Source organism: Antechinus flavipes, chromosome 1, assembly GCF_016432865.1.
Source record: "Antechinus flavipes isolate AdamAnt ecotype Samford, QLD, Australia chromosome 1, AdamAnt_v2, whole genome shotgun sequence".
NCBI lineage: Eukaryota > Metazoa > Chordata > Mammalia > Dasyuromorphia > Dasyuridae > Antechinus > Antechinus flavipes.
The window spans coordinates 645654889-645943246 of record NC_067398.1 but is presented as its reverse complement, the minus strand read 5'-3'; the positions used below and the strand labels follow the sequence as shown (position 1 = coordinate 645943246).

Here is a 288358-nt window from a genome sequence, read left to right as displayed (position 1 = left end):
TTGTTACTCTCTTCCCTGTCTCTCTTCTAACTAAATCTCCTCTTCTCTCTCTCTGTCTATATCTTTGCCTTTCTATGTCTATAAATCTGCCTTTCCTTGTCTTGTAGATCTTATCTTTGTCTCTCTCTATATATATATTTCTCTGTTTCCATCTCTTTCTTTACCTCTTCTGTCTACATCTTTACCTCTTCCTGTTTCTGTTATATCTTCCTCTTTGTATTTATCTCTCCATCCCTAGGCTTTTGCTTCTCTCTATCTCTCTTGCATATCTCTCCATCTATCTCTACTTATCTCTCTCTATACCTCTGTACCTCTGCACCTACATCTACTGCTATCTGCTTCTGCCTCCCTCTTTCTTTGTTTCTTTCTAGCTAGACGTTTGACTTTGCCTCTACCTCTGTCTCTTTCCTCTGTCTCATCCCTGTCTTTTGCTCTTTTTCCATCTCCCTCTGTGTTTAAGTATCCATCTCCCCAGATATCCCTGTCTCTCTGGTCCTCCCTGTCTCTCCAAATCAGTCTCTGTTTCCCTCACCCCCTCCCTCGTCCCCTGGTTCCCGAGTGGCCTCCCCTCCAGCTGCATTAATCTCCCTCCCTCTCCCCCTCACCCTCCCTGCTCCCTGGCTCTCTCCAGTGCTGGCTCCAACTCCTAAGCAGGCTCGGGCTCTGGCTCCTGCTGACCGAAGCTGAAATGGATTTTGCCTCCTCCCTCCCAGCCCCGTAGGTTTCTGTTGGCAAAGCAAAAAGAATTCTGTGCTGATCTCAACTCTGACCTCACGCTCAGGGGACATGAACACTTGGACACATGAAATATTGTTTCCCAGAGCCCCCTGAGTTCTGCCCGTGCATGTGTGCATGCGCAGGAACACACACACAACAAACACAGAATCCAGAATCTTGCAACTAGAAGAGACCTTAGAAGGTCTCAAACCTCATCTATACCTGAATTAAAATCACCTCTCCAACACTCTCTACTAAAACTCCAACGCCCTCTGCTTAAAGATTGCCAGTGATGGAAGAACCATCTCCCTCCTCCAAAGGCAATTCATTCCACTTTTGGACAGCTCCAGTTTTTAGGAGGTGTTTTTTCTTACATTGAGCCTAAAACTGCCTTTGTGATTTCTCACAGAATCATAGGATCTAAAACTAGAAAAGGATTCCCATCCCTCTCCATTCAACCCACCCTTATTTTCCAAATGAGGAAATTGAAGTGACTTACTGAAGTTCACACAGGGAGTATAAGAACTAGGCTTTGAACTGACCCTCCTCCCACTCCCAACCCTCCCCCCCCCAAAAAAAAAAGTCCTGGTTCTGCTCCCTCACTCCTTGCTAATGATTGATGCAAATCAGCTCCTTCTGCCCCAGGATAGTCTGGCAAATTTGAGAAGCCAGTGATTCTATTCAGGCAAAAGTCTTCTTTTCTCTAGTCTATGTATTCCCAGCCTCAGTTTCCTCAGCTGCAAAAGGAGGACTTATTTTGTAGATTTGAAGCTTAAAGGCTAAAAGGCTTCTGAGCTCCCTCCCAGAACTAAAACTATGATTTTCTTATATTTCAGACTCATATGGCACCGTTTCCAGACTTCCCTCAACCAAGTTGCTCTTTTGTGGACACATATGTTCATCCTTAAAATGTGGCACTCTAATTTGGACACAATACTCTCAGATGTGTCTGAACTGGACAGAGGACAGTGTAACTTTTTCCTTATGGACCTATATTTCTCTTAATATAACCTAAGATCTTAAGACTTTGGGGCTACCATGGCATTCTTTTTTCGTATGGAATTTGGAAACCACTAAGATCCTTAGATCTTTTTCACCCAAATTGTTAAATAGATCTGTCTCTCCCTAACAACTGATTTTTTTCCAAAAAAAACAAAAAAGAATCCTCACATCTTTGCCTTCATTCCTAGTAAATTTCATCTAATTAGAATTGCTCTATTCTCTCTACCCTAAAGAGTTCTTTTTTGGATGTCTATTGTTTTTTGTAGAGGTTCCTGATGAGCTTTACAATCACTCAGAGGTATTCAGCCTAACACTACACAAAAGGGAAACCAATTATTTTAAGCAACTGCCCTTCAAGTTATTTTGAATTTTATTTGCATATAGCATATATGCACCTATATATGTAACTATTCTGTCCCCAATTAGAATATAAGCTTCCTGAGAGCAGGAATTATTTTATTTTTCCCTTTTATCCCCAGTGTTTAACACAGTACCTGGCCCATGGTAGATGATTTTAAAATGCTTGATGATAGATTGATTACATAAATCTAGGACAGATTGTATGGAAGACAATGTAGAAAGAGGAAGAGGAAGAAAGGGAGGTGGTTTGCATTTTGGAGCTCATATAGTGCTCTCAATGACCCCTCTCTTCTCCTTGAAAACAAAAACCCTTCTTTTTAACACCAATATTCATCTAGCAATGGTATATCAAGGCTATGAATCAAGAAGCACCATAATCTCTGAAGAATCAAAATTGCAGGTCACTTAAAGGGCAATAGAGAGATGTATGGTGGGTGTAAATAGGCTTCAGCATATATCAGTGATGAACTGCACACAAGAAGCTGTGTAAAAGATATCAGAGAGATGTATAATCAGAAAAGGAAGTGGGTTGGTCATATTGTAAGAGCAGGGCTGAGATGTACAGCCTTGATCCCTCACTAATGGTCATAGAGTATTGAGACTTAGAGAAAACTACCCTCCTGCCCCAGGTATTCTGGCTTGCGTCTATGGAGGATTTATGGGAGATCACGAGCAGAAGTCCAAAGATGAGAAAACATGAATGTACTGTAATCTATCCCACTGGAAAGAGTATCTTTATCAATGAGAACAGAGGTCACTGATGTATCAATCTATCTTCTGACATATTAGCTATCTTGTCTAGCTTTGTGTCACAGGAAAGTATAAAAATCATCCATTCCTTTGATTTGAATCATTGATGAAAACATTAACCTTACAGAACAAAGGACAGAGCCCCACAGAACTTCATTAGGGACCTCGCTACCATACTGATATTGGTCCATTGAATCACCATTCAGCATTTGGTGCTTTAACCAGTTCAAAATCTACCTATTTATTCTAACACCTATGCTGATATTTTGAGACACCATGTTCACCTCAATGAAATCCAGGTATCCTTAAAGACCCCTGTCACTATTAGAACTTATCAAGTGGAAATGATCCCTACTTGTCAGAATATATAGGTGGAGGATTCCTGAACAGGCGCACCTCCTGAGATCTCCTCCAGCTCCGAGGATTCAAAAGTCCCATTTCCTTGGCATTCCTTGGATGTAGCAGTACTATCAAAAAAAATCAATACTAGTATGGAATGACTAGTTAGGGAAAAACTCATGCTGATTCCCAGTGGTCTCTATTTCCCTTTCTAAATGCACATAAGGTAAGATGCTTTATAAATTCTAATGAGAATTGTTATTATTTTTTTATTAAAGCTTTTTTATTTACAAAGCATATGCATGGGTAATTTTTCCAAAATTGACCCTTGCAAAATCTTTTGTTCCAAATTTTCCCCTCCTTCTCCCCATCCCCTCCCCTAGCTGGCAAGTAGTCCAATACATGTTAAATATGTTAAAATACATGTTAAATCCAATATATGTCTACATATTTATACAGTTATTTTGCTGCACAAGAAAAATCAGATCAAGAAGGAAGAAAAAAAGACCGAGAAAGAAAACAAAATGCAATTTAATCAGTTATAAAATGTTGGTGATTGTTGTCATCCCTACCAATGACCTATCATTCACATCATTCAATTCAAACAGATATTTTTAAAGTGTCTATTATATTTGAGATTCCATGCTCAGTGCTGGGAATACATAGATGAAAAATGACCCAATTCCTACCCTCAAAGAACTTACAGTCTAAAAGCAGATATATATTAAGTATGACACCAGGCAGAATGTGATGTAGGTCAAGTGAGGTGTCTGGAGAGAGTGTTTTAAGAAATTCAAGGAAGAAGAGACCACTTTCAGCTCAGGGATCAGAGCAGAATTTTTGGAATAGGTAGCTATTAAGCCCTCACAATCATCTCTCTTCCCTTGGCTATATACCATCACCATCACCATCACCAAAACTAAGATTATCATTATGGTCCCCATCATTATGATTATGATCTCCCAACACCACTGCTATTAATGAAGAGATTGTTGAGGACAGTTAGATGGCACAGTGGAGAGCACCAGCTCTGCAGTCAGGAGGACTCAGGCTCATGTCCAGCCTCAGACACATAACATTTGTGGGTGATCCCGGGCAAGTCCCTTGGCCCCAATTGCCTTAAAAAAAGATAATTTTTGAGGTCTCCAGGAAATGCACAGACTATTACTTACATGTTACTGAAGCTTGTGCATTTTATAATGTCTCCCTAAGTCAAGATAGAGAGATATCATAGCTATCGAGGTAGGAGTCACGTAGGTGTGTGTTGGGGGAACATGATCATTGGACCAGGAATGGAGGGAGTCCCAACTGCTGTGGATGCAGATCTAGGTGAGTAAGGTTTGGGTTGGTTGAATGCATGTTTGTTTTTTTGTTTTTTTTTTAATGGATCAATAGGCAAAAAAAAAAAAAAAATAGGAGGGCCCAAGAGCAGGGACCTATCAGGGTGCTAAAAATGGAAAAGTGCCTTTCCAGGAAGAAGATGTATTCTGGAAGTGAGTTCTTAGTCTGAGTTTGGAAATATTGAACGACATGAGACTTCAGACCAGACCAAGGAAGAGCCAGGAGGAAATTAGGTTAGTTTTACAAAGATTGAGAGTCATCCATTTTTGCTGATAGTTATATTAGAATCATAATTTGGGAATCAGCGTCCTAAGAAGGTATCTCCAAAGTCATACGTTAGAGTTCTGGACCTGAAATCATGAGGACCTGAATTCAAATCCAACTTCAGATATTGGGCAAAAATTGGGTAATCTGTTTGCCTCAGTTTCCTCATCTGTAAAATGAGGATAATAACAGCACCCATCCGCCAGGGCTCTTGTGAGGATCAAATGAGATAACCTCACAACAATCCTGGGAAGAGACTATTATTATCTCCATCTTACAAATGGAAAGTCTGAGGTTGAGAAAGAGGATCAGAGAGCTAGTGTCTGAGGAAGGAGTCAAACTCATGTTTTCCTGAGTTTCCTATGCTGATTCCTGGTGGTCTCTATTTCCCTTTCTAAAGCAAGATGCTTTATAAATTCTAATGCTAATTGTTGTTATTATTTTTTATTAAAGCTTTTTATTTACAAAGCATATGCATGGGTAATTTTTCCAAAATTGACCCTTGCAGAATCTTTTGTTCCAAATTTTCCCCTCCTTCTCCCCACCCCCTCCCCTACTAGATACACTATGCTAGATACACTGAACCCCCTAATTATTGGGGGTTCCGACCAGGACAATGAGATTTTCATCTCCCTCATCCTGGATATGACCCGACTAATAGCTTCTTTTTTTTTGTTAACATCGCGCCACACAGGGAGTTTGTGGTCAATCAACCAGCTTAATTAAGTGCCTACTATGCGCCAGACACCTAGGATACAAAAGAAGGCAAAAGATAGTCCCTATTGTGAAGGTGCTCACCGTCCTGACAAGGGAGACCACATACAAACAATTGTGTACAAACAAGGGAGAAGAGTCTCCCTAGCACAAGGTCCAGCACTCCAATCACTGCACCATCCAACTGCCCCCCCCAAAATCAACTTCCCTTATACAGGATTAGAGAGGCAGGATTTGATATCACCTTGTGAAAAAGATCTAGGGGTATTAGTGTCCTGCAAGCTCAATGTAAATTAAACATATTAACTAGCCACTAAAGGAGTTACCTTAGATTGCAAGAAGAGGAGCTTGGTGTCCAAGACCAAGGAGATATCATTTCTTGTGTCTTGTCTAGGCCACATTTGGGGCATTATTTAATTTTGGACTTGTACATTCTTTATTCTCAAAAAGGACTGATGACATCACAAGGGTGATGTCTTGCCTTGCTCATAAATTGGATTTGGGTGAGCAGAACTGCCCAAAGCCACCAGCCCCTCCCTCTCCTCCAGAATCACCAAACTCCAGGGCAAACAAGTGACGACACCTGGAGGGAGCCCATGCAGTGGGTGACCTTGGTCTTGGAGATAAGGTCCTTCCCAGGTCTGCCTTTGTCTGAAGCAAGACTGAGGGAAGGACTGAGAGAAAAGAGCTGGGGGATGGAGGTCGGTCTTGGGGGCCACATGGGTTGCAGGACATGACCAGAAGAGAGAATCCAGGATGCTGAGGGCCCCGGAGCAAGAGCTGCCCCTGGCTAGTTGAAAGAACAAGGTACACTAGCCTGGGGAAGAGCAGACTTGGGGGGACGTGATGGTTCCCTTCTGTCATAGAACCAGGGCTGGATCAGCTCCAAAAGGAGCCTTGTTAAAATTCTGTTTCCAGGACTTCCAGAATGTGTGACCTTGCATATGTCATTTAACCTCCCTCTATATAAGCTGTAAAAAGTAGTGAATAAAACTTGTATTATTTACCTAACGGACTAATGAGGATCAGAGAAGTCCTGTGTATAAAGTGATGGAGCGCCGGGTGTGGAGTCGGGAAGTCCTGAGTTCTAATCTCTACTAGCTGTGGGACCCTTGGAAAATCTCCTAAACTCTGACTGCCTCAGTTAGATAAAAGTAATAATAACATGTTCTGGCCAGGTTGTTATGAAGATAAAAGGAGATGACATTTGTGAAGTGATTTGTAAACCCCGAAGCACCATATGAATGCTAGCTATTATGCTAAATTATTTGCAAACTTCATAGCACAACATCAATTGCTGTTATCTTCATCATCATCATCATCATCATTTGTCTTCAGAGGACAGAAGTGGGAGCAATGATCTGAAATTGTCAGGAGTCAGATTTAGACTTGGTGTGAGCAATATTTCCTGACAGAGTTGTACAAAACTCTGGAATTTGGGATACATCGGATCCAGGGGTCCTGGGCTCTCCCTCCTCCCTGGAAGTCTTCAAGAAAAAAGCCCACTGGAAAGATCGCTGCCCCAAGCCTCATTGGGGAGGGACCCAATGGCCACCCGAGGCTCTTTGCCATCTGTAACTCCATGGGCTTACTCTGCGTCCGGCACCCAAGGGGATCGATAGTCAGGTGTGTGTCTCTGTTGGATCCTTCTGGAGCTGCCCAGGGCCCCAGGACACCTGATCTTTCCCGTATCCTTAGTGCTGCTGAATCAGCCGGATCATCTCATCCCCAGTCCTGGGCGAGGATGGGCCGAGGAGGATGGAAGGGATGGAACATCTCAGATGCTGAGACAGGAGGGGGTCCGGGAGACAGACGCCACAGGGGTCAGCTGATGGACGGAAGGGACAAGGAAGCTGCAGCTCTCCCGGGAGACAGGGTTCACAAAGTAGAGACCTGAGGTCATCAGGAAGAAGCTGGGAGGCAGCAGCCCTCCGCCCTAGTTCTTCTTGCTCTTGACTCCCTCGTAAGAATACGGAGCAAACCCCTCCCCTTTCTGGACCTCATTTTCCCCAAATATAACATGGCAATAAATTGCTCCCTCACTTAAAATGTAAAGTCAGTGGAATTTTTCCTCTGTCCGTTCCCTCCCTCCCTCCCTGTGTCCTGGATTGGGGAATTTCCCAGGTGTCTCCTTGGGTCCCTATTGACCAGGACTCCCTCCTCTCCTCAGCCCCGTCTCAGGGCTCAGAGCTCCGCTCGTTCTTCTGACCTTTGTGAGGAAGCTGGGAACCGATGAGCTCATTCACCCAGAGAATTACACGCTGTCAGAGCCCATGAAACCCAGAATGGCAGAGCTGGAAGGCTCTCTCTGCAGCAACTTGGAGAAAAGGAACCTCAAATCAGAAGAGTTGAGTGAAAGTGCCAGTTCTGATGCTTACCTGCTAGGGACCCTGGGCAGATTATTTTACCCTATTGGACCTCAATTTCTTTACCTGTAAAAATGGGGATAGTAAAGTTTATACTGTGTTGTTTGCAAATTCTAAAGAATTAAAGAAACACAGCATTATTACGGAATGGCAGAACCAGAAGGAACTTTAGAATTCAATTCAATTCAACAAGGATTTATAAAGTCACTGTGCAGTGGCATTTTGGGGGTTCAGGTAGAGATAGAAAGTTTGAAGAAAGCATAGTTCCTTCACCTTCATGGATCCCATATTCTTCTACATTCACTGATGACTCTAATAATACATTATATCACAAAGGGCTGTTCAATCTCTCTCTGGCAATATAGACTACTCTTATACCTCACTGTGGTAAAATAGAAAAGGAAGTGGTTTTAGAGGGAAGAGACCTACATTCAAGTCAAGACAGAGAGATTCTGTTTATTCCTAGAAGTTTTTTAATGGGCAGCTTTAATTTATTTAATAATAATAATAAATTTGTTATGTATGATAAATATAAATATAAAATTATTATATGTAATATAAAAAGAATATGATATAATTATAATAAAATAATAAATTTAACAATAAAAAAGTGTTTAATAGGCAATTAGGTGGCATAATGGATAGAGAACAAGGCCTGGAAATAGGAAGACTTCAAAATCCAGCCCCAGACACTTACTCACTCTGTGCCTCTGGGCATGTGATTCAACTCTGCCTCAGTTTCCTCATCTGTAAAATGAGCCAGAGAAGGTAACAGCAAACCACTTCAGTATTTCTACCAAGAAAACCCCCAAAAGGAGTCATGAAGAGTCAGAAATGACTGAACAAATGTTTCTTATAATATAACCCAGGATCACAGTAGCTTTTTTTCTCTTCCCTATGACATTATTGACTTGTGGTCTGCTAACGCCCTCAATTTTTTTTTTCACACAAACCACTGCCTAACCATCTCTCTTATTTTGTACTTGTGTGGCTGAAGTATGAGTCTTTACATTTATCCCTATTATATTTTATCTTGTCAGATTTGGTCCATTGAGATTTTTTGAACCCTGACCCTTATCATTCATTGTATTAGCTAGCTATTTATTCCTCCTTGTTTTGTTTCATCTGCCAATCCAATCTGAATCATTGATAAAAATGTCTAATAGCACACAATCAAGCACAGATCCTTGGATCTTCCTGCCAAATTGACATTGATGATATTTACTTATTTCTTGATCTTAGAAAACAAGGACATTCAAGGGTTCAGGCCCCAGCTTCTATCACCCAGAAAAGGGCAGAATCCTCTCCAGCTTTCCCTCTAACTTGGGGTCTAAGTGCTGTCACCTGAGTCACATGGAGATATTTGTACTGAAGAAGGGAGGAAGAAGTTCATGATGACAACTATCATCCTTCCCCCAATTAACTAATTAATTAGCACTACCTCCCCAGGAAGCCCTCTCTGATTGACAACACTCAGGTCCATCCTTTCCAGACAAGCTTGTCTATAGCTCCCTCTAGCCACAACCCCTAGCCTCTGTTTACAATCTAAGAGTTCCATGTGTGTACAGGACCTTCACCAATGATACAATATTAGACTTTCCTCCTAGATGGGGAATACCTTCTTCCACCCCAAACCTCCTCCATCCCCTCCCTAAAAAGGAGGCAGCTTTGCCTCCACAGTCTAATTCGCAGCTTTGCATCTGCTGGCCTGGCTGACTCAATTCTTTTCCCAGCACTCTCTTTCCTGTTTTCTCCTTCTAGTCCTAGTCACAAATACCCGAACTTAACTCCTTCCATACTGTGTGATCCTGGGTAAATTGCTTAACATTCTGTGTCTGCTTCCTCATCCATAAAATGAAGGTGTTAGACTCAGTGACCTCGAAGTCCTTCCCAGCTCTAAATCTGAGAATTTGTCATAGAGATGAGGGATTTATTCTGCTTGGCCCACACAGGTGAAATGAGAAGTTGCGAAGAAGCAGGTTTGAAGTGGATGTCACAAAAGAAGTGCTAACAATTAGAGCTATGCCCCCCAAAAGTGAAGTAACTGCCCCCCCCATCTGAGGTCTCCAAGCTGAGGCTGAATGACCACCTGTCAGAGGTGGCGTCCTGGGGGTTCCTTATTTGATAAGAGTTGAACGAGAGGACTACTGGGGGTCCCTTCCAACTCTGAGATTCTCTGAGAGGGATAATATCAATGGTGATGATGATGGACAAAAATAACAATAAGTATAATATACTTGTGCACAGTGATTTAAAGTTTGAACAGTAGCTTACACTCACTATTGCACGGCCAATATTTGTTAGCATCATGGTGGCTCCCCTCCAGACTCATCCTTCCTTCCTTACTAATCCATGGTTGAAGATAGACTCAGAAAGACCTGGAAGATAGATTCAAAGCAAGACCAGGAATTACCACTTCTTCTCTACTTGGCTCTGATGGTATTAAAGTGTCTCCCAGCCCCAGTCTAAGCCAGAAGAAGTCAAGCCACAGGAAAGTAGGGGAGGGAGAAGTGAAGCCTCCTTCTGGCAGGTGCTTAGCATCCCATTCTCCTTGTCCTTCCATGTCCACTCCATCCTTAATCAAGTCCACATCTGTCCCCTCCTCCCTATCCCAACAAGGAATGGGGACAGAAGGTGAATTGGATTGAATGAAGCCTTTTTCAGAGACCAGGAAAGATCAAAGAAAAAACTAAGGCTCCTAATGTTATATGACTTGTTACTTCCCATAATAGTCTTCAATTCTTGTCTCAAGCTGGGCTAGTCTGGGGTTGAGAAAGAGAAAGGAAGAGGGAAATTGAAAGGAGGAACCTGCTAAACCTCATTTATTCCAGCAATGCTTATGGTAGAGCTGAGGGGGACCTCTCCACACCATTACGGTCTCCTTATTGGTCATTCCCATTTATTTTTTCTAATATTTTAATGCTTATAAAGCACTTTCTCACAGCAACTCTTTTCTCTATTTTACTGATGAGGAAACACGTCTCAAAAAATTAAGTGACTCACTCAAGATGATTAACAGGGAAGGGGTTAGAAGTTAGCTCTTCTGAGGAAAAAAACCTTAGAATTTAGAACAGAAAAGGTCAAAGCTACAATGAGTACCACCATCAATATCATCCCATTTCTATGGCATTTCCATGTTTATAAATTGCCTTCCCCAAAATACCCTCTGAAAGTATTATTGCCCCATTTTACAGATGGGAAACAGAAATTCAGAGATTCAGAGGTGGGAGGTGACACTTACAATCCCACAGTAGTAATAAGCAATTAGTATTCATATAGTGCTTCAAGGATTATAAAGCACCTTATACATATTATTTCACAACAACTATCTGAGGTAGGGATCATTATCATTCCTATTTTACAGTTGAAGAAACTGAGGCAAACAGATTAATTGACTTTCCCATTGTCGGGGCACAGCTAGAAAGTGTTTAATAAAGGATTTGAATTCAGATCTTCCTAACTCCAAGTCCAGAGCTCTGTCCAATTTAAAATATAGAATATAAAATGTCTGAGCTGGAAGACATCTGTTCAATCTCCTCATTTTACAGGGGAAGCAGGCTCAGAGAGAGGAAGTCATCTGCTAAAAGGCACACAGCAAGTTGAGGGACCAGCTAGGACTCGAACCCAAGTCTCTTTCCTCCCAGCCCAGGCTCTCTCTTCTCCGCTTCAGACTGATCCCTACAGCCCAGGAGATTCTGGAGGGACTAGAAGTGGGGGGTGTGTGGGGGGGGGAGAGTTGATGTTTCCTCCCGGGGACAGGCCCTGCCAACCTTGTCATCCCCAATTAGCGAGTAATTACCTCCCTGACACGCGTGTTTATTAATCAAATTAATGCACCCCGGGGAGGTGGGAGAGGGGGAGGGCTGACCTTGGCGGTTTTGCTGAGCTGAGGATTCTCCTGGGAAGGGGGGGAGTCTAGCCTCTTGTCAGATAGTCATCGCCTGTCTGTGTGTATCCCCAGGACACTCGAGGGTAGCTGCAAGGGGACATTTCCTTGTCTCTCCCCTCACCTAGTCTCCACCCCTCCCGTCCTCGGCACCCCTCCCCTTTCCCCGCCTTCATCTCATTTCTCCAGGTTTCCCGTCAGCCACCACCACCTTTGGGGGGACCCCGCCCCCCAGCAACACAAGGGCTCAGGGCAGAGTTTTGAAGGACCACAGGATGAAAAATCTAGTAAACCGGAATTCTAGTTTAAAAGCAGGCTTATGCAGAGGGTGGAACTCCAGGCAATGGGGCAGAAAACCCAAATTCTAGTCTGGTTCTAACCCTGAATTTCTTTGTGATCTTGAGAAAATGTATTCCCATTTCTGGTCCTCAGTTTCCCTTTTTGTAAATTAACCAGGATTGGACTTGGGAGAGTTAGTCCATCCTTTGAGATTCCACTGTAATCCATTTTATTCAGAGTTCTCAAAGAGCTTTGGGCAGAGGGCAGGCAGAGGAGTATCCCCTACTATAGAAGGGAAACAGAAAGCCCAGAGTAAAATAGTATCTGCCCCAGGATGACCCATCAAGAGAGGAGAGAAGCAGGAGCATCACCTCAGTCCTTCATTCCCGGAGCCCCAGAAAAGGAGTTCTTTGTCAATAATAATAAATAAGAAGAAGAAGGAGGAGGAGGAGGAGGAGGAGGAGGAGGAAGGAGGAGGAGGAGGAAGAGGAGGAGGAGGAAGAGGAGGAGGAGGAGGAGGAGGAGGAGGAGGAGGAGGAGGAGGAGGAGGAGGAGGAGGAGGAGGAGAAAGAGAAGGAGAAGGAGAAGGAGAAGGAGAAGGAGAAGGAGAAGGAGAAGGAGAAGGAAGAAGGAGAAGGAGAAGAAGAAGAAGAAGAAGAAGAAGAAGAAGAAGAAGAAGAAGAAGAGAAGAAGAAGAAGAAGAAGAAGAAGAAAAGAAGAAGAAGAAGAAGAAGAAGAAGAAGAAGAAGGAAAAAGAAGAAGAAGAAGAAGAAGAAGAAGGAAAAAGAAGAAGAAGAGGAAGAAGGAAAAAGAAGAGGAAGAAGGAAGAAGGAAGAAGAAGAAAAAGAAGAAGAAGGAGGAGGAAGAAGGAAGAAGAAGAAGAAGAACTGGCATATTTGAGGCTTGCTAAGTACTTTACATATGTTATTTTATCTGACCCTCACAACCATGGACTAAGAAAGAAAGATGAGTCTGGAAGAGAACCACTAACATGCTGATATCACCAATATTGGCCATTCGATAGTGAGTGTAAACTGCTTTTCAAACTTTAAATCACTTTAAATAAAACAAATGTATTATACCTATTGTTATTTTTGTACATCATCATCACCATTGTTAACATCCCTCTCAGACAATCTCAGAGTTGGAAGGGATCCCATAGCTCTCTCAGCCAACTCTTGTCAACATACCTCTAAGGTAGATGCTATTATTATTCAGATTTTACAGATGAGGAAATTGAGGCTGAAGAACTTGCTGAGGGTCACAAAGTTAGTAAGTATTTGAGGCAGGATTCCACTCAGCCATACACCTGCCTCCTTCCTCTAAGAACCAGAGAGGTGGAGAGGGACAGAGACAGAAAGAGTGATTAAAAGAAGAAAATGACAGAAACAAGAAAGAGATAAAAAGAAAAGGGAAGAAATATGGAAACAGAAGCAGGGATCTAAGATTTAGTGCTAAAAGGGATTTTAGAAATCTTGCCCACCCCCCCTCCCCAATTTTAGCCCTTTACTTTCTTCCTACTTTAAATATTGAAACCCAGAAAGTGAGTTGGTGATGGAGCTGAGGCTAGATGCCAGATCTCCTGAATCTTCAGGGTTTTGTTGGTTTCATTGTATCAAGAGGAAGACACAAGTCAAAAAAATGGAGACATTGGGTAATGCTGGTTCTATTTATTAACTGTGTGTCCCTGGACAAGTCACCTAGTTTTAAACTGACTAACAAAATGAAGGAGTTAGATCAGCAAAATAAGAGAGGATCTCTAAGCTTCCTTTTCTAAATCTTATGATCTACAAGAAGCATATAGAGATCCAAAGAAAAAGAGAGAATAAAAAAAGAAACAAAAGGAATGGAGAAAGGGGAAGGGAGAGCTTTGGAGAGATAGAGACCTTGGAAAATAGAATATCAAAGCTAAGAGAGATGTCTGGAGGGAGAGAGTTACAAATAGAACAAGAGACTAGAGATACAGGGAGATTGACTAAGAGGGAAAGAGACAGAATGACAGTCAGAAATTAAGAGAGATCTAAAAAAAGAGAAACAGAGAGAGGTAAGAAGGGATAGAGACAGATAAAAAGAAGTAGAAAGAGATCAGAAGGGACTAAGGAAGACAGAGGGAAAAAATTAGGGAGAGCCTGAGAGAATAGGAGGAATAGAGAAGAAGAAGGAGAGAGAGAGACAGGGAGACATGGAGACAGAGAAAGAGGTGAGATTGGGAGAAATAGAGCCAGGAAAGAGAGAGAGAGAGAGAGAGAGAGAGAGAGAGAGAGAGAGAGAGAGAGAGAGAGAGAGAGAGAGAGAGGGATAGATGGATGGATATGCAAGCTGAGGCACAGAGAGTAATAGAGACAAAGATGAGGGGCCAAAAAGAGAGCTTGACAGAGGTCCCTGTAATCTGGGGTCCTTCTGTCTTGGCTCTGCCCAGAGTCCAGCTAGGTCCTCCTCCAGACCATGAGCTCTCCTGCTACTTGGACGTGCACCTGCTGTCCTCTGGTGGCTTTGTGTGGAACAACAGCAGCTGTCTCCAAATCATCAAATGCCCAACTGCAATTGACTGGTGTCCTTGCCTCCCATAAAGATGAGATCCTTCATTCTCCATCTTCTGTCCCATCCTGCACATGGATGACTTCTTTCCCCTCATCTATCCATCCTCTTCTCAGCTATACCACAGTTGGAGGAGGGGGTTGTAAAAAATTAGGGGGTCCTAATTTTTAAATCTAGAGCCTTGCAAAAAACAGGACATAGAATGTTAGGGATGAAAATGACTTGGGTTCAGAAGGGATTATCCCAAAATCCAATCAGTCAAGAAGCTGCTTATTACATTCTGGACAATCTGCTAAGTAAATAATAACAAAAGGAAAAAATACAGAGTCTGGCTTCAAGTCTAACAGGGAAGACAGCAGCAAATAACTGTAAGATATATGCAATGAAAATGGAAAGTGTTCTAAGAGGGAAGGCCATTAAACACTTGGCAAGAATTGAGGAGAGACCTCTTGAAAAAAATAAGATTTGAATTAAATTTTTAAAGGAAACTAAGGAGATCAAGGAAAAGGAACTAAGAAGGGAGAACATTCATTCCATGCATGGGAAATAAGCAATAAAAAGATAGTCAGAAGGTGGATTGTTAACAATCTAGTAAGAGCAAGAAAGCATTGTGATATTCTAAGAAGTGAATCGAGGATAAGGGTTCATATAAGAGTGATTCTCTGGCCCCACTATTTGTAGATATGCTCTCCTCAGACAAGTGGTATATTGGAGCTGGCTCAGTCAGCCTCTAGAAAGCTGATTATTACATTTTCAGTACAAATATTTACATCTCAGAAACCTGCAGATATTACAAATCAGGGTTTTATTTATTGTATCATTGATTATCCTGATTTTTGGAGGGGCCACTCAAATACATTGAAAGTTTTTTTTAATTTTAGTTACTAATTTTAGTTATTTTTCAGTTCCAAATTTTCTCCCTCCTTCCACCCATCCTGATTGTTCAGATTTAGGAACGTGTTAAAAAAAATTGTAGATTAAAAATGTAGCTTAAATGTAAAAAGTGTGTTGTAAAGCCATTTCCCCCTTCCCACCCCACCCCCCAACCCCCGGAAGCTGGTTGTTAAACATTTATTAACACAGCCCGTGCCCTAAGGATTTACCCTTTAGAAATTTGAGTGAGGGAGGGATTTTTTAATCTTAACCGTTGACTCATGTTTTTCCTCCTAATTTTAGAAGTCCAAGTATCTTGATTCTTTTTAACCATTCAATAGTCGGGTTGGCTCTTTACACAGGAATATTTACTTCAGAAGTAGAGCCAAAGCAAACATCCAAACATTTCGCATCAAACTCATGGATATCTCCATTTTAGGAGATTTGCACCTCTCACGAACTCCCAATACTCCTAGGAGTAAGAGGCCAGTTTGTGAATGGCTTTAATGACAAAAAGAAGTATTGTATATGATCCTGGAGGTAACAAGAAGCCATAAGAGTTTACTGTAATAGAGGGGGTTGGGAGGTGGGTGATATTGGCAATACAATGGAGGCAGGGAGACCAATGAGGAGGCTACTACAATTGCCTAGAGGAGAGGTGATGAAGGTCTTTATCAGAATGGTGGCAATATTACTAGAAAGAAACCCATTTTACAGGTAGGGAAATTGAGGCCTAGAGAGGTGAATTAATTTGTCCAAAGGCACCCAAATAACCACTAACAAAGGTAGAATTTGAATCCAAGTCTTCTGACCCCAATCAACAGCATTTTGTGTATTGGACCATGTTGCCTCAACTTTAGAACATAAAATGTTAGAAAGTAATGAGCTTGTATTTCTAGTATGATTTAAGATTTGAAAAAAAAAAAAAATCTTTTGTCATCTGAACATTGTCATGATCCTGTGGGGCAGAAACTGAAGAAATTATTATCTGTGATTTCATTGGTGTAAGGAACTTTATGTGAGGAAATTCTCTTCACCAAAGTAGCTTTAAGAAGACTGCAATTAAGAAGTTGATAAGTCTTAGAGAGAGGTGAAATAAATTCCTACATGTCAGGACATACAGACAAAATTTAAGAACTGGATGAGACAAATTATAGTATGTGAATGTGATGGAATGGCACCGTGCTATAAAAAATGAAGAAAGGGATAGATTGAGAGAAACCTGAGAAGTCTTTGAACTGAAGCAGAGCAAAATGAGCAGAACCAGGAAAACAATTTATACAATAGCAATAGTAAAGACAAACTGAGAAAGACTAGAAACTCTGAGCAACACAATGACCAACCCTGACTCACAGTGAAACCTGCTTTCCATAACCAGATGGAAAACTAATGGACCCAGGGTTCAAATTGTGACTTTCATATACACAGACATGGCCAATGCAGGAATTATTTTATTTATACATATTTGTTACAAGGGTTTTATTTTCCTTCCTTTTTCAATGGAGAAGGGAAGTGGAGAGAGGAAGAAAAGGTGGGGGAGGGTTATAGAAGAAAAAAAAAAGACTCAAATGAAATCTTTTGAGATCAATGAGTTCAGCCCTCCTTTTTAAAAAGTAAAAACTCAAATCCACAAATAATAAATACTTGCTAAAGATTGTACATCAAATTAGCAGCAGAACCGAAATTCAAATCAATGATCTTGGGTATACTATACCTAACTGCCTTTCCCTAATACCAAATCTAGGTCAGAGCTTACCTCCTCAGAGCAAAAAGGAAGTTCTTTCTTCTGTCTCTTTTTCTCCCAATGTGGCTTTTATCTTTATTTAGAAAGTAGTTCACCCGTAATAGGATGGGAGTGGAAAGGAAACCTAAGAATCTTAGCAGGTAGAAAGGAAGAGTCATTCAGCTCTAGCATTTCCAAGAAGCCTTTTAGCAAGATAACATATTTCCCGTGTCCCAGATAGTTTTTCTGGATCTGTGTGAGCAAGGAGCCAAACCTGCCTGCCAATAACTAGGGATTTGAAAACAGAAACGATAGAGTAACTGACTAATTGGTTGAGCTTATTTCCCAGCCACGGCTCTAACCCAATAAGCCTTTTTTTCTCCCCAAGGTTCGTCTCTTTCATAGTACTAGGCAGCCGTCAGAAGGAAAGTCAGTCCCTGGGATGTCTCCATCCCAAGGTTTTATTTATTGTATCATTGACTATCCTGAGTTTTGGAGGAGCCACTTAAATACATTGAAAGTATGAGAGTGACTATGGGAGCAAGAACTGGGTGCTCAGGTGGTACAAAAGCTGAGAGCGCTTGAGTCGAAGTCAGGAAGACACTCTATCAAAAAACAGCTGTGTGATCCTGGCCAAATCTCTTAACCTTTTGCTGCCTCAGTTTCCCCAAATGTAAAATGGAGATAACAATAGCATCTACTTGAGGAGTAAATGAGATGACATTATGTCAAGCTCTCTGCAAATTTAAAACTGGCTAATTATTATTCCTTAGGAGAGACCAAACCAGGTCAAGAGTTGTCAGGAGAGAAGGAAGAAAAGTAGAGGAATTGTGGATATTCAGATCTGACATTAATGCAGTCCACTGAAGTTGTTTGGCAAGAAAAGCTGCTGGTCCAGCTGTACCTTTCTCTCTCTCTCTTTATCCTGCCTGAACCCAGCCTGGGTCACCAGAAGTTGATGGAAATTTGTGGTGACTGAGGGAAAGATGTCCTGGAAGCTGTGGGACCTGTGGCACTCGCTGCCTGCTGCTTGCATCCAGGGTCAGCGGGAGCTTCTGTTTCAGGCACTTCCAGCGTTCTGACTGTGGACAGGCTGGGTTCCTCTCAGTAACTAATAGGCTGCCTGAGTTGCACATGGTATCCCTTACTGAACAGATGCAGCCTCATACTCTTTCTAGCTGTGTGACCCTAGGGGAGTCACCTAACTTCAGATAATATACCAACCTCCCAAGATGCTGTCAGGATAAAATGAAATCATATTTGTAAAGCCAGAGCAGGGGGAAGAGGAGGGAATAAAAAAGAAAAGAAATGAGAAATTTACACAATAACTTTGTTGTGTATTTAAAAGGAATAGCAAGCTATATATAAATTTGTAGTTTATTGTGCAATCATCTTTTTAATTATACTATATTCTAGAAATACTTGTTTTATTTCAGAACTTAAATAAAATAAAATTTTAAAAACCACCTTAAAGCACTGCTATTGTCATTTATTTCATAATTGTAGAGTGAATTGCTCTTTGGACACACACATTTTTAGGACAGGACCTACCACCTGGCCTTCCTCATCTTTCAATATAAGGGACAAAAGTTTCAAGACTTTCCATTATGGTAGGAAAAGGTTCAAAGGGAATGTGGCAGGAGGCTGCAGAGGGTCAATATAAGCTGGGGTGGAGACCAAGACCTCTCTCTGCCCCTGCTGCAAGAACTCTGAACTCAGCTTGAGTTTTTCTTCTCTAAGAACCCTAATCACAAAGGCTCCATTCCTTCTCTTTCCTCCCTTCCCCCCTTCCAAGGAGCCTTATCTTGCTAAGCAAGTCTTTTTCTTTCAAAGGGAGTGCTTTCAGCCTTGGGCAAGAACAGAATGCTGTGATTACATCGATTTGATCATCCTCTGATGGGCTCCAGGAAATTCTCCCAGTTATCCTGTTTTTCTCTTTTTGCTCCTCAGTGAAAAGAAGGGGGGACGCCTTGACCACTAAAGAAGAGATGAAAACGTGATGGAGTAGCTGATAGAGCAGCGGCCCTGGACACAGGAGGACCTAAGTTCAAATGCAGCCTTAGAAATTAGACATTTACTAGCTGTGTGACTTTGGACAAGTCATTTTGCTTCTGTTACTGTGAGAGAGAGAGAGACAGAGAGAGAGAGAGAGAAAAAGAGAAAGAGAGAGACAGAGAGACAGAGAGAGAGACAGAGAGACAGAGACAGAGAGATGGAAAAGGAAAATACCACAGTGGAATGGTATACCATGTGATCTCAAGCAAATGACTTTTCCATTCTGGAACTCACTTTCTTCATCTTTGAAACCAAAGAATTATACTTATTTTCCCACTTAATAATTTCTTTTTAAAAAATTAAATTGTATTTTTAATGAAAATTGATTCAAAATATTACATTGTATAATGAGACAACATACCCAAATATATAGGATACAGTCAAAGCAGTTCTTAGAAGAAATTTTATATCTCTAGATGCTTATTTGCACAAAATAGAGAAAGAGAAGATAAATGAATTGGCCACGCAACTAAAAAAAAAAAAAAAAAAAAAAAAAAAAAAAACAAGAAAAGGAACAAACTTAAAACCCCCAATTAAATATAAAATTTGAAATTCTGAAAATAAGAGATTAATAAAATTGAACGAACACTATTGAACTAATAAACAAAACTAAACGTTGGTTTTATGAAAAAAAAACAGCAAGATAAAACTTTAGTTAATTTGATTAGAAAAAGGAAAGAAAAAAATAAAATTGTTAGTATCAAAAATTAAAAGGGTCAAATTTCCACCAATGGAAGAGAAAATTAGAGCAATAATTAGGAGTTTTTTTTGCCCAACTGTATGCCAATAAATCTGATAACTTAAGTGAAATGAATGCTTACAAAAATAGATTGCCCAGATTAACAGAAGAGGAAATAAATTATTTAAATAGTAACATTTTTAAAAAAGAAATTGAACAAGCTATTAATCCCTTTAAGAAAAAATCTCCAGGGCAAGATGAATTGACATGTGAATTCTACCAAACATTTAAAAACAATAGATTTCAATACTATGCAAACTTTTTGGAAAAATAGGGAAAGGAGTCCTACCAAATTTCTTTTATGAATGTAAATATGAATAACAGATATGGTGGTAATAGCTAAATTAGGTAGGGTCAAAACAGAGAAAGAAAATTATAGACAATTTCCTTAATGAATATTGATGCAAAAATCTTAAATAAAATATTGGCAAAGAGATTACAGCAAGTTATCACCAGGATAATATACCATGATCAAGAAGATACCAGGAATGCAGGGCTGGTTCAATATTAGGAAATCTATTAGCATAATTGGCTATATCAATAACCAAACTAACAAATCATATAATTATCTCAACAGATGCAGAAAAAGCATTTGACAAAATTCAACATCCATTCCTATTAAAAACACTAGCGTAAAGGAATAAATGGAATTTTCCTTAAAATGATCAGTGGCATCTATGTAAAACCATCAGCAAGCATCATACGTAATGAGGATAAACTAGAATCATTCCTAATAAGATCAGGGGAAACAAGGTTACTTTAAAAAATATTAAATTATATTTTTATTGAACAAAAATTGATTTTTTTTCTTCCCATTCCCTACACATTGGGAATTTTTAAAACCATCGAAACTCTTGTAACAACCCATATATTCATTTGTAAACTTCCTGAGGAAAGAGATAATTTAGTCTTTGTATTTCTATAGCAAAGCACAATATACAAAATAGAAGTACAATAAATGTTTAATTTAATTGAAAGGCAATTGAAAATGCTTGCCATAGGTATTTACTAGCTATGAGAACTTGGGTATATCCTTACCTTGTTAAGCCTAAGTTAAGCCTAATTGTTAAATAGGAATGAAAATGTTTGCTCTCCTACAATTCAAAATTATTTTTCAGGAAGATTCTTTGTAAATTTTAAGATAACAATAGTATTTTTACACAATTTTTATTAATATTTCCCAAATATTCCTCCTTTTCCAGAAAGCATCCATAAAAAGAGGAAAAAAGGTTCACCTTTCAACACATAAATCGAATCCACCCTCACATGCAGTGTTTCATGCCCATGCTCCCTCGCTTTTGCACAGAAGGGATGGAGGTTCATTCTTCTTTATCTCACTAGGGCCAGGCTTGGTCATTATGACTTTTTGGTGGCGTTTCCACTTGCATTGTTGGAATCATTTCACATAGTGTTTTCCTGGTTCTGTTTGCTTCACCTTGCCATCAGTTCAAATAAGACACTGGTTGCTTCTCTGATGTAATCACAGCATAATTTCTTAGAGTTGCTATATTCTACTACATTTGCCCATTACAATTAATTTAAACCTCTCCCAATTTGTGGCTATCTGCTTTGCCCAATTCCTTACTTTACAAAATGAGCTGCTATAAATATTTTGATGATTATCAAATTTTAATAATTTATTTCCTTAAGATTTATATCTAGCAGTGAGATCTCTAGGTTTAAAAATATAGCCATCTTAGTTGCATTTTTGGTATAATTCCAAATTGCTGTCCAGAATGATGTGACAAGTTCATAATTCTCTCAATTGTGTGACTATCTTTCCACAATCCCTTCAACATGAACATTTTCACCTTTTGTCATCTTTGCCAATTTATTGTATATAAATTAAAACCTCAAAGTTGTTTTAATTTTTATCTCTTATTGATTAGCTTTGAATTAATTTTTCACACACTTTAGTTTTTTATTCTTCCTTTGAGAAATCTTTAACATGCTACATTAAAGGGAATAATATATTACCTGAGAAAATCAGTATCTCAAATATCATTTTTATTTTATCTCAGAACATTTTTCTAATATCTGGACAATCTCAACTTAAAATATGAGGACTATTCTTGCCAATGACAACCCAGAATTTATTGGGAATGGGAGAAAGATAAGAAAATTTGGATTTGGAGTTGGAAGGGAAAGAAGTCATAGCAGGCCATAAGGATTCTTCTTAGAGCTTCCTATTACACCTGTCCCCTAATTCAGACATGAACTTGGACCCAAGTAACTAACTTGAAAATGGCTACACTCTCCCTGCCTTCAGAGATGGCTGATACCCAATCCTCCCTGCTGAGAGTCACAGAATCTTAAACACTAGTGGAAGGCGTCTCAAAGACTTTCTACTCCAAACCATATCTGAAATGGAATCTCTTCTACATTATCCCTACTTAATAAACTTAGGTGCTTTGAGATGTGCAGAAAACCTGGGGAAAAAGAGGGATGTCCCAAGCTCCTCCTCTGAGGTGGGCCCAGGGATAAGGACCAGCTTTCCCTGCCTCCCTCCACCCCAATTTGTCCCTGGATTCTCTGAGCTGTGTCTTGTATCTTTTCTCTCTTCTCATCCTATTCAGGCCTGTCATATTGGAGAGTAAGAGGAAGAATCCCGTCCAAGACAATTCCAATAAACTGGGATGGAAAATGCCATCCACAACCAGAGAGAGAACTATGAAGACTGAAAATGGATCGCAGCACACCATTTTCACTTTTGTTTGTTTGTTGGTTCATTTGCTTTTTCTTACAGTTTTTTACCTTTTGGTCCGATTTTTCTTGTACAACATGGCAAATGTGGAAATATGTTTAAAAGGATTGTCTATGTAAAACCTATATCAGATTGCTTGCTGTCTTGGGGAGAGGGAGGTAAGAGAGGAAGAAAAAAATTTGGAATACGAAATCTTACAAATATTACTGTTTAAAACTATCTTTACATGTATTTGAAAAAATAAAATACTATCGAGAAAAAAATTTTAATTAAAAAAAAAGATGAAAAGACGCATGATCCTGCCCTCCCCCACAACCACAGAGACAAATTCCATTTGACTCAAACATTTATTAAGTGCCTACTACTCGGGTCTCTGCCTTCCAGGAGTTCAGCTGAAAGGACACTGCTTCTACAGAAATGAGTGAGACAATGACATGTAATGGAGACCAGGTCAAGGACTGAAATCCGAGGAGGGAATGTCACTTCAAACGGGTATGGAAGGCTTCTTAGTGGAGATACCTGAGCTAAGTTTTGCAAGATAGAGCAGAGTATGGATTGAGGGGAGCAGGCTCTATCCCTGAGAACTCAAGACTCCTTGGGTCCTTAGAGATGAAGAATTCTAATCTCATTTCTCAGAGGGGGAAACTGAAGCTGAGAGAGCTGACCTGCCCAGAATCAGGGTCCATCTCACTGTCCTGCCCTACTCCTAGTTTATTGGACACATTTTTCTGTTAATGTAAGTAGTTGCAGAACACCAGGAGATCTGGGTCCCACTTCTACATCCGCCTCTGATTCACCATGTCACCTGTCTTGGATCTGTTTCCTCTCCTGCAAAACTACAGAACAGAACTCCAGGTTCACTAAAAACCCTTCTTTTGGGTCTTCAATAAATACCCAAAAGGACAAGGGACCTGCCATCTCTTATCTTGGTAGGGTCTGTGAGGATGAACCTGTGGGAGGAGGAGGAAGAGGAGGAAGAGGAGGAAGAAGAGGAGGAGGAGGAGGAAGAGAAATCCTACTCCTCCTTGGGAGGATGGCAGCTGGTGGGGGGGGAGCAGTCCCCACAACTGTGGCCTGTCTCATCCCGGAGATGAGCATCTCAGGGCAGAGGCACAGACCCTGAACTTGGAATCAGAAGACCAAAGTTTTTAAGTTTCAATTTTTGTTACTGAACGGATAACTGAGCAAGTAACTTCTTTCTCGACCCCAGTTTTTGTTCTTTGTAAAAACAGAAAATAATTGTAGGACTCCCTTCTCAGGAAAGTGCTTTGTATATTCTAACATGCTACAGAAATAAGAGCTTTCACTAATCCAGGCCAATGGGAGCAGCCCTTTCCATTTCTATAGCACTTAAGGACACTGAGGTTGAATAGGGGAAATGACTTACTCAAGGGCCATAGCCAGGATGTGAATCCCAATCTGTTGACTACAAGTGCGAGTTTTAGCTCTACTATATCACCAAGTCTCAGGAGAATAGTAAGAACAGGGCTCATTTCTCTAGTGCTTTAAAGTTTACAAGGTTTAGAGGAAGAGCTGGGACCTCTTCCCACCTCCAACACTCCTAGTGGGGAATGGAGCTGGAAAAGAAACCTGGGTCATCCACCAACAGCCCTGAGGTTCTACAGGGGCTGTCTGAGCCTTATTGGGGAAATAAATCCTCAGGCCCCATTCCCATTACTAGCCAGAAGTTAGCTGTCTCTCCGACTTTCCCAAGCCAGGACAGGGAATACTTCTGGCCTCTGGTCACCAGCCCCTTAGAGAGGGCCAAGGGAGATGTCCCAGGGCAGGTGCTCAGCGGGAAGCCGGTGTGTTGTCTGCTGAGGGGGAGAAAGGCTGGAGCCGCCTCAGACCCTGACCCCGCTTAGCCTTCTTGTTCCAGCCAAGGAGGGGCCCAGGCAAGGTAGCTTGTCCACCATTTTCCTTGTCACTGCGCAAGAGTCCAACTGAGGACAAGGTAGTCGCCTTCTTCTCCACCTGCCCACAGACAGAGAATGGATGTGAGACAGTCATCCCCATTATCATCTCCAGCTCCTACCTATCATCCCCAAACTCACCCCTCAAATCTTTATGTGCAGAGATAAGGACCTAGCAAAGATAATTTTTCAAAAGAAGTCATTTAAATTTTTTTTAAAAACCCAAATAGTAGATGATACCCATATTGGTCATCTAAAACCAATAGATAATCCTTAAGACAAAAAAATTTATCCAGAACTATTAGAAAATGCTTAATAATAAATAAAAAAGTTAATGGGCTTTAAAAAAAAAAAAAGGATTTTGTTTAATTAAAGAAGTCAAAACCAGGAGCAATGGGTGAAAATTATAGAGATGGTTTTTGGCTTGATTTAATTTGACGACTTCCAACAACTAGAGCTTATTCCAAACCAGAATGAGCTACTTTGGGGCACAGTGAGTTCTCCACCAAACAAAGACTACTTGTGGGTATGGATGGAGTAAAGTGTTCGGGTACAGGCTGACTTGTGATTCTGTTATTACAGAAAGCATCCCTGGGGAAGCTAGCTGACTCAGTGGATAGAGCAAGCACTCTAGAGTCACAAAGATCGGAGTTCAAACCGGCCTCAGACATTTACTAGCTGGGTGACTCTGGGCAAGTCACCTAACTGAATACCTAGCCACAAAAAAGGAGAAGCAAAATCCCGTCTTCCCTCTGGAACTCCTGTTAAATAAAGGGAAGGGGTCAGAATTGAGAGGTCCTGAGGCTCTCCTCTACCTCTGATTGCCAGAAAATGTCACTGGCTACAGCTCCCCTCACAGAGCAGAGCTCTCCGACTTCTGCGTCCCCCAGTCCCCTTCCCTTCCTGGGGTTATAATTACCAGACCAAGCGGCTCCTCCCGCTGGGGTGTGACCACCTGGACAGCCACACCTTCCTCTCCCACACCCGTCAGCAGGGCCACGACCTCCGAGTGCTTCCCCCACTTGCAGGGCTCCCCATTCACGGAGACAATGTAATCCCCCTCCTTCAGTCCAGCTGCCTGCAGAGAGTGGGCCAAGGGGGTGAGCCTAGGAAAGTAAGCCCTGGCCTGAGGAGGCTGGCCCCCCCCAGCTCTTTCCCGCTGACTCCCTACATCAACTTCAATAGACTCCCATGAATGACTCCTAGGTCTACAATACTTACAGATTTACAAAGCACTTTCTCCCACAACAACTCTATAAGGTAAAGATATACTCTCAGAAGAAGTCAGAGCCCAGGACCCAAACCCAGGCTTCCTGACTAGGTTCATTAAGCTTAACATCGGACCTTTCCATCCGATGAAATCTATGGTCCTTCCCTTTTTAAAAATTTAATTTAATTTTAGTTCAAATTCTCTCCCTCTGTCATCCCCTATCCAATAAGAAGGCAATTAATACCCATCATACCTATCAAACCATGCAAAACATTCCTGTATTAGCCATAAGGCCCTTTTCTTAAACAGTTAAACCCAAGCTAAACCTGCACACAACAGCTAGGTGGTACAGTGCCTCGGGAGAATCTGAGTTCAAATCTAGCTTCAGACACTTAGTTGCTGGGTAAGTGAGCAAGTCACTTAACTCTGATTGCCTCTCCAACAAAAGTAAATAAAGGCTCTTTCATCCATTCCTTTCCATCTACACAAAAGCCACTCTAATTTGTTAAAAAATGAGGTTACAGGTTGGGAGGATGGAGAAATCACTGTACACTCAGGAGGTCAGTCAAGGCTTCCTGGAGGAGGTATGGCTCCAGATCAGTAATGAAAAACAGGGAAAGCCCAGGTTCCGAGCCTGCCTCTGTCTTATGCTATCTGTGTGACTACCAGACAGCCCCTCATCTCCGTGGGCTCCAGTTTTCTCTTCTGTAAAATGAGAGGGCTGGAATAATTGGTCCTCTAAAAAGTCTCCTCTGTCTTTGACTGTGTGATCCTAGAGCCTCTCTCCTCCGGGCCAGGTCCAGATCAGGGCTGAAGTCAGACAAACATACTTGGGGGAGGTGAGGAGCCAAGACACAGGTAAAAATTCAGGCTCCAGGTTGGGCAGTCCAACAGGAAAATCCTGAGGATACATAATCAGTAGAAGGCAGGTAGATGATACAGACACTTTCCTCTAGCTAGGAATGGCCTGAGAAGTCAGAGACTCCCTGCCCCCTCTCCTTCTGCCAGACCTGGCTCCAAATTGGTCTTCTCCAGGAAGCCTCCTCAGCACATTCCAGTATCTCTGTGTATAAAGGGATGCTGAGCTGGACAGGTTGCCACTGGCGTCAATGTTCCTGCCAAGACCCTGAGGACAGGTGCCATATTTTCCCCATCATCCCTCAAGGGTCTCTCAGAGTACAGCCCCAGAGGGCAGGATATTTACCCCTTCGGTCCCTGACTGAACAGCCCTGAAGCACCTTCCCTTCCCATCTCCCTCTAAGCCCTGGGGTTTTTTGAGAGCAGGGCCAGACCCCTGGAAATTTGGGGTTCACTTACCTCAGCCCGGCCCCCAGGGATTACAGCTGCAATGAGAACAGGAGAATCTCCCCTGAGAGTGAATCCAAAGCCACCTTCCCCTCGAGTCAGGAGTATGGGTCCCTTCAGTCGCCACTGGTTCTTGGCAGAGAACACGGAGAGGGGCCCCTGTTGGGAGACAGCAGCCGGAGGCTCAGCCACGTGCATCTGCTCTCCCATCACTCTACCAAGGCTTTGTTGGGGTTGAATTCCTTGCAATCAACAACAGCATATTGTACAGGAGCCCCAGGGGACTCGAAGTCAGAAGTCCTGGCTTAGATTGCTCCTTACTACCTCAAATCCTGCCCCTTTCTCATCTACCCAGAAGCTGTGACTTACTATGGGATCTTCTTCCTTTTCCTGGGCTTCAGTTTCCTAATTTAAGTTACTCTTTTTTATAAAAATTATTTTGATGGAATAAAACAGGGTTACTCTCTTCAGAGACAGGGTTAAAGGTGAAACGAGAGCATGGATGGAGAAAGAAAGGGTTTAGAAATGTTGAAGGGCTTTTTAACCCCATTGCCATAGAGAAAAGGATGGAAATGTACTGGAGGGAGTCTTGGATTCTAGAGTTGGCCATCAGCTTGTTCTGTGCCCTCTGTGCCCCTCGGGATATGAAATAGGGAGAGGGTTCCATCCACTTCTAGTAGCAGCAAGACCACCAGGAAAAAAGGGCAGCTAGTTGGTATAATGGATAGAGCACCGGGTCTGAGTTCAAATCCCCTCAGACATTACTAGCTGTGTGATCCAGATAAATTCATTCCATTTCTTTCTGCCCTGCTTCTGCAAAATGGAGATGATGGCATCCACCTCTGAGGACTGCTGTGAGGAACCAATGAGATCGTATTTGTAAAGAGTTCAGGTACATTTATAAGCGCCATGTAAACATTAGTTATTATAACTAAGAAGGAATGGATTTGGGTTCTCTGGTCAAAAAGTACAGGTGCCCACGAGAGCCTTGAGGACGTACCAAGCGATGGAAGATGTCCGTCACTTTCACCTGGGAGAAGTTGGGCGTCTTTATCTCTGGCTTCTGGTGAGTCTTGGCTGAAAATATAAAAATCAAACATTAGTCAGACTGATGACCGAAGAGAAAAGCCAGGACTGGCCTAATCCATCATTTTTCTCTCAAGTGACATAAAGACAAACACAATTTTTTTTTTTACCTCCCACAGGAAGTCTTCACAGATTAAACACTCCCTTCTGGCCTCACCCCCAAGATTCTTCACACCATCTGTCACTTAACCAACAATCTCTCCCCCAAGAAATACACAGACAGAAATACCATTCCAGAGGAAATAGGAAAAAGGCTTTTCTTTAGCCTATCATCTACTTTTACTTATCTCCTGGATTCTCTGGGTCACACTGATTCTCTCTTTTCCAAGTAAAGCCCACACACCCAATGGGAAGAAAGCATCTCATTCCCCAATTAACAAAGAGAAAGAAAAGGGAGACTCTTGCTGAGTACCATACCCAACTAAATAGAGAATTAATGGGCCAATTAGAATCCTGCTTTTTCTGGACCTTAGTTTCCCCACCTATAAAGTAGATCTACTCCCTCTAGGACTAAATATTTTATAAGCTAATAATAGTCTATATTCTTAAAAAAAATCACAAAATATGACATTCTCTGTTGTAAATGAGCTAATACAGGACATGCAAAAATACTCTGCAATTCTATTTTGCCTCCATGTGAAAATAAGGTGAAAGGGAAGAGCAAACCTCCTGACAATGAGGCTATCTAGACTCTGGGATTACTGACTCCTCTGTGATATTTGCGAGCCATTCCTTGCCCTTGCTGGACCTTTTCTCCTCTGCTCATCCTCTATACTGCGAGGATCAGGCATCGAGAAAAATGTGAAAAGAATCCAAGATTTGGAGCTAGAAAGGACTTTGGACAATCCCCAGTCTAAGATCCTTGTTTTAAGAGACCCAACCCATAAGTACAGAGGTAAGTAGCTGCACCCAGGTTCCCAACTTCAAATCACAAGACAGAGATGAATAATTAACAAGTCAATCTCCTTATCTGTAGTAGGAGGGAAATGGTCAATAAGGCCGTCACTGCCTCTCTCCTTCTTTATCCCTCCCACCGTTCAGGTAGCATTCTCCCCTTTCCCCCATTCCCCATCGTCCAAGGGAGCCCCCACCCAGAGTCCCCACTCACGGTGGACCTCAGGGGCTTCGGCAGTCTCAAAGAAGTCATCCTCATGGTCGATCTCCGAGTACTTGGCCAGGGAGCATCTGTGAGCCAGGGACACGACCTCCTGAAGCAGGTCCATCTTTCGGAGGATGCGGCAGACCGCGTGGAGACGCAGGGCTTCTTCATGATTCATCATGGCCTTCCGCAGGTGCGCCTTCGCTGGGGAGGCCCAGAGGAGTTAGAGACAACCGACCCCCTCATGTACAGAACTATTGAAGTTTGGGGGCTCTCACCTCGCCACAGAGCTAGCAAAATGAAACCTGAGTTTGCTAATCAGTCGATTCAAATTTTTTAATTAAGCACCTACTGTTTACAGAGCACTTTGATCAGAACTTGGAAAATGTAAATAAGGCATAAGTCTTCATGGGACTTGGAATCTGGATAGTTTCCCTAGTTCTTTGAATAAGGGCTGGCATGAAGTAGGCAGCAGGGTGGCTCAGTGGATCCACTGGGCTTAATCCAGTCCCAGACACTTCCTAGCTGTATGACTGAGCAAGTCACTTTACCACTGTCTGCCTCAATTTCCCCATATGCAAAATGGGGCTAAAATGGGCACCTACTTTCCAGGTTTTTGTGAGGACAAAAAGAGCTATTTGTAAAAACACACTGCTAACCTCAAAGTGCTACATAAATGCTAGCTGCTATCATCATTACTTATTATTGTTATAAGCACTTAATAAATATTTATTCATTTGTTCTTTCACAGGGGAGATATGATACATGCCAGGATAATTGTAATGCAAAAAAAATTACCCCTACTTATTTTAAGGCATTAATGAGACTCTAATGAAATGATAATAGCTCCCATTTCTATGGCACTTTAAGGATTATAAAGTGCTTGCCCTTTGAGGTAAATGGTTTGGTATTAATATCCCTATTTTACAGTTGAAGAAATTGAGGCTCTTAGAGTTAAGTATTTAAGGCAGATTTCAAACCCAGACCTCTAAAATCTAAGTTGAGGGCTTTTTTCATCATTCAAGCCATATATTCTCTGAGCTGGAACACCTAAGAGATTTTCCGGATCACAGAATATATGATTAGAAGTGACTACAAAGGGTCTCTTGTCCATTTGTACCTGAGCAGGAGCCTACTATTAAAACATTCCAGTCAGTCATACAGTTTCTTGAAGATCTCTAGGAAGGGGGAAACTCACTACCTTCTAAAACAACCTATTCAGCATCTGGACAGCTCTAATACACAATGGAGGAGCGCCAGGTCTGGAGTCAGGAACACTCCTCTTCCTGAGTTCAAATCCAGCCTCAGCCACTGACTACTGTGTGAGACTCTGGACAAGTCACTCAATCCAATTTGCCTCAGTTCCTTCTTCTCCAGCCAATGCTAATTCCAGGTGTGAATGGCTTCCTTCTCTTTTCCCCTGCTCTAATTCCCATCTCTTCACAGTCCAGCTCTAGTCCCCCATCCTCAGGGAAGCCCCTCTGGATCCCTCCCTCTGTCGGGATCACTTTCCTTCTCCTCAAACCTCTGCATTGATTACATACCCTGCGGTGTGCATATATGGGAGGGGAGTGGCTGAGGGGAGGAGGGAACTCTTCCCCTGTGTGGGAGGCTTCTTCCCAGCTGGGGCAGGCAGCCGGCTCTAATCTCTGCTGGGTCAACAATGGCATTAATTAGGCAAAGGAGGACTCAGCTGGGGAGCGGTGACCTTGTGAGCAAAGGGCTAGGGCCGGGCTGAGTCTATAAGCAAAGTAGGGATTGAGTAAAGATTGCTGAGTTCAGGCTGGAAAATTTCTAGGAAGGAGAGGGCTGGTGAGAAAGGGGCCGGGACAAGAACTATCCACTCAGTGAGTCAGGGTCTCAGAAACTGCCAGATAACACTTTCAGTGTCTTGGAGGTTGAGCTGGGTGAAGGATCTAACTGGACTGGGGAGAAGAACCAAAGACAGGATCCAGATATCCAGGTCTGCAAGAGCCAGCCAGGAGGAACTAGTGTTAGGGTGATAATATTTTGAGCTAAAAAGGACAATAATGATAATAATAATAATAAATCATGCTAAGGATATGCTAGACTTTATGATATTATTTATTACAAATATTATTTCATTTAATTCTCACAACAACACTGGGAGGTAAATGCTATTATTCCCATTTTATAGTTGAGTAAAGTGTAAACCCTTGTCCAGTCACTAAGCGTCAGAGGCCAGAAATGAAGTCGTCCTCCCAAGTCCATTCTCTCTGCTGAGCCACTTAGCTGTAATGACTACAGATTACCTAATCCAAACCCCTGATTTGTTTGCCAAAATTACACATCCAGTAAGGGTCCGAGTCAGCACTTAAACCCAGAGCCTTTGACAGCCCCCCTCTCCCACCATAACTGGGCCAGGAGGGACTGTCACCACGCTGTGTCCTTAGAGTTTTCCCACTTGTGAGATGTGCACCCTGAGAGTCTGTGAGTTATAAAAAGCTTCCTTCTCTCTTCAGACAGAGAGAACCAGGCTCTATGACATGCCTGTTTATGCACCATGAGGAAAGGGGACTGGGAAGATGGATGCAGCAAAAGCTACAGGCTCTCCGGGACCATCCCCGGCCTCCCCAGCCTGAGGCCCTTGGGACCCTTTCCTTCCCCCTGCTGGATCCTTTACCGAGCTTTCTCCGCTCCTCTGAGTCCTGAAGGAGAACGGGCAGCGAAGGGCCCTCTGGCACCGTGACGTGGAACTGGAGAAAAGCTTTCTCGTATTTGGGAATCTCAGAGTCTGCTACAACTGCCAAGAGAGGAACAGGGAAAGATGGTTGTGCCATCCGTGACCTGCCCATCACTCTGTCCAAGAGTCAGCAACATGCGCCTTCTCTGATTCTGAGTCGCCTCCTCCAGGAACTCTCCCTGTTTATTCTGGGGCCGGGCCGAGGAGCCACAAGGGGGCTGCAGGGCGGCGTCAGCGCCCACGTCCAGCCCCAAGCAAGGAGACAAGTGGCAGGTGTCCGAGCCAGCCAGCTCGCCCTCTGGGCCCGGGAGCAGGGTGGGAAGGGAAGAGATGGGGCAAGCGCTTACTCACCGGGCCCATCACAGAGGGCAATGGCAGCATAGTAGTGGGACAGGCCTCGGAAGTGTTTGGCCTTGACATTCACCATGGTGGTCCAGGAGAAGGGCACGTAGTCTCTGACCGGAGGCTGGACCATGGTCTGGTACACGAGGGAGTACACGTCCTCCACCTGCCAGAGAGGAAGCTTGAGTGTGGCCCACCAAAGCACATGGAACCACCCGCTCCCAGCTCCCAGCCCTCCAGCCCTCTCCCGGCCCTGGGCTTCCTCCGGGGGCCTGCCCCCTCCCTCTCCTCCTCATCCCCATTCAACTCCTGCTGACATACCTTCATCCCCACCTCTCTCTTCAACTTCCTCTCCCATCAGCTCCTTCTACTCTAGTTATACCCTTCAGTCCTCTCCCGTCACCTGCCCATGCCCTCCGTATCCCTTCACCTTCTCCACTCTCCTCTCTCTAAATTCACCCACTTCCTCTTCCACTGCTCCATCATTTCTTCTCTTTTTTCCCCCTTCTCTATCTGCTCTTCTGTCTTTTCTGCCTCTTCCTTTTCATTTACTCCAATCACCTCCATCCCTTTGCACTCTCTTCCTTTTCTTCCATATAGCCCAGGCTCTTCCACAGCTGTACACGTTCCTCAACGTTCCGCTCTCTATCCGCCATCTTCTGAATCTTTGCTCCTGTCTTATTCTCCATTTCTTCCTGTCTCCTTGGATCTGTCATCCTGACTATCCTCTCACCCATTTCTCTATCCCACCCTCCAGCTGCCCCTTCCTTCATCCCTCCATCTCTTCCATCTGCCATCTATACTTTCCTGTGTCTAACTTCTAACATCTATTCCTCCTTCTCTGTCTTATGGCCTTTCCTGTCTTGAGAATAAAGGCCTGAAATCCTCACGAGCAGGAAGCATGTGCATGTGCACGTACACACACACACACACACACACACACACACACACACTCTCACACACACACACATACTCTCATACTCTCACATACACACTCACTCTCACACACACACACTCATTCACACACAGACACTCACACACACACATACATACTCTCTCTCACACACATACACACTCACAATCCTGCTCTCAATCCTAGGGCTCAGCTGTGGAGGCAAAGAAACCACAGCTATAAAAAAACTACAACTATGTTTTTTGCACAATGGGGAGACAAGAAGGCATGGAAACAGAGAATGAGGTAAAGATACAGATGGATAAAAAGACAGGATGAGAGAGATGGAGTGAGAAGCAAAGAGGTATGATCTGGAAACCTGGCTATGAAAAGCCCCCTATATTACAGCTATTTCTTGGCCCATTCCTGACCATCATCATTTCTGCAAAAGGATGGAAAGCACAAGTATGTGGGATGAGGGGAAAAGGTCTTTCCTGATCTCATCCCACTCCAAAGGGCTAACGACACCATGAATCCTTCCATCCATCTGCCCAAGTCTGGAGATAGCACAATGAACATAGTATTGGATCTGGAGTCAGTTAACTCTGAGCAAGTCTTTCTTTAGAAAGAGGGCAAACCTTTCTTTACCTCAGTTTCTCATCTTCAAAAATGAAGAAAATAATAGTGTCAACCCCACAGAGTTGTAATGAGGACAAAAAGATAATATTTGCAAAGTACTTAGTAAACATTAAAGAGCTATATGAATACCAGCTATTATTGGGATACTAGTCATCAATCTCTTCCCATCATTCAAGTCTCCTGAAACTCTCAATGAGCCCTCACCCTGGATAGTCTTCTTGAAATAATTAGAAGTTAAACCCCCAGGTCTGTATTTAAAACTAAGACTTCTGACTAAATATAACCTGTACTATGTCTATGAATGGACAACACCCACTAAGTCACCATAGTTATAGTTAAAGGGAGCTAATAAAGGAATTAGAGTAGGTAATGAGGAAACCAAATTATCACTCTTTGCAGATGAAATGATGAGTATACTTAGAGAATCAACTTGAGAATCAACTAAAAAACTATTAGAAATAATCCACAACTTTAGCAAAATTTCAAGATACAAAATAAATCCACATAAATCAACAGCATTTCTATACTTCACTAACAAAATCCAACAGCAAGAGATAAAAAGGGAAATTCCATTTAAAGTAACTGTCGAAAGGATCAAATATTTGGGAATCTATCTGCCAAGGGAAGGTCAGGAAGTATATGAGCAACACTACAAACATTTTCCACACAAATAAAGTCAGATCTAAAAAACTGGAAAAATATCAAATGTTCTTGGATAGGTCAAGCAAATATAATAAAGATGACAATACTCCCTAAATGAATCTATTTATTTAGTACTATACCAATAAGACTCCCAAGAAACTATTTTAATAACCTGGAAAAAATAATAACAAAATTCATCTAGAAGAACAAGTCAAGAATTTAAAGGGAATTAATGAAAAGAAAAGCAAATGAAGGTAGCCTAGCTGTACCTAATCTAAAGCTACATTATAAAGTAGAATCATCAAAACTATTTGGTATTGACTAAGAAATACACTAGTTGATCAGTGGAACAAGTTAGGTTCACAGAACAAAATAGTCAATGACTGTATCAATCTAGTATTTGACAAACCCAAAGACCCCAGTTTTTGGGATAAGAATTCATTATTTGACAAAAACTGCTGGGAAAATTGGAAATTAACATGGCAGAAACTAGGCATTGACCCACTTAATACCATATACTAAGATAAGATCAAAATGGATTCATGATCTAGACATAAAGAATTATATTATAAGCAAAGTAGAAGAACATAGGATAGTTTGCCTTCTAGACCTGTGGAGGAGGAAGGAATTTGTGGTCAAAGAAGAACTAGAGATCATTATTGATCACAAAATAGATCATTTTGATTATATTAAGTCAAAAAGTGTTTGTATAAACAAAAGTAATGCAGACAAGATTAGAAGGGAAACAATAAGCTGGGAAAACATTTTTACATTCAAAGGTTCTGACAGAAACCTCATTTCTAAAATACATAGAGAATTGACTCTAATTTATAAGAAATCAAACCATTTTCCAATTGATAAATGGCAAAGGTAATAGACAATTTTCAGATGAAGAAAATGAAACTATTTATAGTCATATGAAAGAGTGTTCCAAATCATTATCGATCAGAGAAATGCAAATTAAGACAACTTTGATATACCACTATATGCCTGTCAGATTGGCTAAGATGACAGGAAAAGATGACGAATGTTGGAGGGGATGAAGAAAAACTGGGACACCGATGCATTGTTGATGGATCTGTGAATGGATCCAACCATTCTGGAGAGCAATTTGGAACTATGCTCAAAAAATTATCAAACTGTGCATACTCTTTGACCCAGCAGTGTTTGTACTAGGCTTATATCCCAAAGAGATTGTAAAGGAGGGAAAGGGACCCATATGTGCAAAAAGCAAGAAACTGGAAACTGAGTGGATGCCCATCAGTTGGGGGAATGACTGAATATTATGAATAATATGAATGTTATGGAATATTATTGTTCTGTAAGAAATGACCAGCAGGATGATTTCAGAAAGGCCTTCAGAGACTTATATGAACTGATGCTAAGTGAAAAGAACAGGACCAGGAGATCATTATACATAGCAACAAGACTATATGATAAGATGATTGAGGCCAGTTCCAATTGTTCAGTGATGAAGAGAGCCATCTACACCCAGAGAAAGCACCATGGGGACCTGAGTGTGGATCACAACACAGCATTCTCACTCTCTCTGTTGTTGTTTGCTTGCATTTTGTTTTCTTTCTAAGTTTTTTTTCTTCCTTCTTGATTTGATTTTTCTTGTGCAGCAAGATAATTGTATAAATATGTATACATATATTGGATCTAACCTATATTTTAACATATTTAACATGTATTGGACAACCTTCTAGCTAGGGGAAGGAGTGGGGGGGAAAGAAGGGGAAATTTGGAATAAAAGGTTTGCAAGGGTCAATGTTGGAAAATTACCCATGCCTATGTTTTGTAAATAAAAAGCTTTAATTTTTAAAAAAGGGACCTTTAAAATCAAAGGCAGTATCACACGTTGAAAAAGATTACTTTGGTTGGAGTGAGATAACCTGGCTTCAAATCCCAATTCTCTCCTGTATGACCACAGTAAACAAATCAGTTCTCTAAGCCTCCATATTTTCCCATCTATAAAATAAGGTAGTTAGGCTGGATAACCTCTAACATCACTTCTAGCCCTAAATCTATAAACTTATGAACTAGTTCAAGTCCTTTCATCTTACAGTCAAAAAAATTGATTTAACCAGCATCACATGGGGATTAAGTTTAATTAAGCACAGCAGAATCTGAACCCATACAAAAGCCCCAACAACAGAGTTGCAAAGCTTCTCAGAGGCCATCTAGTCCGATCCCTAGCTAAATAGGAATCCTCACACTGCAATACCCCTGACAAGTAGTCATGGAGCCTTTGCTTAAAGACTTCCAGGGAGGATTCACTCTGAACTGTGAAAACAGAGCAAATTGCAACATATCTCTCCATTCTTGAGGCTCCCAGAGCCTCCTGACTCCAAGGGCAATACTCTTGTACGATTCTCCATTCATAATTGTTTATTTAATTGTCTGTATTAAGGTCTGTTGACATACCAAGACTGAGGTTAACTCTTGGGAAGATTCTAATTTTTTTTTTGCACTTTTGTACCCTTTTTGTACTCAAAGCCAATGGCTTAGATTAAATCCCCTTTGATTCACCAAGAAACAGAACAAGTAGTATACTGGGCTTGGGGTCAGGAAAGACCTGGATTCAAATTCACCTTTGAAACTTACTAGCTTTGTGACCTCAAACAACTCTGTAGACTTGACTTATTGAGTCAGAAATTGTAATTTGATTTAATGTAGAGATTCCCAAGGAAACATCTCCCTATGCTGACAAAATTAAAAATTCTTCAGATAATCTTGATTTGCCAATAGTCCCTAAAGAGGACAGGAACCATAAATTAAGGAAACACCAGGGCCAGAAGGGTATCCACAGAGGCACAATCTGAGAATTCACTTATCAGAGGATAGCTATGACCTACCTCTGTGGGGTCAAATTCAAATAGAAATAGGACTGCTAAATTTAAGTAAAAATCTGTCTAGGATATTTAGAAACCACATGTTAATTTTAAGATTATCTATGTCCTATATTTTTATTTATTTTGTTAATTACATTTTAAACTGATTCTGCCATTAAGAATATTGTGAGCAGCTTAGCCATGTTTGACACCATAACACCTGTAACTTGTAATGTAAGGCATAGCTCATAGCTGGGAAGAACAACTTGAAAATAAGTTCATTAGTTGGGTTGGGTCTTGATCAATAATAATGGCAGTGATGATGATCAGGATCCAGGAGGAACAATTAGCAAACAGATTTAAGACTAAGAATATTGTCTAGATAATAAAATTATACTAAGAACAGTAGGACATTGGCTTTTCCTGAGTGACATTAGATCACATTCCCCACACTGGCTATTCCAAACCTCTTTCTCAGTTTTACAGCTAATTCTCTCACTACAGATGATTGCCACCATATCTACTGAGAAAATCAAGGCCATCTGTTGTGAGCTTCCTCAACTTTCCTACTTTACAAACTCAAAACCCCTCTATACCTCCAGGCATTTTTCCTTCTTCAGTCTCTGACAAAAAGATGTTCTTTCCATTTGAGGTGTTCTATCATTCCCTCCTGCATCTTCCAAGAACTTGTCCCTCCAACCATTCCCTTTCACTTTCTTTGTGAATTTGTATTTGCTCCTTCTCTTAGGTCAATAAACATACTCAAGGTGTCCTCTATCCTCAGAAAATCCATTCTCCACCAGACCACCCACTCAAGTTATCTTTCTATTTCTCTTAGAATCTTATTTCCTTTTTACTGGCAAATCCTTAGAATCATCTATATTTGTTCCTCAATGTCCTCATTTTCCCCTCACTTCTTAATTCTTTGCAATCCAACTTCCAGTCTTACTACTTAACTAAAGAAGTACTTCCCAAGCTTACTGTTAATCTGTTTATTACTAAATCTAGTGGGCTTTTTTGGATTCTCATCCACCTTGACCTCTTTGTAACATCTGACACTGCTGACCACCTTTTATTTCTAAATATTCTTTCTTCTTTTGGCTCCCAGGACACCCTTTTCTCCTGGTTCTTCTCCCACTTGCCTAATGGCTTCTTCCCAGTCTCCTTTGCTGGTTCATTACTCCTAAATTTATATGTACAAAAAAGGGATACAAAAATCTATCCTGTGCACTCTTCTCTCTCTATTCTCTTCCTCTTTGGTGATCTCATCAATTTCCATGGGCTCCATTATTATTTCTACAAATGGTTTCCAAATCTATATATCCTATCCTATTTCTATTTTCAACTCCAATTGCATATCATCAATTTCCTCCTGGACATCTCTACTCCATGTCCCAAAATACAAATCCCCATTTTTCCCATTAAACTTGTCCTTCCTCCAAACCTCCTTATTTGTGACCAGGATACCACCACCCTCCCAATCACCCAAGTTTCTAATATCAATCATCCTTGAGTCTTTCTTCCTTTACCCCTACCTGCATTCCATCCCCCATTCGATGAGTTGCTGAGTCTAATGGATTCTACCTCCACAACTTCTCTCACATCCATTCCTTTGTCTCCTTTCCATTGAGACAACATCAGGTCCTCATTATCGCTCTTCCAGACTACCATAACAGCTCCCCAACTGGCTTCCCTATCTGCAGTCTCCAATCTGTCTCTGACATACTTATCAGAAGAATCTTCCTAAGGCACTGTTCTGACTTCATGTTCCTGCTGGAAAACCTTAAATGTCTCCTGACTATCTCTAGAATTAAATTATTCCTCACTGTGGTCTTTAAGGTTCTCCACAATCAGGCTCCCACTGACCTTCCCAGCATTATCTCACATCACCTTTTTTTTTTTTAAATTAACTTTTATGTTCTAGTCAAATTACTGACAAAATGAATTCCCAAGTCTAATGACCTTCTCTCAGTCCCCATAACTTCTTGCTTCTTCAGTCTTGAATACTATTGATCAACCCATTCTCCTTGATACCTTCCTTTGTCTCAATTTTGCTTCTTTCTAGGTTCCCTGGCTGTCTTCCTACCCTCCGATTGCTCCTTTTCATTCTCCTTTGCCGGATCTTCATGCACGCACCTGGGTATCCTCCAGGGCTGAGTCCTGGGCTCTCTTCTCTCCTCCTTCTACATCGTTTCGCTTAGTGATCTCATTTGTTCCCAAGGTTTTCAATTGTCATTTCTATGCTAATGATTCTCAGAGAGCTCCTAGCCTCCAGATGCAAATCTGCTGCCAGTTAGACATCTCAAATTGGATGTCCCATGGGCATTTTAAATTCAATATGCCCAAACCGATCTCATTATCTTTTCCCACCAAATTCTGCTTCCCTCCAAAGTTTCCTATAATTGTCAAGGACACCACCATCCTTCAGGTCCCCCAGGCTCATAACTTGGATGTCTTTTTCAATTTTTCTCTCTTACCCTACTCCAATATCCAATCTGTTGCCAAGTCTTATCAACGGTACCTTCATGATATCTCCCAGCTGTGCCCCATTCTTCCTGTGGCACTGCCAGCCCCCTGGTGCAGGTGCTCATCATTTCATACCTAAGCCACTGTAATAGCCACAATTTCCCTACTCCAATCTATCCTCCACTCAGCTCCCAAAGGGATCGTTTTAAAGTAAGTTTTTATTTCTCCTACTCAATAACCTCCAGGGGCTCCCTATCACCTCCAGGATCAAACACAAAACCTTCTTTTTGGCATTCAAAGCTCTTCATTCCCCAGCCTCCTTCTAGCTTTTTTTTTTTTTTTTTTACTCCTTATATGAACCACATAATCTGTGACTCAGTGACATTGGTCTCCTGACTTTTCCTTGCACAGAATGTTCCATGTCTTGACTCTGGGCATGCTCACTGACTCTTCCCCGTGCCTGAAATATTCTGGCTCCTCATGCTTCCTTTAAGTTCCAGCCAGAATCCCACAGGCCAGAAAGCTTTCCCAATCTCCCTGAATTCTAGGACCTTACTCCATTGATTATCTCTAATTTAACTTATTTATGGCTTGTTTGCTTACAAGTCTTCCTCTGTTAGACTAGGAGCTTCTGAGGGCAGCAACTATGTTTTGTCTTTTTTTTTTTTGGTATCTCCTGGACTTAGCTACTATAATGTCTAGCATGTAGTAGGTACTTAATAAATGCTCAATAACTGTTCCCACACTTGCCATTCCATCTCTTGCTCTTATGCATCAATGCACAATTTCCTCCAGGCCTAAAATGCACTTCTTCCTTAGTTTTGCCTCTCAGAAATGTGACCTTCCTTCCAACACTCAATTTCACTTTACAGATGAGGAAATTGAGGATTATAATGAGAATGAACTTGCCCAAATGGATAAGAAATGGCAGTGCTAACAGGACAAATATGGAAATATGCTTAGAAGAACTGTACATGTTTAACCTATATTGGAATGCTTGCTGTTTAGGATAGGGGGAAGATAGGGAGAAGAGAGAGAGAAAATTTGAAAGAAAATCTTACAGAAATAAATACTGAAAACTATCTTTACAAATATTTGGAAAAATAAAATACTGTTGAGAAAAAAAAAGAAATGCAGTGCTAACATAACAAATATGGAAATATGCTTAGAAGAACGGTATCTGTTTAACCTAAATTGGATTGCTTGCTGTCTAGAGTAGGGGGAAGATAGAAAGAGAGAGGAAGAAAAAAATTGGAACATAAAATCTTACAGAAATGAATGTTAAAAAATTATCTTTACAAATGTTTGGAAAAATAAAACAATGTTGAGAAAAAAAGAAATGGCAGTGCTAACATAACAAATATGGAAATATGATTATAATTGTACGTGTTTAACCTATATTGGATTGTCTAGGGTAGGGGGAAAATAGGGGAGAGAGGAAGAAAAATTTGGAACACAAAATATTACAGAAATGAATGTTAAAAAAAAAAAACTATCTTCACAAATGTTTGGAAAAATAAAATACTGTTGAGAAGAAAAAAAAGAAGTGACCGTGCTGGAATCCAAATTTAGATTCAGTGTCAAGTGAGGGACATACCCGGGCTGCTTCCTGGGCAAGTCTCATCTGGGAGAGAGGTTCTCGAGGGGTCCCAGACAGGGTAAGCTGCTCAAAGACGCACTCCTGGACCTGGGCAGTCATGAGCCGAACCAGCATGGAGAGAGAGGCCATACTCATATCCAAGCTCGGAGCATTAGAGAAGTTTTCCTTCAGGTAGTTAAAGGCACCTGTGGGATCAGAGAACACCGTCTGGTCCCTTCTCGATTCCACAAAATTCCTTCTCGATTCCCCAGAGGGAAACAAGGGTCAGGCGACGTACCTGCCGCTCGCTGAAAGGCCTCAATGGCACAGTCAATGCCCTTCCTGGTGCCCCGGTCCTGCCGGGCCCCAATCTGGGTATAAAGGGCACCAATGTTAAAAAGGATACTCCCTTTCTCAAAGGCCAGGGTCCTCTGGTGGGAGGGGACTCCAGTGAGGGAGTCATACCTGCAGAAAGAAAGAAAAATGGAAGTCTGAGCCCATCTGGGAAGTTTTCCACTCAATGCATATGCCCCATTCACAGAACCACTAGTTCAGCCATCCCTTTATGCTTCCATCGGGTCCAACCATGTGGACCAGACCAAATCAGAGTACACAGTGGATGAAGAAGGCAGGAGGAAAGAGATAAAGCATAATCCCTGCCCTCAGAGAGCCCTAGTCTGGTTGGGAAGATAAGATTCACACAGAAGAAAAGATAAGTGATTTTCTCATCCATTTCTAGGAGATGCTTTAGAAGGGATCACTGCTCCAGGGGGAGAAGAAAAACAGATGCCCTGTGAGGTTTCTTTCCATTCTGGGATTTCAATAGTTTAAGATTCTATAATTCAAGGTTCAATGAGTCTAAATTCTCAGAATCCTTCTAAGACATGAATGTTCTGTGAGTCTAAAGCCCTATAATTCTGTGATTCTATGAAATATTTTACTTCAAGCTTCCCCCAACCCATGATTTTTTCATTTCCTCAACAGATGCAGATCATACCCTCTCTGAGAACTTTGGAGCCACCCATTCCACTTTGGAACAAATCTACCCAAATCCCATATGAACAGAAATCCTCTTTACAGCAGCAACCCCAACACAACTATTTTTTTACTGCCAAATCTCTGATCAAATGACTCCAGTGACATGGAACTGAAGGGACAGCTGGCAGCAGATAGGGCCCTGGCCCTGGAATCAAGAGGACCCGAGTTCAAATGTGGTCTGAAACACATCCAAACTGTGAGATCCTGGGCAAGTTACTTACCTCTGACTGCCTCTAAAAAAGGGGGGAAAGGGGACCATAGTTAAGTTTAGGAAGATTTTTCAGACTTGCACACCAGAATTAAGGGCAGGGGGCCATGGCCTGTGTCCCAAATAATTTTCTAAATCTGAGGAAGAAAACACTAGCCCATCCCTTGCTCACCAGTGGAAAAAGACCCCAAGGTTTCTACTGGGAGAAAAGAAGCGAATGTCCAGGAAATATAGCTGGTTATAGTATTCCATGAGGAGCTCCAAACCGGCCTCATTTCTGCTAGGAGTTCGAATGGCCTGTAATAAAGAGAAGCAAGACAGTTAATTCAACAAATATTTATTCAATGCTTAGTAAGTGATAGAAAGTGGGTCTAAGTATTGGGCAAAAAAACAAAGATGAAACTAGTTCTGCCCTAATAAAGCTTACATGTCTTATGGAGGCAACACGTAAATAATTATCCACAAACAAGTTAGATAGGTAAGATCAACTGGAGATAAGGTTGGTACTAGTATTAAAGGGGATCAGGAAAGGCTCTTGCAAAAAGTGAGATTTTTAACTAAGATTCAAGGAAGTCAGGGAAGACAGGAGAGGAGGTAAGGAAGGAGAATGTTTTAGATATAGAAAGCAGTGGAGGACACACCTGTCAGATTGGCTAGAATGACAGGGAAAGATAATGGGGAATGTTGGAGGGGATGCGGGAAAACAGGGACACTGATACATTGTTGGTGGAATTGTGAACACATCCAGCCATTCTGAAGAGCAATTTGGAACTATGCTCAAAAAGTTATCAAACTGTGCTTGATCCAGCAGTGTTTCTATTGGGCTTATACCCCAAAGAGATACTAAAGAAGGGAAAGGGACCTGTATGTGCCAAAATGTTTGTGGCAGCCCTGTTTGTAGTGGCTAGAAGCTGGAAATTGATGGACATCCATCAATTGGAGAATGGTTGAGTAAATTGTGGTATATGAATGTTATGGAATATTATTGTTCTGTAAGGAATGACCAGCAGGGTGAATACAGAGAGGCTTGGAGAGACTTATATGAACTGATGCTAAGTGAAACGAGCAGAACCAGGAGATCATTATATACCTCAACAACGATACTGTTTGAGGATGTATTCTGATGGAAGTGGATCTCTTCGATAAAGAGAGCTAATTCAGTTTCAATTGATCAAGGATGGACAGAAGCAGCTACACCCAAAGAAAGAACACTGGGAAATGAATATAAACTGCTTGCATTTTTGTTTTTCTTCCTGGGTTATTTATACCTTCTGAATTCAATTCTCCCTGTGCAACAAGAAAACTGTTCGGTTCTGCACACATATATTGTATCTAGGATATACTGTAACCCATTCAACATGTAAAGGATTGCTTGCCATCTGAGGGAAGGGGTGGAGGGAGGGAGGGGAAAAATTGGAACAGAAGTGAATGCAAGGGATAATGCTGTAAAAAGTTACCCTGGCCTGCGTTCTATCAATAAAAAGTTATTAAAAAAAAAAAAAGAAAGAAAGAAAGCAGTGGAGGTAAGAGAAGGAAGAGTCTAGGCATGGAAAAAGTCAGGAGATAAAATCCAGCATCACTGGATCATAGAAAAGAAAGAAGGATAAAGCATAAGAAGACCGGAAAAAATAGAAGGGGTCAGCTTGTGGAAGGCTTTAAAAGTCAAACAAAGGATTTCATATTTGATCCTTTGATCCTGGAGACAAAAGGAGTTGACTGAATTGGGGTGGTGTGTGTGATCTGGTCAGACCCGAGCTTTAGGAAGGTCACTTTGGCAGCTCAGAGAGTGGACTGGAATGGGAAGAGACCTGAGGCACAGAGATCAGCTAGCAGCTCACCCTGACAGTACAATAAGGTGTTAAGAGCCTGAACTAGGAGGGGGAAGTGTCAGAGGAGAGAAGGGGAAAAGACAGTGGGAAACACAATTGATTGGACCTGGAAAGTAACAGGATATGGTGGTGGGGTTGTGAAAGAGTGAGAAGTTGAAGATGAAAGTCTGGGTGAACAGAAGGATGAGGATACCTTTGACAGTAAGAGTAACTTTTAGTTAGGAGAAAAAAGGACAGGATGGACTAGGGTCCGATCTTATTCCCTGAAATCAATGGACAATATTCATCATCAGCCCAAGTGTAAAACTCTCCTGTAAAACTGACTTCAAATTAAACATGCTGTCTATTGTTTAAAAACCAGACCAAAGATTATCTATCAAAACATGGGCTATTCCAAGAAGGGGACAATCCTGTTATAGATAAACGGTAGTACCTAATCTCATTTGGCAAGGAATAGGTTTTTCATTTATATAACAACAAGCCTGCACGTGTTTTTCATGTTTTGTTATTTTCAGGGTCCTTTCCTATTTATTCTATCACCTAAATTTCACAGCAGCTCACAAGAACTCTTCAAAGCAGGAGTTATGGTCCCAATTTAAGACTAGGAAACTGAGGCAATCGCAGGTATTAGAACATGGACCTCATTATTCTAAACCAAAAATACCAAGAAATCCTTAGTCTAGAGAAGAACGTGTAGCCCTTATTTATCTCCAAGGAGTCTCCATTCTGAAAGGGAGATGATGATAATAACAATAACAAAAACAATGACCATTTATAGAGTATTTATTATATGTTAAGCATAATACTAAGTGTTTTACAATTGACAGAAGTGGGAAAAGTTAGGAGGAAAGAAGCCAGGACTGACTAGGATCTTATTTGATGCTCAAAATAGCCCTGGGAAGTAGGTGCTATTATTATCCCTAATTTACAGTTGGGGAAACTGAGGTAAGCAGAGGCTTATGGGACTTGACCCATGTCACGCAACTAATAAATATCTGAGGCTAGATTCAACTCCAGACCTGGATATTCCCCAAATCCTGGAGTTCCTCATTCTACCTCACCTCTTCTCTCTAGCTAACATCAAGTAGTGGAAAAAGACCTGGACTGAGAGTAAGTTAGTTCTAACTGTGCCTCTGACACTCATTTGTTTTGAGACTGGGCAAATCATTTCTTCAAACCCTCTATTTCTCCACTGGTACAATGAAAGCTTGGAATGTCACTTCTTGCCTAATATTATGTCAGGAAAGAGAGAGGGAACGATAAACTAGCAGGGAATAGTCCTCTAAGAACAGCTCTTACTCACCCACCCCCCTCTCATCTCCAAATTCCATTTGATGACCAGATCTGCCTTCTTCCTTTTTCTTTTTCTTTTTTTTTCTTTTCTTTTTTCTTTTTTCTTTTTTTTTTTGGTAAGGCATCTGGAATTAAGTGCCTTGCCCAGGATCACAGGAAAATGTGATCAATAGCTAGGTGGTGCAGTGGATAGAGAACCAGCCCTGAAGTCAGGAGAACCCAAGTTCAAATCTGACCTCAGACACTTAACATTCCCTAGTTGTGTGACCCTGGACAAATCACTTAACCCCAATTGTCTCAGCAAAAAAAAAAAAAAAAAATAGAGGCAAGGTGAGCTGCCCAAGCTAATCAGCCAATAAGTGGCAAAGCCGAGATTGGAAGGCAGGTACAGTTATCCCTTCCACATCATGACTTTCCCCATTCTGGTTTCAATAAATTATAGGATGACATAAGAAATGAAATTTTAGGATGTGGGGAGGAGTTTTGGAGAAGCTATAAATATCAGCAGATGACAAAGCCTATGACCAAATACTTAACTCAAATTTTAGAAAAAGGAATTGTAAATACTATGTAAAAGAAAAAGGAAAACTTCAAACTTCTTCTCTGGTACAAAGAGAAGCCCAAAAACATTTACACAGATTTTCTGGTTCATAAAGGCACCAATCCCCTAATCCCTGCAATGCAGCAGGGATAACTATTTCTGATTCCAAGTCAACTCCTTCCAGTCATACCTACTTCTCCTTGGGTTCTTTCCCCAAGCTCCTCACCCTCACAGGTATGCATAAAGCTCATGTTCTATCCATGCTAGTCTACCAAGTAACTGGCCAACCTGCCACATACCTGCCTCAGGTCCATGAGCTTTTTGATCTCCACTTCATAGGAGGCGCTGTCCTCGCCATAGTGTTCTGAAATCATCTCCTAAGGAAAGAAAGGGAGAAGGATGGGGTTTACTTCCAAATGTTCCATTCTAGGAAGGCCATGAATCACAGGAAAGGGGCCAAAGAAGGTAGCCAGGATGGTGAAAGGGACTAAAAGCACACCATACCAGGATCAGCTAATGGGACTAGGGATGCTTATCCTGGAGAACGAAAACTTAGCAGGGAAACAGCAGCTGAATTCAAGTGTTTGACTCAAAATGGCAGCATGAATAGAGCAATGGACTTGCAGGAAGACCCGAGTTTCAATTTCCCCTCAGACACTAAATAGCTGTTCAATCCTGAATAAGTCACCTGACTTCTGACCTCAGTTTCTTCATATATAAAAACAGACTCATTGGCATTTAACACCTTTCTAGCTTTTAAATCTACATTCCTATGGTTTGAAAGGCTATCTCAGAGAAGAGGGATTTGAATTGTTATGCTTGACTCCAGAGAATAGAAACAGGAATAATGAGTGAAAGGTATAGATTTAGGTTTAGTACACTGAAAATATTTTTAAAAATTAGTTATCCAAAAGTAGAATGGCCTTCCCTCCAAAGGAGCTCACTAAGGTTTTTAAGGAATAATTAGATCAAAGCTTCTTAAATTGAGTCATATGGGTTATGAAATTATGATTTATTATCAGTAAATGATTGATTTGTATACATATTTGAGATGCCTATATATATATATATATATCCAGAGTCACATAAAAACTTCTCAGGCAAAAAGGGGTCACAAAGAATCACAATCACTGCATCAACCTTACTTACTGAGCTGTTGGAGGAACAATTTTTATGGAATTTTTAAGAAGTGCACAAATGGGAGCTGCTGTTATTATTGTTATTGCTGGAAAAGAAGAAAATGGACTAGGAAACAACATCTGAAGATGTCAGCCCTGGTAGAGAAAGTCTGCTGTCATCCAGGTAGAACTGGGGAGATGGGAGCTAAACCTTAGACTCCTATAATTATCAGCTGGCCCTCAGAAGTAAGGAAGTCAGAGAGTGTAGATCTGAGGCAACTTGGGTGAACTGTGCCCAGAGTGGCCAGATCTGGGACTGAGCTGTAGGGCAAAAAAGAATAAAAGGCAGTTTTCAGATTTTGATCAGGAGTCCATGATACCCTAAGGAGTCCCTGACTGCTGTTTTCAACTTTCTGGAGAGTGGTTTTTGTTTTTAATCTCACTGAAATGCTTTTTGAAATGCCTAAAGAATGACTTTTATTCTAAGTTCAGTAGAATGATTTCAGTATTCAATTCTTGCCCCACAATAAAGTACCCCACATATAAAAGCATCTTTTTAGGGACTTTTGGGCACTTGATTCTTGCCCCACTTCCCAACTTTTTTTTTAATTTTTGGGTTTTTTTTAAATCCCTTATACCAAACAAGGAACAGCAACCTGGACAATGCGATAGGTGAGACTGGACAAGGGAAGACAGCAAGGATTGGGGGCAACAAATTTGGAGATCCTAGGAATCAAGAAAGCTCAGGGAGGTTGGAGCCTTCAGTTAGGCTCCTAAGTTTACGAATCAGAGAATTTTAGTGTAAAAGGTGAAGTTGCCCAAGAGCTAAAGGCAGGTTCCAGGGATCAGCTGTGAGAGCCCCAGGGAGATGCCAAAGGGCCAGTGAAGCCTTAAGCCCAGATTTGGATCTTAGCATCCATACCCAGATGTCTTTCTTTCTAGAGAAGGACCAAAATGACATCACTATGTCAGGGTCACTGTAGAGCGTGTCCAACTTTCTGATCATTCTATTGCAGCTCGGAAGTCTTTATCACAAGTTGGGCAAAAATAGTCCATATGGATATTTGGAGTGGAAATGTCTCTAAATTTGTGCATCTCACTCCTTTTTTGAGTGAAAAGTAAAAAGTCTCTCTTAGGTTTGTTAGGACTCATAGAAGAAGAGATCATTCTTATCTTTGGGAAGTGGGGCAAGAATCAAGAAGGTTTTCTCGGAAAGGTGGCTGCTATACTGAGCCTAAAAAGATGAATAGAATTTCAAAAAGTAGAGATGAAGGGAGAGCACTTTAGCCTTAGAAAATGAAGGCAACAAAGGTTTAAATGTTTAAAAAAAAAAAGTCAAGACATGTCCGGGGGATAGTCCATCTGGCTGATGGAATAGAGAAATTAAGAGGATGTAAGTAGAAGACAAGGAAAGGAAGACAAACTGTGGAGGACCCAGAACACTAAGCTGAAGAATTTGCAGTTTTCAAGTAGAAACCATATTATACAATAGTAACTTCTCATATTTCTATGTTCCTTTAAAACTTACAAAACACTTTCTTTGAAACAAAACAGCAGCATGAGTGTTATATCCCCATTTTACAGATGAAGAAACTGAGGCAGGAGAAATACCTTGCCCCTGGTTAGGCAGTTAAGAGATGTTAGAGTGGAAACTGGAACTCAGATCACCACACTGTATGATGCCTTTGGGAAAATGTCATTTTCCTTCCAGACTAAGGGCTTCCCTCTGATTGGGACAAGGACTTACCCTCAGGGGTGTGGCCAGATCCAAGTCTTTGGTCTCCTTCAGCCCCAGTGGGATCATGGGGACACTGATGCCTTCGCTGAAATAAAAGGGACTCTGAGCTCTGAGGTTCCTCCAGGGATTCCCCTCACTCACCCCAGGCTAGCAGCTAGCCTAAAGAAGGAAGGGGACTGGATCCATATTTTTCACCAAGGCCAGATAATATTTGTAAGGCACTTACATTAGGTAAGTACACAGTAGGTATTTAATAAATGCTGGTTTCCTCCCTTCCCATTTTTGGTTCTGCTCCTCTACCCTTCAAACCAGATCTCCAGAGACCGTGCTTAAGAGGAGCAAACTCCAATGCCCACCCTCAGAGATCAAGCTTCTCGACCATTTTATCTGCCTCACATAAGCCTAGATGGATCCTCTTGTAGGCTTGAAGAACTACATTCAGATCAATAGTACCATATCCTCCATAAAAGACACGCCAATGGATCGGCTTCCTGTTCTATTCACAGCTTTCAGGACTTTCTAGACCAAAATACCTCACTCCCTTCCCTTTCTTCTAAGTGTGTTGTCCACCCTGTTAGAAAGTAGCTTCTTAAAAAAAGGAAAAATAAAAAATAAATATTCAAGAGAAAATAACATAATAAATAAATAAAAAGAAAGATAAAAATAAAAATAAAAAACAAAGTATGCTCTTTGCAGGCAGAAACTACCTTGTTCTATATTTATATCTCCAGTGCTTAGCACAGTGCCTGATAAATGCTTTTTCCTATATTCTTTCATTCCAACAACCTCTTAAGTCCTTCTAATTCTGAGATCCGATGAACCAGAGCCTCCCCCGTAACCTACAGACTGGAAGCACCAGTACTCAGGCACCTGGTCTCTCCCAACCCTAAATTCAAGGGACCCTCATTTAAAATGAGGCATTAGGAATCGGGTAAGGAAAGGCAGTTATAATAACCATTCACATTTGTATAGCATTTTATAAGCTTTAGAGCACTTCCCCCATAATAACCTTGTACAGGAAGAAAAGCAAATACCATTGTCGCCATCTTTGAGATGGAGAAACTGAGGTTTAGTAAGAAGGAAGGGATTAACTTGCCCAAGGTCTGCAGCTAATAAGCTAGGGTGCTGAAATAAGACACTTGGTGATATGGTGTGAAAAACATTGATTGGGTCCAGGAGACCAGGATTTGAATTTTGGCTCTGCTAGTTTTCAGCTGTGTAAACTTAGACAAGTCACTTCCTTCTGTGAATCTTCATTTTCCTCCTCTGTAAGATGGAAGGATGGTATTAGAAGATGTCTATGGCCCCTTCTAATTTTGACCCCTTAATTACTGGTCTTTTGCACCCAAAGCTTGGCTTGACTTCTCAGATAATAAGAGTTCTCATTTCTACAGTGAGAGTGACTTAAGACTTGTGCTTTTGTAGGTGGGAGGTCAAGGAAAGCAGTCTCTGAAAGAAAGGGTCATGGAGACTCTGAATGGGGCTAACTGTAGAGTAATACAAAATCAATCAGTAAGAATCAATTATGCCTGCCATGTGCCGATGTAGATACAGAGGAGGGAAAAAGAAATAAGCTATGCCCTCAAAAAACTTACATTTTAGGGAAAAGAAGTATATATAAGTATGCACATAAAAAATACTTTGTGATTTCAAGGGAGACGGGCCATTAGTAGGAAGCAATCAGGAGAGGAATTAGAAAATAGCATTTAAGCTGAGCTCTGAACAGACCTATGGACTCTGAAAGGTGGATGATGAAAGAGGGCATTATATAGGTCTGAGGGACAGCTTGTGCAAGCAAGGGGATAGGAGGTGGAATTTTTAATCGTGGAGAAAAGTAGGAAAGCCCATTTGGCTGGATTATAGAATTTGAGAAGGGAAACAGTACATAAGAAACTTTGAAGGTTGGTTTAGAGTTGAGCTGTGAAGGCCTTTAAATAATCAACCGAGAAGTGTGTGTTTGATCTAGAGATAACAGAAAACCACAGATTTTATTGAGCAAAATGAGATCTGTGTTTTACCAATATCAATTTGGCAGCTGTTTGGAAGCTGGACTGGAAGAGGAAGAGCCTGGAGGCACAATGTGGGAGATTACTTCAACAGTTCAGAGGCAAAAAGAGCCTGAACTAGGTTGAATGAGTTGAAGGAAAAATAACAGATTCAAGAGATATTGTGAGGTACAATCCAACTATCTTTGACAATTAATTGGATACTTATGAGGGAAAGTGAAGGGCTGAGGATGACTTCAAAATTGCAAATCTAAGGGACTGAAAGACCAAGAGAAAGAGAAGGGGTTTTGCACTGGACATGTCAGGTCTGAGATGCCTATAGAACAGATGGTGGAAAATGTTGTTTGGGGTTGTTTTGGTAATGGGAGATTGCAGGGCTCAGAGAGTCTCAGATCTGGATATAAAGACTGGGAATCATCTGAGTAGAGATGATAACGACAGCCATGAGAGCTGATGAAATCACAGAGAAGAAGTAGAGAGAGAAAAAAGAACCCTGGATTTCTGGCAGGAAAACACGGGTTGAGATTCTGGCCCTGCTGCTTATCAGTTGTGTGGCCTTTCCCAGTGCCTGGTACTCTCATCTGCAACATGGAGCTAGTCATCTCTACACTGCCTCCCCTTCAAGGTTATTGTGGGGATCGAAAGAGAGTAATTTAAATAATTTAAATAATCATCAAAGTGCCACAGAAATGTAAATATTTGTTAGCCCTGCTCTGACACTAATGAGACACAAATCTCAGGACCTCAGTTTCCCCTTCTTAAAAATGAGAAGCCTTTGTGGGGGGGGTCACAAGCTGTGGCCCCCTCTCCTCCCACCAGGAGCACCTCTCGTTCTGGTACACATCCACACTACTGTTCAGTTCCTCCAGCTCCTCTTTCAGCAGCTGCAGGTTAGAATTCACATAGCTCAGTTCCAGGGCGACGGTCTCCTTGACCCGATGGTTGGTAGTAGCTCTGGGGAAAGAAACACAATGTTTTTTAAAGATGTCTTAATTTAGGGAGTCTAAAGTGGTTCTTTCAAGACAATCTGTTGAAAGAGGTGGGGAGGGGGACAACAAGTGTAATTATTAGCCCCATTTCACAGATGGGGAAAGTTTTCCAAGATTCAAATTGGAGAAAACTAACTGGGCTCAAAGTCAAGAAGTCAGAGCTCTGCCATATGTTTTTCTGAGGGAGGAAATAAGTATTTTATTAAACACCTACTATGCACCAGGCACTAAGCTTTTTATCAATATCATCTCATTTGATCCCCACAACAACCCTGGAAGGAAGATGTGATCATCACACCCATTTTACTTGGATTCATACCTTGGCCCTGTTACTTAGTACTCATGCACTTAATCTTTCTGGGAACTTATTTCTCAGACTTGGACTAGATGATCTCAAAGTTCTCTTTCTTCTCTAATTCTGTGACCTGTGAACCCATAAATCTTAACCCGGCTCTCAGATCTTCCTTTATGAGCCAAGAGTCAACATGCACTGAGACACTGTATTCCTGGATGGAGTGGGTCTGAAGGATCAAGGGAGGCACAGTCCGTGAAGGCCTGGGCAGGGATGGGCAAGGAAGGAGCTGCCCTAGGACAAAATAATCCCAATCAGGATTTACACCATCCTCCAATTGTTCTATGGTGACTGGGGCTTAGCCAAAGCACTGTGGGAGCTAAAATGAGCACAGTGTGAGCTGGGAACATGAGGGAGAGGAAGGACACCTGGATCCACACACTGGGAGCCTGAGGGGAGGTGCTCTTGCAGAGAAGGAAGTGAAAGAGAAAGGAGGAGCTGATGGGTGCAAGAGTTAGACTAGGAAGCCAGAAATTGTTTCCTGGTCCCCAAAGAATAAGCATGTTTACACACACACTCACTCTCTCTCTCTCTCTCTCTCTCTCTCTTTCTCTCTGTCTCTCTCTCTGTCTCTGTCTCTCTCTCTGTGTGTCTCTGTCTCTCTCTCTCTCTCTCTTTCTCTCTCTCTCTCTCTCTGTCTCTCTGTCTGTCTGTCTGTCTCTCTCTCACCTTGGCCCCTGTCCCAGATAAGACTCTGAAATATAATAAAGCCCTGCCCTCAGGGAACTTATGCCTATAAAAAAGTCGGTTAAAATGCCCAAAAGGGAATTACAGAGCCCCCAAATGGAGTAAAGGACACAGATCTTGCTTTTAAGTAATCCTTAGAATTGGTAGGAGACAGCCATTGCCTTCAAGATGAGAGGGGAAGGACAAAGACCCTGGCCTTAGGAAATACCCCAAACGGTAAGGAGACCCACATCCAACCCTCAGAGAATCCCTGAATTGGCAGGAGAGAGGAGAGGAGCCAGCTTCTGCCGTTAGGAGGCCTCCAAGCCTGGGGGGAGACTCATGGCCTACACAGGGAGGTGGGTTAGGACTGATTAACACAATGAGTTTCCCAGGGAATAATTTTGGAATGTGGCGTTGTCTGAGAACCTTTTGGCTAATCCAGGGCACTCACTTGAATAGATTCTCTGCCCCTGTGCGCATCCTCATTTCCTTGTTGATCTGCTGGTTGATCCTGGCCCGGTGGTTCTGTAAGCGGCTCCTCTGAGTCTGGACCAGGGGGTTGCAGCCCTGTATGAAAGTAATTGAAGAGGGTTCACAATAGGACAGGTGGCTTGTCCAGCTGGACCTCAGGTCTCTTTCTCTACCTGTGTCTCCTTCTAACCTCCACAAGAAGCTTGTTCACAAGAACTTCATCTTGTTCCCTTCGTCTCTCTCCTTAAGGAGTCCTTATTCTGTCCATTCTGCAAAAACAGGACCCTTTCCTCTATGTCCTACATTACCAGGGACAAGCTCACAGAACTGTCACTGTCCCTGTGATATCCAAAGGACAAAACTGGCCTGGAACACATTTCAAAAAATAAAAAGGACTCTGCCATCATTCCAAACTGCTCCCTATTATACAAATCTCCTCACACAGAATCTTGGAATTTAAGAGCTGGAAGAGACCTTGGAAGCCTCATAGTTCAACCTCTGCCTGATTATGACATTTCCAATAAATGATCACCCTCCTCTGTTGGAGGACTCCACTGTAGGAAAGTCCAATACTTCCCCAGGAATTACTCTACTCTGCACTCATGTCAATGTGAAGTCGGCCTCTCTGAATCTCCCACTTACTACTCCTAATTCTGCACTCTGAGCCCAAGAACAAACCTTGTCCACATTGTTGTTGTCTATTCTTTGTTCTCAAAGAGCACCGTGAGATAGGGAGATGATGCTCTGTGAATTGGACTTATATGAGGGAGGGCTGTGCAAAAGCCATCTGGGCCCAGTGGCCAAATACAGATCATGATGACTGGAGATGGCCCTGGATGCAGTGGGAGGTCACATGGCAGCTCTTTAAATAACTTGAAATTACTATCATGGCTTAAGCCTTCTCTTCTCCAGGTTAAACATTCCCAGTTCCTTCAACCAAGACTTCCATGGTACATTTTCCAATTCTCTCAATATAGACTATACTACTGTATAGTCTGATATGAATATGTTCTGACAAGGAAAAGGCACAAAAGAGATGTTACCTCCTTTATTCCATACATTATATCTCTCAATGCAGCTAGGAATACCTTTGGCCTTTCTGGTCACAATATATAATATCCATCTTGAGTCAGATGTCCCCTAAAAAGCCCAAATTCTGATGTTCCTCTCACAAATTATGGTGGAAGCCACCTATAAGAAATCTAAGACTAAACCTGGCCCAATGGCTAATTTACTATAAGTACCTCTCTCCCACATCTCCTCACCTTAGATTCTATCATTAAGATTAAGCTGGTCCTAGAGTCTAGACTTTAGACCTTAGGTCTGATTAGCAATATCAAGGGAAGTATAAAACAGAGATAATCTGTTTGCAAAAAGTATTCACTGTTGGTGGATGGCATAATACTGTATATACAGCTACATACTACAGCATAAAGCCTTAGGATACTAGGGTATGTTTAGAGGTCAGATGCACAATAATTGCATAGGAAATATATGAATAAGAACAAAGAGAATTTCTTCTGTCCAAACAATGGTGTGCAGGTAAGCAAGCAGTCTACGGAGTTAGTCTGTTAGAAAAGATGCCTAAAATAAGTACTACAGATAAAATAGGAAGATCTGGATTATGTCTGGTAAATGATGTAGGGCTTTCAATGATCCCATACTTACCCTAACACAAAAAATCCTTCATTTTAACAACAATATTTTTCTTATGTTATATGGCCAGGTTTTGTAGAACACCATAAGCCTAACGGATGCAGAAGACAAAGTAAGATATATGGTAGATCAAATGAGATAAAGATTTGTAAAGTGCTTAACATAGAGAGTGCACACTGTATGCCCTCCCTTCCTCCTTCTTCCATTTCTTTATTCTTTCACTCCTTCCTTTTTTCCTTCTTTCCTTCTTTCCACTCTCTACCCTTTCCTTCTTTCTTCTCTTCCTTCTTTCCTCTCTCTGTTTCTTTTTTTCCAATGACAAGGCTACAATATATAGCCAATGCAATAACAGGAGTAAATGACATTCTCTTTGAGGTGTATATTTAGAAATGAATGTAGGCTGGTAAGGTGTCAAGAGTGAGACATTTGAAATGGATAATGGAGTACCACATTGGTACCTAGAGAATGTTAAAAGATTGAGGGTAGATTCTAGGGAAAGTTGGTGGCAAAGCTGGTAGAACACTAAATCTGTAGTCAAGAAGTCTATATCCTGATCAGGAAATCCAAGAAAAAAGTCACAAGTCATTTTCCAGCCCAGGAAGAGACAGAAAGGGAAGCCTTTGGACAAAGAGGATGGAATCAGGTATAGCCACATAAAGACCATTCTAGTAGAAGAAGAGACTCTGTTGAAAGGGAAGAAGAGGCCTCAGATCCATTAAAGGCAGGCCTGACCTTCTGAAGGGCATAGGAGCAGGTGCCAACTGGCAATTCAATTACTCACTATCCAGTTCCGGGTCACAGATCTTGGGCAGGCTTGGGGTGGCTTTTCAGGGTGTTGCAGGCCACAGACTATGTACCAAGTGACAAGCAAGTTTAGAAATAAACAGCAGTTGTATGACTGACCCCAGAAGCAAAGCAGAATTGAGGTCTAAGTTCCAGCCTATAGCCAAGTCTGAAACCTGAAGCAAAATAAGCAACAAAGAGATCTCAAACTAAAGAGAAACCTGCAGTTCAGTCACTGTGAACCAGCAGAGCTCTCCAATCAGCTAGTGACTGAGTCCAACATCAGTCTACTGGGATTTCTAAACGTGGCAAGACTACAAGCTTGTTGCTCATAGCCAAACCAGTAAGGAAATCTTAAATATCCTCCCTCTTGAGCAGTCCCCAGGATTCTGGAATAACACAACACTCAATGATCTTCAGAAAAGAACAGCAAATCCAGCTCAGACATCCTCTCCAGAAGTATGCAGAGTCTGGCTCTAACATAAAATTTAAAGTCAGGAAATAGGCTTGGAAAAATAAGCAGATCAAAAAAAAAATTCCATCATAAAAAGCTATTATGGTACAGAGATAATCAAAATACAATACATGAAAAAGAGACTAACTCCCAAACATCTACAAAGAAAACTTCAAAGAAAAACATAGCCTGGACATAAGTTTAACTAGAATTTCTAGGAGAGAAGAAGCAAAAGGTGTTTTTTTTAATGAGCTAAAATTTTTTAATAAAGAAATGAATTTTTTTTCTACAGAAAAAAAATTGGTAAAGAAACAAGAAGGTTATGAAGAAATAATTAGAAAGGGACTCAACAGCTTAGAAAAAGATGTATAAAAATTTTCCCCAAGCAAGAAAATCCCTGAAAATTAGAATGGACTACATAAAAACAAATGCAACAAAAAAATTAAAATAAAATTTAAAAACTAAAAAAAGAAAAAATATAGGGCATTTCATAGCAAAAACAACTCATCTGCAAAACAGATTGAAGAGAAATAATGTAATTACCATAAAAAATTCTTCACATATTTCAAAAAATGTTACAAATAAAATTTCCCAGATTTCTTAAAACTAGAGGATTCAAGAGAGACATGAAAAGGAAAACATAAATGAGCCTTGATACATGTGTTCCCTTAGAACTCTTTCAGAAGTCATAGAGGGAGTATAATAAGACAAAGGTCCTAAGACTGATTCTGTTATGTTTTGATCATCTTAAAAGAAGGATGGAAAGAAGGCTGGGGGAAGGAATGTCCTGAGGGGGACAAAGAGAAAGAAAAAATTATATCCCAAAATTGAGATGAGCAAGTAAAAGTCTCTATAAACAAAGTGGTGAACTTCTCATCAAAACTAGTCAAGGGAAGGAGAGAAAGATAGAGACAGAGAAAGACAGAGACAGAGACAGAGACAAAGGGAGAGAGGAGGGAGGGGGGCAGAGAAGAAGGGAGGAAGTAAGGGAGTTAGGTACGGAAATACATTATACTAAAGAGGGAAACAGCATGAAAATGGGAGAAGACAGAAGGTTTAATATAAGAAAGGGTAGGTTAAGGGAGGGATTACTCTCAAACATAACTCTAAAGGGGGTAAAACAGTGTCATCATAAACAAATACATGCAAGGAAGAAATTACCTATTGGATGCAGGGATAGAGGAAGAATTCATGATCAAGAAACAGAGAGAATCACAGGAAATAAAATGACTAATTTTGATTAGAAAGAGGGAAAGCAAGTTGTCCAAAGCAAGCTGTCCACAGTAGATCCAAAGGTCCAAGATTAGAATTTCAGGCTCCTGGCTCCCCCTCTGCTATGGTCTGAAGCTCTGAAGTCAGGAACAAAAGGGAATACCTAACTAAGGCCTTCCCTGCCAGTCAATAAACATTTATTAAACATCTGCTATGTATCAAGCACTGTAGTAAGTGCTGGAGAACAAAGAAAGGCAAAAAAAAAAAAAAAAAAAAAGTCAGCCTTCAAGGAATTCACAATCTATTGGGGGAAACAAATACTATTAGGGAAACAAATATGATTATTCCAAACCAACAAATGGAAAGCACTAGTTTTAAGAAAAAAGACTTCCTGTAAAAAAGTGGGATTTGAGCTGAAATTTGAAAGAAAACCTATAAATATGCCCAGGACTTCCCATCCTGAAAAAAAAACGTTCCTTAATCCTATCAAGTCATCATTTTCTTTTCATGTCCAAACTCTTAGGAAAAGCTGTCTATACTCTGCCTTCACTAACTTCTCACTCATATCTCCACCCCTCACATTCAACAAAAATTTCTTCCAAGTTATGAGTAATATTAGTTATAAAATCCAATGCACTTTACTCAGTCTTTATCCTTTTTTACCTCTGTGCAACATTTCCCCACACTCTCTTTTTGGGTACTCTTTGTTCCCTGGGTTTCCATGATACTGCAGTTCCTTCTCTGACTGCTAAACCTCAGTCTGTTTTGCTGGATCCCCTAATTGTAAGTAAGCCCTTCCAATTTCCCTAATTTTGTCAAGGTATCACCATCTGTTTAATAACTCAGGCTCACATCTTGGGTATCATTTTCAATTTCTATTACATTTTTAAAAAAAAACTCCATTTTGCCTTTTATTCACCATTTGGTGAAGTTAAGCCTCAACTTCATCTAAGTCACCCGAATTTAAGAAAATCACAAGACTATTCCCCCTCCCACTATCACCCAACTTAAAGAATGTGAAAAAATTACCCTTCTCCCTCAGTGTCACCTGATCCCTCCACCAATAAGAAATTAGATGTCCCAATCCCTACATCCTGTTTTTCTTATTTTTAACTTCTTCCAAATAATATTTTTCCTGTGTAGAAACTAATAGTCAATATCCTTGGCTACCAAGAGCCTTGGACCCAATCTGTTTCTGCAGCTCCATGCATTGCTAAACAGATCTTCCAGATTTTCGTCTGGATGCGACTACTTTGTATCTTTATTCCACAGTAACATTCTGCTCTTTCCTTGTCATCACCTACCTAATCAGTTGCCAAATTGTTTCTATTTCCACATTTTTCCATCTGAACCATGTCACTTCCCTGCTCAAAAACTGCATCTATGTTAAAACAAACATCCTTTGGCAATTAGAGACTTTCACCATCTGTTTCAAGTCTATCTTTCCAAGCTAATTACATGTTATTGCTCTTCATGCATTAGTGCACTTCGGGCTACAACTATACTGATCTAGGGGCTGTTTCTTACCTAGAACGTTGCAGCCTCCATCTCATGCCTTTGCAAAGACTATCCCCCACCCCCTTCTCCTCATCACTCTAAGTTCCTAGTTCTTTCAAAGCTCAAATACTGGAGACCTCTCCTGATCCACCTCCACCTATAAAGATATACTGGCAAGCTGCTAAGTTATACATTTATACATATATATATCAAGCATCAGGCTTCTTGTTCCTGCCACCAAAGGATACTCTTTCTAACCCTCCTTCTATTTAAATAATACTCTCCCTAAAGGTCCAACTCAGACACCAACCTCTTCCACAAAACCTTTGTGGACCACAAGCCCTGGGCTCCATTAATTCTAATTCCTGCTCTAAAATGTCCTAGCTGTGAAATCTTGAGAAAGTCTTCTCACCTATTTCAGCCTCAGTTTCTTTATCTGCAAAATGGGAATAATTATTTTTGGGCTTTCTGACTCATAAGGGTGTTAGGCTGTTAAGAGGAAAGCATTTGGTCAAATTTTAATTTCAGAATTTGGAGTGAACTTTATTTCCATACCAGGTCCTCATAAGAGCCCCTGTAAAACAGGTATGGCAAGAAATTGTTATTACCATTTTAATTAGGGGCAAACAGGAAGGAAATGTCTTTGTCTAGGTGACAGAAACAGTAAATGGCAAAGCAAAGAAAGGGAGCTGGGATTTCTGGCTTTGTGGCCAAGGGCTTATCCACTACACCAGACTGTCCAGAAAGAGGGGAGTAGGGGAGAGGGTGTGGTGGGAAAACAACCGGAATTGGGCTGCGGGCAGGATTCAAGGGGAAGCAACATGGTTTATTTTGGTAGAAGGGGAGCTGACTGTGGAAGGGGACTTGACTGCAGAGAGCCTTGAATGCCAAGCTACAAAGCACAGACTTTGTCTAGAGAGTCAGGGATTCCCTCCCTCCCCTATCCCAAGCAGGGGAGAGACAGGTAGAAAAATGGCAGAAAAAGAAGGTTGCCCTTTGGAAGTGGAATGAAGGGGAGGCTGAACAGAAGTGTAAAGCAGAAGGATCTCTCTCTGGGAGGATGTTTTTAAAGACTTAGGGAATGCCTGGGGAGGGGGGGAGATCCAGACTTATAGCCCTGTCAGATTAAACCCTGTGCCTCTCTCTCTGACTTTTCACTGGGCAAGATAATCATGCGTTGACCTAGTTTCTCTAATCTAGGCATCCTCCACTTCAAAGGGTCTTTTTTTTTTTCAATCTCTCACAGTAAGGAGAACAATAGGTAAACCCCGAAGTACTCTAGAAGTATGAGTTATTATCAGAGGCAGCAGTTGTGTGAAAAAGAGAGACAGACTTGAAATCAGGTGTCCTGGGGTACAAATCCTGATTCTGATCCTTGCTAACTCTGAACTCAGGTAAGCTCCTTCCTGGGCCTGGGTCATGACTGGTCTCTCTCTTCAGACCGAAGTAAGAAGAACCTGGCAAAGAGATGAGAGGAGGGTTCCTGAAGGTGCAGTAAATCATATGAGAACAGAGCAGAAGTTTGACAAAAATCAGCTAGTAACACTGATTTAGAAAACAATTAACATTATCTGCATTGTATTGTATTTTTATTTTTAAAAAATTTCTCATTTATCTTTTAATCTGGTTCTAGCTGCCTTCTAAGGTTTTTGAAGGCTGCTTGGGTCCATTCAATACCTCTCCTTAGAAAAGGATAACTCTATTCAGTAAAACTGAAACAACCTGAGAGGCCAATTAATCCATTCCTATGGGTACCTAACTCCTCCCATTAAAATTAAAAAAAAAAAAAAAACTTTTTATAGATGAAGAATTGAAGGATCATCAAGGAAAAACTCCTACACACTTACAGATAGTAAGAAAAGCTTGGGTTCTAACCCACATACTCTGGCTCCAAATATGGTGTCCTCTGGGAAAGAGATATAAATAAGAGATTCAAGTAAAAAGTGACCTTGAGCAATCAGAAAAAAATCCCTTAAGTTTGCAAGCCTCAGCTTTCACATCTGTCCAATGGAGATAACACTAGCACCACCTACTTTACATAATTGATTATGGGGTAAATATTTTATAAAGTTTAAAGAATCACCAAACTACTATTATTCATTAAACTACTATTATTCATTAAAACTCTAGGAGTTCATCTTAGTTCCTGTTTCAGAACACTGAACACAGAACAACAGGGTGTAGCAGAAAAACAAGTTCCTGGGAAGGGGAGGTCTGGGTTCCAATGGCAGCAGGTCTGTTTCACAGTCACAGGTCTAAGAACTGGAAGGGATCTCAGAGATAATCTAATCCAACTCCCTTGTTTTACAGATGAGAAAATTAAGACTCAGGCTTTTTTAAACCCTAAGATTTCATTGAGTGTTTGCATCAGCTGGAAAGTTTGAACTCAGCCTCAATGTACAAAAGCATTGTCAAGTTTCCCCTGCTGAGTTGCCATGCTTTATTGGTTAATTGGGTGGGGTTTGCTGACTGGGACAGGAAGGAGCTGCCCAATAATGGAACCAGCTGCTAAACTAAATTACCCTGTTAAGTAGTGAACTTACCATTATTGGAGGTATTCCAACAAAAGCTAGATTACTATTTATTTTGTTAGGGTTTTTTTAACTTTTTATTTAGTATTCTATTTTTTCAGTTAGGGGTGTTTTACAGAAGATTCCTATTCCTTTATGAGCTAATACCCCCTGGTGTATTGATAGTGATAGCTAATAGTGAGCATGTATGTATTACAGAACATTCACTCTCAGAGTAGCATCAGGATTCCTCAGTCTAACTTCCTATAAGTCAACATTCAAGGATCTTCATCACCTAGACTCACCATGATTTGGCAGCTTTATCTCCCAAGGTTCCTGAAGCTGTTCCAACTGTTGAAGTTGGGCCCTCTCCTCATTGCTCCTTACACTTGGTCACCTATCCATATATCTCAACTGGAAGGCACTTCAGGGATCACCTAGTCCATCTCCTTCCTCCCTGTTGTAAAGGGAATGGTTGAATATCCCCAACAAGGATTCATCTAGCCTCTGCTTAAAGACGTCTGGTGGGGAAGAACTCACTACTTCCCAATGCTGTCCATTTCTCTTTTCTTTAGCTCTAATTAATATCAAAATTTTTCCTTCAAGTCAAAATATGCCTCTGCACAGCTTACAATTTATGCCTCCAGTTCTGCCCTTTGGGGCCAAGCAGAACAAATCTAATCTCTTCCACATATCACCCTTCAAATATTTGAAGATATCTCTCTTGTTGTCTATTTTTTTCTTTTTTTTAAAAAAAATTTTTATTTTATTAATTTCTAATTGCATATAAATAATTTTAACAACCTTTTAAAAATTTTTTGAATTCTAAACTCCCTCCCTCCACTTTTCCCTCCCTCCTTAAGAAGACAAGCAATATGATAATTCAATATTATATATGTGAAGTTATCCATCTTTTCTAAACTAAACATTCCCAATTTCTTATGACAATTACATAACTAAAGAATTTTAGAGCTAAAAGAGACTTCAGAGATCTTAATTCCTGGCCTAGATTTGTGGGGAGGAGAGGGAGCTTGATTGAGGAAAAAAATGCATTTTTTCAATAGCTTGTAATTTAAATTTAAGCATTCCCTTTAGTTATATAAAAATATATAATATAAAAATATTATTCTAAGAAGGAGTTCATAGATTTAAAAGAAGTGCCAAAAGGGTCTGTGATATACAAAAATATTCATAGCAGCGTTTTGGGATGGAAAAATTAGAAATTGAAGGAATGCTAATCTATTAGGGAATAGATCAAGTTACAGAATATAACTGCAATATAATACAACTGTGCTGTAAGAAATGAAGAAAGGGGTGGTTTCAGAAAAACCTAGAAAAACTTATAAGAACAAATTCAAAAAGAAGTGTGCAGAACCCAAAGAACAATTTCTAAAATAATAATTATGCATAGACAAACAACTTGGAAAGACTTAGGAACTCTAACCAACATAATGACCAACCACACAATTCCACCCATCTGGCCAGATGGAGAAGTGCAGATTAAGGCACATTTTTTGAACATGAGTAAGTAATAATGTGGAAATTTATTTTGCTTGACTATTCGTATTTGTTAACAGACTTTGTTTTTCCTACTTTCTTAATGAGGAGAAAGAAGTAGGAGGGAAAGAATCTGGAGCTGAAAATAAAACTGTTTTGTTTTGTTTTTTAAAGAACAAAATACCTAGCCTAACTTAACGTCATCATTTGACAGCAATGGAAACTTTTGTATGGAAATCCTTTCTCTCTACCCTCTTTTTCTACCTCATATCAACCCTGCTCTCCCCGCCCCAGCCCATGCATTTATTTCCATTTTATATCAGTTATGTGTTCAGGGGGGAGGAGAGGGGAATTCTAACTTTCCTGTGATAAAAAAAAAAAAAAAAAAGTTGCACTGAGATAAGCATTCTGTGGGCCACTTCTTACTTAGTCAGTCAAGCTATTAGTTCTTAGTAATATTTTCTGGGTGGTTCAATCCAGCAGTCTTTTTTCTTTTTTTTAATTGATCTCTCCATCATAGCCCTCAACTCCAACCCTATCCTAGGTTCTTCAGTACTGGTAACTTCAGAGAAAAGAGAAAAAGGGCAGGGCCCTGCCCCACAAAAATCTCCAGCGATCTCAGGAGGGAGATAAAATTTATTAGCCCTTGAAGGCTTTAAAGCACTTTCTTCATAACTATCCCAGAGAGTAAAAATTCATGCAAATATCCTTATCTCCATTTCTCAGAGACAGTAACTGAAGTCCAGTAGTAAATGGACAGAATCAGTTCTCCAATCCAGGAATCTGGAGTCTATCTTTCTAATGGAGGCAATACCAGTACCACCTACTTCATTGGATTGATATGGGTAATACATCTTAAAAGACTTAAAATATTACCAAAATGAAAGCTATTATTATTCTCACTAAAAATCGTAGGAGTTCAATTTAGTTCCATCCTCAGAACACTAAAGATTGGGATGTGGCAGAAGAAACAGGACCCCGGGCCAGAAAGCAAGGGATTTGGGTTCAAGGGGAAGCTGGTCAGCTCCAAAGTCACTAGATCATAGGATCACAGAAGCACAGAGCTAAAGGAGCCCATTGCCTCTTTTATTTACAGATAAGGAAACCCTAGAAGTCATTCAGGACCACCAGCTCCATTGCCATCATCCAAAGTAACTCCTGTGTTGAGATGGCATCAGCACGGACCCAGCTGAAGCTAAAAGGCAGCCAGAGGGAGAGAGGAGGGAGCATGGGCAGCCACTGTGACCACCATGGAGATCCTGATGGAGGCAGTCCAAGACCCTGAACCCAAAAGCCTGCCTACCCAATGTCCTGAAAAGCAACTGGGAGATGCTGCCAATAGCCTAGCAACTGCTCCTGTGGATCACAGTCACAGCTACTAAAGATCCAGAAAAGAAAGTTCTTGTCCCCAAAGTTCTCGGTACTGTCAAATGGTTCAGAAACTGGTATTTTATCAGTGGAAATGACAATTAAAGAAAAAGCCTAAATATCTGCTTTTCCCCTACACCCTAACTTTTCCATTTGATCTATAGTTTAAATCTTCCCACTCGTCTCCTCTATTAAACTGAGCCCCCTGAGAGCAAAGATTGTCTTATTTTTCTCACACAGTGTTTTGTATACAGTAAGCACTAAATAAATGCCTCATTCATATTTATTCACTCTAGTGCTCTATACAAGCAATAATCATGAAATACCAGATCTGACAGCACTCCTCCCCAGCTTATAACCCTCTTATGGCTCCTCAGTGCCTACAGAATAAATTCTATACCCAGCTAACATCTTTCCTCTCCAAGGAAGTCTTCAATCACCTGTTTCCTTTGAATTTTTTTTCAACATTCAATTGTCTATATTGCTCACTTGGCCCATAGCACCTAGCTCTCAGCCTTATGCCATGGGATCATAGATTTGTAACTACAAAGGATATCAAAGGCCATCTTGTCCAATCCCTTGACTATAAATAAATGAGAAACCTGTGTCCCAGAGAGCTTAAGAGACTTCCCAACTATGTAGTTAGTGTCAGAGGCAGAGGATTTGAATATAGGGCCTCTGACATCAAATTGAGGGCTTTTTAATCCATATGCAATCTAGTACCTTCTCATTATGAAGCAGGACACTTGTTCTAGATTCATCCAGCATTTATTAGCTGGGTGATCACAAACATGTCAATGCCTTCTCAGAAACACTATTTGTCCCACCTATCTCTCACTGGATTGCTAAAAGGTAAGTAGTGTCAACTATGAAATACTATAGACACGAGGTAATATTATGGTATTATTCCCCATTACCCTTTGGCCAAGCACTGGTCAAATGCTTTTCTGTCTCCAAAAGCCTTTCCAGTGCCAACATTCTCTGACTCAATGAATCTTGAGAAGATTAACAAAGTATGGCATCTGGGAAGAGAATTTATGCCCTGTCACTAGAGATGGGGAAAATAGCTTCCCTGTGTTACAAGATCCCCTCAGAACAGTGCTGCAGGTGGCCCATCCAAGTTAGCAGCCCCTGATTCAAACAATACCCAGGGCCCCCAGCCAGTCTGGGAGTAGAAACTAGAGATGGCTCTACTGAGCCTCCTGGGAACACTCAGAGCTCTCAGCTGCTTGCTCTTCTCTTTAAAGCCATTTTAAAAGGAACAGTGCCAAAAGGGTGATCTGGACTTAGAATGCTCTAGGAATGGCTCTTCTCCTCTCTGAACCTCAGCTTCCTTGTCTGTAAAAAGCACGACACAAATATATGCTTTATTTATATTATAGGGTGATAGTGAAAAGTGTTTTTGCTAGCTGAAAATAAAGATCCTGGGGAAAAAAAGAGAAAATCAAGATCATTAATTAATGGTAGAGCTGAGACTAGAACTCATTCCCCTGAGTCCAGGGTTAAATCTTTCTTATTCCAATGAATCAAGGCTGGGACCAATCCAAAACATCAATACCATCTGGAAAAGCTATCTGCAACTTCTTCTATGCTCTTAGGCTTAAAACAACTCCGGAAAACTTAAAAGTCAAATCGACAAATAGCTACTGTCCATCTATTTAATCACATTGCAAGCATTATAAGAATCTATAATTCCCCATCTGTTTCCAGTCTATCTTTCCAGTCTCATTGTGTTCTCATTACTCCTCCTTCACCCACTCTACAAGTCAGTTGAACAGGCCTTCTTATGCTCACCTCATACAAGCTCTCCATCCCCAGTAGGCTCCAGATCCTCAGCTCTGCTTCTCGAAATTCTTAGCCTCCTTCAAATCTCAGCTCAGGCTCAAATGCTACCTTCTACATCAACCTCTTCTAGATCCACCAAACTACTAATGACTCCTTCCCCACTCCCCCCCCAAAAAAATCACACACACACATACACACACTTAACTGTATTACCTCTGTATACATTTTATACACCTAGACACATATGTGCCATTTCCCCCAAACAGAACAGCACATAAGTTCCTTGAAGAACTTACTTTATTATCTCACTTGAAATCTCCCTATGTTGTTATGGAATTTAGTATTATATATATATTTGTGGAGTTTAATAATATATATATACATATATATATATATATATATGAATATCTGAGAAATTAACTTGCTTAGGCCATAGCTAGCCACTTTTTGCCCTAATTCCTAATTTCCTTACTAAGTCATTGCCTTTTTCAGAGCCTAGCAGGGTACTTTGTACACAGTACATGACTGACCAAATGTCTGCTAAATAAATGATCAATCAGTGGATCCATGCTTGGAGATTTAAAATTCTTTGATCACTTTCCTCAAGTGTGAACTTGTATCCCCTGTGCTTACACAGTGACTTCACATAGTAAGGACTTAATAAATTTTCATGAACTGCCTAGCTGTATGAACTTGGGCAAAGCACTTCATGCTTCTTGACTTTTATAGACAAGTTCCTTGTCTATAAAATGGAGATAACACTCATAACTGCTTTCTTTTCAGAACAGGAAAATGTTTTGTGAATGTTAAACTGCTATAGAAATGTCAGAAAATTTAGATAAAATAGGTCCCAGTTCTCATGGAGCTCACAGTCTAGTAAGACATTAATATCGTACATAAGTACATGAGAGAGGAGCACACAATGGGATGTGTGAAATTAGAAGAGAAAGTTCATTATCACCTGTAAAAAAAATCAGGAAAAGACTTTCTGGAGGAAATACTTTTTGAACTGAGCTTTAAAAGATAGGAAAGGATTTAACAAAACCAGACCATCATGAGCAAAGATGTGGCAGTAAGAGAGCGTTTGGCATGTTTAAGGGGAAAATAGTTGTCTGTTTCAGCTGGAGCAACCTCCTTTGCAAGACTCATCAGAAATAAGGCTAGGATTTAAAGTGTTGACAGATTATCTAGGGTTTTGAATGCCATTCTTCTGAAAATGAGAACAATTAGGAATTGTATTGTGGCAACAGTATGAAGGATGCCTTGGAAGGAAGACAGAGGAGAGATGGTCCAAGCAATGGTAGCAATGAAGGCCTCTAGGAGAGTGGGAACAGGAATGGTGGGGGAAATGTGAGTGATTTAGGGAAAGTGGAATCAACAAGATAAGGTAATTGACTGGTTATGAGAAGCCAGAGAGAAGGATGAGAACAAGGAAACTTTTCAAAAGTTAAAGAGTATTGCTTTAAATAGTAGTTCAGGACAACCATCATCATAACAACAAATCTGTCCCAAGCATACTGTGGGAAAGGTCAAAAAGTTATGACTTCAGGATAGAGCAATTCCAGAATACTTCCCAGCCGCAATATATTTGATAGCAGTGCCAGACAATGAAGAAATTCCTGGTCTTAACATATTAACAGGTACCAACGTTCCCACAAAAGTTCTCTCATAATTTAATGGAACTAGGAGTTCTAAGTCCCAATCAGCTTTAGAACTGTGTGAACATGACCCAATTCTTTCTTTTTTTCTTGGAGCCTCAGTTTTCTCATCTGTGAAGCAATGAGCTAAATGGTTTTCAAGGCTGTTTCCAAACCAGCCAGGCTCCCATCCATTCCAAACACAGTTCTAACATCCAGTTCTAAAGCATCTCCTCCAGCTCTGTCCCTCTAAATTCTAAGGTACCTTCTGGCTGGATTCCTTATTCTAGGATCCTGACCAGCTCCCCCTGGAGGGATTCTTTGATCTCCTACTAAGCCCTAAACACTTGGAGGCTTCCATTGAAAACTAGTCAGTAACACCCTCACAGCCTTGACCTGGGTCCCAGCACCACCTGGAGATTCTCAAATAATCCTGGAAGTAGGACAAGAGAAAGATGCGTTTGGGTGGGGGTTGCAATTCTGAGGCATTTTAATAACTGACTTGCTGTTGGAGGGGGAGACAAGAGGCCGGAAGGAGGCGTCCCTACTAGGTCTGTCCTCAGGCTTTAGAGGACATCCAGCTCTACCTCCTTTTTCTCCATCTCTTCACCCCAGCCAACAGGTCTCAAGCAACAGGTGTTGGTTCTATCAGGCCTGCCATAGTGATAATACCTTTCCTTCTGGTCTCGCCAGCCCCGCTCTCCGTCCCAGCCCTGGTGTGTACAGGAAGAGGGAGCGGAGGTAAAGCTGGGGACCCTCGCCCCTTCCAGTTCCCAGGTCATGGGCCGCCCCTCCCTTCTCCACCGGAGGCTGAGGTGAGGAGTAGCAATCCTGCCCTTGCATTTTGCTTCCTCAGAGCGGTAACCTGCAGAGCGCTCCAGCCCCCCTCACCTTTCGGACGCTATCCCCGTCCGCCGGCTGCTCCAAGAAGCCCCCATCGCCACCTCCCTCGCCGTCTGGACTCTCCTCGAGGATCATCTCGGCCCACGCGGCTAGGACATCCAGCAGCCTGGGTCCGCGGAGCACAACCTGCAGCAACCCTCCGGGAGCCGCGGCCAAGTGCAAGCAAGTGCACAGACCGGGGCAGGTCCGGAGCCCACAGGGCCGGGCAGTTCGGGCAGCGCGGTCCCTCCTCCTTTCCTCCCCCTCCAGAGACTCCCGCCTGCTTCCCACCCCTCCACTCCCACTTGATTCCCTCTAGGTGGAGAGCGAGCTGGGGCGGGGTGGGGGGGGGGGAGAATTCGGAGGTGACCGCTGGAAAGAGCACTCGGGGGGGCGGGCAGAATGTGACCTTATCCAATCGCCAGCGGCAATAGCTCGGATGGAAGTGGCCTCGAGCCAATGGGAGTGGGAGGAGGCAGTTTCCATGGGGGCGGAGCGGTCTCTGCAGGTCTGCTCGGCCCCTCTCCCTGCCCCTTAGAGTCCCGGGGGAATTCTGTCTCCCCTGGCAACCGTGGGAATTAGAACGCTGTGAGATTGGTAGGCGAGAGCCGGGAGGAGCCTCCTGGGGGCTGAGAGCGATGCGCGCCTGCGCCGCTCAGGTCGCTCTGCTCTCCCTCCCCCTTCCTCTCCCCCATACCGCCCCTTTCGCAAAGTCTGAGAACCCGACTGCGATCGAGTCGGGTGGCCCAGCGTTGCCCCGAGTCCCCCCCTCCCCCGCTTTTGGGAAAAAAGTAACTAATGCAATTCCTCAGTCTTTGCAAACTTACTTTGTATCACCTTATGATAGGACCACAGAGTTTTACAGAGAAAAGAACCTTCCAGATCTCCGTAGTCCTGCACTCTGATTTTACACTGGAAGAAATAGGACTGGGTCAGGACCGGGGCTTTCTAATCTAATGCCATCTAATGGCAAGTAAGAGGCAGATAATGGACTTGAACTCAGGTCATCTAGTTCTTATTAATGCTCTTTTCACCACTTGGTAGTTTGCCTTTCCTAATAACCTTGCTTTGCTCACGGAATCCATTCCCCCGGTACATAAAGACCTATGTGCAAGTTTGAGCGCTGACATTTACAAGATATGTGAATCCTTTCCCTAGAGAAGCTTCGGTGTTCTACGTAAAAAATGAGGGTAACCAGAGAAAGAACACTGGAAAATGAGTATGGAACACAGCATAACATTTCCACTCTTTCTGTTATCGTTTGCTTGCATTTGTGTTTTTTCTTCTCCGGTTATTTTTACCTTCTTTCTAAATCCGATCTTAATTATGCAACAAGTTAACTGTATAAATATGTATGCATATATTGGACTTAACATATACTTTAACATATTTAACATGTATGGGACTATCTGCAATCTAGGGAAGGGGGTGGAGGGAAGGAGGGAAAAAGTCGAAACAAGTGTTTGCAAGGGTCAATATTGAAAAATTACCCATGCATATGTTTTGTATATAAAAAGCTATAATAAAAATATTTTTTAAAATAATAAAAAAATGGAGGTAATAATAGTGCTCCCTCTTCATACACCCCCCAACCCTGCCTCTATAACCTTCCTTGTGTGGAATGTGCTTTCTAAATCCTAAAGGACTATAGAAATAGCTATTCAATTTAGGATGATGCAAATCCTAAAATGTTCATACCTTTTGACCAGGGATACAACTATTTGGTATACATATACTGTAAGGAACTTAATGATAAGAAAAAAACTTTCATATATACCAACACAGCTGTAGCAGCATTTTTTATGAAACCAAAGAATTGGAAACATAGTAGATGCCCATCAATTGGGGAATATTATTGAACTAAAAGAAATTACCAATATGAATGAAAAATGAAGCATGAAGAAAAATTCATGGAAAGCATGAATTGATTCATAGTGAAATAAGCAGAGCCTCCCACCCTCAAAAATAAATAAATAAATAAAACCAACACTGGTGGTGCACATACACTCCCGTACTACACACACACACACACACACACACACACACACACACACACACACTCCTACCTCCTTTCAAACTTTCTTTTTGTGTTGTCTTCCCCATGAAATTATAAGCTCTTTGAGGGCAGGAATTGCTTTCTTATTTGTACCCCTGCTACTTATTATACTGCTTTTCACAAAGTAGGTGCTTAATAAATGTTTAGTTGAGTTGAATATACACAATGACAACAACAATGTAAATGGAAAGAAAAGCCACAAAAATCAAAAGTGAATATTACAAAATTTAGTACTAGCAAAATCATCAAGCTGTGAGAAGCTTGAGAGAAGACATTGGCCCATTTGCAGAAGTGGGAGGTCCATGGATGTGGAACACTGCATATATTTTCAACCTTTTTCTATTTATTGATTGGTTTTGACATTTTTTTTTCCTCTTCATTTTTTTTTCTTTAAAAATGTTTGTTATTTGAGGGGCAGCTAGGTGTCGAAGTGGATAGAGCACCAGCCCTGAAGTCAGGAGGACCTGTGTTCAAATTTGATCTCAGACACTTAACACTTCCTAGCTGTGTGACCCTGGGCAAGTCACAACCCCAAATGCTTCAGAAAAAAAAAAAAAAAAAGTTTCTTATTTGAAATAGCTCTCAGGGAGAGGGAGAGGGAAGTAGTGACATGAGACAAATGATACCAATAAAATATATTTTAAAGTATATTGAGAGACCTTTATAATCTCCAAGGGGAAAAAAGTGTGAACTATTATGAGAGGAACGATGGAAACTCATCCTGCCTGAATCAGAGAATCTAAGAGCTGGAAAGGAGTTATAAAAGAGCTAGAAGGAGTTATGTAAGGAGATGGTTCCAATTTCACAGAACCATAGAACCTCAGACCTTAGCTGAAGTCTCATCTAAAAATCCCACTTTTTCAGGGAATCATACCTCAATCTCTCCCAATTTCAATACCTTATCTCTTTTAATTATTTCCTATTTGTTTTGTATGTAACTCACTTTGTATATTTGTTTGCTCTCTCTCCCATTAGATTGCAACTCCTTGAAGGTACCTCCTCCTCCCCTCTTTCTCACCCCCTCTCTCTTTGTGCCCTTGTCTGGATGCTTTCCAGATTTCAAATGTCTTTTTTTAAATGTGGTAACCAGAACAAAACACAGTTGTATTCAGAATTCCTTTGACAATAAGAAATTAAATTAAAAACTATATGTAGTGCTTTCATCTCCACTGTTTCATTTGAGTCTTACAACATCCCTGTGAAATATACAAGGGAGGTACTATTAAAACCATATACAGAGGAAAAAATTGAGGCAATATGTTTTAGAAATGACATAAATGAGAATAATATTGGATGACAAATCATGGATAAGTTGTGATGTGCACCACTAAAGGGAGTATTCACAGTGATGAAATCACAGATATATTGAGATATAGAACTACAACATATCCAGAAGAGGATGGCACAGTCTGTGCAGGGGGATCAGGTACGGTGGCATGTGAGCATTTGTCTCACATAGCATTTTGTCTGTTGAATGCATTATAAAGTATTACTATGTATTATAATTATATGTGTAAATGCTATAAATACCTATACACATACATTCATGCACACATGGCTGTGTAGTAGAAACTACAAAACCATCCCCTTGTCATCTCTTCCAGAAGCAGCTGACTCTACTTTTTCCCCTTACTTTTGAAGATTTTTCTCAAATTTGCCATAAAGTATTTTGAAATGTGGCCCAGCTACTTTGGTAAAAGAGGTAAGAAGGAAAGACAATTAAGAAGAAAGATATCTCTTTAAAAACAAAACTGCTTAGAAAGTACTGATGCAATCATGAAGGAGATCGCCTAGATGGCGAGGAGAGAGAAAATTGATTCACCTAAGTTTAAATGAAGTTGGGAAAAAGAAATTATGTTTGAACTGTGCAAAAAAAGGAACATTCCTCTAGCACCTCAGAGAATCTTAGATTAGGAAAGTATTGACTATGGGACACAAGTCCCATAGCTTCAAAAGAATAGGGGAATTCTGATCCACAGTTGTGTTCTGAGCAATAGACACACATGACCAAGAATGTAAATCTTCAGTCATCGTTTTATAAGGACTGCTAGGAAACAGCTTTATAATGACTAAGAAACCAGTCCTCTGGAGAGGGTAATGATTGCCATCTACTGGAGAGTGACAGAGTTGCAAAAACTATTAGGAGAACTTAACTAAAGGTTTCAGTACTAGAAAGCAAAGCTTTTTTTTTTTTTTTTTTTTTTTTTTTTTTTGCAAGGGTGAATGTTGGAAATTATCTATGTATATGTTTTTTTTATTTTATTTAATAATAACTTTACATTGACAGAATCCACGTCAGGGTAATTTTTTTACAACATTATCCCTTGCACTCGTTTCTGTTCTGATTTTTCCCCTCCCTCCCTCCACCCCCTCCCCTAGATGGCAAGCAGTCCTATATATGTTAGATATGTTGCAGTATATCCTAGATACAATATATGTTTGCAGAACCGAACAGTTCTCTTGTTGCACAGGGAGAATTGGATTCAGAAGGTAAAAATAACCCGGGAAGAAAAACAAAAATGCAGATAGTTCACATTCATTTCCCAGTGTTCTTTCTTTGGGTGTAGCTGCTTCTGTCCATCATTTATCAGTTGAAACTCAGTTAGGTCTATTTGTCAAAGAAATCCACTTCCATCAGAATACATCCTCATACAATATCGTTGTCGAAGTGTATAATGATCTCCTGGTTCTGCTCATTTCACTTAGCATCAGTTCATGTAAGTCTCGCCAAGCCTCTCTGTATTCATCCTGCTGGTCATTTCTTACAGAACAATAATATTCCATAACATTCATATACCACAATTTACCCAGCCATTCTCCAATTGATGGGCATCCATTCAATTTCCAGTTTCTAGCCACTACAAACAGGGCTGCCACAAACATTTTGGCACATACAGGTCCCTTTCCCTTCTTTAGTATTTCTTTGGGATATAAGCCTGAGAGCAAAGCTTTTTAAACTGTGGGTAATGTCAATGTTGGAAAAATTTATATGCTTTGCAAATAAATAAATTATTAATAAAATAAAACAAGAAGCTACAAAAAAAACTGGGGCAATAATAGGTAACTGAATGTGGGGTTGCTGAAAAATTTGACAGCAATAAAAGGTTTCTGAACATGCAATGACCAAAAATTAATTCAAAATCAAATGCATAATGAATCTGAGATTTTTCTAGTAGTACTTGCCCTTGTTGCATTTGTGAGAAATAATTCATTCAAACCCATACTCTATTCCAATTAGTATTAACCAATTTGTTAGAATCATATCAAAGTTCTATTTACAAGACTCCAGAGCTGTGAGCTGCAGATTCTAAAATCATTTGCTTAACTATTGGAAGTCAACTAAAGGCCCTCCACTCTTGTTTTGCCTTGTTGACCAAGCCCAGTGTGGAAGAAATGACAATTACATGGAAAGTCACCCAAAACATTTTTTGTACCTTTGGATCAATCACTTGTCTATTAGAAGGAGCGTATAAACACTTAAGTCATTGATGGTTTGTACCATTTCCTCATGCCTAATCTAAGGAGAAGCCTGTTCATCTTATGTGGAGATATTCCTTAAGTCACTCAATTTGTGACCCAGCCAACATATTAATTTGCTTTTTCAGTGTCACTATTTCATATTGAGAGAATTGTTCCAGAATGACTGGACACATAGAATCCTATAAAAACAGGGACCTGGAAGGAAGAGGCATCCCAGATTGTGAGGAAGATCTGAGGTCCACTTCATTAGAAGTGACCATGGACCCTTTAATAGAATGCCTTTGGCTCAGAATTCTGCCTAAGTCTCTTTTATTGTAGGTGGGACAATTTTAATCCCCATACATGGAGCACTTCACTTCAGCCTTGGTTCTGAACACATAACATACACATTATTCATTATGCATATTATCACGTCACACAATACCAACAGACAATGCCAGAAACACCTTGACTCAGATCAGAGACTACTGTATGCTATGAATTGCAGTTTTTACTATACATACAAAGTTTTTTGCTCTTACAGAAACATAATAGTTTAATTAAAGAAAATAAAGACTTTGAAGTATTTTCCTACCATCATTCTTTAACATGTAAATTTCAAATTAGTATATCTTTGGATTGTATTGTGTTAGAATGTTTGGTTTTAAAAACTGTTATCTCCTTCTTTTACAGAAATGTAAGTTTAATTGTAGCAAATAAAGACTTTTAATAATATTTCTCCACCATTACCACTATATGTGTTATATGTGAACATCAATTTTTAATTAAGCATAAATATAATTTCATAAACTAAAGCTAGTACTTATGTGAGAAATTATTAGCAATATTTATATTTTAAGACAAAATTTTTTTCAGTTATGGATAAATGGCTAACATTAGACAGAAGAGGTAAAAATACTGATAATAATGTGGCTGAGCTTTCACTACCAGGTACACCTAAACAGAAAAAGAAAATATGTCAAATCATATTTGCAATATGGATTTACTTCTAACAATGATGATGGTATACAAAAAAATCTCTTTGCTTAATTTGTAATGAAATTTTGACTGTGGAGAGTACAAAATCAACCAAATGAAAACGACATCTTAATACCAAGCAGGCAACATACTACAATAAACCAGAGAATATTTTGAACCACTTTTAAGATCGTCAAATAAAGAAAAACAATGTTTTGAGGGAAAAAAGGTATTTATTTGCATCTTAAGAAATTTCTAAATCTAAAAACCTACATGCTAGTGATGAGATTTTTAAGACCAGTTCTCTAGCCACATTATTATTTGGAGAGGCATATAACTTTCTTCAAGTATTTGTCATGTGAGAAAGGATTAGAGTTTTATTTGGCCCCAGAGGGCCAAATTTAGGGGCAATGGATGAACACTAAAAAGAGATCAATTTACACTCGATGTTAGAAAAGAAAAAGTTCCTAATAATTAGATTGTTACTAGATAGATGATAGATTGAGATAAAAAAAATTCCTTAAACTCTTCTTCTTGTTTAGTTGTTTCAGTTTTGTCCAGTCCTTTTGTGAGACAAATCCAAATATAGCATGATATCCAGTCCTTGGCCCTTCTTGTCTCCTGTCCATTAGGTTGTAATACCCTTAAAAGCAGATTATCTTTTGCCTTTCTTCACATTCTCAACATTTATCATTGTGCTTGGCACATTATTGTTACTCAGTCATCTGAGTCACGTCTGACTCTTCATAATCCCATTTGGACTTTGCTTGGCAAAGATCTAGAGTTTTTTTTGCCATTTCCTTTTCTAGATCAATTTTCAGATGAGGAAACTGAGTTAAACAAATTTAAGGGATTTGCCCAGAGTCACACAGCATTCTAAGGCCGGATTTGAACATGAGCCCTCCTGATTCCAGATTACCACCTAGCTGCCCTTTATTAAGCTCTTACTATGTGTCCTGCACCATGCTAAGTGGAGACACAAATTAAGCATGTAAGACAGAAAACAGTTTTCCTGATACTCTAATGGGAGGACAGCATGAAGAAGGCAGCCATGAAGATCTGGCTCCAAACAAATCAAAGAGAAAACTCACCTATCAAAGCCTCAAAATAGAGGTAACCCAAAGTAGAAGAGGCTGCTCCCAGAGCTAGTGTTTCCCTACTTTCTAAATCTTCCAGGGGAGAGTTGTCCAGTCTGATTTAGGGAACATAAATTAGATGCTAAGACCCATTCCAATTCTCAAATTCGGTGCTTCAGTCTAGACTTGTAGCTTATCCTCAAATTTGACATGCCTTTTCCCAACTTGATACACAAGCTGTCCCCTACAGAGTGCCTGGATACACTTTGTATATGTGCCTGACACACAGCAAGTGCTAGAGAAATTAATTCCTCTCATGCTATCTCACCCATTGGAGTGTGAGTTCTTTGAGGACAGGGACTATTTTTGACTTTTGATTCCCTTATACTTTAATACACAGTAAGCATTTAATAAATGGTTATTGACTGTGGACTCATAGTCTAACCTGATCAATATTTTTCAGAATTCTTATTTTCCTTCATGAATGAAGGACATTTTGGCTATGGAGAGTACAAAATCAACCCAACTAAAACAACATTTTTTTATTCTTGAAGTTTTTTATTTTCAAAACATATGCATTAATAATTTTTCAACATTAACCCTTGCAAAACCTTGTGTTCCAATTTCCCCTTTTTCCCCCAACCTCTCCTCTAGATAGCAAGTTATCCAATGAGACAGTAAAAATATGTTTTAATCCAATCAATGTATGCATAATATTTATACAATTATCTTGTTGCACAAGAAAAATAAAATCAAAAAGAAGAAAAAATGAGAAAGAAGATAAAATGCAAGCAAACAATAACAAAAAGAGTGAGAATGCTATGTTATGGTCCACAGTCAGTTCTCACAGTCCTCTCTCTGGGTATAGATGGCTCTCCTCATCACAAGATCATTGGAACTGGTTTGAATAATCTCATGAGAAGAGCCACGTCCATCAGAATTGATCATCATATAGTCTTATTGTTGCCATGTACAATAATCTGGTTTAATTTTATTTCATTTAGCATCAGTTCATGTAAGTCTCTCCAGGCCTCTCTGAAATCATCCTGTTGATCGTTTCTTATAGAACAATAATATTCCATAACATTCATATACCTTAACTTATTCAGCCATTCTCCAATTGATGAGTATCCACTCAGTTTCCAGTTTCTGGCCACTACAAACAGAGTTGCCACAAACATTCTTGCACATGTGGGTCCCTTTCCCTCCTTTAAGATCTCTTTGGGAGATAAGCCCAGTAGAAACACTGCTGGGTCGAAGGCATAATAAAATCACATCTTAATAAAAAGCATGCAACAAGAAATTAGGCAAGGACCCACACTTAACACCATATACCAAGATAAGATCAAAATGGGTCCATGACCTAGGCATAAAGAACGAGATTATAAATAAATTAGAGGAACATAGGATAGTTTATCTCTCAGACTTGTGGAGGAGAAATTTGTGACCAAAGATGAACTAGAGACCATTACTGATCACAAAATAGAAAATTTTGATTATATCAAATTAAAAAGCCTTTGTACAAACAGAACGAATGCAAACAAGATTAGTAGGGAAGCAACAAACTGGGAAAACATCTTTACAATTAAAGGTTCTGATAAAGGCCTCATTTCCAAAATATATAGAGAACTGACTCAAATTTATAAAAAATCAAGCCATTCTCCAATTGATAAATGGTCAAAGGATATGAACAGACAATTTTCAGATGATGAAATTGAAACTATTACCACTCATATGAAAGAGTGTTCCAAATCATTATTGATTAGAGAAATGCAAATTAAGACAACTCTGACATATCTAAGACAACACCTGTCAGATTGGCTAAGATGACAGGAAAATATAATGATGAATGTTGGAGGGGATGCGGGAAAACGGGGACACTGATGCATTGTTGGTGGAGTTGTGAACGAATCCAACCATTCTGGAGAGCAATCAGGAATTATGCCCAAAAAGTTATCAAACTGTGCATACCCTTTGATCCAGCAGTGTTTCTATTGGGCTTATACCCCAAAGAGATACTAAAAAAGGGAAAGGGACCTGTGTGTGCCAAAATGTTTGTAGCAGCCCTGTTTAGAGTGGCTAGAAGCTGGAAAATGAATGGATGCCCATCAATTGGAGAATGGCTGGGTAAATTGTGGTATATGAATGTTATGGAATATTATTGCTCTGTAAGGAATGACCAGCAGGATGAATACAGAGAGGCTTGGAGAGACCTACATGGACTGATGCTGAGTGAGATGAGCAGAACCAGGAGATCATGATACACTTCGACAACGATATTGTATGAGGATGTATTCTGATGGAAGTGGATTTCTATGACAAAGAGACCTAACTGAGTTTCAATTGATAAATGATGGACAGTTCCCAAAGAAGGAACACTGGGAAACGAATGTGAACTATTTGCATTTTTGATTTTCTTCCTGAGTTATTTTTACCTTCTGAATCCAATTCTCCCTGTGCAACAAGAGAACTGTTCGGTTCTGCAAATATGTATTGTATCTAGGATATACTGCAACATATTTAACATATATAGGACTGTTTGCCATCTTGGGGGGGGTGGAGGGAGGGAGGGGAAAAATTGAAACATAAGCGAGTGCAAGGGATAATGTTGTAAAAAATTACCCTGGCATGGATTCTGTCAATACAAAGTTATTATTAAATAAAATAAAATTTAAATTAAAAAAATTAAATTAAAAAAAAAAGCATGCAACATACTGAAATAAACCAAAGTAATATTTTGAACGATTTTTAAACTCTTCAAATAAACAAAAGCAATGTTTTGAAAAATGTGTTACTGTCAAAAAAAAAAGTATTTACTTGCTGCTATCTCCTCTATGGAGACTTCTTGGACCCTTCCAACTATTATTTAATACTCTCACTTTGAAAATGTCTCTCATGTCAAATGCATCACTTTTCAACTCAGAGGTGCTTAATAGATGTCTGTGAAAGGAAAGAGGAAAGAAGCAAGGAATAAAAGAAGGGTAGAGGGACAGAGGAATAAAGAAAAGAAATGAAGTAGCATGTGTTAGAATACTGGATTTGGAATCAAGTCAACAAGCATTAAGTGCTTACTACGAATGTTCCAGGCATTGTGCTAAATGCTGGGGAAACAAAGAAAGGCAAAACCAAAAAACAGATAATCTCTGGTCTCAAGAAATTCCAGTTAGGAGAAATGGGTACAAATCCAAGATTAAATATTTACTAGCTGCATGATCTTGGGAAAGTCTATTTGTTCATCTGTAAAAAGAGGCATATATTACTTGTACTCTCTACTCCCAGCACTGTTGTAGGAAAAGTGTTACATAAGAATGAGACATACATATTTGTTCATGACCAATGAGGAAATTTGCTTTGCTTGACAATAAGTATTTGTTACATGAGTTTTCCTTTTATTTCTTCTTTTTCAACAGGGAGGGAACCACAGGAAAGAAAGAAAATAAATGCATGTTAATTAAAACAACAATAACACTAAAACACTGTGCAAATGTCTGCTATTAGTGTTTTTGTTGTTAGGATAAGACTTGAACTTGAATAGTCATTCTGCTCCTTGTTAACTGTATGACTTGGGTGAATACTTGGCCTCTGTAGGTAGAGCTAGAGCACAACACTAGGGGCTTTGGTCAAGTATATTGGGGTGTGTGTGTGTGTGTGTGTGTGTGTGTGTGTGCTTTGACATTTAGTTTTTCTCCCACAATTCCACAGAATCACAATATTTGGGAATTTGGGAATTAAAAAGGGATATCCAATTCAACCTATACCTGAAAAGAACCTTGATTATAATATACTTCACAAGTGATTATCCAGCCCCTGTTTGAAGACCTTCAAGGAAGAAAAAACCATCACCTCTTTACCCAATCTTGTCTTGCATACTTTTCATTATTAGATAGTTTTTGTCTGCCAGGGACTTAATTTTGCTTCTTTGCCATTTTCACCCATTGCCCATCTATCCTTTGGGACAAAAAAAGCCAATCAATTTCCCTTTCTGTGAGATAGCCCTTCCAAATCTTGAAGACAACTTCTGTGTGTCTCCTGAGTCTTCTCTAGTATAAACATCCTCAATTCTTCAACAAATCCTCATTATGACATGAGCTGGAGGTCCTTCATTGTCCTCATTGTGCCTCCTTGGAATGCTCTCCAGATTATCAATTCCTCTTTTAAACTGTAGCATCCAGAATTGACCAAAGAACTGACTAGTGCATGGTAGAGTTATAGTGGGATTATTGAGTCCTCATTCCTAGAAGATACATCCCTTTAAATGCAGTCCAGATCATGATAGATCATTGGCTATATCATCACACTGCTGAGTCATATAAGTTTGCAACCCACTAAAATGCCCAGATCTTTTTTTCAGACAAACTGCTACTTATCCATGGCTTCTCCAATTTGTACTTATGAAATTGATTTTCTAAACCCAAATGTAAAATTCTACATTTATCTCTACTGGATTCCATTTTATTAGATTCAGCCCAGTGTTCTAGCTACCCTGCTAGGATCTTTTGGGGTTTTAAGCTCAGTTATCTAATAGTCAACAATACAAAAGCATTTATTAAATACTTACTATGTGTCAACCACTGTGTGTTAGCTATCCCTCCCAAAACTATATCCTCAGTTAATTTGTTGAACAAGCAATCTGTGTCTCTATCCAAGTCATTGATAAAAATGTCAGCAGTACACAGCTCTGGGGCCTTTCACTGGAGACCTCCTGCTATATTAACACTGAACCATCAAACAACCATAAACTACTCTTTTTATAGTATTTTTTTCAATTACATGTATAGACAATTTTAAGCATTCATCTTTTATAAAATTTCGAGTTCTAAATTTTTTCCTTCCCACTTTTCCTCCTCCCTCCCTAAGTGATTCAATACAGGTTACATATATATGCAATCATGTAAAACCTATTTCCAAATTAGTCATATTGTAAAAGAATAAACAATTCTTTGTTTGAAAGCATTGAAAGAATAAACATAAAAAGTTACAATTTACTAAAGAAAAAAACCACACGCAAAAAAGTGAAAATGATATGGTTCAATCTGTATTTGGACTCTATCAATTCTTTCTCTGGCTGGGGATAACATTTTCCCTCACGAACTGTCTTGGATCATTATATTGCTGAGAAGAACTAAATCAAACATAGTTGATCATCTCACTATTTCTGTTACTGTGCACAATATTTTCCTGATTCTACCCATTTTATTTTTCATCAGTTTATATAAGTCTTTCCAGCATAAACTACTTTTTAAGTTCAGCCATCCAACCAATTCAGAATCTATACTACTACCTAATCCACATCTCTCCATCTTTTTTATATTTTATCTAAAATTTTGCTAAAATCTGATAAACTATATTGACAGTATTTCCCTCACCTACTATTTTAAAACCCTTGTCCAAAAAGGAAAGGAGATTAGTTTAGCTTGACCTATTCTGGATAAAGCCAAGCTCGTTGTAACCACTGCTTCTCTTGCTAGATGTTTGCCAGTCATCTCTTTAATGAATCTAAATGATCTAAATGAATCTTGAAAGAAGCTAAAATTCTCCCGGAAATCTAACATGCTTCCTGGCCCATATTTGGCAGATTGTCCTCTCTTCCTTTGGAAAGAAAATCAGGACATTTGATCTTCTCCCAGCTTGTGGTTCCCTCAGCATTTCAATGATTGTTGCTTTTGACTCAGTAGTAATAACCTATGTCAATTCTATTAGTACCTGAATTTATGGTATATCTGGTCAAAGTCACTTGTTTTCAGGAGCAACATGGTGCTCTCTTATCATCTCCACACTTACTCCTAGATATAAATTCCCTGTTATTCCCTGTTCACCATGATTGTTGTCACTTAGTGCAAAAGGCCACAGCAGAGAGAACAAGCAAATCCCTCCTGGATTCCTCATCCGCCACTTTCCTGAGGTTCACCCTCCCCCATAGCTGCCCCTTCTTCCTTCTGGACTAAATGACTTCTGAAGTCACTTTTAGCTCTAAACCTGTGGGGCTCCTATGGGCTAGAGCTGGAACCATCAGCTATGTCTCATGCAGGGGAGAAGGGGAGTGGTTAGCAGAATGGACTCCTTGGTATGTAGGCTTTCCTATGGGTAACTGCCCTGGAGCAGACCACTCTGGTCCTCAGATATACACAATACCCTCCCCCCCAGAACACACACACACACACACACACACACACACACACACACACACACTGCTGAATATGGCACAGGGTGAAAGAATTCCTAGCTCCAGCTCTGTCCATGAACTTCCTTCTCCTCCTCCAAAAAGCAAGAGGCTGGGCCTGGGTGGCTTTCATAAGCCCTTTCTGCTCCAGGGATCTATAGTTTCATCATAAAGCCCCAAAACGACCCCTTTATGTTGGGAGGGAACGCTGTGGGGAAAGACAAAGGCCACGGCCAGACTTTAGAGACCGCCTGTTTCCTGAGATGCTGCTGAGGAATTTGAGGTGCTTTGATTCAGACAGAATGACTTAATGAAAAGTGATGACTTGTCCTCTGTTCCCACAAAGCGCCCCACTGGGGCCCACAGATGGGGATGCGGCTGACAGAAGGGAGTGGGGGCGTGGCCTTGCCTAAAAAGAATCCTATCTGATCCTGATTCCCTGGGGGAGACAATCACCCCTTTCCGTGCTCCCTCCACCCTGTACTGACTCTGTCTTCCCACCTCCCACCTACTAGTTTTGCTCTCACGTTTAGTTCACAACTTCCTCCCCATCCCCCTGAATTCGTTTCTTTTATGAACTCCACCTGGCTTTCTAATAGCAGACTTCCTTGTCTGATCCAGCTAAGTTCTAACATGCTCTGACCTCAAGTGCCCAAGGAGACCCCATATGTATTTATTTATTTAATTTATATATTTAAGCATATAACAGAGATGGTAACTTTTTCACTGACTGTATCTCCCACACCTAGGCTGCCCTCCTTCTTCTACTCTCCCTCCTGACTTCCCTTAAGACTCATATACAATACCACCTTCTGCAGAAAGCTTTTCTATAGAAAGGGCTGCAGTCTCCCAGTCTGCCTTCTGAGACTACCTTCTACTTTATACTCTGTGTCGATTCTTTAAAATGCCAATTATCCAGTCTCTGCTTGGCAGATTGCAATGTTTGTGACTGAAGCAATAGAACAATATATATCTGGGATAAAAGTGGAAAGAGATGTACTATGAATCCTCAGCAAGTTAGCCAGCTGGTATTGATTAAGCCCTTATTATATGTCAAGCTCCAGGGTTACAAAGAAATGCAAGAACAGCCCCTGCCCTCAAGGAGTTAACATTCTTTCCCCACCACTTAATAGTGTTTTATTTTTTCCAATTACACATAAGATAGTTTTCAACATTCATTTTTATAGGATTTTGAGTTTCAATTTTTTCTCTGTCACTCTCTCCCCAAGATAGCAATAAATATATGTTATGTACAGTCATAAGGAGTTTGCATTCTAATAGGGAGACAACGTGTTATTAAATAGATGCATGCAAGACGGAAACAGAGTAATAGATGGAAGACAATCTGGGAGAAGAAGACAAAAGCAGCTGGGGGTTAGGAAAGACCTCCACAAAAGATGGGCTTTGAGCTGGGTCTTGAAGAAAGCCAGGAATACTAAGAAACAATAGTGAAAGGTCAAAGTATTCCTGGCATGAGGGACAGCTAGTGCAAAAAAATTTAGATAGGAAAATGAGCAAACCACAACTAGAATAATTTAGCTCATATTATAAAGAATGTAGTACTAAATTTTTTTAAGACAATGGAAAAGTAGGGAGACGCATTATGAGAGGCTTTAAATGCTAAACAGAGGACTTTGTATTTGATTGTAGAAGAAATAGAAAGCCAGTGAAGTTCACTGACCAGGGGAAGACATGATCAGAACTATGCTTTAGGCAAACGAGGAGAGGATGAATTGGAATAGCTAGTGCATCAAAGTGGTGCAGTGGATAGAGCACCAGAACCAGAATCAGCAAGATATGAGTTGAAATCTGGCCTTATATTTCCTGGCTGTGTGACCCTGGGCAAGTCACTTAATTCTGCCTTAGCTTCCTCATCTATAAAATGAGCTGGAGAAGAAAATGAGAAGCTACTCCAATATTTTTGCCAAGAAAACCCCAAATGGGGTCACAAAGACTCAGACAAAACTGAACAGTGGGGATAGTGTGTATGTGTATGAGTCTGTGTGTCTGTGTTGGGAGGAGGACTGTTTTGATAAAGGAATTAGTGTTACCCATGCCTTCAAAGTTAAGGCAAAGGTTTTCAATTGCCCCAAACATTGCTGCTGGACAAACAACAGGCATGTATATAAATTACAAAGATAGATTTTTGTTATATTAATTAATAATTATTAGTTATAGTTATTAAAAATTAATTATTGTTATTATTGTTGTTGATGCTATTGTTATCTTGGACAAATACTGTGGCTGTATAAAGGATTGGGCTTAGAAATGAATGTGAGAAAGAGACCAACTGTCATGAAATTTGGGGAACTTTAACAATTCCAAATACTTGTTGCTACCAAAGCCCCCCACCTTAAATTTATTTTTATTTTATTTTCCCACATTCTCTCCTATCCCCACCTCCAATGAGAAAATAAGAAACCAAAGCCTCTTGTAAACATGTATGAGGCAAAGGAGATTCTTCAATTAAGCCCATCCTTTTAACACCCATATTCTCTGAACACTGTTCTAGGGATTCAGATAATGGAACATCTGATCTTGAAAAAATAAAATATATTTTAAAGTAATGTCATTTCTATAAGATTTTGTGGTTCAGAGAGTGCTTTCTTCATTACATCCTTGTGAAGGAGGTAATGTAGTATAAATATTATTATCCCATTTTACACATGAGGAAATTGAGGCCACAAGAGGTAAGTGATTTGTCCACGCTCACCTGGTTAGTATTACTCAGAATGCAAGTTTCTTGATTTTTTACTTCATGACCCAAAGATCTACAAAAATTGTCATTTCCTTCTTCCCTGCCTTCTGAGAGGAGGGGGCTTCACCCATCCTACCCCTCCTTTGGGGTAATTTAAAAAAAACTGTGACTTTATTAGTCTAGGTCCTTGGGTCAAGAACTCTCTCTACCAATGCCAATCAGCACCTTTTCTTCAACTTAGGCCTTAGAGAGTTACCTGGGCCACTGAGAAATGAGGTGATTTGCTCAGGGTTCCTTAGCCAGAATGTGACAGAAAACTGACTTAAATCCAGGTCATCTGGTTTCTGAGGTCAGCTTTCTATCCATTATACCAGGTTGCCTCTTCAGGATCATTAAAAAAAAAATCTGACCTACCTGCTCCAGGGAAAGACAAGAGAAAAGAAAGAACGATGTGAACAGAGCAATGTAGGCAATCCAACTTTAATCCTCAATGAGAGGTGCTGTTTCTTTTTTTTATTTTTCCAAATACATGCAAAGACAGTTTTCAATATTCACTTTTGCAAAATCTTGTGTTCCAAATTTGTCTCCCTGCCTGCCCCTCACCTCCTCCCATAGATAGCAAGCAAGTCAACATAGGTTAAATGTGGAATTCTTCTAAACATATTCCCATATTCATTATACTATGCAAGAAAAAATCAAAACAAAAGGTGAAAGGAAAAAAGTACAAGAAAAGGCTCAGCAAACTAACAACAATGAAGTGAAAATACTGTGCTTTGATCCACAGTCTCCATAGTTCTCATGTGGGAGGCTCTTTTCATCACAAATATTTCAGAATTGCTTTGAATCAAGAGATGCTGTTTCTGATGGGACACATATAGCCCCAGCTACAGGGGAGAAAAAAGGCAAATCCAACTGCCAATCACTTTGGGAATATTAAGTTGATAAGACCATAGACCTATAGGAACATTAAAGCACTGAGGAGTTTGCCCAGAGGAGTGTGGCTCAGTCAGTCTAGTCAACAAGTATGCTTTAGGTAGCTCAATGGACAGAATGCCAGAGCCCAGAGTCAGGAAACTCATTTCTGTGGTTTTAAATCTGGCCTCAGACACTAGCTGTATGACCCTGGACAAGCCATTTATCCCTGCTTGTCTTACTTTCCTCATATGTAAAATGAGCTGGAGAAGAAGAGGGCAAACTGCTCTATTGTAGAACAAATTTTCTTTGCCAAGAAAATCCCAAAGCAGGTCACAAAGAGACAGACAGACAAATGACTGAATAACAACCATAATGTTCTAGGTACCATAATAAGTTCTGGGAATGTGAAGAAAGGCAAAACATACTCCTTGCTCTCAAGGAGGTCATAGCCTAATGAACAGGGGACAAGATCAAGGGACTGGACATCAAGCCGTGTTTGGATTTATCTCACAAAGAGCTTTGAATTTATCTAATGTACTGTCATATATAATAATGATTTGGGTACCTCCTAGACTAGGTCCAGAAACTAAGAAATCTCCCTCTCCCTTAGAAAAGCTGCATACCTTACTAAAAACAGCTGCTTCCACTCCTTTCTACCCCTTTTACAGATTTTCTCACAGCCTCCTCTGGGCAATTTTAAAAACACAGCCCAGATGGCCCAAAGGAAGGAAAGAAAGAAAAAGACAAGCAGGGAAACAGCACAGGTGTTCCTCCCAACTCTAAGATGCAGCTAGAGGAGGTTTCCTCATTACCCATCACTGGGAGAGAGGAGGCAGACAGGACTGACTGATTCACCATAAACTGGGTTGAAATTGGAATCAGTGATTTATTTCTACTACACAAGAAAAGAGAACTTCCAAAACATTTTGAGAGATCTTTGGAATAGGAGGGAATAGGCTAAGGGACCCCAGGTACAAAAGGAGATTCCATGAGAATGGATGCATTCTGCCTGGAGCTGTGTATAATAGCTCTAGACATATTTTGCTGACAACTAAGGTGGACTGGATGCTTGGTAGGGGCCAGCTGCTAGAAAGTTAGTCCTTTGGGAAAGTAATGGGCTCTATCTATTAAAGAATGGCAGATCTGCAAGAGCCAGCAAAGGAAGAAAGCTGCAGAAGCAGAACTATTGGGGACAGTGGTCATGGGAAATGGGAAAATACTTCTGACTTCCTAGATGCTTGGATGTAAATTCTGTATCCATTAACTAGTAGCTAAAAATGCTCCATGATTGGAGCCTTAAAAGCCTCCTAGTAAGGGATTCTGGCATCCTGCACTGAGGAGTGTCCCTCATCTCAAAATCTATTTGCATTTATTTTGTGTAGATCCTATATTATAGAGATCTTAAAGGAGGGAAAGGGGCCCACAAGCAAAAATGCTCGTGGCAGCCCTCTTTGTAGTGGCAAGAAACTGGAAACTGGAAACTGAATGGATGCCCATCAGTTGGAAAGACTAAATAAATTATGGTATATGAGTGTTGTGGAATATTATTGTCCTGTAAGAAATGACCAGCAGGATGATTTTAGAGAGGCCTGGAGGCACTGACATGAACTGATGCTAAGTGAAATAAGCAGAAACCACAGATCATTATACATGGCAACAACAAGACTGTACGATGATCAATTCTGATGGATGAAGCTCTTCCCAATGAGTTCTGATGATCTTTAAATGAAGAGAGCCATCTTCACCCAGAGAGAGGACTGTGGGAACTGAGTGTGGATCACAATACAGCATTTTTACTCTTTTTGTTATGGTTTGATTGAATTTTTTTCTCATTTAAAAAATTTTTTTGATGCAGCAAGATAATTGTATAAATATGTATGCCTATATTGGATTTAACATATATTTTTACCACGTTTAACATTTATTGGATTACATGCCATCTAGGGAGGGAGTGGGGAAAAGGGGGAAAAAATTGGAACACAAGGTTTTTCAAGGGTCAATGTTGAAAACACTATCCTTGCATATGTTTTGAAAATAAAAAATTTCAATAAAAAATAAATCTCCAGCACAGTTCCTGGCATGTGGTAGGCACCTAATAAATTCTTTTGAATTGATTGATTGCCTGTTACTGAGGCTTCCAGGTTCCATCTGGGTAGGGTCAATAAGCCAGAGACTGAGAAGCTTCTAAATTATACCCAGGCCTTTTGTGGCAGAAGAGAGTCTAGGATACAAAATTTGCACCAATAACAACTTGCATGGGAGAAGTATTTATGTAAAACATCATCAAGGAGACCTATAACAAAAAAGAAAGTGAGTGAATCCTGTGATTTGAATGAAAGCAAAAAGTCTTCCACCCATTGTCATAGAAGGACTTTGGTCTTCATTGGTTGAGGAAACCTTTCCATTAATGAAATCCTTTACTGTTTGATCATTTCATTCATGTCTGACCCGAAGTGATCTCATTTGGAATTTTCTTGGCAAAGATATTGAATTCACCATTTCTTCTTCCAGCTCATTTTATAGATGAGACTGAAGTGAATTAGGATTAGGTGACTTGTTCAGGGTCACACAGCTAGCACGTGTCTGAGGTTAGATTTAAGCTCCTGGCTCAGCACTCAAGCCACTGCAGCTACCCTCTGTTCTAAACCTTTGCTCTTAATAACCTAGACCTGGGGCAGGGAAATCCTGAGCAATCTCCACCAAAGGAGACAATATATTTTTAAAAAATTTTTTGTAGTTTCAGTACTTTATTTTTTTTTATTAAACATATGCATGGATAATTTTTCACCATTAACCCTTGCAAAACCTTGTATCCCAATTTTCTCCCTTTCCCCTACCCTCTCCCCTAGATGGCAAGTACTCCAATATATGTTAAATGTGGTAGAAATATATGTTAAATCCAATGTAGGCATACATATTTATACAATTATCTTGTTGCACAAGAAAAATCAAATCAAAAAGGAGAAAAAAATGAGAAAGAAAATAAAATGCAAGCAAACAATAATAAAAAGAATGAAAATGCTATGTTGTGAGCCACACTCGGTTTCCATAGTCTGTCTCTTGGTTGCAGATGGTTCTCTTCATCTCAGGACCATTGGAACTGGTCTGAATCATCCCATTGTTGAAAAGAGCCCAGAATATCAGAATTGATCATCCATATAATCTTGTTGCCATGTACAATGATCTCCTGGTTGTGCTCACTTCACTTAGCATCAGTTCATGTAAGTCTCTCCAAGTCTCTCTGTATTCATCCTGCTGGTCATTTCTTACAGAACAATAATATTCCATAACATTCATATACCACAATTTACCCAGCCATTCTCCAACTGATGGGCATCCATTCATTTTCCAGTTTCTAGCCACTACAAAGAGAGCTGCCACAAACATTTTGACACATGTGGGTCCCTTTATCTCCTTTAAGATCTTTTGGGGTATAAGCCCAGTAGAAACACTGCTGGATCAAAGGGTATGCACAGTAAAACAACATTTTAATACAAAGTAAGCAACATACTGAAATAAACCAAAGTAATACTTTGAACCATTTTTTGCACATGTGGGTCCCTTTCCCCAAAGGAGACAGTCTTATGCAAATGAGCTTCAAATAATGGGTTACATTCCTGTATTCAGGACTTTAAGGTTAACAGGAGCAGTTAGGTGTCTGGTAGAAACATGGGTAGAGCCTTAGAGATTGGAAAACGAGTTCAAATCCAGCCCCAAATATTTGATAGCTGTATGGCCTTGGCCAAATCACTTTAACTCTGTTTGTCTCTATTTTTTCAATTGTAAAATAAGAATAACAACATGGCATAATGTTACATTGTAGGTTGTTGTGAGGATCATAAAAAAGAGTTTAGCATCGAACTTAGCATAAAAGACATTCTATAAATGTTTATTCCTTCTCCCACAAACTCCCATCTTTCTACTATGAGGAAGAAGGTATGAATGGAATGAATGAAAAATAATATTAAGTGCTTGCTATTTGCTAGGCACTGTGTTCTAAGTGCTAATGTAAATACAGGCAGTCTACTCTCAAGGAACTTACGTTCTCATGGGAAAAGACAAGGCAGAAAGGGGAGCTGGGAGCTAGGGGAAGAGGGGAATTAGAAATGTACTAGAAATATATTAGAGATATAGTTCTGAGCACCATAAGGCAAAAGTTCAACTCTCAGAGCTCTGGTTCCCAGAGGAAGAGACATGAGTGGACACTGAACAAGAGATTTTGGTTAGAGTGGGTTGAGGAGGATGCTGCTGCTCCGTTGTACAAAGGACATCACCCAAGCTCAAAATCCTGGTGCCATCCTCCATCCTTACTCTCACCTCTGCATATTCAATCCATTGACAGGACATTTTTTTAATCCCTTTATTTAACAGAGAAGGAAACTAGGTTCCACAGAGAAATGGGTCACATTTATGTCACAAAGATCACAAAATAAGAAAGTGGCAGATTCTGACCTAAAATCAATGTCTCCTGACCCCCTTTAGTGCAAAGGGTTCTTTGAATGTCAGGTGAACTTAAGAACACCATGCACTGACACTGCTTTCTTAAGCAATGGGGAGCTGGGAAGGGAGCCATATGTCAATGACTTAATTGGCCTGGCTAGGAAATTTGATAGGCAGTTCTGTTTGACCCCAGAGTCTGTACAAATCTGATTCTGACTTGGGGTTCTGTGCCTGGGTTTCAAAATTCTATAGCTTTGCACAGATTAAAAATAAGGAAAAAACCAACTACAAAGCAGGAAGAAAAACCATAATCTACTGCAGTGGTGGAGCTGTCTGACCGTGATGAATGAAGTTACAGACACCGTAAGACTTAAAGGAAACTTTCATCAATGGTGGTAATAAGTGTAGATGCATCATCAGTGGAAACTGCCCAGAAAAGAAAGGTTGGTAGTTTCAATGAGATGTGAAAAATGAATTGTTTGTAAAGACAATCAACAATTTTGCGTCTGTAGGAAAGCTATTCATCATTTGGAAGGCACCTTAGTAAAAGATCTGCCTAGCTTTTGCTGCAAGACTACATCATCAATCCCGGTTAAGTGATGGAAGACAGCTGGGAGCATTCCTGGAGAGGGTGGATGTAGAGGGTATACTGAACAACATATATAACATACATGTCTCCCTATGTGTCATTGCTGCCCAGGCATTCATCAGTCGTGTCCAAATCCTCATGACCCCATTAGGTCATTTGGCAAAGCCACGGGTAGTTTGCCTTTTCTTTCTCCAGCTCATTTTACTCCATGGGGAAACTGAGGCACACAGGGTTAAATGACTTGCCCAGGGTCGCACAGCTAAGAAGTATATGAAATCACATTTGAACTCGGGGAAAATGGGTCTAACTCTAGGCTCAGCCCACTATCCAGTACCCCACCTCACTGTTCCGTACATAGGTGTATAACACTATTAAATACATGTATATGTGAACATCTAGCAATAGCAGTAGGTAGGTGGTAGCCCAGATTAGTGAAAAGTGACAGAAATGGAGAGAGGGATGTTGGAATCAGTAAGAGACAGATTCTGGCCTACCTCTGAATCACTGCATGTTAGAACTGGAAGATATGACCCAGATCAAGGCCCTCATTTGACAGATGAGGAAACTGATTCTCAGAGAGGTTAATCATTTTTCCCAAGATTACACAGAGGAAAGGGCAGAAACAAGGACTAAGGTCTTCTGAATTCCAAGTCCAGCATTTTAGCCACTACAACACCTGCCTGCTGAGGTTAATTGACTTGCCTAAAATCACTTAGGTAACCAAGGTTAGCAGTGGCTTTATTTTTATTTAAGGGTATTAGAAAGACTCCAGATAGAGGATAATGGTACACTAACAAATGAGAAAGTTGAAGCAGCTTGCCTAGGGTCACTCAAGTAAATAGAGTTAGGATCCAGATTTGGATCACTGCCCTTCAGATTTGGAGCTAGAAGAGACCCCGGGGGCCTTTGAGTCCCTCCTCATTTTACAGATAAAGAAATGGAGGCCCATGAGGTTAAATGCTACTTATGTAGCATCAGAGGTGCCCTGGGTCCTCCAGAGCCAGTGTCCCTTCCAGGGTACCACACCGCCCACTGCCTCTGACTCCAATCTCCATGCCAACAACAAACACAATAGACAAAGACCATATAGCCCATCCATTGATGCTGATGAAGGTCTTCCTAGGTGCTCTTGATATCACCTGGGGATATCTGTGAACCAATGTTGTGGGCCAGAGGAATTGATCTCCTGGTGGCCAGCCTTCAGGTCTTTGAGCTTGGCAGGGCTGATCTCGGAACGACAGGCAGAGCCTATTACTGGGCCCATATTCAAGAACCATGCCAGAAACTGTGCTCCACAATGGGCTTCCTTATCCGGAAGCCAGGATTTCCTCTATACCATGACAAACTAAGATCCTCGACTCTCAGAGGTCAAAAGATGCATCTGCTCTGACTCAGGCCTGGAGAAGCACCCTGATCTGAAACCTAATGGTCCCTTAGCATTTGTTTGAAGGCCTCTCTGGAGAGGGAAGGAACCTGCCTTCTCCTGGAGCAGCTGATTCTACTTTTGGATCAGAAGAAGTTAACAAAGAAGGAAGAAGTGCTCTCTAAATAATATCAGCTGATATGTATATAGCGTAAGATTTATGAAGCTTTTACATGCATTATCCATCTCAGCTGATCCTTGTGACATCCTGAGGAGGTCAGTGTCACTATTACCCCCATTTTGCAGATGAGGAAGTGGGGGCTGAGCAAGGAATCGAGCATCTGGTAAGTATCTAAGATGGCATCTGAATCCAAGTCCATTCATTCTGACATGCTACTGCCCTACTGGGTTATAAAAAAGAATCGGAGTGATCACAAGGTTCCCATTAGGATTCACACAAAGCCCCATCCCTCCAGGCCATCTTTTCTCAACCAGGACCAGATTCCCTCTGTCAGTGTTTCCTGGGGCTTTTATTTTTCCACACCTGCCTGGTCAAACTGTCAGCCACAATAAGGGTTATTGCTCCAAATCCAAGTGCTACTTAGACATATCCCATCACCAGCAAATAGATATCATTTATTTACCAAGCCAAGGAAGGACCATTATTCAGGGATGGCAAAGCCTCCTCTTCCACTAAAACCCGTTTCTATTTTCCACGTATGACTAATTTTTAATCTCAGCACAACTGAGCCATGTGCTAGTGTCTCAGCTGCTGACAATGGTGCTTTTTAAGTAGCACATGATAGATGCCACCTTCGTGGGTGTGTGTTTTTGCTTACCGCTCCCGAGGCGCTCTGAAGGAAATGACTTCGACATCGATGCGGGGCTCGAGCAGACGCAAGGAAAATCGGAGATTAAACGCCTGTCTTTATGCACAGGCTGTGCTGTGCACATACCCAGCACAGAGTGTGGGGCCCAGCTAAAGATAAAAAGGCTTTTCTCTGACCATTAGTCACAAAAACAGCAAGTGATTTATGGGCCCTAGGGTAGGGAGGCAAGGGGATGACTCGTTTAATTATCTCAAATACAGAGCCCAGAACTTGGAGAAATAATAGGATTCTGGAGCTGAGAGCTAGAAAAGACCTATGTGCACGTCATTTAGTTATAAAGTCGTAGATGGAAGAAATCTTAAAGGCTATCTAATCATGACCTTTCTTTTAATAATTGAAGAAATTGAACCCCAAGTTAAGGGATTTGTCCAGTCAGGTAGTAAGAGTCCAGGTTAAGATCTAAACTGAAAGCTTCTGTCCACAAATCCAGCACTCTTTCCACTGTACCACCTTAAATTCCAAACCCTCATTTGGCAAGAGAGGAAGCAGAGGCCTAAAGAGATAAATAGGTATGCAGCCTCCACAATCCAATTTTAAACTGCTTTTCTAGGTTTATTACCCCATGCTTCCCCAAAAAACAATGCTTCAGCTTGGACGGCCCCCTCACTGCAGTCTTCTCTGCCTTTACATATCCTAACCATATTTCAAAGCCCACTTAAGGTCAGATTTGATTCAGCAAGCTCTCCCTGACCATACTATCTACCTTCCCTTTCCCTTATATTGGACTTTTTGACATCTACTATGACCATTTCTCATTGTTCATTGATTTATAAGCTACCTCTAGTACTGATCATTTTTCAAGTCTATCAACTCCCCAAGGAAACTGTGAGCTACTGCGAACACAGAAATTGGTAAGTACTTAGTACTTGTAGAATAATGGAATGGGCTGTGGAGAACATGCAAATTACATATAGTGGAACTCAATTTAAATATCTAATAAGTCCTTTATGTTCAGTGACTCATGGACACTAGGTAAAAAAACAAAATTTAGATAAAACATCTAAACATTAATTATCAGTGTCTTTCCCTCATCCCTCATAGTAAATCACTTACACTCTCAGCCTCTGTTTCTACATCTTTAAAATAAGGATAATAACACCTATTTCACAGGTTGTTGTGAGGATCAAATTAGACAATATATTTAAAGTGCTTAAATTCTACCTAAATGTGAGTTATCATTATCATCATGAATACGATGCTATGATATAGCTCAAAATAGCTCATATATTTTAATATTGCATTAGGACAGGTATTGTTTCTACCAATAAAGATAAGCAACAATGTAGTAGATGTCTCTGTGTATTGTTATATCTGAAAAATTTATCTTCTACTAGCTTGCATTTTGGTAAGCTTCCTCCCTCCTTGGCTAAGTTGTTCCTTGAATGGTAAACACACAATTCAAGCCAGTACTAAAAGCTTTTCCGGCTTATTGGGACCTGCCAGACATATAGTTGTATAGCCTTAGAGACATGGGATCCTTTTTATCCTATGATGAAGCATTTAACAGAACTTCAACAGAAAAGTGACATCCAAAAATAATGATAATCCAGAACAAGATACTAATTGAAAAAAAGGTAAGAGTAGGGAGAAGAGTTCATTAATCAGTAAGCAAGTATTTATATTTTGTTGTTGTTGTTGTTTCAGTAATGTCTTTTTGTGACCCCATTTGGAATCACATTTGTTTTTTGTTTGTTTTTTGGCAAAGATACTGGAATGGTTTGTCGTTTCCTTCTCCAACTCATTTGACAGAAGAATTAAGGCAAAGAGGTTTAAGGGACTTCCCCAGCTAGTAAGTATCTGAGACTAGATTTCAATGAAGGAAAATGAGTCTTTCTGACTCCAGGTCTGGCACTCTATCTACTGTGCCACCTAGCTGCCCCAGGTATTTATTAGCCATCCACAATGTGCCAGGCATGTGTTAAACATTGGGGATCTAAAGAAAGGCAAGAACAAAGACCCTGCCTTCAAGGAATTCTCATTTTAATGGGGGAGACAACATAAAAAATAAAAATTGTACTTATAAGGTACTTTCAGGTAATTTCAGAGGGAAGGCACTAGCAGTCCCTCTCAAAGAGGTGGGAGATGGAGATGAGTCCAGGAAACTAAGGTGGAGGAAAGGAAGGGAAGCATGGCATTCTTGTAGGACAGTCTCTGTGCCCTGGTCAGTCACGGCTGGGCTTGGTCAAACATAACACTCTTCAGACCTGCTTGACTGATGAAGCTTTGGTAGACCCTACTTGAGAGCTCCAGCTATTCAATCTCTTTAATGCAGCTTTTGACTTTTCAAAGCTCACAAGCCAGTGACTTCACCTGTTTTATTTTTGATATTCATTCACCTAAAATGAGGAAAGAAGAAACATAAGAGAGACAGAAGGAACAGGGTCAACCATGCATTCTCAGCCATAGAGTGCCCTGGGGGGAGATATAAAACAGCTGCTGCTATTCTCTCTGTGTGTCTGTCTCTCCCTCTCTTTTTCTTCCACCTCCTTCTATCTTTTTCTCTCTCCCTCCCTAAATTCCACCAGCTTATCTATAGTCTTCTTAACACAGAGTAACCAGAATTAAACAAAGTACCCATTATTCCAGACATGTTTGAATAGGGCAGGGTTGAGAGATGCTAGCAGAGTAGAGAGATTCCAGAATCTTTGGGATTTGGGGATGTTTGGACCTGGAATCAGGAAACTTGAGTTGAAATCTGGTCACAAATACTAACTGTATGGCCTGGGCACCTCTGTCTGTCTGCTTCCTCATTTGTAAAGTGGGAGTAATAATAGCTCTCTCAGGATTATTGTGAGGATAAAAGCATTATGTCAATGTTACTTATTATTATTATTATTATTCACCCCTACATTTAGTCTATTTACTCGAGCCTTCACCTTCCTTTCAAATCCCCCACTTCCGCAAACAATAGAGTCCCAAAAGGTACCTCTCAGGACCCATTTAGTCCAATCTGTAGTAGACTAAAGTTTCCCTAAGATATATTCAACAGAGAATCATTCAGTCTTCATCTGAAAATCTCCAGAGAAAGGAAATGCACCACTTCCCAAGGTTAAGGACCGTTCTCTTTCTTGAACGAGGGTTTTTTTTAGGAAACCTAAACCTGCCTTTTTGTTACTTCTACCTTTTGTTCTTTCTCCTGTCCTTTGAAGCCAAACAGAACAAATCTGAACCTTTTCCTTAACAGACTTTCTTTTTTTCCCTCTTTTTTTTCTTCTGATTATACATCTATATTAACTTGTTTAATAGAGTTTTTTATGAATCATATTGGGAGAGAAAAATCAGGACAAAAGGGAAAAAATCATGAGAGGAAAAAACCCAGAAAAATGAAGTGAACATAGCATGTGTTAACATTCAATCTCCATAGTTCTTTTTCTGGATACTGGGGGTGTTTTCATTGGGACCTTAACAGAATTTCAAATACTGCAGTACAGCTGTTATATTTAATGAGGGTGGGTGGGTGAGAGTTATTCTTTCCTTCTCCAGGCCAAATACAGGCAGAGATTTAGTGCTGGAAGGGATCAATGAATCCATCCCACCCTTCCCTTTCCCCTCCCCCTCCCACGTTTCACAAATGAAGAAACTGAGGGCCAGAGAGAACATGAAGAAACTGGCGCGTCCGTCGTGGTCACAACCAATAAGTTGCCAAGGCAGAATTTAAATCCAAGTTCCCTGCGCAAGTGCTCCACCCACTACACCACAGTGCCTCTCTAGCATAGCCACTTCCTTCCACTGATGGGAGACACGCTGACGGTCCTTTCCCGGCTGCCAAAACATGTCCTTCCAAAACTCTGGTACACAGCACTGAACAGACCCTCGAGGACTCTCACGCAGCAGCCTGACGCCGGCCCTGGCTTTCTTGGCCGTCACTGATTCTAAGTTCCTACCCGAGGCCCTTCCCCACACTGGCTCTCCCGAGCCCCACCCCCATTGCCCCTTGGGCAGCCCGCCCCAGGGCCTACAAAGGGACCGACCACGTGGCCGTGCACGTGGCTTTCCGGAAGGCCTGGCCTGGCCGGAAGCAGCTCCAAGCGCATGCTCAGCGGGCAGTCCCGCGGACGCCTGGCGGACCGCTTTCCGAAGGGACGAGGCGGGATCGTTGTCGGCGCCATTGTCGTCCTTTCAGTCGTGGGTGTGGGTGACCCAGGGCGCCGCTTTCCTCACTTCAGACCTGGGCCACGGTGGACCGGGTGAGGTACAGCTCCTCGCAAGCCTGCAGAGGAAGAGGCGAGAGTGAGAGTGAGAGCGTGACGTGTGCGGCCCTGACTCCTGGACCCTGCAGCTCCCCTCCCTCGCAGGAGCCCCCGGCCTCCCTTCTTTCCCGGGCCTAGCCCCTTTTGCATGGTGTCTTACCATTTCCCTTTCTCTCTCCCTTTCCTCCATGCTCTCTTCTGTATTTTTACCTCCTCCCTTAACTCTGCCGCTTCTGGTCCGCCCTTTCCCTCCCCATTCTTGACTCTCCCTCCTCCCTCCTTTGAACTTTCTCTTGTATCCCTCCTAACTTAATCACCTCATCTGTATTCCCCCTCTAATGGCCCTTGTTTCTTCATCCGCTTCTCCCTTCCCCCTCCCTGTTCTCCTCCACGTGTTTCCTTCTTTCTCTTCTCCCATCTTCCTCTTCCCTCTGATCCCCACCTCTCTTGCCCTTTCTCCATGTTTTCCTCCTTTCCCCTTTCCCTTCCCTTTATTCTCTCCCTTCCCAGTTCCCTGTTGTCTCTCTGTTCTCCCATCCTCCCAATGATATCCCTCTCCCTCTTCTCCATTCTCCTATCTTTCCCTCTCTCTTTTTCCCACAACTCTCACCCACCTTCTGCTTCAGTTACACAGCTCCCCTTTGCATATTCTCTCCTTTTCATCTTTTTCTGACTATCTGGCCTTTGCAGCTAACTGATCATCTCATTGCTTCAGAATGTCTTTTTTTTCTGCTTCCTTTTTTTTTTTCAAAATTTACTTTTAGGCTTGAACTTCTTTTTCTTGTTGCCCTAACAGCCTTTTTCTCTTCCAACTTATTATTATTTTTTTTTTTTTGACTCTTAGAACCTCTAGTTCAGCCCATCAAATTTCTCTGTGGTGCTGCATCAGTTGTTTTTGCTTCCTTTTCCATAGAATACTGGAAAATTGTGTCGTTTGGGGCCTTTTCCCACTTAGTGCCAATCCACAGTGCCTGCCTTAGAAGGGACTTTCTGACCTTTTGCTCTTCCCTGACTTCAGTTTTTCTGGTCACTTCCTTGAAAATATGCTATTAGTGACCTCTCCCTTGCTTCCTAGACTAAAAGTTTGTTTGGGATAGTCTCGCTTTTATCTAGTATTGATAGAGCCATAGCTTCATCACTGGAAACCTTTATTCTCCTCTCAGCTGAAGTTGACAAGTATTTCATTAAAGGAGTTCTAGCAAGTGGATTTTTTTTTTTTTTTTTTACTAGAGTCTACATCTGAAATAAAATTCACTTAATCATAGTAGTGAATAATCTGGTGGTGACAACCTATAAATCTTTGGAGAATACTTAGTGATTTGTTCTTGAAACTAGTTTTTTTTTTTTTTTTTTTTTTTTTTTTAAGAAACAGTAATTACATGGTAATGGGAATGAGGTAAAAATGAAATTCACAAATTATCAGGACCAAAAATTCAGGAGGAATGGAGTACTAGGCCATTAGTAATTTAGGGAGATTGTTAAGGTTAATTCCTTTCCTGTTATCTTGGTAGGTTTTCTGTTGATGGATTCTTAATGTCTTGTCAAATTAGCTACTCCATATAGACAACGTAAGCTGCACTGTGTTTTTACAAGGAATGACCTTTGAAACAGTTTGAACTAGCCATGAGTTGAATTTCATATAAAAATATAATTTCATATCATATAATCAATTTTTTACAGTTGTGAATAATTAAGGGTAAAGAAGAAACAAGTTGTAAAAATCATGGAAGACTATAAAAACCCCGATTTGAAAGAGGCTTCAGTAAATCACAAGGATTTTTGCATAAGGTATTAGTTTTTTTTATTTGTTTGTTTGTTTTTTAGTAAACAGCCTGGCTTCGTAAATTATTTTGGTTTTTATTACATTTCAGTAAATGTGAAAGATATCTATTATGAAAGATACTGAACTGGGTGTTAGGGATAAAAAAAAAATGAAAGAAATGACAATTTTTGCCTTTAGGAAATGATTATGTGATTTAGATGTTAGAATAAGTGCTAGACTTGGAATAAGGAAGAATCCTGGCTCTGAAACATACTGGCTCTTTAACCATAAATATGTCTTTCGATTTCTGAGCTTTAGTTTCCTTATTTATAAAATAGGGATAATGATTTCTGTAGTATTTACCTAACAGGGTTGTTGTAAAGCTCAAATGGGAGAATGAATAAGTAAATTAATGAATCAATACTGGGGATAGGTGAAGAAGGACCAAAAGATAGTTGTGACTCTCAAGCTTACTATCTAATGAGAGAGACAATGTACAAACAAATTTTTATACACATACACATAAATGTATACAGATACTGATAAATTGTAGATAAACATTAGAATGAAAATACTTGCATTAAGTGTGTTTAAAAAGACTGCTTCTTGACAGTAGAATTTTATTTGAGATTGAAACCTAGGAGGGAGGGAATTCCAGTCATGGGAGACAGCCAGTGAAAATGTTCAGAGTTGGGAGATGGAGTGTCTTGCTTAAGGAACAGCAAGGAGGGCATTGTCACTGGTTTACAGAGTGTGTAGGCATAAGTAAGGTAGAAAGGTCGGGGTGAGAGATTATAAAGGGGCTTTGAATGCCACATAGGATTTTGTATTTGATCCTAGAGGTAATGGGAAAGCATTGAAGTCTGTTGTTGTTGAGGGTAGCATTGAAGTCTGTTGAAGATGTGTGAAAAGAGACGTTTGGTAGACTTAACTAGAAGACTTTTGCTATAGTCCAGATGATGTGGGCCTGCACTAGGATGGTAGCCAGGTTGGAGAAGAGCATGAGGCATATAAGAGAGCTATATGAAGGTTAAAAACTATAGGACTTGATAACAGATTGAAGATGGGTGAGAGAGAGGGGAAGTTTTGATCCTAGATGATTAGGAGAGTGGTGATACCCTCAACTGTAATGAAGTTAGGAAGAGGGGATGGTTTTGGGGAGAAGAGAAATTTTGGTTTAAGTTTTAGACATAATCAGTTTAAGATATTTAAGATGATTGTAGTCATTGATATAATTGATTTCATCCTTACTATATGTAACAATAAATTTAAAAGTCAGTAAACTTTATAGACTTTCTATTATATGTATCAGTGCATGGTAATTTCTAGATATTAATCATAGTAATTAAGTGAGAACAAGATAGGAAAAAATAATTGTCCCTTTCCCTATAAATTTGTGTGTGTGGTTTCCAGCCAAGGGAACCATTTTAACATTGTATTTGCAGTTTCTTCCTTTCAAATCACATTTAATTTTTCTTTATAGAAAAAGAGGGAATCCTCAGGAGATGGAGCTAGAGAACCCAAAAAAACCAAGAATGAAGGAGCCTAACACAGAGAATCAGGAACTATGGGGGGAGGACCAAGTATGAATCTTTTAATTTTATAGTAACATTTTATTTTAACTTGCAGATTCACAATGTCTAGGTATTGCATTATCCCTAATATAATGATATTTTTTGCCCATCAGTCCCCACCCCCACCCCCCGTAGTTGTATAGTTGTATTTTGGTAGATATTTTCATATTTATTTTAAAAACAAATATAATTTGAAATTTGGAAATTAGCTTCGCTTCTACAGGGAACTTTGTGTTCTTTATAAAATGAGTTTAAAATTTTTAAGATTGCATTTAGGTGATTTTAATACTTAAACTAGGAGGAACTTATTTTTAGTTAGTTGTTTGAAGCTGCCTCCTATTACACACTATTGCCTAGTTGGATTTTTTTTTTTTATTTAAGTAACAAATTACTTTCCTATACATAGTCATTCTAATAAGAAAGAGCAGTGAACTTGGAATCAGGAGATTAGGGTTCAAATCACAGCTTTGAAATCCTCCTAGTTATATAACCCCAGGTGAGAGAAAACCACTCTGAGCTTCAGTTTCTTTATCTGTAAAAATGGGAATGTTATCACTTGTACTTAGCAGGGCTTTTATGAAGAAAGCTTTTGTAAAATTTAAAGTACTATAGAATGTGAGCCGTTTTCATTGAGGCTAAAGATACAGGTTAGCAAAGTGAACCCTGGACTAGGAGTTGAGACATTACTGTAGTCCTATTTCTGCCCTTGGGTATAGGTAAAACAAGTCACTTTCCTATTCTAGACTTGTTTCTTCATCTGTGGGATTGAACTAGATAAACATTTCTGACCATTGTCAACATTCTGTAATTCTGAGGTGCTTGAACTCTTAATTATAGGATTCTTTCATCTCTGTGTGTTTTTGTTTTGTTTTGTTTTTTGTTTTTTTAATCTTAGAGCATTAGCATAGTTATTATTGTGATTCAGATTGTAAAATATTGTAAAAAGCCGCAGTAAATAAATTCATTTTCTTTTCTGTAATCTTGTAAATTATAGCAATACTTGTTGAAAGAAGGAAAGAAATTCTCTAGGTCCAGAGAGAAGCCAATACAAGAACATGCCATTACTAGGTAATTTTTCTTTTATTTTGTTATAAACAGTATTCCTTTTTTTAAAACCAAATATATTTAACTATATATTTTAACTTTTTTACATTCTCACAAAGGAGCATGGGTCTTTCTCTTCTATCTTTCCTGTCATTTTTAGAGAAGATAATTTCACCTTTCTCTTATTCCTAATCCTGAGCTCATATAATTAATTTTTAAGCAGAATGTCTGATTTTTGAAACAGGATCAGTGAAATATATTAGCTCTTCAGGACTGCCTGATGATATCAGAAAAATAGAACTAAAATCCAAATTCCTTCTAGTTAAAAACACTTTCCATAGACTAGTAATCACTGAACTTTTTAAAATCATATGTCTGTATCATTAAAAAATTTTGAGCCTGCACCCTTAATATGTGTATATTTATGGACATGTACTACCATGTTAATAATTACTTATATGACTTTTATGAAAGGTAGATATTTTTAAATGACAGGATAAATATAAACTATTTGATTCTAGGTCAATAGGGAGCCACTAGCATTTATTGAGAAGAGTTTGATCCCTACATGGAGGTTGTATTGGAGTGTGAGTGACTTAAATCAGGAAGACCAGTTAGAATACTATTGCAATTATTTAATCCAGAGATGATAAATGCCCGAATTAGCTGTGTGAAAAGAGGAGGGTGACAGATGTGAGACATGTGGAGGAAGGACCAGTAAGTTTTGGCAGTTAAGTATATAGATGTGGGGTAAAGAAAAGTAAATAGTTGAAGATGACATTGTATTTATATAATTACTCTAATTCTCCCAATCTTTGAAATTGAGATCCCTAAAGTGGGTCTTATCATCTAGTTCTTTCATTGACTTTGCTGTGAGCTCATTCTTCCTACTTACAAGAGTTTCCCTTGCTTCTTGGTCTTTCTGCTTAGATACCAGCATCTTTTCAGTATTACCCCATATTTACTATTCTGTTTTGTTTTGCTCAGAAATTCTCTGAACCAGAAAGAAGTACTCGAAGAAAAGAGTGCTGGTCAAGACATTGCAAACGAGGGATTTTGGCAGACCCCTTCTTTTGTGGTTGGCAAGGTCCCTGTCAGGAAGGTGAGTCTCCAGTTGCTTGGACCAACCACATAGCTCTTATTGTCATTTTTTCCCTAAGATATTAAAAGATATCTTCAGCCAGAAAATTTTTATTGCCATATATGAATACTTTAAAATTATTTCTTTTAGGCTAGAAAGGTTGGACTGGTCTGGAAATGAGTTATCAGGTACCTCTTTGCTCCCAGAAAGGAGAAAGTATTGAACATAGCATTCTTCAAATTTGCTCTATATAAGCAAGGTGGGTTGGATGATCCCATAGAAAACCTTTTAGTTATCAAATTACCATAGGGCTAGAGAGTAAGGAGGTGATCTTTGTAAGTTTTCAGGTACAAATCTTTTAAGTCTTTAAGGTTTGTGCATGTAGGATAGAGGTTTACAGTACATTTTTCTTCACTTCTTTTGCTTGGTTAAAAGAATGGTGCAATAAATTCAATCCTGAGCCACTATAATCTAGAAACTTCTACGTTTCTAGAATACTTCTCTTTCCTAGCAGTCTTCCTATCTCAAGTGCTTGTGTCTGAGTGAGCCAAGGTTAAAGACTACAAGCAGCTTTTACACTTCTGCTAAATTGTGATTTATGTAGTCATTGCATGACTTTGACTCTTCTGCTTTCTAATGACAAGAGTACACAACTGCTTTTTTTTAAAAATTTTAGCTCATCCTTCTAATGTTAGATGTTTCTTTCTGTTTCTGCCTAATTTGTGTAAAAAATAAATCTTTGTATTTTACTCAAAAAGTTCCCTGTTCATTGTTATTTTGACTATTATTTATTTACAAAACATATTGTTATGAACTATAATTCAGCTCTTTTCTGTGCAAACAGGTTAACTGTTTGCATGATGATTGTTGTGTATCTGGTCAAATGCCAGAATCTACTGCAGAAGGGAGAGGTATTCCTTGCACTATCAAATCTATGAAAATGAAGCTGGCATATAGGATTCAATAATAGGATTATTTTTTTTCTTGTTCATTTTAATCCTGGGCAAAGTTCTGTCAAGTGTATATGATATCCTTGAAATGCTTTTCAAGCTCACTCTACTAGGGTTGTTGGAATTGCCAAAATATTCTACATATAGTGATAAAAAATGAATGTGATTTAGATTGTGACATACAGGTTTTTCATTTTCCATTGAATAAGATATCCAAAAAGAGAGAAGAATCTTAAGAAATAAAAAAGATGTACTGTTATTTAGTAAATTGACCAAGATGCTAACCTGTTTGCCTATTTTCACTATGAAATAGTTTCATAAAATTTTATTTATTTTTTGCTGAGGCAATTGGGGTTAAGTGACTTAGTCAAGGTTACATAGCTAGGAAGTGTTAAGTCTGAGACTAGATTTGAACCCGGCTCTTCCTTACTTCAGGCCTGGTACTCTATCCACTGTGCCACCTAACTGCCCCTGAAATTTTTAAGAATGGATAAATTGACAATTTAAGATTCTGATGAAGAAGAGAAGTCTTTCATAGACAATTTTCTATAATAAATTATATTTTTTGAGTTATACAGTTGACTAAGATCAACTAAGAAAAAGCCTCAAAGATTGTTTTGGATGAGGTAATTTCCATGCATCTGTTAAAATTATACAATTCTCTGTGATCAGTGTAATTGTATACCTTTGTATCAACATCTGTAGAGGTATAAAACCTGCTTATTGGGGTGTTCATCATTGTCTTGGAAGATGAGCTGTACAAAGTCAAATAAGTAGACAAGGGATTCCCTATTAATGTTTCTCCAAATAGTCTTGGTTGCATGTAACATTATGCTGATTGTACTGAATTATAGGGGCTACTCATTGAGAATCATAGTTATAGAAAAGAGATTGGTTTATGATGTAATGCATGCTGAAAAGATGAAGTGATGGATAAAATAGGTGTCTAATTTGGCCAAAATTATGACCTGAAGCTGTATGGTCAACTTATTAAGCACATGTATCAGTTTATAGGTATCTTATACAGGTAGATGGTGAATTGGCTCCAAATTTGAATAAGAGGAGGCAATTGCTTTGGATCATTCTTGGGAAAATATATTTTCAGCAATTGTAGGTTGCTTATGCTGCAAAAGCTCAAATTTTATTTAAAAAATAACCATATATGCTTGCTGAGTCTAAATGCCATTGATTCATGGAACACCAGGATTTCACAAGAAACAAAATTGCCAAGAAGCAATGAAAATTTGCACAGTGAGTGTGAGGAGCCTGCAGCATGAGAAAAGCTGCATTAAAAACATCAACATAGATGACTAAAAAAAAGTTGTGTGCTGGTTATGTATGAAGTGAGAGATAACAGGAACAGTGAATGTGGTGTTTTTTTTTTTCAGTTGCCAATCTACTTTATTCACTTTAGGTGTAATTAAAAATATACAGCATGGTAGTAAGATTAAATATACAAAACTAAGCAGTCATAAGGGCTTCATTTTTGGATGAGAAACTGGAGGGAGAAAAAACTCCTTTTAAGATTTATAGAAAGGATTGGATGATTATTTGTCATAAGGAAGGTGTAGAATTAAAAGATATAATTGCATAGACCAAGAAAAGCACTGGTTTCAGGAACTTTGAATTCACTGGGAGCCTGAATTTGCAACTCAAAAGTATAAACATTAAATAATTACTTAAAATTGCTCTGCATAGTACTCATGTATATTAAAGATACATAGAATGGTGTAGAAATAAAAAAGCTGAGTTAGCAATTCATGTTTTGGATTGAATAGTAAATGTGGTAAATGTTTCTGCTTTTTTTTTTTTATGTATCAGTTCAGATATACATATTTATTTGCTAGTAGTCTAGAATCAGGACCATGGAGAAAATGAGTAATTCATTTGACTAATTTTATTTAGTCTTAAACTTTAGACAAAACCAAAGTAAAAGTTAGAGTATCATTAGCCTCCATATGTTGACTTAACCTGTGTATTTAGAATATTGGAATTTCCCCTTATTTATAAGACCATTGCTTCCAGAAATGCCCATCCTACTCACTGTTCTTTGCCCGAGTCTCCAGACTTTGTAGGAGAACCTTAGGCAAAAACTATAGCCCTCCACATGACTTATTTGACTTTGGTTGGATTTCCCAGCATATTTTCTTTTAGTTAAGTTCAGCTTAACAAATAATGAATGTCAAGGATGGCACTGGTATAGACAGAATGGTCTAATACATAGTATTAATAGTATTTAATCAAGAAACTATCATAGTCAGGACTGTAATTTAGTATAAATATATTAGCATTCCCACTCGGTGTCCTTGACATCTGTAGTAATCCTACTCAATAGCTTTTTCATATTTTAGTCACTATAGGATAGTTGATTTTAAGGACAGGACCAGACATGTTATTGCTTTATTTTTGAGGCAAGATTTTCGAGAGAATGCAGCAGTTTTTGTGTGAGACCTTGTGACTTAAAGCAAATGTAACAAAATAGAATTTGCCTTCCAGTAGTGTGAAAGGCTATAAAATCAAAAGACTTTATTAATTGGATAAGAAAATGTAATGATTAATAATATTAGATATTAGATTAATGACATTAGTACCGTTTTCTTTCAGGATAATGAATCTGTAATATTCAAAACTACACCGATGGAACAAACATTCCCTTTGAGGTGAGATATTTGAGCATGCTTCAGCATTAAATGATGAATTATAATTATATTTTTCATTTTAACTCGTTTTGGACTCCAGGCCTAATTTTGTAAAAATGTGGATAAATCCCTTTAAACTGACCCTGGGTTTACATAGGAAAAGAATATTTGAACACAGAAGGCTAAGAGAAGAACAAGAGAATACTGTAAAAAAAAAAAAATCTCTCCTTCATTAGTCATCAAGTGTTTATCATAGTGAGAGGATATATAGTTTATTCTCTGTGGGGGTAGGATTGAGCATAAACAGTATGTGTTTCAGTATAGAGTAATTTTTATCAGTTTTCTGCCTCACTTTTCTTCTCTCCTTTCACTTCACTCCTTATGTCCCTGTATTTGGGAGCATAATGTACTTCATCAAAATGATTGAAATGATCTGATATATGCCACCTTTGTTCCCCTCTTTCACTTCTCAGTACTTTGTTTCTTTTTTTTTTTTTTCCTTTTCTCTCTCCTCTAGTAAGAGAAGAAAAAAATCCCAACTCTCTCTTAAGTCTGATCCCCCTAATAGCACCACTGAACCCATTCTTTCCCACCTCTTTCAGATTCTTGCTTCAGTAGCTCTCTCTATGATTCAGTAGCTCACAGATACAAATTGACTGTGTCTGAAAATCTGTATTTTATTCTGTACTTCTTGTCTATTTGCATTTCTGTCAATAGGGGTGCAGGGTAACAAAATTCAACATTGCTCTTCTAGTTTGGTCCTTAAGTCTTTCAAAGTTGTTTTCCTTGACAGTATTTTCTATTCATTGTATAAATTATCCTCTGGGTCATATTCATCTCCCTGCATACAGTTCATACATTTGTCCAGGATTCTCTTAAATTATCTGGCATAATTTCCTAGGGCTTAAAAGTATTCTAGTCATTTACTGGATTTGTTTAGGCAACATTAATTAATGGACTCTACCTTTCTAGTTCTTTGCTATAATATTTTAAAATTCTTTGCTACATCAAAAAATACTTGTATAAAATATTTTTGTATAGAGATTATTGTCCTTTGTCTTTGATCTCTTTTTTGGGGGGGAGGGGAATAAGTGTAGTGATAATATTTCTGGCTAAAAGGGTATGTACTATTTAGTAACTTTTTGAGTTTAGTTTCAAATTGTTTTCCAGAATGGCTGGACTAATTTGTAACTCCATCAAACTGATCAGTGTGGTTGTCTTCCTTCTATATTCTTTCCAACAATTGCCATTTTTCTTTTTTTCATCTTTGCTAATCTGATGCTTTTGAGGTAGAACCTCAGAGTGGTTTTAATTTGCCTGTTAGTAATAGTAATTTAGAACATTTTTTCCATATAATTTTTGATAGCTTGAATTTTGTCCTTTGAGCATTATCCAGATATTTTGACTATTTATCTCTTGGGGAATGGCTCTTGTTTTTATAGATTTTTTTTGGTTTTGTTTTAAAATCAGTTTTTAAAAAATTTTTAAAATATGTACAAATATAGTTTTCAACATTGATTCTTGCAAAACCTTGTGTTCTAAATTTTTCTCCCTTCTTTCCCCCACCTCCCTCCCCTAGATAGTTCATAATCCAATATAGATTAAACATATTGCAGTTCTTCTATTGTTTTTATGTATTCAGATTATCTCCCTAAGGGTCTTTACATGCCAGACCTATAAAAATTTGCTACTTCAGAGAATTTGCTGCAAAGATTTTACTCCCAGTTGCTTTTTCCTGTTTTAGCATCTTTCTCCCAGTGCTACCAATGATTTATAACTGAAACAATATGCTTTCATTTTATAGCTCTCTTCTTTTTTTACCTCAGAGCTGGATTATTGATACTTTTCATTATCTTTTTCTTTTTAATTCTCCATCAGGATCCATTCTCCAAAGTTAAAGTCATTAAAAAAATTTTTTTTTAGCATGAATCCCTGATCTGTATCTTTTTCTTGTTGAGTTTATGAGAAGGTACTTCATGAACTTTAAAGTGCTGTAGAGAAGTATGAATTACAGGTAGAATGAATGATGAAATTTTTTCTCTCATGCCTCAGGCATGTTTTGTTATCTGTAAATTTGATGAGCATCTTTATGCCATTAGTCACTACCATAGCCTGTGTATTTGCAGCACTTTAAGGTTTGTAAAGATTTTTCTCATAACAAAATAATTTTGTAAGATAGGTAGTGCACAGAATCCCTGTTTACTGAGAAGAAAACAAGGTTCAGAAGGAATAACAACTGACTACATGGTAAATATTGTTAGAATTCAGACTTAAGTATTATGATTGGCTCAAAGTCCATTACTTTTTCTGTGTTACATCATTGATAAGTAACTTGATCCTCAAAAAAAAAAAAAGTTGTGAAGAGGGCATGGTGAGTGATATATGTATCCATATTTAAAGTCAGTCATGTTTTAAGTTATTTGTTTACAGTCACATAACTAATACCAAAGTGTCTAGTTCTGTACTTTAAGGGCAAGCCAAATGAACAAGTGTATGACACCTTCCTTCAAATAGTTGAAGACAACTTTTATAGTGCTCTAAAGTCCTTCTCAGACTAAAAATACTTGATCTCTTCAAACTATACTTTTCTGTCATGGTCTTCAGTCTCCTTTTCTGGACAAGCCCCAGTTCATAATCTGAATAGAGTCCTCTAGACATGGCCTGATTAGGGCACACAATAGCAGGGCTATTAATCTGATTGCTAGGCTTCACTTAATTACCTCCATGGATAGTACTAGTTTTTGTTTTGTTTTTTGAGGGAAAGAGCTGCAAAGTCATACTCTTGGTCTGTATTGAATTTTCAAAGGAATTGTTATCTAGCTAGTCATGCCTCTCTCATGTTATACTTATAAAATTGATATTTCTGAATCCAAGTGTAAGACTTCACATTGCTCTATATTAAGTTTCCTTGTTAGAAATATTTTTGAATCTTATTTGTAATAAAGCATATTAGTTTAATATCAACTGCAAATTTGATAGGCATTTCTATCAATATCTTTATTCAAGTCATTGATAAAAATAATATAAGAAATAGTTTGGATGGTAATTCTATGAAGGCAATTGATAAGAGACAGTCTGATAGGTGGGAAGAGAGCCAAGAAAGAGTTGTATCATAAAAATCCTGACAAGAGAGTACCCAGGTGTTCAGTGCTGCTTGATATGAAGGCACAGGCATGTAATCCCTACTATTGGGAGGTCACCTTGCTGTGAACTATTTCGACTGGGTATCATCACTAAATTCATCATTGATTTAATAAATCCTTGGAAGCAGGGAGGCCACTTGACTTCTTTAAGAGGGAGGGGACAAACCAGCTCAGGTTGAAAATAGTAGGCCAAAATTCCTATCCTCATAAGTAGTGAGGGGTCAGGTTTATAAGTAGTCCCAACATTTCCAATCTGGGAAAGATGAGGATACTCAGTTTTTTTAAAAAAAATTAATTAGAAATAAAAGAGATCACATGCTCCAGAGAACTCAAATAAGGATAAGGATTGAGAAAGATTGAGAGAGAGCATTTCCCCTCAGATCACCAGTCCTGCTATAAGCCTAGTCTCTAGCCAGCGGAGAAGAGAATAATCTTGGTGATGAAAAAAGGGACCTACCAGACCTGCCACTACCAATATCATTGCTGACAACTTGTTATTGACTGGTCAGGCAAGTCAACAGAGCTCTAGAGGGAGAGATGGAAGGCAACAAGATCGGGCAGATCAAACCATTGCCACTGCCTTGCCTCTCCCACCTTCTCTCAGAACCTGAGGGAGACAGCCCAGCACTGTGAGCCCACAGATCTGGAAATAGCTGCACATACTCTCTCCAGATCTCTGGCCTTGCTAACTTCTAGCCTGGGCCCTGCAATCACTGTCCAGGGATGCAGACCTTGTGAAGATGTGACAGCTATTATCTGCAGTTTGGGGCAGCCCCAGCTTCCTTAGTACCTTAGTGCCAGCTGCAAAAGATCACAAAAGAAGATACTTAGGCTGCCACATCTGAAATAGATGTGGTTTTATTGGGGACTTTACAGGCATTAATATCTGCTTTGTTGTTGTTCCTTAAAAATCATTAGATGTTTTTTTTCATCTGACTTGTAATAGAAACCTCCTATTTATGCTATCTTCCCTGTCACAGCATTCTTAATCTTTTTTGTCTCATAGACCCCTGGGCAGTTTGGTGAAGATTTATAAATTTATAAATGTATAAAATAAAATATGAAAGAGTAGGGGAAAAATTGAAATCTTAGTCAATAAATTACTTTTTAAATAACATCAAGTTCAGAGACCTCAAGTTAGAATGGCAACTCCTAGAGAAGAGAGACTGCTTTGTTTTTCTATTAATACCCCAGTGTTTTATATGTATGTTTTCTTAATCATTAATTGAGAAAAGGCCATTAGATTGGACAATTAAGAAATTGTTTATAGCTTTGGAGAGAGCAGTTCCAGTTGAGTAATGATGATAGAAACAGCTTAGTATAATTCACTGAACAAAGTAGCTTACTCTATGTTGTAGGAGGGTTTCTGTTAAAGAAACTCGTTCAGAGTCTTTCTCCATTATTTTCTGCAAGTTTGGAATAAGTCAAGAGAATTTTTTCCCTTTTTTGTGGTATTCTTATTGTTCTCGTCAGTTTTGTTTTATAGGCAAGGTAAGGATAATTTTCTATGATTTTCAAATTTTTTAGAGCCATCTTCCCTGTTTTAACATGAAAATATTTGCATCATAGGATCTTAAAGATCATATAGTCCAACCCATATCTATCATGGATCCTCTCTTTGACACAATTGTTAATTGTTTTTGTTTGAAGACTTCCAATGAGATAGAACTCATTATCCTCTGAGGTAACCTGTCCCACTTTTGTATAGTTCTAACCGTTAGGAAGTTTCTCCTCACGTCAAAAGAGTAGACCTGACTATGTGACCTCTTTTTAGTAAGTCCTGGTGGTTCCCTGTTACCTGTAGGATCAAATATAAATCCTTTGGCATTCAAAGTCCTTCTTAATCTTCCACCCTCCCTCTTTCCAGTTGTCTTACATCTCTTATATGTTTTTAAATCCAGTGACACTGGCCTCCTTGCCATTCCTTGAACAATATACTCCATCTCAAGATTTTCTGTGGCTGGGCCCAATACTTGGAATTCTCTTTCCTCATCTCCGTCTCTTAGCTTCTTTCTAGATTCAACTAAAATCTCACCTTCTTTAGGAAGCCTTTCTCTAATCTCCATAATTTCATTTCCTTTACTCTTGATTATTTCCAAATTATCCTGTATGTAGTTTGTACATAACTGTTGACTCCTCTTTCAGATTGTGAGCTTCTTGAGAACATGGGCTACCTTTTTTCTTTCTTTGCGTCCTTCCATTTATAGTGTTTGGCATATAGTAGGAGCTTAGTAAAGGTTTATTGAATAAGTATTGACATCAAGAAAAAATTAGCTTCATTCTTTTTTTTTCTCAATAGTGTCTTATTTTCCCAATTATATGTAAGATAGTTTTTAGCATTCGTTTTGGTAAGATTTTGAGTTCCAGATTTTTTTTTCTCCCTAAGACATCAAACAATCTGATATAGGTTATACAAGTACAATCATTTTAAATATTTTCATAGGAGTTATGTTGTGAAAGAAAAATCATAACAAAAGGAAAAAAAATCATGAGAAAGAAAAAGCAAAAAAAGGTGAAAATAGTATGCTTCGATCTGCATTCAATATCCATATTTCTCTTGATGCAGATAGCATTTTCCATTCCAAATCTGTTGGAATTATGTTGTTTCACTGTATTGCTGAGAAGAGCTAAATCTATCATAGTTGATAACCACATATTCTTGCTAATATTGTATACAATGTTCTCCTGGTTCTGCTTACTTCACTCAGCATCAATTCATATAAGTCTTTGCAGGCTTTACCAAAATCAACTTGTTCATGTCTTGTAGAACAATTACGTTGTTATAATCATATGCCATAGTTTATTCAGCCATTTCCCAATTGATGGGCATCCATTCAATTTCCAATTCCTTGACACAAGTAAAAAAAAGTTGCTGCAAATTTTCAGCATGTGGATTCTTTCCCCTCTTTTATGTGATCTCTTTAGAATTTATTGAGTGGGGGAAAGTTGACACAGTTGACCCATTTTAGGAAAATGAGTGACTGCTGAATGAGGAATAGATTGCAGTAGAGATATCTAAATTATTATCCTTTCTTTAGTCCATTCTAACTAAATATTTTTCTTTTTAAAAACATTTTTGACATTCATTTTTTAATTACAGATACACCATTTTTTTTTACCATTTTAAAAATGTTGGGGTTCCAATTCTTTTCTTTTTCCCTCTCCCTTCCTTAAGACAAGCAATTTGATATGTTATTTGGATTTTAGTCCTGAAAAACATTTTCATATTAGCCATGTTGCAAAAGAGAACATAAACCAAAATCTCTCAAGAATCATAAAGTTAAAAAAAAGTATGCTTCCATCTTCAGACTCCTATTCTTTCAATAGAGGTGGAAAGCATTTTTCATCATATATTCTTCAAAATTGTCTTGGAACATTATTTTGCTGAAAATGATTAAGTCACTTCATTAGCTCATGTAAGTCTTTCCAGTTTTTTCTGAAAGCACTATATTTATCTTCTCTTATAGTACAATAGTATTCCATCACAATCATAAACCATATCTTGGTCAGCTATTCCCCACTTGATGGGCATTTCCTTGATTACCAGTTTTTTTGCATCACAAAAAATATAAATATATTTAATATATTAATTATTATTATATTATATTGATATAATATATTAATATATAATATAAATATTTTTGTACATACAGGTCCTTTTCCTTTTTTTGTTCTCTTCAAGATGCAAACCTAGTGGCTTGCTGGGTCAAAGAATACGCAGAGTTTTATATCCCTTTGGACATAATTCTAAATCTCTCTCCAGAATGGTTGGATCAATTCAAATCTCCACTAAGATTACATAAGTATCTCTATTTTTCCATATCCCCTCCAACATTTGCCATTTTTCTTTTCTGTCATAGTATTCAGTGTGATAGGTTTGAAGTCTAATCATTTCTCAGCATTTTCTATTGCTTTTCATTCAGTAAGCCTTCAATGAGGATTTAACAGTTTTTTAACTTTTTGCTTCTATTTTAAAATGGAGACACAGTACTCTGCAGGAATGACTTGACTAGTATCAAGATTACTGAGAATTTTGTCTTAACATACCATTTTGTCCAACTGATATCTTGAGAAGAGGCATAACAGTGGATAGAGAAATTGCCTTGGATCCAGGAAGACCTGAATTCGAGTCTTGTTTCTGACATGCCAGCCATGTGACCTTGGGCAAGTCACTTGACCTCTCAGTGTCTTGTGCTACTTTCTAAAGTTAAAATTCTCAGAGATAAATCTTTTCTTAGTAGAGGAAATTTCCTTAAGAGGTCCTTATCTAAATTAAATCATGGAGACAATTCTATTTCTGTTATCATTGTAACATTTTATTTTTTTTAGGCATACTACTATAGTCCATTATGGACCAAGTCTGTTGTGGCCTGGGATTCTCAGATACTTTTCAACATAGATATCTGGATAATTTGGTTTTTTGTTCTTAAGTAAATTTCATATATGTCTCTTATTTCTGTCTACATGTGGTGAGTTATCCTTGGAATCCTTTGAGTAGAAGTTCATAGTTTGTTGGGATGCTGTGGGTTGGGGTTGGGAGAGGATTGCTATTCTCATACAATTTTGGCATTCTTTCAATCTTCCTTTTTCACTTTGGATTTTCTTGAATCTTCTGACTTGTCTTCTTTAGGAAGACTAATTCTCTGATCTTTTCAACCTTATGCTTGGGCAGAACTTCACAAGCTGGTTATTTACAGGGCAACAGCTAGTTTTCCTCTTCACTCCCAGTGTTGAGTCTTTCCTCCTATCTCTAATCCTTCAGGAAAGAAAGGTGAGAGTATCTCCTGATGCTATCTGAGCAGGTACTTGCTTTAGGACTTTTTCCTCTTACTCCACTATCAGGCACCAGGCATTTAGTTGATAAAAGAGGCTTTTGGTAAGTAAATATAGCTCTTCTCCACCCATGGGTGAGGAGGGAGCCCTTTTCTGAGTTGTTATATCTTTGTTCCCCTTCTTCTCCCCCCCTCCCTTTTTTATGTGGTAGCCAATTTTGCCTGTCAATAAAATTCAGTGTATTCCTGTGGGTAGAGTTAAATAGAAATTTATAAAATTTGTATTCTAGGTCAGAACAGATAACTCTGGAGGTGAAGCCTGGAAATAACGAAAAGCTGTCCAAGAAAAAAGGTGACAAAGTAAGTATTTTTAAATTATGGATTTTTTTTTTTTACAACTTGCAGTCTATCAGACATAATTTTAATTCTTAAAAGATAATACAACTTGTTATTTGTGTAGTGATATGTTTTTGGGAAATGGTTTAGATAGGCAGGGTAGCCAAAAGCTTTAATGGAATTTTAAGTTTTATTATCTTTTATTAGCTTAAAATCTTCTATTCACAAGCTCAAACAATTGAAAGTAATCAGAGAAGCTAGGAACTTCCTACATTACTGCCAAATTACTCACCTAAGGATACCTTTGGATCCATATCATTCCTGGAGCATATGCAACTACTTCATCTTCAGTGGGGTTGGTTCATTCCTGTTCTGGAATAGTCTCATCTATTACTTAGGCTCCAAGTAGTCAGTGATCCTTCTTCCATTTCTCTGTGTGATATTCTTCTATCCTTCAGTTTTCAATACAGGTCAGAATTTTTCTTTGTTCATTGATATCCATTTTCTTCTTTGTTTTTACATTGCATTTAAAAACACTTCATTTTCACTGAAAACTTAGAGGATAGAGAAATACTCTTCAAACCCTGTTAACCTTCTTTTCTAAAACTCCACACTTTAATCAAAGATAGAAAGTCATTTTGTTAAGGCAGAAATATGAATGTCACATAGGTCTGGTTGTTGCAGTATTCCCTCTTTACTCATTATTTTCTGAAAGTTAGAGCTATAATAGTTTCCTGGAGAACTGATATTGGCAAGCTGCCTGTGGTTCCAGATTTGGAGCTGTCATTCTCCTCTTTGTTAGCATTTTTAACATAATTTTTTCTTCTATACTTCATAGAATATTACTTCTGTCCTTAAAGAACAGTTTCACTCATTCCTTTCTCCTTCCTCCAATTTCTTCCAATTTAAAAAAAGCACCCTCCTTTGGGTCCTCTGTGTTAAATAAGCTTATTAAAGCAGAACAGATTTGTACATTTTTCTATGTGTGAAAATGTGTATCATTCTGTATTTCATATCTATAACTTCTCTTTTAGGAAGCAAATAGCTTATTTAATCATTGGTTCTCAGAAGATGTGATTAGTCATTGCATTTATTTCTATTTTAAAATCTTTTAAAATTGCTTTTTTCTTTTACAGTGGTGTAGACATTGTATGAATTGTTCTTTCAGTTCGGCTCATTTAACAATCAGTGCATCAGTTCATACAAGTCTTTCCAGGATTCTCTGAATCTGTCACTTTAATAATTTCTTATGGCACAATAATATTCTATTACTTTCATATATCTTTTTTCTATCATTCCTCAATTGATTAAAACCCTTTTATTTTTTCAGTTCCTTGCTAGAGCAAAATATATTGTTTTAAATATTTTTGTACCCATGTATCTTTGTCCTTTGATTTTTTAGGGGGGTATAAGCCAAGTAGTACTGTCACTGAGTCAAAGAGTATATTTAATTTAGTGGTCTTTGGCCTCTACAATGGCCAAAACATGTCACAAATCTACCAAGAAGCACATTAATGTGCCTTTTCTCCCATAAACCCTACACCAATTGTAATTCCCCCCCCCCTTTTTTTTTATCTTTTGCCTATCTGATGGGTATGTAGTGGAACCTCAGAGTTATATTCATTTGCATTTCGGTTATTAATGAATTGGAATCTTATTTCTTTTTGTTTTATTTTGTTTTTGTGAGATGATTGGAGTTAATTGCCCAAGATCATATAACTAGTAAAAAATGTTCATTAGGACAGCTAGGTGGCGCAGTGGCTAGAGCATCAGCCCTAAAATCAGGAGGACCCAAGTTCAAATGTGGACTCAGACACAGCTAAGAAGTGTACCTAGCTCTGTGACCCTGGGCAAATCACTTAACCCCTCAACAAAAAAAAAAAAATTCTGAGATCAGATTTAAATTTAGGTCTTCCTGACTCTAGAGCCAGTGTTCTAAGCACTATGTCATTTAGCTGCCCCCTGGAATATTATTTCTTAAATTATTAATAATATGCATCTTCTTTTGAGATCTACTTTTTCTTGTCCTTTGACCGTTTGTCTTTTAGGCAATAGTCATTGTTCATATATATTTAAATAAATTCTCTATGTCACTTGGATATCAAATCTTTACCAGAGAAATTTACTGTAAAGATTTTTTTCCTGCATTGTTTCTCTTCTAAGTTTATCAGCATTGATTTTGTTTGTGCAGAAACTTTTTGTTATGTAAACAAAACTGTCCATTTTTTTACATGTGATTTATCTGTTTTTGGTAAAAGAGTCTTCTCATAGTGGTAGTTTGGAAAGCTTTATCACCTCTGCTATTCTAATTTGACTATAGTATTGCCTTTTCTGCCCATTATCCATTTGAGTTTCTTGTGGTCTGTGGTGTGAGATGTTGGTCTAAACCTAATTTGTGTTATACTGTTTTGCAGTTTTCCTAACAGTTTTTATTGAATCCTTTCCCCAGTAGTTGGGATCTTAGAGTCAGTTACTGTTACTTTGTTTATTCTATATCTTGTATACCTAATCTGTTCCCCTGATCAACTTTTCCATTTTTTAACTAGTATCAAGTAATGATGATAACTGGTTTTAATATTATGTTTGATATCTATTTGGCCCACTTCTTTCTCATTTCTTTTCATTATTTTCCTTGAGATTCTAGATCTTTTTATTACTTCAGATGAATTATTATTTTTCCTACCTTTAATCCTTTGGTAATTAAATTGATTTGGCTCCGAATAAATAAATGAAGTTAGTTGTATTGTCTTTATAAATATATTGCCCTGAGTTATGAATTATATGGCATAAGCTATGAATAATTAGCTTTATATTATTATATATAATAATTAGTATAATAATTATTAAAGTGGATCTCTGTTTTTGTGGAGTATTTTGTGGTTATATTTTTTTAGTTCCTGTGTCAGTCTTGATAAGCAGATTACCAAATATAGTTGTTTTAAGTGAAATGTTTCTTTGCCTCTCATCTTGCTAAGTTTTGTTGATAAAATGTAAAAAGCAAATAATTTATGTGGGTTTTAATATCGTGCTAAGTGCTAAAATTATTATTTCAATTAAGTTTTCATTAACTCTTTAGGTTCTCTAATTAGATGGCTATGTAATCTACAAAGTTTAACAATTTTATTGTTTCTTTGCTTATCTTTATTCTTTTTTTCTTATTTCTCATTTTTCATTTCTAGTACATAGGTATAATAGTGGTTATAATGGGCATTCTATTTGCATTTCTTACTGAAAAGGCTTCTAAAAGTTCTTCATTTTATATATATACATATAAATAAAATTGGGGTTAAGTGACTTGCCCAGGATCACACAATTAGTAAGGGTTAAATGGATTAAGCCATATTTGAATTCAGGCCCTCCTGACTTCAGGGCTGGTGTTCTATCTACTGAACCACCTAGCTGCCCCCCCCCTTTTTTTTTTTTTTGGACTGAGGCAATTGGGGTTAAGTGACTTGCCCAAGGTCACACAGCTAGGACGTGTTAAGTGTCTGAGATCAATTTTGAACTCAGGTCCTCTTGATTTCAGGGCTGGTGCTCTATCCATTGCGCCACTTAGTTTCCTTCCTCCCCTCCCCCATTTACTTTTAAACAAAATACAGACATTTCATTTCCTCTAAAATTTTTCCTGCATCTACCATTATCTTGTGATTTTAATTTTTTTAAAAAAATTATCTAATTTTATAGTTTTCCTTTTGTTGAAAAAACAATAATTTTGAATTCCTGTATAAATCTAGACCTAGTCATATGTATAGTAGTTTTTTTTTACCTGTGCTAATATTTCAATTAAAACTTTTGTGTCAGTATATATTCAGGATATTGAAGAGTTGTTTTTGTTTTTTTTTCTCTGATTTCTATCCCCCAAGTTAGGTTATTACAATTATTTGTATCACGAAAAAATTTGACAGGATCTCTTTTCTGTTTTTCTAGTTTATACAATTCAAATTAATTTTTTTTCTTGGAATTTGTTTGTGAAATAAATTTGGTTCTGTCGCTTTTTGTAAGAGGGAATTAATTTTTTTATTTGCAGTTTTTTTGTCTGAAATTTAATAATTTAAATTCTTTTTCTTGTTTTGTTAAATTAGGTTTTTATGAGCATTTATTAAATCAAAGTTATTAATTTTGTTAGCAAAATGAATTTGGGCAAAATATTTTCAGAAAATTTTATTTGTTTGAATTTTTTTTTTTTTTTTTGCTTTTGAGGCTGGGAATTTATTTTCATTTTTCTGTTTCAAAAATCAGATTAGCTGTTACAGAAAAAAAAAAAACAGATCACTAGTTTTATTTAGAAATTAAGTGGTAGATTTCCTCTCAGTTCCATCGATGTTGTCTTTAATCTTGAGTTCTGTTTTGGTGTTAGCTGAGGTTTTTGTTGTTGCTTTTTTTTTTTTTTTTTTTAGTTAAATGCCCATTTTCATTGATCCATTCTTTCTTTTATTAAGAAGCCTTTTTAGATTAAAAAAAATTTCCCTTTAACATTACTCTGGGTGCATCCCAAAAGTTTGGTATATTGTTTCATTGCTGTCATTTTTCTTGATGAAATTATCTATTGTTTCTTTGATCTATTCTTTAATCTACTAATTATTTAGAATTAACTTCCAGTTATTCCTTTCTTTAAAGGTCCTTTATTGAATATAATTCTATTGCATTGTGGTCAATACATTTTTTTTTTTTTTATTACTTCTGCTTCTCGTCCTTGGAAGGTTTTTTTTTTTCTTTTTGCCCTAATACATGTCCATTTTTGACAAAGTTACTGCATATGGCTAAGGCGTATGTATTTTTCCTTATACTTAAATTCAGTAATCACAAAGGAGCTAGTATTTCTAACTTTTATAAAGTTCTATTTAGATCCTTATCTCCTCCTTTTTGTTAAATGTTTTCTAGTTCTGGAAGAGATGGATGTAAATTCCCAATTATTATAGTTTTATTTTCTATTTTTCCCTGTAAATCTATCAACTTTTTCCTCTAAGTATTTAAAATTCTGTCATTTGGTGTATGTGTGTAAATATGTCTGTAATTGGTATTAATATGTTATCTATGGTATCTTTAAATATAATGCAGTTTTTCTATTTATCTCCTTTAATCATGTTTATTTTTATTATTACCTTGTTTGAGATCATGAATTCTACCCCTAATATTTTTGAGTTCATCTCAATCAAAAATATTGTCTGCTATGTAAGATTGTGCTAGGGGACATAAAAACATTGAATAAAATAATCTCCATTTGAAAGATGCTTGCATTATAATGGGGAGACTCAACTACATATGTAAATGTATACGGAATAAATATGAAGACAATATAATTAAATGTAATGTGAAGAGAATAAAAATAGAAACAGTTCTTAAATACAGTATAATCTGAGACAGGGAGAGCCTAACAGTAAACAGCCCATGTAGAAGATGAAAGAGTATCTAGACTGAAAGAAACAAATAAGTTTGGCTGTTGTGATAGTTGTTGTAAGAGATGATCCTGAGTGAGTAAAAATGTATTTGAAAGCTCTTATGGAGGTGAATTTATTAAGCATTGGCAATTAATTAAGCTTTATTAAGCATGGCAATTAATTACAATTAATTAATTTTTAAAATGAGGGTAAAAAAAAGTGGGGATGAATATAGGTATTCCTTCTATGTGTGTTTCATATTATCATGAGTTTATCTTTTAATACAGGGGTCCTCAAACTTTTTAAGTAAGGGGCCAGTTCACAGTCCCTCAGACTATTGGAGGGCCGGATTATAGTAAAAACAAAAACTTTGTTTTGTGGGCCTTTAAATAAAGAAACTTCATAATCCTGGGTGAGAGGGATAAACGTCCTCAGCTGCCTAATCTGGCCACGGGCCATAGTTTGAGGACCTCTGTTTTAATATATTGGAGTAGGTAGTTTATTTGGGAGGAATAGTTTGTTTTCTGATTATATCCCATTTCAGTGGTATATTTTATGAATGGTTTTTTATTGTGTTTTTTTTATAGTTTCTTTATATATGTATGTGTATGTGTGTATTAGTTTTTTATTTTCAAAATATATGCATGGATAATTTTCAACATTCATCCTTGCAAAACCTTGTGTTCTAACTTTTTTCCTTCCCCCTCATTGCTCTCCATAATGACTGGATCATTTCACAATTCCACCAGCAATGTATTAGTGTCCCAGTCCCAGTTTTCCCACATCCCCTCCCACATTAGTCATTATCTTTTCCTGTCATCTTAGTCAATCTGAGAGGGGGATAGTGGTACCTCAGAGTTGTCTTAATTTGTATTTTTCTGATTAATAGTGATTTAGAGCACCACTATGACTACAGATGACTTTAATTTGGTCATCTGAAAATTGTTCATATCCTTTGGCCATTTATCAGCTGGACAATGTCTTGAATTCTTATAAATTTGAGTCCATTCTTTATACATTTTAGAAATGAAGCTTTTATCAGAACTTTTGAATGTAAAAAAAAATTCTTTATTGCTTTCCTTCTAATCTTGTCTGCATTGAGTTTTTTGGTACAAACATTGTGTGTGGTACAAACAAAAAACATTGTGTTTTTTATTGTTAATATGCTGAAATCTACTTGTCTTTCTTGTCTACTTCTTCTTCTTTGTCTATAGGACCTTTGTTTATAGGAACCTATAATTTTATTTTGTTACCTCCAGGAACAAATATAAAATCTTCATAATCTGGCCCCCTCCTTCTTTTCCAGTCTTTTAGAACTTTCTCCTCTTCCCCTCTCATATTTCAATGGATAGATCGCTGGGCTTGGAGTCAGAAAGACTCGTCTTTTGGGGTTTAAATCCAACCTCAGACACTTGTTAGTTGTGTGATCTTGGATAAGTCGACGACCCTATTTGTACCAGCTTTCCTATGTGTAAAATGAGCTGGAAATGGAAAAAAAGATATTCTAGTATCTTTTCCCAGAAAACCTCAAAATGAGGTCATGAAGAGTTGGATACAACTGAGATGACTGGACAGCAATCCCTTCACTGACTCTACAATGCACTGACATGGACTTCTTTGTTATTTCTTGAACTATACATTTCATCTGACTCTGGCATTTTCATGGGCTGTCTCTATGCCTGAAATTTCTGTCCTAGCTTCCCAAGATTCCTTCAAATCTCAATTAAAATCCTACCTTCTACAAATAGTCTTTCCCTATTTTTAGTGCTTTTCCTCTGAAATTACCTGCAAGCTTATCCTACATATGTTGTTTTATACATAGTTGTTTGTTGTCTCCCCCATTAGATTGCAAGTTCCATGACAACAAGCAACACTATTTTGGTCTTTCTGGATATCCAAGCACTTAGCACAGTGCCTGGCATGGTGTCAACATTTAATAAAGACTTGGTGACTTGTCTTGATCTTTTTAGAGATTGTAGTCTCTATCATATATCATTTAAAGAATAGCAACAAGAAGACTATACGAAGATCAGTTCTGATGGACGTGGCTCTCTTCAACAATGAGATGATTCAAACCAGTTCCACTTGTGCAGTGACGAAGAGAGCCATCTACACCCAGAAAGAGAACCATGGGAACAAGAATGTGGACCACAACATAGTATTTTCACTCTCTTATTGTTTGCTTGCATTTTATTTTCTTAGGTTTTTTTCCTTCTTGATTCGATTTTTCTTGTGCAGTAAGATAACTATAAATACGTATGCATATATTGGATTTAACATATATTTTAACATATTTAACATGTATTGGACTACCTGCCATTTAGGGAAGGGGATGGGGGGAGGGAAAATTTGGAATACAAAATTTTGCAATGTTGAAAAATTACCCATGCACATTTTGTAAATAAAAAGCTTTACTTTAAAAAAAAAAAAAAAAAAAAAAAGAATTTCGGTGTTTTAAAAAAAAGTGGATTTTAGTTTGAGAGAAACTTGGAGACATTAATAGCACTGCATAATTTCCCACATTCATTTCATCCTGAGCTCTCCTTTCTGTTTAGCAGATGACTTTCTGTCCATAGATATCTGCAGATTTCATTTAGTGAAGATTTGTTGCAATGAATTGTCCATTCAATTTCAGATCATAATTGTTTTTTACTCTGTGGATACTTAAGCTAAACTCTTTTGAATGATTGTGGATATCATTTAGAAGGATGTGCAGTATTCCAGGGATTGATAAAGTGTGACCTACAAACAAGAAAATTTGGAGATCCAAACCATCTTTCTTCCATTTGAACTGTATTCTGGCTGTCTTCCCTATGATAGTGGCAAACACCTTTGACAAGTATATGTCTCTCTGTGTCTTGCCTCATAGGGTTATAACAGTGGATTTGGAATCTGTAAAACCTGTATTTGGGTCCTTTCTCAGATATCAACTAAGCTGTATGACTAGAACGAATCCCTTAAACTCTGTCTTGCTTTCCTTCCATTTAAAAATAGGAGTATCCAACATGATTCCTAAAGAAATATGTATTAAAAATAAATAAAAATAGGGGTAATGTGTTTATATTATAGAACTGTTAGGAAGATCAGATTAAATAATACATATAAAATTCTTTGAAAATATAAAAGTACTATTTACATTTTATTATTAATTATTTTTACCAAATGAAATGCTTTCTTATAATCAATAGACAGTAGACCTAGTGGGCTTCTTTTAGTCATTTATACAGCTGCAAAGATGGCTGCTGTAGCAAATCACTTAATCATAGACATGTTTCTTTCTCTTGCTTTAATCAAGGAAATTTTTTATATGTTTATAATTGTTCTCTATAAAATTTTGATGAAATGAAGAAATAGGTATATGGATAAAAAGTTTCATTGATCTTTTTTTTTTTTTTTGCGGGGGGGTTGTAACAATATGTGTGACATTTTTGCTGATATTTGGTGTCCTATTTTCAAACACCTTGAAAATCAGTCATTTAATACCCTTAAAATTGCCATCATGAACCTGCCTGTATGTAAATTTATTTTAACAAAGCTTTTGTGAAGTATCTCATACTGTTCTTGTGGAGAAGATGTTAAGAACTAGCAATTAATGCATTTGGACAGATTCAGAACTGATTGGATAGGAAATAATCAGTGGTTTCATGTCAACTTGGCAGAATGTCTCCCGTGGAATACCATGGACATCTGTGCAGGCTATGTGCTATTTGTCATTTTTATCAGTGACTTGCATAAAGGTAAAGGTCTTATGGGCATCAGATTTGCAAATGATATAGAGTTGGAAGAGGATAGCTAACAATGAATGATTTTTTTAAAAGGGGGGTACAAAAAGATTTTGTCAGACTAGAGCATTGGGCTGGATCTTACGAGATCAAATTCAGATAGATACACTTTGGTATTAAAAAAAAATCAGTTTCACAAGTACAAGATGGGGGAAGAACAGCTAGACAATAGTTGTGCTAGAAAAGATTTGGGAATTTTAATAGAATACAATCTACAAGAAAAGCCACTGAGGAAATGCTCTGTGGCCCCCTAAGATGCCTCCTTTTCCCAGGTACTTGCTTTTAGAGAGTTTTCTCAAACCATGCAAAAGAAGCTTGGTAAAATACAAAATCTCTCTGTTGGATGTCTTAATTTTGATTATTCAGGAGGGCCAGAATTAATGTATAAGAATGGGTTGTCACAAGATGAACAAGACAAATGTCATCTCTGCTGATTAAGTGGTTATAAAATGGTCATTGCTTACAGTGGACAAGTGTTTAATTGGTTATCTAGTGTTCTCTCAGTAAACCATCTTATTTTCTGTAAAGAGAAATAGTTTTTCTTCCCTCTGACTTACTAACTTAAAAAAAATTACTATAGCTAGTGTTTCTAACATTACCTCAGATAAAAAAAGTGATGTAACAGTCACTTATTGGGGAAGCTAGTATTATTTACAAGTAATGCTAGCTCTTGCATTTTAGATTTATACTTTGTAGTTTTATTTTTAAAAAAATCTTTTTGTTCTTATCCTTTTTCATATTTTTAATACAAGTAAATGCAGTCTTCTATTAGTCTTTTGATTTTTTCTGTTATTTTTATAATTTATTATGTTCTAGTATTCTCATTGTTGAAACATCCTTGCACTGATACAAATTGCATATTACCATTTTGAGTCTTTCTTCTTTGGTTAATATACATAAATATATATGTACACATACATATACATATATATTTGCAACAGTTTTTTTTAACTCAACAGGCATTTTAAAATTATGTTATAGCTTTTTATTTACAAGATATGTGCATGGGTATTTTTTCATCATTGACAATTACAAAACCTTTTGTTTCAACTTTTCCCCTCCTTCCCCTCACCCCCTCTCCCTAATGGCAGGTAGACCAATACATGTTAAATATGTTAAAATATAAGTTAAATACAATATCTGTATACATGTCCAAACTGTTATTTTGCTGTACAAAAAGAATTGGATTTTGAAGTAGTGTACAATTAGCCTGTGAAGGAAATCAAAAATGCAGGTGGACAAAAATAGAGGGATTGGGAATTCTATGAAGTGGTTCATAGTCATCTCCCAGAGATCTTTCACTGGATGTAGCTGGTTCAATTCATTACTGCTCCATTGGAACTGATTTGATTCATCTCATTGTTGAAGAGAGCCACGACCATCAGAATTGATCATCATATAGTATTGTGTATATAATGATCTCCTAGTCTTCCTGCTCATTTCACTCAACATCAGTTCAAGGCCTCTCCAGGTCTTTCTAAAATCATTCTTCTGGTCATTTCTTACAGAACAATAATATTCATAAACCACAATTTATTCAGTCATTCTCCAATTGATGGGCCTCCACTTATCAACAGGCATTTTTATTAAGAGTCTACGATGTGTGGCAGCTAAGTGACGCAGTGGATAGAGCACCAACCCCAAAGTCAGGAGGACCTGAGACACTTAACATGTCTAAGCTGTGTGACCCTGGGCAAGTCACTTGATCCCAATTGCCTCAGCATAAGAGAGAGAGAGAGTATGATGTACCCTGCTGGTTATACAAAAATGAAATAATTCCTTTACTCAAGGAACATGTACGCATACACACACATACCTGACTTATGTAAAGATATATTTATGGCTTCAGCTTATCTTTCCACATTGACTACACATTACTGACCTTCACAAATTCTATGTTCCAGTCAAACTGACATTTACTATTCTCTTTGTAATGGAGATAATTAGGAGAGATTCCTTCTCTTCTCTGGTTTGACTATAAACTACACAAATACACATGCACACGTGAATATTTAGAAAAAGAAATATGTACAAAAATTTGTGATAAGAGATTGACCAATGAATCCAGTCTTTTTTTTTTTTTAAGCTTGGCAATACTTTTTTCTTTATTTTTAAAAATTTTAATAGTATTTTATTTTTCCAAATACATGCAAAGATAGTTTTCAATATTCACCTTTGTAAAACTTGTGTTCCAAATTTTTCTCTCTTTCTTCTCCTCCCCTTTCCTTTCCAAGACAGCAAGCAATCTGATATAGGTTAAACATGTGCAATTCTTCTAAACATAGCTCTATATTTGTCATGCTGCAGAAAAAAAAAAAAAACCAGTTCAAAAGAGAAAAAAACTTGAGAAAGGAAAAATACAAACAAACAAACAACAAAATGATGAAAATACCATGTTTTGATCTACATTCAGTCCCCATAGTTCTCTCTCTGGCTATGGATAGCATTTTCTTTTCTTTTTTTTAATATGTTAACATATATCTTAAATACTATATATGTATACATATTTATATAGTTAACTTGCTGCATGAGAAAAATCGGATTTAGAAATAAGGTAAAAATAACGTGAGAAGGAAAACAAAACTGCAAGTGGACAGTAACAGGAGTGGAAATGCTGTGTTGTGGTTCACACTCATTTCCCATAGTTCTTTGGCTGGGTGTAGCTGGTTCTCTTCATTACTGAACAATTGGAACTGATTTAGTTCATTTCATTGTTGAAGAGAGCCATGATTATCAGGACTGATCATCATATAATATTGTTGTTGAAGTGTATAATGATCTCCTGGTTCTGCTCATTTTACTTAGCATCAGTTCACATAAGTCTCTCCAGGTCTCTCTGAAATTATCTTGCTGGTCATTTCTTACAGAATAATAATATTCCATAACATTCATATACCACAATTTATTCAGCCATTCTCCAATTGAAGATCATCCATTCAATTTCCATTTTCTAGCCACTATGAAAAGGGCTGCCACAAACATTTTTGCACATAGGAGTCTCTTTCCCTTCTTTAAGATTTCTTTGGGATATCAGCCCAGTAGTAACACTGTTGGATCAAAGGGTATGCACAGTTTGATAACTTTTTGAGCATAGTTCCAAATTACTCTCCAGAATAGTTGGATTCATTCATAATTATTGATGGCAGTTTTCATCACAAATCATTAAAATTGCTTTGAATCACTGCATTGTTGAAAAGAGTCACATGCATCAGAATTGATCATCACATAATCTTGTTACTGTGTACAATGTTCTCCTGGTTCTGCTCATTTCACTCAGCATCAGTTCATGACTCTCCAGACTTTTCTGAAATCATCCTGCGGATCATTTCTTATAGAAGAATAATATTCCATAACATTCATATACCATAACTTACTCAGCCATTCTCCAAATGATGAGCATCTACTCAGTTCCCAGTTTCTTGCCACTACAGAAAGGGCTGCTATAAATATTTTTTGCACATGTGGGTCCTTTTTCCTCTTTTATGATCTCTTTGGGATACAGAACCAGTAGAAACATTGCTGGATCAAAGGATGTGCATGGATTGATAGTCCTTTGAGCATAGTTCCAAAATGGTCTCCAAAAAGAACAGATCAATTAACAATTCCATCAATAATGTATTAGTATTCCAATTTTCCCACTTCCCCTCCAACATTCATCATCTTTCCTGTCATCTTACCCAATCTGAGAGATGTGAAATGGTGCCTCAGAGTTGTCTTGTATTTCTCTAGTAGTGATTTAGTCATTTTTTCATATGACTAGAAATGGTTTTAATTTCTTTGAAAATTGTCCATATCTTTTGACCATTTATCACTTGGGGAATGACTTGTATTCTTATAAATTTGAATCATTTCTCTATATGTTTTAGAAATGAGGTCTTTATCAGAAACAATGGTTGTAAAAAATTTTTCACCAGCTTTCTGCTTTCCTTCTAATCTTGACTGCATTGGTTTTGTTTATGCAAAACCTTTTTAATTTAATGTAATCAAAATTATTTATTTTGTATTTCATAATACTCTGCATTTCTTGTTTGGTCATAAATTTCTCTCTCCTCCACAGATCTGACAGGTAGACTGTTGTGTCCTGCTTTCTAGAGCCCCCCCACACTGGGGTGATTAAGATATACTTTCCTAATAAAAGAAATGCACATATTTAACATATATTGGGCTACTTGCTATCTAGGGAAAAGGCTGGGGGGGAAAGGGAGTTAGAAAAAAATTGGAACACAAGGTTTTGCAGGGGTGAATGTTGAAAATTACCTATGCATATGTTTTGAAAATAAAAAGCCTTAAATAAAAATTTAAGCACAATTTAAAATAAAATTTTAAAAAAAGATACGCTTTCCTGGAGAAATGATGAGGTGGGACTCCATTTTCCCACCATCCTCAGGAATCCTACCTCATCACTTCTTTACTAGAAAGCAGGATATTTTAATCACCCCAACGTGGAGGCTCTAGAAAGCAGGACACAATAGTAGACTATCCTTGTCTCCTAATTTGCTTGATAGTATCCCCCTTTATGTCTAAATCCTGAACCCATTACGACCTTATCCTGGCATAGTGTGTTACATGCTGGTGCCTACCTAGTTTCTGCCATAGTATTTTCCAGTTTTCCTAGCAATTTTTGTCAAATAGTGATTTCTTATCCCAGAAGCTGGAGTTTTTGGGTTTATCAAACACTAGATCATTATAGTTATTGACTATTGCAACTTGTGAACCTAACCTGGTCCACTGAACCAGTATGTCTTAGCCAGTACCAAATGATTTTGATGACTTCTGCTTTGTAATATAGTCTTAGGTGTAATACAGCTCGACCACCTTCTTTTGTATTTTTAAAATTAATTCCTTGGAATTTTTTATCTTTCATTCTTTCAGATGAATTTTATTGTTTTTTTTTTTCCTAGTTCTATAAAGCAATTTCTTAGCAGTTTGATTGGTATGGCAATGAAGAAGTAGATTAATTTATGTAGAATTGTCATTTTTATTATGTTAATTTGACTCACTCTTGAACACTTGATATTCTTCCAATTGTTTAAAACTAACTTTATTTTGTGGAAAGTGTTTTGTACTTGTGTTCATATAATTCCTGACTTTCTCTTTGCAGGTTGACTCCCAAATATTTCATATTACCTATGGTTATTCTAAGTGGGGTTTCTCTTTCTATTTCTTGCTGCTGGGCTTTGTTGGTAACGTATAGAATTTATTTAGGTTTATTTTATATCTTGTTATTTTGCTCAAGTTGTTAATTATGTCTAGTAGTTTTTAGTTGATTCTCTAGGATTCTCTAAATATACTATCATCTGCAAAGAATGATAGTTTTATTTCTTCATTATCTCCTCTGATATCTTCAATTTCTTTTTCTTCTGTTATTGTTAAAGCTAACATTTCTAGTACAATGTTAAATAATGGTAGTGATAATGGGCATCACTGATTTTACTTGGAATACTTTTAGCTTATCCCCATTACATATAATGTTTGCTGGTGGTTTCAAATAGATGCTACATATCATTTTAAGAAAAACTTCATTTATTCTTATGCTCTCTAGTGTTTTTAATAGGAATGGATGTTGTATTTTGTCAAATACTTTTTCTGTATCTGTTAAGGTAATCATGATTTCTGCTAGCTTGGTTATTTATTCAGTTAATAATGCTAATAGTTTGCCTGATATTGAACCAGCACTGCATTCCTGATAAAAATCCCACTTGGTCATAATGTATTATCCTGGTGATAAATTGCTGTAATCTCTTTGCTAATATTTTATTTAAAATTTTTGCATCAATTATTGATCTATAATTTTCTTTTTCTGTTTTGACCTATCCTGGTTTAGGTATCCATACCATATCTGTGTCATAAAAGAAATTTGATAGGATTCCTTCTTCCTCTATTTTCCCAAATAATTTATATAGTATTGAAATTAATTTTTCTTTAAATGTATAGTAGAATTCATTTGTAAATTATAAAACATAAAGAAGTATAAAAGACCTGTTACAGTTGAGGGAAAGAAGGGAGGGAGATGAGCATTGTTTGAACCTTAATCTTGTTGTAGCCCTGTAGATTTTTTCCTTAGGTCATTAATGGTTTGTTCAATTTCTTTTTCTAAAGTGGGACTATTTTAAGTAATTTATTTCTTTATTTATTAATCTGGGCAATTTATATCTTTATATGTATTCATCCATTTCACTTAAAATGCACAGATTTATTTGTATACAGTTAGCTAAACTAGCTCCTAATTATTGCTTTAATTTTCTCTCCATTGGTGGTAAATTTACCCTTTTCGTGTTTGATACTAGTAATTTGGTTTTTTCTTTTCTAATCAAATTAACCAAAAGTTTATCATTTATTGGTTTTTTTTTTTTCGTTAAACCAACTCTTAGTTTTATTTATTAGTTCAATAGTTTTCTTACTTTCAATTTTATTAATCTCCCTTTTGAGTTTCAGAATTTCTAATTTGATATTTAATTGGTGGTTTAAATTCGTTATTTTTCTACTTTATTAGTTGCATGGCTAATTCATTGATCTTCTTTTTCTCTTTTTTATTCATGTAAGCATCTAAAGATATAAAATCTCCCCTAAGAACTCCTTTGACTGCATCCCATATTTTTTGGTATGTTGTCTCATTGTTGCCATTCTCTTGGATGAAATTACTGTTTCTGTGATTTTTTTGTTGGACCCACACCTTTTTTAGGATTAGATTATTTCATTTCCAATTAGTTTTTGGTCTGTTTTTCCATGGTCTTTTATTAGAAATAATTTTTATTTCATCTTTATATAAAAAGGATGCATTTACTATTTTTTGCCTTTCTGTGTATGACTAATCCCTATTACATGCTCAGATTTTATGTAGGTGCCATGTACCACTTAGAAAAATATACATTCCTTTCTATCCCTATTCAAATTTCTTCAAAGGCCTATCATACCTAACTTTTCTAAAATTCTGTTAACTCCTTTCTTGTTTATTTTGTGGTTAGATTTATTTAGTTCTGATAGAAAGGTTGAGATCCCCCAACAGTATAATTTTGCTGTCTACTTCTTGCACTTCTCTAGGAATTTTGTGCTATATTACTTGTTGCATATATGTCTACTGTTAATATTACTTCATTATATATGGTAGCCTTTCACAAGATGTAGTTTCCTTTCTTATCTCTTTTAATTAGATCTATTTTTGCTTTTGCTTGATCTGATATCAGGATCACTGCCCCTAATTTTTTTTTTTTTTTTTTTTGCTTTAGCTGAAGCACAATATATTCTGCTGAAGCATAATATATTCTGCTCCAGCCTTTTACCTTTACTCTGTATGTATCTTTTTCTGTTTCAAATGTTTCTTATAAATAACATTGTAGGATTCTGGCTTTTAATCCATTCTGATTTCTGCTTCTGTTTTATGGGAGAGCTCATTCCATTCACATTCACACTTAAGTACTACTCTGAATTTCCTGCTATCCTATTTTTCCCAATTTATTCTTTTCTTTCTCTTTCTCTTCTCACCGGTGTTTTGCTTCTAATACCTCCCTCAATTTGCCTTCCCTTTTCCTCCTGTTTCTGCTCCCCTTTCTGTTAGCCTCTCTCTTTTCTTTCCCCTTTCCTCATCTACTTCCCTATAGGGCGAGACAAATTTCTATCAAACACAGTATGAATGTTATTCCCTCTTTGAGCCAAATCCAACAAGATTAAGGTTCAAACAATGTTCATCTCCCTCCCTTCTTTCCCTCAACTGTAATAGGTCTTTTGTACTTCTTTATGTTTTATAATTTATCCCATTTTATGTCTTCCCCTTTCTTCTCCCAATATAATCTCCTTTCCATCCCTAATTTTTTTTATGTCATCACAATAAAATGAACTTATACCTGTATCCTCTAAGTATACTTAACTCTTCTAACTCCTTTGAAAAAGATACAGTTTTCAAGAGTTAAATTTATCACCTTCTCATGTTTGGATGTAAACATTTTAACCTTTAAAAACATAGGTGTTTTTTCCCTTCCATTTACTTTTTTTATGCTTTTCTTGAGTCTTATATTTGGACATCAAATTTCTGTTTTTTCATTCAGAAATGATTGACTATTGAATGTCCATCTTTTCCCCCGAAAGAGAATGTTTAATTTTGCTGGATAGTTGATTCTTAGTTGTAGTCCAAACTCCTTTGCCTTCTGGAATATCTTATTCCAGGCCTTCCCATATTTAATGTGGAAGCTGCTAGGTGCTGAGTAATCCAGCGTGTGGCTCTTCAATGTTTGAGTTGTTTCTTTTTGGCTGCTTGCAGTATTTTCTTGTTGAACTGATAATTCTGGAATTTAGTTACTATATTCCTTGGAGTTTTCATTTGGGAGTCTTTTTCAGGAAGTGATTGGTGGATTTTTTCAATGATTATTTTGCCCTCTGGATCCTAGCATATTAGAGAAGTTTTCCTTGATGATTCTTGAAAGTTGTTGTCTAGGCTTTTTTATTTTCATTGTGTCTTTCAGGTATTGAAATAATTCTTAGATTGTTTTTCCTGGATCTATTTTCCAGGTTAGTTGTTTTTCCAATGAAGTATTTTACATTTTCTTCTATTTATAATTTTTTTTGTTTGACTTTCTTGATAACTCATTGAGTCATTCACTTCCATTTGTCCAATTCTAATTTTTAAATAATTATTTTCTTTCTTTTTAAAAATTTTTTATTTTATTTTAAAAAAAATAAGAAAAAAGAAACATTATCACGTGCCCAGCAGAACATCAGGGAAGATTCAAAATATATAACAACAAATCACCAATTAATGAAATTTTATATACGTATATGTTCAAGAAATTATATATGTGTGTGTGTGTGTTTGTTAGTAAGAGAAATTATATTCATGAGTGTCCACTTTTCTTTACTTCCTTGTAAATTGTTCTTTTGTTCTCTGCTTTGTACCTTTTTTTACTTTATTTTTATTTACTTTATTCTTTTTTTCTCCTTTTCATCCTTCCCCTCCCCGACCCCAAGCAGACTATAGTTAAGAAAGGATATTATTTATGTATACATATGTAGATATAAACATATACATATGTACACACATATTCCACTTCATCCTCCCCCATATACACACACGCAAATTGTTCTTTTGTTCCCTGCTTTGTACCTTTTTTACTTTATTCTTTTTTTCTCCTTTTCATCCTTCCCCTCCCCCACCCCAAGCAGACTATAGTTAGGCAGTTATTTATGTATATATATAGATATAGACATAAACATACACATACATACACATACATATCTTTCCTATTCCTGCTGACCCTTTGCTTTAATTCTGCTTCTAATTTGCTTTACTTACTCTCCCCACCCATGGATTCCTCTTCTTCCCTCAGCCTTTGCTTCTCCATCTACCCATCCCTTCCCCCTTATTTCTTTATACATTTTGAAGGGTATTGTACCTTTCATGATATATATGTAGTTTTGCAGATTTATAGGTTTTCAGAACTATGAGCTTTCCTCCTCTAATGCTACGGTGTGTTTTCTTCCTCTGTACCTCTGTACTTCATTTGTATAACATAATTAATATTTTCACTTTAACTCCTCCCCAATCTTTCTTTTGCGCTATCCTATTGTAGATGTCAATCTTTAACATATGATATACATTTCCCATATTTAAAAAAAACATAATTTGTCCAGGTTGAATTTCTTGAAATTGATCTTTGATATTGCCTCTTATATGTTAAATTTTCTATTAATTTCAGGTTGGTTGATACAAAGACCTGAAATTCTGCAAGTTCGTTGAATGTCCATTTTTTTTTTCCATTCAGTATTATGTAGATAATTTTGTTGGATATGATATTTTTGTCACAGGCCTAATTTTTTTGATTGTTGGTAAATATGATTCTAGAATCTGTGATCTTTTATCCTGGCTGCTGCTAAATCCTGTACAATTCTAATTGTAACTCCAGTATAATTGAATTGTTTTTTGTTGTTGTTGTTGTTGTTGTTGTTGTTGTTGTTCTTTGTAAAATTTTCTCTTTGATCTAGGGTTTCAAAATTTGGCAATAATGTTTTTATGTGTTTTCCACAAAAAATCTCATTGAGATAGTGATTTGGTGTCTACTTTCCCTTCATGTTTTGTTACTTCAGGATAATTTCTTGTGTTATTTCTTGCATTATTGTGTCAAGATTCCCTTTTTGTTCACAGCTTTTAGGCAGTCCAGTTATTCTTATATATTTTTTCTCTTCTGGATCTGTTCTCTAGATATGTCATTTTTCTTATAAGATGTTTTATATTCTGTTTTGTTATTTCTTGGTCTCTCATATCTTCACTGGCTTCCCTTTGCCCAATTCTAATTTTCAAAGAGTTATTTTTATACTTTTTTAGTTTGTTAACTTTTTTTCCATAATCTTCTTGGATTTTTTGGCTGGTTTTATTATTATTATTATTTAGTTTTTCCTCGGTGTCCTTCATTTGATTTTTAAATTCTTTTTTGAGTTTATAAATTCTCTCTGGGCAGGGAGCCATTTTGTGTTACTCTTTAGGGTAGAAGTTTTTTTTACTTCCATGTCCTCCTCTGAAGATGACCCCAAGTCTTCCCTGTTCCCATAGTAAGTTTCTGTGGTTGGGTTCATTCTTCTTTGCTGCTTCATTTTTTAAAAAAAATAAGAGATATTAGTGTAAGCATCTCTAATCTTGAGGTAGGTGGGGGATGACGCCTCTGGCTTAACTTCAGTTCTCCCCCTCTGACCTGGAACCCCAAACCAAGAGCTCCTCCCTCCAGCAAGTGCCCACAGCTAGCAATGTCTCTGCCCCACTGCTTCTACACTGCCATGTGCTTGTACCTTCTTCTCTAGGGCTGTGTCTCAGCAGCACAGCTGGGCCTAGTGTTCCAGATAAGCCAAGGTTTCCTCGGTCTTCTAGGACTCAGACCCTCAACTCCTCAAGCAGTCCAGGAAGTATAAGTTTCTGTGGTTCTTGCTGAAGGCTCTAGCCATACCCAGCTAGCCGGGAGCTGTTTGCATTTCACAGCCAGCCAGGTTGTATCAGAATCATTTCTCTTCTGTCCCAAGTCTTCATTTTTTACCAGTCTATGTTTGTCCTGAGGTGTAAATTTGTTCTATTTGTGGAGAAATCTGGAGAGCCTGAAATTTACTAACCTACTCCACCAAATTCCCAGAATCTTTCCCAAATTACCATCTTCAGTTAGCTTTTTTTACCTCTTTTTGCATTTGGACAATTCTACTTTGGGAGTACAAAGTTTTCTGTTTATATTTTTTTCCGTTTAGCCAAATTTAATTTTTTACAAGTTTTCTTTTTCCATTTTGCCAAATTTATTTTTTAAGGAGTTGTTTTTTTCAGTCAATTTCTGTGCTTCCTTTTCCAAACTATTGGCTTTCTTCCCCAAACTTTCATAACTCTCCTACAAAGCTTTCGTTTCTTTTTTTCCAATTTTTTTCTGTCTCTTTTAAGATCTTTTTTGAATTTTCCAAGAGAGCCTTTTGAACTTGAGACGAGTTCATATCCTCTTTTGACGCTTCATCTGAAGGCATTTTATTTTTGCTGTCCTCTTCTGGGTTTGTGTTCTTATTTTCCCTGTTTCCATGGTAGCTCGCTGTGGTCAGGGCGCTTTTTGCTTTTTTGCTCATTTTTAAATGTTGAGGTCTGTTCCTAGGGCATAGGGGAGATTGTCCCAAGCTTCCTCTGCAAGGAGACAAGGGCTTCTCACTGACTGTGCTGGGACCAGTGTTACTGCAGGGTTTCCCACTGCATTGGAGTGGGTCCAGCGAAGTCCGAACCTGTTATGTTGGAGTTCAGGGGCTCACATTTTGCCTTTTGTAGTTATGTTAGAGTTCTCACAGCGGGTCTGTTGTGTATGGCCTTATGAACCAAGACAGAGTAGCCAAAGCTGTTGTATTTTGGCTAAGAGTCTTCAGATAGATTTTTCATGTTGGGCCTCTCTGCTCCCCACCTGTGCTGGACCAAATTGTCTCCTGCCCAGTTGAGCAAGACCTTTTCCGAAGTCCTTCCAAGCTAGAAAAGTTATTATCCTCCAAATGTTTGTGAGTTCTGTCACTCCAAAATCTGTTCAGAAGCTTGATGTAGTTTTGATTCTGTAGAAAGCTGAGGAGAGCTCAGCAAATGTCTTTTCTATTCCCCATAATCGTGTCTCTGCTTCCCTTGCCATAATATTCATTAAACTCTAATTGTGGTTTTTTTCCCTGATATAGTCTTCCTTGATGGGAGTTATTTGTTTATTAAATGGTTGATATAATTCACTAGAAAATCCATCTGAAAATTGTATTCTTTTTCTTTGGGAATTCATTTATGACTTGTTTCTTTTTTTGAGATTGGGTTATTTAGATTTTGTAGCGGGCTGAAACTCTTGAGTAGATACACTGAGCTTGGTTCAAGCACTTAAGGCTAATTACCAATTGGACACTACTCTATGGGCATGTGCTTGGGGAATGGCCCTTCCCACTATCCTGTGCTGGCTTGCTAATTTTGCTGTATACAGAGGATTGTAGGAGGGACTAGGGGATGGAGTAAGACTAGCCAGGGTCACTTCTGGGCAGGAGATGAAGAGGAGAGGTCACAGTGATTCTGCATCTATCCAATTCATTTTCCCCTATAGACCAAGATAAAGACTAAGGACTTTTGCTTATCCTGACTCCAGCTGATTCTAAGGTATCCAGGGTGCTAACACAGTCATCACAAGATTTCCCATCTGTTTTTCTTAAAAGAGTCTTAATATTTTATGCTTCTATAAATACTTGTTTTGTATAATTATTTGGAAATTTTAACAAATACCTTATTGGCACAGTTGTTTCTGATAACTTTTATTTTTTCCCATTTGTATTGAAATGTAGAGAAAGCGGGGGGGGGGGGGGAGGAGGAATTCACAGAAAATAATCTCTTTTCTGAGTAAAGCAGGAGGCAAGATCTTTAACTTATGGGAAAGTTGGGGTTTGTTTGTGTGTGGGGGGGATATAATGTTGATGAAGGCTTGAAGAGGGAATAAAATGTCCATTTTGCCACTTTCCCGGATATGTCTTCTTAATGCAATTCTGTCCTACTTCTTTTTCCTTCCTCTGTTTTGAAGAGGGCTAACTTTCTGGCTGCATATTCCAATATCTCAACAGTTCTTGTGTATTCTATGAGATCCTATTTTCCTCATTGCTTATTATGCATATTTGATATATTAGCATAGAGGTATATGAGGCAATGGATTTTATTGTTGTCTTTCTTCTTGTGTAATCTCTACTTAAATTAATGATGCTCTCCTTATATATTGTATCGGCTACTCTGTGTATGACAGACATATTTTTAATAGTAGTTTTGTCCTAATCCTTCTATCTTCAGTTTTAAATCATCATATTTGTAAAATTATAGGCAATTGTATTATTTTTTACCAGCTCTCATCACGTATAATAATTCTTGTAAATTGATTGATTGCTTAACCAAGAACCCATCCTTCCAGTTACCAGGTTTTGCCTTAGCTAAATATTAATTTCCTTTCCCCTGTTTGGCAACAGTGAAAAAAATCACCTTCCATGCAGAATTTCCAGAGATAGAGCTTTTGAGAATAAAGAACTGGTCTTTTTTCTGCCCTGGCCAGACTACATAGAAGGGCTATGTTTTGTTCTGTGAATCATGTTTTAGGAAGAGCATTGATAAGCTGAATGGTATCCAAAGGAAGATGAGAGTGGTGAAGGACCTTAAATTCATGTCCAGTGAAGATCACCTGAAGGAATTAAGGATGTTTTATGTAGAGAAGGAATATTCCAGTATTCGAAGGGTTGTAATGTAGGAAAAGCACTTCATTTATTCTCTTTGTCCCAGAGTGTAGAACTAGCAGAAAAGTATAGAAATTTCTAAGAGACAAAGTTATGTTTCATGTCAGGGAGATTTATCTAAGATTTAAAGTAATATAGGAAGTGACTGCCTGAAGAGGTGATGTGTCCCACTTCACTGCAGGTCTTCAAACAAACCCTGAATGACCATTTGGGTATATTGTAAGAAGGCTTCTTTTAGGGATTTGGATTGGTAGATGACTATTGAAATTTCTTCCAGCTCAGATTCTGTGATTCTATCATTCTTTTGTTTCTTCCTTTCCCATCTTCTGTACAGTTAGTTATTAAGTTCTGGTAGTTGAATTTCTGTTATATTTCTCTTGTCTCACCCCTTTTCTTTATTTCAGTGCCCATTTACTTAGTATAGCTAATTTCTTATCATCCTGAAGTGTTAAAATAGTCTCAACACATCATCTTATCTTCTTGCATCCTCTCTCCTATTGCATTCCTTCACCGGCAAATCATCCTTAATGTTAGTTTTGAACTAATTTCTTTTCTGTATAGGTCCAGTTATGTAATACTAAAACTCAGAATCTTCAGTGGCTCATCATTGCCTGCTGAATAAAACTTAAATTCCTTACTTTGGCATTTTAAGATCCTATATAATTGTTACTGTCCTGCTTTTCCATTCTTAATTTCTAAGCTGAACCATGCACATAAGTATATCTTTCAGATGAACTTTGTGCTTTACTCCTGCTTCCCTGTCCCTGGAAAGGTTTTTTTGAATTTCCATCCATACTTTAAAGCATAACTCAAATTCTTTCCTGTCTTCCTCAAATAGTACCCTTCTTTGGATCTTGTATTCTATTTTGTTTGCATCATTTTCATGTACTTACAGTACATGAGCTGAGATATAAGCTCCATGAAGAAAAGGGTTATGTCTTTTTTGCTCTTTGAATCAATTCCAGTGTGTTGCCCACATTAAGTACTTCATAAATGAGTGTAGATTTGAATTGAACACTTATAATTGTCTAAGTTTATGAAATGTTACCAGTGCTATCTAACTTTTACTTTTGATTTTTTTGTGTTCTCTCCTTTTGGGTAAGATTACAAAACTACAAGAAGTTCATGAAAGCAAGCCAGAAACTCCTGGTTGTGGAAATCAAGGAATCTGTGAAGATGGGAAGCGTTCAGCAAATAAAGAAGATCCCTTAAGTAAAGTCACCATTGGGGGGAAAAAGGGAACGAGGAAGTTTGTAAGCATTATAGATTGGAGCACCATGGAAGAATCAAACAACAAAACAATAGTTAGCAACCGGACAAAAGATGTAATTGGCAAAAATAAGCAGGAAGTTCTTAAAGAAAAGGACTCAAAGAAAAGACAAGAAAAACATCATAAACAAAAACATACTGAGTCTCAAAAGGCAGGGAAGTCATTAAAGGAGAGTGGTAGTGAGCACAAGAAAACAAAAGAGAAGATAGGAAGAATTGAAATGATTGAGAGGAACCATGGTGACACCCAAGATGTCTTGAAAGAAAAGGCTGAAAAGGAAAACAACAATACAAAAGAGAATATAAAAGAATCTGAAAAAAAAGAAAATGCAGATAAAGTAGAATATGATTGTATCAACAGAATGGGAGGAGATCATGAGAAATGGCTGGAGAGCAAAAAAGATGATAACAAAATGGTTCCTGTGGAAATGGGCACTGAAAAGAAAAATCAGACAATAAAAACCCCCAAAGGACAAAAGTCATTTGAAGGGAAACATATACAAAATAATGAAAATAAAGGGGAAAAAGAACTGAGGGTTGAAAAAATTAAAGAAGAAAATGAAGTTGAAAAACAAGATGGCACCATGAAAGCAAAAGAGAGGAAGCTACAGGAGAACAAAACTAAATCAGAAACAGTGGTTTATAAAAAAGAAAAGAAAAGGAAGAAAAGCAAGGAAGAAGAAGAAGGCGTACACAAGTTAAAAGAAAGAAAGATAGAATATTGGGGCCTAACAGAAGAAGGACAAAGAGAGAAAAAAAGAGAGATAAAAACTGAAAGAGAGGAAAGTGGACAGACTCAGGAAGAAAAGCCGAGAGGCAGCCATGAAGGAGGGAAAAAAAAGAAAAGACAGGAAAAATCAAGAGAGAAGAATGAAGCCATACAAGAAAAGGATCTAAAAGACAAGAAAGAAGCAAAAAATCAATTCCTGGTAAAGAAAAGTGGAGCAAAAGATAAAGTGAAAAAGGAAAAGCTGTTAGTTAATGAAGAATGTTCCAAGAAAAAGGAAAAGAAAAAAGATAAAGAAATGAAGAAAATCCCTAAGGAGGAAAATGAAAAAGGAAAAAAGAAAAGACAGGAGGAAGAAAATAAATGGAAATGGTATGTTTTACTAGATTGTAGGTCTGACCTTTCCTATGAACATATTTCAAACAAGTGCATTGTTTTTGTGTTTGAAAATGAAAGTATAGCTAACTTCTGCTTTAGGTCTTTTAGAAGAAAACATTATATAAAGCCAATGTAAATTATTTCTAGAAGGTTCATATTAATGCATGCTTTCAGGAAAAAGGTAACATCATTTCTCACCTTTGCTGAGAATTGGGGTGTTTGGTTATTCTAGTAGCCTGATTCAATAGACTGGCCATTACTGTTTGTGGCTGGCTATATTTGGGGCCTATAACAAAATCACTTAATACTAATATTATGTAGAACAAAATGTAGTCTAGTTTTAAACATAAACTTTAGAATATTGATAGCCTAAGAGTTTTCATTAAGTCTATTATACATATACAAAATGATATATACTATCTGGTTTCTAAGAAAGATCTAAAATTTTCATATTGTAAGTAAAAATTTTGTGGAAGTTTTAGAAAATTTGAACAGTTATAGGGGTTAGAGCTGATCAGAACTTTAGAGATCATCTAGAAATGGTCAGTTAAATCAACAATCATTTATTAACTATTTACTATGACCCAGAAATTCAGCTAAGCAATGGGGCATATACAAAGAAAGGCAAAAGCACTTCCTACCCTGAAGGAGATTACATTATAATGGAGCAGATGTGTAAATAACTAGATTCATGCAAAATATGTATAGAGTAGATGAAAGGTCATCTCAGAGGGTAGGTAACTAGCCCAGTGAAAATGTACATTAAGAATTCAAATACGCTGGGCAAGTCACTTAACCCCAATTGCCTCAGCAAAATAATAATAATAATAATAATCAAATACTACAACCCTTCTAGGGGTTTCATTTATTGTCACAACTAGGAACTCAGGAATAGGGAGACTAGAGAAGGCCTGCAGAAAGTAGGATTTGAGCTGAGCCTTACAGATTAAAGAAACATAAAGAAAGAAGTAGGGAAGGAATGTACTTCAGACATGGGGGGGAATGGAGTTGTGTTCAAGGAACTACAAATAGGCCATGTTGCTGGAAAGTAGAATTGATGAGGTTTAGGTTTTGGGGTTCCCTTTTGTCAGGGAGTCAAACGATGAGGTCTTGATTTAGGGAACCAAAATGAGATTAGGGTTCCTGGTGGTCAGGGAATTAAATGATGAGGTCTATTTGGCAGGTTCAGGGAACCAAATGGAGAGGTTAGGCTCCCCTATTTCCCCTTGGGATTTAGCACAAGGATAGGGAGTTTTGGGGAACTCCCTTCTGGCAGTACAGAGATTCTTTGTAAAGGAATTTACAGACCCAAAAAGGCTAGACTGATAAAAGAGGTTTATTATTGGCATTGGGAAGTCAGCCTTTACTATGCAAGAATAGAAAGGCTGAATTCCTCAGTGGAGGAGTTCTGGCAGAGAAGTAAAGTTTAAAGAAATCCTGACAGAGAGGCATAAAGTCTCATTAGGGAAATAGGTGAGGATAAAGAGAGGGTAGTGCTAGTAGAGAATATTATCCCAGCGGGCAGATGTTTCCTTGGCATAGCCTAGCATGGCATAACATGGCATGGCATGTCAGGTCCTCTGCAAGGAGTTGTTCCAAGTTGGCTCTTTTTATCTACAAGCTGGGTTTCAGCTTGGGCTGGAATTTGAATAGAATTGAATGAGTCTCTTTAATTAAATAGGGTTGGAATTCTTTAACTCAGGACTGAACCAACCCTACCTAGATAACGAATGAAGCTGTTTCTCTCTGGTGAGGTCTTTCACTGAGGCAGGGTTGAAGGAGATTTTTCTCAGAATGTGTGGAGGTTAACCTATTATAGAATATTAGAAAGATAGGGAGGAGCCAAGTTAGGAAGAGCTTTAAATACTAGAGGCTTTATATTTGATTTTGGAGATAGTGAACATCTATGGATAGAGTATTAAACCTGAGTCAGGAAGATCCAAGTTCAAATCCAGCCTTAGAGACTTAACTGTATGATTCTGGACTCGTCACTTCACCTTTGTCCGTCTCAGTTTCCTCTTTTGCAAAATAAAGATAATAGCTATAACTCTTCAAGGTTGTTAAGAGTTTCAGATGAGTTAATGTTTGTAAAACAGCATATAGGTATTTAATAAATACTTGTTCTCTTTCCCACTAAAGTTTATTGGTGGAAGAGAGAAGGGCAGTATAACATGGCCAGACCTGTACTGTTGGCAAATGAGCAGATGATAGGTTAGAATGTGGAAAGACTTAATTAAGAAAGAGACATAAATTAGAAGACCTTTGTAATATTGCAGGCAAGAAGCAATGAGGGGTCTGAACTAAAGTGTTTTTTATGTTGAATAGAGATATGGGCGTCTATTCGAGAAATAATTCTAAATGTAGAAATGACAAGAATTGGCAATAAATTGGATTTATTGTGTGAGTGAGAGTAAGGAATCAAGAATGAATCAAGTGAAAGAGACAAGACAATTGGGAAAGATCTCAGTGATGTAAGATAAGACAGGGAAGAGAGAAAGGATAGCCAAGGAAGGCCTGAGCAGAATTGAGAGTGGAAGGAATGATGATGTAGTTGAGTAGGTTCCTTATCTATAAAAAAGAACATTTAAATGACTTTATAATAAATGATTAAATGAAAAAACATTAAGCACCTATTCTTTAGCCAGGTCCTGAGGACACAAAATAATGTGAGACAATCTTTATTGTCAAAAAGCTGACATTCTAAAAAGGATATAGGGCAACTGATTGTCACTGTTCTTTCCAAAAGCAGGGATAGTATTTATTTGATTACTGTTCCCAGTAGAATGGGGATATTTCAAAAGAAGAAGCATATTGTAACAGAATGGATGATAGGCTGTCAGAAGTGGATGGATTATGATGGATTTGTGTCAGATATAGACCTATGTTTCTAGATAGAATTAAAGCAGTTTGATGATACAGTAATTTAGAGTGCTGGACCTCAAGTCAGAAAAACTTTAGATGTTGGTTGTGTGACCTGGGCAACTCACTTTATTTATCTCAGTTTCCTCAATTGTAAAATAAGCTGGAGAAGAAAGTTATAAACCTTACAAGTATCTTTGCCATGAAAATCTAGAAAAAGATCTTTGAGATCCTTTCAAATTTGGAATCAAAACTATGATTTGATGGTTAAAATTTCTCAAATTAAGCAATAGATACAGAATCAGATACATTACCTGGATTTTAAAAGTTGGCTCTGGTGTGTGCTTTTCAAAAATGATGATGAATGCCAAAAATTGTCAAGAAAGGCCTGAGGGGAAAAATGAATTCTGAAGTTTTGTTGACAGTGTATTGGTATTTTAGAGCCACTAGGTGTCAGGATAAACCAAGAATAAACTGAATGAGTATAACTTCTAGATGGATATCTTTTAAATGTGGTCCTTGTTCATTGAATAAATTAGAACAGTGACTTTAAAGTCTATTTTGTTAGCCAGATGATCCAGTCCTACAAGGTATTTTACATAATACTGATTTCTTTAAAGTTTATAAAGTATGTTCTTCAGAGTAGCCCTGTGCTGGTTGTGCAAGTATATTTGTTCCTTTTTAAAGTTTAAAAAAAAAAAAAAAAAGACTCAAGATTTAACCATGATTGCACAATTAAGAGGTAACTGAAGCAGAGTTGAAACTTTTTATAAAACAAGGGGAACTATGTAATTTCAGGTGCCTTTTAGTTGTACAATTCTTCAGTTAACATGGATTCATGATTTAAATTCTGAATATCTAAATTATATTGAGTATTTTAAGAAATGAACATAAAGAGGGAAAGGCATCAAATCTTCAGATAGTTGGTATCAAACACCTACAGCCCTTATTGGTTTCTCTTTCAACTTCATACTTAATTGATTTTTTTCTGGGTGTATGAGGAAACCTGGCCACAGCCAAGGTAAGCTTTCTCTATCTTTCAGTTCTCATTTTAAATAATAGTAAAAACTACTTTCTATTATGGACTTTTGGTACCAAAAGGAATCATAGAATGGTACACCTAAGCAGCAGTCACATTTTACAAGTGAAGAAACTGAGGTCAGAGTAGGGAAGAAACTTGATTAACATCATAGAAGTAACTAGGGGAACCAGGTTATAACACTCCTAGTCCAATGATGATACAAACTGCCTGCTTCAAGGTAGCATCATACCCCTTTTGCATCAGTACTTGATATATTCTTTTAAGAATCAGATGGAACATATCCTTAGGAGAGACTACAGATAAAAATAGAGCACTGATTTTGGAATCTCTCTTGTTATGTTATTTATGTGTCTTTAGACAAGTTGTTTACCCTGGATGGACCTTAGTCTCTTCATCTATTATTAAGGAATTGTAATTGGCCTTTAGAGACTCTGTCAGTTTTAAATCTAAACCTCTTAATACAGAAAAACCAAAAGCCTACAATGTTAGAGTCAGGAAGGACTGTGGTATGGCTGTGTAGCTATGTAAATATGCTGTGTGACTTTCAGGTTTAGAACTACACTTCCCAGAATGCTGCATTCTAAAAGCACAGTGGATAACAAGTGTATGTAAATGCAGATTCTTTCCGGGTATAAGGTCAACAAACAGGCTTATGCAAGTATCTTAATTTTCCCACTTGGTCTCTGGTTAAACAAGCATGGTTTCTGTTGTGATACTTTGGGATGCGGATTAGTATTGGAAACAGATTGTGGCTTAAAATAGTAGTCTCTGGCACGTGGTATGATACCAAATCTAGTCACCTCCTGAACACCTGGAGAAGGCAGTGCTTCTGGCTGGTGACAGCACAGAGAAAAAAGGGATCTGTAGGATCTAGGTGAGTGTTGATTGAGATTTTTCTGCTCTTTTTTTTCCCCTTTGAGGCAGAAGAAAGTACTTTTTGTCATTTTGAGACTGTTTGCTGGATGTCCACCCACCCCACTCTCACCTCTCAGTACCTTTGACAGTGAGTCTCAGGACATAGTTAAATTTGTTACTGAGTAATTTTTCTGTTGTATCTGACTCTTCATAACTTTACTTGGGGTTGTCTAGGCAAAGACATAGGTGTAGTTTGCATTTCCTTCTCCAGCTCATTTCACAGATGAAGGAGCTGAGACAAACCAAGGTTAAGATACTTTCCTTTGGGTCACACAGCTAGGAAGTGTTTAAGATCAGATTTGAACTCAGGAAATCATCTTCCTGACTGCTCTATCTGACTGCCACCTAATTGCCCCTACTTTAATGTAGTAAAAGTTAGTAAGGCTTCAGTAGACACTTGATTTCTTGTTTTGATGCTGCTCTTAAGGAATCCAATAACCTTGCTCAAGGCTCTTTACTGATCTGTGTGCTCATTGTTTCAGTTGGATTCATTGATCTATAGAGTCCCTTACAGTTTTCATATTTATAATAATTCCAGTGATTTTTCAGAATTCATAGAATCAAGAAGTATAAGAGACCTTGCAGGTTGTTTTAGGAGAGAGTGTGGTCATGATGATAAAAGCACTAGAAGTGGAATCCATGGGTTTTGTTATGACTCTGGGCAAGCCATTTTCCCTCCTCCTCATTGTCCTTTGTAAAATGGAGTTTAACTAAATCATAATTAATGTTACTTATGTTGTTCAGCTATGTCTTGACTTTTAGTGAACTGGATTTGAACTCAGATCCTGGCTCTGTGCTCTATCCATTTGCCATTTAATTGAAAAAGTCACTTATACTTCTGAAGTATTATAGTAAGGTATAAATATTATGAAGAATTTGTAAATTAGCTTTAGGCCCTTTAAATCATAATGAGAATTCAGAAAAATCCTACGTCAGCTTGTCTATTACTTACCTAAACAGGAGAATCTTTCTAAATTTCATAATAATTATTCTTTAAATGCCTCAAGATAAAAGTGAAAACCCTTTCTGGCTAATCTAGCTTCTTATATTAGGGGGCGGGGAGGATTTGATAAATATAATTTGAGCCTACCCCAGTGTTTTAGCAGTCTTAAATATAGACTTTTTTCTAGCTTTTGATGAAAGCAGGTGAGTGAAAAAGTATGTATGAAGATAGAAATATAAAGCAAAGATAGTTCCTCCCTTTGAGAAGTTTGCATGCTAATGATGAAGCTCCTTATATAAGGGGCAGCTAGGGCACAGTGGATAACTCTGGAAGAGCTGAGTTAAAATCCAGCCTCAAACACTTAAGTTATATGATATTGGCCTTTCTCATACGTAAAATGAGCTAGAGAAGAAAACGGTAAGCCCACTTCATATCAGCCAAGAAAACCCCAAATGGGATCATGAAGAGTTAGACATGATTAAAATGAATGAATAACTCATATTGGGTAATCGTGGACAAGGAGGGATATTTTGGTTTGAAGCATTTCCAAGCTTGTGAATGAAATAATAAGGCAGTTGATTGGCATAACCTTTCCAGAGGCTATGATAGAATTTATAAGATTGTGGTTTTTTTGTGCTAGAGGTAGATGGAAGTGGTAGGAAGTTTGGTTTGGAAGTCTGGTTGTAGAGTGAGACATGGCAGCAGAATGGAAAAATGTTTTATAAAAAATATTTTTGTTTTTAAATGTGGTGATTTCAAAGTAAATACCTAATCACCAGCATTATTTCATTGGATTTTCTTATACCAGAAGGTGGTCCTCCTCATTGGTGGTAGTAGTGGTTGTTGCTGCTGCTGTTGTGGTTGTGGTTGTTGTTGCTGCTGCTGCTGCTACTGTTTGCCCTTCACACTGAAGAGGACCATGACATCAGGGAAGTGACATCATGACATTCAAGTGAATTGGATTTAAGTGGGGAGGGGGAGTGCAAAGTCTACTTCCTCCTCCAAGACCCATCTGGGTCCAGTGGGAGCAATGGATGCAATGGGAGACCTTGGCCTTTTTACATTAAGGTCTTCGGTTGGTCTGAAACCACAGCCATCTGTGATTAAGGCTTAATTAAAAAAAAAAAAAAAAAAAGTTTATTTCTAAATAAATAAATGAATAAAGTTGAGAGGGGAAGACCTTCAGGGTTTCTGACCAAAACAGAAATGAGATTTAAATAGTACCCATGATGCATGATATGCTTCAAGTTGGACTTTTATTATTTCTTTTCATTTTGTATATTTGTCTTGGAGGTGGGGGGAGCTCTGGGGTAATTGAGGTTAAGTGACTTGCCCAGGGTCACACAGCCAGGAAGTGTAAAGTGACTGAGGCCAGATTTGAATTCAGGTTGGTCTGACTTCAGGGCTGGTGCTCCATCTACTACACCAACTAGCTGTCCCATATTTATCATTTTTAATGGATGGTAGTATTTGATCATGTTGTTAATCCACTTGTTTCCCTAATTCTGTATATGTGGGGACAATATGTTATTTCTTGTTTTCACCATTTAAAAATGAAGCAGCCATGACTGTTTTTGTACAAACTTCCTTTTAATTATGTCAACTTTCTAATTTAACAGATAATGAAACTGAGAGAAAGGTATGAAATTAGCTCTCAGTACTTGGGGATGAGCCAGGTTGAAATCTGAGATAAGCTATATGCTTTTGACTACAAAGATATTTTTTCCATGAAGGAGTAAATTTATTTATGTGATTTGTCTTTAGGTGGCAAGAGGAAAAAAGTGAAGATGGTGTGAAATGGAAACAATTAGAACATAAAGGGCCATACTTTGCACCTTTATATGAACCACTTCCAGATGAAGTTCACTTCTATTATGATGGTAAGATACTGAACAATAATAGCCCCCATTTAGATAATGTTTCAAATACTATCCTTTATAATCTTGTAAATAGCTGAACTCAAACTCAATTCTTCTGACTCCCAAGCTCAATGTTCTTCTCTAGCATGTTTCTTTTCTTCCCAAATAACATCATTTATGTAGCACTGTTATAAAATACTTCATGTGTGTCAACTATTAGATCACAGCAGGAGTGTTACAATATAACTAGCATTATCCTTTCTTTACAGATGAAAAATCTAGACAGAAGTGAAGTCGTTTTCTCCAAGTCACATAGCTAGTAGTTAGATTGCAAAGACTATGCTGAAACTCAGGCTTTCTGACTCCCAAGTCTAGTTTTTGTGTTTGCTTAGCCATGACAGATAATGTTTATTTCAGGTTATATTCCATATGAACAAAATCCTAATTTTTTTCATTGCCATCTGATTTCAAAATGGGGAAAAATGGATTTCTCAAGTTAATATTCTGTATTCATGTGTATTTGAATATCAGCAATTAAGATATCAAATTAGTAATGGTCTTAGTATTTATTTGTCTCCCCTCCTATATATCTCAGATTTTCTTTGTAAATAACTCCAAAACATATTGATTTTACAAAAATAGACTACCTGGATTTGATTTTATTTGTAGAAACCCAAGTTGACAATAGCATCCTGCTTCAAAGAGCCATTCACATAAATATCACTAGGCCCGATCTCATTTTACATTTTCATCATTAAATACTTCCCATTATGGAGGATACTGTATATATATATGCTTAGAAGCTGTACACAACACAACTCTAAATGACAAATATCTGTGAACCTCCAAAGGTACCACAAAGATGTCACAAGTTGAGAAAGTGCAGAAAATCTCTAGATTCCGCCATCATCTCTTTGGTTCTGAAGGTCATTCTCCTTTTACACATTTGAACCAACTTACTCCACCAACTTCCATACCAGCAAGTAATGACTGATTCATGCTTCCTTTTAATTCCTCTATATGAGCATTCTTTCTACATTCTGGCATCCCTAAATACACAGTGAAAGTTCCTATAGGATCAGTTTGCATTTATCTGATCTACTCTACTTTGTTGAAGCTGAAGCATATAAGGGAAACTTCTCCTCTATGGTGCATAAGGTCCTTATGCTTTTCTTTCCATAAGTCCTGAAATCTTTTATTGTCTTCACTGAATACCAAATGTGGGGGGGTGGGGGAAAGGGTTTGCTTTTTATTTTAAATACTTGATTTTTTTTTTTTTTGAGGCCTTTGGGGATTAAGTGACTTGCCCAAAGTCATACAGCTAATAAGTGTTAAGTGTCTAGGGTCAAATTGAACTCAGATCCTCCTGATTTCAGAGCTGTTCCTCTATCTATTGAGCCATCTAGCTGCCTTTGGTTTTTATTTTTTGTTGCTAATTGAGTTATAAATTATTTTAGGTTATTATTGTTGTTTCTTCCCTTTCCTCTTTTAGCACAGATAGTAAATATTTTTTGATCGACAACTCAGTTCATTAGCAATGTTGATTCAACAGTTATTTATTGAGTGCTTTTCATATATAGAAGCTTAGTATGATGAGCAACAATGATGGATTTTTAAAAAATGAATAACCATGGTTTCTTTCTTTCATAAACTGATATTTTCTTTTGAGAGAAAATAGAACACCTGGTTTCAAGAGAAAGAAACTAAAGCATCAAAATGTTGAGTGGTTTGGGGTCATTACCCATAGTAGTCACATTACTTGTCCATTGAGCTATGTTATTTCTTAGTACTAGGGATATCTTTTGTATTTCTAAACTTACTTCTAAAAATGCAATTATTTCAGAAGTATTATTGTTTTTATCTCTACTGTTTGATATTGTATGCACATTTTCAGAGAACTTTTGGTTGGCCTTATCTGTGCATATTTTTCCAATTCTGAAGTGTTAAGTGTTAAATCTAGCTTTGTTAAAATAACAAGTAGAATCAGTAAATTTTGAAATTTCAGATAATTCTTAAATCAGGGTTCATGGTTTTGTCAGTTAAACATTTATTGAACATTTGATATTTGTTAAGACTAAACACTTTGAAGAATAAAAATAATCTTTGTAGATTTTCATCACATCTTCTCCTTCAATTTATACACAAAACAGACCTCTTGGTGCTAAGGAAAAATGAACACAAATGACAAGGAGCAATGTTAAGATATTAACATTGGAAGTAATAGAACAATTGAATAAACAGCATACACACCAAATGAACCTGGATTTTTAATTTCCACAGGAAAAGCTATGAAGTTGAGTTTAGCAACTGAAGAGATTGCTACCTTTTATGGGAAAATGTTGGATCATGAATATACAACTAAAGAAGTTTTTCAAAATAACTTCTTCAATGACTGGCGGAAGGTACTTTATCTTGCATATGTGTGTGTGTGTGTGTGTGTGTGTGTGTGTGTGTGTGTGTGTGTGTGTGTGTGTGTGAAAATGTTGGATCATGAATATACAACTAAAGAAGTTTTTCAAAATAACTTCTTCAATGACTGGTGGAAGGTATTTTATCTTGCATGTGTGTGTGTGTGTGTGTGTGTGTGTGTGTGTGTGTGTGTGTGTGATTGAATGAATTGTTGTTGTTGTTTTTAATCTTGAATTGAATTGTCTCTTTCCCCTCTTTTATTAAATTTTCATTATAAATAACCTCATAAAGAGCCAAAACAGAAACAGAAATCCCAATATGCTATACCCAACCTTGATCATTAGATGTAAGGAAACTTACAGGTTATTTGGTTCATTTCTCCTGTTTCAACTGGGGAATATGAGTCCTAGAAAGATTAAATGACTGAAAAGAATCATAATCAGAACTGTTTAAAATACTTTCAGTAGATGAATGATAATAAGATTCATCTTCTGTTTTCCTTCTCAAACTTTGGCCTTTGACATTATTTAAATGTTTTTGTGATTTTATTAGTTTTGCTCTTCTTACTCCAGTTTTTTCACTTTGAATTATTTTGGACATCTTGGCATATTTCTTTGTATTCTTAAAAATTGTCAGCTTAAATAAAATGAAATTTCTATTTAGCTACTTCAGACCTTAAAATATCTTTTACATCTATCCCAATGGTTTATTTTCACTATAAGGACACTGAATTAAAAGTGTTAAATGTAGGTAGTCATTTGATAGTCATAAAATTACTGTTTTTAAACTCCTATTTCTTTATATCTTAAATTTTTTCCTCTCTCCTTAAGTTGATTACAAAAAATCAAACAAAATACCATGCTAATCTTGTATTATATTGACATCCAAAGTTAACTAATAATATCTTGTCTGTCAAATTCAGTGACCTTTTTTCAGTCCTTATTCTCTTTGACTTCTCTTCAGCCTTTGACACTAGTAATCATCCTCTCCTTTTTGATTCTCTCTTCTCTCTAGATTTTTGGTTCACTTTTCTCTCTTGGTTTTCTTCCCCTCATGACTCTATTCCTTTATTTCCTTTGTTGGCCCAGAAACTTGAGATTCTGTCTTGAGCCTTTTCTCTCTGTATATACAGCTTCACTTGGTGATCTCATCAGCTCCCATGAATTTACTTATCATCTCTATGCTTATGAGTCTCAAATCTATCTTTCTCTGCTGACCATAGTCTTCTCACATCTCCAGCTGTCTTTCAGACATTTTTAACTGGATGTTCAATAGACATCTTGAACTTATGTCCAAAACAAAACTTGCTATCCTTCCCCCAGAGTCTCTGTCTACACTGCTATCCAGAGCATCCCCATCATCTCAGTTTCTCCGGCCACAACCAAGGAGTTGTCTTGGAGTCTTCACTGTCTTTCTGTCTTGGCCTGTCAGTTTCATTTTTTGTGGTATTTCCCGAATGTTCTCTTCTCTGATGCTGCCACCACTGTGATGAAGGCCCTCATTATAACTTACATCTGAACTATTGCATTAGCCTACTGGTACGTTTTCTGATTCAAATCTCTTCCCATTCTAATCCATTCTTCATTAAGTCACTAAAGTGATTTTTCTAAAATGCTAATTTGATCATGTTACTTCCATACTCAGTAAATTCCAATGGCTTCCTGTTGCTTCTAGGATCAAATGCAAAACATTCCTTTTGGGAATTCAAAGCTTTTTATAATTTAGCTCCCTTCTATGTTTCCATATTCTTATATCTTATTCCCCAGCACATACTCTTTGATTTAGTGAACTGACCTTGGAGTTGCACAAATAAGTCATTCATTTCTCCAATCTGGGTATTCTTTTTAATTATTCCTATCCCTAGATTCTCTTCTTTCCTCTTAACAACTCATCTCCCTGGCTTCTAAGTCCCACTTAAAATTCCACTTACTCTAAGAAGTTTTCCCCAAGTAATCTTACTTCTAGTGATTTCCCTTTACTAATTATTTCCTCTTTATTCTGTATATAGCTTGCTCTGTATGTGTGTGTGTGTGCTTTTGCCTCTTTTTGTATTCTTTAGTATAGTGCCTTGCACATAGTAGGTGTTTAATAAACATTTCTTGAATTAAGTTGAAATTATATCATAGCTTGTTGAACCAGTCTTCAACATTTGGCTATATATAGGCCATTTGGGGATTTTTACTATTATTACTGAGATAGCTATAAATAGTTTATATAAGGTGTGGTAGATTGATGACTGGTCTTGAAATTAGGAAGGACCGGAATGAACCAGTGCCCCAGATAACTCCAAGATTGAATTGCTTATCAATGTTGGGGGAAGGAAATTGAGTATTGATGAAATCAAGGTGCAGATGAAAACAAACAAAAAAAATTATATTCTTAGTCAAAGATCATAGACTTTTAATCTAGAAGGAACCTTAACAAATCATTTATTACAATATCATTTTATAGATGAGCCCCCTTGAGAAATGGTGCTTTTCCCAAAGTGACATAGGTCCAAATGCTTTGGACTTTTATTATAGCATAAGATTGCAAAGTCATAGTTTAGAGAATCTAAATTGATTTAGCTCTAGTGCTATACCAATTGGAGATGCTTAATAATATAAGCAGACAAAATAATGATAAAATTCATTTGGAGGAAAAAGCCTCCTTAAAGGAATTTTAGAAGGTCAAGACATCTAGAGAAAATGATAAAAACTAAGAATGAATAGGAACACTATAGCACTACCAGTCCTCAAACTATATTCTTTTTCTTTTCTTTTTCTTTTTCTTTTTTTTTTTTTTTTTTTTTTTGAGGCAATTGGGGTTAAGTGACTTGCCAAGGATCACATAGCTAGAAAGTGGTAAGTGTCTGAGGTCATATTTGAACTAAGATCCTCCTGATTTCAGGGCTAGTGCTCTATCCACTGTGCCACCTAGCTGCCCCCATCTCAAACTATATTCTAAAGCAATAAACATTAAAACTACTGGTACTGGTGAAAAGTGGGAAATAGTTTAGTAGAATATGATAGATAAGCAAAAAAGTAGAAGCAAAAATAGTAACTTAGTATTTAAAAAAACCCAAAACATAAATTATTCAGATGAAGAGATAGGAGAAAACAAAATTGCAGGAAAAACTGTGAAGCACTTTGACTGAAAATAGATTTAGATTGACATCTTTACATATTTTAGTATAAGCTTCAAAAATGGACACTACTGAACAATTTTCAAAAGAATTACATATTGTAAGTGACTATATCAAAACATGATTCAAAATATAAATATTTTATAATAATAAAAAATATAAATAAAAATAATTTGGGTTTCTACAGCATACCTGAGAATTATCTCAAACTTGAAAAAAATGGGAACATTAAATATGCTATGGGAAGTCAAACACTAATTTTTCTTTTTCTAGAAAAAAATTGTTTCAATTAAGTGTTTACTTTTTTTCCCCCACTGCAAAAAAACTATCCTTTTAATCAATATGCATAGTCAAAGAAAATAAATTCTTTTATTGGCCATATCTAGCAATGGGTGTCTCCTACATGTTTAGCTTTTAATAGTTGGTAGGTCAGTAAATAAAAAGGAAGCAAGGGTTACTAGCAATATGAGATCTTAATACTATAAGGCAAGGCGCAATAGTACCTTGATCACAACAGTGTGGTAATATTAAAAAATAGAAAGTGGAAAAAATTTACTATGCATCATATAGAAAAGACTCCAGTTACTGAGGTATGCTTTCATTTCAACAAAAATTTTTGAAAACTGGAAGCAAATTTAATAGAAATTAATTGTAGACCAATAGCTCATACCACATACAAAGATAAGTTCTAAGTAATTTAATATAAAAAAGGTTACATCATAAATTAGAGGAGTAAGGAAGAAGCTGCACTTGAGAACCCCTGAGGATAGGGGAGAAATTCACAGCCAAGAAAGGAATAAAGGGAATCAAAATAAAATGAACAATTTTTATTATATAAAAATTCTAAAGTTTTTGCATTAAAAAAAAGAATCAATCCAACCAAGATCACAAGTGAAACAGTTAATTGGGGGGGAAAATAATTTTTTGCAGCAAGTTTCTCTGACAAAAGGTTTCTAAGATATTCATATTTCAAATTTACAAGAATAAATGCCATTTCCCAATTCATAAAAAAGATCAAAAGATATGAGCAGACAGTTTGCAACAGAAGAATACAGGCTACCAGCAAGCATATTAAAAGTGTCCCCAAATAACAGTTAGAGAAGTAAATATTAAAATTATTGAAATTAGCCAAAAGAAAATCGTGAATTAGAGGAGCTATAGAAAAACTAGCACATTAATGCACTGTCATATATAGAAATTGTTACAGCTATTTTGAAAAATAATTTTTTTCTTTTTTATATTAATAGCTTTTTATTTTTCAAAATAGAAGCAAAGATAGTTTTCAACATTCACCCTTGCAAAGCCTTATGTTCCAAATTTTTTTCCTCCCTCTCCACCTGTCCCTTCCCTAGACACCAAGTAATCTTTTTTTTTTTTTTTTTTTTTTTTTTTTTTTTTTTTTTTTATAATAAATTTTATTTTATTTAATAATAACTTCGCATTGACAGAATCCATGCCAGGATAATTTCTACACGACATTATCCCTTGCAATCACTTATGTTTCGTTTTTTCCCCTCCCTCCCTCCTCCCCCCCCCCCCCAGGATGGCAAGCAGTCCTATATATGCTAAACATGTTGCAGTATATCCTAGATACAATACATATTTGCAGAACCAAACAGTTCTCTTGTTGCACAGGGAGAATTGGATTCAGAAGGTAAAAATAACTCGGGAAGAAAATCAAAATTGCAAATAGTTCACATTCATTTCCCAGTATTCCTTCTTTGGGTGTAGCTGTTTCTGTCCATCATTTCTCCAATGAAACTCAGTTAAGTCTCTTTGTCAGAGAAATCCACTTCCATCAGAATACATCCTCATACAATATCGTTGTCGAAGTGTATAATGATCTCCTGGTTCTGCTCATCTCACTTAGCATCAGTCCATGTAGGTCTCTCCAAGCCTCTCTGTATTCATCCTGCTGACACCAAGTAATCTAATATAAGTTAAACATGTACAATTCTTCTAAACTTATTTCCACATTTATCATGCTGCACAAGAAAAAATCAGATCGAAAGGGAAAAAAAGCAAGCAAACAACAATAACAAAAGGTGAAAATACTGTGTTGTGATCCACACTCAGCCTCTCTCTGGGTGCACATGTCTCTCCATCACAAGACCATTAGAACTGGCCTGAATCACCTCATTGTTAAAAAGAGCCAAGTCCATCAGAATTGATCATAACATAATCTTGTTGTTACTATGTACAATGTTCTCTTGGTTCTACTCACTCCATTTAGCCTCAGTTCCTGTAAGTCCAGACCTCTCTAAAATCATCCTGCTGATCGTTTCTTATGGAACAATAACATTCATATACCACAATTTATTCAGCCATTCTCCAAACTGATGGGCTTTCACTCAATTTCTAGTTCCTTACCACTTCAAAAGGGCTGCTACAAACATTTTTGCACACATGGGCCCCTTTGACTCCTTTATAATCTCTTTAGGACATAAGTCCAGTAGAAACACTGCTCAATCAAAGGATATGCACAATTTGATAGTCCTTTGGATATAGTCCCAAATTGCTCTCCAGGATGGTTGGATCAATGTAAATGGGTTTTTTTAATTAAAACTTTTTATTTACAAAATATGTTCATGGGTAATTTTTCAACATTGACCCTTGCAAAACTTTCTTTTGCAAATTTTTCCCTCCTTCCCACCATCCCTTTCCCTAAATGACAAGTAGTCCAATACATGTTAAATATGTCAAAATATATGTTAAATCCAGCAGTTACCTTGCTGTAACAAAAAAAAAAAAAAAATCTGATATAAAAAGAAAAAAACCTGAGAAGTAAAACAATGCAAGCAAACATCAACAGAAAGCATGAAAATGCTATGTTGTATACTATATGATGATCAATTCTGATGGACGTAATCCTCTTCAACATTGAGATGAACCAAATCAATTCCAATAGAGCAGTAATGAATTGAACCAGCTACACCCAGCGAAAGAACTCTGGGAATGAGTATGAACCATTATGTAGAATTCCCAATCCCTCTATTTTTGTCTGCCTGCATTTTTGATTTCCTTCACAGGCTAATTGTACACTATTTCAAAGTCCAATTCTTTTTGTACAACAAAATAACTGTATGGAAATATATACATATATTGTATTTAACTTATACTTTAACATATTTAACATGTATTGGTCAACCTGCCATCTGGGGGGAGAGGGGGGGAGGGGAAAAGTTGGAACAAAAGGTCTTGCAATTGTCAATGCTGAAAAATTACCCATGCATATATCTTGTAAATAAAAAGCTATAATAAAAAATAAAAAAAAAAGAAAGTGCTATGTTGTGGTCCACACTCTGTTCCCACTGTCCCCTCTCTGGGTGTAAATGATTCTCTTCATCACTGAACAATTGGAACTGGTTTGAATCATCTTATTGTTGAAGAGAGCCACGTCTATCAGGATTGATCATTGTATAGTCTTGTTGTTGCCATTTATAATGATCTCCTGGTTTTATTCATTTCACTCAGCATCAGTTCATGTAGGTCTCTCCAAACCTCTCATCATCCTGCTGATCATTTCTTATAGAACAATAATATTGTATTCAGCTATTCTCAATTTAATGGGCATCCACTCAGTTTCCACATTCTTGCCACTACAAAAAGGGTTGCCACAAACATTTTTGTACATGTGGGTCCCTTTATTTCCTTTAAGAAAGACGAGAAAGTATAGGTCCCTATTATAGATATCCTATACAGTTATTGTGAAGACATAAGTAAAGCTTTTTTTTTTTTTTTAACTTTTTTTTAAACAGTAAATTTAAGAATCAGCATGATCTAATGGGTATAATGCTAAAGTTGGAACGCAGGAAAATCTAGGTTCAAATCCCATTTCTGTCTCTTATTGAGCTTTCTTGTTCAAAGACCTAAGTTATAAATGAATATAACTTGTCCTGGCAATCTGTCATGAGTGTATTGACACAAAACTACTGACAATTGCTTTTTCTTTTATTATAATTAGTATGGAAGATTTTTCATTTAAAAAATTTTAATTAAATTTTTCAGTAGGTATCAAATACACTATGCTCTCTTACTTATGAGATATATTTAAAGTACTAGATAAAGGGTCCTAGAGTGAAAGCTCCTAAAAAAAAGGAACCTTGATTTTTCACCTAAATTTATTGTTATGAAATGTAGATGACATTAATATTTTTAGGTACTGGATTATCACTAGTAAATACTTACAATAAATTATTAGTCTTGATGTCACCTATTAAGCCCTTTGTTTTTAGTCTGTTTCTCATGAATACTGATCCGTTAATTTTTAGAAAAGGAAATCACTTCATCTCTCTCAATAACAAGTTTTGTGTCCTGCTCACTGGGTCCTTTTAGCTGTAGAAAAGAGGTGATGTATTCTGATTATTTGTTGTGTTATATATTTATTCTATGGAATTGGAGTGCAAGTTTTTTTAGTGGGTTCTAACAAACTGGAAAAGTGTCAGGTAATATCTGGTGTTAGACTTTGTTTCTTTTTGAGCACCAAGATGCTTGCTAAGCTTATTGGGAAGACCTCTTCACTAGAAGCTGGCCACAAGAAAATGAGTTTGATGAAAACTGTCTGCTAAAGTCTCTGCATCAGTTATTGATGCACCCATATGATAAAATCATGGAGCTTGAAGTTTATGAGCAAGACTTTGTATTGATTTTTGGCTTTTGATGCAGGAAATGACTGTGGAAGAGAAAAAGATAATCAAGCACCTGAACAAGTGTGACTTCACGGAGATCCACAAGTACTTTGTTGATAAGAATGAAGCCAGAAAAGCTTTGCCCAAAGAGGAGAAACAGGTCAGAATGCATTCTAAAATGTTAGAGTTGTTCATTTATTAATATTCATCTTAGAAGAATTCAGCTAGACCATTAATAGGAGATTGCTTACCAGAGACATAAATATTTTGTATATTTTAAATATTTCCTAGTATAATTTCATGCAGATATATTTTAAGCAAATGAAGTTCTTTATGTTAAAGATGAAATCAGGAGATGAGTATTTTATTGACTGTCATTTTATAATAGGATAAGATTCTTTTAAATAGTAAACTCTCCTAGAATGTTTAAAATATTTGATTTACATACTTGGAGAAACATATATACTGCATAAAACTAGATCCACCTTTAATGGAAGGAATATAGCTGGTATTTCCCTCTGATGAATGTAATAAATGAACAAAAAGTAATATTAATATGGTACATAATTTGGTCTACTGTAAAGTATAGCTTTCATTTTTTTCATTTGTTTTAAGTAAATATTCTTCCAAACCTTTAAAAAAAAATCTACCATAACTTCATTTTTTTTTAGCTTGAAATTCATTGAAATCCCTAAGAAATGATAACCCTTTTCCTTACAAGAAACAAAGATAGCTTTAAATAGAGATGTGTGAAGCAGGGTTTTTTTTTTTTTTTTTTTTTTAACAATAGTTGCATTGATATTAAAGTCTAACTCCCAGCTTACAAAAAAACTGGGCTTTTTTTATTTTTAGCTTAATTAAATTTAGTTTGAAAAAAACTGTTGTCATTAGTAACCTAACATGATTGGAGGTAATATAATGGTGGATTCTATCTTAGTTCTTATATCCCCCAATAATTATACATCACTCTAATTCATTAGTTCTCTTAAACTTTTGATTTCTTGAGACCTTTTCTATGGAAAATAAGTATAAGTATAGATTTTCATTTTGGACTATTTAAGAGGTGAACCTTTAATCTAATTTAAGAAACTTAAACTTATCCTTTTCTGCTTGTTGCTAATGTATATGGTGTTTTATGAACTCAGAAGCTAAAAGAAGAGGCAGAAAGACTTCAGGAAGCGTTTGGCTACTGTATATTAGATGGCCACAGAGAGAAAATAGGCAATTTCAAGACTGAGCCACCTGGGTTGTTTCGTGGTCGTGGGGACCATCCTAAAATGGGGATGTTGAAGAAAAGAATAATGCCAGAAGATGTAATCATAAACTGCAGCAGGTACACTTTTGGTTTAGTAGAACTTTCCTATTAAAATTAGCAGCAAAGTACATGTTTTGAGATAAAGATGGGGAAGGGGGATAGGAGAAGTCTCAAAAGGAGTACTTCCTTAGGTTAAGAGTATATGATAAGATTTAAGTCTTAGAAATTAAATTGATCTTAGTTAAGATTAGCATTTCTGATGCAAATTAAGACAACTCTGAGATATCACTACATACCTGTCAGATTGGCTTGAATGACAGGGAAAGATAATGTGGAATGTTGGAGGGGATGTGGGAAAACAGGGACACTGATACATTATTGGTGGAATTGTGAACACATCCAGCCATTCTGGAGATCAATTTGTAACTATACTCAAAAAGTTATCAAACTGTGCATACCCTTTGATCCAGCAGTGTTTCTACTGGGCTTATACCCCAAAGAGATACTAAAGAAGGGAAAAGGACCCACATGTGCAAAAATGTTTGTGGCAGCCTTCTTTGTAGTGGTTAGAAACTGGAAATTGAATGGATGCCCATCAATTGGAGAATGGCTGGGTAAATTGTGGTATATGAATGTTATGGAATATTATTATTCTGTAAGAAATGACCAGCAGGATGAATACAGAGAGGCTTGGAGAGACTTACATAAACTGATGCTAAGTGAAATGAGTAGAACCAGGAGGTCATTATATACTTAAACAACGATACTGTATGAGGATGTATTCTGATGGAAATTGATTTCTTCAACAAAGAGATCTAATTCAGTTTCAATTGATCAATGATGAACAGAAGCAGCTACACCTAAAGAAAGAACACTGGGAAATGAATGTAAACTGTTTGCATTTTTGTTTTTCTTCCCGGGTTATTTTTACCTTCTGAATCCAGTTCTTCCTGTGCAACAAGAGAACTGTTTGGTTCTGCACACATATATTGTATCTAGAATACACCGTGACATATTTAACATGTATAGGACTGTTTGCCATCTCGGGGAAGGGGTGGAGGGAGGGAGGGGAAAAAAGTCAGAACAGAAGTGAGGGCAAGGGATAATGTTGTAAAAAATTACCCAGGCATGCGTTCTGTCAATAAAAAGTTATAATTATGAAAAAAAAATTAGCATTTCTGATTTAGTAAATAAAGATCTTTTTTTTTTTTTAACCTGAGGCAATTGGGGTTAAGTTTTACTTCCAAATCTCCTCTCCTTCCCCCAGTTTAGGGCAATGTAATCAAAAACTATCCCCACCCACTGAAAAGAACACTGGATAAGATCTGAACAAAAAGTTAATCCAGTCTCATTATAAACACCGTCTTTCAGATATTTTGGCCTGGTCGAGAATAAAGTTTCAGAAAAGGATAAATCTCCCCAATATTAAGTTAGTTATTTAATAATAATCTCCCTCATGTCATTGCTTATCATTGTACTTGTGACTTCTAATCTTTTAAAAGTTTAAATAACACAAAGCAGTTCCTCAACTTATTTTTGCTTGCCAGTAAAAGAAATAAATCTGTTTCCTAAAACCATAGATTTAAAATTAAAAGAGACTTTAGAAGTAATTCACTACAACCTCTTCATTTTGCAGATGAATAAACTGAGGAGCAAATAATTTATTTCAATATTTGTTCTTAGTTTTTATATAATATGATTCAGCTTCTGCTTTTTTTATTTATTCTCTTCATGGATTGTAAAAAACATGTCCAATTTTCAGTTTTATTCTGTTTTTGTTTTTTTAAATGTGTTTCTTGTAAGTAACATACTTTGTTTTCTTATCTACTCTTTTTTCTTTTATTGTATTGTGTAATCTATTCCATTTAAAGTTATGAAAGTTAGGTTTATATTTTCTTTCATTGTCTCTAATACTCTTTTTGTTGTTGTTGTTCAAATTAGAATTTTCCCCCATTCTGCTGTAAACATGGTACTGTTATTTTTTTGTCTGTTATCTGAATTTGAACTTGAGTCTTCCTGCCTAGTACTTTATTAAGTATGTTCCAAACATCTCTTTATTATTTAACAACCGAGTTTTTTGATTTATGGTTAAACTTTGAATTGTAAAGTAATTAATGCTGGGCTGCATATAAAGCTCCATTTTTTTCTTCAGAATACATTGTTTTATTTCCTCCTCTGTTTTCTTGTGGGTATGGAGTAGTCTCAGTAGTCTTATGTTACTTGAATTTCCTGTCCTGTGTATTTGAAGGATTTTCTCACTTTAGTCACTTGAAAAATTGTTGTTTCTCAATATAGTTGTTTAATTTAAGCACTATCTGTCTTGTTGTTTATAGCCTTGATTTTTTTTTCAGGTGATTTATGGATTTTTCCAGTTGGCAATTTGTTTTCTGTCTTCAGAATTTCTGGGCAGTTCTCTTGAATTATTTCATTTAGGTTTTTTAGCTTATGATCTTCTGAAGAGAACTATAGTCCTTAGATTGTCTCAAAGAATCCTTGAGATCAGTATATTTTATTTATATGGAAAGCATGTTTACATATTTACATGTGTGTATGTGTATACACACATATATGATTTTTTAAAATTACACATTAAAAAAAATTTTAACATTAGTTTTTTGAAATTTTGAGTTCCAGATTCCCTCCCTTTCTCTTTTTCCCCCTCTCAAGAAGGCAAACAATTTGATGAAGAAGTTGTACAAATGCAGTCATGCAAAAACATTTCCATGTTAACCAGGTTGCTAAAAAAAAGAAAGAAAGAAAAAGAAACTACAGAGTTCTCTTCCCCACCTCCCTACTCCACATAAACCCAAGAAAAATAGAGTTTAATTTTTCGGACTGCCTTCAGTCTCCATCAGTTCTTTCTCTGGAAGTGGATAGCATTTTTCATCATAAATCCTTCAAAATTATCTTGAATCATTTTGTATTGTTTTAAATTGCTAAATCATTCACAGTTGATCATCTTACAGTACTGCTGTTATTATGTATAGTGTTTCTCCTAGTTTGAGCATATTTTCTTTTAATGTTATTTATTGGATTTACCTTCTCTTTCTTTTGATTTAGCTTTTCATTTCCCTCCAGTTATATGTAAACAATAATGTAAAACAATTTTGAACATTTGTTTTTAAAACTTTGAGTTCCAGATTCTCTCTTTTTTCCTACCCTCTCTGACTCCCACCCCCATTAAGAATGCAAGCAATCTCATATAGGTTAAAAATGTGTAGCCAAGCAAAACATTTTCATAATAGTCATGTTGTTAAAGAAAACATAGACCAAGGGGAAAAAAACCCCTCAAAAAAAAAGTTTTAAAAAGTATACTTCTAAATGTATTCAGACACTATCAGTTCTTTTTGTAGGTATGCATAGCATTTTTCATTGTGAGTTCTTCACAATTGTCTTGGATCATCACAATTGCTGAGAATAGTTATGTCATTTATAGTTAATCATCTTATAATATTGCTTTTATTTTGTACAGAGTACATTTCTCTTTGCCTCAGCTCATAGACGTCTTCCCAGGTTTTATTGAGAGCATCCTACTCATCATTTTTTTCCCAATATTTTATTTTTCTAAATATATGTAAAAAATCGTTTTCAGCTTTCATTTTTGTCAGATTTTGTGTTCTAAATTTTTTTCTCCCTCTTTCCCTTCCCTCCCTCATCCCCAAAACAGCAAGCAATCCTGGTATAGGTTATACATATACAATCCTTTTAAATATATTTCCATAGCTGTCATGTTATGCAAGAAAAGTCAGACCAAAAGAGAAAAAACCACGAGAAAAAAAAAAGCAAGCAAGCAAACAAAGAGGAGAAAATACTGTGCTTCAAACCAAATTCAATCTCCATAGTTCTCTCTTTGGATGTGTGGATGGCATTTTCTATCCCAAGTCTATTGGAATTGTCTTGGATCACCACATTGCTGAGAAGAGTTAAGTCTATCATAGTTGATCATCACCTCACATAATTTTATGATTATTGTGTACAATGTTCTCGTTCTATTCCCTTCACTCAGCTTCAGTTCATGTGTTTCCAGGCTTTTCTGAAATTAGCCTGTTCATCATTTCTTATAGATAGTAACTGAATATGAAAACATTCCGATAATACAGCTTATTCAGCCATTCCCCAGTTGATAAGCATCCACCCAATTTCCAATTTCTTGTTACTACAAAAAATTGCTCATCCTTTCCTAAAGCACAATAGTATTCCATAAAAATCACATAACACAATTTAATTTCTAATTCTTTGTTTCCAGAAAAGAGACACTATAAATAATTTTTGTATGTATATATCCTATTTTTTTTTTATCTTTTGGGGGGATATAGACTGAGTAGTGATAAGACTAGATCAAGATATGTATAGTCCTTTGGGTATGGTTCCAAAATGTTCTATAGAATGTTTGGATCCAGCATTTGTCATTTTCCTTTTCTATACTATTAGCTAATCTAATAGATATTCAGCAGTACTTCAAAACAGTTTTAATTTGCACTTCTCCAAACATCAATGAATTGAGTATTTTTTCATATGGGTATAGATTGCTATACCCATAGCTTTGAGAACTTTTCATATATTTTGATCATTTATCAATTGGGAAATGGCTCTTATTTATTTATAAGTTTGACTAGGTTTTCTATATGTTTGAAAAATAAGGCCTTTATCAGATAAAAACTTTTGCTTCTCCTTGCAGATTGTCTTTCACTTTTGTGTATTTGCATTCTCAATTAGTTGTCTTCTATTTTGTTTCTTCATTGAGACTTGCCATCATAGATTCATGTTTTTCAGTTCTACCAATTATTTTTCCTGGGTGGGCCATAAATTCTGCTTTCACAATTCTCACTAAGTTGCATTTAGCAACTCTGTGTTGTGGTTTCATACTTTCTTTAACATCCTCATCAGTTTGTGTGAAAACTCTGTCCGTAGACCCAGGGAAATAACCAAAATTAAATTTCAGCTGCATAATTTCTGTTTTGAAAAAATTAGAGAGATTGTAAGGATCAGAGAAATTATATCGTTCTCTTCTTAACTTAGATAATTTCTTTAACATTTTTGGCATATGATATTTTAATATTTAAGCATCTCCTTTGTCTTCTTCTAAATACTCAATATTTTCAAAGATCTCATGATTTTTATCATTTTATGTAGTATTGTCTAAAAATACTATCAAAACTTGGCATGTCAGGCACAACTTCTAGCATGACTTGGATTTTTAAAAAAATAGTTTTCTGTGAAGTAACTCTCCATCTTATTGTCTCAACTTTCCCAGGCAACCTCACTGTTGTTGGGAAAGCTAGTCTCAGTTATTTTTCTTTATTGACATTATTTAAATGCTTTACCATATTTCTGTATTGCTGAATAGAAATCTAGCTCTTATAATTAGATAAGAAGAGTTTAAACAATAACTGTTTAAATTTTCCCTTCATATTACTGACATCATTTTGTTAGCTAATTCCTTTTAAACATTTATCATTGTAAAAGGAAACTTTAGACATACTTTATTTAAATAGAGTAAATTTAAAGTTAGTGGGATATATTTGGATATTGCTTTACTATAGAACAATAAGGATCAAATATTTTTTCCAGAGGCAATGTAAACTTTGGAAAGGACAGCATTCAGTTCAAGTATTTATTGTGAATTAACATTGCTGGATATTGCAAGAACCATGAGAAATTGTAACACTGTCCTTAAGAAGCTTAGAGACTTTAGAAATAAAATAGACAAGATCAGTAGTACATGTGAAATAATTAGAAAATGATACCAAAGAGAATATGATCAAAGTCTGGAATATGTGACATACTTTGGGATTTGAAGAGTCATTTTCTTAATGACTTAAAGAAAAAAGAACCTGTAAAATAATTAACCTGATTCATGTGGCTTTTTCCTTTTAGGGATTCTAAAATACCAGAGCCACCTCCAGGTCACAAGTGGAAAGAAGTGCGTTTTGACAACACAGTCACTTGGCTGGCATCCTGGACTGAGAATATCCAGAATTCCATTAAGTACATCATGTTGAATCCCAGTTCAAAGCTTAAGGTTTGTATGTGAGTATGTTGAGGGTATTTTTGAAGTAGCTTTTCTTTTTATAAGCCAGTCTCTTTAGGAATCCAAGGATATATAGCCTGAGGTTAGTAAATAAGAAATTATACCTATTCATTTGATGGACAAGTACCTGTCTAGATGTTCCTGTTTTGGATAGAACTAGGCTAGACCTTGTGCACGAGTAAATAGATTCAAAATGTTTTCCTATTTTTTGTCCAAGTTTTCTTTGAAATAGAGCCAGGAGACTGTTTTATTTAAAAACCAGCCTCTCCAGCATGCTTATCACTAGGTTGACTGCCAGGTGATGAATTTTTCAGCTCCAGGGGCTCAAACTCAACTATATTCCTAGAAGGGTTGTGATATGCTTGGGGAAGCCAGCACAATTGGGACCAACAAAATTATGAATTCAATAATGAGATGGTAAAAATCCATTGAAGTTTTAGGAGGCTAATTTTGGCAGCACATTGAAATTACCAGCCACTTTGTATGTGTTCTTTGACCTCCAGTCAGTTAAAATTCCTCATTTATGCCCAATGTCCTAATCCCTATAAAAAAAAGTTGAGTTTGTAACTCAGATCAAATGCCATTTATCATCATTTATTAAAATATTTTTGGTAGTATAGTATTGAGACAATGTGACATAATGACTTGTTCTTGGTATTTCCACTTCTGACCATGCATGCTGCGCAACCTTCAACAAATCACTTGGTATCTTAGGGCAATGAATAATAAATTTTTCAAAAAGAAAATAAAAAATCACCTTTTCCTAATATTTTACCCACAACAACCATGTGGGATTGGTTGTACAAGTATTAGTGTCTTCTTCCCCATTTTATAGATGAGAAAAAGAAGGCATAGGGAAGTTAACACAGTTTGTTGGTAGGTGAACTAGATTTTTGAATTGTAGTCTCTTGGTTCAGTGTTCAACACTATTTGGTTATACTACCCCGTGGTCCCTCCCCATCAGAGGATATGAGAATTATTAGTGGTATCTCTTCAGACATGTGATACTTAAATAATGATATGAATGAATATGTTAATTCTGTAGTTCGTGCATGTCACCATTTTTATGCATATATCAAGTTGTTAGAGAATTTATGGAGGACTTGCAAAGTTGAGCATTGTTATGAAACTTCAGAAGTGGGGAATGTAAAAATAAGACTTGGACACATATTTGCATGAGGGCAGCAGAATTTAAAAATTCGTCTTTAAGTTCCACTGTATTCCCATTTTTGAAATCTATTGGTCTCACAGTTTGTTTTTCAGTTTTCATTCGGCACCCTTAGGTCCATCCTACTGTCTTTAGATTGTATGGTTTACAAGGACTCAATAGTGTAGTATAAAATTACCTCAAGAAATTGTCCTCAAAATTGGGTGTTAGGTAGATAGCAAATTATTAGTAATATCTCCAAAATTGCTTCCATGTTAATATTATGAGCTCAGCCTCCTCTTTTTAACTACCCTTTTCTATCCCTTGTTCCTAAATCCAATGCTTACCTAATTTAGAGTGGCTCATCTTACAGTAAGAGCCTTTCCTTCTCCACTCCAGTGTGTGAGATAGATTGTGTACTAGTGTAGATTAGAAATGCCTGAAACAACAAAAGCCATAATTCTTATCCTTGCTTGAAACTTCTGTCATCTCTTGGTTGGTTTATTTCTTTTTGTTTTTTTTAAGGGAGACTGGGGCATAATGAATTACAGTCATTCACTAAAGGAATTTTTAAATTTTATTTTTGTTAATGAACAGATACCAGTTTTTTCTCCCTCCCATCCCTGCTATTGAAAAGGAAAAAAAGAAAAACCAAACTTGTAACAAAGAGGCATAGTCAAGCAAAATAAATAATCTCATTGACCATGCCTAAAAAATATATTGTCTCTTGTGTCCTAATCCATTATCCCTCTATCAGGAAACAATTCATCCTGAGTCCTCTGGAATTACGGCTGGTCATTATATTGATTTCAAAGATGTTTTTACAGCAATATTACTATATAAATTTTTACTTGTTCTGTTCATTTCAGTTCAAGTCAGTTCATACAGTCTTCCTAAGTTTAACTCAAACTATTTCTTTCATGATTTTTATAGCATAATTATATTACATTACATTCATATGCCATACATTGGTCATCCATTTCCCAGTTAATGGGCATTTCCATTTTGTCCAGTTAGAGTGTCCAAAGATACTCTAAAAATTTTTGTATATATGAGTCCTTTTCTTCTGTTTCTTGAGATAGAAGCCTTAACGTAGTATAACTGAACCAAAAGGTATGCAGTTTAGTTTCTTTTGAGGAATAGTTGTAAATTCCTTTCTAGAATGGGTGGGTTAATTTGCAAGCTCCACCAATAGTGTATTAATGTACCTAGTTTTCCCATAGCTCCTCCAGCATTTATTATCCTTTTTATTTGTTTGTTTTTGTTTTTTGTTAACTTTGTCAGTCTGATAGAAATGAGATGGAACTTCAGAATTGCTTAAATTTTTGTTTCTTTTAATTTTTAGTTATCTAAAGTATTTTTTTATATGGCTGTTGATGAAGTATATTGGCTTTCTTCCTTTGAAAACTGCTCAGGCTACTTTCATTTTTTTAAGAGGAGGTGGTCTGGTTAAAGTGACTGTCCCAGGGTCACATAACTAGTAAGTCTGAAGTCAGATTTTAACTCTGGTTTTCTTGGCTCCAGTAAGCCACTTTCTCAGACTGTGAGGAACAGGGAAAATGCCCATCTACAGTGGTAGAGGGAGTTTCCTCACCAGGTGTTCTCTATACCAATAAAATCATTGATCTAATGCAAAAATTATAGAGTTATAGTAATTGGAGGTGACCTTATCTTCTTCTACCACAAAGCATAACCTGAAGTAAAGACTGAAGGAAAATACAGTATATTTTTATTATTTTATTTATCCAGGGTGAGAAGGACTGGCAGAAATATGAAGTTGCTCGACGTCTGAAGGAGGTAGTAGACAAAATCCGTTTTCAGTACCGTTTTGACTGGAAATCAAGGGAAATGAAAAAACGGCAAAGAGCTGTAGCCCTTTATTTCATTGATAAAGTAAGTTTTTTTATAAGTGTTTAGAATTTACTGTTAGACAAAAATGCTTCTTTTTCATTATTAGCACCAAATTCTGAAAATGACTAGACTTAAATATTTATACTTAGCTTGCAGTTTTACACAATTCATATAAACTTCTGAGGCTATTTTCCCATCAGTAAAGTGAGAATAATAACATTTCCCATTATTTTATAGAATTTGAAGGATTAAAATATACTTACCATAACTCTGTAAAGAAAGTAATATGAGTATAATTATCCTTACTTTCCAAATGAGGAAACTGTGGATTAAAATAATTAAATTACCCAAGACCCCATAGTCAGTATTTATCAGAGGTAGGAGCATTCAAACTCAGGTCTTCTGATTCTCAGATCTTATACTTCAATTTTAAAAATTAAATTAAATTAACCTTCTTTAATGGTTGTAAGGGTCAAAGGAGACAATATTATGATGAATTTCTTTGTAATCATAAAGTTTTGTATTAAGTCTTAACTGTTATTATTTAACTATTAGAATAGAGGAAGAGCAAGTTTGACAAATGTTGCTAATACTTGGACCAAAGGAATTTTCTTTGTTATGTCTAAAGTTGGAACCTGTTGACAGTGGTATAAGATGTATTTTAATGATTCCATTTCTATCATCTTTTCTTTTCCATGGCTAGCTGGCCCTGAGAGCTGGTAATGAGAAAGAAGAAGGAGAAACAGCAGACACTGTTGGCTGCTGTTCTCTTCGTGTGGAACACATACAGTTACACCGTGAGTTGGATGGGCAAGAACATATTGTTGAATTTGACTTTCTGGGAAAGGATTCCATCCGGTACTATAACAAAGTACCTGTTGAAAAGCCAGTGAGTATTTTGTTTTATCATGTTGTTCTCTCAAATTGTAGCTTTTAGCCATTAGACTTTTTGAGAGTTCCATTTAGGAATCAAGAGATATCAATTACATGCATATTATTTTTTTTCCATAAAATTCTTTTTAAGTTCTAAACTATTCTTTTAGACTTTTCTAAATCTAAATGGGGCACATTGAATTCCCTTAGCTTCAAGTTCCTTCCTAGCTTAATACCTGTTATCCTATGTATCTATAAGTAACTAATAACATTTAATACAATTCGTTGTTAAACTTCAGTGATAGTGTAAGCACCAGGTATACAAAAAAAAGAAAAAATGAAACAATTCCTGATATAACATAGCTTATATTGTACTGGAGTCAAGAGAAAACATACCCATATAAAATAGGACAAGTTATTGGTTAGAGCAAGGAGAGGTACAGACAATTATTTTCATACAGCAGAATACCCAGGAATTGGGGTATATGGTACCTGAAATTCATTTGGCCAATAGGTATATATTTTTTGATCTCTCTCAATTGGGGGCAGATTGTGAAAAAGCAATCCTTTGTCAAGACTTTTTTAGAAAGACAGAAGAAGAACATGAGAGATTCTGAGAATGAAGTGATAGGAAAAATATAAATTAGATATCTATTTTTCATATGATAAAATGATCTCTTATGTTCATAGTCAAGGAAAATGGCTACCTCTAAGTTGGTCACAATGACGTGGCAATATTTTATATGGATAATAAGGATTGTGTATAGTCCTAAGCATAAAGAAGTTTTGAGTTTTTTTGTTTTTTTTTTTGCAGATGCCAACAAAACAGTATTATTTAGTATCTCCATCTTTCTCAAATGAAGGACGGAGTCCCAAGAACTTGGGCAAAATCTTTTAATCGCCAACTGTTGTTGGATGCTTTGCCCTGGACACCTCCATATTTAAATTCTCAGAGATGTTGCAGTCAAGAGTGATGTTCACTTTCACATTGAAAATCTGTTCTATAACTCCAGGGATGGGACAGCTAGTCATGTTTATATGGAAGATTTCTGTTTCCTTTTGCAACACAAATTCACTTCTATTTAACATTCCTTTCACATCCTGGATCAAATCCAGATTTAGTTTCTTGCACTTCTCCTCTAACTCTATGATCTTCTTTAATTTTTGAATCTGAACAAACCACCTGTTTTTATTGCTCAGGCCTATTAAATCGAGTATCCCTCATTTTTTTGATATGATAGATTTGCATCCTTCTCCTCATTTAAGAATTGCTTCATTTTCTGGAATTTGTACAAAATGCACTTCTTCTGTATTGCCTCCTCCACCAATGCACATTTAATCTTCTTGTTGGCCATTTGTCAAACAACATTCTCAGTTTCTCTCCACAAACCAGTCATTTTCTTCGTGCTTCCCCTTGAAGTTTTCAGCAGCCTCATCTGCCAGTAAGATTCATGCTCCTAAGATTGAGAAAAGGACATGCAGAATTGGCTCTGGTCATTCTCACAGACCCTTTTCCACTTTCTGATGTACCTCACTTGATACTTGACTTTAGGGTTTCAGGGTATTTCATATTGCAAACAGTGGATCTTAGTTTTTTGGTAATGGTTGCCAGTTTCTCAAGTTGTACATTGGCTTTGAAATTCTTCAGCTGGAATAGATGCTCCTGCACTTTAGACAGAAGAAGGGAATAGAGGCTTTCTGCCAGTTCTTGAGGAGGCCACACTCAGTTGATATTGAATTTGTGAAGTATTGCTGTAGATGGAGCAGATAAGCTCTTTCTGGAGATCTTAAATCAGTTCTGAGCAAGAGGCCATGATTCTTTGTTTCTTCATCTCAAACATGAGATGTTTTCTTCATCTTCAGAGCTCAGTCTTTTTTTCTGCTTATAAGATACTACAGAGACCCCTCTTTCCTTCAAACTTTGAATTTTCCTGGTTTTCATTTTATCTCAAGCTTTTCAGAATCTGGAAAGTTAACATTTAATAATTTACAGATCATGAGATTTTTCATCAATTTTACTTATTTTCACTAATATACTTATAAAAACAACTTTTATAAAAGTAATATATATATGTTTAAATAAATTACTGAAATCCTAAAGTGGTTGCATTTAAGATTGTGAAAGAAAAGGCCTGACCTGGAAGTTCTTAAAAGATTTTAAAACAAACTATTTTTGCAATTTTAAAACATGTTGCTCTTATGTCAGCTAGCTTCAGGGCAAAGATGGGGAGAAGTAAAATCCTCTAGATTTAATTTAAATGTAGTCCACAAACTTTAGTTTTGGGATCCAATTATACCTGAATTCATCTAACCGTGGAATAACAAAAAAAAAAAAAAAAAAAACTTTTACCAAGTGGCTTTTAATCAGATACTTAATTAGCTTCACTTATTTAAAGTTGGTGTTTTTTACTGAGAGAACTCCCTTCTTTGATTCCACCTTTGCAACTATAAACTTACAATTAAAGACAGAAAGAAATTCTCTGAAATGGCCCCCTTTAAAACAATATAACCTAGGAGAGTCTTATCTGCTTTTTCAATTCCCCCCACCTAGCAAATGTATAAATATCTTTATACTTTATATTTTATTCTAAAGATAAAGACAAAACAAACTAAAACATACAGAAATCAAACTTGAGTTTAAAAACTACTCGCTTGGGAGAACTTTTTTACTTATCTGAATGCTTCGTGCTTTGATCAGAGCAATTTGTTTTTTCAGTGCCATAGTCAATTTAGCCTAATTCCTCTTCCAGAAAACTTTAAAAGGTCTTCTCTCAAAGTCCACTTGGACAAAGTTTTAACCATACTTAATTCTGACTTGTTTCCAAAATTTGTAGTTTTTACAAGAGTTGGTACCCTCACTTTGTCTCACTTTTCATTGAGTCCTCTAAAACCAGAGCTCTTACTGAAACTACCTATAAGAAATTACAGGCCACATCTGCTTATTAACTCCTTTAAAAAAAAAAGATTGAAATGTCCTGAACTAAAATGGACCCCAAATTTCTTCAAGCAGCTCCTCACATATCTGCTGGCACCCTGAAAACTCAATTTACCTCTTCTTTCATTTGCACTCAAATTCTGTTTCAAATAGCCTGTTATAGTGGATTCTCTGTAAGTGAAAGTGAAAGTGAAAATTCTGGAGCTACAGCTTTAAAAACAGATAGACAGAACATATAAACTTAGCCAGATAAAATTTATTACTGGTAAAAGGGAGAATCAGATCACAGCCACAGTCCTAACAAAGAACTCTTCTTGTGGAGAATTCTCCAACTGGGCCCAAGATATATAGGGGAGTTTTTGTTAAGAATCTAGTGTGTAAGGTTCTAATATCTCTTTATGGTTCTTTATAACTGTGGCAATGAAAAATGTTCAAGAGACATAATTTCTACATAATTTAGTCCTTATATTTAAAATGTCAGCATGCTTACTAATAAAAGGATGAGCATCTTACCACTTCTCTTTATAATTACTTTAAAAAAAAAAAACTTAAAATAGCTTTTTTTCCCAGAATACATGCAAAGATATTTCAACATTCACCTTTGCAAAATCTTCTGTTTAAAATTTTTCTCCCTCCTCCATCTCCCCCCTCCCTCAGACAGCAAGTAATCCAATATAGGTTAACATGTGCAATTCTTCTAAACATTCCCACATTTATCTTACTGCAGAAGAAAAATCAGATCAAAAAGGGAAAAAATGAGAAAAGAACAAGCAACCAGCTAACCAAAAAGGTGAAAATAATATATTGGAATCCACATTCAATCCATATAGTCCTCTCTCTGGTTGCAGATGGCTCTTTCCATCACAGTCTATTGGAATTGAGGTGAATCTCCTCAATATAGAAAATTCCATCAAGTTGATCACATAATCTTCTTGTTGCTGTGTACAATGTTCTCTTGGTTCTGCTCCCTTCACTTAGCATCAGTTCATGTAAGTCTCTCCAGGCTTCTCTGAAATCATCCTGCTGATCATTTCTTATAGAACAATAATATTCCATAGCATTCATATACCACAGTTTATTCAGCCATTCTCCAATTGATAGGTACCCACTCAGTTTTCCAGTTTCTTGCCACTACAAAGAGGGCTGCCACAAATATTTTTGCATATGTGGATCCCTTTCCTTCCTTTAAGATCTCTTTGGGATATAGACACGCTGCTGGGTGAAAGGGTATGCACCCTTTTGATAACTTTTTCAACATAATTCCAAATTGCTCTCCAGAATGTTTCGATCTGTTCATAGTTCCACCAACAATGTATTAGTATCCCAGTTTTCCCACATCCCCTCCAACATTTATCATTGTCTTTTTCTGTTATCTTAATGGTTGGAATCTAAGAGGTGTGAAGTGGTACCTCAGAGTTATTTTAATTTGCATTTCTCTAATCATGATTTAGAGCATTTTTTTTAATATGGTTAGAAATGGCTTTAATTTTTTTGAAATTTATCTATTCATATCTTTAACCATTTATCAGTTGGGGAATGTCTTATATTGTTATAAATTTGAGCCAATTTATCAGAAACTTTTGAGTGTAAAAATTTTTCTCCAATTTTCTGTTTCCTTTCTAATCTTGGCTACATTGGTTTTGTTTGTACAAAACCTTTTTCATTTAATATAATTAAAATTATCCATTTTGTATTTCATAATGTTGTCTAGTTCTTCTTTTGACCATCTCTATTTTAGACTAAAAGCAAATGTTTGTTTTTTCCCTGACAGAGTATGCTCAGTTTTTCTGAGTCACTGATTCTTGGTTGTAAATCAGAATATCTTATTCCAGGCCCTCTGTTCCTTTATTGTAAAAAATGCTAAGTCCTGTATAATTCTGACTACGGCTCCTTGATAATTGAATTTTTTTCTTTCAGGCTGCTTACAGTATTTTCTCCTTGACTTGAGAGTTCTGGGATTTGGCTAGATAGTCCTTGGAGTTTTCATTCTCTGAGCTCTTTTAGGAGGTGATCAGTAGATTCTTTTCTTTCTTTTTTTCTGTTTTCTTTGGTTCTAAGACATCACAATAGTTTTCCTTGATAATTTCTTGAAAGATGCTGTCCAGACTCTTTTTTAGAGTCTTCTTCTTTTTTAGAAGGTGACTTACAGATAGTCCAGTAATTCTTAAATTGTCTCTCCTAGATTTATTTTCTAGGTAAATTGTTTTTCCAGTGGGTATTTTATATTTTCTATTTTTTTTTATTCTTTTGATTTTGAGTTTTGATTCTCATAGAGTTATCAGCTTCTACTTGCTTAATTCTAATATTTTAGGTATTATTTTTTTCAGTAGCTTTTGTACCTCCTTTTCCATTTGGACAAGTTTTTAAGGAGTTTTCTTTTTTCATGATTCAAATGCATTGAATTTTTTTAATTTGCTGCATTATCCTGATGTTTGCAAATTCACTGAGCTTTCAAATTCTCTAAAATGGTTGCTCTTTTTATACTATTTTCTAGCCATGTCTGCCCCATCTGATTATGTTGCAGATACATACACACAAAACAATGCTCATACCCTTATTTTTACTATCACTTACAAATGTACTACCTCTATGTTCAAGAATTCTGAAATCCCCTTATCTGACCATAATCTATTGCATTTCCTCTCTCTTATAAAACTCCACTCTTTACCCAAACACTGACCTCCTATCACTTGACTCCCCAATTCAATGGCTGTCACTTTTGCATTAGCCATTCTCTCTTCTTGCTATCTTGCTCCCTTGTTAAACCAATTTAACTCTAGACCATCATCCTGGTGCAGGTCCTCAGCTCCTTGTGCATGAATTATTGCAATAGCTTGCTTCAAGTTTCTGCCCACTCTTTCCTCCATTTTCCTAAAGCACAGGATTAGTCATGTCACATGTATGCCCCCCCACACACACACACATTTACACATTAAAATTCTAATGGTCTCTCTGTTATCTCTAGGATTAAATACAAAATTAAATACAAAAACCTTCATAACCTATTCCCCCCTATGTTTTTCTAGTCTTTCTACAATTTACTTCCCAACAGGTATTCTTTGAATCAGGGAAACTGACCTCTTGGCTGCTCCATAAACAAGATATTCCATCTTTGGGCTCCAGCATTTTCTTTGGATATCCCCCATGCCCTGAATGTTCTTCTTTTGTTTCAACTACTAACCTTCCTGGCTTTCTTTAAGTCCCAATAAAAATTCTACCTTTTACATGACGTTTTCCCCTACTTTTTAATTCCAGTGCCTTCCTTCTATGAATTCCTATTTATCTTGTTTAAAGTTTGCTTTATATGTATTTATTTGCATATTATCTCGCTCATTAGATTATAAGCTCCTTGAGGGTAGGGATTGCTTTTACTCTTTTTTATATCCTAACTTGATGCCTTGTATATAGTAGGTGCATAATAAGCATTAACTATTAGATTATTTCTGCCTCCATTGATCTTCAAACAAATGTTTTTTACCAAGCTTCCATGCTCAAGTTCTTAAATTTCCCCGTGTGATTATAACATATTAATAATATATGGTATTCTACCCTCTTCCATTCCTTTAGGCAGTGTCTTTTTTTTTTATGAGATATCCTCTTCCAAATTGGTATTTTAGTCAAAGGACCAAAGTACTATCAAGTATTACTCAGTTCACATTTTTACCTCTTTGTGAGAGAGTTCATTTTGTTTATTACCTTTTTATTGTGCATTTCTGTGTAGAAATCTGATGACCATGGAATCCGTTACTGCCCTTTTCTTGAATTTTCACCTGTGAACTTTCTTCTTCCTGTTTCATAGTTGTATTTCATGGTACTTGACATAAGGAGTTCTCCTTCTCCCATCCCTTTTCCTTTTTCCCCTCCTAATTATCACCTTCCTTTTTTTATTGGATTTAGGTTTTTGAAAAAGGATATTCTTATCCATATTTGCTAAGCGCATTTCATCCTTGCTAAGGATCCTATGATTCCTATATTTGACACCATGGTACAGAATCTAAATCCAATGCTCAACACCTGTTCATTTCAATAATCTTCCTTTCTTTTGTGAATCTCTTCCCTTCCCTTTATTAAATATTAACTAAACCATGTAAGGCTTTCAACTTTTTGCCATGTAGTACTTTTTCTGTTTCCCTGTGCTTTGGTGGTAACCCTGGGTTTTTGAAGACTGTGCTAACAGAACATAGGTTCCAGCAGGTCCTGCTGAGTTGGAATGTCTTTTGATATTGGCCTGGCAATAGCCACTGTAGCTGTCATCCAAGAACCAATCTAGATAAAGTAATGTGAGAGACCCATTACCAGTCAGACACCAGGAGTTAGAAAAATAGAAGTTATTTTTGCTATAGCAATTCATTCACTCCTCTCAGGTTTCCTTGAATTATTGTGATCAGCATCAGTAGTTAATGTACTTTCCTAAGTCATTGATCCCTGAATTACTGAAATAAATGTTGTACTTTTTGACCACCAATTTGATTCCTGTGCCTCACCCGTCTTCTCCCAACTGCCATCATGTCCTTTCATTGTGAGTCTGTTTTGAAACTCTCCATAGTGTTCATGCATGCTTTGGGTTTTTCGCTTCATTACAGGTATTTAAGAATTTGCAGCTTTTCATGGAGAACAAGGACCCGGGGGATGAGCTGTTTGACAGACTTACTGTGAGTTTTTTTTTAATGGTTTTTATTAACTTTGCTACTTCCAATTGATTGCATAAGATGTCATTGTGACTTCTGCAGTATACTTTTTGTATAATATTGGTTAGACTGAAGGTTATAGAACAGCAAATAGAACACAGCATTTCAAAGCTGACTTGACTATTGCATTCATGTCCATTAAATATGACTTTTTAAAAAAGTCTTTTGACAAAAAATAATGTATTCATCATTCACATGTTTCTTTGTTATTGTGTTATATCTTGGTGGATGATACAAAAAATCTTATCTTAAATGTCCATACTATAATAATGTGTCAATAGGAGGTAGAGAATAAATGAATCTGTCAAGGGACAAGTTAGGTTGAATTCTCTCCCTGTGACTGTTGTTGGAGGCTGGTTCTTCACAAGAATTAGTAGAAGATCTTCATACATACAATCAGTTATATGCAGCTTGCCCAGATTAGGAAGGCTTTCTTAGTTCTTTTGTGTTCTATACTTTCTTCTCATGTTCTTCTTTTACCCTTTTAAAGTCTTGCTTTGCTAGAAATTGAAAACAGAAAGTAAGCAATCATGGCATTGCTGAAAATCCTTTGTTTTCAGACATCAACCCTGAACAAGCATCTTCAGGACCTAATGGATGGATTGACCGCCAAGGTGTTCAGGACTTATAATGCATCCATCACACTGCAGGAACAACTGAAAGTACTGACCAATGGTAATAAGATCCACCATGGTGTGGATTAAATTTTTAATAGAACAATGTTGTTGATCAGCCTTTTTTTTTTTAAACTATTGCCACTGGCAGTGTAGCAGAATTAGCCGGACTTGGGCTTGGATGCTGGTTCTGCCATTAGTGCCTGTTAATCATTTAAATGACTGCTCTCTCCCTCTTTTGCTTCTTCCTTCCCCAAGACAGCAAAGCAATTTGACATAGGCAAAATATGTACAACCTGGAGTTGTTTAAATAGGAAAATGACATGCCTGAACTTATGTTTAAGGAAGATTTTGATAGCTGAGAGGAGAATAAATTGGAGGGGGAGAGAAAGTTGAGGCAGAAAGCCCAATCAGAAAGTTATTGATATAGCATAACAGGTATGAGATAACAAAGGTCATACTGGAGTGATGTCAGAGGAGAGAAGAATGTTACTTACAAAGGTAGAAAGAACAGTACTTGACACCTGATTCAAAGTAGTGAGCAAGAGTAAGTGAAGAGTCAAGGATGACATCTGGAAAAATGGTGTAATCTTAGTGAATTAAATTGGGCTGTTATAAACAAAACAAGCAATGTGGTAGCTTAGCTTATTTTGGTTAAAAGAAAAACAGTAATATAATAAAATGAGAAATTGCAAAAATATAAAATGTTAAACAAAAAAGGAAATTGTAAACTTACTATTCCCATCTCTGAAGAAGAAATTAAGCAAACCACAAAAGAATTCCTGCAGGAACAGATCTGGGTCTAGACAGATTTACAAGTGATTTCTCTCAGATACTTAAGGAAATAATCCCTAGGTTATATAATCTCTTTTTAAATAAAGAAAGTGTTCAAAGTATTTTTATGAAACAAATAAATAGTTCTGATTCCAAAATCATAGGTCAGTAAATACTTGTAACTTGCAGGGCCAATTCTTTTGCCTGGGGGCAGGGAGAGATAATAATGTATACCCAGAAGAGAACCTATCTCTGCAGCATGCAGAAGCTCTTGATTGAGTTAAAATTCCATGTCCTGAATGTAGTCCTGCCCATGAAAAGCCTGGTGTCTGGGATCTGATACGCTGTTGTTTTCTCCCAGGTTGGTAAACTCGTGAGCAATGTAGATACTATCTTCCCATGTGGGACCTGTGGTGAGGCTACTTCTGAATCCAATCCCAAAGAAAGGGTTGAGGTTAGCTATTCTCCACCTCTTACATATATTTATGTAAGTGGCCCATTTTTTCCCATTCATTTATTGTTTATTTTTCAGTCTTCCAATTTCTTGTGACCCTATTTGGGGTTTTCTTGAAAAAAGCCATTGGAGTAGTTTCTTCCCATTTCTGTCTCCATTTTATTTTATAGATGAGGAAATTGAGGCAGGTGTGGTGAGTGACTTGTTCAGGATAACATAGTAAGTGTCTGAGGCCGAATTTGAACTTGGGATTTCCTGACTCCAAGCTCTGTATTTCATCTACTGCACCTTCTAGCTGTTCATTTTTTCTTTCATAGGATCTTAGAATTTCAGGATCTCTCTCAATGTATCCACCTTCCTTTAACGATAAGGAAATCCCAGAGAAATGAGGTTACCTGTCAGAAACATAATGCCAGAGCTCTTTCCTTCATTTGGGAAAAATCAAATGACTCTGAATCATTATGAAAGTGTGGTAAGAACTAGGCAGTTAAGTGGATAGAGCATCAGTCCTAGAGTCAGGAGGACCTGAGTTCAAATTCAGCCTCAGCTGAATTTAACACTTACTGGTTGTGTGATCCTGGGCAAGTCACTTAACACAATTGCCTCAGCAAAAAAAAGAAAAGAAAAGAAAAAACGAACTAGGAATCAAAATTCAAGTACTCAATTAGATTGCTGGAGTGAGAAGGGTGGCAATATATGATGAATTGTAACCATGAGCACTTTCTTCACATTCAGTCCTTGATTTCTTATTAAATTCTTTTTGGTGTCTCTTTGTATATTGGTTCTCTTACAAATGTGTTTCTCCATCTTCTAGCTGAAGACAATGTAGCAGCTAAAATTTTGTCCTACAACCGAGCAAACCGCGCAGTAGCTATTTTATGTAATCATCAGCGAGCAACTCCTAAGACTTTTGAGAAGTCCATGCAAAATCTCCAGACTAAGGTAAATTAGTAAATGTTACTAATAATTATTGTCAATGTGGTAGTTGTTTAATGTCATAGATTTGTACAATCCGTCCATTTGTCTTGTAGAGGTTTGACCCTATAGAGAAAGAGACAGACAGAATCCATGAGGAGTAACTGATATCCCTCCCCTCATCTCTGAGCCAGTTTTCTAGAAGTCATAAAGCTATTTTTCAAGGAAAGTTTCTTTTTCTGAGTTTTCTTATCCATTACTTATGTTGTTACCCTGTTTTCAAGGCAAGCTGCTTCCTCAGGTAACTGAGGGGAGGTGACTTTGTTCAGATTCTTGTACATTGAGCTAAGTTTAATCTCTTCAGAGTTAACTGACGTTTATTCCTGCTCATGATGTGACTTAGAGCTTTGGAGTCTGATTTATAATCAAAGCCCACTTCTTTGGAAGTATTAGTGGTCTATTTAGACATATTATGCCAGGGGGTTAGAGGTCATCAAATCCATTCCCTTTCATTTTACAAAGAAACTGATGCTCAGGTAACCAAAGAGAGAGTGGCCAAATTGGTATATCAATCCAGGTTGTCGGCTCCCAGCCTCAGTGCCTTCTTCTCTTTGCTGCTTCATGATTCCCTCCCTTCCCAGCCCATCCCTGCCTTTTTTTTTTTCCACATCATCTTTGTAAATGTGAGGTCTAAGTGGAGAAACCCCTAGTATGGAGTGGGAAGAGGGCTAGACTTGGGAGCTCAGTCTGAATCCTACATCAGGAGTCTTTCTAGCATTGTGACATTGCAAATTACTTAATCTCAATTTCTTCTTTAAAATTGGAACCATTCAGCTCTTAGTAACTGGCCCAATGAAGAGAATCAAATGAAATATTTTCTTTATAACTGTAAAATACTCTGAGTAGTTGTTAAAAGCAGATAGTGTGGGGCTTTTATGTGTTAATGTGTTTATAATTGAATGCATAATGCCCCACTTCATTTTTAAGATTTGCTAGTTCTATTTTTAGTGTTTTAGGATTCTAGATTTATTCAAGATAGTCAGTAGCATCTTTGTAGGGAAAGATACATCTGGCATAGATGTTTTCCCATTGGGTGCCCTCATACTGGATAAGGAGGTGATCATTTTCACACTAGAGAGGACTTGAATGCAGTGGGTAAAAGCCCACTCTAAACTGATCAGTTGTTCAAAGAACTGTCATGGGGAAAGGACAAGTGAGAGATAGCAGAGACACAGGTTTTGATTCCTTATGAAGAAAATCTTGAGCTGCTGCAGAAGGTGGTTCTGGAAATGAGGGCTGAGTGACTCTGGGGAATCCCATAGAAGGGATTCCTGTTGACATTCCTATTAGACCGGGCTCTCTTTGAGATACCATCCAACCCTAAGACTTTCTAAGGAAGGGCTTGTCTAATGGAATCTTCTTTTGAAGATTGATGCTAAAAAGGAGCAGCTAGCCATGGCGAAGCAGGAGCTGAAGAGAGCCAAGGCTGATGCCAAAGTGAGAAAGAGCATCAAGTCCAAGAGGTAAGGTCTCCATGGATGCATCTGACAGGGGCCATTGTGGTCCACCATTCATCAGAATTGATGGATTATCTATTGTAATTCCAATGTTTCCTGGAATAGTTTTCTGACTATTGATATCAAATTTAGTCAGATATAGATTAAAAATAGTTAAGTTTTAGCTACTTTATATTTGTTACCATGCCAATCAGCAACTAACCCAAGACCAGCAGGTGATAGTTTGGGGCATGTAGTGCTTTAATGGGAAGAACACCAGATTTTGAAGACAGAGGACACACCTGGACTCTAGCCTCACCACGGGGTCACGTCCCCTTTCCTTTAAAGTCTGTGTCCTTTTTTGTAAAATAAGAGGGTCAGACTGAGTTCTATAAAGGAACCTTCCAGGGAGAGATTCCACTAGACTTTTGATTTATAGACTGGAAAGTCCATAAAGGCATGGATGGCATCTTCCTCCAAATGGTTTCAGGACCTTCATGAAAAACTTGCCCAGCGTCAGGTAAAGAGGCAGAGAATCATCGACACTGGAGAAAAATCAAGGTAGAAATAGCAAGAGGATGTAACTGATACACAATAATTACAAGATAGATACTAAAATTATGTCTTTATATCAGAAAGCCCAACAGTTTGGGATCATGGGTGAGAAGAGGAATAATTTTGTATAATCAGGCTCTACTGGTTATACAATTTTTCTTTAACACATCCAGACAATTACGGTGGACAAAATTAATTTTTTTTTAATTTAAATTTAAAAAATTTAAAAATGAGAACAGCAACACATTGGGGAAAATTAAGACAGTGGGGGCTTAGCCAGCTGCACCAGAATGGGATGTTATAGATCTCAATAAGATTTTTTTTCTCTCCATGATTGAGAATATAGGATCGAGGGTGAACAGAGTCATTTTTCCTTTAGGTCTTATTCCAGACCTGTAGTTTCTTTACTTTCAGTGGAGAAAGGGGAGGATTTAGTCTTGTTTTGTGGAAAGTCACAGGTCCACCCTGGACATTTTAGACACTAGATCTCATGTGTGCTAGGATAGTCTTGGGCTCCATAGCTCATATTGGGCTAATAACTTTGGATTCCCAGCTTTGATGAGTTTCATTATTCACCAGTCATATGTAGAGGAAGAGAAAGAAAACCTATTTGTTCTGTTGCCTTACCACTGGGTGAGAGATGCCTGCCTTGCCTATCAGTGTTTGGCAATTAAGAAGGAAAAGAGATTTCTTTAGATCTCCTGTTAACATTGTTTTCTTGAGAAGATTGAGGCAGGGAGCCCAATTCTTTCCATCTGTATTATGTTGGAACCTGAGCTGTGCCTTGGCCTCTGTTCTGCAGGTGACCACCTAGGTCTCCTGTCCCTTTTTCCTTGTCAGATGGGCACAGCCAAGCTTTCTGCTGGCCATAACACTTTCAGCTTCCCCTCCAGAAGATCAGAGAGGACATTGCTTTTTCTGTTCCCATTTACTGAGTTGGGCTACTTAGAAGCAGTCAAGTTCAGATGAGAAGGTAATTTAGTTCATTCTTTTTTTCTCCAGTAATGTAGACAAGAAGAAAAAACTGCTGGCCAAGTTAGAAGAGCAGCTTATGAGGCTGTGCACCCAAGCCACAGACAAAGAGGAAAACAAGCAGGTCGCCCTGGGCACATCCAAACTCAACTACTTAGACCCCAGGATCAGCATCGCCTGGTATGAGAAGCTAGATGTTTGCTTTTTAAGGGTCTTGGGTTGTGTCCAAAAGTGGGGGGGGGGGGGGGGGAGGGGACCTGCTAGTTGAAAAAGACAGAAGCAAATGATTGTTTTCCTGAAACTTTTTGTCATCCAATCTTGACCCATTTCTTCCCAACAATAGTCTTGATCTTTCTTTGTTTGATCCTTTTTTTTTTTTTCCAGTGTAGATTTTTAAAAAGAACCCAAATCCTTATCTGTGGTACTTATTTTACCCACAACCCTTAGCTTATTCTGACCTTCAGTTCACAGGATGGTGTCACACATTGATATTCCTCTTCTGGTCCCTGATTTTTCCTCTTCACACAAGTATTTGCAAAATCTGAATCAGTTATTAAAGTCCCTTTGTCCTACAACTAGAATGCTTTCCTTCCCTCTCTAAAACCAAATGGAAAGCATACCTCCCTGGAATCTTTCTAATTTCCCCATCCTCTTCCTCTTTTCACTTCCCTTTTGTTATGATTTAACTCTTAAATTCATATAGCATTTTTTTCTTGTAACTTTTTAATATACTTATCGTGCAATATGTTGGACTCTTCCACAGGTGTAAGAAGTTTGGAGTGCCAGTGGAGAAGATTTATAATAAAACACAGAGGGAGAAGTTTGCCTGGGCAATCGATATGGCAGATGAAGAGTTTGAGTTCTAAACTAGTATTTCTGTATCTATTTTTGAATCGTTGAGGTTTTCGATTATTAAACAACATTGGGAGGAATTTTGTACAATGAAGTATTTTACTAAAGATATATTTGGTTCTGCAATCTGAGTGCTGATACTGCTTCCTAGGTCTTGGTCAGAAGTATAACTGGGATTTCCTTTTCTGATGTGACTGTTGAGGTTATCAGCTTTTTGATATAACTGGGATTTCTTTTCTGATGTGACTTGAGATTATCAGCTTTTTGACTACTCTTATCTTCTGGGATACTATTAAGTTTGATGACAGCAGTTCATCTCTATTGTACAATTTGTCCCTTGAATTTATTGGTGAAAAGAAAAATCTAAAACCAAATAATGTGTCTGGGTTGGGGTGGGGGTGGGTGGGGGTGGGAGTAGAAGAATAGATATGGTGTGTGAAGGAGGTGAGTTTCCTTTTTACTCGGAAGAAATTTTAGTAGGTTTTCTAAAATTACTAAAATTTAGTAGGTTTTCAGGGACCTAATTTTTTTTGTCTACAAGAAGAGGTTTCATATTTTAATTATCCTTAGTCAGAAATATGGGCAGCTCTGTTGCTAAGGAAATAGTTGGCATCAACTGGGTCAGTTGGGACTAGAACTTGGGTCTCCTAATCCCTGGTCTAGAGCTTTCTGTTGTAATTAATACTCCTTCAGTAGAAGGCAGTGAAAGTTGCTGGTTTTGTCCATGCCTTTGCAGGACCATTTCCTGCTGCTTCCATTTCCAGGCTTACGATGAGCCTGACTACACACTTGGATAAAACCTGGTCCCTCCCCTCAACAAACTTACAGTCTTAACAATAGTAGACAAGACAGGTACACAAATAGGAAGATATTTTCATGCTCAAATGCATGGTAGTGACACTAAAGATTGCCAAGTACTGAAATAAAACTTTTCTGGAAGACACAAGATCTCAGCTGGTCCTTGTAGGATAAGACAGGAAGAGAAAAGTGGTTCCCAATTGCAAAAATGAAGGCCCAGAAGCAAAAACAAATATGTATTAATGAATCACAGATATAACTATGGTGGGCTACAAGAATCATAGGCCTTCAAAATAATCAAAGTAGTTTATGTCCTCTAGAGAGTGAGAAGCAAGATTCCGAGCAGAATCATATCAAAGGAGTTAGATTAATTATGATGGTTGGGTGTGAGATTTAGGGAGTGACTGAAACTAGGAAAATTGACTTCCTCCAAAGATGAAAAAACCAGAAGAAAATAACAGCTGGAAGTACAAACAAAAGAATTAAAATTTGGTAATTATTTCTCAATTATCCTTGTTTCCATGAAAACATGCTCTACTGATTCTTTTTCCCTTCAGTCTATCCTGAGTAAGTATCCTGAGTAAGTCTTTTGCCTGACGACCTGCATGCAGCTATCAATTTCATTAATTGATTTGGCACTCATTAATTGCCTCTTCACAGGTGATTTTTTTCCAACATAAAACCAAATGAATAACATCTCTGTTCTTAAGGCCGTTATAATTTGAGAAGGTTTTGAAGGCTTTAAGAGGCAGAAAATCCAATTAAGAATTTTCTTTTACATATTCATGTGAAAAGTTTTGCTGAGGAGTATGTGAAGTCTGACTAAAGACTTTCTCACTGTTGTACTCAAAAGGCTTCTCTCCACTCTGGATTCTCTGGTGTTCGGTGACATCTGAGTTAAGCTTAAGCATTTTCTCACATCTTTTAAGCTTTTTTGGTTTCATTTCTGTATGGGTTCTCTGATGTTCAGTAAGTAACACAGATTGATTGAAAGCTTTTCCACATGTATTACATTCATAGGATCTTTCTCCTGTGTGAATTCTCTGATGCCGAATGAGATTGGAGCTCTGACTGAAGGCTTTGCCACATTCTCTACATTCATAGGGATTCTCTCCATGATGTATTCTTTGATGTCTTACAACATTTGAGCTATGGATGAAAGTTTTCCCACATTCATTACATTCATAAGGTTTCTCTCCAGTATGAATTCTCTGATGCTTAATAGCATCGGAGCTTTGACTGAATGTTTTTCCACATTCGTTACATTCATAAGGTTTTTCTCCAGTGTGAATTCTCTGGTGACGTATAAGGTTAGAACTCTGGCTGAAAGCTTTGCCACATTCTTTACATTCATAAGGTTTCTCTCCATTATGAATTCTCTGATGTCTAACTACATGTGAGCTGTGAATAAAAGTCTTCCCACAGTCACTACATTCGTAAGGTTTCTCTCCAGAATGGATCCTATGATGTTTGATAACATCTGAGCTCTGGCTGAAGGTCTTCCCACATTCCTCACATTCATACGGTTTTTCTCCAGTGTGAATTCTCTGGTGTTTAATAACATCTGAATGGCATTTGAAGCTTTTCCCACACAGCTCACATTTATGGGGCCTTGTTTCTTTGGCACTTCTCTTTTGTTTAACAAAATTTGAATTCTGAGTGAAGTTCTTTCCAGATATTTTCTGTTTATGATCTCCCTTCCCTCTGGGAGTTTTCCTAGGCAAGGAATCTTTTTGCTTCTCTGAATTGTCCTCAGTCTTACAAGATTCCTGCAGTTCTGGTCCCTGAAGGACACCCAGGAATCCTGAAGATGGCAGTTCTGTGTGATAAAATACTACTTCCTTGGGAAACTCTTGCTTTGGGGTCCATTCTTCCTTCTCAGCATTGACTTCATAGCCTAAAACAAAACAAGACACAAATATTCCATCTAATTTCTGAAAGGGAAAATCACACTATTCCTAATAGATACCATATATGATGGAGGTTAAATGTTTTGAAATATATAAAGCACTAAAGGTGGCAGCATTACTACTAAGTTTTTCTCCTATTAAAATATGAACTTCCAATGGCAAAACACCATCTTTAACCTTTTACTTAGCTGATTGGTTAAATAAATAAAAGTAGAGACTGATTTAAAAAAAAAAAAAATCTGAATTTGTAACCAGGTCTCTTGGCTCTTTAATTCCATCACTCTTTCCTCTGAAGATCTTTTCCCAAAATTGGATTATATACCAAACCATGCCAGTTTTTCTATCACAACTTTAGGTTAATGGGATTAAAACTAGACCAATGGTAGAACCTCCAGAATTCTAATCATTTCCAACCCCAATAACCAATTCTATTTAGTTTTGTAAAGTAATCCTGTGCAGAGCCACAATCCAAACATGAACCTCACCCCAAATTTCAGTGATAATCTGCAGGATCAATTTTGCCTCCTTGAATTAAGACTTCTAATTCCTTTTATTTTTTTCCCTGTGAATAAAGACCTTGGAAGTTAGGATTTTTACTGATTCATTTTCTTGGCTTTATTTCTATTGCAATTCTAATTCATTTTTTGTAGCTATTTTCTATTACTAATTTGGGGAACAGATATTCTCCTTTCTCTTTTTTAAATTTATACTTCTTTTAATTCTATTTACAAAATATTATTAAACTCACATTTGTCAGCCTTTGTTAGTTGTACTTCATTCTTCTCCAGGAATCTAGCATCTTTGTGTTTTAAGACATGATCCAGATGTCCAAATTTCAGTCTCAGATACCATTTTCTTAGCCAGCTATTCCCTACTCAGATTTATTTCTTCTGTATCTCTTGCTTTCAGTTAGCAAAAATGAAGAAAGTACAACCTTATGATCCTCATGGCTTGTAGATTTTAGAAACATTTGTAGTATTTTTAAGGTTCCTTTTGGCACTATCATTCACATGCACATGAATCATTAGAAAGGGATGGTTGTCATCCATTTTCATAATGTTGGATTTTTTGACCCTGCAACCTCCACTAGTACGCTTTGGGAGGAGAAAAGACCTATCTGTACAAAAACATTCCTCAAACAACTGCAATAGCAAAAAATTAAAATTGCTAAGCCCAGAGATTTGAGAAATGCTTGGGAAAATATGGTATATATAATTGATAAGACTTGTACTGAGAGAAATTCAACTATAAAGCATTCAAAGAAATACAGAAGGAATCACACGAGGCAAGATGTGAAGGAATACTGCACAGAAGTCCCACAAGTACAGTTTTAAGCTTTTAATGTTAAGACCGAGCTCACACTTTTGGGACACACTGACTACAATCATGTAACATTAAATAGCAATTTAATTCAACTCAAGTAAGTACCTGTGTGCCAGGAATTAGTAGTAGACACTAGGGAAAGAAACAAATAATTCCTACTTCAAAGAGCCATATTTTACTATGGGAAGACAACTGTACATAAGTAACACAAAATGTATAGAGAGTAAATGATTTCTGCTACTACTTTAAGTAAGCTGCCTAATCTTTCTAGGCTGAATTCTTCAGCTGTAGAATGAGAGCTGGACTAGATAATTTATTGTTCCTGCTTGCTCTAAATCTATGGTCTTATAAATACCAAGCCATTTGGGGACAGGATTGCTAACTATCGGAGGAATCAGAAAGAGTTTCCTGTGGAAGGCACTTGAACAGAACCAGAGGTTCCAGCAGAGAACTGTGTTGTTTGGTTTTTGTTGTTTTTTTAATAGGATTCCTTTTTAGAAGTAATCTAGGGAATGAGAAGGAGTGAAGTGGCCTGGACAGAAAGCCTAATAGCTACAGAAAAGCCTCTGAGGATCTGCCCCAAGTCTAGGAAGGGATTATCACCTCGTGGGAGGTATGGTCATCTGAGGTCCAAATAGAAGTGCCAATGAGAGGAAGAAGTCCTTCCATGGCCCAGTCCAGGCAGATCATTTCAGGCTTAGAGACTGGAAACATGGAGGGGAGAGGAGGACCGTTGCTTTATGCTGGGGATTTAGAGCTTCCTACCTAAGCCACAAGGGGAATTCTTTTCTAGGTGGGGAGGATGATCTGTGAGCAAGGATGCCGTGGGGAGAGCCGGCTGACCACATCGGGCCCTTCCTCCCAACCCAAGCCTTTTGTTGTATCCCCAGCACTTAGCACAGTACCCTGCATGAAGTCGGAGCTTGATGTTTTGCTAACATCCAGAGGTCACCTAGTCCACCCTTGTGTTTGACAGCCAAGGAAAGTGGGACTCAGGGAATGTAGGTGGCTTGTGCACAGTCACAAAGTGACAGGAGATGAATCTGGAGCTTCTGCCTTCAGAAATATTTTTTTTTCTTATCCTAACGAGATAACAGTAACAAACAGCATTCCCCTGATTTTCCAATTTGGTAATCCTATCCAAAAAAAGAAATAGTGTGACATGAACAGGTTGCTAGTTCGAAGTTAGTTGGAGTTAAACCAGTTCCTTGTAACTTACTTTTTTTTTTTTTTGGCTGGGGCAATTGAGTTAGGAAGTGTTGGATCTGAAACCAGATTTGAACTCATGTCCTCCTGACTTCAGGGTGGGGCTCTATCCACTAAACCAACTAGCTGCCCCTCTTCATTTTTTAAGATGGTCACAAATAATACCTTTTAAAATTTTACCAAGAATTAACATTGAACTAGTTCACTCGCCTATAATTTACAAATTCTCTCACTCTTCTCTTTTTTTGAAAATCTGAAGAACATTTTCCCATCTCTCTTCAGAGAGGTATTGCCTGTAGTCTGATAACTTTCAGATATCACTGACTGTGGTCCCTCAGTCACATCCACCATTTCTTTTCTTAGTGATATAAAGTACATTTGGGTCAAGTGACTTATTCTGAGTATCAACCATTTTTGTTCAGCTGCTTCCAGAACAAAATTTAATCTCCTTGGCAGTGAAAACAAGCAAAGAATGTGGCTGAAATAAGACACTGGAGTAATCTGAGGTCTAAGTCAACATGACTAGAAATTTTCAAGGATGACACCAAGGCAAAAACTTGAGAAAAGATGATAGATGGTACCAGTGAAACTACAGGGAAGGTGGTCCCAACTCACTAAATAGACCTCAAAAGAACTAAGGTCAGAGGAATTAGCATCTCTCCTCTTGGTCCCATTAGAATTGTGAGGAGGGGCTACATGGGAAGAAGTGGCAAGGTCTTCAGATTTGTGAGGGGCCAAAAAGGCCACCAACCCACCCACACCTAAATAAGAAGCCCCTCTAACATTCCTGATAAGTAGCCATCCAGCTTCTCCTTAAAAAGTGAGAAAGACAGAGGAAGACTCCAGAAGGAGAGAGAGAGAGAGAGAGAAAAGAAGAGGAGGAGGAGGAGGAGGAAGAATCAGGTTGGAGTAGCCCTGGGGGAGAATTAGAAGTGACCGGGTATAAAATAAAGGAGTATGATACAGACTTAGTTCTTAAAATATCTGATGGACTGATAGGGAGTTACTGGAGGTGAACATGACTAAAGGGAATAGATTTCAGTTTAACAAGTTTCTTAAAGATAACATCAGTCAAAGAGTGGAACTGTCTGCCTTGAAAAGTTCCTCAGAGACTAAATGGTCAGCTTCCTTTTGAGAGGAATAGGGTATAGACTTTAAAAAAAAAATCTTAGAAATCATCTAGCCCAACCCCTCGTTTTAGATAAAGGTCAATGGTTTGTACTTAGAACCTCATCTTTATGGGATAATCTATGAGCATCTTCCAAGTCCTTCACAGCCTGAAGTGAGGCAGAGAAAGGTCCAGCGATGGCAGAGAAGTAGAAGGTTTATGGCTGGACCTGTGAAATCATGTCTGATTTTTTTTTGTCTTCCATTTCAAACCAATGAGACCCTTAGTTGGCTTGTTGTGGAGAGGGCTCTAAGGTCACCACTTCTCCCCACAGTGATTAAACCTTCTTAGAACCTCACACATCTTGTCACTGTGATTGCTCTTGGAAGGGAGTTGTCAGTCTTTCCCCCAGTAGCCTCTCTAATTTTCTGGACCAAAGTTAACCCTCCTTAGCCACTACTCCTTTAGTGTGTTACTTTCCCATCTTTGCTGGTGGGAACTCTGCATTTAGATTTGTATTCCAGTCTTAGCACATTGTCTGGCACAGAGAAAACAAGCAGTAAATGCTTTTTCATTCATTCTGAGAGACACTGACTATCATTCTAACAAACTAGTGAGTACCATGTTGATGATGGAAGTGAAGATGAGCCTGGTAGTTTGGGGGTCCTGATTGTTCTCCAGGTGAGGAGGAGATGGCAAGTGGAACAGGAGATGAATTGCTTGATGGACGCAGGGCTGCCATCTCCAAGGAAACTTCTTGTTGCCGTGCACAGATAGGACTAGAGAAAAAGAAAGATTGTTCTGGTAAAATGATAGAGAGAACATAAGGACATAATGATGGAAGTTTAAGCTCCAAGAGGAAGTGTTCCCTCCCCTCCCAAAAAAAGTCCCATGGTTTGAATCCCAACTCTGAACAACTTCAAGATGCACCAAATGATCATGGAGATCCCTTTAGCTTGAAATCCTATGGTAGGAAGCTTGGAAACATCCCCAAAGACCCTATATGAACACATATATGGACACAGTCTCATCTATTTCATGGAGTTAAAAGCTTAAGAAAAAAGGAAATCAATATAGCCTAAGAACTAGACACTTGGCTGAACTATCAGATTTTAGCACCAGTGTTAAAATTTCCACCTCAAATCTGATACCATAACTCGTTTAGGAAATTATCAGCATTGATTCAATGGTTCTGTATTAAAAGCTTCCCTTCAGCTTAGGCACAGGAAGAACACTCACTGGCCTTTCCCACATTTCAGGGTTCAAGGACAGTTGAACTCTATCCCTAGGAGCTAGAATCAGTCTGTTCTGCTAGGAGGTAGACAGGCACTTAAGCCCAGTTGCACACGTAGAACCCTCTGGGAATTCCAGGTGTACCAAAACCTGGCTTGGGTTTTGTTTTGCTTTTGGTCTTCTTTCCTATTCCAATAAGACCCTCAGTTGGTTTGTCTGGGAAATGGCCCTTAGACCCATTTCTCCTTCTAGTGATTAAACCAATAAGGCTTAAGATCTGTCTTCATAGCACTTCATAAATCTCATCACCAAGAGACAATAGGATTCTCAGGGAAAAAACTTAAGTTTGTTGGACTTGTGGACACTGCAAATACATGTAAATAGGGATGGTAGCATTTAAAGGCAGACACACTAGCCAACTTAGTAAGTGCTCTACTTAACCAACAATAGAGGGAAACATTTTGTACTGCACTCATTTGCTTAGCTTTTGGGGGGAGTTTGGGGCCACTCTGAGCCTAGCAGTAGGAAGCCAAGGAGCTCAAACTAGAATATTCAGCCCTCTTGAAAATAAATACAAAAGGAATAAATAGATTTTAAAGAATCTTAAAGCTGGAAGGGACCTTGAGAGGAATCCCCTTCTGGCTTCCCTGAAAGAGAATCTTCCAGTTTTCACTTCCACTAAAAGTTTCTTCTTGTGATTAATCAATTTTTCTTTTCAGCAGCTCCCTGGGCTGGTCAGTCCACCTGGATATACATACACATATAATTTAATGGAGATGGTCTCTGTCCTTGGGTTTATATTCTAACGGAAAACTATACCTAGAGGAAGGTGGTGGCGATCAAGGGCATTTAGACCTGGGGAATCAAAGGGTGACCAATGGAGTAACAGTCTTAAGTCCCTTTCTCAATGACAAATATCTTCTTGGGGTAAATGGAATAGATGTCCCAAACACATTTTAAGTTTCTACTCTGCTGAATAACCAACCCTGGGAATAAAGATATGGAAACTGAAGAGTTCTCCGTGGTCCCTTTTTGGTGATTCCACCTCAGCTCTCTCCCAAGCATCACCCTGTTTAGAAGCATCTAAGGCCCCACGGAAACAATTCAGGCTGCGGCTGAGCGCCTGGGCTTCCAGGGGGGAGTCCCTCTCCTCCTAGCCTGGGAAAGCTACTTCGAGATCTCATTTAAAAGCCGCCCGGACACCCGGACTTCCAGGGACAAGGAACTGGAAGAGATTTGAAACCCATTCCCCCAGGTCTTGCCCAGAGTGGCGACTCTAAGGCGGGCGCCCAGCCCCGGTTTGATCCCCTCCGGGTGAGGGAGGACCCCGCGCTCCGCCGGTCCCCACCTCCTTTCCCCTACGCCAGTTGAGTGAGGGGCCCAAACCATCCCGAAATCTGTCGCGTCTCCAGGTGAGCGGAGGCGTGAGGCTGTGTGCGTGGCAGAGCCCCCCGGCTCCCTCCTCCCCCGCCCCGGCGCGGACACCCCCGGCCCCCAGGGGAGGGCGGCCTCACGCCCCCCCCCATCCCGAGGAAGGAGGTCCCTGGCGTCTGTCCGGTCCCATCCCCAGTCACTGGGATGGCCAAGCTCGGGCCGCCCCGCTGCTCAGCAAGCTCCCTGAGCTCCACCCAAACCGCCTCCAGGTGAGGGGGCGGTCCCCTCCATTGGACCGACCGGCGCCGGGCCGGAGGAAGTCCCTGCGACCTGTCTCCGGGTCGCCTTTTGTCCTGTCCCCAGAGGAGGGAGGTCCTCACTCTCGGTGCCTAGGAGAGGAGGGAGGCGGGGTCTCCCGAGGGAAGGAGGGTGCAGCGTTCTGTCCGGTTCCCTTCCCCCGCTGCGTGACGAGGGGACACAGGCGAAAGCGGACTCCCGGGGACACGCACACGGGCTCACGTGGGTAGGGGCTCCCCCACACCAGATCGGGGGCGCTTTGGCAGGATCGCGGATCCCGAGGGGGCACACACTGACCGAGCATCCACAGGCCCCGAGCCTGAGCCGAACCCCCGGCCGGAAGTAGGCCCACCCCCCTCAGGGGACCCGCCAAGCCCAGGGTCCCCCTTTCTCCCCTCAACACTTCCGGGGGCTTCCTAGGAACAGCGGGAGGCTCTTTTGTTAGGTTTCAGCCTGGGGAAGAAAGGGGAGGGGCGGAGAGGGAGGTCCTTGGGAAGGAACAAAGAATGATGGCCGAGGAGAGAGGACCGAAGGAGGCGGGGTCGTCCTGGCTGAAAGCCTTAGAGGGGAAGGGGATGGAGAAAAGAGACCAGGGCCGGCAGAGTTCCGAGGGAAGGACCCAGGGATGGGAGACGCTTTGGAGGAGGCAGGAAACGCCACAATTATTGTTTACATTTTACAGAAAAGGAAACTGAGGTCAGGGAAAGGATGTGCCTGAAGTCACACAACTCGACTCTGGGACAAAGTCTGGGAAGAGGATCACAGGGGGAGAAAGCTCAGTTTTCCTTTACGTCATTTCTGTAAGCATGGCTTTTGATACAAAGTTATTGGAGGCCGAAGATCTGCAAGAGTCTCTTCTGAAATTGTCACAGGATGTAGTGCAACCCTTGTTATTTCTGGGTCCAATCCCACCAGTATCCTTTTCTTTGGCTCTTTAATTAATCCATATAGAACTTTACACTGAAAAATTTCAAAATGTAAATTTGCCTATTACTCAAATATAGTTTGTCTCAAATTCCCTTCACATATCTGACAGTGCATATCAAATATCCTCCTGTGTGACAAAGTAAAACAGTTCATATACACTATGACTGCTGTGGGAGAGGGTCTGACAGCCTGTGTTCCATTTCACAGAAGATCTGGACTCAATGGAGCCTGTAAACAAAGCAGAAACTATAGAAAAGTGCTCTGGAAGCCATAAGCAATGCAGTTCTATCTTATTCTGGCAAGTCCACGCGTCCCCTGATTCTCCACCAAATCATAGCTAGTTTGGACTTCTCTCAAGGAAAACGAACTTGGGACGGCTTGGGAGCAATCCTTCCACAGCTGCCGTCCCTGCGCCCAGGTCTCGTTAGCTGTGCAGCCACACGCATGACCCTCTTCTCTGAGAAACTGGTACTGCCTGGGGACTTTGGTTCTCTCTCTACTAGTCTAGACTCTCTCACACTTGGGGTTCCTAGAGGGACACCTCCAAGGCCAGCATTGTCCAGGAAATTCCTTCTCACATCTAGGAGGCTAGGACTCAGGAACTCAACAATTGTCCAAAATTCTCCCCCTTCCGTAGAGACACTTCCTCCATTTGGATTGTGAGTTTTTCCTTGCCACAACTGCCACGTGGTTGATAGTTTATGGACCTGCCTCTCCAATACCGATACCAGGAATTCTGAAGGGGTCTGGATGAGTCCATGACACTCATGTGTGCTTGTTCCAAGAAAGTCATTAATGGAAGCAAAGCTTTCCACATCTTCCCCTCCCCACCTCCCAGAGCTTAGATTTGCTTCCAGCTCTCTTGCACTCTCAAAGAGTATCACAGAAAAGGTCAAAGGGGGAGAAAGGGATCAACTTCCCCTTCTCCCTAGGGCTGATCCCTTTATTTACAGGCCAAGCACAAATACTGGAATTCTCCATGGGAAAAAGTTGTTGAAAATTAATCAAAAGCTGTATCCTCCATGCTCTAAAGGAGATGCCATCTGGCACGGTCACATAGAGAAATAGTCACAGCAGCCTGGGAGTAGCAAAGAACTAGAAACAAAGTAAGCCTGTGGCTGTAACTATTTTGGTATATATGGGATCCTTTTTTGTTTTTCACATCCTCCTTGAGAAGACTGTCTACTAGGGACACTTCCACTACTTTCCTTTCTTTTAAACTGTTATCTGGCTCTCACTTTATCCTTCAACTGAAACTGTTCTCTCCACAATTATTAATGGTCACTTAATCACTAAATCGAATGGCTTTCTTGAGTCTCTTCTTTCTTACCTCTCTGCAGCCTCCATAACCCACTTCTTTTTTATTGAAGAGTTTTATCTTTAAAGCATATGCAAGGATAATTTTTCAACATTGACCCTTGAAAACCCTTGTGTTCCCATTTTCCTCCTTTCCCCCACCCTCCCCTAGATGGCATGCAATCCAATATATGCATAGATTCACCTTTGTTTACATGACCCACGTTTCCAGGTTTTTGTCACTGCCCTCTCATTGTTCTCCTGACTACTCCTTCTCAATCTACTTTGCTAGAACTTCCTCCAAAATGTGAACATTAACTTGTGTCCCACAAGGCTTTAGCCTGGCCTTCAGCTCTTCCCCCTTTACCCTATTTCACTTGAATCTCTCCAGATGTCTGCTGGGCATCTCAAACTGTTTCATAAATATCTTTAACTTAAAATACTCCAAACTTGATGTAAATTGTATTCCCTTTAACCTTTGGGGGGGGGCCCCTGAAACTGTGTCCTTTTTAATCTATAAAAGAAGGGTGATTCAGGGTCTCAAGCTCTCCCCTGGGAAAAGTATACTTTTCCAAACAAGGCCCTCCCCAAGTTAAGTGGTATCATTCAGTTGCAGATAGTGGCCAGGGATGTAGTTGTACTACTATAGAGTTGAAGATTAGTACCACTCCCAGGAGCTCAAACTCCCAGTTAAGTAATCTCTTCTGTACTGGAGATCTAGACCCCAGGCATTGTCAACATTGAGTGAATCTCAATTCAATTTTGAATGGAAGCCCCAAGCCTCAGAAGACTAATAAGATAACTGAACCCTGAATCTTCTCAGACATCCTAACAGACTCTGCTGACAGGTGAAGAAATTCTCAGTCTAATCCACCTTTGCTATGTTCCTTGCCCACTAGAAGTCTGTCTTCCTAACAAGTTGGCTTCTCAGTACCAAAAAATCCCTTTTTGCCACACAGATTTCAGGTTTGTGAATTCTTTCACATAGGACCTACGCTTCCAACCAGAGGGGATCTCCCACCTCATCAAACTGAAATCATTTCCCTGGCCCCCTCCCAAACCTTTCCTGTTCCTAACTTTCCTATTGATGTGGGAAAGATTCCTTTCTAGATTCCCATCCTCTCCTAATTAATAATGTAAATTGCCCTTTAACTCACAAATCCTGGTGCCTTTGAATTCCAATAGAAGATCTGACCTGTTCCTAGCTCCACTGGGATCTGAGTCAACTTTGGGGCTACACCGAAAAGCCCCTCGAGCTAAGTCTCCTATTATAAAAAGGCCACCCTGGAAACCCCTTTGCAGAGATTCCAAACATGGTAGCCATGTGAGGACCCTCTGTCCATTGGACCCTTTGTGCCTCCTTATCTCTATCTTCACCTAATAATAAACCTCTTTTATTAATCTAGCTCTCCGGGGCAATAAATGCTTTTATTGGGAACTCGTGCCGCTACTAGACCCCATTTACTGCTGTACCCTTGCACCGAATCTGTACCCCAAACCTGCCACTAGACCTTGACCCTAATTTCATTTAGGTACCCCAAAGCTAGACCTCAACACTGTTACTGTTAAGGGCACTATCATCCTCCCAGTCACCTCGTTTGCAACTTAAGTGTCATGCTTGACTCCTTGAGCTCTCTCACATATAGTCAGTTATACCTTTGAGCCTTCTCCCAGGCTTTCGTCTCTTCTCTGACTACTATCCAAGTGGGCTCTCATCACCTCCTGCCTGGACAACTGCAAGTCTACTGACTGGTCTCCCAGCTTTCATCTGTCAAAAGTAAAAAATATGACTGTGACATCCTCTTTTTCAATCAATGTTGGTGGCTCCCTTTAGCTTTTAGGATCAAATATAACATTTTCTGTCTGGCTTTTAAGGCCCTTCTTAATCTGGTGATGGAGTGGACAAAGTTGGACCTGGAAGGAGGCTTAGACACTTCCTAGGCATGTGATCACAGGAAAGTCAGTTGTTTGCCTTAGTTTCCTCAGTTGTAAAATTCAGATTCTGTTGCTACCTCAGGGTGGTTGAGTGTTTAGCATAATGCCCAGCACACAGGAGGTGCTATATACAAGCTAGTTGACTGTGACTAACTTAGCAGTGGAATCTCCAATTCAAAGGTTATAAACATTTTAGTCACTTTCTAAGCATAATTCCAAACTGCTTTCTAGAACTGAATTATGTAATAGTTCAATCAACATTGATTACTCCCATCTTTTAACCTCATCACCAATCTGCTAAGTGTAAGAATCCTCACTGTTGTTTTGACTTGCATTTCCTTTATTATTGATTTGGGCACAATCTCACATGCTTATTCATTTGGGAACTATTTTATGCCTTTTTTTTTTTTTTCTGATTAGTCACATAGGATGACTTAATGAAGGGGAGAAGTTATATTCAGAAATGAAGAGAATATAGAAATACTTTTTTAAAGATTAAAAAACCTCTTCTCTCCAAAAACTCAGATTGATTAGACAGTTGTCTTGATCACATTCCCCTTCCCACTATTTAAAAAATGTAATCCATAAAGTCATTTCCAGTCATTCCTGCTGGGTACACTCTAAGGCTCCAGGGCCTTTTCCATTTGACTTGCAACTTAAACCTTCCACATGTTGTCTTTCCCATTAGAGTAGGGGCCCCTTGAGAACAGGAACTCTTCTTTTGTCTCCACAGTTCTCAGCAGTGTTTTGCATATAGTAAGCACTTTAATGCCTTATACACTCTCATTTCAACTTTCTTTCTTCCATTAAAATCTCCCTTGTGACAAAGGAGAACAGGCAAAACTCTACTGAAATAGTTCCTGGGCCTGGCAAAACTATGAAGTGTTACCTACCTATAAAGCTCCCTCTCCACTAGAGAAGGAAATAAGGATTCATTCTTTGTCTTTCAGGACAAAGAATGATGATTGCTCAGCAGCCTTTTAAAGTTATTTCTTTCCCTATACTTTTACCTCACTCATAGCTTGGACCCTCCAAAGGCAAAGGCAGGGAGAATGGTAGTATTTTCTTTGATTCATCATGTCCCTGAGGAGAATGAACTCTGTATGACCTGAGTAAGCCTTGTAAAATTATGTAAAATCACCAAAAAATGTCTCCTTTGAGCTACAAACTCAAATGGCCTTGCATCCTCTCAGAGCAAGATAAGCTTTCTTGGGGGGAAGTCACAACTCCAGGCAAGATTTCACATTCACTTGAGGCTTCCTTTAGACTCATACATAATATGGGTTTTCAAAAAATGGCTTTTTGCAAATCACTTCTTCCTTGAGAATGATATGCTGCCAAGAGAATTGCTCTTGGTGTCTCTTTAACAATAAAGCTTTTCACCACAGCCTCTGGAAGAACCCCACCCATACCTGCCTAACCTCTTCATTAGTACTCTCATCATCCTCACAAAGAATTTACTCTAGGAAATCTCCAAATATGTTTTAAGTCTGGGTTTTTGCAGATGTGAGCAACAAAGTCCCCAGGTCTCCATAAGCAGTAAAAGAAATAAAATTCATACTGGGTAAAAGACAGTGTACTTATTTGACAGAAAATGCAAGTGGTACAAAAACTTAGGAACCCATCAACAATGTATACGGATAACTTTTCTTGGCTTCTCTTAAAAGTTAATAAATTTGACATTCTAATGGAATCCCTGTTTTCTCACATCTTACACAGTACCTCTCATATTTGTTAGAAGCAATCCGTTTAGATTTCCCCTGTGAAAAGTAAAAACACACTTTCACTCAACTATTATTGTCCTAATGATTCATAGTAATAATAGGAAACAAAATCCAGGCTTTCAATTCCTCTCTATGATGGTTTTCTGATTAGTTACTGATCTTTTACTTTTATTATATGGGACATTCTTTTCTATCTACAGGAAGTACAATATTCAGTAACTCCCCTTCCTTAAAATGTCAGATCACTAAACTCTTGAATGTGAACTACTCAGGAGGCAACCTCCAAAGCTGGAAATGACCCCATAATTCTTCCCTCATCTCAAAACCTAGTTTCTGTGATCATACTGGCTAGAAAATGTAGATTCTCCTTCCACAAAGATTGGACTTCAGAAACATTGCCTGTGAATTTGCCTCTCGAGTCATGGGGGCAAACATATGTCTGCTTCTGTTGTGTGTTTCTAGAGGAAATCTTAATATCCCACCAATTCCTCAGCCTTTGAACGTCCGCTGAACTGAGAGGCTGCCACCTCTTGGGATGAGACAGGAATGGTCAGGTAGTGCCTGAGATCCTCAAACTCAAATTGGGTCACTTGGATTCATCAAGCACATTCAGGTCACTATAAGCTTCTTCACAAAGGAACTTTACCTGCTTCTGGAGAGGAGAACAAGGGAGAAGTCCCCCATCTGTTAAATAAGGATATTGGACGCAATCTCTGAGAATTTTTCAGGTTCTAATGTTTTAGATTGGATTCTTAGCTTCACTCCCATTCTGTTTCTTTGTTTTACTTTCCAGAGTTCCTGAGTTGTGGTAAATAAAAGAGGTCTAATTAAGACCACTTGATTGCTTAATAACTTCTCCCAGTTCTCATCCTTCTCAATTCTTCTAATGTTCCTCACAACATCCAAAAAACATCTCTTTCTTGAAAATTTTTCTTCCCTAGATATCTACATATCTACTCCAAGTTCTTCTTAGAAGAATGCCAAGTAAAGGGGAACAGCCACACATTTCAAAACAATTAACCTACAAACATTTCTTCAGGGAAAAAATACTAGCAACTTATGTGGGGTGCCACACCAGGAACAGTGCAATAGGAATTACTTGCTTGTTAGCAACTTTTAATATAAAAAGATTTCTCTAAAGTGGATAATCTATTATACACAATTCTCTTTCCTCCTTATTTAATAAATAGGGAGGGTTATTAAGAGGGGTATCTCTGGTATGAATTCTCTGATGTTTGGTAAGCTGGGTCCTCCGAAGAAATGTTTTCCCACATTCATTGCATTTATAGGGCTTTTCTCCTGTATGAATTTTTTGGTGTTGAATAAAGCTTGACCAACCTCGGAAGGCTTTTCCGCATTCTTTACACACATAGGGCTTCTCTCCAGTGTGAATTCTCTGATGATTAATAATGTCTGAACTTCGACCAAAAGTTTTCCCACATTCATTACATTCATAAGGTTTCTCACCAGTATGAATCCTCTGATGAGTTATAAAACCTGAACATCGACTGAATGTTTTACCACATTCCTTACATTCATATGGTTTTTCTCCAGTGTGGATTCGCTCATGTTCAACAAGTAACGAAAATTGATTAAAAGCTTTGCCACATTCACTACATTCATAAGGCTTCTCTCCAGTATGAATTCTTTTATGACGTATAAGATTTGAACCCTGGCTGAAGGCTTTCCCACAGTCACTGCATTTATAGGGTTTCTCTCCACTATGAATTCTCTGATGTCTAACTACATGTGAGCTGTGAATAAAAGCTTTCCCACAATCACTACATTCATAAGGTTTCTCTCCAGAATGGATCCTATGATGTTTAATAACATCTGAGCTCTGGCTGAAGGTTTTCCCACATTCTCCACATTCATAGGGCTTTTCTACAGTATGAAATCTTTGATGTTTAATAACATCTGAATAACATTTGAAGCTTTTATGACAGGTATTACATTTATGAAGTTGCCTTGCAGTGCTTTGTGTATATGTTTCTGGATTTGAGATGACATCAAAGTCTTTCTCCCCCTTAGGAGCTTTCTTGTCAAAAACTGTTTCAATCAAGGAATCTTTTTGTATCTCTCTACTCTCCTCACTTCTGCAAGATTCATAACATTCCAGTCGCTGGGGGATATCTTTTAGGAACTGGTCATCACTGGATAGGATTCTCTTTCAGGAACTGTCATAGTATGGAATTCACTCTTCTTAGTACAATCTGAAAGAAAGAAGCAAAAAAAAAAAAAAAATTACCACAAATGGCATCAGATTTCTGCAGAGAAAAAATAGGTTTGATAAAAGCCACTGGATACAATATTGAAGATAACTCATGTTTACAAAATGCTTTTTTGCATAGCCAGAATGCATATCCTTATTCCTACTTTATGGATAAAGCATAAAGTGTAATTTACCTTAGTGAAATAAGCCAAATAAAATGTATATAACAATGTAAATGGAAAGAACAAAAAAAAAAGTGGCTGTTCTGAGTTGAGACAAACATGCAAAAATGTACCTCCTTCCCTCCCTCCTCTCTTTGCGGAAGGGGGACTATAGATATGGAATATATTGTCAGACTCAATGGAGTGAATTATTTTTGCTACACTGATTTTCCCCCTTTCATTGTTATGAGGGATATCCCCTTAGGTAGGGGAAGGAGAAGGGAAAGTTTTGAAAGTAAAAATGATGGTTAAAATAACTAAAGATAACACAAATTTAAAAATATATAGTGACTTGCCCATGGCCATTCATCTGGCACCAGAGCTGGAACACGATCTACATCTCCTTATCTGAAGCGTAACATTCCTCCTACTATACCATGCAAGGCACTATACAAATGAAGACAATGTTATTATTAAAGTAAAATCCATTGTAGTCAGGGAAGACAAAGCTCCATATCCCCAAAAAGAATGAACTATGAATTTGGGGACAAGGTCAAGAAATTAAATTTAAATCCTCTTAAAATGATCTTAGCAAAAATCAAAATAGAATGGATGCGTCAGGTGCTACCTCTCCTTCATAAAATGTTCTTTGATGTGTAACACCTCTCCTGCTTCAATTGCTATACCACAGTTCTCTTTTATTGTCCTGGCTCAGTTTCCCTAATTATCCTGACTCAGTTTCCCTAAATTGTCCTGTCTCAGTTTCCCTAATTGTTCTGCCTCAGTTTATAATTGTGCTGCTCAATCCTGCAAAACCTCCCCTCCCTCTTAATCATCAGAATATTAGATAAGGATAAAAAAATCTTATATTTTAGAATATCAGAATGCCTCTCCCCATCCCAAGCTATCAGAATATCAGGTACCGTCTTATCAAGATGCCTCTCCCCATCTCCAGGGTGTCTTCTTCCATTATGTCATCCCCCTCTCCGGAAGCTCACCCTACCCTGTCAGAGGTTCCTGATCTTAGCACCCTGACTCCACCCCTGCCTCAGTCTACCCCGAGTCTGAGCCACATGTGTATATGTCATTGAGAACTCACACTGTTTGCTGGATTCTTGGAGACTATAGTCTCATTCATCCCTGGGACCAAACCATGGAGCCGTTGGTCTCAGTAAATCTCTCCCTTTCAAATAAATTATTAAATACTCTTTAATCTCTCTTACCTCACTTTCTCTGGCATTACACAACTAACAATCTTTCCTTCCTCAAACTACACATAGTACTTTATGCATCTTTCTCATGCTCTTTCTCCAAAAACAGACAATTCCTTTGCCTACTTTACTCAACCTTGCCATCCAAAAGTCCCCACCAAATGCTTCTTAACCCTTCCACTGTGCCCTTTGGAATGTCTATTCCATTGGCAACAAATGTTTTCATCTTAAATCTTTTCCTCCCTCATTCCTTTAATCTTTTTGAAATCACCCAAACACCCACAAAATCCTGAATCCCCTCCTCCACACCACCTGCAATAAACTCTAGTGGCTCCCTATCACCTCTAAGCTCAAATACAAAACTCCAGCATTCAAAGCCTTTCATAATCTAGCCTTTTCTTATCTTTCCAGTCTTCTCACACTTCATGTATTCATTGATCCAGTGATGCTGGTTTCTTGGCTATTTCAAAAACAAGACACTCCATCTCTTGGCTCCAGACATTTTCTTTAGTCATTCCTCCATGCTTGGAATACTCTCCCTCTTTATCTTCATCTAACAAGTTTCTCTAGCTTCCTTTAAGTCCCAACTAAAATCTCATCTTTTACAAAAGCCTTTCCCAATCTCTCTTTACAATGCCTTTCTTCTTTTAATTTTTTTCTATTTATCATATATAGCTTGTTTGTACATAGTTGTCTACTTACTTCTAACTTGTTTGTATTTAGTTTACTTATTTCACTCTTTAGTTTATGAGATCCCCGAGAAGCAGACTGTCTTTTGGTTCTTTTTATAGCTTCAGAGCTTAGTATAGTACCTGGCACATTGCAGGCATTTAATAATATTAAATGACTGATGATGCTGCTTCCCTGGACATCCTTTGCACTCTTAATTCCCCTCAGCTCACTGATTGAGAAAAGGAATTGGAATTCTTTGCTTCCCACTTCCTCTTCCAGGTTCTTCCCCTACCTCTACCACCCAGAATTTCTTCTTTGAGTTGCATACAACCCATATCTTCCATCCAATCAAAATTCTGATAGCTAATGTTTAGAGATCTTCAGGTTACTCCTTCTCAAAGATTTCAGTTGCTGACCCAGTAACAGGGAAGTTTATGAGAGAAGCATTTAGGAGAAAGAAATGGACATATTCTGTCCATTCTGGATACGTTGAGTTTAAAAGGTCTACTGGACATCCAGTGTGAGATGGTTGTAAAGCAGTTGAATATATGAGACTAGAGGTCAACAGAGATGATAACATAGGATAATTAGTTTTGAGACTCATCATCATAGTGATAATTAAACCCATGGGAGGTGGATGAGATCACTATGTAAAATATAAAAAGAGAAAAGGTAAAATGTTGTAGTACTCTCATGATTAGAAAGCTTGATACAGTAAAGAAGACTGAGAAGGAGTGGTCTAATAGGTAAGACAAGAACTAAGAATAGTATTCTAAAAATCTAGATAAAAGAGAATGATCTGCCAGTGCCAAAAGCTGCTGAAAGGTTTAAGAATGAGAATTCAGAAAGGTTAAGAATGAGAATTCAGAAAGGGCATGAATTTGGCACTTAGTTTTTTGATATATATTAAATGTTTGCTTATTGTCTTTCCCTTGAGATTGTGAACTCCACCAGGGTGGACATTGCCTTCTGTCTTTTTGTATACCCAACATATAAGACAGTGACATATAGGAGAGGTTTAATAAATACTAGCTGACTGCCAGAATTTGGACAAGCCATTTAACTTCCATAGGCTTCAGTTTCCTTATCTACAAAATCAAGGAGTTATTTCCAGATGGTGCCTGAAGTCTCTTCTAAATCTTGACTGGTGTCTTCTGGGTTTCAGTATCCCAGATTCTATGAGGGATCTAGAGCAGATTGCTTCTAAGGATGCTTTGTAGAGGGCTGAAATGTTGCACTGAGGTCGGTTCAAGGTCTTAGGGCTAATTACTGATTGAACAATACTCTATGGGCACATGCTTGGAAAATGGTTCTTCCCACTATCCTGTGCTGGCTCAATGATTGGTGTATACAGAGGATTGTAGGAGGAACTGGGGGTAGAGTAAGACGAGCCAGAGTCACTTTTTGTGGTAGATGAGGAAGAAGGCAGTCGCAGGGATTCTCCTTCCATCCTGTCACATTGACCCCTAAAGACCAAGAATAAAGACTAAGGACTTTTGCTTATCCTGACTCTGACTGATTCTGGGTTGTCTGGGGTGCTAGCGTGGTCGTCACAATGCTTGAAGCCCACCATTCTGGGATTCGAGATGTTTTCCAAAGAGAAATATGGCGCGTTCTCTCAATTTCCTAATCTGCCCTAAAAATAACCTTAAGCCACATTAAGATATTCCAAAATTCGACAGTTAGGAAAGCAGTCACAGGATTCCTGAACAGGCTCAAGAACGGTTTGCTGTTTGATGTCCTCGGGTTAAGTTACTCTATTGAGTATGGATTTATAACAAAAGAAAACTCAGTCTCAGTACTTCATGGGAACTACAGGGTAAAAAAAGGCAGATTCTGTATCACAGTCATAGACAACAGGACAGACAACAGTCTTCTTTACTGTATAAAACTTTCTAATCATGAGAGTACAACAATATAACTAAAACATTACTAGAAAGAAAGTGGGTCTTAGCTTTCTGCCAAATAGGATGGGCTTGCATAGAGAAATAGATTCATTTTATAGATAAGGCAGCAGATCCAGAAAGGTTGAGTGACTTGCCCAACCAGAGTCAGAGTTTGAACTCAGATCCTCTGACTCCCATTTTCATATTCTTTCTGCTCTGCCAAACAAAAGTGGGAATTGTCTGAGGGCTTAGACATAGAAAACACTAGAATATTTGATCACAAGATAAATGACAGCTGAATATCTTTGATAACATTTTTCTGGGTCCTTATTTCTTCTTTCAGGGATGCCTCTATTTTTCATCCTTTTTGATATTTTTGCTTCCTTTGAACTATCAAATATTGCTCTCTTCAAACTCTGGCTTCAATGATGTTTTCATCTTTCTTGACCTCTCTGATTTGAGTAGAAACTTTAACACAATTAGTATTAAAAAACATAACAGCTACCTCTCCCTCAACAGACTAGTGCCTCTGAGTACTGGATTCAGGGGGGTGAGGGGGAGGGCGGGGAAATACAGGGGTAGATAGGAAAGTCCCAACTCTGCAGATGCTGGCAGTCTGGGGGTAGTCTTTCCCTAAAGTTATTTCCATCCCACAGAGATTTTTATTTTCCACTTTCCTTAAGTTAACATTATGATATGAATTTTCTGATGTTGAATGAGATGAGAACTCAATCTGAAGGCATTCCCAAATTCTGTGCACTCAAAGGGCTTCTGTCCAGTGTGAATTCTCTGTCAAAAAAAAAAAAAAAAAAGCCTGACTTGCCCTGAAGGCTTCCCCACATTCTCAGTTAAGCAAACCTAACCAATGTATAGGCTTCCTCAACTGGGAGATCTCTATAATGAAATCCCAGGGCCAGACTCCATTCCTATTTCACCTCTACATCTAGAAAAGCCTTCGCTGACCTCCCTTTATCTACTCCTTTCTTAATTATTCTTTAAATGTCAATTCAAAAGTAACTTCTTCCATAGAATCCTCCCTGATCCTCCAGTTGGTTATAAACAGAATCAAGCACCATTTTGTTCTGATTCTCTAATGTATCATCATGTGCTGCTGATAAACATGAGAGGCAGTGTTGCCTAGTGAGGGCCTAAGCCAGTGGCTAGAAGGCAGCCCTGGAGGTAGGATGGTCCAGGCCCAGGTCTGCTTCTGATGCCCCAGGATCAGGAGTTAACCTTGCTTCCCTTTGTAATCTCATGTATTTTATTCATGCTTCAAAAAGCACTACTTGGAGGGAGGAGGAGGGTGATTCTGCTTGACATTGCTGAGGTCCCAGAACCTCCAAGACATCGGGATGGCTTCTCCGCTTCCTACAGTCTAGGATCTGAGAAGCCGAAGGGGCTAGGGAAGACATTCATCATGGAATCCCTCATAAGACAGGAACACTGACGTCCTGTCTAAAGTCACACACGTGGTAAGCCTGGATCATACAGGTCCCTGGGATCAGATGGTTGTCTTCTGCAGGGCGGCAACCTCCATGATGATGATGATGATGATGAGAGCCCGAGGTGTGTGGCCTTTATCTCATTGAGAAATGGGAAATTACAAGGCACTTGAGTAAATGCACGGAGGCATGGGCAGAAGCTATTACCAGTAAGTTGAACTATCATTAATTTTTGACATTTCCTGACTTTTCTAGCTAAAGCAACCCTTCCTCACCACCCACGTTCCGCACACAGTGCAGTCAGGCAACAAGCTTTTATCGGGCCCCTTCAGCGTACCAAACGCTTAATCTGCGCTGACGATACAAAGCTCGGACGTGGACCCTCATACCCAAACCTTTGACTCTGTCGTTGCGCGTACACGCACAAAGCACGTGACAAACCATGTTGCCTGTAATGCGCAAGCGCGCATAGACGCCCCGCTAGCCTTCCCAGGACGCAAACGCGCTCCCAGAGCAAGACCCACTCCACCCCCCAATCCCTCCTCTAGGAGCGCGCGCACAGTCTGGAGGCCCGAGCCAGGAAGAGCGCCCTCCGTCTCTCCCTGACGCAGCTGCGGCAGCGCGCGCAACCCCCAGAGCCTGGGGCAGTGTCCACCGCGCGGGCTTACCCGAAGCTCCGAGCAACACACGTAGATTCCCTACGTGTTCTCAAGCTCCGAACGGCGCACACATCACACACACAGCCTGAGCAGTGTTCCGGGCAGGAAGTACTCCTCGACCTCTAGTCCGACGTTATCCCCTCGGCACTTCCGGTGACACTCTAGGCACCCGGGAGGGCTAGTCCTGCGCTTTGCGTCCGCCGGAAGAGGAAAGGGAAGGGAAAGGAAGAAAGAAGGCTAGAATCCTTTGCCAGGGCTATGCAAATATGCTCTCATTCAGTCTCCGCCTCAGATTTCAGTTTGACAAAAGAGGAAACTGGCCGGCAGAGGAGAAGGGAACTCAAGCTGGGTCACCCAGCCAAGGAGTTGTCTGAGGACTGCTCTGTCTGACTCAGTGTCAGAACTCGGATCTCCCGGGCTCCGCCCCGGCCACTAAATATTAGTTAATACCTTTCCCTCCCTCTTTGCTGATTTCGCACTTGTCCCTAAACTGTCAGCTCCGTTACCCATATCTGTGTTTGTGGTGAATTCTGCACTGCCTCCATTAAAAGTTCCTTTAAAAGTTAAAAATGTTTCTAATTTTTCACTTTTTCCTTTAGATGGTTATGAATCTTTTAGTAGATTTTTTCTATTTGCTCATCGTCCCCCGTCTCTGTCTTGTTTATCTGTTAAGTGAGAAGGCACTGGACTGATCTTGCAATTGCAATCTCTTTCAGCTAGCGCCAAGATTTATCATGGGGTGAGTATAGGCCAGTCCCTTCAACTCAGCCAAATTCTGTTTCAAAGAATGGGCCTAAATACTGAAGATGACCTACCAAACAGTTGTGATGAGCACATAATTTTTTAATAAACCTTAAAAAGCTGAGGAAATGTGAATTAAATAAATATTGCACACAAGAGCCTTAAAAATGACATGAAGTAGAGATATTAATTCAGTCTCAGAAAATGAAATTGAACAAGCCAGCTGGTTGGTTTCCTTGCTCCCTCTTTTCCCCTTCTAATCCATTCTCCACTAGTTGTAAAATCCAGATCCAATCATATCACATTCCACTCCTCCCCTTTAATAAACTCCATTGGCTCCCCCTAATCTACTGTATCAAACATAAAACCCTCTCTTTAATTGTCAAAGTTCTTCATAAATCAATGCTTTGGAGGCTGTGAACATTTTACTTCTCTAATATTCTAAGTGTGAGTTTAGGATATGTGGAATTTCGTGATTTTGTTATTCCATCAAGATTTTTAGAGATGTTGCTGTCTATGAATTCATTTACCAAATCCTGCTACTAAGGAAAAATAAATCACAATATTAGCCAAAACCAACCAACTAAACAAACAAAAAACGAAAGTCCTTCATAATCTGGCCCCTTTCTATCTTTCCAGTCTTCTTACACCTTATTCTCCTCTATGTATTTTGATCCAGTAATATTCATCTTACAAGTCCTCATAAAGTTTCCTTACTATTTTTATTAGCTTTCCTACATGCCTGGAGTGTTCTCTCCTCATTTCTGCCTTTAATTTCCCAAATAATCAGATGTGTGTGTGTGTGTATACACAGATACAGATAAATGTGTATATATTTATATACATATGTAAATATGAAATATTTGTACATAGTCTCCCCCCATTAAATGAGTTCCTTGAGAGCAGAAATTGTTTGTTTTCTTTCTGTTCCCCAAACATTAAGCACAATATCTGGCACATAGTAGGCACTTAATAAATAAATGTTAGTTGAAACAGTTGCAAAGAAGATAGCAAAAGAAAAAAAAAACCTGTTCTATGTGCATTTAGAGGTGAAATCTATCAGAATCACAGGTAGTCAGCTAAATCCATTGACTCAAGAGCCAACATTCAAGACAAAATAGTACAAACAAGAATCGTTCCCTAAATGGATAAATGATCAAAAAAAAGATGACAAAATAGTTCTTAAAAGAGCTACAAGCCATAAGGAATATTTTGCTAAGTCTCTAATAAAACAAATCAGAACTTTTCACTAAAGCAAACTCAGCTAATTTACAAAGATGTCAAAAAATGAAAAGTCATTGTTGGCAGGTTTGTGGAAAGACAAGCACATTAAGACACTGATGATAGGCTTATGAATTAGTATCAACAACCTGGAAAGCAATTTGGAATTATGCACCAAAGAAGGTTATGAAAGCATCCAAACCTTTTGGAACAAAGATCTTACTGCTGATCCAGACAAGTTTAAGAAGGGTTTCAGTATGTGTGTGTAACTGTAGATGCATAAATAAATATATGTTTCACTTATATGCATAAATATATACATACATACCTCAGACAAAATATTCATAGTTGCACATTTTATGGAATCAAAGAATTAGAAACAAGTTCACTGAGAAAGGAACATAATGCATCATAAGAAATGAATATGAAGAATTCAGAAAGGCATGGGAAAACTTGTATGAACTGATATGAAATAAATAAAAGCAAGAAAACAATGTACACAATGCCAAAAAAAAATGTACCAGCAAAGAAAAAAACAAAATGAATGCTGTATAATGATCAAGTTTTGCCCCAAGGAGAAATGAAGAAATACATCTTTCCTCAATTTGTAAAGATGGGAGACTATAAATATGGAATGATGTGTTTATTGTTAGATTCAACCAATATATTGGTTAGGTTTGCTTAACTGTTTTTTTCCTTTTAAAAAAATTCTTTGTTACAGGGGTGGCTCATTGGGTAAGGGAAGAGCAAAGATGTTCAGAAATTGATGTGAAAACAGAAGACAGAAAATTTTGTCAATAAAGAAAAAACAATTTGCTGCACAGATAGAAGATATGTTCAATCATGCCCAAATCTGAAGACAGGACATTGCTGAAACCAAGTAGATAGCTTCCTGCTTCTTCTCCAGCACTGATTTTTTAAAATGAGAATCTGAATGGGAAGAACCTGAAAGATGCTCTAATGTTTATCTGAGGAGGAATTGCTTCTATAATAACATTTCTGACAAGTATCTGGTTAGCTTCCTATTGAAAATAGTGATTTTTTTGGACATAGTTATGTGGAAATTTATTTTGCTTGACTGGTGTACATTTTCTCTAAAGATTTTTGCTTTTCTTCTTTTTCTCTATGAGGAATTCTTAGTGAGAAGTAGAGAAATGCTTACTACTGGGGGAAGGGGAAGAAATCCTACAGTGATTAGAAACTTGTTCTTTCTATAGGCAACCATTCCATTTCCAGACAATAACAACTCTAAACCTAAATTAGAGTTGTTGGCAAACTTTTCTTTATACTATGCCAAATTGTGCTTCTGTGCATTTGAGACCATTAAAATGAGACTTCAAGTCTCTGTCCTTTAGTTACATCTAAAGCTATCATGACTGTCTTCCTCCAACAATGTTAAGAAGCTAACAGCATAAATTGCCTCTCAGAGAAGTGAGAACAGACCTCTGCATTCAATAAATAAATGGAAGACTAATTAAAATTGCCCTATAGCACCTTGGTAATTAGTGTTCTTCCTGAAGTTCCTCAACTGTAGAATAATACTGGATAGTACTACTACTATTATCCCTCCCAGGATTATTGTGAGAATCAAATGAGATGGCACACAGTGCCTGGCAATTATCAGGTATTTAATAAATGTTTCCATTTTTTCTCCTGGCCAAATGCCATGCTAATTTACTCAATTCTCATTCATCTTTGCCTCTCTGCTCTGACATTCAACACTTCCTCTTCAAATTCTGGCATCAACATCATCCCAAATTCTCTTAGTATTCCTCAGATCTGACAATGGGGGTGGAGTAGGGGGTGAAACAACCACACAAGTTGTCAAAACAATGAAGCTATAAGGATTTAGTTAGCAACTCTTATAAGAGAGGAAAGGTTAGGTTTTGCATAATGCAGGTTAAATGCCTGATCTCCAAGATTTTACAAATTCTTGAAAAGATGCTTTAGACTGGATTCTCTGCTCTCACAGATTCTCCTTTTTGTTTTTTCATTACACTAACTGGTTTATTTTTTGGAATGTGCTCTTTAGTATGAATTCTCCGGTGCTTGATAAGCTGTGTGCTCCGAATAAAAGCTTTTCCACATTCACTGCATTTATAAGGCTTTTTTCCAGAGTGAGTTCTCTGATGTTGAATATAACCTGACCATCCTCTAAAGGCTTTTCCACACTCATTGCATACATAGGGTTTTTCTTCTATATGAATTCTCTGGTGATTAATAACACCTGAGCTATGACTAAAGGTTTTTCCACACTCATGACATACATAGGGCTTCTCTCCAATATGAATTCTCTGATGTTTAGTAACATCTGAGCTATGACTAAATGTTTTTCCATATTCCTTACACTGATACGGTTTTTCTCCAGTTTGAATTCTCTCATGTTCAATAAGTAATGAAAACTGATTAAAAGATCTGCCACAATGATTACATTCATATGGTTTTCCTCTATAAATTCTCTGATGCTGAATAAGGTTTGAGCTCTGGCTGAAAATTTTTCCACACTCATTACATTGACATGGCTTCTCTCCATTATGAATTCTTTGATGTCTGGTAACATGTGAACTATGAATGAAAGTTTTCCCACAATCATTATATTCATAGGGTTTTTCCCAATATGAATTTGCTGATGTTTGATACCATCTGAGCTTTGGCTAAAGAATTTTCCACATTGCTTACATTCATAAGGCTTCTCTCAGTGTGAATTCTCAAGTGTTTAATTTTTTTTAATAACTTTTTATTGACAGAACCCATGCCAGGGTAATTTTTTACAACATTATCCCTTGCACTCACTTCTGTTCCGATTTTTCCCCTCCCTTCCCCACCTCCTCCCCCAGATGGCAAGCAGTCCTATAAATGGTTACAGTATATCCTAGATACAATATATGTGTATAGAACCATACAGTTCTCTTGTTGCACAGGGAGAATTAGATTCAGAAGGTATAAATAACCCGGGAAGAAAAACAAAAATGCAAGCAGTTTATATTCATTTCCCAGTGTTCTTTCTTTGAATCAAGTGTTTAATAATATCAAATTGATATTTAAAATTTTTACCACATGCTTCACATTTGTAAGGTCTCTCTCCTTTATGACTTCCCTGAAGTTCAACATTTGAACTCAGACAGAAACTTCTTTTATAGTTTTTATGTTCTTGGTTTATTTTTCCTCCAGAAGTTATCTTGTAAATGATAGTTTTATGAAGGGCCTCTGTCTGCCTTGCTAAACTGTCCTGCATTTCAGATATTTCTATAAACTTCAGTCCCTAGGAAGCTTCACTTAGGAATTTTTCCCATATTGTGTCATTTGACTTTCCTCCTTTAGTAATTTCTTGCTTTGATGTAGTTTCCTCTTATTAAAAGTTTTACAATCTGAAATGAGAAACAAAATAGAATCAGACTGCTGGAGGGCAGAGATAGTATCATCAAATTGAAACTTAATTTTAAAGGAAGTCCTTATCTCTCACACATTTTCCCTCTTTGTCTCTCTTACATTGCCAGAATAATCATTCACAGAAATAGGTATGATCATATAATTTTTCTGCTAAAAACCTTTAGTGACTCCCTTCTGCCTCTTAAGTAAAGTTTAAATTCCTCTGTCTGGTATTTGAAGCACTCCATTATCTGGAAAACCCTGCTTTTCCATTCTTGTTTTATTTTATTATCCTCTGCATCCTCCATAATAGAGCCAGAATGAAAAGTTCTAGGTATTATGTTTTCTCTCATCTCTCTGCCCTGGCTGAATCCCTACTCATCCTTGAAAGCCCAGTTTTGAAATGGTACCATTCCAAGAAAGTTTTCCTTCTTGAAAACAGCCTCTCCTTATGGGCCTCACAAAGCACTTTTTGGGGGTATCTGTATAGCACTAATTTCATAACAATATGTATCATAGTTATGTAAGGGTCTCATCCTTCTACTCTGTAAATTCCTTGAGCTTAGTGACAATATCTTATCTAAACTCTCCATCTCTTCCAATGTCTAACACAGGGCTTTGCAAATAGGCATATAATATATGTTTATTAATTGATTCACTGGGTTGGACTAGAACACTCTTAAGTCCTATAATACTATAAATGAAGTTGTTGGGAAGAATTCTAGAATGGAGTGCAAAATGAAGACATGGGATACACAACTGACAAGAACTGCCAAACATCTGAACATGGGAGTTAAGGGGAATGAGGAGTTGAGAATGATGAATGAAAAAATCATTTATTAAGCACTTAATATGGGCTAACTTTGTGCTAAGGATAACTCTCAAATCTGGGTGATTAAAAAGATAGTGGTGCCCTCCACAGAAATAAGAAAATTGGGGAAGAGGGATGAGCGTCAAGAAAATGATGAATTCTCTTTGGTTATCTTGAATTTAAGTTAACTATGAAACACTGGGCTAGATAATGTAGGCCTAGAACTCTCCAGACTAGGGCTAAAGACTAATCTAAGAGAGAGATAATATAGCTAAATAGATAGATAGATAGATAATAGAAAGAAAATGGTGAGATCAGACCTGCAAGCAAAGGAAGTGAACTCCTTGCCCCTTGAAAAGGCCATATATTGGGAAGCCAGAGCTTACTTACCTCCAGCCAAACAGATGACCTACTATGACATGTGTGGATAGGAGATAAAAAGAGATGCTACATTATTACAAATACATTCAATCTCCATATTCTGTTCTAAGCTACAGCTCTTCCTCCTGTTTTTGAGGCACAGCTACAGGGGGAAATCCCAGACCTTCTTAAAGTGGAGAACTTCTGGCATGGGTCTCTCTGCAGCCACCAGAATGTCCACTCCTACTCTGTCTCTCAGCAGACTCCTTGTCCCCAGACTTTAAAGATTAAGAGCCATCCACCAAACCCATCCCTTTATATCCTCCAGACTGGGCTTAGGTAGCAGGCACCCAGGAGCCACATTGGACTGGGGGAAGAAAAAATGCCTAATTCTGACTTTTCAAAATCCTAGTGTAAGAGACTGAGTTGGCTGAAGTGAAGAATATTTATCACTTTTCCACCTTTAGCTACTCCCTGTGTACCTACAGCATCAATTAGACACGGAGACACAGACACATACACATACACATACAGACAGACACGCAGATACACAGACACACACACACATCTGCCCCTCTAACCCCAGTGATTCAGACTCTGGGGCAGAAGCCTTTTTTCTTACTACTTTTTCTCTATCACCAATCCAGTTTCACCAATGACTACTTTGACTTTCCTCCTCTGTCCTTCCTCTCCCTTACATCTAGATGGCACAGTGGATAAAGTCCTATGCTTCAGGGCTTCCTGAAGTTGATTCCAATTCTTCTGAAAACATGAATTTAGGTGTGACTTCAGATACTTACTAGCTGTGTGATCCTGGCCTAGTCACTTGAGCTCTCAGTTTCCTAAACTGAAGCAAATGAAGATAATATCAACCTACCTCTCAGGATTGTTCTGAACGTCAATGGAGATAATACTTATATAGCACTTAGCACGGTTCCTAGTACATAGCAGGTACTTCTTCCCTCCGTTCATTATGTCCTCTGAAACCTTATTAAATTATAAAAAGATTTTCCTTCATCTAGAGAACCATTCTTTTCACACTTTCCTAACCTCTTACCTCACAGTATGTCAACCTCCCTCAGTTTTAATCATATCCTTCCCCACTTTATGCCAATGAAATTTATTTCTTAAATTCAATTTAAAAACTTTCTATTTAATCCTGTTAAATTCACCTTGAGCATCTCTCTAGAGATCTCCTTCCAAACTGACATCAAACTAATTTTTTTTGAGGGGGGAGAGGGTTAGTCATTCCAAACTTATCTAAACATCATTCAGCCTCTATCTTTTCATCTTTTCTATAAAAATAAAATAGAACTGTCAATTGTTTAGCTTGTCTGGTTGAACTACATCTGGAGCATTCCTCTGATCTACTTGCCTAGTAATCATGTTACAATAGGAACTGACAAAGCTAGAGAAGATCTGTCCCTGATAAAAGTCACAGTGGCTCTTTGTGAAGAACATTTCCTTTTCTACATGGTGGGATCTTCCATATAGTCAGGCCCAAACTATAATAGTGGGACAGAGATTACAGTTGGGAACAGGAAAACTAAAATGTTGATAGGTCATGAGGACTCATTGGGAATAGGAAATAAGCAAAATACTTAAGTATAGAATCTATGAGAAATCTATACCATTCTCATAGAGGTGAAGTAAAGCCTGGTGGTGTTGAAGTTCAGACTGTGTCCCAGATGAAAAGCTGAGAAGAGGTATAATAGGAAATGACATATATTCTATCCCTGTGGCAGCCAATTCATTTGATGAATGTTCTGCTGCTGGACACAAAGGGGACCTAAAGAAAATGAAACTTATAGTATGGTGAGAAGGAAATTCTAAGAATTACTCTGATTAAGAGTAATGCCCTCAAATGCTCCCCTACAACCTCAAATCTCAGAAATGGCTCCAACAACCCAGTCCCAGTAAAAATGAAAACAATTTTAAATTCAATCCTTGGAGGTAGAAGGAATTAGTACAGAGAAGGGGCCCACTACTGATAAATACAGATTAAAATCTATTAAATTTATTCTATTTAACAACTTGCATTAAAATTGTTACAAACATGGATATCTAATAAATAAAAATTCATAGGTGTATGCTCCTGCCTCACCTCAGCAGATGGTTTCATGAACTGTTGTGAACAACTGGTCAAGCTTTCCAGCTAGGAGGGAACTGCCGGAGTTTGTACTTCACTGGCTTATAGTCTCAAGATCCCAAGATTTTCTCTCCTGCCATAATGATACTAAAAACGCCTAATAATGGCACACATTTCAGTGTAATTGTCAATAAGATCCAAGTCACCTCTGCCCTCCTCTCAATAATAACAAAACAGTTTTCAGATTAGCCTCCAATGGGGACAAAGAGAAATTACATTTAAAGAGCTAAGCTTCCATGATGAGATGAAATCCAAGTGGCTTTGTATGAAGTAGGCAGGCTGGTAATATAAAGATCTCTAGACCCAAACCCAGGAGACCTAGCTAGAGATTCAGCTCATGGCTTTTATTGATGTGGTAAAAGGCAAGTCACTTGTCTAAGTCTAACTTTTAAATGAGGATAATAGTTTCATTACTGACCCTACTGGCTTGTTTAAGAGGAAAGGGTGATAATATGAGCCTTAAATCACTGCAGAAATGTATTATAACGAACATATAAAATGACAGTATGAAAACTCTGTAGAGATACAACAATACACATTATTAAATCTCCAAACAGAGGGTATCAAGCTGCAGCAAGAATACCTCCAAAGATGGAGAACTCACTTCTTGAAACTCCATTCCACTATTAGCTCTAATTCTTAGGAATTTTTTGAGTTAAAGTCTGCCTCCCTATGACTTTTACTCATTGCTCCTAATTCTTCTTCCTGGAATCAAACTTACTAAGCGGATGTTTTCTCTCCATTACAGATGGCCCTTCAGATATTTCAAAACAATTGGCATATGGCTCTTAAACCCTTTCTATGAGACTATGATCTCAATCAAGCATTCTTTCCACTTTGCCATGTATAAAGCACAGTGCCTGTCACATAGATGGCAACTAATAAAAACTCGACCATTTAATATTAGTTAAATGAATGACTGAAATAATTCCTTTGCAGACAGTTTTGACTTTACCATCCAATTAAATGAAGAACTGAAATAATTCCTTTGCAGACAGTTTTGTATTTACCATCCAATTAAATGAAGAACTGAAATAATTCCTTTGCAGACAGTTTTGTATTTACCATCCAATAATTTGTAGAACCACCACAGAGGAAGCAAAGCAAGGGTTACTATTCTCTATTTGGCCTGTCGTCATAAAATTAATATACTAATGGCACCTACTTCCCAGGGTTGATGAGAAGATCAAGTGAGATTATTATTTGTATAGAACTTAGTGTATCTAGGGGCACTATATACTTGCTAAATCCCTTTCCCTTCCTTTTTTTACCTAAAAGGCAAAGTGGGATGCAGTGAAAAGAACTGAATATGGAGCCAAAAGCCTTGAGTTCAAATTCCTGGGACTATATAATATCAGACAACTGACTTCAATGCTCTGTGCCTCGGTTTCCTCACTCGCAAAAAGATGACTGGGGACATGTTGGAAAAAGGCAGTTCCTTCTAGCTTTAAATGCCTATTTCTAAAGCTAGGAATTTCTGACTGCCTGCAAATTCAAGTAAGCCGCCCAGTACTTACTTCAAGACTTCCAGAATCTGGGATTTCTTAGGTATGAGATGTTCTCTTCTAGCGGGGTTACGGCAAGCAGCTCGGGACGCTTAGTTAAGGCTGGTCCACCACACCTGGACCCCCATCTCCGCACCGCGAGGAGACCGGCACGTTATCAGTCAGCCCATCCAGCTGGGCCCCCGCAGTGTCCCCGCGCGGAGACTCCAGAGAAAGGCAAACATGCCTCCCTCCCGGGGCCTGACGACCTGAACCAGGATTACCGGAGGCAGGTTTCCCAGGCCTGGGGGCACAGGCCAGGGCCCTACAGGAGGGGAGGAAAGCCTAGAGGGCGGAGCGCGAGGCAGGGCAGCCCTACAGGCCGCCGGCCGCTCTGCCCCACAGGCCCCGCCCCCAGCGGCGGGAGGAGAGACACGGAAAACCGCGCAGGCGGGGCCTGGGACACCTGGCCTCTCTTCCCAAGGCCCCAGGGCCAAAGCGCGGGGGCTGTTCCGGCCGGAAGGGGCGGGGCCTCCTCTATGCCACCGAGCCAAAGCTGCCATTACTTCTCACAACATCCGGGAGTGGTCTAGGTCCTATGGATGACTTCTCTCGATGGTCGGGGGCAGGGGTGGGAATGCATTTCTGGAGAAGCGGGAAAGTACTTCCCGCGCTGGTTTAGAAGTTCATTTTGGTTCTTTGCTGTTACTTGTCATTTGTGTGTCTGTGTATTTGTATGCTTTTATTTTATGTGTTTAATTTTATGTTCACATACATATATATTTTGTTTTTCATTCGTGTCAGCTTTTCGGTCTTCATGACACCATTTGGCTTCTTGGCAAAGTAGTAATTCGCCATTTCTTTCTCAGCTCATTTGACAGATGAGGAGACCGAGGCGAACAGGATGGAGCGACTTGCTCGAGGTCTCACAGCTTAGGAAGTGGCTGAGGCCAGATTTAACCTAAGATGAATCGGCCTGATTCCAAGCCAGCCCTCTAAGCACTTTGGCGCCACCTAGCTGCTCTGGACATGTATCTGAGATGTGTGCGATCTAGGCGCGTATGTTCCCTGTAGTTTGTAGTCTGCAGGTGTGTCTCAGAGAGCACATCACACGCGCATACCCTGTATGTCCACGCACGTGACCGACACATGTTATGTGTAGCCAGTGCCTGTAGGCATGTCTCAGAACCTGTACTATGTGTGCACATCAAGGCACGCCCCTTCAATCCCCACATGTGACAGCTTGTTACATGTAGTTACATGCATATCTGCTTGCTTGTGCATGTGCATCCCATGTATGCTATACTCCGCATGCTCATACGTGAGACCTAGATGTTATCTGTAGTTGCACACATCTGTAGGCATGTCTTAGAGCATTACACATGTACATCATGTAGACCTAGCATTATTTAATGTAAGCACTTAGAAGTGCTGGGTTCCCATTAAATAGATGGGACACCCTTCAAATGGAGGCTGCGTGGGAGTGTTGTAAAGGGAATTTACTCAAATTCCTATCAGAGTATATGACTCCCGGGCCCCTTCCAACTCAGATTCTATTCTACTGTCTTGTGCTAACTTCCAAAGCTGCGAAGATGTGAAGTCTAGGTCCCCCCTCTTGTTTTACAGGCAAAACCTGATTTGTTACATGAATTTATCAGTAAAGGGAATAAAACAAAAGAGCACCGTAAATAAAAAGGAAAAATTCTCCCTTACAAACAAGGGAAACTCCCCCAGGTTTCTGTAGCTCTCTCTCATTCTTGAAGAGGACCAAAATGATACCGTTCTGTTAGTCAGGTGAACGTGTCTGACTGCGGCTGCTCAGACCACTAAGAGACCACACGACTCCGCCACAGGCTGGATACAGTTCTCATGAATACTTGCAGTTGATTCTCTAGTTTTGCACAACTCAAGTTTTTTCTGAGCTAATTAAATTCCGCTTTATCATAAATCACAGCACCTTCTGTAGGAGGGCCCGCCATGCTGGGCAGTCCTGTGCCAGGGTCTCCCATGTTATCCAGTCCATTCTGAATTAGCACTGACTCCCTCCGATCAAGTCTTTTTTTTTTTTTTTTAAATAAACTCTGCTTTGTTTCTCCCCTCTCAATGGCAATATTCTCAAACCTGATATTGGGGTTGGGCGAGTAAATTCCTTTCAAATCCTACCCCTGGTCGCTAGTGCCAAGACTGTGAAAGCTCTGGATACTTTGAACAATATACTAGAGGGTTGGGGTCAAGCTGTCAACCCTCATCCTGATTTCCTGAAGCTATACCTAAATCACTGTACTAGACAGCTATAATATACATCCTGTTCTCTGGGTTTGGGATCAAATGGAGATTACAAAAGAACAAAGATACCACTGATTGGTCATCACCTACGGTTTCCAAGTAAAACACAGAGGTTGCATTGGGAAAAAATTCCTTATATTTCTTGCAGCAACCTACAACTCACTTGGAAAGTTTAAGGTATCCATATCCTGGGTTAGGTTATATACCTGGTACCTAAGCGGCAAATAAGTCTGGTTTCTAAGCTGTGCGGGGCTAAATTCAAACAATACTATAAAATTTTTAACAGCCAAAATATATATTACACATTTTATAGAAGTTCTCAGGCCTCAGAAGAAGTGAGATGAGGAAATTGAGATCTAGAAAAGTTAAATGATTTGTCTGAGAACAGTCAAATAAACAGAAAATCTTAATGAACTTAAAAAAAATTGACAAATATATTTCATGCAACTTGTTTCCTTTGTCTCTTATTTTATATGTTTAAAAACTGTTGGTCTTCCCAGCAGACCCAACCCTGGCTTGGTGTTGCACTGATAAGAAAGACATGGGTCAGGCAGGATGCAAGCGAGTAATCCATTTATTTGTTGGAGGGACATGATTTTTATAGAGCAAAATCATAATAGTGATTTTCCATTTTCCACTGCTGTGAAAGTTATGTTCCTTGTTCCTTCTGACTGAACACATACTTTTAATCAATTTCTTGTTTCAGTCATGAGATCTGCACATACATCAAATTCTTAGGGTCATGGAGAGCTGTGTTTAGGTGATGAATGAGCATGTTCTCCTTGATACAGGCTTCCCTGAAGTTCTGGCCTGGACTAGAGTTCACACTCCTCCTTCTCCCTCTACAAAAAACATTATTCTGAGAATGGGTTCCATAAGCTTTACCGGACTGTTATAGGGGTCCATAACACCCCCCAAAAACGATTAAGAACCTCTACTCTAAAGGACAAACAGGGTCCAGTAAAATGTAAAAGACAGGAAAAGCATTCCAAGAAGGATTTAAAAATCCTTTTTATTTTTTTAAAATAAAGACACACTGAAGTGTTACGAACCTTGGTACCAAAGATCTAGCACAGTGCCTTTTACACTGTTTCTATCATCAATATTTCTAGTCTGTAATTTGATTCACATGGGCACTTTATTTTTTTTCTTTTTTTCTTTTATTAAAGCTTTTTATTTACAAAGCATATGCATGGGTAATTTTTCCAACATTTACCCTTGCAAAACATTTTGTTCCAAATTTTCCCCTCCTTCCCCCCACTCCTTCCCCTAACTGGCAGAAAGTCCAATACATGTTAAATATGTTGAAATATATGTTAGATCCAATATATGTATACATATTTATACAGTTATCTTGCTGAATAAGAAAAATCAGATCAAGAAGGAAGAAAAAGAAAAACTGAAAAGGAAAACAAAATGCAAACAAATAACAACAGAGTGAGAATGCTATGTTCTGTTCCCCCACTCTGTCCCATGATTCTCTCTCTGGGTGTAGATGACTCTTCATCACTGAACAAGTGGAACTGGTTTGAATCATCTCAGTGTTGAAGAGAGACACGGGCACTTTCTTTACAAGCTAGTGAACAGACTTTGAGAATTGCTACAATTGGAGAATTCATACAAATTTTACACATATACATACAAATTTATATGCATACATACACACATATAACACACATTTACATATATATATAAACAAGTATTTATATGCATACAAGTTTTATAAACTTGTAAAAATTTGGTCTTTGGACAAGACATTGGGCTATTTTCAGCTTGGAAGAAACTTCCAGTGTTTGTACTCCAGTAAAATTGCCTTTGAGAACCCAGGGACATATTTACTCTATAAGAGGCATAAGAGGAATATATTTATATTTTCATCTGATGTTTGTTAATTAAATGTGTGTTAAACTGAATTATATCCTCATGGGGACACGTGGACAATAAGACTACTCTGATCTTGAAGATAATTGTAGGAAAGTAGTGGAAGATATAGTTGCAAATAGATTGGGGAAAAGATTTAGAGGGACCTTGAGGGTCAAGTGAAGGGGCTTAGATTTCATATTATGGATAACAGGAAGCCACTGCATGGGTTTAAATAGGGAAATGTCATAAGTTTTTGGACAGTTGTTTTATAACATTATAACATATAATACACAGTTTTGCACTGTGTATTCAATTAAATAACTTATTGAACAAATAACTCTATTCAGAGTTATCATATGTAACCAACAGGCTCCTTATCAATCTAAAATTATTTCATTCTCAAGCTTCTTGACTTCTATAATCCAACAACTAGCTTCTTGAAACTCTCCCTTCTCTGGCTTCAATAGCACTGGGCTATCTTAACTTTTCTATCTCCTAGATAGAAAAAAAAAATCTGTAGCAAGTTTCACAGATAAGAGTCTCATTTTCAAGATGTACAAGCAATTGTTTCAAATCTATAAGCCTAAGACCCATTCCCCAATTGATAAATGGTTAAAGGTTATAAATACTCAGTTTTCTAAGGAAGAACTATAAGTTAACAATAAACAAATAGAAAAATGCTCTAGATCACTAATAGAGACAAGCAAATTAATCAACTATTATGTTATATCTAATATCCATCAGAATGGCAAAGTTCACAAAAGAGGAAAAGAACAAATGTTGGAAAACAGATGTTGTTAGATGGAGGAATTCACCCAATCTCTCCCCCAAACTTTTCCAAATTCCTTTAAATAATGACTCTAAACAAATTTTGGAGCATCAGAATACCCCCAGAAGATGAAGTAGAACACTTTCCAGCTGAAAGCAACATAAAAGATCATCAGAAAAGGTCTGTAACACCAGGGTGAGAGTCTAGTGTACAGCCCCAGCCCCAGCCCCAGCTGGACCTCTGAATCAGCAGGAGTACTGGTAATTTCCAGACCTCTCAGCCCAGAGACACCAAAACCTGTAAGGTCAGCAGAGAAGGTCTGTGGAACCAGCGTGGGAGCCCAGTGCACAATCCTAGTACAGGCCATGCCAGCATAGCCCTGACCCAGCTCCAGCTCAGCCCCAATCCCAATGGACCCCAGAATCAGGATCTTTGAATCAGCAGCAGTGCTGGAAGCTTTTGGACCTCTCAATCCAGGGACACCAGGAGGCATTTGGAAGTCAGCAGAGCAATGGCAATGGGGATATGAGTCTGGTATGTAGTTCCATGTAGGCTGGTATCAGCACAGCCATGTGTATAAAATTGTTAGTAGCAGTGACAAGGAAATGGAAACTGAGTGGATGTCCATCAGTTGGAGAATGGCTGAATTAATTATGGCACATGAATGTTATGGAATATTATTGTTCTATAAGAAATGACCAGCAGGATGATTTCAGAAAATCTGGAGAGACTTCATGAACTGATGCTGAAGTGAGCAGAACTAGGAGAACATTGTAACAAAAAAATTATGTGATGATTAACTGTGATGGATTTGGTTCTTCTCAGCAATATGGTGATTTAAGGCAATTCCAATAGACCTGGGATGGAAAATTCCAATCACATCTAGAGAGGGAACTATGGAGACTGAATATGGATTGAAACATATAGTATTTTCACAGTTTTGTTTGTTTTTTATGTCTCATGGTTTTTTCTTTCTTTTTCCTTTTGGTCTGATTTTTTTTTTTCTTGCAGAACATGATGGTATTTTGTGAGAAATCCCAGCAATAACTTTAAAAAAGAAAAATAAATTGAAGAAATCAAAACTATCTCTTTATGCAAATGATATGATGATATTCTTGGAAAATCCCAAAGACTTAATTGGGAAGTAGGCTGAGATAACTGGTGGCAGAATATAATGTAGATCATCAGCATTTCTATGTATCACAGACAGAGCTCGGCAAGAAGAGAGTTTCTTAAAAAAAAATACCCCATATGAAATAATGCTAAATAATGTAAACTACTTGGAAGTGCACCTGCCAGGACAAACTTGGGAACTATATGAACAAAAATTGAGAAGAACATTTTATATAGGTGGAATCAGGTTTGGATAGTTGGATGAATAGATTGGTTGTGTGTAGGTGGACAGAGCAACATGGTAGAAGTGACTGTTATACTCAGGCTAATTTTCATCCATCTCAGGACCCTGATTCGGTCACCCCTCCTACACTTTGCCAATTGAGAGAAGTAGCAGATTCTTGGAGTGAAACACTCAAGGTACATTTCCCTTTCTCAATGTCAGATCTTTTCCAAATTAAGGAAAAATTTGGTTGTTACTCTTACAACTCCACCAAGTTTACTGAAGGTTTTAAAGCCATCTCCCTCCAATTTGATCTTACCTGAGGAGATGTTAATATTTCCTCTTGCCACACAATAGAGGACAAAAGAAGCAATTGAAATTGAGCCCAGGAGCTATTGTTGTCCAAGTTGCAGACCCCAGGTGGGATTATGAAGAGGGAAGCAGAGACAGGGAAAGAAGGGGCTACATGTTGACCTGTCTCACAGAAGCAATGAAGAAGGGAATTAAGAAGCAGATTAATTATAAGAAGCTTAAGGTAGTTATTAAGGGAGCCAAGGAAAATTGTGCCGTCTTTCTTTTTTAATTTCAGTGGTCTATGATTGGAGAGATTGGGTCTGGGGTAGACTCACTTCCCAATAGCTCCAGCCTAAGTTCTGTTTATCCTCAGTCTGATGTCTCTCTGAAATGACTGTGCTACCCCTTTATTGGGGGGGGGGGGGATGGAGAGGTGGGAACAGAACAGGCTCAGAGGGGCCCCACCCATGGAGGTCTGTGCTTCTGATGCCATGAACAAGTCTATTGGTCTTGAAACTGTCCTCAAGGGAATCTGTCTCACCCCCAACACTCCCTCATCAGCCCTGCATCTCATAGAATAGTAGGGATTAATGAAAAACTTAGGGAATGTTTTGAGACCTTCCCTCTACCCTGTCAGTTTGTGGACCTGTTGTTTAAGTACTCTTTTCTTACTCTTTCCCCTTATTGGGGTATGACCTGATGACAAAATTGGGGACCTAGCTCTCTTCAGATCTCCAGTAATACTTTTTGTACTTTTCTTGAGGTCCTCCTATATTCCACCTGAAATCTGGGAAGAAGTGGACTTCTCTGTCTGGGTCTAGGGAATCTCAGGATGAACTATTCACATGATCCAGCCATGATGTGCCTGCCTCCCAGATCCTAATATGTTCCCACTGGCACTAGTACCCAGTGAAGCCTGAAGCTAGCAAGGATTACAAGCCTTGATTGATTGAAAATTTCTAAAGTATATGGTGTTAAGTGTGGGTCCATGTGGGTCCATGCCTAATTTCTGCCATACTAATTTCCAGTTATCCCAGCAGTTTTTATCAAATAATGAATTCTTATCCCAAAAGTTAGGATCTTTGGGTTTGTCAAACACTAGATTGCTATAGTTGACTATTCTGTCTTGTGAACCTAACCTTTTCCACTGATCAACTAATCTATTTCTTAGCCAATACCAAATGGTTTTGGTGACTGCGGCTTTATAATATAATTTTAGATCAGGTACAGCTAGGCCACCTTCATTTGATTTTTTTTTTCATTAATTCCCTTGAGATTCTCAACTTTTTATTGTTCCATAATGAATTTTGTTGTTATTTTTTCTAGATCATTAAAATATTTTCTTGGAAGCCTTATTGGTATAGCACTAAATAAATAGATTAGTTTAGGGAGTATTGTCATCTTTATTATAGTTGCTCGGCCTATCTAAGAGCACTTAATATTTTTCCAATTATTTAAGTCTGACTTTATTTGTGTGGAAACTTTTTTGTAATTTTGCTCATATAATTCCTGACTTTCCTTTAGTAGATAGATTCCCAAATATTTTATGCTATCAACAGTTATTCTGAATGGAATTTTTCTTTGTATCTCTGGCTGTTGGATTTTGTTGGTGATGTATAAAAATGCTGAGGATTTATGGGGATTTATTTTGTATCCAGCTACTTTGCTATAATTATGAATTATTTCTAATAGCTTTTTAGTAGAATCTCTGGGGTTCTCTAGGTATACCATCATATCATCTGCAAAGAGTGATAGTTTGGTTTCCTCATTGCCTACTCTAATTCCTTTAATATCTTTCTCGACTCTTATTGCAGAAGCTAGTGTTTCTAATACAATATTGAATAATAATGGTGATAGTGGGCAACCTTGCTTCACTCCAGATCTTACTGGGAAAGGTTCCAGTTTTTCCCCATTGCATATGATGCTTACTGATGGTTTTAAATATATGCTCCTGACTATTTTAAGGAAAAGTCCATTTATTCCTATGCTCTCAAGTGTTTTTATTAGGAAAGGATATTGAATTTTATCAAATGCTTTTTCTGCATCTATTGAGATGATCATATGGTTTTTGTTTGATTGGTTATTGATATAGTCAATTATGCTAATAGTTTTCCTAATATTGAACCAGCCCTGGATAAATTGTGGTATATGAATGTTATGGAATATTATTGTTCTGTAAGAAATGATCAGCAGGATGAATACAGAGAGGCTTGGAGAGACTTACATGAACTGATACTAAGTGAAATGAGCAGAACCAGGAGATCATTATACACTTCGACAACGATATTGTATGAGGATGTATTCTGATGGAAGTGGATTTCTTTGACAAAGAGACCTAACTCAGTTTCAGTTGATAAATGATGGACAGAAGCAGCTACACCCAAAGAAAGAACACTGGGAAACGAATGTGAACTATTTGCATTTTTGTTTTTCTTCCCGAGTTATTTTTACCTTCTGCATCCAATTCTCCCTGTGCAACAAGAGAACTGTTCGGTTCTGCAAACATATATTGTATCTAGGATATACTGCAACATATCTAACATATATATAGGACTGCTTGCCATCTAGGGGAGGGGGTGGAGGGAGAGAGGGGAAAAATCGGAACAGAAGCGAGTGCAAGGGATAATGTTGTAAAAAAATTACCCTGGTATAGATTCTGTCAATATAAAGTTATCATAAAATAAAATAAAATATTTTAAAAAAAAGAAAATTTCTAAAGTATAAACTTCTGATTCCATGCCAGTCTCCTTGAACACTCCCATCCTTCTGGTTAAAAAGCCAAATGGGGAGTTCACATCTTGCAAGACCTCAGACTGTTAATGAGGCCGCTGTTGCTATTCATCCATTGTTCCTAACCTTATGACATTTTAATTCAGATTCCAGGAGATACACAGTGGTTTTCCACCTTAGATTTTAAAGATGTCTTTCTTTATATTCCACACCATAAAGACTTACACTGCTTCTTAAAGACTCACAATTTCTTTTTGCTTTTGAGCGGGCAGCTCTGGAAGGACCCAACCTCCACCAGCTGACAAGGACAGTTCTACCACAGGGCTTCTGGGACAGCCTCTACTTACTTGGCCAAGCATGGGAAAGGATTTAAGAAATTTGGAAGAGACCAACAGCATCTAACCTAGTACGTAGATAACATTCTTATCTGCAGTCCAGCCCGGTGGCTTCTCTGTACAAGCTCTTAATTTCTAGACTGTAAGGGTTATCAGTTATGCTTATCTAAGGCACTCATTGCCTATCAGTCTGTTAAGTGTCTGGGATGTGAATTGGCCCCACCCTCTGCTCACACACTCCAGAGAGAAAACAGGTTATCTTGTTACTTCCCAAATCAGCCACAAAGAAACAACTTTGTCTCTTGATTTAGAGATGATCTAAGCCTACAGATTCTTTTGGGACACTTTGTGACACCAGCCTGGAATCTTGATGTTTTAGGGGTTTAGCTCTGATCCCTACCATTATTATTATGTATTACTCTCAAGAAGCATATGAGGAGAAAAGAAATATAGCTATATACAAGACACAGTGCAGTGGATGTTTTCCATCCCTTTTCAAGAGGAACAATAACATTACAGGGTGACATCTTGACTTGCACATAAATTGGATTTAAGTGAAGCCCAGTTGCACAGTATCAGCCTCTTTCCCAAAGTCATTGAAGTTCAGTGGAAGATAGAAGGAAGACTGCAATGGCCAGGGATGCAGTGGATGGCCTTGGTCTCTTCAGTATTTGACCAAGTTTTAAACACTCCACAGTGCCTGCTTCAATCATCTTCATGGTCATTAAAACAAATTATTCTTATCTGCCCATTCTACTAGGGAAAGTCTTCATGTACTTGGGGTACATGCCCACTAACTCAATAACAAGTTTAAGGTTCCTCAGCTACCCACAGCCTGGTTTAGCCCTTCTGCTGATATGGTTTTCCTGGAGTGTGGCTGCTGTACATGCTACAGATTCTTGGAACCATAGGTGAAAATTGGGGGAAAGATGGAAATCAAAAGTGGGTAAGCTGTGCTAAATAGGGCTTAGCAAGCCCCCACATCAGAGATGTCAGTCCTCCTTTAATATTCCACACATCCCACATAACATATAAGTTAATTGGATATAACACACCAGATTGGGTCTGAATAGGAAGCACTTCCATTGTTCTAGACAATATGCTTCTATTAAAAATACCCTGAGTATATTAGCTCATATTACATTAACATTAAAAACAAAAACAAAAACAAAAAAAAGCAGCTCATGACCAAAAGATGGAAGTTTAGGTAATAGAGGACAAAACATATGACATGATCTTGTAAAGGGATCAAGCATGCCGAAATTCAAAATGAGCTGAGAGTAATGATAAATGCTAATGAGAACCAAAAGAGGTTTTTGTTTTGTTTTGTTTTTATTATTATAACTTTTTATTGACAGAACCCATGCCTGGGTAATTTTTTTTTATATTATCCCTTGCACTCACTTCTGTTCCAACTTTTCCCCTCCCTCTCTTCATCCCCTCCCCCAGATGGCAAGCAGTCCTATACAAGTTAAATATGTCACGGGGTATCTTAGATACAAAATATGTGTGCAGAACTGAACAGTTTTCTTGTTGCACAGGGAGAATTGGATTCAGAAGGTAAAAATAACCTGGGAAGAAAAACAAAAATGCAAACAGTTTACACTCATTTCCCGGTGTTCTTTCTTTGGGTGTAGCTGATTCTATCCATCATTGATCAATTGAAACTGAGTTAGATCTTCTCTTTGTCGAAAAAAATCCACTTCCATCAGAATACATCTTCATACAGTATTGTTGTTGAGGTATATAATGATCTCTTGGTTCTGCTCATTTCACTCAGCAACAGTTCATGTAAGTCTCTCCAATCCTCTCTGTATTCATCCTGCTGGTCATTTCTTACAGAAAAATAATATCCCATAACATTCATATACCACAGTTTAAGGAGTTTGTTTTTTTAAAACAATAATAGAAGACAGGAAAGAACAGCTACAACTAGTGCTTTTTGGTAGCTGGACAAACAACAGATGACTGAAGACAGAACTATTTCTTTTTTTTTTTTAATACAAAGAGAGTAACCTTTGGACAGAAGAGAACAAAAATTGCTGATATGGCGTTCAAAAGCAAAATAAGTTGAGAAATAGTATTTAAAAAACACCTAGTTGGAATGATTTGTTTTATTTATTTATTATTATAGCTTTTTATTTACAAGATATAAGCATGGATAATTTTTCAGCATTGACAGTTGCAAAAACTTTTGTTCCAATTTTTCCCTCCACCCGCCCCCTCTCCCAGATGCTAAATATATTAAAGTATATGTTAAATACAACATATGTATATGTGTCCATATAGTTATTTTGCTGTACAAAAAGAACTGGACTTTGAAATAGTGTACAATTAACCAGTGAAAAAATAAAAAATGCAGGTGGGAATTCTATGTAGTGGTTCACACTCATTTCCCTGAGTTCTATTGCTGGGTGTAGCTGGTTCAATTCATTACTGCTCTATTGGAACTGATTTGGTTCATCTCATTGTTGAAGAGGGCCACATCCATCAGAATTGATCATCATAAAGTATCGTTGTCGAAGTGTATAATGATCTCCTGGTTCTGCTCATTTCACTTAGCATCAGTTCATGTAAATCTCTCCAAGCCTCTCTGTATTCATCCTGCTGGTCATTCCTTACAGAACAATAATATTCCATAACATTCATATACCACAATTTACCCAGCCATTCTCCAATTAATGGGCATCCATTCATTTTCCAGTTTTTAGCCACTACAAATAGGGCTGCTACAAACATTTTGGCACATACAGGTCCCTTTCCCTTCTTTAGTATTTCTTTGGGATATAAGCCCAGAAGTAACACTGCTGGATCAGAGAGTATGCATAGTTTGATAGCTTTTTGAGCATATTTAGTTGGAATGATTTGCAATGAAAGTGCCTTTAGAAAAATGTGAACTATAAGAGAAAAATTTATGAATAAACAAAAGATATACAGCATTGCGAGATGCAAAAATTTTATTACATCAAGTTTAAAAAGTTTTATGCAAATAAAACCAAGTGTAGCCAAGATTAGAAGGAAAGAACATTTTAGGGGAAAATTTTATAGTTTCTTAGATAAAGATCTCATATATCAAATTGAGAGAGAACTGAGACAAATTTATAAGAATATGGGTTATTCCTCAGTTGATAAATGGTCAATAGATATGAACAGGCAGTTTTTTGGAAGAAGGAATCAAGAAGATGGTAATATGGTGAAACAGATCAGAAAATTCTAGGCTTTCCAGATTTCCCTCACAAACAAGACAAAATTGTGCCTCAGGGCTAATATACAGCAGTTAAAAACAAGAGTTTGGTCAGAACAGTGATGTTCCTGGGACATTTAGAGATCATAAGAAGGATACTAGAATAAAGGTTGTGAAGTGTGAACACTGCCAGGCTAACTAATTCTGCTGAAATAGCAAGCAAGGAGCTCAGGGGCTAACCGGGTTGGCAGGCAGCCTCAGCTCTGGCCACAGGAATTTCGACCTCCCAGACCATATGGAAAGTAAGAGAAGATTGAGGGAACCTCAGCTGATAAGGAATGCCAAGTCCACTTGTGCTGCCAAGGCTCAGCTCTGGGCAAGAAGGAACCAGCACATGCTGGTGAGTGCAGAAGCAGTGGGACTGAGACACTCTACTTCCTGGAGGATGGAGTTCTTGGCTTTAGGTTCCTGGACAGAGGGAAGAACTGAAGGAGGACTGAGGCCAATGGCACCATTCCCTCACCTCCTCTCCCACCCCTACTCCTGAAAATTAGAGGTAATTACACTAACAAGCCCATTTTTTTTTCAAGTCAGCAAAGGAGAAAGAAGTCAAGTACAGAAAGTTACTATGGGAATGGGGAAGTCCAGGGTTCATCTTTAAAAGAGGATGCTGAAGTAAAAAAAAACCTCTCCTATCCCAAAGAGTATTGGTCACCTGCTCAAAAAGAATTCATAAAAGAACTCATAGACTTTAAAAGTGAAATGAGATTCAGAAAAAAACTTTTTTAAAATCTAAGAAAAACAAGATTATGAAAAGAAAGTCAGAAAACTAGAAAGGGAGCTCCAGAATCTTAAGGAAGAAAATAACTCCTTGAAAACTAGAATTGGGCAAGGGGAAGTCAGCAAAGTTATAAGAAACATCATTTGCTAAATTCTGAAACCCCCAGATCAAGAAGAAAACTTTATGAGCAATAAGAAAAAAGAATTCAAATATGGTGGAGCCGCAATTAGAATCACACAAAACATAGCAGCAGCTACATTCAAAGGCCATAGATATAAAGCAAAAACTAGGGTTGCAGCCAAAAATATCATATCCAGAAAACCATAAAGCTAAAAGAAAAAAATATTGCCAGACTTGCAGGATTGTGTTACAAAAAACTTGAACTTAATAGAACATTTGACATATAAGATCCAAGAAAAATATAAAGTAAACATCAAATACTAATTTCAATGGATTCAATAATGACATTTTATTTTTGGAAATGTAAACTAAATGTCTAAGATTGTCATTAGCAATTGGGTAGTTCAAAAGAAAGATTGAGGCAGAGCTGAGTATCATGTGATTCTAAAAATCAAAATTGTAAAGGTAAAAGATAAAAAGAGTAATTATGTTATATGAATGAAGTACAAGAACTGACACAGAGGAATTAGATGAGGAAGAAGAATTGGTAGTTTGGGAATCCTACTCACATTGGGAATGGGTTAAAGAAGGAAATGATATATATATATATATATATATATATATATATATATATACATATATATATATGTATGTATGTATATATATATACAACATATATATATATGTATGTATATATACATACATATATATATATATATAATATATATATATATATATATATATATATATATATCCAGAAGGGTACAAAAATCTTCTAAATTTATAAAGAAAGAGAGGGACAGGGAATAGGAAAGGTGGAGAGGTAAAAAAGGGTGTATAGATTAAAAAGAATGGGATAATTCTGGAGAGCAATTTGGAACTATGCTCAAAACCAAATCAGTTCCAATGGAGCAGTAATGAACTGAACCAGCTACACCCAGCGAAAGAACTCTGGGAGATGACTAAGAACCATTACATTGAATTCCCAGTCCCTATATTTTTGCCTGCCTGCATTTTGGATTTCCTTCACAGGCTAATTGTACAATATTTCAGAGTCCGATTCTTTTTGTACAGCAAAAGAATGGTTTGGTCATGTATACTTATTGTGTATCTAATTTATACTTTAATATATTTAACATCTACTGGTCATCCTGCCATCTGGGGAGGGGGTAGGGGGGAAGGAGGGGAAAAATTGGAACAAAAGATTTGGCAATTGTCAATGCTGTAAAATTACCCATACATATAACTTGTAAATAAAAAGCTATTAAAAAAAAAAAAAAAGAGGAATGGGATATGGTGTGTAGCATAATGGGAATAGGATAAAGAGGGAGGGAAAAGGTAAAGGAAGAGGATAAGGGAGAAATCCATAGGGTGGGGAGGTTAAGTAATAACAAGCCAAAGTAGTGGGTAGAAGTAAAGTAGTAGCGATAGGAAATAAGAGATATACACAAATATAATAACAATGATCAATAGAACTTAGAAAAAAAATCAGAGCTAGTAATCATTGATCACAAAGTTAAAGCTAAAATAGATTCAATCAAAAAAGAAAAAGAGAAACCACACTATATTGCAATCATATTAATCAATATTGTTTTAGACTATTTAATATAATTAAATAGTATAGGGTTTAAATATTGCTGTGGTGTAGGAAATGATGAATTAGTAAATTTAGAAAAATTTAAACTTATGAAAGATGATGTTCTCTACTTTCAGAGAAACAGGACAAACAAGCTTAATATGGTCTTATATAGATGCATATGAATATATATGTGCATATATTTCTATAATTTCTATAAATATATATATATGTGTATATATATGTATACATGCATATATTTGTGCTTAATTGTAGCCTTCTTGGGGAGAGTCGAGAAGAAGGGAAAGAGAATAAAGTAAAAAGTACACAGCAGAGAAAAAGAAAATCTACAAGGAAGCAAAGAAAGAAAAGATGGATAGCTCTGAACACAATGCATAGTATATAGGCTTTCTTGACATGGAAATTTATTGTCTCATATTTTGAATTCGTATGTTTTTCTGTGTACATGGTGTTTTTTTGTTTTTCTGAGTTTTTCTATCTTATTTGTTTTTCTATTTTGAAGTAAGTTAAAAAGTTAAAAAGAAGGAATCAAATCTATAATCATATAAAATATTCAAAATCATTACTGATTAAAGGAATGCATATTAAAACAACTTTGTGGTATCATGTCATACCTATCAGATTGGCTAAAATTATAGAAGGGGAAAATGACAAATATTGGAGATGTGGAAAAATTGAGACACTAACACACTACTGGCAAAACTGTGAATTGATTCAACCATTTTGCAAAGCAATCTGGAAATATGCTCAATGAGTTATTTATAAAACTGTAACTTATAAATTTATAAAACCATTATTAGATCTTTTCCAAGTCTTAGAATAAATGAAAAAATTTGAAGATATTGCAGACCTATATTGTTTCTCTGTTCAGTGCATAGACTTATTGTCTTTCCAATCACTTGCAGAAAGAAGAGGCCACATCTTTGATCTTTGCAAGATTTTAGAGAACTGGGAAAGTGATATAGAGCTAAAGGAGGGTAAATGCTCCTCATATCCAGAGGTCTATAGATTTTTAAAGTTAGAAGGGATTTCCATTAGCAACAGTTCTAACTCCTTCAATTGATATGTAAAGAAACAGAATCAATGAGATTACATGACTCACAATCACAAAATGATTCAGGAGGCAAAGTCAGAACTAAAAGCCAGGTCTCCAGATATGCAATTTCCTGCTCTTTCATTTTAACTACACTGTCCTATTACTGTAACAAGCTACTTTCTGTCATGCATTCTTGTACAGTATAAGATGTTAGCTTCCATTAAGGCTTTTCCCACATTCAGGGCATTCAAAAGGTATTTTTCCTAGTGTAGATTCCTTGATGCTGAAACAAGCCTAAAAATACTCTGAAGGCTTTTCCATATTCATTACTTTCTTCAGACTTTTTTTTGGAATGAATTCTCTTATGTTCATTTGTTGGGCAATGAACTTTGAAGATTTTCCCATATTTATAGAGTCCTTTTAGTATGAGCTGGAGATTGAGATTTCTATTCAACTCTATTGAGTTGGAGATTAGTCCAGAGACATTCATTCAATTCCAAGATTCTCTCTTCTGATTCTAGCTCAAATTGCTCCCAGTCCCCACCAAGAGTGTTCCATAAAACAAGGTTCTTTCAGCTCAATCCCTTGCAGAGGACCTAATCATGCCAAGGAACCTCTCTCCCCTTAGCATAACTGCAACCCTCTGCCTACTGAAAAAACATTCTCTTTCAGTGTTACTCCCTCTTTATCTCTCTCACCTATTTCCCTAACAGGACCCTATTTACCTCTCTGTAGGGATTTCTCTGCTAGAAACTTTCTCTGCTAATTGATTTCTCTGCTAGATCTTTAATAATAAACTTCTTTCGCCAGTTTAACTTTTCGGGTTTGTAAATTCATTTATGAAGGACCTGTACCAACCAGAAGTGGGTTCCCTGCAACGAATCTCATCATTTGGCTCCCTGATGGGGAATCGAGGGGAGTTGAACCTCATCATAACTAAGTATCTGAGCTTCTACCAAAGGCCTTCCTGTATTCTTGTATTCATAAGGTATCTCTTCACTATGAATTCTCTGATGTTGAAAAAATCCAGACCAAACTCTTAAGGCTTCCTCACAGTCATCACATTCAGAGAGTTTCTCTTCAATATGAAGTCTTTGAAGTTCAACAACATTAGGATGAGGATTAAAAGTTTATCCCCATCTATTACACTCTTTTTTCCTCCCACACTGCCCAGAAGTGGGTTCCATATTACATTATCCTCATTGTAACTTTAAAGGGAAACTTCATAATTTCTGGAATCCTAGATGTCTTGCAGATGAAGGAGAAGGATGTCCTCAAATTATTGCTGCAGGAACCCATTTAGGTGACAGCAATTTGGACTTTCAGATGGAACAGTATATTTACACTCTTAAACTTTTTCTCTAGTATGAATTCTCTGATGCTTAATAACATCTGAACTTCAACTGAAGGCTTTTCTACATTCATTACATTTAAAATGTCTCTCCAGTATGATTTTTAAAAATGTTTAATAGCTTGTGAGTTCTGATTGAAGGATTTCCCACATCCCTTACATTTATAAGGCTTTTCTCATGTCTAATAATTTATAAGCTATGCATAAAATTTTCCTCTGAAATGTCATTCATATAATTTCTTTCTAATAAGAACTCTGATATTTAACAATATCTGAATAACATCTAAATTACTGACCACATATATTACATGTAAGAGGTTTTTCTTCAATATAACCTTTTAAATGAAATAGTTTGAGCCCAAGGTCAACTGTCTTTTAAATTCATTATTTCTCAACCTTTTTTACCTCCAGGAGTTAGCTGTAGGGCAACCTCTTTGTACCTTTTAATTATCCTTACTTTTATAGGTGTCTGGAAATTCCAATCCTCAAGGGATATCTCTTAAATATCTTTGCTATATGCCTCTAGGTGATTATACCTCTTTAGGAATTAATTGCTTTGAAATCCACTTTTTATTCTTATTTTCTTATAATCTGAAATGAGAAATGTAAGTAGAAAGAAAACTGTGGTAGTTGATATACTTTAAGGATCATCATCTCATATCACTACACACCTGTCAGATTGGCTAAGATGACAGGAAAAAATAATGATGAATGTTGGAGGGGATGCGGGAAAACGGGGACACTGATGCATTGTTGGTGGAGTTGTGAACGAATCCAGCCATTCTGGAGAGCGATCTGGAATTATGCCCAAAAAGTTATCAAACTGTGCATACCCTTTGATCCAGCAGTGTTTCTATTGGGCTTATACCCCAAAGAGATACTAAAAAAGGGAAAGGGACCTGTATGTGCCAAAATGTTTGTAGCAGTCCTGTTTGTAGTGGGTAGAAACTGGAAAATGAATGGATGCCCATCAATTGGAGAATGGCTGGATAAATTGTGGTATATGAATGTTATGGAATATTATTGCTCTGTAAGGAATGACCAGCAGGATGAATACAGAGAGGCTTGGAGAGACCTACATGGACTGATGCTAAGTGAGATGAGCAGAACCAGGAGATCATTATACACTTTGACAACGATATTGTATGAGGATGTATTCTGATGGAAGTGGATTTCTCTGACAAAGAGACTTAACTGAGTTTCATTGGAGAAATGATGGACAGAAACAGCTACACCCAAAGAAGGAATACTGGGAAATGAATGTGAACTATTTGCATTTTTGATTTTCTTCCCAAGTTATTTTTACCTTCTGAATCCAATTCTCCCTGTGCAGCGGGAGAACTGTTCGGTTCTGCAAACATGTATTGTATCTAGGATATACTGCAACATATCTAACATATATAGGACTGCTTGCCATCTTGGGGGTGGGGGAGGAGGGAGGGAGGGGAAAAAACGAAGCATAAGTGATTGCAAGGGATAATGTCGTGTAAAAATTATCCTGGCATGGATTCTGTCAATACAAAGTTATTATTAAATAAAATAAAATTAAAAAAAAAAGGATCATCATCTCATAGATTTAAATCTAGAAGGGAGCTAGATGCCAATTAGTCCAGCCCTCTCATTTTACAGATGAGGATATCAAGTCAGAGAGAGGGTAAGTGATTTGCCCAGGGTCATATACCAAGGATCTAGAATTTCCTCAATGTTAAGGACTCCTCTGCACCTTAACAGAAAGTTTTTGGTTTGTTTGTTTGCTTTTTGCTGAGACAGTTGGGGTTCAGTGACTTGCCCAGAGTCACACAGCTAGGAAGTGTTAAGTATCTGAGACCACATTTGAACTCAGCTCCTCCTGACTTCAGGGCTGGTGCTCTATCCACTGCGCTACCTAGCTGCCCCAACAGAAAGTATTTTTAAGTTGCTGTGGCAAAAATTGTGATGACTCTCTTTGTCCTGCTGACTGGTTCTCATGTACTGTAGTAGTTTGCCATTACCTTCTCCAGCTCATTTTACAAATGAAGAAACTGAGGCAAACAGGGCTAAGTAGCTTGCCCAATGGCACTAATGCATTGTTGGTGGAGTTGTGAAATGATCCAACCATTATGGAGAGCACTATTGATTAGAGAAATGCAAATTAAAACTCTGAGATACTACCTCACACCTCTCAGATTGACTAAGAAGGCAGGAAAAGATGATAAAAGATGATGATGGAGGGGATGTGGGAAAACTGGGACACTGATGCATTGTTAATGGAATTGTGAACACATCCAGCCATTCTGGAGAGCAATCTGGAATTATGCCCAAAGGGCTATAAAACTTTGGCTCAGCAGAGCCATTACTGGGTTTGTATGCCAGGGAAATCATAAAGGAGGGAAAAGGACCCACAGGGGCAAAAATGTTTGTAGCAGCTTTCTTTGTGGTAGCAAAGAATTGAAAAAGAGTAAGTGCCCATCAACATGACTGAACAAGTTGTGGTATATGAAGATAATGATGAACAAACTTATTTAGAAAGGCCCGGAAAGATTTACAAGAACTGATGCTGTGTGAAAACAAGCAGAACCAGGAATACATTGTACAAAATAACAACAAGAATGTGCAATGACTAGCTATGAAAGACTTGGTTCTTTTCAGGGATTTAATGATCCAAAGCAATCCCAATAGACATTGGACATAAAATGCCATCTGCATCTAGAAAAAGAACTATGGAGACTGTGTGTAAATCAACACATGCTATGTTCACTTTTTTAAAAAAAATTCTTTTCCATGGTTTTTTCCTTTTGCTCTGATTTTTCTCTCCCAATATGATTAATAAAACAATGTGTATTAAAAATATTTTTTAGTTATCAAACTGTGCAAACCCTTTGATCCAGCAGTGTTACTACTGGGCTTATATTTAAAGAAGGGAAAGGGACTTGTATGTGCAAAAATGTTTGTGGCAGCCCTGTTTGTAGTGGCCAGAAACTGGAAACTGGGTGGATGCCCATCAATTGGAGAATGGCTGGGTAAATTGTGGTATATGAATATTATGGAATATTATTGTTCTGTAAGAAAGGACCAATAGAATGATTTCAGAAAGGCCTGGAAAGACTTACATGAACTGATGCTGGGTGAAGAGAGAAAGACCAGGAGATCATTATACACAGCAACAATACTATTTAATGATCAATTCTGATGGACGTGGCTCTCTTCAACAATGAGATGAACCAAATCAGTTCCATTTATTCAATAATGAAGAGAACCAGCTACACCCAGCGAAAGAACTATGGGAAATGAGTGTGGACCACAACATAGCATTTCCACTCCCTGGGTTTTTGTCTGCTTGCATTTTTGATTTCCTTCTCAGGTTATTTTTATCTTATTTCTAAGTCTGATTTTTCTTGTGCAGCTAAATAACTGTATGGATATGTATGCATATATTGCCTTTAACATATACTTTAACATATTTAACATGTATTGGTCAACCTGCCATCTGCGGGAGGGGGTGGGGGGAAAGGAAAGGAAAAGTTGGAACAGAAGGTTTTGCTGAAACAGAAGGTCAATGCTGAAAAATTACCCATGCATATATCTTGTAAATGAAAAGCTATAAAAATATTTTTTAAAAAAGGTAACTTTCTCTGCATCGCATAGCTAGTAAGTGTTTGAGGACAGATTTTGAATTTGGGTTTTCCTGATTCCAGGCCCAGAGTTCTATCCATTGAACAATCTGGCTGCCCCTCAGGAATTTGAGGCTAATAACAACCTCCTATGTCTTAAAAGAATGCTGATTAATTTATGAAGTCCACCTGTAATCTTCAGGACATTCACTTCTTAGAACACACCTTCATTTTGCAAGGCTTTTTATAGAGATAGTAGATCTTCCTTAATTATATGAGGGGAATGCATGGCTCATTAGTAACAGCAGGTCTCACTTAGTTGTGCTTTAACAGTAAGATCTATAGAAACAATATGTAAAAATAATATATTTCTTTGAATTAAGGTAACTTGTGAGACAACTTAGCTCAGAGAGAAAGGCTGAACCTAAAAATTTCTTAACTGAGATATAAAGGATCTTAAGTAGTTATACAAAATGCAGAATAAAATTAATTACAAAATAGAGACAATATCAATTTGATTTACTCAGTTTGAATCAAACTCCAAAATATCCTTAACAATTCAACAAGTATATTGTGCTAGTATTATTACATTCTTACAAACAAAACTATTGCCCTATAATGCCTAGACAACATTAAGCCATAATATATTAAAACAACTTTTTAATAGATATCACCATGTTGAATATTTGTAATATCCAGACTATACAAAATGAAAAGCTTTCAAAATACAGAAATCTAGAAGAAGAAATTAAAATCATGAAGGAATAAGCAGTATAGAACAAGAGGACAGAAAGCTGGCCTTGGACTCAGGATGATATAGATTCAAGCCTTATCTCTAACATAAACTGCCTATATATAACCCTAGATAAGTATGTTAACTACTCAGTAACCAAATGATGATCTAAAAGCAAAAGTTACCTAGACATTACCAATATTCTTATGCAATTTCAAAAAGTCATCATTTTATCCACCTGTGTGATAGTATACCAAGTATTAAATATGAAAGAACACCAAGATAGTGACTAGATTGTTTCTATATGAACTCCATCAAAAAAAAAAAAAGAGTAGAATAAGATAGCAATAATAATGTCAGGGTAGGGATCGATTGAGTCAATCATCCCCAAAATCATTTTGCCAGATCTCTGCTCTGATAACTTAAACAGGTAATATAATGACATATATTAGATGCTTAATTAATGCTTATTATGGCCATTGCCAGATTAATCTTCCTAAAGCCCAAATTCGATTAAAAGCCTGCTTTCTGTGCTTTCTCCAGGATAAAATCCAAACTCTTAAAGATGCCATTTCAATCATTACAATCAATCAATCAATTAGCATTTATCAAGTGCCTGCTAGGTCACACTATACTAAGGGCTAGGAATGCAAAAAGAGGTGAAAAATAGTTACATCCTCAAGAAGCTCACAATCTAATGGAGAAAAACAAACAAATATATACAAACAAGGTAAATAAAGGATGAACAAGAAATGCTTAACTGAGGGAAGACACTAGAATTAAGAAGGGATGGTAGAGGTTTCCTGTAGAAGATGGAATTTTAGTTGGGACTTAAAAGGAAGCCAGGAGACTGAGGTTAAAAAAAAAGAACATTCCATGAGAGGGGATAGACAGAAAAAATGATCAGATTTAAAATATGAGTATTACTTACCCATCAGTAAGTAAGGTGTGAGAAGACAAGATTGTTTGAGATATGGCTGGCAAAAGGAAGTAGAAGAAAGTAAGAGAAGTATCAAATCAGAACATGATAGAAACAAGATGTGCAATTTTACTGGAGCTTTAATCAAAGTTCACTTGAGGGACATGTACATAAAAAGTTTAGGCAAATAGCAATGAGAGGAAAATGGTCAGAAAAAAAGTAATAATCTGTTTGCCTTAACAGAGTGAAGAGCTGGTTTAAAGATAAAGGCTTGAACATTTTAAAAAGCGTTGAAATATTTTAGCTTGTGTTGGGACTTTGATATTGCTCTAAGTTTTGAACTCAGTCTGATGGATCAGTAAGTCAGTAATCAGCCATTCAAGAGAAATGCCACAAACTACAAAGTGGTCCTAAATGATTACAGGCAGAATTTTATTATATGAGGGGAGGAGGGAATCTTGGCATTCCCAGAGATAGGATTATATTGACTGAATTTCCTAATTGTATTGCTTCCTTTTGAACAGAAATGTTTCCCAACCGCTATTCCAGAGTCTGCTATAAGGCAGAATTGTTACTGCATGCTAGATCATCAACTGTGACTCTTACCTGGAATGAAACAGAGTTTAGGATGCTTTATCCTGGAATGCATGCATTAAGTCATTCTGTGTCCTCAGATATAGGCCTGAAGGACCAGTTTTGATGCTGTTATAATCATGTCCTTGCTTTTTCCTTTTATAGCAAATTTCTATAATCAGAACAAGTGATCCATAGAAGACATGAACCCAATGCAATTATATAAAGTCTTGCTGTTTTCCCTGAATGTGGAATGTTCCTGTATCCCATACTAAGTGAATTAGTACGTAGGCTTGTCATCTGCCCGTTAATACTTACATAGTTATGTATAAACTCTTGAAGTAGTTCATTCTTTCCGAATGATATGGGAATAGTTGGACAAAGATATGAATCTATTAATTTGTAAGGTTAAAGTCAGAAACCTTTTCTGTTTTATTTTAAGGAATATAATTTCATTGCATTCAGCCATCTTACTGGAGAGAAATGTTTGTGCAATATCAATTTCATCTGAATATGGTTAACAGCTGAATATATTCTACTACAGACAACCCATTTGCTATACACTGTTCTCTGTATACAATTAGGGATTAATTACGTATATCCACACATCCCATTCTAAGTTTTTTGTCACACTAGGGTAAAATCAGGCTCTTGTAAGTAAACTCATTTATGTAAACATTAAATTTAGGGGTTGAAAGCCTCTACCTATGAGAGTATTGTTATCTTATGTTTTCATATATAGAAGTAAATCCTTAATTGCATCTGAACCTCCTAAAGGAATTGGAATTAATTGGAATGGAATATTTTTTAGAAAGCAACAAGATTAGACCATCCTATATGTCAAATGTAAATGATTCAAATAGGGTATGTAAAAAACTTAAATTCTCTGAAGTTTCAAGTGAACTATAGGTTTCTAATATGATGTTCTTCTTAAAGTTTTATTGTTAATAAAATCAGAACCACAAGGTTTGAATTAGTTTTCCCCATGTGAACTAATTATTGGAGAAATAAAATTTAAGATGCTGCACTACCTTGTATTGATATCTGTTTTCTAACAGATTTTACCTGGGTGGAACAAAGAAACACATCTACTAAAGAAGTGCTTCTGAGGACAAGACCTATTTCAGACTGCCTTAGGAGATGACGTTTGCAGAGACCAGAAAACTATATGGGATATCTGAGATCCAAGATAAAATTAAAATGGGAGTGAGTTATTAAAATTTAAAAAGACAATGTTAGCTGATGTTGATGGTTTTTATTCTATTACTTTGGGTTTTTGTTTCACTGTATTTGTATACTGAATTCTCTCAGTTATCTTGATGTGATGTGAATTTCCACTCTACAATTAATCCATGGTTTTAGACACTTTCATATGACTTGTATTGCAATTGATCATTCTTATTTTTACATTGATTTTTCAGAAAAAATGTGATATTGAAAAAAAGGGGAAATTAGGAAAATCAAATAATTCTGATATTATTTTGTAATTGATTCTATTCTGTTATCACCTTCAATATGTTGTAAAATTTCCCAACACATGTTCCTTTGTCTCTGAACTTAATTCAGAAATTCAGTTGGCCTGTAATAAATTCAAAAATTCAATTCTCCCATTAATCACTAAATGTCATTGATTCTTCCTAGGGATGAGATAGTAAACGACTAACAAATGACTCCTCTGCTTCCTCCATGTTAAAGAAACTACTCTTGTACCATTCAGGGAACTTTGTGGAAGGTAGTTAATCAGAAGGATTGCATGAGCAGATCATAAAGGATGGGGTGTAGCCAGGGTGGGAACAAGACCTATGAGTAAATGAAAACAGCAAAAACAGTTCCAACTATCCCACGAGAAGGCTTGCACATGGCTCTGGGCCATCCTGACAACATGTCCTCTCTGTTTTGTTTCTATATCACCCCTGACCTGGCCATTCTGTCCTCCTGCTACCAAGGATTGGGTCTTGTGAGTCAGTGCCTCTAAACAACCTAATTAATCTAGCAAATCCTGACAGATCTCCACATGTACTACAGAGCCGGCACAGGTCCCTCTTCCTTTGGAAAGAGGAGCTCAGTATTGTCTTGGAGGTTCCGTGTCCTTACAACTGGCACAGAGGAACAGAGACAGATCAGCCCCCTTACATTTGGCCTTACAGTCAGACAGAAGTTAAATGACTTACATCATGAGTATCTGACGTTGGATTCTACCTTAGATTTTCCTGACTCCAAACGCAGAGGTCTATCCACTGTGTCACCAACCTGTCTCCAAGTTTATCTCTGCTAAGCAAATAAAACTTTATTCCACTAGGGAGTAGCTGAAGATGTTTGAACAGAAGAATCACATGATCAGAATTTATATGAAACCAATCCACAAACATTTTTAAAATCTGACTTTTTTTTAAAATTGAAGCTTTTTATTTTTAAAACATAAGCAAGGATAATTTTCTAACATTGACCCTTGCAAAACGTTATACTCCAAAAATTTCCCCTTGTTACCCCCGCCCCCCTCCCTTAGATGGCAAGTAATCTAACATATGTTAAACATGGTAAAAATATATGTAAATCGAATATAAAATACATATTTATACAATTATCTTGCTGCGCAAGAAAAAATCAGATCAAAAAGGAAGAAAATTGGAAAAAAAATAAAATTCTAGCAGAAAATAAAATTCAAACAAACAACAACAAAAGAAGTGAAAATGCTACATTGTGATTCGTACTCAGTCCCCACAGTCCTCTTTCTGAATGTAGATGGCTCTCTTCATCATAAGATCTTTAGAACTGGCCTAGAATTGATCATACTGTAATCTCGCTGTTGCCGTGTACAATGTATGTTTATACATTTTTTTCTTTTTTGCTGAGGCAGTTGGGGTTAAGTGACTTGCCCAGGGTCAGAGAGCAAGAAGTGTTAAGTGTTTAAAGTCAGATTTGAATTCAGGTCCTCCTGACTTCAGGGCTGGTCCTAGCTTCCCCTCAACAAACACTTTTTAGAAGCACCTACTATATGTCTAGGGCTGTGTTAGGAGCTGAAAACACAATACCCAAAATGAATCAGCCTGTGCCCTAAAGGAGCTTAATTAGCATTGCTGTAATAGGTAAGAATTATTGGAGGGGTGAGAGTGAAGGCATGAGAAACTTTCATACTGTCCTTATTGTAATATTATTGTTCCATTTAAGACAATTAGATCAAATTTACATCTGGCAACTAGTGTGGAATGGGAAAGAAGCATCAGATTTGGAGGTAAGGGGTTGGTTATAATTCAAGTTTTGAATTTTACTAGTTAGGTGACTGCAGACAAGTCACTGAACATCCTCAAACTTCAGTTTCTGCATCCATAAAGTTATAGCGATAATAATAATTAATGTTAATGAAGCACTTCAACGTTTACAAAGCACTTTACAAATATTATTTCATTTGATCCTCATAGCTGTCTTGGGAAGTGGGTGCTATTGTAATACTCATTTTACAGCTAAGGAAACTGAGGCAGACAGACATTAAGTGTCTTGTCCAGGGTCCCATAGTAAATAAGGGTCTGAAGCTGGTCTTTTTTACTTTGGACTCAGAGCTCCATCCTTTATGCCCCTTGAATTGGACCTGCTACAGAAGTGAACTTCTGGTGAGGAAATTCCCTCTCTTCAGTATAAGTTGGTATCTTTTCTGTAACTTAATAGTTTTAGAGAGCTGCTAAGATCCCTGAGAAGTTGCACTTGCCCAAGGGGATATAATTGGTATATATCAAAGGAGAGATTTGCATTCAGAAATCTCCCTACCTTTAGGGCCATCTCTTATCTAGTAGGTCATGTTTCCTGTCTCAGGGGTAACTGATATAACCAGTTTTAGGTTTATTGTGAGGAAAGAACTTGGAAAATCTTAAAACACAGTTTAGAGAAGAACTGTTATTGTTTTTATTAGTATCTATCAAGGGCTGCCTTCTTGATTTGATAATTTCTTGAATCATTCTATATTTGGGCTACAGGCAGTAAAGTCTAATGTTCCATCTTATATCTGCAGCCAGTCAAAGTCACCTGCATTTTTATACAATGGTGCCCCCTAGTTACTTGCAGTAAATTAAGTCTCCAGAGTGAGAATGATGGGGAAGATGAAAGACCATTAAAGGATCAGAGGAAAAATGGTGATGAGGAAAATGACAATAGTCAAAGCTGACTTTTGGGATGAAGGAATGAATGTACAGGAACTGAAAGGGCGGAGTACCACAGTGAAGATCATAGAAACAGAGCAGCAACTTCTTGATGCTGAATTTAAACATGTAACCCAGGTGCCCAGCAGCTAACAGAAAGGAGAATGGGGCACGATTCCTCAGTTGGCCCCAGGATTTCTGTCTTCCTGGTTAAATGAAACTCACATCAGGGTAAGGAAGACCTTGGGATTTAGAGTTCAAAATGTCAGCACCCAGAAACATCCTCAAAAGGAAAAATGACCTAGACATGTTCCATCAATCCAAGAGCAACTGGGATTAGTGCAGCAGAATTGAATAAAAAGAACAAAAAGCAAGTTAAGGGACCAATCTCACTTAAGCAGTTACAAATCTACATGCATGTTTAACTAATAAAAACTAACATGAAGCTAATAAACCAAGACTTAATAGGGCATAGGAAAAAATATAGATAAGTTTTCTTAAGATTTGTAATCTCATGCTTGGCACAAAGAAAGCTTTCGAAAATATTAAAGAATCTTAAAAAGTTGAAGGAACTTGAGAGATAATCTAATCCAACTCCATTTTATAGATTAACTGGAGCTCAGAGTAGTAGAGACTTGCCTATGGTATGCAGTTAATTTAGTACCAGGGCCCACGTCTCCTGATCATAGGCAGTGTGCCACACCTCCACCTAATATTAATCAAATTACAGCAGCAAAAAGTACTTAATGTACCAAAAAAACCAGAAAATTTAGATAAGATAAAATACCCATTCTCAAGAAACTAATAATATAATAATAATATAAGGGGATGAAATACAAATACAGATAGTCATTATGTTATGAAATCAGGTTTGGAAAAAATCTATCACTAGATAGATTTGCAGTTCTTAACATTTTTTGGTATTACAAACTCCTTGGGTAGTCTGATGAAGTCTATCATACTGTCCTCAAAATAATATTTTAATGCACAAAAAATGAAATACATAGCATTACAAAGGAAACCAATTATATTAAAATGCAGCTATCAAAATATTAAAAAAACCCAAACCCCCAAACACCAAACCCAGACTTAGATTAAAAACCCTAAACCTAATGTAAGCTATATCTGAACAAGATAACATATTTAAGATGAAAGGGACCTCAGAAACCATCTAGTTCAACCAATTCCTTCTATAATATCCTCAACAAGTATTCATTTTTCACTTGAAGACCTTCAAAGCAGTAGAATTAACTATTTAATCAGTATCTTAGTTTCGTAAGAGAAGTGGGGATGTTGTTAGCCCCCGCCTCTATTACCAAATTTTTAACTAATTATGTTGATCCTAAAGAATGAAATCCCATGATGTTATTTACCCTGTTCTGTTTTTTATTCTGTACTTCCCAAATCCCTATAAATTTATTTTTTTGCTCCCTGCACTTTGCTATCTTCCTCTCTTAACATTTAATCCACTTTAATTAGTGTTACAAATATAATAAAACTTAGCTTCTTGACTTAGAAATTATTTAATCTTTCAAATATTTTTGGGATACCTGCAACATCAGTCTGTAGCCCTGATATATTTTGGGGATGCCCTGTAGTCTTGGACCAACATTTTAATCCACAGCCTTCCTTCCCTCCCCTCACCCCCCACCACAAGAACAGCACTATCTCAAATACTTTGATAAAATCTAGGTAAATTATGACTACAACATTACCTTAATTTATCAGACACAGCTCAAACATCATCTTCTACATAAAGCCTTTGCTGACACATCTATAAAATATTCTTGTATCCCCAGTTAGAGTGTAACAAGAAAGACAAAAAAAAAAAAAAAAAATACAACAATCCTGAGCAAGAAAACCAGCTGTGAGCATTTATACGAACATTTTAAGGTTTGCAGAGCATTCTACAAATATTCTCAATTTATTCTCACAACCACCCTGTAAGGGAGATGCTATCATTAGCCCAATTTTATAAAAAAGGAAATTGAGGCACAGGTTAAATGACTTGGCTAGAATCATATAAATGTCTGAGTCTGGATTTGACTCAGGACTCCTTGGACTCCAAGTCCAGCACTCTGCCACCTAGCTGTCTCTGTAAATTCCTGACAATCACTAACCTGAATTTCATTCTTTGTATTTGTATCCCAGGTGCCTAGCCTGGCACATAGTAGGCACTTAATACTTATTGTATGAATGATGAAGTCATGCTGGCTCTTTATAATCACGTTTTCCTTTTGTGATATTCAGTAATCGTCTCTTTAATGATCTGTTCTAGAGTTTTCCCAGGAACTGAAGTCTGCCCTTTCTGAAAGTGAGGGTATTTGCTCTTCCCCAATCTTAAGGTAATTGTCCTGTTGTCCACAATCTTTCAAATATGGACAGAGGCTCAGCCACAACACATTCACACATGCACTCAAGTGGGCACACACACACACACACACACTCTCTCTCTCTCTCTCTCTCTCTCTCTCTCTCTCTCACTCACACACACACACAATTTGGGTCAGGCGACTTGAACTCTAAAGGTAACTAAGTGCTCTCTTATTAACTCTTTACTTATACACTACATTGGCTATTTTGTTTTCTTATTCCCAATACAGAGGTCATTCTCCTTAGAGTGAAAACAGAATTAACAACGATTAAGCATCTTTGTTTTCTCTCGTTATCCTTTCATCTACTCCCAAGCAAGTTTTGATGCTTCTTCCATACAGACAGCTGTTCAGATACTCGAAGTTCAGTATTATTCCTCCTTTTCTCTCCCAATCCTAAACCCATCTTTTAAATGTCCTTCATACAGTAGTTTTCAGTCTCTGAATCTTCTTGGTTACTCTCAGACAACAGAGTAGATACCCTTTCTTAAAAAGCTTAAAAATGTGAAGAATTTCAAATTCAAAAATAACAAACATTTCTTAAGAACATAGTGTATACAAAGCAAATCAACCCTACTTCTAGCCTGAGGAATGTAGTTGTTGAAGATATGATCCAACTGACCCAAAAATAAAACTAGCATTTTAAGATTTATATATTTTCATTTTTATATATTGTTTCATCTTTATATGTTGTCTCATTTAAGTCTCCAAACCGTCTATCAAGCATATATTATAGGTATTTGCAAATGTTTTGCAAATGAAGAAACTATTACTTAGACAAGCCAAATGACTTGCCCATGAACAATTCAACAAGCATATAATAACACCTTCTATATATTACAAAGTACTGTGCTAGATACTGAGGAAACAAAGAGAAACATGAAACTGTCCTTGCTCTTGAGAACTTTAGAATCCATTGGAGAGACACATGTATCCAGATGAATAAATCCAAAGTAATTTCTGGGGGTGGGAGGAGGGTAGAAGAATGCTAACAACTGGGGAAGGGAAGGGGTGGGGAGGGGATTAGGAAAGTCTGTTTGGAGGAGATGGCACCTGAGCTGGATCTTGAATGAAACTGGAGATTAAAAGAGGAGGGAGATGGTTTGAGCTGAAAAGAATTTAAAGCATGGGGATAGCAACTATAAAGGAACCAAAACAGGAGATGGAATGTGGTGTATTGGGAACAAGTATGTTGGCTTGTCTTAAATGCAATGTGGGTGAGGTGGAGTAATACAAAACCTGTATGTAGGCCAAAGATAGATTGTAAAGGGCTTTAAATATCAGAGAAATTTCTGTTTTGCCATAGAATGACAAAGGCAGGATTTTGTCTATTATAGCATATTGACTCTTCAAAAAGTCATTGTATTGAATAAGCTAACTGAGGGTTTAGGCCTTTAACCAATCTTACACTGGAAGTATGAATCCAAATAGAATTTATCTGTAACTGTGATTTCATTGATGGAAGGAATATCAATGGAAGTTTATCACTTCAGATTAGTAACGCGCTACAATTTATAGGTTAGCCTACAAATATTATTTAGTAAAATTAGATTCTTATTGGAATAGAACTAATATCACAAAATTGGAAATGTTTTTGGAAATGATACACTGCAGAACAAGTCCTTGATAACTACAGGAAGACCTTATGCAATATTCCCTTGAAGTGGTTATATACTCTTTCCATACAGACTTCCACTAATGGGGATCTCAATATCAATTAAGCCATTTCTCTCATTATATAAAATGGATATATACATAAATTTAGAATCATCTGTAATAAAGTAACAAGCTTTTCCTTTCTTTAATGCTTTCCCTGTTAATTATGTCCTATTTATCTAGTATAAAGTTTGTTTTGTATATATTGTTTATATGTAGTCTCCCCCTTAAATTGTATCCTCCTTGAGGACAAGGACATCTTTTGCCTCTTTTTGTATCCCCTATGATTAGACATAATAGATGTTTAACAAATGTTTAATTGTTGCTGTGAAAGAATAAGAGCAAGATATAATTATGATGACTCTCTGGATTACCAACTGTAAAGCCTGACACTCTAGTCTATCTGGGATAAGTTCTTTTTGGATATTCTCCCTGGACAACATAGAAAAAGGAGAGGGGAAGTTCTTACAGTTTCTTTTTTTCTTTCTTTCCCTTCCTTCCTTCTTTCCTTCCTTCCTTTCTTCCTTCCTTCCTTCCTTCCTTCCTTCCTTCCTTCCTTCCTTCCTTCCTTCTCTCTCTCTCTCTCTCTCTCTCTTTCTTTCCTTTCTTTCCTCTTCCTTTCTATTTCCCTTTTTTCTTTTTAAAATGCTTACTTTTTTCCTTTTCAATTTTTTCTCCCTTTCTTTCCCCTCCCCAAAATGACAAGCAATCTGATATAGGTTATATACATATAATCATATTAAAAATATTTCTACATTGTCATGTTGTGATAAAAGAATGAGAAAAGGGTAAAATCACAAGAAAGGAAAAAACCAACAACAAAAAAGTGAAAATAGTGTGTTTCAATTTGCAATCAGACTCTATAATTTTTTTTCTGGATGTGGATAGTATTTTCTCTCCTGAGTCTTTTGGGACTGTCTTAGATCACTATATTAAGAGGAGAGCTAAATTTATCAAAGTTGATCATCCCATAATGTTGCTGTTACTATGTACAATGTTCTCTGGTTTTGCTCAGTTCACTAAGCATCAGTTCATGTAAGTCCAGGGTTGGTTTGTTATGACATTCACCTACTCATCATTTGTAATAGAACAATAGTATTCCATTACATTCATATGCTACAATTTGTTCAGCCATTCCTCAGTTGATGGGTATTCTCTCAATTTCCAATTCTTTGACAACACAAAAGGAGCAGTTATAAACATTTTTGTATATGTGAGTCCTTTTCCCTCTTCTATAATTTCTTTGGAATACAGACCTCATAGTGCTATTGCTTGATCAAAAGATATGCACAGTTTTATAGCTCTTTAGGCAAAGTTCCAAATTTTGTGCTGCCTTTCTTGAGGGATGAGAGGTAGTTTCTTGGCACTTATTGTTTCATCAATTATGTGTACATGTGTTGCCTGTTCAACGAAATGACAAAGTCCTGTCTTTGAATATCTATCTTCTACCCTCAAAGGGCATACCATACATGTGCATATATGGTTAATGCCCCTTAATAGTGTGTCCTATAGACACTTTTCTTTTTCAGATCTAGGTGATTGATCCCAGATTTTTCTAACTTGCCTGTTCCAAGCAAGTTTCATTTATTTGTTTTCTCCAAAAGTGAAGGCTGAACCTTCACACCCACACTCACAACCACAAGATAACAACTCAACTCTCTATCTCTCAGGATTCTAGGGGTAATCCTATTGTGTTTGTATGGGATGAAAGAATAATAGACTTTCACACCATTGTAGCTCCTGAGCCCCAACCTGTGAGCCACCCATTTACATAAAATCAGTCACAGGGAAACTATGAACTCTTAAACATGAAACATTTACTTAATAAGGCAAAAGCAAGAATAATTGTAACATTTACGCATTAGACGGTAAAAACAGGAAAAATAATCTTTTCTCAACAAAAGACAAGATAATTATAATATTTGTTTAATAGAAAGTGAGAACAGGAATAATCAAAATATAAGTTTAACCATAAACCAAGGCTACACTTTTTACCAATACCCACAGTATTAATGGGGAGACCTTTACAGAAACCTAGCAGGGGAGCACATGAGTAGGGAAACATGTGCCAAAGCCACCTCACAACAAGTTTAGATGACTTTGGCATAATGAGCCACCTGCTAAGCAAAACTGCTTCTCGGCCATTACTCTTGGGCTACTGAAATAGTGACAAACTCAGCACACATCCATTCTTAGAAAGATGCTGAGAAAATATGCTCAGTGACTAGAAACTCTTCTCATATTTGCTCTGGGGCTCTGATGATTTTCTCTTTACCAAGCCATATGTATCAATTAGGGCCAAGAATACTTCCCCAGCCATTTTTTCCCCAAAAAAGTAGAGGATTATGTACAATCAGCTCTCAGGAAAGCCATGTGTTTTCTCACAGCAAAGCAGATGTAAAACCTGTCTCTCCCTTCTTCTATTTCTCTTTCTTAAACCAGAGAGAGCAAAAAAGTCAACAAAAAATCATTTCAGAGAATTATTCTTGCAGAATTAAGAGAATTAATCTTATAGTTAACACTAGACAATATAAACTCAAACAGGTCTCCATACTGAACTTGAAACAGCTGCAGAGCCTACCAGGCAGCTGAGCACCTGTTTATCTGCTATATTCTTCTGCTTTCTGTAAATAGCTCCTCTTCTCACTTTTTGTGTCTATCTTTAATTCCTCTTGTGCTCAGCTTTCTCTATTGTCTCAGTTGGTCCTCTTTTTGTCTATAGCTTTTTCTCCCGTTGCCATATGCATTCCAAGGGTCACATCAGTGCCTTCTCATACCCCGTGGCCTCTAATTTATATTGCAAAATTCAAAAGGTTCACCTTTCTGTCACATTTATCCCAATAATCCTTACATAATTTTCTTATAGTCAGTCCCCAAACAGTTATTGATCGGCTATTTCTCAGTTGTGACTTTTAAAACAGTCACATGCAGTTGAGTTGATGGATCACAATGGTCTACAGCTATCATCATCTTAATCATTGTGCTACCTTTAAATAGGCTCTTTTAGTACATTCTTCTGAAGGGCAATTCTCTGTTTGGTCAATACACATATATTAAACACTTTCTATGGGTCAGACACAGTACTAAAAGTGCTGGGGATACAAGTATGAAAAAGAAAAACCCCTGTTTTCAAGGAGCTTGCATACTAATAGGGCAAGACAACCCAGTAAAGGAAGCTGAAAAGGGTGAGGTGGGGTGTAGAAGAAAGGTACCTGATACAGGGACATGGATGAAGTCCAAAAGAGAGCACCCAGGAAATGAAGGAATGGGGCACTGTCCTTAAATAAATAGATATACTGGGAAGAGCCTTTTGTTCAGCCCTCTGATTCCAGGGATCTGAGTAGAAAAGAATACTGATAATTGTGAATATCAGGACTTATGTGGTCTTGCAGAATGAAGAGGTTCTTACAGCATGATGAAGTCCAAAGGAATGCAGCCAGGTAGGAAATGAAGAGATCTTCAGAATAGTCTATGTTTCTCCTCAACATTTTATCTGAGCAACTGTGTTTCTTTTCAAGTTAATTTTTATCAGTTTTTCTTAAACAAATGTTCTTTTTTTTCCCTACTTCCATTAGCAACCATGATGTCCACATTTGGAAAGATTAGGATGCTTTCTTGTCAGAACCTGGCAGTAATAAGTGTCTAACAAAAATTTGCAAAAGGAACACACGAATGAACATAAATAAACATAGGGATAAGAGAGAAAAGAAGAAAGAAGGAAGCAATGGAAGGGAAATTTTAAAAGTCAGTTGAAAGATCAAAATGGGAAGAGGGTAAGGGAGTCTGAAACTCCCTCTCATAGATTATCCTCTGTGACTATTATTATCATGCAGTGACAAAATTCTAAGTCTTTGGAAACAGACTGATTTGAGATACTCATCTCTTACAACTTCCAAAGTACATGGACTTAGTTAACCTCTATGAATTGTAAAATGAGGATGGACAACATTGCCTACTTTATAGAACTATTATGAAGAACATGTTCTGTAAACTATAAAACACCATGGAAATGGGAGCTTTTGTTATTCTGCCTTTTCAGGTGTAGCATCAAGTGATTCTGGGACTCCAGAAGATTGTATATATAAGATTTCCTTGACCAGAGTTTAAGAACTGCCAACTTTTTAGCATTGTCAAAATTCCTCCTGTCAAGCTGTCCCCCAAGAGATAACACGGTACAGTGGAAAGACTACTCATTTTGTGGTGTTTTTTTCTTTTTGAGGCAATTGGGGTTAAGTGACTTGCCCAGGGTCACAGTTAGTGTCATCACTGAAGCTGAATTTGAATTTGGGTCCTCTTTGATTTTAGGGCTGGTGCTCTATCCACTGCACCATGTTGCTGCTCCAAGACCAATTTGGAGAAAAAGGATTTTCATTTAAATCCCATTTTTGCTACTCGCTAGTTATGTAACTTTAGGCACCTGTAACATGGGGCAAAGATTGGGGGAGAGACTGGCTAACTGGACTTTCAAGGGCTTCAATTTCATTATCTGAAAAATGAAGGAGTTGACTTCATATCCTCTTCCTTCCAGCTCTAAATCTATTATTGAAAGATTAGATAATCTCTAATTCCCTTCTAGCTCTAAATACATGACCTATAATTCCACTGTTACTCTGAAGCCACATTGGTATAGATCTTTCTGTTGTGTGATTTATAGCCTGCCAATGGATATTGCTACCTGGAGAAGGACATTCAGTATAGTAGACTTAAGACTATGTCATAGGAAGTGTGGCAGAAATGGTAATGTTAAACTCGAACAAGAGAGGACTTAAAGGGAGATTCAATGAAAATCTTTCAACAAAAGGATCGTCCTGTTAAATAGATTTATGCTTGGGGTATGGTTTAGCTAAGGTGATTTCTGAGATATCTCCCTATAATGAGTCTATGATTCTATGTGGGAGATAAGTAAGACTTGCTCCTCTTGACTCAAGAAGGAATAGGACCAAAGGCAGTAAGTCATAGGGCATCAGATTTTCATTCAACAGAAGAACTTCCTAACAAACAGAGGTAGCATAGGGCACTGCCTTAATAATAGACTATAGTCTATTTAACCCTGGCTTTACTACCTATATGACTTTGGTCAAGTCACTTAACTTTTCTGAGCTGTTTTCTCATCTGCAAATTTTTCATCTTTAGAATTGGATGACTAATCTACTGAAGAATTTGGGAACTTAAAGGCATTTCATACAGTAAATGCTTAAAGCGGGCCTTATAGTTTATATTTTAACTCATGCCTTGGAAAGCTTATGGCTTAGAATGACACCTGGGGTAGAGGAATGAAGTAACAAAGATGAAGTATTATTTCGGGGATGGAGGGGGAGAGGGGAGGTTAATACTAGTTCTCAATAGTTGAAGTGAGACCACAACTGAGTCAGTTTGCTGGACATTGAATGCAGTGATCTTGTCACATTTCAGAAAGGAATTAGAATTGTTTAAAAATGGAATTTGCTGCCTTTGTACTTTATTATGTTACCCATCACTGGAGGACTTTAAACATAGTCTAAAAGCTGTTGGGACTATTGTAAAGAGAATCTATGCTCCAAGACTTGAACTATGTGCCCTATATGATCTCTTCTAGCTCTAGTATTCCATTTTTCCTGAGCACATGCACACTTGTGTGCCTTTCTCTTGCCCCACACCTCTGGCCCCAAATATTGGATCAGGTAGGTAAAGCCTGAGCTTTAGAAAAGTTGTTAAAAATAAGCACATTACTTTGAGAGGGAGAACTGGGGGGAGAGTAGTAGTGGTAGCAGTGGTAAGGGCTCCTACTCTTTTCTCACTGATGAGATATAATTTATCAGATAAACTAGTTGTTAAATCAAGAATAAGTAAAAATGAGATGGGGGTGTTGGTGGGCTAAATGTGCTATCAAGAATATGATATGCAAAGCAACAGATGTTAACCTAAGAGGCATGTATAAAACCATAGGGTACCAAATAAATAAATTTCTGGACACAAGACCTCAGGAATAAAAAAACCTATTTAAAAGACATAGGCTCTGATATTTCCTCCCAGTATGGTTTTACTGGTCCCTTCTGCTCTCCATGCCCAGTTTCCTTATTTGTAAAATTTAGTTGGACTACCCCATCTCTAAGGTCTCTAAATCCTAAGTAGTTCTAGAGAAATGAATGAGGTGACTTTATGTTCTAAGAACGTATAATAATGAATGGTAGGTGTGGAGTGAAGAGGGCTATATTCATCAATGCTAGATTAAACAAAGAAATAACCCTTAAAATTTAAGAGGTAAGCCGAGAATGTTTTGTCATACAATCTATAGTGGCTGGGTATTTCCTGATAGGGGATGTAAGGCTGAACCTAAGAACTGTTTCAAAATAGTATTGTGTGATCTCTTTGGTGACACATGAACAGATAACTAAGATGAGCCAAGATGTTTTGGAGTTCTCTGAATTAACCTATTAATAGGGTTCTTAGAATCCTATCAGGGACAACCCTGACTTACCACCAAATATCCCTTGGAGGTTCTATTAGATATAGCACAGGATCAGATGGCTATTATGAGGATAATCCAGTGTGGGAATTCTCTGGTCTAATGTGTTTGCTTCAAAAGACAGTATCAGATAAACTCTCTTAACACCTTTCTCAGAAAGGAAATTTTAAAATGAGGACTTCATTTTATGTCATGCTTAGAATAGTAGGTTCTAGTCACCAGATTTTAAGGGGGACCGTTAACTGGAACACAATTACAAGACAATCAGGATGAAAGTGATTAGCTCATGAGCATTAGTTGAAGGAACTGGAGAAGACTGAGGAAGAACATAGCATGTCTTCAAATTACTTCAGTGTATGTATTGAATAGGTGTTATAGAAAAACAAATTCTAGCTCATTTTAAGAACTCTTAAAAATCAAACCCAAACTTCTCTCCATGCAGTTAGTGAATACCCTATCACCAGAAGTATTCAAGCAACAAGAAAATAACCATTTATCAGGAAAGCTATAGGGTTGAACCAGGTAACTACTAGAATTCCCATTCTCTTTTATTGTTCAATAGGTCTTTTGCACTATCAAGTTACTTCATTAAAGCTATAAGTGGAATCCTATCTTGAATGAACTTTAAAAATAATTTATTATTGATACCGTGGTGTCCCTTACAATGTGTTCTCTATCAAGATACTTTATAACCTAGTTCCTTACTTGTACTTTTAAGAGGCAGTGAGTGATTTTGCTTTGGCCACTAGAGTTCCACATAAAGATTAGGTCCCCTATTTTGAATCTTGTTCTACCAAACCCTGCCCCTCACAAGTAGAAACACAGTGAGGGAATAAACATGGGAAGGGTAAAGAAAGGAAGGGCAAGAAATGATAGGGAGGAGATGGATATAAGAGGCTTTATGAACTTAGGAGAAGTGAAGACAACTGTTCTTTCCACTCTTCAAGGTCCCTTTTATCTGCAGGGGGAGGCAAGGACACTAAGATTTTCATTCTCTTCCACCCTGATAACCTCAAGGACATAAATATCATAGCCTGTCTTCTGAATACCCCTCCCAAAGGGGGAGCTCAGTAATGCTGGTAGTGATTGAATTACCTGTTCCTTGTTTCTCTTCTCAGCCAAATCCAATAATCTCCATCTATTGCTCTCTAATCTTTGAGATCTTCACAGAATTGGCTGCCACTCACCTATTTTCCAAATTTTGATTTTTCACCTTAACAATATGCTCCCCTATTTTTTTCCTCTTCTTGTGACCCTTCAGTAAACAGGATGGGGAGCACTCACTGAAGTAGTTTACACAGTTATGAACAAAAATTTATTATCACCAATCACCAAGTATTTATTTGTTACCTCACTGCATGCGATGCTGGGCTAGGTTGCTGCACAAAGAGAATTAGACAAGAACTCTTTCCATTAGGACCTTAATTTTTTTTAATGGGCTCATGCCCCAAAGTAGATTTTCTGCTCTATCAAGGTATCCGTTCCCCACATTCATTACATTATATTCCTGGGGTTATTCTCTGTAGTGGATTCTCTGATGCTGTATAAGTTGTGAGCTCTGACCGAAGGCTTTCCCGCATTCATTGCATTCAAAAGGCTTTTCTCCAGTGTGAGTTCTCAGGTGTCGAAAAAAGTGTGACCTCCCTCTGAAGGCTTTCCCACACTCATTGCATTCATAGGGTTTCTCCCCAGTGTGAATTCTCTGATGCTCAATGAGCACTGAGCTCCAAATGAAAGCTTTCCCACATTCACTACACTCATAGGGTTTCTCTCCAGTGTGAAGTCTCTGGTGTCGAATGAGATTTGAGCTCTGGCTGAAAGCTTGCCCACATTCATTACATTTATAGGGCTTCTCTCCATTATGAATTCTCAGGTGTTGAGTAAAATGTGAACTGTGACTGAAGGCTTTCCCACATTCATTACATTCATAAGGCTTCTCTCCAGTGTGAATTCTGTGATGTTGAATAAAGCCTGACCACCCTCTGAAACATTTCCCACAATCACTGCATTCATAGGGTTTCTCTCCAGTGTGAATTCTCTGGTGTTTAATAAGTAATGAATTATATTTGAAGCATTTACCACAGGTGTCACATTTATGGGGTTTCCCTCCTATGGAGCCTCCCTGACGTGTCATAAAGCTTGAGCTCAGACTAAAGCTTCCCCCAAATTCATTACATCCTGGGCTCCCTTCTACTGGGGGAGTCTCCTGGTGAAGGACTGTCATATGCCAGGAACCTCGCTTCTGGGAGAGGGATATCCTCTCTCTGCCCCCAGCAGAGTTTCCCATCTGCCTTTCTAAACTGTCCTCTCGTTCACAGGGTTCTGCGAATTTGGGTCCTCGAGGAACATTCCTGAGGAGACTTTTCAACATCCCTCCATGTTCTTCTCCTTCTTCAGATACTTCTTGCTTTGGTGTTAACAATTCAATCTCAGACTCAGAATCTGAAATGAGGAAATGAAAATCCAAATGTCATCTTTTCCCTGTGCTGGGAAAAAGGAAACAGGTAAAAAAGGAAGATAATCATCATCTTTGTTATTAATTTCTACTAGATGCCCAAAGCTTTGATGGCTCTCCAAAGGACCTCACTAACTGAAGAAAAGGGAAAAGGGGCATAGGCAAAAATTTTTACTTGGTGATATCACCTGTGATCAACCTGTGATGCTGGTGTTCATCCTCCTGGGTTTTGCCAATTCTCCTGAGTATGATGAAGAGAGCCTGATCAGTCTATAGGATTGGAAAATTGATAGGTAGCCAAAGTTGTAAGAGGATGACCAGGTAGGGAAGGCAAATTGAGTAAAGAAAATAATGAATGCCCTATAAAGAATAGAGTGTCTAATGTAAATTTTAGGAGTGATCTATGTTTCTTGTTGAATTATTTTAATTGAGAATTGTTTTATTTATCTATTTTTATTTCTTTTGTTTGGCCTTTAAGAGTTTGGGAGTGAACCAAGATAAAGCTAACCAAGTTGGGTAACGATACTCTGAGTAAAATGCCAAAAGACTACCATGTTATCAAGAGGTTTCCCAAGTAGCTAAGAATGAACATAGGATAGGAAAAATACACAAATGACTTTGGTCAACAGAGCTTAGGTGACTGAATCTCAAATTTAGCTTAGATGTGTTTTGAAGAAACCATTCTTATCTGGAGGTAAAATAGGTATCAAATTCCAAGCCTAAAGATACCTCACATTAATCCTTAAGAACTTTAGTTAAGGATGAAATCAGAAAGCTTAGATATTGCTCAGTCTGAATCTCTATGGAATTTTTTCTGTATCCTACTATACTACTTTCTTAGATTTTCTGAATTTGCATGTTCTCTTTATCTTAAAAACAAGACCTAGAAAATATGCTCTTATAGTCTGGATTATATGAAAATGGGCAAAAAGATAAAGAGGGAAAAGGGCAATAGGAAAGGGCATTTAACAGTGGGAATGTCAGGATGTGAAAAAATTAAGTGTTTAGATCCAGTACCAGATAGGCTCAGTGCCTCAAAATGGAATTTAATAGTTAGAAAAATTTAGTTAGGTTCAAAAAGTGAAAGGCAAAAGGCCAAAGGCAAAGACACTTTAGAAGCTGACCTCTGGGTCAGGGAATCTAAAGTCTATGGCTTTAGGATTCTAGGATCCTAGAATCCTCCACCTGCCCATTAAGATAGCTGGGAACTTTAACTAGTGGCATAGACTAGAAGGCATGAATAGGAAGATCTTAGGGTGAGCAGACTGAACACAAGTTACAGAAAGGCAAAGAGGAGCATATGTAATAGATTTTAGAGAGATTAACAATGAAATTCCCAGGAGTGACTAAGAATTTATGGGAAGAATAGCTGAACTTGGGAAGCTTGGGAATTCCAATTAAATTCAATTCCCATTTTACTCATGTGCAAAGCACATTCTAGTGCTGGAGTTACCAAGACAAAACCAAAACAAAACAGTGTTCCTCTCCTCAGGACCTTACATTTTATTATGTGACAAAACTATGGAATGTTGAAACTGGAAGGGGACATGAGACATCATTGATTCCAAAATTCTTCTGACAAAAGAAACTCTGGATTTAGCCAAGATCATGGAGTGAATTAGTGGCAGTCAAGCTGGATTTAGGGCTCAAATGATCTGACACACCTAATCTAGAGTTCTTTCTGATCATGGGTAAGGCTGTGCTTGGGAAAGAGATGGCCATATAGAAGGAAAAGAAAAAAAGCACAGCCTTAGACCCATCCCTGCTGTATTTCTTAGACTATACCATCATGACAATTATGCTCTCACAGGGAAAAGTCCCTTAGCACTTGTGAACTTATCTTAGAACTTCCTTCTATCACACTAGCTCCCTTGCCCTTCCATTAATGACATGGGGCCTACATTTTGGAAATAAGCCCAAGGCAGTCATGCTTCTTTACTTTCTCAGTTGTGCTTCTAATTTCTTAGACTTCCACTTTGAACGTAGGTATCTTTGCTATCCCACTTCACCTTTTTCAGTTCCCTTTTTTGTGTTCTCTTTCCTCAGTAGAATGTAAACTCCTTAGGGATAAAGAAGTCTTTCTTTCTGTTTATATTTGTGTCCCCAGCATCTATCACAATGTTTATCACATAGCATTTAATTTAATAATAAATGCTTATTGCCTATCTGCCTGCCTCAGTCTTATTTCAATGCTTCAAGTGCTGGGAAGATATGCAGCCCATAGAACAGAAATTCATAAGTATATGGAAATATAAAAAGAAATATACTCCAGAAATATAGACTGAATTAAGTTGAAAACTTCAAATACCCCATTAATCAACTAGGCTGTTATTCCCCTGTGTCCCTAGGAAGCTATCCTCACTTACCTGTGTAGTTATCTCTTGAGATCTCTGTTTCTTGAATTCCTTGAAAATCGGAGCCAGATAGTTCTTCCTCTTCCTGCAGCAAGGAAATTACATCAGGTTTGGAAACTGTAAATCCTATTTTTGGAAAGAAAAAAAATGGCAAATGATGACATGCTCATCACTTACATCCGAACTAATTCAAGTCTCCCTTAAATTCTCTCTACCCAGTTTCTCCCCTTCCAATCCATCCTGCTCCTGCTGTCAGATAAATCTTCTGAAAACAATGTTCCTGGCATGACCTCCCCCAGCTCAAAAACTTTTAATGGTTTCCAGATTCTTACAGAAAAAAAGTCTAAATTACTTAAATTAGCATTCAAGATTTCCCACAAAATGACTTTTGAAATCTCCCACTATAGGAACCTATAGGTATGGTCAAAATAGTCTGTTCATTTACTCCCAAATATACCACAATCATTTACACTTGGGGATCTTTGATTATGTTATTCCCCTTGCCTGGAAGACTCTTTTTCCTCCATTCCACTTATATATACTCAATATATATTGAGCTGAATCTTGAAGCATCGCCCCTCCACTCCCCCTATGTAAAACTTACCCTTCAAGGTCCAGCTAAAATCTCTTATTCTCCAGGAAGGTTAACTCCCTCTGACAAATAGTAAATATATATCTTATTTCTGAACTACTCAATGTAGTACAGAGAACATGTTCTCTGTATTAATACTATTTTTAAAAAATAAGAGCAGACACATACAGCATTTTAGAGTTTTCAAAAGCATTTTATGTACATCACGTATAAGATTATAAATTACAGAATATTAGCTGTTTAAGGGCCAGGGTTGTTTCAGGATTATTTTTTATTTCCAGGACCTAGTACTCAACAGAAGCTTGATCAATACTCGACTGACTGATTCTTGTTGGGTAGAAGGCATTACAGTTGAAGAAAACAGTGAAAAAAAGTACAGAAGCAGGAAAGCCCTGAATATGCTCGGGGATTTGGCTGTACTTAAACAAAAATGAGATTTCCCCACATGAACTAAGAAAAGAAGATGGAGGGAAGTGCAATTTCAGAAGAGTTCAGGGGAACAACTCTATTTTCAACTCTGCCAAGAACAGCCCTCTTTGGCACAGCTGCCTAGGCCTAAATAGGATTAGGAATTTCTAATCCAGGGATATACAACCTGTTGATCAAGGCCTTCCACCATCTGGCTCCAACCTATCTTCGACCTTATCTCATTTTACTCTCCACATATTCTGCATTCCAGCCAAACTGGACTATTCTGCATTCCTCATTCTTGATCTTCCTTCTCTTACTTTTGTGGCTCAAGACATAGAATAGACTTACCCCATTATATCCATTTGTTGATCTTACTCCTTTTGCCTCCCTTCTTCACTGAGGTGGAAATGAATTCTCTCTAATTTTTTCATAGTCCTTTACTTTGACCTCTCCTTTGAACTCATTTCATTCTTCCTTATATAACAGTTACTTATATACTTGTCTTCCTCATTAGACTCTAAATTTCTAAGAGCAGGGCTTTTGTCATATCTGAGTTGTAAATAAATATTTAAAAATTTTAATCCTGGTCCATAATTAATTTTTGATCCAACTACTGGATTAGACATCTTACCTCACTTACTGCCAAAGACTTTGGTTCTAGTCCCTGAACTTCTGAACTAAAACTAATAATAGTAATAGGATTTCTGGGTTAAAGTTCCCCCACCCCAAAATAATTCCAAATTACTTTCCAGAATGTTTGGATCAATTCATAGCACTGCCCACATTATAATGGTGTCTCTTGTGACAAAATCCCTCCAATACTACCTATTTCTATCTTTTAACATATATGCTAATTAGTTGGGTATAAAGAAAAATCTCAAGAGTTATTTTGACCATTTTTCTTATTATTGGTTAACTAAATATGAAGAAACATTTATTAAGTATCTATTTTGTGCTAGGCACTGTACTAAGGACTTGTTAGTTATATGGAACAATTTTTCATAAGGTCATTTACAATGTACATACTTATGAAGATTATTCATATTCTTTGACGACTTATCCATTAGAGAACTGTTCTTAGTCTTGTTCATAATTAACTTCCTACACATGTTGTAATGATGGCATTTTAAAGTCTAAACTTTTGCAGAATTTCCTGTGCACTTGCCCAGCTTATATACATTTAAAAATCCTAAAATTATTTGACAAGTTACTCAACCTGTCTAAATTTCAGTATAAGTCCAAATCACACTTGTACCTTATCCCAGGGGTTTTATAATGATAAAATGCTAAATAAACATTAACTATTATTGTTATTTTTCTAGAATGTCAGTATAATGAATATGTTATCAGACACAGTAGATGTATTGATTGGTTTTGCTGGATTGATTTTTTTCTCCTCTTCTTTAATCTTTGTTACAAGGAATGGCTCACTTGAGAAGCGAAGGAAGCGGAAGAAGGAATAAAACAATAGCCATCACTAGAAAAGAAATAAAATATTCAAACTATCTCTGGTGAGAGAATTATCTCTCTGAGGAGCTTACTTTATTTTTGGAAAAGAGTTCTAAGTATAAGTTTTTTTTTGTTTTTTTTAATCAAATCAAAATCTCTCACTCTACAATTTACTCACTGCTCCCACTTCTGTCTTGTGGGGCAAACAGAACAAATACAATGCCTCTTCTATATCTTTTCAAATATTTGAAAGAATTTCTCACTTATCAGGCTCCAGGCCTGACATTGGTTCAAATTTTTCCATCTCTGCCTTCTCAAAAGAGGTTTCCTATGAGGCATTCTTTTAACAGATGAGTTCCTTTCTGGAACCTGCATTTGAAGAAATTCCTAGGTTAGCTGTGCTTACTTCTAATCTGGTTTCTGACTCTCCAGACTTTTCCATCTCTGTCTCATGCAGGTATCTACCTTCCCTCTTCCCCAACTTTTCAGCTTCCTTTTAGGCATTATTTTCTCAGGTAGAATGCAAGGTCCTTAAAGGTAGAAACTGTCTTCTTTATATCTGCAATTCCTGTGTGTTGTCCAGTGTCTGACACATAATAAGTACTTATTAACTGCTATATCTATCTATCTAGTCCTCCAGGTTTTTTTATGCCAGTTTCTTTAATTAGCTGACATATGTGATATGACATCCCCTACTATCCTAGTTACCCCCTTCTATATGTACCTTAGCTGAATATTCACCCTAAAATGTGCTATCCAGGTTTTAAAACACTTTTACAGAAAGTTTCTTATGAAGGCAAAGTATTATTTGACTATTACTTTTCTAGACATATACTTTTATACCTTATATTTTCCTGGACATTAAACTTCCCCAAATGCTGTTTTTTTTTTTTTTTTAGACCAATCCTTTTATTTTATTTTATTTTATTTTATTTAATAATAACTTTGTATTGACAGAATCCATGCCAGGATAATTTTTATACAACATTATCCCTTGCAATCGCTTATGTTTCGTTTTTTCCCCGCCCTCCCTCCACCCCCCCCCCAAGATGGCAAGCAGTCCTATATATGTTAAATATGTTGCAGTATATCCTAGATACAATACATATTTGCAGAACCGACCCAAATGCTGCTTTGAAGATTAAATGAACACAGATTAAACTGACTTTTTTGGCTAACATATCAGGTTTCATTTTGGGCTTACAGTCCACTGAAACCTTCAAATTTTTTCCAGACAAATTGATGTCTACCATCACTTCCCCCAAGCTAGCAGGGTTTCAAGCTCCATATAAGAACAAGAATAGACTATACATTGGAGGAACAATCTAAAGGGTCAGGAGAAGCTCATCCCCAAAGGTTGGTCATTATGTGATTATTTTTTTTTACTCCAACAACTCAGGAGTATGTGTAAAAGGATAATAATCTGCATACAGTGGCACAAGCCCCATGATACAATGATCCAGTCATGGCTCTTTGAACTATTAAACTTCAGTGGGTAAGTTGTAGGACATAAAGTAAACAAACAGCTTATAGACTCTGAGCCGCAAACTGTTAAACAGTGAAGACTAAGGAATTTATAGGTCAAATAAGTGGGCAGGATTAATAAAGTCTGAGTTAAAAGGTCCTTAAGAAATCAGAGTGCAAGCCTTCTCATTTTATAACTGAGGAAAATGAAACCCAGAGAGGGCAGGGAAATGACCTAAAGTCAAACAGCAAGGGACAGAGCTGTAAAACAAATTCTGGTTTCAAATCCAGTGCTTCTACTACACCATGCCTCTTCCAACTTAGTCTGTGATTTATGCTTCTATATAAGAGATAGCAGTTCTTTCGACAAACTACTATTCAGATTTTCTGAATAAGGGGGCAGAGGGCAGTTGTTCCCATTTGGGACAGAACTCTGACTTATATAAGACAAAAGTCTCTACAGTCAGGGAATGACTATATGCTTTTAAAATTTATTTTAATGATATTACTTAAAGAGCATAAAAGAAAAATTACAAGAGAAATTTCCCTCATGCACATCTTGGATATCCTCTCTCATAAGTTACAACCCCACTAGTAAAAGGAAGTACCTATGCAGTGAATATGTCTGACATAGAAAGGGGGCAACCACAAGGAAGCCCTCTAACTAAGGAACATTCATTAAAGGACAGACATAGCAGAGATATATATAGACTATATATAGGCACACATTGGATGTCATAAATATAGGGATACAGTTTATAGTTTTAAAATTCCTACTCTGAACCCCTTCAATAATTCTAGTAGTTTTTTTCCTCTTATCTCAAATTTATCCGATCTTTAGCTTATTTGTATGTAGTTATTTGCATGCTATCTCTCCCATTATACTGTAAGTTCTCTAAGAGCAGAGACTATTTTATTTTTCTAGTATCTCCAGGCTTAAGCACTTAAATGTTTACTGATTTCATCAATCAGCAAGTATTTATTAAACACCTATTATGCTAGCACTGGGAATACTAGTACAAAGAATTTAAAAATCCCTATAAGCAAGGAGTTTATATTCTAATGGGGCAGATAACAATTATTTAGAAAAATATGTACAACACAAAGATAAAGATGAATAAATATGAATATACACAATGTAGTTAAATGCAAGGTAATCTGGGAGAAAGGGCACTAGCAGTTTCCTGGAATAGTACCTGACCTACATCTTAAAGGAAGAGACAATATGTTTTCCAGGCATGAAAGTTGCCACTAATATGGGAGATATGGGATACTGTTTGATGAACAGAAAAAAGCAGTTTGGTTTGATTTGGTCTAAGAGAGAAGTAATGTTCAACAAAGCTAGAAAGATGTTGCAAACAGATTTTGTAGGGTTTTAAAAGCTAAATAGATGAATTTATATTTTATGCTGGGGAAATAGGAAGTCACTGGAATTGCTGAATAGGATAGTCACTTAAGGAGAATTACTTTGGCAACAGGGTATAGGAATGATGAGACCTGGGGATCAATTAGTAAATTGTTGCAATAATCTAGGCCAAAAGAGACTAGGGCTTAAATTAAGGTTGTTAACTGTGAGGAAGAGATGGATATGAGATGTGGAATATGTTATGAAAGTAGAAATAGCAAGATTTGGCAACTGACTGGATGAAAGACTTGAGTTGTTAGGAATAATGCTGAAATTCAAATCTGAAACTCTCTAAGAGTGGTTTGGAGCTTGGAGGGAAAAAGGAAAGTTCTGAAAAGGGGGAATTTAGGAGGAAAGTTCAGTTTTAGCCATTCCAAGTTTAAAATGTCTCCGGGGTAACCAGTTTGAAATGTCTAAGAATCAGTAAGTCACATGCAACTGGAGTTGGATATATAGACCTATGATGATCTGCACATATCTGCAATAGTTAACTCCTGGTAACTGATGAAACTACTAGAAAAAGGTATATAGAAAGACATGTAGAGGAGCCAGGATAAAACCACAGTTAGGAATGTGAAGCAGATGATAAACCAGCAAAAGCAGTTGAGAAGGAGCAGCCAGATAGGTATGATGTAAACCTGGAGAGAGTAAAGTTGTGAAAACCCAGAGAAGATAATTTCCAGGAGGAGAAGATGGTCAGTAATGTGGGAAAGATTAAGAATCAGAAAAAATCACCTGATTTGGCAATGATCATTAGTAATAATGGCAAAGACCATTAATAACTTTGGAGAGAGTAGTTTCAATTAAGTTGGAAGCAGGACTGCAGATTTTACAAGAGGAGAAAAGGTAAAGACAAAGTTTCAATAGTCTTGTGATGGAGAGAGCCATCTGCACCCAGAGAGGACTGTGGGGGGTGAGTGTGAATAATAATATGGTATTTTCTATTTTTTTCTTATTGTTTGCTTGTATTTTGTTTTCTTTCTCATTTTTTTCCTTTTTGATCTGATTTTTCTTGTGCAGCATAATTGTAAAGATATACATAGAAGAATGGCACAAGTTTAACAAGAATTGGATTAAAAAGATTGGATTGGAAAAGAGTGGGGGAAGGGAGGGAAAAGTTTGGAACACAAAGGTTTGCAAGGGTAAATGTTGAAAATTATCTATGCATATGTTTTGAAAATAAAAAGTTTTCATTAAAAAAAAGTGAAGGCAAGTAAATTTAAGTAACTTTTCCAAAGTTTGGCTCACAAAAGGGAAGTGAAATAAGGACAATGGATAATGGGGATAGTAAGGTATAGTGACAATTTTTTAAGTAAGAAAGACCCTTGAGTATGTAGAAAGGCAGTAGAAAGGAATTAGTTAATTGAAGTTGAAGATTTGACTGAAGATACAATTTGCTGAAGAAGATATAAAGGAATGGGACCAAGTGCACATGAAAAGGGGCTGACCATGGAGAAGAAAACGACCAACTCTTGTCAGAGACTGGGGGAAAGGTAAAGAGAGGAGGAAATGAAGTCAAGGGGCTTTGAATTGAAAAGAAAAAGACTCAAATTGAATTAACTCATTTTTTTCCAATAAAATAAAAAGCTTCCTTTTTCTAAAACTCTTGGTATGTTCAGAGAATGTATCATTTCTTGGCTCAATCCTTTCCTACCAGAAACACCTGGACTCAGCCAATTTCTCCCCCTTCCCCCCAGCCCAGATAAATGAACTACCTCCTTATCTTGCTTGGAATCAAGTCTTCCCATTTCACCTCAGCCATTTTCAAACTATGAAATCAAATGAATGCCTTTCTCATGCATTTCTAAATCCCTCTTAGATGTTGTTTTCCTTCATTAGAATATAAGCTGTTTCACTTCACTGCATTTGTATCTCTAGCAGAGTGCATAGAACATAATAAATACTTAATAAGTACAGGGAACCCAAGCCTCTCCATAGGACATGAATCTTACTTCATTACTAGATAAATAGATGGCTTAAGTAATATTTTTGATTCTTGAGTTTAAAAGGCACTCAGGGATTGATTTTTCAAGATGTTTCACAAATAGTGGGGTTTTAAAAGAATGCAGCAAAAAGTATTGAATACAGTTTCCATTTCAAATGGATCTTGGATGAAAAGTTCAGAAGACAACAGGCAGTCTTGTATAGACAATTTTGTAAAGTAGACTACAATGTCACACTAAACAGGTCTTGTAAAAAGTGTACTGTAAGACTACTGTAAGATTGCTCTGGATTGTTTATTGATTACAAAGAGTATTTGATTTGTAAAAAGCAAAAGAAAAAAATAAGTTTCCACAACCGATTCAATCATAGAGACAACTTTGTTCAATGATATGTTCAGAATTAAAATCAAGTGAGACATAGAAAAAGGAAATATATGCTTGCAAAAGGTGCTTTGTCACTGTAATGGAAGATGTGCTGTGGAAAATATAAGCAGATGTCACCTAGATATTCCTATTTGAAGTTACTATACTAATTGCCTAGAGACTTGGAACACTCTTAAGACTTCCACAGTCATCAAGAGACATTCCATACAGAGACAAAGTGGAGAATGTATATAATCCCAGCTTATTGATGGGGAGCCCCAATGTTACTCTATAAATAGCTATATTTGACATAGGCAAAGTAGATTAGTAATGGCCTTGGCCCCAGGAGTGAAAATAAGGAGTTGGATCACACATGAGAAACAGACAAAGGACTTTCAGTAGCTCACAGTTACTCCCTGTCATAAAAACTCAGTTTTAAAATGCAAACATTCTTTCAGGAGCAATAGAAGACCTAGGCTCAATGTTACTTAAATTCTTAGGGTCCTATGAAACTCTTGGAAAAATTACATTTAAGACAATTTTCCAATATGCATAAATGTACAGTTTTGGATGAGGAATTCCCTACACTGATGAAATCACAGGTATGGAACAAAAACATCCCCATTCTCCAACTGATACTTATACAGCTATTAATCATGGAATATATAATCTCAGATAAAAACTGCTAATTACCCAAATGAAAATGGAAAAACACATGGGAAAAAAAAAAACAGTCAAATGTGTGGGTACAAAGAGGCTGTGGTGTTTCCAAAGACAGCTTATGTTCCAGACTTGCCAAAAAAGAGAACATCAAGGACACATATGGCCAGGAACAAAAATGGGCCAGTCATTTCTAGAGAGCAAGGGATAATTGTACTGAAATGAGCAAAAACACTTCTTAAAAAACAACAGAGAAGGCCTGTAACTAATTAGATAGATCCTCTATGGAGGAAAAGATCTAAGGAAAGACTGGACAAGAATTTGTGACTAGTGGTACATCTAGGACATGATGATGAAAGCATGGACTTAGTAAACACTGAAATATTAAGATCCAGATTAGTAAATTCAAGGGAAATAATATGCACATGGTGTAAATATGTTGACAGCCTTTCCTCATCCCATAGTGTAGGACCAGGATAAGAGAAGTAATTCCTTAAAGAGTCCAGCCCTGCCTCAGAAGACCCACAGAAGTGCTGGAAAACTGTCTCCTCTGGATTCTCCACAGGGTTCTGGAATTGTGGCTTAATCTTTCTACATGTATTTCATTTGTAAAACAAAGGGGTGAGACTAGATAATCTCCATGGAAATTTCCAGCTCTAAAACCAAGGACTAAACCCTAGGAGCTCTACAGATTTCTTTCCAACTTGAAGACTGTGATTAACCGTGAGACCATATTTTCATGAAAAGTACTATGTTGCCTTAAAAAGACTGAGGTCCGGGATTTGAATCCCAGTTTTGTCACGTGCTATGTGTAAGAGGCCTCAGCAAGTCTCTTTAACCTCAGTTTTGGATGGCCTCTGCAATCCTCTCCTCACACGTGGTCTCTATGTTTCTACTGTACTGTCAGGATTTGACCTCAACTCCCTAGAATGCCTGTGTTGCCAACTTCAATGTTACCACCTCCAAGAAACTTCCTTTGGATCACTTTTATACTTTGCAAGTACTATGGCTGGGCAAAGGGGTCTATCAGAAATAGATAGCTGACAAATGTGTTGAACTATTGCCATAATTATTTTCTCACACCCTGGAGGTGCGTGTCTGGAGAAGTTCTGGGTCATAAGTGAGGCTTCAGTTCTTTTCAAAGGTGACTGGCTAGGGTTGGAATGTTGCCTTTCTTGTTGAGCTCACCCACAATTAGCTATTAGACTTCTATTGTCCTGGCCTGAGACTCAAGATTTGGGGTTCTTAAGGATCTTGTTTGAGCCACTCAAGCAGGCAGTGACCAGTTTATATGAGCTCTACACATTTCCTTCCAACTTGAAGATTGTGATTAACCATGAGATCATGATTTCATGAGAACTACTATGTTGCCTTGGAAAGATCTCTGGATTTAAAATCTGAGGATTGACTCCCAGTTCTGCCACTTACTGTATGTAAGAGACTTCAGCAAGTCTCTTAACCTCGATCCAGATGGTTTCTGCAATGCCTTTCAATTCTAAACCTGGCCTCCTAAAGTGACCACACAAGGGGAAGGGAGCTGAGGTAGGATTAGAGAGGCAGGCCAAGGTCCTATCACTGGAGATGAAATGAGACCTCCAATAGAACCCTAGGTCAGATACCACCAGGCCATGAGGCGATAATCTCTCAAAGACAACCTTCCCCCAAAACAATGATGATATATACACTTCTGATCTCATGGAATTATTTTGTGGAAAGCATGTAGGAACCTCTGAAATTTTTTTAAATTAGCATCATTAAATGCTCTCAAAGGTTACTTCCAGCTCTCATATTCTAAGATTGGAATTGCATCGCTGGGGCAAGAGACACAGAGAATATGGAATTAAATTCTCCAAAAAATGTGGCAGAAAATTGCACCCACTCAGTCTTTGTGCATTCAAAGACAAATCTCTCATGATTTGGAATGCAGGGGGTGGTGGTGAGAAGTGCTGGTGGGAGGAGCTGCTAGAGCTATGTGCCAGCCTGAGATAAGCACAATATGCAGAGAGAAAAGGAGAAAAGAAATAAAAAGGTTTTGGGGAGGTGAGACAAACTAAAGAGAAAGAAGAAGGGAAATAAAAATTAAGCCTGATGATATAGAATTTGCAAACAGGGATAAAGTAGAAACTCTAATAGCAGCAGAGACCCCAATACTTTGCAAGAAACCCCAAACTACCCAGCCTTGGGAATGACGTAGTCACCTTAGGAATGTATCTTCTGGGAATGATGTGGCACTGCCTTGGAGAATGTGTGTGAAAGAAAGGGAGCTGGGCCTGATATCTTTATTCCACTAAGCTATACTTCAAGGATGTCTAGTTTGTCATCCAAAGGTCTGGGCTGCTATCCTGCACCTGGACTCAAACAATTCAGAGTTTCATAAGAGAAGAAAGAGGATTGTTGTTAGGTCCTATTACCAAGCTTCCCATCAAATCATGTTGTTCCCAATCTCATGTCATCATTTACCCTTTTCTATTTTTTGTTCTATAAATTTACCTGTTTGCTCCCTGCTCTTTGTTATCTTTTTCTCTTGAAATTTAGCTTGCTTTAAGTGGCATTAAAATTATGTTAAAACTTTGCCTCAACTTAGAAATTAACCTTCCAAATTCTTTGGGGACACTGTGACATTGGTCTGGAACCCTGGTAACCTTGAACTTCAAAAAGGCCATATTTACTAGGTGGCAGTTTGCAGAAGATAGTGAAATGCATATTGTACAGGCATGGTTTCCTGAAATTTGGCTAGAAAATTCAAATGGCCCAGGTTTTAGCTTTTGCACAAGGCTTGTCTGACGCTTCAGAGAGGTTAGCCATTGTCTACTTGAGAATCTCTGAGGGAAGAAAATCTTCAAACTTTGACTATGACCCACTTCAGAGTTTTATCAATCTCTTTTGCTCTGAAAAGTCCAAGTGAAAAGACAAGGGTGGGGAAAAAAAAAAAAAAAAAAAAAAAAACCTCTCAAAGGTGAAGTGACCATTTCAAGGCTATACAACAAACTGCGAAAGCAAGCCTCCTCCTTTCTCCCTTCAATCAAGGGCTTCCTCTGCCAGGCTACTCACAGGAAGCCGCAGGTCCTGGCAACCAGAATCCAGGGGCTGCAGAAAGCAGACCTGCAAGATTCCCATCTCTCTACACCCAGAGACTCTTTTTTTTTTTTTTTTTAACTGAGACAATTGGGGTTAAGTGACTTGCCCAGGGTCACCCAGCTGGGAAGTGTCAGATTTGAGGTCAGATTTGGATTCAGGTCCTCCTAACTTCAGGCCACTGCATCACCAAGCTGCCCCACCCAGAGACTCCTAAACTACCTTCTCCCCAGCTCCAAACCCTGTCTTCCACCCATACTCAGCTCAAATGTCCCTCATCCTCAGCAAATATAACCCTTTCTTCCCTAAATTCCCATACTCCTAGAGCTCCTCTCACACTGTTTTATGAGACTAGGACTGTATCCAATTCTCTTCACATAATCCTTAGCATACATAGAACATAGGGTCTAAGACACAGCAAATCTATCTAGTGAATTAATTCAGTACACATTATATATTGTGATCCTGGGAGGAAACTTATCTGTGCCATAGACTTTCCAAGGTGAAACAGACTTAAGAAGACACTTGGTATAACTACTGTCTAAAACAGGGAATACCTCACAACAGGGGTTCTATGTTATGGACATCCTGTTCCCCTACTCCCAGCATGTATTCTCTGAATAATGTTTTAAAATATGCAGGATTAGAAAAGAAAACAAGTATATTAAAATAAGGATATATATTTTATTTCATTCAAGTTTAGAGATTCCCCCAAATCCATAAACCCTTGGGGGTCAGTGAATCCCAGGCTATAATCCCCTGTTCTACAATATCCCTGTTAAGGAACCAGAGAAGAATTCTTATTACTTCCTAAAGGAGTTTACTTCACTTGTGGACAAGACTAATTGTCAGGAATTTCTCCATTAAATCAAGCTAAATTTTGCTTCTTTATAATATCTGCTTAGTACTTCTAAATCTGTCCTCTAGGATTTAACAAGGAGGCAGAATTAAGATGGCCAGAAGTACAGCCCATCTGTATTAAATTCCCCTCCGCAAACATTTAGAAAATCCACCAGATGTAATTCCTATTAGAGAAATCTGAGGGAAAAAAATGGTGAGTCATCTTTTCCAGTGTGGGTCAGCAAAGGGAAACAAATGGAGAAGTCTACAGACACTGGGAAATGGGTATGGACAAAAGTGAGCCATGGGGAATATTCTAGTGTTAATAGAACCAAAAGGGAACTGTAGCTGTGCACCAGGGTAGGAGACACTGGGGTATCATGGGAATAAGTATATCTGGCAGTTCTGTTGCTCTCTACACAGATCTAAGATGGACTCAGAAGGCAACCTACACCTAAGTGGGACAGAGAGGAGCACTTGTAAACCTTAGCTGTGTAGTGATCGAGAAACAAATATAAAAGTAAATAGTAGCCATGTGACTCTGACTCCAGGAGGAGAGCAGGACCTGCCTTCTAGTTTCCATCCCAAGCTGAAGCCTACTGTGGAATAACCAGGACAGGAATCATATACCAATGGGGAGTCTGCAGTTCAGAGACTCTGAATCATCAGAGCTTCTCAGGGAGCTGATAGTAACTAAGTCCTAGAGTAGGCAATGGGAAAGGCTTCTTGTGAAAGGTCATTTGTTGACATCCCTGATATAATTTCTTATTTCCTTTGACACTGCTACGACTCTGGTGCAGGCCCTCAGCATTTCACATTTAACTACTGCCACATCTATTGAGTGGGAAAGTCTCAAGTCTTTCACCACTTTTCACCACACCAGCCTCTCTGCTAAGCTGCCAAGTCGCTCTTCTCAAAAGACAAGTCTGACCATGTCACTATACCGTATTCAGCAAACTCCAGTGTCTTCCTATTCCCTGCAGGATTAAATATAAAATATGGCCTGGTGTTCAAAAACCTTCAAACTTTTCCAGTCTTCTACTCCTTGTTGTAGTTCAAGGGATCCCTAAAATATATTGAAGTGACTGGTGTCACAGGCATCCCACTAATTTCTAAGTCAAGGTAAAGTTTTATTATAATTGTATGCCAATTAAAGCAAGCTAAATTCCAGCAAAGGGAGATAGCAAGAAGCAAACAGATAAATTTATAGGGAAAAACTGTTTGAGGTGAAGTTGGGAGAATAAAGAACAAAAAACAGAGCAAGGTAAATGACATCATGAGATTGGGGTTCATATGATTAGTGAGAAATTTGGTAATGGAGACTAACAACGACCTTTTTCTTTTTTCATGAAATTAAGAAGTGCTCAGTGTTTGAGTTCAGGTGCAAAAAGAGCAGCCCAGAATTCAAACCAGACATCCTTGAAGGATAGCTTAGTGGAATAAAGATGTTGGGCCCACCTCCTTTACTTCACACACATTCTCCAAGGCTGTGCCACATCACTTCCAATAGCTATATGCCTAAGGTAAGTACCTCATTCCCAAGGCCAGGTAGCTTGAGGGCTATTACTGCAACGAATGTTGGGCTACACCACATCACTCTGATATTGTGACACTGGATTCTGCTATTCCTCGCACAAAAAACCACCTTTTGTGTGTGTGAATTTTCAGTGGCTGTCTCCTAGGCCAAGCACTTTCTTCCTCCTCATCTTCACTCTCTTGGTTTCTCTGATTTCCTTCCTTCAAATCTCAGTTAAAGTTCTTCCTTTTTAGCAGCATTTTTTTAACCTCTCCCAATACTAGTGCTTTCTCTCTGTTAATTATCTACAATTTAAACTGCATATATTTTGTTTACACATAATTGTTTGAATATTGTCTCCCAGATTAGACTGTGCACTCCTTGAGAGCAGAGAGTGTGTTTTTCCTTTCTTTGTATCCCCAGCACTTAGCAAAATGCTTGGTTCAGAGAAGACACTGACTTAAATACAATGATTACGAAAAATGCTTGTTGATTGACTAACTGAAAGATTTCCTTGAAGGTAAGACTTCAGTTGAGAAGATGGAAGACAGGAATTCAAAGAGGTGGAGATGAGGAGGGAGAGAATATCAGGCATGGGGGAACGTCAAGACATGGAATATTTCATTAAAGATACAGCAAAGAAGCCAGTGTCGCTGGATATCAGAGTATGTAGAAGGGAAGAAGAAAACATAAGAAGACTGGAAAGGCAGAAAGGCAACAGATTATGAAGAGTTTTGAAAACTGAACAGGACTTTATATTTTATCTTGGAGACAACAGAAAAATACAAGAATTTATTAAATTAGGAGTGTGTGACATGATCAGAATAGCACTTTAGGAAAATTAATCTGAACTCAATGGAGAAGAGCCAACATGGCAGAGTAGCAGGAAGCAGTATAGCCAAATTCCTCTTCATAAAATTCCTTCAAACAGAGCTAAAAAAAATCAGATTAAATCCTGATGGAGAAATCTAGAAAAAAAGTCACAAATCATTTATCTAATACAGGTCAGCAGAAGGAGCCAAAGAAGTCTTCAGACACTGGAAACAGATACGTCAAGGAGCACACTAGTGCCTAGGAAAATGCTGTACACAAGGGTAAGAGGAGGTCCTAAATGCATACTAGGTCACTACCAGATTCATACCAGGGCACTAAAATGAAAATAGGTGCCAAAATTAAGACAACTCTGAAATACCACTCTACACTTCTCAGATTGGCTATGATGATAGGAAAAGATAATGCTGAATAATGAAGGGGATGTGGGAAAACTGGGACAATGATACATTGTTGGTGGGATTGTGAAAGCAGCCAGCCATTCTGGAAAGCAATTTGGAACTATGCTCAAAGGGTTATCAAACTGTGCATACCCTTTGATCCAGAAGTTTTACTACTGGCCTTATATCCCAAAGAGATTTTAAAGGAGGGAAAGGGACCCACATGTGCAAAAATGTTTGTGGCAGCCCTGTTTGTAGTGACAAGAAACTGGGAAACTGAGTGGATGCCCATCAGTTGGAGAATGGCTGAATAAATTGTGGTATATGAATATTATGGAATATTATTGTTCTGTAAGAAATGATCAGCAGGATGATTTCAGAAAAATCTGGAGAGACTTACATGAACTGATGCTGAGGGACCAGGAGATCATTATACATTTCAACAACAATACTATATGATGATCAATTCTGATGGACGTGGCCCTCTTCAACAATGAGACGAACCAAATCAGTTCCATTTGTTCAATAATGAAGAGAACCAGCTACACCCAGGGAAAGAACTCTATGAACCACAATATAGCATTTCCACTCCCTCTGTTTTTGTCTGCTTGCATTTTTGATTTCCTTCTCAGGTTAATTTTACCTTATTTCTAAGTCCAATTTTTCTTGTGCAGCAAAATAACTGTATGGATATGTATACATATATAGTATTTAACATATACTTTAACATATTTAACATGTATTGGTCTACCTGGCATCTAGGGGAGTGGGGGAAAGGAGAGGAAAAGTTGGAACAGATGGTTTTGCAAGGGTCATTGATGAAAAATTACCCATGCATATATCTCTTAAATAAAAAGCTATAATAAAAAAAAAAAGAAAGAAAAGAAAATAGGTGCCAAGTGGAAGCTTTGTTACTATCAATTCTGCATCACATATACAAGGCAGATGGGGAAGGGTACCTGAATATGGGGACTGTGTTCAGTCAGCAGATCTCTGTAGTCAGCAGACTACAGAGGAATAAGCAGGGCAGGAATTCCAGATCAAAGGGAGCTTGAAATTCTATCACTTTGACAGACTTCTAGCTAGCTGGCAGAACCTGAGTCTAGCAACAGTTTACTGTGACTCAGTCTCAAACCCAGGTAAGAAATTCACAAAGATCAGACATGGAGAATATCAATTAGATTTTGTCCTGGATTAAGATCATTTTGAAAACACTGGAGGTTTGCAGGTCCTTAGCGTTTCTTTGAGATTCTGGACCAGAACAATATTCAGTCACAAAGAAAGCATTTTGCCCAAATTTTTTCTCCAGAAATGTGGCAGACAACATCAAATCCAAAGCCAGGAAATGAGTTGAAAAAATATACAAACAAGCAAAGAATCCTATTGTAAAGATTTAATACAGTGGCAGAAAAGCTCAAGACATACCTAGAAGAGAATGATCCCAAAACATCTTCAAACAAAGCCTCAAAGGAAAACATTTTAGACACAAACTCAACTCTAGTTGAGGAATTCTAATTCCTGGAAGAGATGAAGTTTAAAAAAAAGTTTAAAAATACTTTTATAATTAGAGTAATAGAGGGGGAAAAAGTGAAAAGAAATGAAAGCTATGGAAGAAGCATTAGAAAATGAATTAACAGTTTGGCATAAGACATAGAACTTTGTCCAAATATCAAGCTTCCTAAAATTTAGGATAGACCAAATAGAAGTCAATGATTTTGTGAGGCAAGAAAAAATATTAAAAACAAAGTCAAAAGATTGGTAATAAAGAAAACGGAAGGTAGAAAACAAAAGCAAAAAACAAAACCTGACCTGGAAAACAGATTGGGAAAAAATTTAAGATTCACTGGACAATCTGCCTGACATGACAAAAACAAAAAAGCCTATACATGATATTTGAAAAAACCTTAAAAGAAAACTGTCCAGGTTTCTTAGAATCAGAAATCAAAGTAGGCTCTGGAAAGAATGAAAACTTCCAGGAATATCATAGCCCAAATCCAATTTCTAAGGGAAAAAAATACTGCAAACACTTAAAAAGAAAGAAGAGTCACAGTCAAGATCACACATGATTTAGTAGCTACTACAATAAAATAGCAGAGATCTTAGAATATTTCAGAAGGCAAAAGACACAGACTTACATGCCAAAATGACTTGTCCAGCAAAATTGAATATATAATGCTACAGGAGAAAAAACCAGACCTTTAAGAAAATAAATGATTTTCAAGAATTTCTGATAAAAAGACAAAGCTATAGAGGAAATATGAGGTTTAAGTGCTGTGCCTGAATGAAGAAAAACAGGCAGATAAATACATAAGGAACTAAATAGGAATAAACTACTTACATTCTAATATGGGGAGAAGACATATTTGTCTCCTTTGAACCCTAATATCATCAGGAGTCATAGAAGGAGTTTAAGTAGACAAGATCTGGGAGTGGTTCTGTTATGTCTTGATCTGAAGAGACAGAAAGAAGGAGGAAAAGGAATATACTGGGGGAGGGAGAAGGGAAAGGAGGTTAGGGAAAATTATCTTATACAATCAGAGTGCACAAACAGACATCTATACAAACAGAGAGAGTGAGGAGGAGTGACTGACACTTGAACTTCATTATCATCTTAACTAGTCAAAGGAAGAAATACACACACACACACAGAGTTGGGTACAAAAATACCCTTCACTCAATAGGGAAATGGAGGGAGAAGAGGGGGAAGAAGAATTAGAGAGAGGATAGATTATGATTAGTCCTAAAGAAAACTGACTCTTAGAATGCACAAAAATATTTTTGAAGTGGCAAAAAACGGAAATATGAAGAGGTAACCATAAGCTGGGAAATGGATGAAGAAATTATGGAATAGAAATGTGTTGGAATACTGTTGTGCTATAAGAAACGTTGAAGGAAAGGATTTCAGAGAAATCTGGAAATCCTTTCATACTAATATATAGAGTAAAAGGAACAGAAGCAGGAGAATATTTTGTACAACAATAATAATATGGTAAAGGCAAACAACTATAAAAGAATTAGGAACTCTTATTGGTGTAACTACCAAACACAATTCCAGAGGACTAATAATGAAATATGCTACTCATGTCCTGACAGAGGTGAAATAAAACTTAGAAGGCAAAACAAGACAAATTCTTTTTGAAGATGGTCAATGTGCAAGTTTGTTTTGATAGTTACCAATCTCTTAATTGCCACAGTGGTCTTTTTTTCAATCCTCATTCTCTTTGACCCATCTGCAGCTTTTGACTGTTAAAGTCTCTCTCTTCCTTGATACTCTCTTTTCTTTAGGTTTTCAGGATCTCTTTCTCTATCTACCTGACTATTTTTTTGTCTCCTTTGTGAGATCTTCTTTCAGGTCATGCCCTGTAACTGTGGGCAGACTGAGTTCCATCTCAGAATCTTCTCTTTTCCTAAACTACTTAATTTGGTGAACTTATCAGCAACCATATATTCAACTACCATTTCCATACTGATGATTCTCAAATCTAATTATCCAAAATTCTCTGCTAACCTCCAATCTAACATCTTTTTTGAAAGATGCTTCCTAGGCACCTTGAACTGAATATCCATCAGACATCTTAAATTCAATACTTCCAAAATAGAACCTATTGCCTTCTTCCCATAAGCTTCCTCCCCACCTACTTTCCCTTTTACTGTGAAGGGAAACACTATCCTCCTAGTCCTCAGGGCTTACAACTGAGGAACCATCCCAAACCCCTATCTCTCATATCCAAATTGTTGATCACCTTTGCATCTTTCTAATATGTTCCTTTCTTTCTTCTGACATTGGTTCAGGCCTTCATCGCCACATGTCCAGACAATTCTAATAGCCTGCTTCAACATTTTTCTCACTTTAATTCATCCTTCATTTAGCCACAAAAGTGATTTTTGTAACTCACAGGTCCAATCACGTCACCTCCTATTCAATATATTTTGATGGCTCCCTATTGCCTCCAGAATCAAATACAAAAGGTTCCTCTTTTTGGCAAATAAAGCCTTTCAAAAAAAGTAGTCTCTTCCTACCTTTCTAGTCTTCTAACCCTTACTCTGGACTCATACTCTTTGATCCTAAGATACTGGCCTCCTGACTGCTCCATAAACAAACATTCCATCTCTTGGCTCAATACATTTTCTAGTTATCTCTCATGCTCAGAATGTTCTTCTTCTTCAGTTCCATCTATTAATTTCCTTGGCTCCCTTTATATACCAACAAAATTCCAATCTTTTCCTTTCTAGTAAAAACTTCCCCAATCTCTCTTAATTCTAGAGCCTTTCCTTTGTATTTTATCATTTATGTCACATGCTTTGTATATATTTGTTTGTACCTAGTTTCCCCCATAAGATTGTGAGCTCTTTGAAGGTAAAATTATCTTTTGCTTTTTTTTTTTTTTTTAATTTCCTTAGCACAGTACCTGGCATGTAATAGATACTTAATAAATGTTTACCAATTGCCTTATTGACTAGATGTCTACAATGAAATTTTTCTGTGGTTCTCATTTCGGGGAGGGAGTTGGGATGAGAATGTGAGATGTATTTTTGTTGATTGAAACAAAATAAAATATAATTTAAAAAACTGAGTAGAGGATGGATATAGTAGGAAAAGACCTGACCTAGGAAGACTGACCAGCAGGACTTACAAAAGGATGGTGGCAGTGACAGGGGGAGTATAGGATTGAGGGTAGTATCAACAGGATTTGACAATAGATTAGATACGTAAAGTATATAATAGTGAGGAGTCAAGGATTATATCTAGATTAACAGCCTGGGTGACTAAGAAGATAGTGGTAGCCTCCATAATAATAGTTAAGTTTGGAAGAAGTAAGAGTTTGGGGATAAAAGTAACAAGCTCAGTTTCAGATATAAAAAGTTTACAATGTATATGGGTCAACCAGTTCAAGATATCTCACAGGCAGTGGGAATTATGACAGTAGAAGTCAGAAGAGAGGCTAACTCCAGACAAACTGATCTAAGAATCATCTTTATAAAGATAATAACTGAATACATAAGTTGATAAGATCACTTAGGAAAATAGTATAGTAGGAGAAGAGGGCCCTAGACAGAGCTTTAGGTATGACCTAGATGAAGATCTAGCAAAGGAAACTAAGGAGTGATCAGACATGTAGGAGGAAACCAGAGTATCAGGAAAACCTTGACAGAAAAAAAAAAATCAATAGCATCAAACACTACAAAGAGATGAAGAAGCATGAGAACTGAAAGAAGGACATTAGATTTGACAATTAGGCAATCATAGTTATCATAAAGTTCAAGTCGTAGAGAAAAAAGCTACCTGTTCAAAACTATACACATAGCCTTATAACCAAAGAAACCAGAAACAAAGTGAATATCCAACAACTTGTGAATAGTTAGGATGGTATATCAATATAATATGAATCACAAAATCTCAGAATTAGAAGAGATCCTAAAAGGTCATCTACTTCCATCTGAACAAGCTTTTTCTTTACCACTGACAAGAGCCCCTAACAAAAAGCTGTCTAGTATTTGTTTGAAGACTTCCAGGGAAGTAAAAGTACTATTTCCCTAAGGTTGCCATTATATTTCTTTGGACTTTGGAAGGTTCTAAATATTAGGAATATACAATTTAGTCATATAAAGAATATAAGCAATCCACAAAGAGATCAAATCATAAAGAACCAGAACATTATAAAAATACCTTCATCATAATGCTACGAATTCCTAACTAAAAGTATCTAAAAGTAAAAACACACCAATAAATACACACACACACACACACACACACACACACACACACTCACAGAGAGAAAGGGGAGGGAGGAGAGAGGGAGAGGGGGAGAGAGAGAGAGAGAGAGAGAGAGAAAGAGAGAATGTGTGATATATAAATAAATAAACAAGCTGTTACGGGCAGGTTGTATATAGCAATTAAATTTTAAAGTAAAAAAAAAAAAAAACAAGCATTTTGCACTATAAATTCCAAATGGAAAGTGAGGAAAGTATAAAAGGTCACATAAAAACCTGGAAGGAAAAAGGTTGAAGATATCTTTAACAACTAAAACTATGGGAAGAATTCCTCATCAAACACTGGGAAACAGATCACAAAACTGAAAAATTCTTGCATGAACAAAATCAACACAGCCAATGTAAGAAGGGAAACTATGATTGGAAATTTTTACATGAAACTATTAAGATTTGATAGCTAAGCTATAATGAGATTAATACATACACACACACAAACATACACACACACATGAACAGGAGGCATTTCTCAATAGATAGTAGTCAAAAGATATGAACAATAAGTTTTCAAAAGAAGAACTACAAATTATTAAAACCAAGTGAAAAAACTTTTTGAAATCACTAACAATAAGAGAAATGTTTAAAAAAATTAAAATTCCAAGATTTCATCCACCAAATTTATATAAATGACAAAATAGAGAAACAACGTTTGTGGGATATTTAGCAATGAAGCCAAAGAAAAGTGCATAAAAATTATATATGTAATTGTGTATACACACACACACACACACACACACACACACACACACACACACACACACACATTTTCCACCTTCTAGGACTATTTTTGACCTCTTCTATAAGACATCTATCAATTTCCTCCATATCCCTTTTGAAGTTTGTTAACTAAAATGAGAAATATCTTGAATGTAAGTGAATGCATGCAGAGTCTAATGGAAGGATGACTTTCTGGCTTGTATATGTTATATTCAGAAATCCAAGAACATCAGTGCTGCAAAGTGCCTTATGATTAGCTAGTTAAAGTTTCTCTGTTTTTGGACTGAGGAGAAAATTGACACTAAGAGAGGTGGAGATGTGTGAGAACATACAGAGAATAAAAACTGCAAGTAGGATCTTTTGATTTCTAGTCCAGTCTTCTTTTCACTACACCACTGGGGAAGGAGGAATATAAAAATCCAGATCTTCTTCTTGGCTCTGCCAAGGAATTTGCTTCTAACACACCCCAGCATTCCACTGCTTTTTTCACAATGGCATTTCAGGGCAGACTCTTACTAAGCTTGTGGTCAACGGTGACCCCAGATTATCTCTTTTTTTCTGTGCCTATCCAACCCATTTTCATCCTGGATTTGATTTGCTGGCACCAATTTCCATAAATATACCAGTTTGTCCCTATAATTGTTTAATTTCATCCAGTTAATCAGGAACAATTGAGGATTTTGAATAAATAAAAAAGCATTTATTTTAAAGGGCTTACTATGTGCTAAGCATTAGCTAATTTCTGAACTGAAAGGAAAAATTAGTAATATGCATAAAGATGGTAATTAAGTAGATCTAGGAAGGAAAGTATAATATAGGTGATCTGAATAGGAAAGAATATAGTTGAAGGGAGTACCATGTTGATGATCATGGAGGTGGAGCTGTGCCTTGTGGCGATGAGGTCCAGGAGTTATCCCAGGTGATGAAAAACTGATGGGGGATGGAACAGGAGGTGACTCCTGTTCTCCCCCCAGGTCTGCCATCTTCCTAAAGAAGCTTTCTTGAAGATGTAGCACAACTGAGACCTGGGAAAAATGAAAATTGTGGCAGGATGAGGATGGCATTATGAAAGACTAACACATTAAGGTCCAGAAACATACCCAAGAAGGAAAAAGTGGCTTAAGGGACTCACTTTCCTCCTCTAGATCTGTGATTTTATTGCTTTAGATGGGCCAGATGTGGCAGCTGAGGACAATTATCCCCCTCACCCAGGGCTATGAAGTTTCTTTATTTAAAGGACTACAAAACAACGTTTTTGTTTTTACTATAGTCCGGCCCTCCAATAGTTTGAGGGACAGTGAACTGGCCCCCTATTTAAAAAGTTTGAGGACCCCTTCTTTAGAGAATTCTGAGGGAAGGTGCTCCCTCTACTAGATCAGACAACTACTCTGAAATGGATGGTCTAACAGAGTTTCCCAGGGCACTGAGAGGTTAAATCAATTTTCCATTGTAACACTGTCAATATGAGTCAAAGGCAGACCAGAAAAAACTGTTTTCATGACACTGTGGTCAATAGTTCACCCACCGAATCATTCATATTGCTACTAATTTAACATTTATGTAATATTTTTCATTTACTCTAAGGTACTATTGGTATTACCTATCTGCATTTTATAATTGAGATTAAATCATTCATTTACACAGCAAATTGTATGGGGGGAAGGTATCTGAAACAGGCTGCTGTTCACTTCTCTAAGGCAACAGATGAGAATACTAAGAGGAAAGTGCAGTTTAAATAGCATTTCCCTAATTGTTCTCCACCCAAAGTTGGTAAAACTCATTCCTTTCCCTCTTTACTTTGCCTAGCATTTGGTTCATACCTCTCCCATGTGCTAGCTAGTTAGGTGGTACAGCAGAGCTCTATCTCTAGGCCTGGAGTCAAGAAGAACTGAGTACAATCTCGCCTCAGATACTTCCTAGATATGTGACCTTGGGCTAAGTCTCTTCACTCTGTGTGTCTCAGTTTCCTCATCTGTAAAATGAGCTGGAGATGGAAATGGCAAAGTATTCCAGTACCTTTGTCAAGAAAATTCCAAATGGGGTCAGGAGCAATTGGACATAACTGAACAATGCATCTTTTTCTAAAGATGTGGTTGTGGAAACTTCCTTCACTAATGCATTTGCAGATCATTAAGTTTTAGAACCTGTAGTTGTAGAAACTTTTATAGGACACTGAACTTTGCCAATAACCACATAGCCAAAATGTCAGAGGCAGTGCTTGAATCCTTGTTTTCCTAACTCCCAAGATGATTCCTTTATTCACTGATATTGTCTCTTGAACACTCATATACCTTCTTTTGTCAGTGTGTCACAATGCCATCCTAAACTCCAAGGTAAAAAATATTGTATCTACATTTTAGATCTTGCTCAGTACCTAGCATAATGCTTTTCACACAGTGGATACAATGTTTGTTGAAGATGAAAGTGTTGACATATTAATAAAGCTCGAGTCACAGAATCAAGCTTTCAGTATTCGAATCATGCAACAGCAGAGCTGGAATAAACTTTACGGATCATCCGATTTAATTCAACTCTCTTATTTTGCAGATGAAGAAACTGGTACAGGTCATCTGGTTAAAGTATACTTGCTACATACACTCAATCTCAAAAAAAGAAACAAAAATGCCGCAATAATAGCAGAACAACATTCAGTGGTCCGGCAAGTGGCAAGATTAGAAGTAAAAATATTGTATGAAATTTCAGTACAGTTTTTTCCTACACACACACACACACACACACACGGTTTTCTCTGGATTAATGGATCTGGCAGACGGATCCTTCAAGGCAGGGCCAATTTAGAATAGCATTTCAGCCTTGGCTTAGAGCAGTGGAAAAAAGCACCGGCCTCAGAGTCAGGAGACCTGGGCTTGGCATTCCGGCTCTAAGCACGAGCTGTCAGCAAGTCCATTCTGCTCTCAGAGCCTCAGTTCCCTCGTTCGGTACACGGGACACGAGACAACAGCTCAGCCTACTTTTAGGGGTGCTTGCAGGGGAAGCCCTTGGTGGTCCCCGAGGCGCTGCACGAACTGGGATTTGGCCCGCCTGGGGCAGGGGGCGGACGAGCAGGAGGTCGGGACGGGGAGGGCGGCTCCGAGCGCTCCCCGCCTTGGGCGCGCGAACAGGGTCCCGGCAGGGGGTGCGCGCGGGGGTGGGGCTCAGCGGATTTCAGCCCGCGCGCCCGGCTATCTCTCAACCCCCACCCTAAGAAGGGAAGGACGGGACAGGACGGGCGAGGCGGGGCCGCCCTTTTCTCCCCAATCCCGACCCCAAGGCGACTCCTCCACCCGACCCCACTGCGAGAGCTCCAGGAGCCCGAGCCACTGCCTAGCCGGGGCAGCTCGCGCGCCGCACCTACCCTGTCCCCTCGTCCGGGACTCCGCCGCTCACCTGCCGGACTCTGAGCCGCGGCCCCGGACAGGAAGTGTCCCCCGTTCTCGAGCCCCGCCCCCGAGCCCGTGGACGCCCCGCCCCCGCGACGCTTCCTCTAGGACGCTCTAGGAAGCTCGGACGACTCCTTGCCTGGCGCCTCGGTGGACCGGCTTAGGTGGGGCTGACATTGACTCGGGGAGTAGGTCTCTGTTCGGCGGCTGATGAGGACAGGAGGAAAGGAGGAGATGGGGAGAGGAAAGGCCAAGTGGAGGAGAGGAAGAAAGGAGAGAAAAGGGAAGAAAATGGGGAGAGGTGAGGAGGAGGAGGGGAAAGAAAGGAGGAGAGGATAGAGGAGCAGAGGGAAGAAGGCAGGGGCGGGAAAGAGAAGAGGGAGAGGAGAAAAGGAGAGAGAAGAAGAAGGAAGGGCAGAGAAAGGAAATAAGAGAAGAAGAGAGAAAAAGGAGAAGAAAGGAGGTGGGAAAGGTATGAAAGGGAGAAGAAGTGAAGGAGAAGGGAGAGTAAAGGTAGAGGGAAGGGAAAGAGGAGGAGAGAGGAGTAGAAGAAGGGATTGAAGTGGAGGAAAGAGATGGGGGGAGGAAGAGTAAGAAGAAGACTGGAAGGTTGAAAAATGGAAGAAAGGGAAAGTGGGGATGGAGGTAGAAAGGGGGAAGGCTCTCACAAAAGAAAGGAGATGGGAGAAGGTGAAAAGCACAGAAATAAAAGAAAGGAGAGAAGGGTGGATTGAGAGGGGGATGAGAAAGAGGAAGAAAGAAGGGAAGAAAGGGAGAGGAAGAGAATTGAATGAAAGAGAAGGGAAGGTAGGGAAAGAGGAAGGAAGGAGAGAAGGTAGGGAAAGCTGAGGAAAGGAAGAAGGGGAAGGCTGAGACAGAAAGAAAGGAAAGAAGGGAGAAAAATATCGAGAGATATGAGAGGAAAAGAAAAAGAAGAAAGGTAAAAAGGGAAAGAGAAGAGAAGGTAGGAGACAAAGAAGACAGAATAGAGATGTGGCCGAGGTAGAGATATGCTGGACCAGTTCATGCTGGATTGTGAGTGCATAATTTACACCTTGGAAATCAGCAAAAGTTACAAATGAGGATTTGATTTATTATTTTGAGAATTTATAGACTTAAGTGATGGAGAAAATATTAATAACAGATTAAGCTTAAAACTGTGTCATGTGTACATCTTTTCCCTTAGACAGTCAGTTGTTAAATATTTATCAGAACAGCCCTGGGCAGAAAGAAACAGAAAAAAAAGTGCGAAAGAAAGCAAAGATGAGAAGACAGGGAAAAGAAAAGAGAAAAGAAAGGGGGAGGGCAAAGTGAGACTCCATGTATATGGAAAATAGACTTTATTCACTCACCATTCACCGCTCTAACCTCAACCAATGAATTGTCTATGTACAGCACCGTCACTCACAATAAAGGTACTTTTCAATCTTAAGCATCACCACTTTCAGATAATATTAACAAATGCTTGTTTTTTCTGATTAATTTTTTTCCTAAGTTAAAAATCTTTTTAACATTCATTTTTAAAAAATTGAGTTTGGGATTTTTCTCTCTCTCCTTTACTTTTCCCCTCGAGAAGGCAAGCAATTGGATATAGATTACAAATGTGCAGTGCGTGCTGCGAAAGAAAATACAGACCCATCCTTCTTTTCCCCAGAATTATAAAAAAAAAAAAAAAAAAGTATGCTTAAATCTGCATCTAGACCATCAGTTCTTTCTCTGGAGGTAGATAGCATTTTTCATCATTAGTGCTTTGGAATTGTCTTGGATCATTGTATTTCTGAGAACAGCTAAGTCATTCATAGTTGATCATTGTGCAATAATGCTATTACTGTGTACAGTGTTTTGGTTCTGCTCATTTTACTTTGCATCAGGTTTTTCTGAAGGCATCCTGCTTATTTCTTATATTACAATAATATTCCATCACAATCATATATAATCACAACTTGTTCAGCTATTCTCCAAATGATGAGCATCCCTTCAATATCTATTTCTTTGCCAACACAAAAGAGCTGTTATTATTATTTTTGTAAATATAGTTTCTTTTCCACTTACTTTGGTCTCTATGGGGTACAGACCTAGTAGTGGTATTGCTGGGTCAAAGAGTATGCACAGTTTTATAGCTCTTTGGGTATTATTTCAAATTGCACTCCAGAATGGTTGGATTGGTTCATAACTCACCAACAGTGCATTAGTGTCCCTATTTTTTTTCCCCACATATTCTCCAGCATTTAGAATGAAGCATTTATTAAGCACTTACTATGTCCAAAGCACTGGAAATGCAAAAAGAAAAGACAGTTCCTCTTCTCAAGAGGTTCACTCTAATGATAGAGACAAAATGTTTGGAAATTTTCTGCTATTTTGTCTATGTTTTCATTTAGAAAAGTCCCATGATCCTCAAGATGCAGTGACAAAGCAGAAAATGATGTCTTTTTAAAATGGCATTGTGCATTGTGCCAATCATATCAATTTCCAATGTTAAATCACCTGGCAGTGTCATTGGTGAACAGAATTTTCTTTTCTGAGACTTCAATAGATCAATAGATATTACTATCTATCAATAGATATTGCTGCGGGAACAGGTCCCAGGTTGCATCTTCACAGGAACTGTTTCTTAAGATGAGGGTTGCAGACACTAGGCTTGCTATTCCAAAGGCCCTTTGGTTTAGATCATGAATGTCTGCAACAGGATCTGGGGAGAGATGATAGTCAAAGTGGTGGCAATGGTTTGACTTGGCTGATATATGTTGCCTCTCATCTTTCCTTTAGGATGAATTGTCTACATATAGATACTAATGTATTTCATCAAATAAGTTTAAAAAATATCTAACATAAACCAGGATCACCCTTTCTTACTAATTCACTTCATCATGATGAAAATTGGGCACTTATTTACAGGAACTTATAAGGAAATCACTCATGGGCTTGGGGTAAATTGGCCTTTGGACTGCAGGCTTCAATGTTTTGGATCCATTCAGAACTATTTTCACCACATAAAAACTGCTTTTCTACTAAATATTTGACTATTGATCTTCATTACTTTTTAGTTAGAGAAATTTCTCTGTTCTACTTAAATGTAGCATTTACAAGATCTTTCAATTAATCATTGCCCTTTAAAGGAGGCTTAGAAAGTGTTAGTTCTTAGTGGAAATTGTAATTTTCTTTAAAGTAGAGAATTGCAAGTTCATCAAAATCGTTGTTCTTGTTCAGTCATGTCCAACTCTGTGACCCCATGGAAGAAAGCAAAGATACTCGGGAGGTTTGCGATTTCCTTTTCCAGTGTGTCCCCATTTTACTAATGAGGGTCTCAGGCAAAAAGGGGTTAAATGACTGATTCAGGGACACAGCTAGTTAGTGTCTGAGGCTGGAATTGAACGCTTATCTTCCTGACCCCAAAAAGAATCACAAAAGAATCAGGCACGCCTGGAAAATGACTCAACAACAATTTTCAAACTCCGAGCCTGGTGTTCTTTCCACTTCATCATGTAACTGTTGCCATTTATTCTTTCACTTGAATATTGCTTTGTTCAATAAAAATGAGGCTCGCAGCAACACAGCTCAGGTTGTGAGCTCACCAGCATTCTAAAGCTGCTGCAAAGCCTTTCTTACCAAGAGATTGCAGCTGAGAGCAAGCCCTTATGCAAGTGTCAGTTCTCTCCAACTCTAGGTGGCAATGCAGGACAATAGCGGTC

The 288358-nt window shown here is 37.9% G+C and overlaps 5 protein-coding genes and 1 long non-coding RNA gene across 8 annotated transcripts; 2 read left to right on the top strand and 4 right to left on the bottom strand.

Annotated features, from left to right (window-relative positions):
- Window positions 1-22978: 22978 nt before the first annotated feature.
- RHPN1 (rhophilin Rho GTPase binding protein 1) lies at window positions 22979-69216 on the bottom strand. Its single transcript, XM_051971203.1, has 15 exons — window positions 68904-69216; window positions 53594-53709; window positions 51958-52086; window positions 49136-49211; window positions 46570-46647; window positions 42780-42904; window positions 41660-41826; window positions 41380-41567; window positions 32319-32475; window positions 31908-32027; window positions 29273-29467; window positions 28079-28155; window positions 27091-27237; window positions 25483-25641; window positions 22979-24624 (listed from the first exon to the last, which is right to left on the bottom strand). Exons 1-15 carry the CDS (start codon window positions 68988-68990, stop codon window positions 24442-24444), a joined length of 2004 nt encoding a protein of 667 aa, XP_051827163.1. The 5' UTR covers window positions 68991-69216; the 3' UTR covers window positions 22979-24441.
- A 28386-nt stretch (window positions 69217-97602) lies between these two features.
- On the top strand, window positions 97603-183536 carry TOP1MT (DNA topoisomerase I mitochondrial). 2 transcript variants are annotated; one of them, XM_051971187.1, is made up of 21 exons: window positions 97603-97705; window positions 99389-99496; window positions 100954-101053; window positions 102039-102112; window positions 103076-103190; window positions 106724-106779; window positions 114964-115033; window positions 138995-140259; window positions 147789-147904; window positions 150164-150285; window positions 158082-158204; window positions 159190-159377; window positions 165177-165321; window positions 168227-168370; window positions 169032-169217; window positions 176720-176788; window positions 177385-177499; window positions 179481-179608; window positions 181010-181104; window positions 182635-182784; window positions 183368-183536. In XM_051971187.1, the coding sequence occupies exons 2-21, from the start codon at window positions 99432-99434 to the stop codon at window positions 183468-183470; spliced, it is 3429 nt and encodes a 1142-aa protein (XP_051827147.1). In that variant the 5' UTR covers window positions 97603-97705; window positions 99389-99431; the 3' UTR covers window positions 183471-183536. The 2 variants fall into 2 exon arrangements, with proteins under 2 accessions (XP_051827147.1, XP_051827148.1); XM_051971188.1 differs by lacking the exons at window positions 97603-97705; window positions 99389-99496; window positions 100954-101053; ... (3 more) ...; window positions 114964-115033; window positions 138995-140259 and adding an exon at window positions 144801-145040.
- A 938-nt stretch (window positions 183537-184474) lies between these two features.
- Window positions 184475-190828, bottom strand: LOC127544538 (zinc finger protein 436-like). Its single transcript, XM_051971218.1, has 2 exons — window positions 190423-190828; window positions 184475-186151 (listed from the first exon to the last, which is right to left on the bottom strand). The coding sequence occupies exons 1-2, from the start codon at window positions 190541-190543 to the stop codon at window positions 185016-185018; spliced, it is 1257 nt and encodes a 418-aa protein (XP_051827178.1). The 5' UTR covers window positions 190544-190828; the 3' UTR covers window positions 184475-185015.
- A 1895-nt stretch (window positions 190829-192723) lies between these two features.
- On the top strand, window positions 192724-196333 carry LOC127544554 (uncharacterized). 2 transcript variants are annotated; one of them, XR_007949471.1, is made up of 2 exons: window positions 192724-192927; window positions 193388-196333. It is a non-coding gene; the product is annotated as an uncharacterized LOC127544554 (long non-coding RNA). The 2 variants fall into 2 exon arrangements; XR_007949472.1 differs by having other exon boundaries at window positions 192724-192931.
- An 849-nt stretch (window positions 196334-197182) lies between these two features.
- LOC127547888 (zinc finger protein OZF-like) lies at window positions 197183-200757 on the bottom strand (the record flags this gene model as incomplete). The annotated part of the gene is made up of 1 exon (XM_051974985.1): window positions 197183-200757. A coding segment is annotated over one exon (1035 nt), but the record flags the coding sequence as incomplete, so codon positions are not given.
- A 49773-nt stretch (window positions 200758-250530) lies between these two features.
- Window positions 250531-284744, bottom strand: GLI4 (GLI family zinc finger 4). Its single transcript, XM_051971220.1, has 4 exons — window positions 284645-284744; window positions 282146-282314; window positions 259887-260000; window positions 250531-257507 (listed from the first exon to the last, which is right to left on the bottom strand). The coding sequence occupies exons 2-4, from the start codon at window positions 282270-282272 to the stop codon at window positions 256579-256581; spliced, it is 1170 nt and encodes a 389-aa protein (XP_051827180.1). The 5' UTR covers window positions 282273-282314; window positions 284645-284744; the 3' UTR covers window positions 250531-256578.
- Window positions 284745-288358: the final 3614 nt, after the last annotated feature.

Bases quoted from the DNA above. Each gene is read 5' to 3' on its own strand.
- RHPN1 (XM_051971203.1), bottom strand. From the start codon at position 68,990: ATGATCCTCGAGGAGAGTCCAGACGGCGAGGGAGGTGGCGATGGGGGC. The intron at 49,212-51,957 runs GTGCTCCTGGTG...CTTTTATTTCAG, and splicing joins GATGTGTACCAGAACGAGAG to CGAAGGCATCAGTGTCCCCA. The intron at 41,568-41,659 runs GTACGTCGCCTG...CTGATCCCACAG, and splicing joins GGCCTTTCAGCGAGCGGCAG to GTGCCTTTAACTACCTGAAG.
- TOP1MT (XM_051971187.1), top strand. From the start codon at position 99,432: ATGGAAGACTATAAAAACCCCGATTTGAAAGAGGCTTCAGTAAATCAC. The intron at 158,205-159,189 runs GTCAGAATGCAT...TTATGAACTCAG, and splicing joins TGCCCAAAGAGGAGAAACAG to AAGCTAAAAGAAGAGGCAGA. The intron at 179,609-181,009 runs GTAAATTAGTAA...CTTCTTTTGAAG, and splicing joins TGCAAAATCTCCAGACTAAG to ATTGATGCTAAAAAGGAGCA.
- LOC127544538 (XM_051971218.1), bottom strand. From the start codon at position 190,543: ATGGCAGCCCTGCGTCCATCAAGCAATTCATCTCCTGTTCCACTTGCC. The intron at 186,152-190,422 runs GTACTCACTAGT...GTTTTGTTTTAG, and splicing joins TCACTTCCATCATCAACATG to GCTATGAAGTCAATGCTGAG.
- GLI4 (XM_051971220.1), bottom strand. From the start codon at position 282,272: ATGGCAGACCTGGGGGGAGAACAGGAGTCACCTCCTGTTCCATCCCCC. The intron at 260,001-282,145 runs GTACTCCCTTCA...TTCCAAAAATAG, and splicing joins CCTCCATGATCATCAACATG to GATTTACAGTTTCCAAACCT. The intron at 257,508-259,886 runs GTAAGTGAGGAT...TCCTCATTTCAG, and splicing joins CTCAAGAGATAACTACACAG to ATTCTGAGTCTGAGATTGAA.